General features: G+C 43.5%; 2 protein-coding genes across 7 annotated transcripts; one reads left to right on the plus strand and one right to left on the minus strand.

Moving 5' to 3' along the window:
• Positions 1 to 1,291: 1,291 nt before the first annotated feature.
• Positions 1,292 to 31,059, minus strand: LOC106588224 (uncharacterized). Of its 5 annotated transcripts, none has more exons than XM_045706283.1 (4): positions 30,967 to 31,059; positions 3,655 to 3,744; positions 2,912 to 3,247; positions 1,292 to 2,503 (listed from the first exon to the last, which is right to left on the minus strand). In XM_045706283.1, exons 2-4 carry the CDS (start codon positions 3,719 to 3,721, stop codon positions 2,124 to 2,126), a joined length of 783 nt encoding a protein of 260 aa, XP_045562239.1. In that variant the 5' UTR covers positions 3,722 to 3,744; positions 30,967 to 31,059; the 3' UTR covers positions 1,292 to 2,123. The 5 variants fall into 5 exon arrangements, with proteins under 5 accessions (XP_045562239.1, XP_045562233.1, XP_045562240.1 ...); XM_045706277.1 differs by lacking the exon at positions 30,967 to 31,059 and adding an exon at positions 30,769 to 30,799; XM_045706284.1 differs by lacking the exon at positions 30,967 to 31,059 and adding an exon at positions 23,020 to 23,266.
• Positions 31,060 to 53,467: 22,408 nt separating this feature from the next.
• Positions 53,468 to 216,380, plus strand: LOC106588199 (alpha-1,6-mannosylglycoprotein 6-beta-N-acetylglucosaminyltransferase B). Of its 2 annotated transcripts, none has more exons than XM_014176958.2 (18): positions 53,468 to 54,133; positions 60,922 to 61,034; positions 108,793 to 108,943; positions 114,513 to 114,622; positions 117,521 to 117,597; positions 118,996 to 119,181; positions 121,180 to 121,344; positions 137,429 to 137,598; positions 179,104 to 179,235; positions 189,787 to 189,920; positions 192,479 to 192,609; positions 198,756 to 198,761; positions 203,355 to 203,513; positions 204,088 to 204,234; positions 204,415 to 204,531; positions 212,178 to 212,252; positions 213,751 to 214,034; positions 215,263 to 216,380. In XM_014176958.2, exons 1-18 carry the CDS (start codon positions 54,066 to 54,068, stop codon positions 215,459 to 215,461), a joined length of 2,424 nt encoding a protein of 807 aa, XP_014032433.1. In that variant the 5' UTR covers positions 53,468 to 54,065; the 3' UTR covers positions 215,462 to 216,380. The 2 variants fall into 2 exon arrangements, with proteins under 2 accessions (XP_014032433.1, XP_014032443.1); XM_014176968.2 differs by lacking the exon at positions 198,756 to 198,761 and adding an exon at positions 200,281 to 200,283.
• The last annotated feature ends 68,718 nt before the right edge of the window (positions 216,381 to 285,098 follow it).

The raw sequence follows: 285,098 nt of genomic DNA on the forward strand, positions 1-285,098 counted from the left end.
AAAGAGCAGGTGTTCCTAATGTTTAATACACCCAGTGTATATTGAACACATGCTGACTAGGGATACCTAAAATGGCACAACTACCAGACTAAAGTTCCTGTTAATGAGGGGGAACACCTCAACCAGTATAGGATGCATTGTTCAATAGGTGGCCTGTCACAAATGTAATGGACCAGGCAACATGATCAAAACTAAATATATATTCTTCCGTTTCAAGATACCAGTATAAATAGCAATAAATACCCAGATGGTGACTTGTGCACTACAAGGCAATTATAATACCTAGGACTACAATCATATTACTGTCTCTTTAAGAGCAATAAGTTATGTGTTACATCATTTCATCCTCATAAGGAATCTATCTGGAGGGAGAGTGGCCCTACTAGCAAAAACTACAAACAAAGAAAGATAGCCGACAACAATGAACGCAGGGCAAACAATGTTTAGGATGCACTCCACTGTGAGCTAGCTTCAGACATTGTACTACAGCTTGAATCTTGTACTCTCCACACTGCCGGAGGGGCTTGCCACTGAACATAGGTGCACCACAGGTTATAAAGGAGGCAGAGGGCGTGAACTGCATTGAAAGAGCTGGGATGCTCCAATCACAGGAAGGGTGGTTAAAAAGTTGATACAATTAAGTACAGCAAATTTCCAAGTCACAGCACACACACTCAATCAATAAAGGGCAATTAGCAATCCATTAAGGCAAGGCATTTGTTAGGGCATGCAAAGATCAGTGAGAAATCAATTCATAGAAGAGCTAAAGTCCACCATGACATCATAGGAGCTCCCATGACTAACGTTTTAAAAGCAGTAATACCCAAAACACACAAACATTCTAAAAATGTCTACTTAACTTGCGTTGGTCCTGGTGCACCTTGCCCCCCGTTGGAGGCAGCAACGCGGTCCCACTCCGGAACCATCTTGGGCTCTTTGCACTCCAGCAACCGCTGAGAACTTGGGACCTCCTTGCCAACAGAACACAGGGGATACACAAAAGAGAAACAGCCCCATACACACCCCTCTTGCACATTGTATTAGCGCAACCGCTAAACAGGTAGAGTCATGTCCATCGCTGCAGACTATCCGCCGAGATGTAACAACTCCCAACTAGGGTTACCAGACTACGCCAACTGTAGTGCGGGAGAGTTTACACAAAATGTTCAATTCCTGTAGCAGTCCTACGTCACCTTTTTTTTTTTTTTTTTTTTTATTGGCGAGAGGAGGTCCTCAGGACTAAATCTAAAACACACAGGTTCTTTGTATCAAGGAGTGGAGCATGGGATAATCAGGATGCAGCCATTTATTTACATCCATCCTAAGCAGGAATATCACCTCACAAACAAACATTACTAACAATACATTTCTCACAATTCTCATTCAGTTAAACGTTGGTGTTACAACACTCACGGAGGATGTGTCTAGGTGGACTATGGGCGCCAGCAAACACTACATTTACCATTGTACTTAAAAAATCAACAACAAAAAAAATCAACCCAGTTAAACCACCGCTCCTGTCCAAGGGGATCTCTCTGATTAACGCAAACAGGAAGGCTTTTCTACAAAAGGTCACGCCCTTAAAGGGGCAATCAGTAGTTGTCACATCATTTTTTTAATATGTACACATTAATTCTTGAAGAATGTAACTTATAAATGCCTCATGAGCTTAGTGCAACTCTCTTACCCCATCAGAAGCTTGTTCAACTCCAATTTAATAAAACACTATATAGCCTCAAAACATTGTTAAAACTATTATTTTGATATCATGGATGGTCAGTCCATGCATCCAAAGCGCGTCTATGAATTTGAGAGTGGTTACATTTCTCCAGCCCCATCCCTCAATTTTTTACCAAAACTGGCAGGAAGTAAGCTTTGTTACTGTTTCTACTGCCGTTTGCAGTTTTTAATTAACAATCATTTATATCTGGCACTGGCAGACCAACAAGGGTGCGTTCACAATAGGTTGATCAGCCTCTCTCATCTGTTCATCATTTCCTTGTTCTACGCAGCCAAGGAAACCTTTGGACCATGAAAGGAACCTCACACAATGGCTCTTCCATATTCTTATTAAATGATCCTGGCACTTGCTTGTCAATTTGTTCATGTTTGTTTTCAAGACGTCACACCAGGAAGAGAGTACTCAGGAGGACTAGAAAAGGTTTCCACAAAGGACCAATGGACCCTGACCCACTGGCATTGGGCTGCGCAACCCTGGCTTTATCATGCTCTGGTACCACTAAGCTGCTGGTCAGGTAGGATCCGGTACTGGGGATCCACAGGGAGCAGTTGTAGGCCTCTTCCCCAGAGACTGTCTTTCTTTTCAGGGAACTAGTTATAGTCAATGACGCTCCATCTTCCACTTGTTTAGTGTTGATTGTAGAGTCCCCAGTCACGTTGTTGGGTCCCTGGAACCAGTGCACCTCGCCATCAGGATAGACCCCAGTGAAGGTGCAGGTTGGGCCCTCATCACTGATACTGGGCTGGGCCTCCTTGTAGGACTCTGAATGGAAACAGAGAACGTTTTTTAAAAACACAGAATATGGCTGAGGTTGGAGAGTTCTTGAGAAATTGTGCAATGCGGTTCTGTAAGCCCCGACACCATTAGTCATACATTTTGCTCAGTAGAGGCACGGTAAAGTCCCTTGTACTTCCTGGTGGTTAGGCAATGTCCATTTGCTATGTCCATTATAGGAGGACTGGCTCATTGTAATGTAATGGCTGGAATGGAATTAATGGAACAGAATCAAACATGACTACCATTCCATTTATCCCATTCCAGCCATTACAATGAGCCAGTCCTCCTGTAGCTCCTCCCACCATCCTCTGGCCAATGGCGTTGGACTACATGCATGACAGATGTCTAGGTTATGACAGTATTACATGAGTGAGAATGGGCTAGGACACTCGCCTTGCAGCTTCACCATTGTAGTGGCCTCCTTTACTCCATGACTGGAGCGCAGCTTGCACAAGTACTTTCCCTGATCCAGTGGTCGTACCTGCAGCAGAGTCAGGGACAGCTGTGTCTGTGGGGTATAACTACACTCCATAGCACTAGTTGTGCTCCCTGGGTGGGTCCCGGTCACTTCAGTTCCGTTAACATCACACAGGTGCTTCCCGTCCTGGCGGACCCAGGCCAGATGTTTGATCAACAGTCCCTCCTGGGAGGTGGAGATGTTACATTGGAGGCGGACACTCTGGTGACACCACACAATGACAGAGTCAACAGTGCTTAGCTTCACCAGCTCTGTGGATTAAGGAGATATTAAAGTTAGTTTCTTCACTTAGCTCTCTTGGAACGACTGTGCTCAACTGATTTTCGTTCCCGACTCGAACCATTCCATTTTGTGTTATGAGCCTACTAGTGTGGAGGCCCAAGCTACATTGTTGTATTGGCAAGTACCAAAGACTCATCCACATGAAATACAAATAATCTACAGTATGTCATTTCAGAAACGGTGTAGTTATGGTCAGCTGTGTATTAGTACTGCAAGTCACAAACTTCAGCTTGTAAAGAAAACGTGTTGGTTGTGCTGGTCCAGGGCTACAATGAGAATGTATACTGTTGGCGGTACTCGAGGACCAGGGTTGGGAAACACTGTCACACAAATTAAGAGTGCCTTTAAAAGTCAACTTTCAACTTGATTTGCTTACCTGCCGTCGTGAGTGTACGAGCAACACAGAGCCAAAGCATCACAGTTTGCTGGGTGAACAGGTTCATCTTGTGTCTCTTGACTTGATCTCCTATAGACGCACACAAGTTACACATTGGTCATGTTACACTAGTATGTTACTCTCACCCAGTCTACCTGATATTCACCGTCACCTGTTACAAACACAGTGCACTTATTCATTTAACTGATTGATCCTTACAAGAGACGTACAGATGAATGATCCTGTTGCACGAGAACTTTTCTACATTGCAAGAAATGTAAAACTTAGTGTATTTGATTATTTTCCTGCTGTAGCAAACTGGTTCGAATTAAGATCAATATCTGTACATGGTATCAGAATGTTTCTGTCCTTCGGAGTCTTAAATCGTTTTTATAAGCAGAGTGCACTGTAATATTTTGCTTCACAGACCAATAGTTTTTCCTTAAAAGGTCCAATGCAGCTATGTTTATCTCAGTATCGTTCAGGTCTGTGGGACCCATTTTCAAAGTTTACTAAGCTGTCATCAAAGCTGTCATCAAGGCAAAGGGTGGCTACTTTGAAGAATCTCAAATATAAAGTCGGTTTTGATTTGTTTAACACTTTTTTGGCTACTACATGATTCCATATGTGTTATTTCATAGTTTTGATGTCTTCACTATTATTACAATATAGAAAATAGCAAAAAAAGAAACCCTGGAATGAGTAGCTGTGTCCAAACTTTTGACTGGTACTGTCACAATTGTCGTAGTGGAGAGAAGACCAAAATGCAGCGGGAATGTGGATACTCATTCTTTTAATGAAATACGTAAAGCATCCACAGAAAGAAAAAAAAAACAATAAACGATACTCACGACCAACCAGTGTGGCAGGCTAAACAAGCGGTGCTCACAAACAATTACCCACAAACACACAGACAAACACACCCTACTAATATAGGACTCCCAATCAAAGGCAACTCAACACACCTGCCTTCAATTGGGAGTCCAATCCCAATTAACTCTACATAGAAAACAAACCTAGAACCTATACCCACAACTAACTAACTAAACCTAGAAATACATAAACACAGAGCAGTGCCCAAAACCCCTGGAATACATAAATAAAACAACCTACTACCTACACCACCACCCCGAACCATATAAAACAAATACCCTCTGCCACATCCTGACCAAACTACAACAACACATAACCCTTAACTGGTCAGGACGTGACAGGTACTGTATATTACCTATATGTGGTGTTTGGGACCACTGGACCTGAGGGTAATAAAAGTGTGTGTGTGTGTAGGTGAAAACAAGTAAAAATGCTGTGTGCCTTCACTCGGTCTTCCTCCTCCCTGGGCCTGCTGTTTCAACATAGCACCAATAACCGTTCTGCCTGTCTCCCACTTTTCTCCCACTTTACCCTTTGTAGCGTGTGCAACTACAATGTCTTGTGGGAACCTGCACAGTGCTATTACAATACATTTCATTACATTGTAAAAATGCAGTATTTTCACACAATCTACCCCAGCCAGGTGCAAATTGGGGAAGGGACACAACAAATAAATAGCTTTGCATGTGGGGCTCCTTACCACAATCAATCAGTATGGCAGAGGGCCTTAGAAATACATTTTGCAGAGAGAGAAGCTAGTGAGGAAGGACCGTCTTCCACTTTGGAAGATGAAGAATTCAATTTGGAATCTGACAGTGAGTTGGAAGAAGAGGATGAGATTAACCCTCAACCAGCCTGTCAACAGCCAGCCCCAGGACCAGCCCGTCAACAACCAGATAATCAGCAGCCTGCAGGAGGAGAAATATGGATGAAATATGAAATTGGATGCTCTTCTTGCCCAAGGAATGAGCCACCCCGCATGGCTGCAAATGGATGCAACCAGGGCCGACGCGGATGGCGGTTACTCATGTGCAGGACATAAAGTCTTCATTTGAACTGTTCATCCCAGACACCATCCTAAAAATCATACTGGACTGCACTAATTTGGAGGGAAGGTGTGTTTTTGGAGAGATGGAAGTTGATGGACCAAACTAATTTACATGCACACTTTGGGTTTCTTAACCTTGCTGGTGTTTTCAGATCCAATGGGGAATCCACATAATCCCTGTGGGATGCAGAAACTGGCAGAGAACTTTTCCGTGCAACAATGTCTCCGGAAAACTTCCACATTAATTCCAGGATTATCCGCTTCGATAACCGAGACACCAGACCAGCTCGGCGGCAGAGAGACAAGCTAGCTGCAATCAGGTCAGTTTGGGACAAGTGGGTGGACCGCCTTCCCCTGTTTTACAACCCTGGGCCCAACATTACCGCCCATCAGGCAGTACACACCGTCTAAACCCCCAAAATATGGAATCAAGATCTGGGCTGCCTGTGATGCTGCTTCATCATATGCGTGGAACTTGCAAGTGTACACGGGGAAGCCAGATGGAGGAGCACCTGAGAAGAACCAAGGGATGCGGGCCACAACATCACATGCAATAACTTTTTTACTTCGCACAAGCTGGGACAGGAGCTTCTCAAGAGGTAGCGTGTGACGGTAGGAACAATACGAAAAAACAAGCCAGAGCTCCCACCTCAGCTGTTTAATACACGGAGCAGGCCTATCAATTCCTCTGAGTTTGTGTTCACGGCCGACACGTCCCTAGTGTCCTATGTGACAAAGAAAGGCAAAAATGTGGTACTCATGAGTACGCTGCATAGGGATGGGAGAATCTGTGGCCACAGCTGCAAAAGAAGAACCCTACGCTGGACACTTCTTGGACATCTCGGCATACATGCCTTTGTCATTTGGATCGCGTTAAACCCAGATTGGAACAGAGGGAAGCTGCAGAGACGGCTCTTTCTCGCAGGAGCTGGGCAAGGCATTTGTAAGACCTCAAATCCAGAGGATGCAACATATCCCAAGGACCCCAGCTTCTGCAGCCATCGTGAGGAGGATGCTGATGCCCCATCCACCCGACCCACAGAACCAACAACTCCAATACTGGAAGTTAGTGTGAGTGATGTTGTTGCATGTGTGTGTGTCTGACTCTACTAACTTGGCCTGCTGTAACTATATGTGAGTGAGTGAGATGTTAGTAAAATTCCTGAACGAAGTGTTTATCGTTCTAGATTTCAGCCGGTAGCAACAAGAAGAAGTGCTGCAATGTGTATGGACCCAAGAAGGACAGGAAGACACAGTACATATGCATCAAGTGGAAGAAATACATTTGCAACACACACACAGTAAAACTCTGTCCCTCATGTGGTGTGTAGGCCAGCCTTAAATTGTGTTCAATGTGGCTCATTTATCATTTCCATTAAATACTGTATGTAAAATGTGTCCTTCCAATTTGTTCAGTTCAAAACAATAAACATAAATAGTGATAAACTTTGTTTAATATATATTTGTTCAAGATAAACATGATTCATTCCCCCCATGTCTTGATTATAATTTTATTTTTAAAAACAAATAGTGATTTTAATGATAAATGTGATCTAGCAAAGGTAAATAGCAAATATTAACCATGTCTGCTGTCTATATTGCTTGTAATTGATATAAGTAAACATCAAAATATTTTTATGTAAATTGTTATGGCTGTATTGTTTTAAAAACCCAATAATGTTGTGGGTTCATCAGACCCGCGAACATTGGGTGAATAACAAAAACATGAACACCACACAAGGGTTAAGGACTTTACTGTGATTGTTTTCAATTAAAATTGTCAAAAATAAACAAAAATAGCTTCTTAGCAAAGAGCAATTTCTCAAGCAAGAATTTTGCTAGGACTGTCTGGGAGTGGTTTGAGTGGGGAGGGGAAAACTGAATACTAGCGGTTATTGGCTGAGAGGTTTGGAACTGTCTTTCTTATTGGTCTATTAACTCATTTACCACATGGTGATGTCACCATGGAAAGGCCAAAACTCCATCCCAGTCCATAGTTTTGACAAGTTGGCTGGATGTCCTTTGGGTGGTAGACCGGGAAACTGTTGAGCGTGAAAAACCCAGCAGCGTTGCAGTTCTTGACACAAACCGGTGTGCCTGCCACCTACTACCATACACTGTTCAAAGGCACTTAAATCTTTTGTCATGGCCATTTACTCTCTGAATGGCACACATATACAATCCATGTCTCAATTATCTCAAGGCTTAAAAATCCTTATTTAACCGGTCTCCTCTCCTTTGTCCACACTGATTGAAGTGGATTTAACAAGTGACATCAGGAAGGGATCATAGCTTTCACCTGGATTCACCTGGTCAGTTTGTCATGGAAAGAGCAGGTGTTTTGTACACTCAGTCTATATAAAACACAGGACAATCAGGTTTTTGACTGCACTGGGCCATTAAAAGTACAGATAGATAAGTTATATTGCTGGTGACATAGGTCTGACAGATACAGTAGCAAACTTGACTCACCCCAATATGAAGACGTGCTTGTCCCTTGCTTCTTTGTGTAACTGTGTCTGATACCTTCTGAGCTCCTGCTAAAATTAGTCCTCCCATTTCCTTGTAGGTTCCTTTACTTACCAAAGTGTCGATCGTTAATGATTAAGTAAGGAGGCTTTGTGTGGCTGCTGTACTTATCTCTGAGAAAGGTGTGTCTCATAACTACCTCTTGCTGCTGTTCTGAAAGAGAGTGAGAGAACGTGTGTGTAACAGAGAGCGTGATAAGTTAATGCTAAGACAAGGGAAACTGTTATATGAAGTTGTAATGGGAGATGGTGCTCTCATTGGGTGCCAACATCAAGGGGAGAGAGTGTTGTTGCAGATATCACTCCCACTCACGTGATTGGCTCATTCATAAGAAGGAAGTGCTTTCACTTGATAGGTTTCAGTATTAACTTTTTTAATGTCATCGCTTAGACATGGTCAAATGGATAGAATGTTTCTGTATACTTGGTAATAAAACTTTATGAAGGTGTTTTGACTGAATCTTTACAGCCAGCATATTCAAGTAACTCATACATTTATTAATGTTGTAGAACAAGGGTGAAAACACAGATGTTCTGCAAATGATCCTGCAGTAACAGGATCTTTGAGAGTGTATGTTATAAAAGTTATTTGAGAGTTTGCAAAGTTCAAAAACACATTTGAACCCTTTTAGCTTGAATCATCTTTTATCACAGATACGATTTCATTAGTGAGTGTTCATGATCACCCTCTCCGTTAGCGTGACACACACCTACGCTCATCACTCCAAAGTGCCCTTCAGACTGTCCATGTGCGTTTTGCACTCTGTAAACTGAGTAAATCACTAACCACTGTATCCGACAAGCCTTTCTCCTGCTCCGAGCTTGTATTTAAGCTGTAACCGTTCTACTCTGAGGAAACAGGTCAGGTCCCCCAAAACTGTGCCTTGAGTGTTGTGGGAGTGAGGCAACTCAATATGCATGTAGAATTCTGACTTCTGACTATACCTTGACCCCTCAGTGGTGGATGACCTCTAGTGGACCCCCCCCCCCAGCGTGGGAGACAACGGCAAAGAGAGAGGAGCCTGGCAGGGTCTCACTGATGTCTGACCCACAGGGTTGACCTCTCTGTTGGTCCTATGTGTGTGTGTGTGTGTGTGTGTGTGTGTGTGTGTGTGTGTGTGTGTGTGTGTGTGTGTGTGTGTGTGTGTGGTGTGTGTGTGTCGCAGTTCTTCTGTCTGTGTATGTACTGCGTATGTGTGTGTGTGTGTGTGTGTGTGTGGATGTATGTCTACTCTGTGTGTGTGTGTGTGGGTGTTCAGGCTTACTGTCTCCGCTCTAGGGGCATCAGTTCTCCTCCCACATCAGCACTGCAGTAGCTGCCAACAACGACGATATAGAACACGCTGCAGGCGTTAATAACATGAAGGCTACATCTCCACTAAAACAATACAATACACCGCTACAGAACAGAGAGCCTCTGTCTGCTTCATCACCAGCCCACTACCACGCTTACATTTGAGATTGAACATGGTGGTAGCGTGAGACGAAGAGATTTTCTGCCGTGCTCTGACCTTTTGTGCTGTACCCCACACTAGGCCGTGTTGATCTAGCAATGTGCTGCTTGGATGTCTCTGCACTGATAAGTGTGTATATTCCTCAGTGCATCTTCATTTTAATGCTCCATTGTTTGGTCTGACACCAGCATGGCAACCTTATGTGATGGGAAACAAGCAATGTGCTAGGAGCAACTTTGAATAAAACAGGAAGTCTAATAATAAGTGTTGCTGCCACCGACAACGGGAAACCTTTGCCAACGACGCTACACTGCATTTCACACTTTCAGCCAACCGTTTCCCTGCAAATGACAGAATGTGGTGACTCTTTCTATCTCTGTCTCTCGCCCTGGCACGACACACTGCGCAACAGTTTATTTTCACAGCTTGTCGACTCTCATCCGATACTTAATTGCTGTTGGGGCAGATTACCCCCAAAACACAGGGTTTTTGTCCCCGTAAAGGATCCAGCTCTAGTGTGGGTGACTCATGCGACTTTGCCGAGGTAGTTCATAAAGTCGTTAAGTTAACATTTTTGAAAGTTGACACTAATTCCACACTGGGAGAGAGGCTGTGGATTGAGTTCCTGCACTCTGGGTTGTCGTCATGGTGATTAGTCAGGTGGATTTACGATCACATTTCCGTGGTAATCCTAGACCAGAGGCGACAGCGGCCTATCGGTACCAAGCGCATACTTTATGCCCTTCCGCCTCATCCTTCTCCCCTTTTGGCATTTTGGACATATCCCTGTCTGGCTGTTTTAAGCTTGTACTAGGTCAGCTTACTGTATGAATCACACTTCTCCCATATATCATGATCCAGAGTGCTGAGGGACAAAGTCAAAAGTACACTCCAAAGTACCAATCGTTATTCAACTCCTTAGGCCCTGACTATTACGACTAAAGCCAAAGCTATACAAATCTTATGCCAATTTCAGCTAACTTGGTTTGAGATGTACAATTCTGATGGGCACCAAGTTGGCACCAGTAGTTTGGAGGACAGTTTTCCAAACTCTGTGTAACTACAGTTTTGTTCTTAAACCAGACCAACTCAGCTCTTTCCCCTATTTCTCATGAATAAGTCGTTGATTCAATGGCTTGCAATGGCTTGACAGAACATTTCTGTTGCATGTGTCAAGGTTTCTCACAGCCTTCTAAACTTTCCCCCAGGAATTAATTCAAATGTTATAATTTCATGCATGGTTGCAACTTCGACATACCAGACACAGTAAGGTTGAACTCTCCTGTGCATCTAAAATGTAGCTACACCAAAACATCTAACATCGAAATATAATATTGTCATCGTGTGAGTCATTATGAATGAGGACTATTGGGGACTTTCCTCCTGCCTGTATCCACCACAAGGCCAATGAAAAGCCATTTGAAACCCCATCAGACCTTGTGGCTTTCTCTTTCACTTCAACTGCAATATGCAATCACAATAACCCAACGACAGACTATATGGGAGTCATTGACACGTGGTGGGCCGACTGTTACACAAAGTAACATCTTGGAACAGACATTCATAGATGGCCACCTGGCTTTGATTTTCTCTCATAGAAGATGCATCTCAATACTCTAAAGCAGCTGCTTTCCTTGTTTCCTTTCCCTCATCCACTCCACTGGTGAAACTGTCCACCTAAAAAATACCCACCATGTTGCTTTTGCCTATGCTGTATTTTCATCTTAGTGCAGATAAATGGGAGAGGAAGCCACTTTAGACTATTGAGATGTACCCAAAGTTCTGTACAGGCTCCTTCACTCACAGTAAGCAACAGCAGCACTCAGTGTCACTAAAAAGAGCTGCATGGTCAATCCGATGCCTGTACATTTATTTCACCTTTATTTAACCAGGTAGGCAAGTTGAGAACAAGTTCTCATTTACAATTGCGACCTGGCCAAGATAAAGCAAAGCAGTTCGACAACATACAACAACACAGAGTTACACATGGAGTAAAACAAATATACAGTCAATAATACAGTAGAAAAATAAGTCTATGTACGATGTGAGCAAATGAGGTGAGATAAGGGAGGTAAAGGCAAGAAAGTCCATGGTGGCAAAGTAAATACAATATAGCAAGTAAAACACTGGAATGGTAGATTTGTAGTAGAAGAAAGTGCAAAGTAGAAATAGAGATAATGGGGTGCAAAGGAGCAAAATAAAATAAATAAATAAATAAATACAGTAGGGGAAGAGGTAGTTGTTTGGGCTAAATTATAGATGGGCTATGTACAGGTGCAGTGATCTGTGAGCTGCTCTGACAGCTAGTGCTTAAAGCTAGTGAGGGAGATAAGTGTTTCCAGTTTCAGAGATTTTTGTAGTTCGTTCCAGTCATTGGCAGCAGAGAACTGGAAAGAGAGACGGCCAAAGGAGGAATTGGCTTTGGGGGTGACCAGAGAGATATACCTGCTGGAGCGCGTGCTACAGGTGGGTGCTGCTATGGTGACCAGTGAGCAGAGATAAGGGGGGACTTTACCTAGCAGGGTCTTGTAGATGACCTGGAGCCAGTGGGTTTGGCGACGATTATGAAGCGAAAGCCAGCCAACGAGAGCGTACAGGTCGCAGTGGTGGGTAGTATATGGGGCTTTGGTGACAAAATGGATGGCACTGTGATAGACTGCATCCAATTTGTTGAGTAGGGTATTGGAGGCTATTTTGTAAATGACATTGCTGAAGTCGAGGATCGGTAAGATGGTCAGTTTTACGAGGGTATATTTGGCAGCATGAGTGAAGGATGCTTTGTTGCGAAATAGGAAGCCAATTCTTGATTTAACTTTGGATTGGAGATGTTTGATGTGAGTCTGGAAGGAGAGTTTACAGTCTAACCAGACACCTAGGTATTTGTAGTTGTCCACATATTCTAAGTCAGAACCGTCCAGAGCAGCGATCGGTTGAAGGGCATACATTTAGTTTTACTTGTATTTAGGAGCAGTTGGAGGCCACGGAAGGAGAGTTGTATGGCATTGAAGCTCGTCTGGAGGGTTGTTAATTAACACAGTGTCCAAAGAAGGGCCAGAAGTATACAGAATGGTGTCGTCTGCGTAGAGGTGGATCAGAGACTCACCAGCAGCAAGAGCGACATCATTGATGTATACAGAGAAAAGAGTTGGCCCAAGAATTGAACCCTTGGCAGTGCAGCATTTATGTTGATAAGTCCTCTAAAGAAGGCAGGGCATTCATACTTCTTGCGCTTCGCGGAGCAGCGCAGAGCTGTTGTGAAGGAAGTTGTCAAGGAAGTGAGCTTGTGTTTATACAGGACCTCCCGCCCCCACCTACCGTCAACCAATCATATCAATGCGGAGCTATACAGAGCCCTCTGCATTGTTACAAAAGTTGAGAGGCTCACGGCGATGTGGTATGGAGCTTGATTTGCCCTCTGCCCCTTCTCATTGACGCCACGGAAATTCAAGGGCGACCGTAGTACTGCAGGCATTGTTTGCAGAAAACAGGATCCCTCATTACAGTGAATGGAAAAATGCCGATCTTCGTGATAAATCTTTGTGTAAATAAAATACAAAATCAAAGGCAATCATGGCACCAAAAACTGCTTGTAATATACCAGACGTATGTTATTGAATCGATTATTTTAAAATCACACACAAAAGAAGTTATAAGACAAATTTTGTAACTAATGGCAGCCTGCAGTGCCCCTGTCGGCCTTCAACTTCAGTTACGCAATGAGGGGGCAGCACTGAGCTAGCCTGAAACGTCACTTCCTGGAGTAGCTCAAATTGCGCATGTTATGTCTCCACGAGACGCCATCTTAATAAAGGGGAACTGTCTCCTATAACAAACTTCACTGGTTATAAATGGCCTATGCAGCATCGATATGAGTGAGAAACATTAATTATAGTGTCAAAATTTACTACAAAATGTAAATAAGATCATTTTTGTCATAAAGTCAGTCTCGTCCACAATGAGATTTGGAATTGAGTGCATCATGAGGAGTATGGGTTGGGTATGGATTATTTACATATATATTTACATATTTTCGTATTATTTACATATTTCGCATGCCCACTTTTGCTATTGATGTCCAATTTGCAAAGAGACAACAGGGTGTGGTCCGCCCCCAGCTGCCATGTGTTGTGGACAATGTTGTCAAGTCTGCAACGCATGGACACTTGCTCAGCATAGTGAAAATTGGCTTCCATAAAGTTGGTGCAAACTTCTAATACGTTCAACAATGTTTCGCAAGATGGCAAGGAATGTATTACATACAACAAACGTACGACGGCTGTGTGTGGTGAGTAGCTAGCTAGATAGCTATGATACTGTGATCTTGCTAAATACATAGCCTCTCCGTAATGTGATGTAATGTCATAGAGAGGAAGATTTGCATAGCCAACATTGCACCTGACGATAAGGTTTGATAGGATGTAACGTTAGCCAGCTTGCAATCGATAATGTTTCAACTCAAACGGGCTAGCTAAGAAGATCCCTGCTAGCTATTTAGCAAGGTAAAGTGGATACACAGTCTGCGAAGGCTTGAGCCTACATGCTGTATATAACTGAATTAGCACATCATCTTGAGATGGTGAGTCAGTCAGGGGGAACACGTCCTCAACTTCAAAACTTCTCTCCATAGCAAAGCTAGCTTAGCTTACTTTGCTGTCACGACGTTACTCACTACTGCCCTTGTTTGTTTGTTGTGATTGAATGGCAAAGACACACCCACATTAAACTACACCCTAAAAGACAACTCTCATTTGGGCTTCAGTAATGGCCACTGCATTTCTTAATGAGGAAGAAACACATTCATAATAGGTGAGTGCAGTTCACCTTTAACCGACTTAATTTGTCTTCAATGCGCTATTGAATCTTCACATATGAATGAATGGTATCACGTGATCGATGGCTTTGTTCATTCATATACAGTGCCTTCAAAGGATTCATACCCCTTATTCCACATTTTGTCGTGTTACAGCCTGAAGTTAAAATGGATTTAAAAAAAATCATACCCATCAACACACAATGCCCCATAATGACACACTGAAATCATGTTTTCATAAATTCTTACAAATTTATTGGAAATTAATATATCATTTACATAAGTATTCACACCCCTGAGTCAACAAATGTGAGAATCAACTTTGACAGTGACTACAGCTGGGAGTCTTTCTGGGTGAGTCTGTAAGAGCTTTGCACACCTGGATTGTACGTTTGCACATTATTGTAAAAAATAAAATCTTCAAGCTCTGTCAGGTTGGTTGTTGATCATTGCTAGATAGCCATTTTCAAGTCTTGCCATAGATTCTCAACCCGATTTAAGTCAAAACAGTAACTAGGCCACTCAGGTGATTGGTCTTGGTAAGCAACTCCAGTGTATATTTGGCCTTGTGTTTTAGGTTATTGTCCTGCTGAAAGTGAATTTGTCTCAGTGTCTGTTGGAAAACAGACTGAGCCAGGGATTCCTCTAAGATTCCTTTATTTTCCCCCTAAAACACTCCCTAGCAGTTTCCTTCCTCTCCGGCAACTAAGTTAGGAAGGACGCCTGTGTCTTTGTAGTGACCAGGTGTAGTGACCAGACACCATCCAAAGTGTAATTAGTAACTTCACCATGCTACCATCTACCAATAGGCGCTCTTCTTTGCAAGGCATTGGAAAACTTCCCTGGTCTTTCTGGTTGAATCTGTTTGAAATTCACAGCTCGACTGAGGGACACTACAGATAATTGCATGTGTGGGGTTCAAAGATTAGGTAGTCATTCAAAAATCATGTTAAACACTATTATTGCACACAGAGTGAGTCAATGCAGTTCATAATGTGACTTGTTAAGCACATTTTTACTACATAACTTATTTATGCTTGCCATAACAAAGGGGTTGAATACACATACTGTACGTAGAAGCACATACTGTACATTTGTGCATGCACGCACGCACACACCCTTCACTGAGAAATGACAGATTTGGCATTTGTTAACTCCAGCTAGGGACACAAATACATTAGCGACACAGGTCTAATGGACTAGGCCTCTGGGGCTTGTATGGATCACTAATGCGCTTGCCGACCACATAAGACCCCAAGGGACAATTGGCCCTAACTTTAGGCCCCTCCGTCTCTAAGCCCCTAAACTTTGAGGACACCTTAACCTCTGATTGCGACGGTCATGAATCCGCTTTACGAGCCATCCTGCCGCTTCACCGCTCCTTATCGTAATGGCAGCCCAGCGCCTGTACCACAGTGCATAAAGACAGAGATCACACGGAGACTGCGGACATGCGCCTGCAATCAGAACAGACATAGAGGGGGGTTGAGTAGAAGAGGGAATAGTGTGTTTTAGCCTGAGCTCCCTCTCATTTGTTTGTCACTTGATGGCCATGCCTGAATGTATGGGTCGATGTACTTCTGAATTATGCAATCTTTGTCAGAAGTTGTAAAGGCTTTGTGAGGTTGTTTGGACCATAAACCCTCTCTTGATGTTGTTTCTCTTTTGATGTCACTGCCAAACGTCCATAGGTTAATATTGGGCTCTTTGTTTTGATAAGTTCTTATTTCATCTAAAATGCCGTCTACTCAACATTCCATCAGGGGGGGGCTGAATCTTCGAATGGGTGTAAAAGAGATATTTATGATATCGGTCTCTCCTGACAGAGGAGAAGGGGACACGTCCCACTAAGAGTTGGTGTTAACCTGAACAGTGAAAGCCCAGTGAAGACAATTAGACAGGAGAGGCCAACTGGCAAACGGGGGCAGCCTTAACTTTTTATCCATGTCACTTGCTATTGAACTTACACTTACATCCATCTTTCGATTATATGAATTAGTATCATAATCATGTCTATCCCTGTCACTTACAGTTGGCCTGAGACTTCATTAAATATTATACTGAACAAAAATATAAAGCAACATGTGAAGTGTTGGTCTCATGTTTCATAAGCTGAAATAAAAGATCCCAGAAATGTTCCATACACACACAAAGCATATTTCTCTAAAAATGTGTGCACAAATTTGTTTTTTAGTCCCTGTAAGTGAACATTTCTCCATTGCCAAGATAATCCTTCCACCTGACAAGTGTGGCATATCAAATAAATGTTTATTAGTCACATACATATGGTTAGCAGATGTTAATGCGAGTGTAGCGAAATGTGTGTGCTTCTAGTTCCAACAGTGCAGTAATATCTAACAAGTAATCTAACAATTTCCCGACAACTACCTAATATACACATCTAAAGGGGGACCAGTACGGGGAAAAAAAGGTATAAAATGTATGCATTCACTACTGTAAGTCGCTCTGGATAAGAGCGTCTGCTAAATGACTAAAATGTAAATGTAAAGGGTTGAATGAGAATATGTACATATAAGTATATGGATAAGTGATGGCTGAGCGGCATAGGCAAGGTGCAGTACATGGTATAAAATACAGTATATACATGTGATAGGAGTAATGTAAGAGATGTATAGATTATTAAAGTGGCATTATTTAGAGTGGCATTGTTTTAAAGTGACTAGTGATCCATTTATTAAAGTGTCCAGTGATTGGGTCTCAATGTAGGCAGCAAACGTTTGTCAGGGTTTTAGGTGACAAGCCAAATTTCTTCAGCCTTCTGAGGTAGAAGAGGCGCTGTTGCGCCTTCTTCACCACACTGTCTGTGTGGGTGGACCATTTCAGTTTGTCTGTGATGTGTACGCCCAGGAACTTAACTTTCCACCTTCTCCACTGCTGTCCCTTCGATGTGGATAGGCGGGTGCTGCCTCTGCTGTTTCCTGAAGTCCATGGTCATCTCCTTAGTTTTTTTTATGTTGAGTGAGAGGTTGTTTTCCTGACACCACACTCCGGGTGCCCTCACCTCCTCCCTGTAGGCTGTCTCGTCGTTGTTGGTGATCAAGCCCACTACTGTTGTGTCGTCTGCAAACTTGATGATTGAGTTGGAGGCGTGCATGACCACACAGTCAATGAACAGCATTCTTACATAGGTATTCTTTTTGTCCAGTGTGCAGTGTGCAGTGTGATGGCGATTGCGTCATTTGTGGACGTGTTGGGGCGGTATGCAAACTGAAGTGGGTCTATATGATCCTTTACTAGCATCTCAAAGCACTTCATGATGACAGAAGTGAGTGCTACAGGGCGGTAGTCATTTAGTTCAGTTATCTATGCCTTCTTGTGTACAGGAACAATGGTAGCCATCTTGAAGAATATGGGGACAACAGACTGGGATAGGAATCGATTTAAATATGTCCGTAAACACACCAGCCAGCTGGTCTCCTCATGCTCTGAGGACGCGGCTAGGGATGCCGTCTGGGCCAGCAGCCTTGCGAGGGTTAACATGTTTAAATGTTTTACTCACGTCAGCCACTGAGGGAGGGGGAGTGCGCAGTCTTTGTTATCGAGCCGCGATGGTGGCACTGTATTATCCTCAAAGCGGGCAAAGAAAGTGTTTAGTTTGTCTGGAAGCGTGATGTCGGTATCTGTGACGTGGTTTCCTGTAGACCTGCCACATACGTCTCGTGTCTATGCCATTGAATTACGACTCCACCTTGTCCCTGTACCGGCATTTCGCTTGTTTGATTGCCTTGCGGAGGAAATAACTACACTGTTTATATTCAGCCATATCACCAGATCTCTTTCCATGGTTATATGTGGTGGATCGCTCTTTCAGTTTTTCACGAATGCCGCCATCCATCCACAGTTTCTGGTTAGGGTAGGTTTTAATAGTCACAGTGGGTACGACATGTCCAACGCACTTATTTATAAACGCACTCACCGAGTCACCGTATAGATCAATGTCGTTCTCTGAGGCTGACCGGAACATATTCCAGTCCATGTGATCAAAACGATCTTGGAGCGTGGCTTCCAATTGGTCAGACCAGCGTTGAATGGGTCTTGTCACTGGTACAACCTGTTTTGAGTTTCTGCCTGGATGAGCAAGATGGCGTCGTGATCGGATTTGCCGAAGGGAGGGCGGGGGAGGGCTTTGTATGCATCGCGGAAGTTAGTAGCAGTGGTCGAGAGTATTAGCCCTACGTGTTGTGCAATCAATATGCTGATCAAATTTAGGTGATATTGATCTCAAATTTGCTTTGTTAAAATCCCCAGCTACAATAAATGCAGCCTCCGGGTATTTAGTTTCCAGTTTACATAGAGTCCAGTGAAGTTCCTTGAGGGCCGTCTTGGTGTTCACTTGAGGGGGGGGGGGGATGTACACAGCTGTGACTATAACTGACGAGAATTCTCTTGGTAGGTAGAATGGCCGGCATTTGATTGTAAGGAATTCTAGGTCGGGTGAGCAAACTTGAGATTTGAGTTCCTGTGTGTTGTTATGATCACACCATGAGTTGTTAATCATAAAGCATACACCCCCACCCTTCCTCTTCCCAGAGAGGTGTTTATCTATGTCAGCGCGATGCATGGAGAAGCCCGGTGGCTAGACCGATTCCGACAACATATCCCGAGAGAGCAATGTTTCCGTGAAACAGAGAATGTTACAATCTCTGATGTCTCTCTGGAAGGCAACCCCCTGCTCGAATTTTGTCTACCTTGTTGTCAAGAGACTGGACATTAGCGAGTAGTATTCTCGGGAGAGGTGAGCAATGTGCCCGTTTACGAAGCTTGACCAGAAGACCTCTCCATCTGCCCCTTCTGCGTCGCCGTTGTTTTCGGTCAGCTGCTGGGATTAGATCCATTGTCCTGGGTGGTGGTCCGAAGAGAGAATCTGCTTTGGGAAAGTCGTATTCCTGGTCGTAATGTTGGTAAGTTGACGTTGCTCTTATATCCAATAGTTCTTCCCGGCTGTATGTAATCAGACTTAAGATTTCCTGGGGTAACAATGTAAGAAATAATACATAAAAAAACGAAATACTGCATAGTTTCCTAAGAACGCGAAGCAAGGCGACCATCTCTGTCGGCGGCAGAAGCTGATTAAACAGCATGATCATTACACAGGTGCACCTTGTGCTGGGGTCAATAAAAGGCCACTCTAAAACGTGCTGTTTTGTACCACAACACAATGCCATAGATGTCTCAGGTTTTGAGGGAGCGTGCAATTGGCATGCTGACTGCAGGAATGTCCACCAGAGCTGTTGCCAGAGAATTTAATGTTAATTTCTCTACCATAAGCTGCCTCCAACATTGTTTTAAAGAATTTGGCAGTACGTCCAACCGGCCTCACAACTGCAGACCACGTGTAACCACACCAGCCCAGGACCTCCATATCCTGCTTCTTCACCTGCGGGATCATCTTAAACCAGCCACCTGGACAGAGGATGAAATTTAGGAGTATTTCTGTCTGTAATAAAGCCCTTTTGGGGAGAAAAACTCATTTTGATTGGCTGGGCCTGGCTCCCAAGGCCCACCAATGGCTGTGTCCCTGCCCAGTCCATAGATCAGGGCCTAAGGAATTTATTTCAATTGATGGATTTCATTATATGAACTGTAACTCAGTAAAATCATTGCATTTCTATTTTTGTTCAGTATACATTTGATTCTTCTGTGGATATACAATGCATAGAGATTCATAATATTGTAAAATTCCCATTGTTATCGGTCCATAGGACCATTGATCCATTCTCAATCTCTGGCTGTCATTAAAGGTCATATCGCTCCACCTTATACATTTTTGATTGGAATAAACACCGTTGTCATAAACTGGATGGCGATATATTGATTGACATAAAAGCAGCATTGTAACAGCAGTTAGCCTAGGGCCGTTAGCGACGCTACAGAAAGCTGTACGACCATAAAGAGACTGAATGGCGCTCGATTAAGTTAACCCCACCATCTGTGGCCTCATCATTATGGTTTCATCAATGGTTTCATCAAACCATTTACAGCTGACCATCACTGGAATAACAAAGCCCTCAGTCGCACACAATGATGATTAGCTGGACCTTAGCCAACACCGCAGCCAAGAGACTTATCTGCCTATACGGATTGCCTATATAGCTTTGAAATGATTGTTGACAAGAAAAATTGTCTAATAAATGTTTCTAGGACCAAGTGACAGGCTCAAATTGCTGTCTCTCTTTCATCAGCTGACTAATTGCTAAGGGTATCAGGCCTCATATTTTAAATGCCACTGTATTGATTTTCTAATCATGACAGTTCATGGAAATCTTGATGGCTCTCACCTAGAGGTGGCTGGCATTTTGTGCCTTTGATGCACTGATCTGTCGTTCCGCACAATTTTGTCCGCATGGAGAGGGTGACAACATGATAAAGTGGATAGTTCACTCCGAAATCAAAGTTTGCAAGATTATTTCAGACCTCAGAAGCAGTCAAATGTTGATATTGGTGCACATCCCCTGACATCTGGTGTGTAGAACCAGCTACATGCCTCAACCTTCATGTGATTTAAGGCGAATCCAATCTTTCCCACTCATTTGGAATTGAAAAACATAGCTGGATCAACACAACAGACGGTCCGGGACATGGACTCAACTCGACATTTGACCATGTTTTGAGGGCGTACATTGGAGTGAACTATCACTTCAAAGTTTTGCCACTAGACTTGAGAAATCCAAGAGTGATATTATTAGCGTCATCGTGACCACTTCACTTCGGCTCTCCAGCCTTGAAGTGATATGAGGAGGACTCATCGATACTCATCCCACTGAAGTCATCCCGCTTTCTCTCTAATCAGAAATAGCTCCGTCGTTGTAATCCCCTCTAATCTATGGAGGAGAGGCCATCTCAGAGACGCATGTTGTCCTTTGTCTCCTCTCTGGATTGTAAACGGTTTGCGTGTTTGCCCACAGATTATCCCAGACGCATGCATCCATACACGCATGTAAACACACACACACACCATAATCCACATAGGGAAGCTTTGATGTAGGAGGCCAGTGTTAAACTCGTGTTTGAAGGAGAGTTATCCCTCGGAAAATGAGCTAGCCGGAGATCAGGGACACGTTCCGTTGGAATCAGGGATGCTAAGCTGTCTCAAAAACAACATTAGCTACCTGCTACGATGCACAGCCATGCCCAAACCCAGGGCCATTGTTTGCTGAGGTAGAGGATTATAGCCCATAGTGTTTGCCTGTACTTTGTTTAATCTACCTGCTGGCTTGATATGTTGGTCCCTTTGGTCTGCGTCAAACATAGGTGTGTTGGAAATAGCACCCAATTCTCTATTTGACAATAAGGCTCTCAAAAGTACTGCACTATTTTACATTTTAGTCATTTAGCAGACGCTCTCTTCCAGAGCGACTTAAAGTAGTGAGTTCATAAATGTTCATAATTTTTTCATACTGTTCCCATGTGGGAATCAAACCCACAACCCTAATGTTGCAAGCTCCATGTTCTACCAACTGAGCCACACAGGACAAACCTATACAGGAAACCTATACAGGAAACCTATACAGGTGCCATATCGGTCACAGCCGTAGCCCTAGTTCCGGCTTCGTTCCTGGATATAAATGCTGTTCAGATGATGGCTGGAGGTGGTATTATGATATTATGATTTATTGCAGAGCAAATTCCCACGGCTAAAATACTGACCCGGGGGCGATGAGCAACACTCAATGTCCACTTCACATAATCAGAGCTAATAGAAGAAAGTGCTATTTTTATTGCCCAAGCTCTAAAGTGGATATTTCTCCTCAATTATAAGATTATGATCATTATAACAATTCGGCAAGAGAATCCTTGGTCGTGAAATGTCTTTTCTTCTTAAATGCTTTAGTTCACACCCCCTCATCAGCTGTTTGCGCTACACAAAACTTTAGTCACAGCTAGGAGGCATCGCCATAGTCAAAACAACAGCCAATTTCAAACTAATGTTTTCTAATTGATCATTTTATTACTTTACATACAGTATGTTGCGAAGGACCATGGACTCCAATTGCTTCCAATTACCCCAGGCCACGCACCTTCCCTCCAGACCTGTTCCCACTCCCTTAATCACCTCTCCTCTACCTTTTTCACTCCTCTGTTCCCCCATATTAGCAGCATGCCTCTACCTGAGCACTAGTAATGGGTCATGCCTGGTGATGCCATGGTGCGGCCATTTTAAGTGCCTAGTTATTGTTGTTGGAGATACTATGCGCATATGCTGCCTTAACTTTGCCCTATGTTATCTCTTTTATATATCCATGTGCTCAGTTTGATAATGCTAATGCCCTTTTTATGTTTAGTCCTGGCAGCCTCCTTTATCTCATTTCCTGTAATAGTCACCTGGCACTACTTTGTCATGCCTGCACCTTTTTATGTTGTGTTCCTAATGTTTCCCTTTTGTATCCTTCTTCCAGACCACCACATCCTTGTTATCCACCTCCAATCTCCAAGGCCTTACAAGCCACAACTCCTAACCCTTCCATCCAACCTGCCTACCTACAAGTCCCCTCCCCCCCGTGTGTGTGACCCCTAAACCTGGATTCCTTCTCCACTTCATTTGCATTCTGACCGATGTGCCATGGTAGCAGCAACAGTCCTGAACCTATCTTACAGTCCGTCCAAGTCCATTTCTTCAATAAACATACTCACATGATGCATCCTCTCGGGTTCATAAGCCATCTTCTTATGGTATAGTAAACATTTGGCAGGAAGGCGAGCTTTTGACATAAACGTTACTCCCAATTACAAATATAATTTGGCAAGTCATTTGAATCAGTGCCCGCACTCTGTTTCGACGCTTGTTTGCTGGCATCACACACAATCTACAAATTACTAACCTGGGAAGATGACTGCCATTTCACCCATAAATCTCACCCATAAAATATGGCCTAATGGTGCAGTAAAGAGAACACTCCTCCATGATACTCCTCGAGGCGTTCTGTTCGCAACACTCTGATTTCACCCCTGCAGATGTTGTTAGGGAGGAGAAAGGGTGACTCAGAGGGAACGGGAACGTGTGCAGAGCTGGAGGAGTGAGTGCAGAAGAAGTTCACTTTTACTTTAAAATAAGAAAGAAGAAAGTCTAGACTTAACCGTTCATTCAGCTTTAGTATTCTGATAGATCATTGCATTCCGAATGCGTCATGCGTCTACATCTAAATGTGTCTACCGTGTCTGGATTCCCTTGTCCCGCACTATATTCAAATGCTAGTATGCATTCTACAAACTGGAATAGGCTAAATATGATAACACAACTAATGGCAGTAGCTAACTACTGTAGCTAACTGGCCAGCTAACTACTGTAGCTAACTAGCCAGCTAACCTCTGTATCAAGCTAGCAAGCAACTCTAAAGGGATTGCAAACGGGTTAGCATAACTCTAGTTTTTCTAAATATTAGCTTACCGGCTAGCATTTCAGGCCAGCAAACATGTTCCTCACAGGCTAAGAATGTATTTCCTCCAACGTTATGATGAAAAGGTGCCTCTCGGCCCCAAAACACATTTTCTGTGATTTGTGGGAGGAGTGCTGATGACGTTGCCCACTTTATGCGCTTTTGGTAGCCTGATTGCATCCAGACTGAGGAGAAATCCGTACGCAATGCATCCCAGATCTGATCACAATCAGACAACAAAGTGACTTTTGTGCATCTAGACCAGTCTTTTCAATGCGATCTTCGTATTCTGATAGCAGAAGTCACATGTAAGGGTCAAGTGTGTAGACATGACCAAGGACTAGTGAGACAGACAGTTCCTCTTTTGATTACAGCAGACAGGAGCAGATATGCCTCTCTTCTTCCCTGTATTACCACAGGCAACACAGCTTTTTTGTAACACAGCTTTTTTTTCTTTGCCAAGAAAAGCAAACAGTCCAATTAGGTGTTGGTGTTTGGTCAATGTGTGTGTCTGGAGTGGGTCTACACTTTCTTATTTCTTTAATATACAGTTGAGTCTAATTTTGTTAAAGAACAATGGTTTCAACTTTTTCTGGAAATCTGGATACCAAATTTGATTGAATGGTGATCACGTGTCGCCTCTCTCAAAGACTCCCCAAGCCAGCCACCCGCAAATGACATTCAACACTACTCACTCCACCAACACGCCGCTCTGATCATCTCCACCAGTCACCACTGCAAAGTAGCTCGTCACGGCGGTGAGACAAGGTGACAATGTCACCTCGCACACAAGATTCCTTTTAACAAAGCGTCGGTCAGATCATTAGCCCCTTTCATAGCATCTAATACCATTATTACCCTTCAGGATGATGAACTTGTCCATTAGAGAGAACAACATATTATGATGAGCTGTTTCCTCCCAGGGATGCTGCTGATGAGAAAATGGCCGCCCTGCTCCATCAATGTTCCCACACCATTTGTGACCCTGAGACTGAAGCCATCTCCCAGGAGAGCGGCTGGCTGCTCGCATCAGCAGTGTCGTTTATTATCTACGAATATCTCCCTGACGTAGGTAACCAAAACAAATACGCCAGGACAAACATCAAGTACGCCCTAATCGATGACAACGGCACTCCACTGGGGTTTAAAAGTCTGTTTTTGAGCTCAGATTGGTTCCTGAAGGAGGCAAGTAAAAAGCGTGACACGTTGATGAGTGGTGAAACTTGTTGGCTGCGGTCTGATTCGCTACCCTTCTCAACAAAATGTGTACTCGTTCACTCTAATGGATTGGACTGTTCAGTCAAACTGTTGATAAGCCATCACTTGCCCGGTACTCAGCCCTGCACCTTTCGACTAATGTCCCAAGTATATATTCATTGAATGCTGGTCACCTCACGTTCTGTTTATATACTGTTGTTTACTCACTGTGTATGCACATGTACTATATCCTTGACATAGCTCACCCTAATGTACCTAGTACTGTACATAGGGGAGAGTGGGGTCATTTTTTTTTTTTACATACACCATTTTTACATTCAGCATCATTCCATCAAGGAAAACAAAGATTTCTACATATTTCAAGGTGTTGTGTATCCATGGAAATAATCAGAATTCATATAAACATTAGTTTTGAAAACAGCTTGTCCAAATAAAAGTGGTCACTTGGCACAACTTATCCCGGGTATGGGGATAAGTAAAAAAAAAAAAAAAATGTATGTACTGAATTAAATATTACCACTTCCTTTTTAAAACCATGTCTATCTTCATTTCCCAAACACAATTACAATATTTTTTTTGTCTTTTAAGCATCTTTTAACAGAGGCTTAACACCTACAATAACACAAATGTAGGCCAGGCCCTGTTGTTACCTCATATCCCAGTGATAATGTCTTGCATTACACCTGGGAAGAAAACACTTTCTACTCAACTTGCCGTTGGCTCGAACATTGGCTCAACTTACCCCAAGGAAAACATTTTGCTACATTAGCCACATAGTTACAAGGACTTTCATGCTAGGTTAGAACCTCATATTGAAGCTTATCTATAAAATGATCTACTTTGGTTTAGATACAGGCATCATGAAACGTCTTACACAAATTCATGTTTTTTTTAACCTAATTTGCTTACCGCTTTTTCCATGTGATTTCTTCCTTCACACCCACTGGGGTGCCATGCCCAGCCAATCAGAATTAGTTTTTTTTTTCCACAAAAGGCTTTATTACAGACAGAAATACTCCTCATCCCTGAGGCCGGGTTGGACGTACTGCCAAATTCTCAAAAATTATGTTGGTTTCGGCTTATGGTAAAGAAATTAGTATTAAATTCTCTGGCACAGCTCTGGTGGACATTCCTGCAGTCAGCATGCCAATTGCACGCTCCCTCAAAACTTGAGACATCTGTGGCATTGTGTTATGAAAAAACTGCACATTTTAGAGTGGCCTTTTATTGCCCCAGCACAAGGTGCACCTGTGTAATTATCATGCTGTTTAATCAGCTCCTTGATATGCCACACCTGTCAGATAGACGGATTATCTTGGCAAAGGAGAAATGCTCACTAAAAGGGATGTAAACAAATTTGTGCACAACTTTTTAGAGAAGCTTTTTGTGCATATGAAACATTTCTGGGATCTTTTATTTCAGCTCATGAAACATGGGACCAACACTTCACACATTGTTTATATTTTTGTTCAGTGTACTCTGGAATATCTCTCTATTGCTTGTTTAGATTTGTTTGATTATTTGTGTATTTATATTGTATTTGCAAGAAATTCTACTGCATTATTGGAGCTAGTAACATAAGCATTTCACTGCACCTGCTAAAACACCTGCAAATCTGAGTATGTGATCAATAAGGACCATAAGCACCGTGTCAGTTGACCTGGCAATGACCCTTAGTCAAAGTCCATTACGTTGGTGTAAGTAAACAGCCTAGAGGAAGTTTTCACTCCATTCCTAAACACAACCCAAAGCAAACACTCCTTATCTGGCAACTGTTCCACTATTGTCTTAGCTGTAGTTCTTAGGAAGTAGGTGGAGTTCACTGAACATCCTTTAACAGGCATCGAGAGTCATGCTAGTAGAATTAAACCTGAAACATTCTGTCACTGTCGTTCCATGCGGCACACGCATCAGCTCAACTTATCTTTCTGGACGGTGCTGCTTTGAACAACTTCAAAGTGTATCTGGAAAGTAAACTGACACGCTGTTATTGACTTTCACAACCTGTCAGAAACTGGTTTCAACAAGCTCAACAGCAGCCAGCAGGGCTTGACTCCCTGTCAGAACGAGGTTTGTTGCTGAACAGAGCTCTAGGTGACAGTCTGAGATACACTCATCAACAGAGAGAGCTTTGCGTTGGGCGGCACACCTGTTAATTCCAGGTACCTCATGAAGCTGGTTGAGAGAATGCCAAGAATGTGCAAAGCTGTCAAAGACGAAGGTTGACTACTTTGAAAAATCTTAAACATATTTTGATTTGTTTAACACTTTTTTGGGGTTACTACATGATTCCATATGTGTTATTTCACAGTTTTGAGGTCTTCACTATTATTCTACAATGTAGAAAATAGTAAAAAATAAAGACAAACCCTGGAATGAGTAGGTGTGTCCAAACTTTTGACTGGTACTGTATGTGGAACTGCATAATTATTTTTATTTTTTTTTGAAACCATTTTAAAATATTGATCTCAATGTCACATACTGGCCCCATTATTTATAAAGACCCGTATGAAAAACTGAAGTTTCTCTTGTAAAAATATATGTATGATAGCAACAACTTAATTGTGTTTCTGATGCAGACATTTAAATTGTAATAAATAATTAAAATAAATTCCTATTAAATAGAAAAAGCGCATTGGCCCAATGTTGGCAGCCTACATGTGGCCAATATTTTAGCCCGCATTAGGCCCACATCGTGTCAATGTGGACATGCTTTCTGGGGTGCTGAGGCGGCCGTTTTGTAATGGCATTACTTACATGGCCTGAGGGCTCAATCACTGTTGGGCAACCAGGGAAAGTTATTATAGGGAAAGTTTACCGCAAAAGATGAAGGCAACAAAGTAACACCTCCATCTTTGACAGTTTTGCTCAGTATGATGGCCTGAAGCTACACAACATGTAAACATACACCACCAACACAGCAAAGGCAAAGGTGCAGCAAAGACATAACTTGAACGTTGCAGGAGATGGAGTGGGGATTTTCATATGGTGGTTAGCAGTGGCAATTTTAGCATGTAAATCTTGGTGGGGCAAAAATAAAAATGTGGGATGCATGTCAGCAAAGCCACAACACTAAACAATACATTAATTGCACTATAACGGTAACACATGATGCCCACAAACTGTTAGGGCCGACATAATAGCTGTCCCAACAGCAGAGTCCCAACAGCAGTCCCAGCACCTTACCACTGCTACACCTGGCTTTCAGCGGAGCCTGTCTGGCAGCGAAACAGTTCATTCAGCCTAATTTACTGCCTTTTAAAAAAACATAGCTGATATGGCAGACTTGCTTAAACAAATGTACTGTACAAACTATGGCATAAGAGGCAATCCGTAATTTCGATTAAGACATTAATGAACGAGTGACGATGGACGTAGTCAATATAACTATTTGTTCAGCACTTTTGAAATGTACAGCGACAGAATTCAGAAGATGGGCCATTCTTACGGTGTACTCTGTACAACAAGTCAGAACCGTAGGATTGTAATGCCTGTCGTTAGAATTAGACCAAGGTGCAGCGGAGGATGTGTGTTCATTATTAAAGATTTGAATGAACATAAACACTCTATACAAAACACGAAACGTCAGCAAACAGTCCTGTCTGGTCCCAAATGAACACAACAGAAAACAATCACCCACAAAACCCAAAGGAAAAATAGGCTACTTATGTGTGACTCCCAATCAGCAACAACGAACTTCAGCTGTGCCTGATTGGGAGCCACACACGGCCCAAAACAAAGAAATACAAAAACATAGAAAAATGAACATAGAACGCCCACCCAATGTAACACCCTGGCCTAACCAAAATAAAGAACAAAACCCCTCTCTATGGCCAGGGCGTTACAAGGATAAATAAATGGGGCATATAAATCAATCAATCAATCAAATGTATTTATAAAGCCCTTCTTACATCAGCTGATGTCACAAGGTACTGTACAGAAACCCAGCCTAAAACCCCAAACAGCAAGCAATGCAGGTGTAGAAGCACGGTGGCTAGGAAAAACTCCCTAGAAAGGCCAGAACCTAGGGAAAAAACCTAGAGAGGAACCAGGCTATGAGGGGTGGCCAGTCCTCTTCTGGCTGTGCCGGGTGGAGATTATAACAGAACATGGCCAAGATGTTCAAATGTTCATAGATGACCAGCAGGGTCAAATAATAATAATCACAGTGGTTGTCGAGGGTGCAACAGGTCAGCACCTCAGGAGTAAATGTCAGTTGGCTTTTCATAGCCGATCATTCAGAGTATCTCTACTGCTCACAATGAAAGCTCTTACAATATTCGATGATTACATCGGTGAAATTAGGAGGTGAAAATAGACCAAATTATTAGGGTGAGGCACATTGAACGCCGTTTGGGTCTTTGCGTGTCAAAAAAGATATACACGTCATATATCGCTATTTGACGTGTTAAATAAGCTTTTAACTTGACACTTCACATAACACAATTCTATTATAGAATTATAGAGTGCTGAATTTGCACGGGCAAGCCAAGCGCCACAACTACTATCAGTTGCACTGTCAAAGCTGTACAAAACAAGCACACACCAGCCACGAACGATGTGTGTACAATACCGCGTTGGTGAAAATAGACCAAATTATTAGGGTGAGGCGCATGGGCTACTAACAGCTTACTCCACAACATACACTTAGTATTACTTTCTTAGCTACAGTATACATATCTCCCTGGTATATTACATAATTTATGCAGAAGCATACAATACATTTTTGGACTCACCTTGTGAAGGTGATGCGGCAAATTTTGTCATCAAAGTCTGGCATGTGATGGGAACTCGGAAAAAACCCACACAACCACTACATTAAATAGCAGGCTAACATTAGTGGTTGCTTTGCAATGCTTGCAGTTAGCCAGTGATTCCTTCCAAACCACTCATTGTTGAATTTGGGATTTCCAACTTGTTGTGTAATCTTTATGTCCAATGGCCGACATGTTTTATCTAGAATTTCTCTTCGTAATTTATCTTCATATGACAAGGAATAAAAAGGATTTGCCAGTAGATTGTCATGATGATTCATGATGATGACTGCTAGCTAAGATTTTGAAAGTAAGATGTTGAGTCCAATCAAAGCTACTGCAGATATAATGTGATTTAATGTCATTTTATCTGTGGCCGATGACCACAGACAGCCTTCTTGGAAGGGCACTTGTAATGTAACTCTATGGCAGGACACAAAGGGCTGAAATTCTGGATGTCTACCCTTACTAAGGACATTGCGATGACGTACTGTCCCCATGAGTGACAGAACACTGAGCCAATCACGGCGCAACGCTCCTATTTTCTGCTGGCTCGCCCCACCACCACAGAAAGCACTGAGCTAGGCTGAAACACCTGCATTTTGGAGCTGCCTTACTCAAGAAAACAAAAAAGAGACCATGTGTGAATGCAGCTTTATGATATATATTTTGATATATATATTTTTTTTACATTGTTTGTAAACTGATATGTGACACTTATTAATGCCAAAATAACATGCAAAACAGGCAAGTCCCCCAAGAAATAACAAATAACACATATATATTGTTGCTAAAAATGTGGGCTAAAAACACCTTCCCTGAATAACAGGTAGCCACTGGTGGTTAGGGTTGCTTAGGGTTTGCCAGATTTTTGTAGAATTCCCAAAAGGATTTCTGTAAAACCTCGGAATTTTGGGAAGTGGAGTTTTGCAACCATACTCTTGCTCTCGCTTTGCAGACATACAAGTAACTATAACTGTAGTAAAACAGTATCATAACAATGCTTATTCTCCTAATCGCAACAGACCACTCACCCAAGCACTGAAACATGAATCCACAGATGATTATCGGTTCTTGCTAGCAATCAGATGTCCAGCTATTAAGACCATACAGCACACTACACCAAGTACAGCAACTATAAACGGAATCTTACTGTTGATCTGCTGTACAGTTAGAACCGTTCAGAAATCATCATCACCATTAATATTGAAAGTAGCCATCCACGTACATACCTTGTCTTGCCTGGCTGCTTGTGAAATATGAACTGATTGTTTCGCTTTCATTATTTAACAGACTGCTCTTTCATTTCAATGTATTTCCTGTAACCCTTTCTGACAATGTCTTAACAGGAAGTCACTTCTCTATTGGAAAGTGGACTTTCCCTGTCGTTACGTCACACTCTTATATATATATATATATATATATATATATATATATATATATATATATATATATATATATATATATATATATATATACAGTTGAAGTCGGAAGTTTACATAGATTTAGGTTGGAGTTATTAAAACTCGTTTTTCAACCACTCCACAAATTTCTTGTTAGCAAACTATGGTTTTGGCAAGTCGGTTAGGACATCTACTTTGTGCGTGACAAAAATAATTTTTCCAGCAATTGTTTACAGACAGATTATTTCACTTACAATTCACTGTATCACAATTCCAGTGGGTCAAACACATACACTAAGTTACATACACTAAGTTGACTGTGTGTCACGTCCTGACCATAGAAAGCTGTTATTTTCTATGGTAGAGTAGGTCCACAGTAAAACGAGTCCTATATCGACATAACCTGAAAGGTCGCTCAGTAAGGAAGAAGCCACCGCTCCAAAACCTCCATAAAAAAGCCAGACTACAGTTTGCAACTGCACATGGGGACAAAGATCGTACTTTTTGGTGAAATGTCCTCTAGTCTGATGATTTTTTTTTTTACTGTTTGGCCATAATGACCATCGTTATGTTTGGAGGAAAAAGGCGGAGGCTTGCAAGTCGAAGAACACCACCCCAACCGTGAAGCACGGGGGTGGTAGCATCATGTTGTGCGGGTGCTTTGCTACAGGAGGGACTGGTGCACTTCACAAAATAGATGGCATCATGAGGTAGGAAAAGTATGTGGATATATTGAAGCAAAATCTCACGACATCAGTCAGGAAGTTAAAGCTTGGTCGCAAATGGGTCTTCCAAATGGACAATGACCCCAAGCATACTTCCAAAGTTGTGGCAAAATGGCTTAAGGACAACAAAGTCAATGTATTGGAGTGGCCATCACAAAGCCCTGACCTCAATCCTATAGAACATTTGTGGGCAGAACTGAAAACGCGTGTGCGAACAAGGAGGCCTACAAACCTGACTCAGTTACACCAGCTCTGTCAGGAGGAATGGGCCAAAATTCACCCAACTTATTGTGGGAAGCTTGTGGAAGGTTACCCGAAACGTTTGACCCAAGTTAAACATTTTAAAGGCAATGCTATCAAATACTAATTGAGTGTATGTTAACATCTGACCCACTGGGAATGTGATGAAAGAAATAAAAGCTGAAATAAATCATTCTCTCTACTATTATTCTGACATTTCACATTCTTAAAATAAAGTGGTGATCCTAACTGACCTAAGACAGGGATTAAATGTCAGGAATTGTGAAAAACTGAGTTTAAATGTATTGGGCTCAGGTGGATGTAAACTTCAACTGTAAATATATACACATATTTGTGCTGTATAATGTTGTTTGGCATTGACAACAACCATCGGAGATCTGGCACCAGGCTATAATGCCTAAAGAGGAGAATTCTACTTCTCACATTAGGAACTCATTCCCTCTCATAGCAACTCAGCGAGCTGAAGTAAGCTTCTGTTATTGCCAAGAGCATTATGGGTCTCTGATAAGTGCCCCCTAAATATTTAATAGAAACTCTCTCGATCTACTTCACTGAGGGCCACATAGAAGCTTTTCTTTCGGTGGTCTAGTAAAAACATGGACTCCGTCTCAAATGGTCCTCAATCCCTTTATAAACTCAGCAAAAAAAGAAACGTCCTCTCACTGTCAACTGCGTTTATTTTCAGCAAACTTAACATGTGTAAATATTTGTATGAACACAACAAGATTCAACAACTGAGACATAAACTGAACAAGTTCCACAGTGTGACTAACAGAAATTAAATAATGTGTCCCTGAACAGTCAGTATCTGGTGTGGCCACCAGCTGCATTAAGTACTGCAGTGCATCTCCTCCTCATGGACTGCACCAGATTTGCCAGTTCTTGCTGTGAGATGTTACCCCACTCTACCTGCAAGTTCACTGACATTCCTGTCTTGCAGGAAATCACGCACAGAACGAACAGTATGGCTGGTGGCATTGTCGTGCTGGAGGGTCAGGATGAGCCTGCAGGAAGGGTACCACATGAGGGAGGAGGATGTCTTCCCTGTAACGCACAGCGATGAGATTTCCTGCAACAACAACAAGCTCAGTCCGATGATGCTGTGACACACCGCCCCAGACTATGACGGACCCTCCACCTCCAAATGGATCCTGCTCCAGAGTACAGGCCTCGGTGTAACGCTCATTCGTTCGACGATAAACGCGAATCCGACCATCACCCCTGGTGAGACAAAACCGTGACTCGTCAGTGAAGAGCACTTTTTGCCAATCCTGTCTGGTCCAGCGACGGTGGGTTTGTGCCCATAGGCGACGTTGTTGCCGGTGATGTCTGGTGAGGACCTGCCTCTCTCAGCCTATTGTGGACAGTCTGAGCACTGATGGAGGGATTATGTGTTCCTAGTGTAACTCAGGCAGTTGTTGTTGCCATCCTGTACCCGTCCCGCAGGTGTGATGTTCGGATGTACCGATCCTGTGCAGGTGTTGTTACACGTGGTCTGCCACTGCGAGGACGATCAGCTGTCCGTTCCGTCTCCCTGTAGCGCTGTCTAAGGCGTCTCACAGTACGGACATTGCAATTTATTGCCCTGGCCACATCTGCAGTCCTCATGCCTCCTTGCAGCATGCCTAAGGCACGTTCACGCAGATGAGTAGGGACCCTGAGCATCTTTCTTTTGGTGTTTTTCAGAGTGAGTAGAAAGGCCTCTTTAGTGTCCTACGTTTTCATAACTGTGACCTTAATTGCCTCCCGTCTGTAAGCTGTTAGTGTCTTAACGACCGTTCCACAGGTGCATGTTCATTAATTGTTTATGGTTCATTGAACAAGCATGGGAAACAGTGTTTAAACCCTTTACAATGAAGATCTGTGAAGTTATTTGGATTTTTACGAATTATCTTTGAAAGACAGGGTCCTGAAAAAGGGATGTTTCTTTTTTTGTTTAGTAGGGTTCTGGATCCATAGGGTTCTGGTTAAAAGTAGTGCACTATATAGTGAATAGTGTGCCATTTGGGGCACAGCCATGCTTTAGTGGCGTAGTTGTTATAGAGTGCTGTGCAGCTGCTTGAAATATGAGAAACCTTGTAACCCCGGTGTAAGGAATGCCGTAGTATGTCATGCTTCAATGAGAACAATTTGTTGATGCCACAACCCGGCTCAAATCAATCAGTCAGTCATACAGCATTTCTATAGAGCTGAATTTCTATACTGCTTTACAAAGCTATTAGTCACAGATGAACGCTTAGCATTCAACGCTGATGAATGGATATTATTAATTTTGCACGTAGATCTATAGCGCGTTAGATAGGAACCCTAGAATGAGCATATAGTGACAAACCAGCATTTCATCAGTGCTCTATGTGTGGAGGTGGAAGTGACAGAACCTCAGGGACACTGGTACCAGAGACGGTGCTCTCTGAAAACCTCTTCTCTAATCTGTATTCCTCTCTCCTCCTCTCTCCTCCTCCTACTCTCCACACCTCTGCTGTTGTTCCGCTTTTCCCTCCGGCACCCACAGGACTGCCCAACTGAAATAAGGGGATTTCTCGGTGACCGCGTTTTGTTATCAATCCTTTTAGCCATGCTCCTCCGTCCCTGTCTCACTCCCTCTCCACTTCTCTCTCTCTCTCTCTCTCTCTCTCTCTCTCCCCCCTCCCTCTATCCCTCTCTCTCTCTCTCCCTTCCTTACTCCTGCTCTCCTTCCCCATCTTGGTCCATTGATCGGCGGGCCTCAGACATTGTGAAAGACTCCAGCCACCCAAGTCATAGACTGTTCCCTCTGCTACCGCACGGCAAGCGGTACCGATGCACCAAGTCTGGAACCAACAGGACCCTGAACAGCTTCTACCCCCATGTATTAAGACTGCTAAATAGTTAGTTAAATAGTTAACCAAATAGCTACCCGGAATATCTACATCTACCTCAATTACCTCGTACTCCTGCATATTGACTCTGTACTGGTACCTCGTGTATATAGCCGTATATGTATCGTTACTCATTTTGTATTTATTATTACTTTTATTATTATGTGTTTTACTTTTCTAGTTTTTCTCTATTTTCTTTCTTTCTGCGTTGCTGGGAAGGGCCCGTAAGTAAGCATGTCACTGTTAGTCTACTCCTGTTTTTACCAAGCATGTGACAAATAACACTTGATTTGTCTGAGCCAAGCTCCCTTAGGCACCTAGCCACGTGGATATACAACACTGGTCTACTACAGGGCCTTCTGTTTTAATGAGAGAGACACACACACACACACACACACACACACACACACACACACACACACACACACACACACACACACACACACACACACACACAGAGAGAGAGAGCGGATAGATCCAGATAAATAATTACCTGTGCTGTGGAGGAATCCCTTTGGCATTTAACATGAGGCCCATGTCTCACGGCTGAATGGGAGATTTATGTGTGAAAGTCAGGGGCCGTGGCTCAAACCCATGCTGGTGGCAGGTGTGTGTGTGTGTGTGCGTGCAGGGGCTAGTTCTGTAGTGAAAGATAGCTAATAAAACTGACAGGCAGGAGAAATGGGAAAAACAGTAGGAATCCTAATGTCTTACAAGCTGGCGGGTGAGACTGAATCGATGTAGGAAGGGAGGAAGTGAATGAGGGGGGCTAAGACAACGAAAGAGGTGGGGGGGGTCTCTAGGTAGAGTAGAGAGAGTCGGCTGTGGAACAGTGGTGATGGATCAGTGGAGACACTGCAGTGAAAACCTCCTCTCCTGCCTGTACAGACAGAGACCAGGTGTATTGATCTATCATACCTACCGCTTGTAAAGTAAATAGAACCCCAAATCAATAGATTCGCTGTTCCTTTCATATGGTAGTTGGTGAAAACGAAAATCACATAAATCGATGAACGCTTCATGCTTTCTGCACTCTGGATCATTTATTGTGAATAGAGACGTTTTAAGAGTGTGGCAGTTCATCCGTTTGTTGAACAACAAGGGGCTGAGCCTGCAAATTACTCCCTTCAGCCCCCAACTTTCCACCCCATGAAACCTAATGTCTACACTGACCCTCATATGTGTTCAGAGTTTGAGTGTCCTGAGAATTCCTGCCTGGGTCAGTACACAGCGCCATCTCTGCAGCCAAGCATATTAGGGCATAATGGACTTAGCCCCTAGTAGTCTCATAGCCCCTAGTAGTCAGCTGGAGTGTGTGTGTGTGTGTGTGCTTGAGTGTGTATTAAGGAATGACTATGTGTGCGTATGTTTGTGCGAGTATCTAAGTGTGTATACGTGTGTGTGTGTTATACTGTGTGTGTGTGTGTGTGTGTGTGATACTGTGTGTGTGTCTGCGTGTGTCTCTGTGCGTGCCTTGGCCTTGATAGAAGCAGTGCAGGCTGATGAGCTGTGCACTATAGAATCTTTTCTCTTTGTTTTGCATCCCATTGCCTCCTGGCCCGTCAGCCGATCAATAATGTCACTCTTAACCAGTCAGTGCTGCGCCGGTTTGAGACTGCAGTAATTACCTCAGGAAGTCATCATGCGCGCGCACACACCAACTCAATCTTATACTTGCAAATACATTCACATTCACATTCACATGTACACACACACACACACACACACACACACACACACACACACATGGGTACACTCAATTTGGCAGCCAGTGTACCCATCACAGAACACTGACTTGGTAATGTCCAATGTAGTAGTTATATTTCTATATGGCTGACCACCCAGTGGTCAGAGTCTATTAGCCTGGAGTCAGAGACAAAGAGCTAACATCTCTCTCTATATATAGTAAGTCAATCTTTATTCAAAGACCTTTGAGCCAAGCATGATTCATCTCTTTGACCAATGCTATCTTCTGACCATAGGTCTATTCTTGCTATTTGACCAATCAAATTGATTGCCAAATATGGTTTTGACACTGCAGTTATCTGGGTATATTTCAAGGAGACAATAATGTTTTCTCTATAGGCTTGTGAAATTTGTGAAAAGAGCACAACCACAATCCAAAGACCCATTTCATTATATTCTCCCTGAGTGTCTAATAAATGAGTCCTTTTCTTTGTGCTTAGGGATGCGTGGCCTGACCCGTGAAAAGGAAGTGCATTAAAAAAGAAAACGTTATCCATCTGCATTCTCTCTGGCACCACATGTTCCGCTATCTCCCTGAATCAATGGCAGTGTGCTAATGGTGTCAGGAGACTTCAATTAGCTCTCTGCCATGCTCCGTCGCTCGCTCTGTCCTTTCTCCGGGAGAGGGCCTTAAATCGTCTGAAATACCACAGCCATTAAGTGTTATTGCCCTAATGTCTGTTTAAACAGCATACAGAAACAGGCAGGCAAGGCAAAGACCCTCGGTGCACTCTTCGTCATGATGCAGATCCCTTTGGAGTCAATAAGTTCAACCCACAGGAGGTTTGTGGCACCTTAATTGGGAAGACCAGGCTCAAGGTAATGACTGGATCAGAATTAGTGGAATGGTATCGAACTCATCAAATACATGGTTTCCGGGTGTTTGATGCACTCATTAACTCTGTTCCGGCCATTATTATGAGCCATTCTCCCCTCAGCACAGTATGTTTTTCTTATGATCTGCCTATAGCTTTGCAAATGCCTTTGAAAGACCAAGGAATATTATACAGACTAGACTGTCACTAGCTAGTGTCTGTAACTGTTGTCACCACATCAGGTCAAGGTCAAGTATTGATTTATTCTGTTGTATTCAGACTGTCTAGCCTGCCTGACAATAGAATGTCATCCTCTCCTGTCTCTGGCAAACCCCTTTGTCTTCAATATGCTGATATATGGAACTGCGGCAGAAGCTAAATGAAATCACTAAACTGTATTTAACACAGATACCACAGACACTGTAAGAAAGAACGAACACTGACTCTCCTCCCCAAGAACATTCCCAAGGTCCATAGATGCTAAGTAAGAAACTTCCAAATGGTTGACATACACATGATGATACAAAGTAAGTGAAAGATTTTTGACCTCCTCTTCCCTGACAACTGATGGATGGGTGTTTAATGGAGGTGACCCGTGGTTGTTGGCAGTGGGGTGTGAAAGGCACATTGGCACAGCGTGAGAGCCCGCCAGCCATAACTGGCACAGCTACCACTAACGCCAGCCATCATGCCCGTGCGGTGCAACTCACAGGTTCACCACACGTCAGAACCCACCGCTCTCACCAAGCTGAATTCATTAAAGGTAAACTGCCCCTTAAAACCATATTCTCTGGATTTACACTGCCCATGTGGCATCGATATGAGTAAGAAACGCTAATTCTAGTGTCAAAATTGGCTACAAATGTAAACAGGATAATTTCGGCCATAAAGTCACTCTCTTCCATAATAGAGTTTAGTCAGACTTACTTGAGAGTTTGGTTTGGATTACAATTATGACAACAATTCATGCCCATTTTTGACCTGTTAACACGTTACGGCAACATGTTTTGTGTGAAAAGCCTGGGCGAGTTCGCTTTGCATGGTTCGGTGCCCTGGGTGGGCAGAGACCTCTCCTTAGGAGGACCAATGGAATGGTCGAACATGAGCAAACCCTGCCCACCTGGGGAACCGGGTCACACAAAACAAATTTGCCCACTGGAACCTCTTCCCCAGACAACATGTGGTTAGTACTTGCCCTTGTATCAGGAAATAGCTACTCTAATGATAATGGGCTTCCATAAAGTTGTTCAACAAACGTCGGGAGATGGCCTGGATGTGGATTACATCCGACTAGTTTCTATTTGGCTTGTCAACCGTCAAACCTGAGACTAGTGTGTTGGTAAGTGGCTAAGTTTTGTTTATAGCTAGCTACCTACGTTAGCTAGCTAGCTGCATGTCATTATTTGATAGGCTATGCTGCTATGATACTAGGCTAAGATACCGTGATGTAACTAGCTAAGCACAGCTTCAACGTGAGAAGATCGTTTGAAGAAGAGCGTTATGAATATAAGCATAAGTATTACTTATACTCTGCCATTAATCTATACCGTTATTTTCATGCTTTGCTTAAGTTTAATAACATGCCCATTCATCCATTTTGTGAATTTTACTACATTTCTGCAAGTGTGTGTTTACTATATATTCATTTGAAGTCATTTGGTTGAGTCATGTTTGAGTTTGACTGAGCTCCATGCTTGCCAAGGTGACACCCAAATTGAAATGGACAAATTGAAATGGACTTGGCTTCGATCCAGGAGATGTTCCTCTGCTTGGATATCCCCTCCTACTAGGCTGATCATTACGACCAATCAAAATGCCTCCAAGCGTTTGGCGACAGAAATATAAGAACACCCTTCCAATGGTGTCACCCTGACAACCTGTTTAAGGCTATTTCCTGACATGTCGATTAAAAGTCACTTATCTTATTTCTGATATTTCTGCCACCCTCCTTTTAAAGACCCACTCCTCAATGGGTAGGCCTATATACCATTCATTTAAATCAGGGGTGTCAAACGCATTCCATGGTGGGCCGAGTGTTTGCTGGTTTTGGGTTTTTCCTTTCAGTTTAGACCTAGACAACCAGGTGAGGGGAGTTCCTTACTAATTAGTGACCTTAATTCATCAATCATGTACAAGGGCGGCGCAAAAACCCACAGACACTTTGCCCTCCATGGAATGAGTTTAACGTCATATAAATGATCAAAACCAGCTGGAAATAACAGAGAGTGGGTCTTTTAATACAGGCTTTGATTCAGCCAGACTCACAGATACCCCGCTGCTTTAAAGGCTGTTAAAGGGGACTCTTGTTGGTCTTCTTCTAGGGTCCTGTGTCGTCATCTCCTCACTTGTCCGTCTTTCCGATTCACCTACCGCTGGCATGAGATCCCACGTTCCCAGCGTGAGCGACCTCGGGATCAGGGAACACCGCTGATTCAATCCCGCTAACTTTCTCAGATGAGGGGATCTCCCATGGCATTCTGTTATTTCGAGTTTTCCCCTGGTTTTCCGCCCATCTGTGTTGTTACAGGCAATTAAGGGGTGACATAAGTATTCAGCTGGCCTGGCGGCAACGGTGGCGTGGCAGCCTCTGCATGTCATAGCCAATCACATTCAAAGTGACAAACTGGTGGTGACACCTCACCGTGACTAAATAAATGATGGAGTGTGGAGCTGAGGGATAAGAGGGATGGATGTTTCTATCATCTTTATGGGTGCTATACAGGCTACACTCTCCCCCCTCTCTCTCTGACTCTCCCCCCTCTCTCTCTGACCCCCCCTCTCTCTGACTCTCCCCCCTCCTCTCTCTCTGACTCCCCCCCTCCTCTCTCTCTGACTCTCCCCCGCTTTCTCTCTGACTCTCCCCGCTTTCTCTCTGACTCTCCCCCGCTTCTCTCTGACTCTCCCCCGCTTTCTCTCTGACTCTCCCCTGCTCGCTCTCTCTGACTCTCCCCCGCTCTCTCTCTCTCTCTGACTCTCCCCCGCTCTCTCTCGCTCTCTCTCTCTGACTCTCCCCCGCTCTCTCTCTCTCTCTCTCCCCGCTCTCTCTCTCTCTCTGACTCTCCCCGCTCTCTCTCTCTCTCTGACTCTCCCCCGCTCTCTCTCTCTCTGACTCTCCCCGCTCTCTCTCTCTCTGACTCTCCCCCGCTCTCTCTCTCTCTCTGACTCTCCTCCGCTCTCTCTCTCTGACTCTCCCCCGCTCTCTCTCTGACTCTCCCCGGTCTCTTTCTCTCTCTGACTCTCCCCCCTCTCGCTTTCTGACTCTCCCCCCTCTCTCTGACTCTCCCCCCACTCGCTCTCTCTCTCTCTGACTCTCCCCCCCTCTCTCTGACTCTCCCGCCTCTCTCTGTCTCTAAAACACCCGCCCATTACTCTGTCATGGAGCATATCTATATATTTCGTGAATGTGAATCCTAACCGGAGAGAGCTGTTTGTGGCTATGGAGATTCATGAGTGTCCTTCTGACTAAGTGGCTAAGGAGCCAGGATGAAATTGTCCCATTTATAGACTGTAGTATAAACAAACAGAGGTGAGACAGACAGACAGACAGACAGACAGACAGACAGACAGACAGACAGACAGACAGACAGACAGACAGACAGACAGACAGACAGACAGACAGACAGACAGACAGACAGACAGACAGACAGACAGACAGACAGACAGACAGACAGACAGACAGACAGACAGACAGAGAGACAGACAGACAGACAGAGAGAGTGTCCAGGATGAGCCACAATCACACTCACATTTAGTGCACCGGTTGTGATGGGCCCTGGTGAAACGTAATGCCCTATATAGGGAACAGGGTCCATTTGGGATGCAGACTAGAACTCCCCAATGATGATTCATGGGTTTAATCCAGTCTGCCCCACACCCTCCCACCAACAATGCCTGAGCTTAACACATCACTGCCTCTGCGGGACCCACCACCATTTGTCCTATTTAGGACACCGTCATCCCTCTGATATTCCTAGACAATTCAGGCGCAGTGTCTCGCTCTGCCGGCAGGCAACCCCCTCACGTTGGGCGGCAAGCCACCATCGAAGACATAGAGCATAACATGGGATGATTCCAACTCCAGTTACTTTTAAAAACAGGTTGAATAGTGTAGTTTAAGTATATTGTTATTCAACAACTTATATCATCACAAATTAAAGATAAGTAGAAAATGAAAGAAAAGTTGTTTTTCTGCCTATCTGACCTGGAAGTAAACAGCATCTGTCTACAGGACATTGCTGTGTAAAGAGTAGGATTCCATCGTCCCTCTTTGACCTTAAGTACATCACCGGCCTCAATAAACCTCAATTGATTTTGCTATGGCTTTTTATTGCGACATTGAAAACCAGATAGCATCAGTCCTCCTATTCCCATTTCCACCTCCAGGCTAGCTAAGGGTTGTCCAATCCCAGATCCTTTGTGCTGTATTGCCCATAGAAATATAATCTATAGAACGGGGGTGCCTATTAAAGTCAATTATGCTGTAAGCCATTGTGAGTGTACCAGTCAAATTGCCAGGGTTATGGGTTCCAAGCCCCTTCTATAGATTCTATTTCTATGGCATTGCCAACTCCTATGGTAGCACAAACGGATCTGGAACCAGGCTAGAGCTATGCTAAATAAGCTATTTAACATGTCTTAAATATTACTTTAATGTCCCAGCAGGGAACGAAGAAAAACTTAGAGGGCATGAGGATACAGTTTTGCAGGAAGAAGAGCAGAGGAAGGCCCCAGAGTTTTCCAAGCTGGAGTTTTGAAGCTGAAAGATAAGGATGTTTGTGCCCAGCATGAAAAAGCAGGAATCCTCTCAATGAGGTAAAATGCTCATTTTCAGCTCAGATTGCTCTGGCTCCAAACGCTGTTACTCCCCATGTCTCATCTCTCCATCCATATTTCTCTCTCCCCCTCTCTTTCTCCGTCTCTTTCTCTACCTCCCCTCCTTATCCCTCTCCTCTTCTGCCCTTTGATAATAGCACTGAGCCCCCCCATGCAACAACACGCAAGGCTTTTATTAGGTGTGTACGGTGTCCGGGAATGGCCACAGCATCAGAACAGGGATGGACAGAGTACAGGCACTCAGAGGAATACTCACCAAAAACCAACATGCACTGCAGACACCAAACAAAAACTTCTTTGCTTTCCATAAGTAATAAAACTCTTTGATTGACACGGGAAATCCCCCTGCTTCCACCCCGTGGGCCTCGCTGCAGCGTAGCCCGAGCTCTGAATAAACAGTGGGACGTGAGAGGCTGTCCACCTGGTGATGCTGCTTCTCCTTCTAGACTGGAGTCTCAGGCTGTCTGGCTGGCCCACTGTTGGACTGCAATGAATGAGCAATTACTATTACAGAGGAAGATTGGATGTGAGAGAGTGTGTGTGACCACTGTTGGAAAAGGGCTGTCTGTGTATGTTTCTGTGTGAAGGTCAGTTAGTTACCTTTTTCTGTGTATGTCTTTAGATCACATTGTGTATTAGATAGATTTGGTCTTTCCAAGGGGACTTGCCCTCTGTGTTTCCCTTCTGACCCGCTGTTACACTGTGGGCCTGTGGACCCATCAGTCACAGTCTCATCCTGGGGCCTGTGTGGCACCTCTGGTCCTTTCTCCCCTCAGCCCTCCAGTCAACACACTAACTGCACCATCGCTGTATCCTGTCGAATGCAGCGCCGCAGCAGTTAGTGTGTATGGAAATGTAGAAAAACTGACCATTTTGAAGATCGATGGTTTTCTGAAAGATTCCTTGAAGCCAGATTTAACAGATGGAGATAGTGATATATTATTCTGTATATAATTACAGACTGAGGTGGTGTCAACTTTAACTGTGCTGTGCCACTGTTACAGAGGCCTTCACTGGTAGGCTCTTTAGCTTGCTGTATGTATGAAATACTGGAACGAGCGGCTCAGTGAAAACGAGAGGCATTGTAAGTATATGTGTGTTATTATCAGGGTCATAGAATGTCAGCTCTCTGTTCCTGTACTCTGATCCTCCGGGGCTCCTGACTCACTATATGATGAGACTCATTGTCACACTCATCTGGGGATATTACTACGTATATATCAAAAGTATGCAAAACACCCCATATATCCCCATATCCCCACCCCATCCCACATATCATGATTACTGACAAAGTCAGGGGCCACACCTGCAAGTGACTGTCCCTAACCTCAACATCCCAGCTGTTTGTCGCCGAGTTAACGCCCTCAAAACCCCTCACACCTGCATTGCCAAACCTCTCTGGGTTGTCAGGAAGCTGCAGTGTTACCAGCTCTCACACTGGTTAGATCCTCAGACAGGATAAGATAGGGGTTGGCAGTGTTGGGGTCCAGAATCACAGGAGCTGAACAGAGACAACAAGGTTTTAATGTCATTTAGCAGACACTTTTATCCAAAGCAACTTAGTCACGTCTGTATGGGTGGTACTGGGAATCAAACCCCCAATCCTAGCGTTGCAAGCACTGTGCTCTACCAACTGAGCCATACAGGACAATTTGAAATATTTAACATAAAATCAGACCCACAATCTTATTGGAGATCATAAATGTATTTTTCTGTAAGCAATTACTCACTGTATTGAACAATCCCCTGCATCTTCCCCCAGACTTTGTAGGACAGATTGCCCAGGTGTTTGGCCACGTCTATCAGCGCTCCTGGGACTAGCTGTGGATCCGGCAGTGTGCACTGGGCTCTGGAAGAACATCCAGGAGTTAGTGCTGCTGTGGGGTCGGGTTCAGAGCCACAGAGCTGAGAGAGACAGTCACAGGAGGGAGATCACTTATAGTACCTTTTCACTGTGGCCTGGTAGGTCTGCAGAGGAATGAGAAAACAGGCTACGTTTTTAACCTCTATGGGCTAGATGGGATGCTTGCGTCCCACCTACTCAACAGCCAGTGTAATCCCGTGGCGCGATATTCAAATACCTCAAAAATGCAAAAACTTCAATTTTTCAAAGATATGACTATTTTACACCATTTAAGACAAGACTCTTGTTAAACTAACCACACTGTCCGATTTCAAAAAGGCTTTACAACGAAAGCAAAACATTAGATTATGTCAGCAGAGTACCCAGCCAGAAATAATCAGACACCCATTTTTCAAGCTAGCATATAATGTCACATAAACCCAAACCACAGCTAAATGCAGCACTAACCTTTGATGATCTTCATCAGATGACAACCCTAGGACATTATGTTATACAATACATGGATGTTTTGTTCAATCAAGTTGATATTTATATCAAAAAACAGCTTTTTACATTAGCATGTGACTAGCATGTGACTAGCATTCCCACCGAACACTGCCGGTGAATTAACTAAATTACTCACGATAAACGTTCACAAAAAACATAATTATTTTAAGAATTATAGATACAGAACTCCTCTATGCACTCGATATGTACGATTTTAAAATAGCTTTTCGGTGAAAGCACATTTTGCAATATTCTCAGTAGATAGCCCGGCATCACAGGGCTAGCTATTTAGACACCCAGCAAGTTTAGCACTCACCAAAGTCAGATTTACTATAAGAAAAATGTTATTACCTTTGCTGTTCTTCGTCAGAATGCACTCCCAGGACTTCTACTTCAATAACAAATGTTGGTTTGGTCCCAAATAATCCATTGTTATATCCAAATAGCCGCGTTTTGTTCGTGCGTTCAAGACACTATCCGAAAGGGTAAATAAGGGTGACGAGTATGGCGCATTTCGTGACAAAAAAAATCGAAATATTCCATTACCGTACTTCGAAACATGTCAACCGCTGTTTAAAATAAATTTTTATGCCATTTTTCTCGTAAAAAAAGCGATAATATTCCGACCGGGAAATTTTTTATTACAAAGAGAGTGAAAGTAAAAGCATGCTATCCCCTCATGCACGAGCCTCAGTCTAATGGCCCTCTGATAGAGCACTTGCCAAACGCGCTGTGTTTCAGCCTGGGGATGGAATTACATCGTTCAGCTTTTTCCCGCCTTCTGAGAGCCCATGGGAGCCGTAGGAAGTGTCACGTCATGCCAGAGATCCCCTGTATTTGTTAGAGATGATCAAGGAGGGCAAGAAATTGTCAGACAGGCCACTTCCTGTAAGGAATCTTCTCAGGTTTTGGCCTGCCAAATGAGTTCTGTTATACTCACAGACACCATTCAAACAGTTTTAGAAACTTTAGGGTGTTTTCTATCCAAAGCCAATAATTATATGCATATTCTAGTTACTGGGCAGGAGTAGTAACCAGATTAAATTGGGTACGTTTTTTATCCGGCCGTGCAAATACTGCCCTCTAGCCCCAACAGGTTAACAAAATGAATGTAAGATGATGCATGTTCATATACGACGATATAATGATATAATGCAATTTCGCAATGCACCCGTAACACAAAATTACAGTGTTTATATAGTTTATAGCTCTGTTTGTTCTCTATGGCTGTGATAGTGTCTGAAAGAGAAGACATTGCTTTGACCATCTTCTCAATCGACGTCGTCATCTTCCAACTCTTTCCCACCTCTTCCTTTTCCAGGCCAGCTATCCTGGCCGCCTCTTCATCTCATAGGAACTGGTGAAGCTTCTCAAACTCTTTCGTAATCTGCTTCTCTGTGTGCTGGGCCTGGGTCTGGAGACACAATATAATTACATCTCAGAAAATATTACCTCTGTCATTTTTATCTTTCAAGATCCGTTGGCGCGCGCGAGCAGTGTGGGTGCAATAATTGAATAATATAGATTGTAAGCCTGTAAGTGGGCAGCCTGTAAGGTTGAATTTGGTGTGTGTGATAAATACCATTTGATTTCAGAAGCCATCTCTCTCAGCCCACAGAACAAACAAAAAATCTTCTAGCGTTAGCCCTGGCTCGAGGGTAAGTCATGTACTTGTTAAAGAGTGAGTGGGATCATTTAGAATGAAAATTCCATATTTCCCGCCTCCTGGTGGGTCTGTTGCGGCACTCATCATTCTCACCTTGATATGCTGTGCTGTTTTATCACAGGCGAGCTTGACTTCTTTAAAGTTCTTCAGTTTCTCCTGCAATGGCTTCAGTGCACTCTGGGACTTCCTTCTATAATTTAAGTAAAACCTATCAGTGTACCCAAGCGTACAGATTAGACAAAAGGTTCTATTCAATCCGTATCGAGGAAGTTCAGCGTTACAGCGTGATTGGAATTTAAAGGCGTTAGCAAACGGAAATAACCTTTACATTTCTATTGCGCAATCTGTAACACTTCAGCAATACAGATTGAATAGAGCCCTACATCCATAGTTTAATAAGTAATTCCCTCTTCCAAATATCTTAATGTTTGGCAGACTTTTAAAATGACCGCATGTTGCCTACCTTACAATCTTTTGCAGCTTCATCAATGGCGATGCAGTCATGACCTTTGTGTTTCCTTGAATCATGACACACCGAACAGATAGCCTGTTCATCTTTCCGACAGAAGAGCATGAGTTTCTCACAGTGCAGACGGCAGAACACCTCAGACCCTGCTGAAGCTCTCTGATTCCTTTCCTGTCAGACGGCTTCACACAGGTTCTTTAGACAGGAAGTCTTTAGAGACAGGTTATTAGGAGGCTCATACTTTGAGGATCTTCTCCTGCAGACTGGACACTCTTGAGATCCGCTCTCTTTCCAGAACTCCTGCAGACGGGTTTGACAGAAGCTGTGGCAAAACGACATGGCGACAGGATCTCTGAAGATGTCCCAGCACACAGGACAGGAGAAATCCTCAATGGGGAGAGACACTTTGCAAGCCATTTTCACACTTGCCTCGCTCTTCTGGAACGTCAAGCAGAGTTTACATTCACTTTTAAAGACTCACCCTGTTTGTTATCAGAGCTACAGTTTAGTGGAATGTCATTATCTATTCCAGTATCTGCGCTAAGATGTTGAGATTAATTAAAATTCCTGTGTTGTGTACCTTGTTCTGGTTTTGAACTACAGGCAAATAAACAGCAGTTACAGAGTGCCCAATGTTACCGCGCTGCACTAAGCTTAACCTGTTAAAAGACTTCCTGTTAAAAGACTTCCTGCTAAAAGACTTCCTGCATCACATGTAATAAAAATCTTTGAGATTCTGGTTGTAATGAAAAGCGCTATATAAAATACATCTGTTATTAGGTGTGTGAGGGGAGAGCAGAGCAGATGCCAGTACCTGAGAAAGATTTGATGTGTGTGTGTGTGTGTGTGACATAAAGAGTTTCCAGGGTGTGTGTGCATCACACTATTTCGACACAATCACAGCAGGTGGTGTTGAAACAGCCTACCTCAGTGTCATATCCCAGCCTTTGTGTATTATTCCAACCCTCAACCTGCGTAGGGAAATCTGAATTACGGAAGAGATTGGTTGGTTCATTTCAGAGGAGAGGTAGAGGTGTCATCCCCTGTCTTCCAACTGTCATCTTTGTCACACACAGGCGTCCTGTCGTCTCCATGCTGTGTGTGACAAAGATGACAGTTATAAAACATACTACTATTCAGCCACTGAGAGAGCTGAACTCTGCCATGCTGGGACCAACGTGTGTGTGGTGTGTATGCGTGCTATTGTAGCAGTAGGCTACTCCTCTGTGTAAAAGTGTAAGATGAGAGGGAAGTATTTGCATGTTTATTACACCTGAGATTGAGAACGCCTCTTGAATGTTCATGTACACACACAGACACGCAATAAAATCAAACCTCCTCCCACTGATTTCCCTCATTACAGATTGGTCAATGTCCGTCATTGTTACGTCTGATCGCTCTTCTCCATCGATTCCCTTCATCCCTCCATTTGTCTGCATCGCTCCCACCTCTTTTTACAGCCGTTAGTCCAAAGAAAGGGATTGCTAATTGGAATAAAAAGCTGTTGCAATGAGAAACGATAGAACGGTCAGTTAGAAGGGAACAGAGTGTGTGTCCCAAATAGCACCCTATTCACTCTTTTAGTGCACTACTTCTGACCAGAGCTCAGGTCAAAATAGTGCACCGTATACGGAATAGGATGCCATTTGGGACACAGACAGAATGATTAACGATTATTCATTAGCTTCTTTTTTCAGTTACAGTTCAGCCTTAATTAATTGTTTTTGTTTGTTTATCTCGACTCTCAGACACCCAATTAGCCAAGGAGAAGAGGAGGGCGAGGAAAGTGAAACTGATCGTTTAAATAGGCTTCATTTTGCTCTTCCTGTGTAACCTTTACTCCATCACAAAGGACTGGACAGGTAACAGTACTCACCTGATAGGATCCACATTGCTTTCATCCTCTATTCAGATTAGCACAGGTAAATGTGAAGGACACAGGTAGAAGACTATTGAGATGCAGCCTGAATCGTATTGGTGTCCTGTTTTGGCTGAGGAGTCCTAAACTTGGGTGAGCTGGGCTGAGTTGGGCTAGGTTTGGCTTTGCATTGAGCCCAGAATCAAAGCTACTTGAAGTGCTCCGTTTGTCAACTAGCTAGCTCCCAAGCCAAACATGGACATATGGATCATGTGTGTACTCTGTCTACAAATGTTATACTAGATTATAATCTGTTTCTCATAATTCCCCTCTCCTGAATGGTTTCTATTTACAGGATTAACATACCATGGCAAAAGCCTTTCAGTAGTGACAGTACATTCCTACCTGTAGTGTTCTTTAAGGTGCCATTGTGAATTCAATTAGATCGGTAACATTGGCAGTGTCACACCCTGATCTGTTCCACCTGTCTTTGTGATTGTCTCCACCCCCTCCAGGTGTCGCCCATCTTCCCCATTATCTCCTGTGTTTTTATACCGGTGTTCTCTGTTTGTCTTTTGCCAGTTCTTCTTGTTTGTCAAGTCAACCGGTGTTTTTTGTGTTCAGCGCCTGCTTTTCCCCATTCTCTCTTTTCTCGTCCTCCTGGTTCTGACCCTTGCCTGTCTTGACCCTGAGCCCGCCCGCCTGACCACTCTGCCTGTGCCTGCCTGCCGTCCTGTACCTTTGCCCCGTCTCTGGATTACCGAACTCTGCCTGACCTGAGCCTGACTGCTGTCCTGTACCTTTCCCCCAGTTGCTGTAATAAATATTGTTACTTTGACACGGTCTGCATCTGGGTCTTACCATATCCTGATAGGCAGTAGAGTATGTGATCATAGTGTATTATTCAAAACAGAGGAAGTATCCCCAGCCAACAGCATTGACCTTACTTCAACTGTCCTCATTGGCTGGCAAAACAACTGATTTAAAATTACGTTCTACATGGCCTGTGTTCTTGCTCTTTGTTCAAATCAAACCTAACGAGAAGCGAGGAAGCCTTTGACACAAATCAATTCACTCTCCTTTTTCACCATGCAAACAGCTTCTCCTTTTCAACACAGGGTTATGTTATCAGCCCTGTCCAGAAGCCTACAATCTAGCCAACTGCAAGTTAGTGATTTACCATCGTCCACCAGACTAACATTACTTCATAGGCTTTGTTCCCCTTGGTAATAGAACACAGACGACTTGTGTCATCAGAAATCAGATCACATTTTTTTTTTAAGCTAGAGAATTGAAATGGCTTCTTTCTACAATCTAGCCAACTGCAAGTTAGTGATTTACCATCGTCCACCAGACTAACATTACTTCATAGGCTTTGTTCCCCTTGGTAATAGAACACAGACGACTTGTGTCATCAGAAATCAGATCACATTTTTTTTTTAAGCTAGAGAATTGAAATGGCTTCTTTCTCTCTGTTACTGATGCTGGCACCATACCCCCTCCTGTCTCTGTCTACCTACTGTTACAGTCCGTTGGTATGGTATATGGATGACACCAGTCACGCTGATTTCACAATGTCATACATCCCTCATGTATAACACTCGGACAAGGACCAGGGCTTTATACACTCGTGCACAGTCTGCGGCTATAATGATGGTTTCCATTGTGCGTTGAGTACCAGAATGAGTGGGACATTGACTGTAGTTTGATTACTGCAACATCCATAAACTACAAGTGATGCTGACAGCAGGTACTGAACATTGGGTTAGATCCACTATGGTGCAGAACTGTACATGGAGCAAGTTTAGCCATAACACTACGTGCCTCAGTAAACCGCCAACGGTGTTAAGGGTTATTTGTGCCCACTGTGAGGAGTGGAGCCCCGTGCCACTGCAGAGCAAATGAGTGTATGTCTGTGACAGAATGATCTTTAGACTGCATTGATCTCTTTTCTCGTTGATGGAGTGTGTGTGTGTGTGTGTGTGTGTGTGTGTGTGTGTGTGTGTGTGTGTGTGTGTGTGTGTGTGTGTGTGTGTGTGTGTGTGTGTGTGTGTGTGTGTGTGTGTGTGTGTGAAAAGAATTTGCAGGGGACATGGAAAGAATAGAATAGAATTATATTGTGTTATCCATTTGTGACAGGCTGGAAGCAACACATGCTCAGCCACAGGAGGCTGTTGCCCAATATGGAAAGTGAATTCCCTTCCTGTGCATTTCGGTAGAGAGTGTAAAATCTTGTGAATTAGGGAAACCTGTTATTATGATTTTACACTCTCTACCGAAACGCAAAGGAATTCACAATAGTGTTTTCTTCACAACAGACTGAGAACCGACCAAGACAGAGAGTCCCTGAACCAGTGATACTGTACCTTCATTTGGAGGGCCAATACGCTGCCTGTCAGTCAAAATGACACATCAGTGTCTCTCTCTCATGCACGACTGGGCTGGAGATTTCTATTTTCTGTCATCTCCATTTGGGCCCCTACAGATCTGCTCTCACACTGACTCGCTCTGTGCTGATTTTTGCTCCACCGCACCAGTGATTCAGAGAGCTGGGAAGTGTGATGGGACTTGTGATGTGTCTGAATATGATTTTCTCTCCTTTTAGGTGTTTTTTTTTTATACCTCGGCCCATTCTGGGCCCACGGGTAATGTGCAGAGTAGTCTTATAGCTTATTGTGTGTCGGATTCAATTCTGATAATAGTTTCACATTCAGCGATTTGAGCAGCTTAATGATTTACTTTATCTTCCGTAGATGAAATGCCACAAATTCAGTTTCAGTTTGCAGGTTTATAGTTAATCAAATCACTAACTTCTTACCTTAATAGAGGACAACTCAGTGTGTTCTGGATGCATGTATAAACACCTTTACTAATGAAGCAACATTGCAGTATAGTATAAGGGAATGTCGTTATTACGAAGCGAATCCATGTTCACCGTTCAACAAGTGACCGCTGGGTGTCACTGTTGCATCCAAATCGATGTAGAGTTGGTTGCTGTCCTTGGTCCTGAAATAGACACCGACAGCTAAACTCAGCAAAAAAAGAAACGCCCCTTTTCAGGACCCTGTCTTTCAAACTTTCAAAGATAATTCGTAAAAATCCAAATAACTTCACAAATCTTCATTGTAAAGGGTTTAAACACTGTTTCCCATGCTTGTTCAATGAACCATAAACAAATAATGAACATGCACATGTGGAACGGTCGTTAAGACACTAACAGCTTACAGACGGTAGGCAATTAAGGTCACAGTTATGAAAACTTAGTACACTAAAGAGGCTTTTCTACTGACTCTGAAAAACACCAAAAGAAAGATGCCCAGGGCCCCTGCTCATCTGTGTGAATGCGCCTTAGGCATGCTGCAAGGAGACATGAGGACTGCAGATGTGGCCAGGGCAGTAAATTGCAATGTCCGTACTGTGAGAAGCCTAAGACAGCGCTACAGGGAGACAGGACGGACAGCTGATCATCCTCGCAGTGGCAGACCACGTGTAACAACACCTGCACAGGATCGTTACATCCAAATATTTACACCTGCGGGACAGGTACAGGATGGCAACAACAACTGCCTGAGTTACACCAGGAATGCACAATCCCTCCATCAGTGCTCAGACTGTCCGCAATAGGCTGAGAGAGGCTGGACTGAGGGCTTGTAGGCCTGGTGTAAGGCAGGTCCTCACCAGACATCACCGGCAACAACGTCGCCTATGGGCAGAAACCCACCGTCGCTGGACCAGACAGGACTGGCAAAAAGCGCTCTTCACTGACGAGCCGCGGTTTTGTCTCACCAGGGAGGATAGTTGGATTCGCGTTTATCGTCGAAGGAATGAGCGTTACACCGAGGCCTGTACTCTGGAGCGGGATTGATTTGGAGGTGGAGGGTCCGTCATGGTCTGGGGCGATCATCATCGGACTGAGCTTGTTGTCATTGCAGGCAATCTCAATGCTGTGCGTTACAGGGAAGACATCCTCCTCCCTCATGTGGTACCCTTCCTGCAGGCTCATCCTGACATGACCCTCCAGCATGACAATGTCACCAGTCATACTGCTCGTTCTGTGTGTGATTTCCTGCAAGACAGGAACGTCAGTTTTCTGCCATGTGTGGAAACATCTCACAGCAAGAACTGGCAAATCTGGTGCAGTCCATGAGGAGGAGATGCACTGCAGTACTTAATGCAGCTGGTGGCCACACCAGATACTGAGTGTTACTTTTGATTTTGACCCCCCTTTTGTTCAGGGACACATTATTCAATTTCTGTTAGTCACATGTCTGTGGAACTTGTTCAGTTTATGTCTCAGTTGTTGAATTTTGTTATGTTCATACAAATATATCCACATGTTAGGTTTGCTGAAAAGTGAGAGGACGTTTCTTTTTTTGTTGAGTTTATAATGGAGAGGGTGAATATCTCCGCCGCTGGATGGGCTATCAGCGTGGCATTCCTTTGAAGAGACATTGGAATATGAGTAGCTTACAAAAATATTTGTTTTAAATAGCTACCGGACAAATAGTTTTTACAATATGCAATATTATAAAATGACCAATGATAATGCATGGCACAGTAACTAAATGATCTATTTTGCACAAGGGTTATCTATGTCAGCAAAACTTTAATTAATATAAATGTCACTGGTGGCTAAATGTGGCTTGAAAACACCGTAGATGGCGCTATAACGAAATGCGTGCGCAAGGTAGCAGCCTAACTAACAAACGCACTGCAATTTCTCAACCCTCCCGCGCCAGACACCCAAAAACACTCATGGCAAAAGGAGATTGAGTAGAGCCCCCAAAGCATACGAGAGGACAAGCGCTCTAACGCGCATTAGTTCGTTGCTTTCTTCAGAGAAGAAAGGCACCCAATAGACTTCGTTCTCCGAGAGTCCATAGTACATATTGGGGACAGGGATTTTTGAGACCAAGTTGCATGGAAATCAACTGATTCGGTCTATATTTTCTTCCACATCTGCTGTGAGGAATGCTACTCTAATACGCGACAAACGGGACCATACTATATCGTTCCAGTTATCTGGACAACCTGCAACGATCAAATAGAGATTATTTATCTAATTTGCAAAGTGACATAATGAAATCCAAATCGTAGGATAAAAACAGATTTCCCTCAAATTTCAAAAAGTCACAACTCTGGTTCAAGCTACTGTTCGTGGATTCAATTAAACGAAAACTCATGGATACAATCTTACATTTGACTATTTTCTCGGAGTATTAACAGTGGTCTGTCGCACGTTGAAGCCCTAAAACGCAAGCGGCATGCAGCAGTTTCAGCACCCAGTCGAGTCCCAGGTTGCGAGGTTAACGATGTCGGGGGTCGCTTGTTTGGTTGAGTGTTTTGGGAAATGATTACAGGCAACATCGACGGTAAAATAATGGTTAGAAGATGGCTTGTGACGTTCAAACCGTTCAGGTAAGAGACAAAGAATGTGTGGCTTAATATTTCCACTCTAGGCTTTTGGTATTCTTTTATAAACACCCGGCACATGTGTTACAAATGAATAGAATGTAATGGAATAGCACATTTATTTTTAAAAGCACAGCCTATAATTGCTATTTAATTTACAGGTTATTTTTCATTTGACCTAATCAATGACGATAAGGAATGTATTGAATGACCAGCATGTCTATAGACTACACCTAATCCCGGACCATCATTTATATTGCAATAAACGGATAAACTGGCAGCAGTACGTGTGCCTGCATGGGTGTTTTCATCCACCATCCTGCATGAGCGTCAGTGTGTTTGGTAATCTGTGACGGACCAGCTGTTTTTTTTCTCTCCTCTAACAGAGAAACGAGATTAAGTTAGAGATTACATTCTCGTGTTCACAGCTGGATCCGTATGTCAACAGTAAATAAGTAAAGCGCATTATCAACCAAGCGAGCTAACGAGCGGTGATGAGATGTTTATAACCCCAAGCTTCATTAGCATGTCACCATATTCCCTATATAGTGGACTAGTTTTGACCAGGGCCTACACACAATACCCCATCATGTCAAAGTTGAATAATGTTTTTCGATACGCCTAGTCACTACAAAGATACAAGCGTCTTTCATAACTCTGTTGCCGTAGAAAGGAAATAAACCGTTCAGGGATTTCACCATGAAGCCAATGGTGACTTTAAAAGAGATACAGAGTTCATGGCTGTGATATGACTGAGGATGGATCAATAACATTGTAGTTACTCCACAATACTAACCTAATTAACAGAGTGGAAAGAATGCATGCTGTTTACAACAAGGCACTGAAGTAACACTGCAAACATTTGGCAAAGCAATTCACTTTATTTCCTGAAAACTAAGTGTTATGTTTGGGGCAAATCCAATACAACACATTAATGAGTACCACTCTCCATGTTTTCAAGCATAGTGGTGGCTGCATAATATTATGGGTATGCTTGTAGTGGTTAAGAACTGGGGAGTTTCTCAGGATAAAAATGGAACGGAGCTAAGCACAGGTAAAATCCTAGAGGAAAACCCAGTTCAGTCTGCTTTCCACCGGGCACTGGGAGATGAATTTATTTTTCAGCAGGACAATAACCTAGAACGCAAGGCTAAATCTATACTGAACTGGTTAAAAAGAAGACAGTGAATGTTCCTGAGTGGCCGAGTTACAGATTAGACTTACATCTACTTGAAAATATATGGCAAAACCTGAAAACTGTTATCTAGAAATGATCAACAACCAATTTGACAGAGCTTGAAGAATTCTGAAAAGGATAATGGGCAAATGTTGCACAATCCAGGTGTGGAAAGCTCTTAGAGATTTACCCAGAAAGACACAGCTGTAATCACTGACAAAGATGCTTCTACAAAGCATTGACCGAGAGGTGTGAATACTTATGTAAATGAGCCATTTCTGAATCTAATTTGCATAAATGTAAAAAAATATGTTTTCACTTTGTCATTATGGAGTATTGTGTGTAGATAAAGTATATTTAATCAATTTTGAATTCAAGCTGTAACACAACAAAATGTGGAATAAGTCAAGGGGTATGAATACTTTCTGAAAGCACTGTAGCTATGAAGGGCGATTTTATACACGTTAACCATTGGAAGAACAAGTCAATCTGTCACGGTCTGCTGGACCCCTGTAGTGCATCTGGATTTTCTCCATTGTCTCAGCCTGTCCCCCAAGGGGTTAACATTGATATAAATTCTCCATTCTGTAAAAAAAATATAAATTTTTATAAGCCCCTATAATTTTCTCTGGTTCAAAGGCATTGACCTCAAATCATAGTGTGCAGATTTGAGGTCCAATCAGGCTGCGTTTAGATAAGGCAGCCCAATTCTGTTCTTTTTTTTTCTCACTAAATTGGTCTTTTGACCAATCAGATCAGCTCTGAAAAAGATCTGATGTGAAAAGATTCAAAGTTAGGGACAGATCGAGATTTACTGGGGGGGGGGGGCTGTTCCAACTCAAGGTGTCACAAAAAAAATGCACCCCCCCTCCCCAAAGTTCCAAATGATCCTCACATGACCCTCCCCTTGTACTGTAAGTCAAATGAACAAACTCCCCCCTCATAGAATGAACTCAAAATGAATGTTTATGACCACAAATAACAATAACTATAGCGACCCTGTGTTTATAAACGTGGATATCGACTTTGCCAATTCAGCATGCTTTTGTGGCACTGTCGATGCCACGCAGGGCTACTGGCCAGAAGGTTGAGGGTTCGCTGACCACCACAGACAAGCTCACTCTCCCTGCCTGTCTCAGACTACGGTCAGAGCCGGCTGCAGACAATGATCAGCTCGAGGGCAATCAGATGTTCAACATTTATAATTATATAAAATATATGCAACTCATTTTCCACCAACAGGTTTTTTGTGCCAATGCACCACACAACCAATAAACAAAGCGTATCCCGACTTCGGCGCTTCAATATCACTTCAACACCACACTAAATAAACTATGTCAATATCAACAAACAGGAAATACATCCCTCCCTACCTTGTAGGCTTACCCAGAATAGAAGGCTTGGCTTGACAATCTCCAAATGTCATTCAAATTTGTATTGTTTTGAAAACAGATTTCTCTTTCCATTCAACAATTTGCCACTCCACAGTTTGGATTGATTTATTTTATTTGTCATTTAAAAAAATACATATATACAGAAAGATTTTGAGATTGCAAAGTAAAGTCGGGGACTTATTTCCATTGTGGTCCCTATTTTTTTACATAAATACATAGACAATTACAGAGATACATATACAATTACACAGATACAGACACATTACATAGATACAGACACATTACAGAGATAGAGACAACATAATGCTCAACCTCCAGATGACTATGAGGGGGGAGTTTAAGTACAATTCTTGCAAGCTTGTTTGGCTGGTAGCTTATTCTTTAGATGTTTGGGGCTGTTGGTGAATCAGGCATAATCAAAGTGACACTGGACTAGCGCACTTGACAGAGTCTTTAGGGTCTCTATAGCTAGGTTTCCATCCAATTGGCAACGGATTTCCATGTGAATATTCTCAAATCTTGGTGCCGGAAAACATGACGGAAGATTTTAATTGACCAGACATTTGAGACATTTTATGGACATCCATATGCATTCAGACTCAACCTGGCGCAGCCAGCACTGTCAATAAATGAGGGATGTTGGCCAAATGAGCCACATTTGGGGGCCTTAAGGAGTGGCCCCTTTTTTCAATTTTTCGCCTAAAACGACATACCCAAATCTAACTGCCTGTAGCTCAGGACCTGAAGCAAGGATATGCATGTTATTGATACCATTTGAAAGGAAACACTTTGAAGTTTGTGGAAATGTTAAATTGATGTAGGAGAATATAACACATTAGATCTGGTAAAAGATAATACAAAGAAAAAAACATGGGTTTTTTTTGTACCATCATCTTTGAAATGCAAGAGAAAGGCCATAATGAATTATTCTAGCTCAGGCACAATTTAGACTTTGGGCACTAGATGGCAGAGGTGCATGTGCAAAGTTTTAGACTGATCCAATGTACTATTGCATATCTATTCAAAATGTTGTATCAAGACTGCCCAAATGTGCCTAATTAGTTTATTCATACATTTTCAAGTTCATAATTGTGCACTCTTCTCAAACAATAGCATGGTATTATTTCACTGTAATAGCTACTGTAAATTGGACTATGCAGTTAGATTAACAAGAATTTAAGCTTTCTGTCCATATCAGATATGTTTATGTCCTGGGATTTTTTTTGTTTCTTACAACCTCATGCTAATCACATTAGCCTACGTTAGCTCAACCGTCCCGAGGACGGGACACCGATCCTGTAGAGGATAACAAATTACAAAACCACTTTTCCTTGTGTTTTGATATGTGGGATATGAAAACTTTAGGGTCATTTTTCAATTTTCGATCCGAATATTTTGTATAGAGATAAGCATTATATTGTTTGACTATAGGATTAACTCTGGTAGGCCCGTCATAGTCTTCCTCACCTCAAGTTCCACTGTCGGAGTCAGTTGGAGCGCCGGGGCGCAATGCCTTCATATCACAGGCCTGTAGTAGCTAAAGCTTAATAATAGCCACACCATACCTTCACGAGGTTTGGTCTCTAAACTTTATTAGTGTAAGTAAAGCTATTGTTTATAGGGAAAATCCGAGCAGAAGAGCGAATAAACCAGGGAAAAAAGTCAACTACCCTCAAAAGACCAATTAGTGGTAAAAATATCAGAATTGGTCTGCCTGTGTGAACTAGCCTACATTCAAAACAAATCATTAAAAAATCATTATACAGAGGGCAATCCTAATTGTCCCATTAACTTCAGTATCAATGAGCGTACGCGGAAGACTGCAGAAAAAAACAGCCTACCGAATTATTAGAAAAAACATTCCGCTGAGCACCGAACAACCCAGCCGCGGGTTCCGCGGGTTCACGTTAATCAACATGGGTGGCGAGATCTGATAAGCGCCGGTACGTGGGACAAGCCAATTAGGAGATAGCGGATCTGTGGGTCTGATCCAATTACCCGACCCAAGCATTTACTCTAAGTGTTTTAATTAGAGAGGAGTCAGGCAGGCCCTGTGTCTAATCCTCCTTTATTATCACCCCTCTATCACCCTCAGGTCCTCTATCACCCTCATGGTGGGGATTTTGAAATAGGGATAGACGATAAGGGAGGAAAGGTGGAAACGATCGCTCTGAGACGGGACCGGGGCGCAGCGCTTTGACACGCATGCACTCCGAAGCACACATAATTGAAAAGAACACCGCATCTCTATGCAGAAGCATTAGGGACACGTACGCACGCCCATGCAAAGCATATGCATACACACACACACACACACATGCACACACATACACGTAGACACACGTTACACACACAAACACACACACACACACACTCCATATGGCCTTGTTCAGGATTATAGAGCCCGAAGAAGCCCAAAGGTCACAGGGAGAAGTTTGGGAAATGAGGGATTAGAAAGAGAACGTTGACTTTAGCCTTTTGCCTTTTCCGTTTAATCAGCTCCTGTTCCCTCTGAGTTTGACTGCGTCCACATAGTCTTACGTGGCTGTCCTTATCCCCTTATTTCCCTTAGTTTACTCACTGAGCCGAACAAAATGAATTGGTAGAAGTAGTATGGTCGGAATGATTTGGTATCAAATACATCAAACACATGGTTTCCAGGTGTTTGATGCCATTCCATTTGCTCCGCTCCTACCATTATTATGAGCCTCTCTCCCCTCAGCAGCCTCCACTGTTAACTGCTGTACCTATCTATGGTCAGTGGCCCAAAGGAAAAGTCTATGACTTTATGAAATAGCTTTGTGAGCAGATGGTCATAGCCAGGTAAATAATCCCAATCCCAGTTAGGAGTACTGGACGATAATCCAAGATACACTCTGCTGTAATCAAACCTTCCTCCATCCCCCCTCGCCAGATAAAAAATCTGTTACAGGATTCGGCTCTGTGCTCCCCCAGACAGAGATTGAATCATCCAGACGTACTGCACAGTATGCTGGAGCAGATGGATGTAATATTTCACAATGTTCCAGTTTCCTGGCGGAAAAAAAAGATAGCTACGTCTGTAATGAATGTCTCCATGCTGTTACTTCTAGATAGGCTAATATTTGTATGGTTTCCCTACCTCAGGTTCTTATCCTGTCATTATGCTCTCTGTCTAAATCAGGGGTTCCTAAACCTTTTCGCTCAGGCCCCCCCCTTCCAGCATTGGGGAACATCCCAAGCCCCCCCGTCTATTTCTATATGCACCTGCACTTTTCATGACACAAACTGTTCATAACCCTCTTGTTGGCGGAGAGAACATTTTGCAGGTTTTAAAGCTAATTTCCTGTACACATTTTTTCATGGGGTGAAGAGAAAATATAACTCATTTTTCTACAATTCTGTATATCTTGCCATGTCTAATGTGCAGTCATGTGATATTTGAGTGACTCGAACATTACAAAAAAATCTATGGGCTAAAAAAAACAGCAAAAAAACATTAACTGACATGGGCTAGTTGATCTGGACAATTCTGACAAGTTATAAATAGCTCTCTAATGTATGCGATGACTGACATGGCAAGAGAGAAAACAGATGATGCAATACCCAATTTGAAAATTGTACCTTTTGCAAAATTCTACAAATACAACTTTCAAGAGTAAGTTGAAAGCCGGACTGAGTCGTCGTCGAAGCGTGGGTAATGTATACTCCTCCCCTCCCCTCTCCTCACTGTCAGAGACCGTTCTAGAATTATCCAGCAGCAGTCGTTTAGCCCCGTGGGGAATGAAGGAGGAAGCCTCCTCTTTATCTCTGGTGTGCATGACACAATACATCAATTATAGGCATTTTGGAAGGAGCTGTTTGTCCCTAATTGGGAAACCTGAGGATGCCTGGATGGGGTGCGAGTTAGCAGGGGGATGGAGATGGGAACTAAAATGGCCCCTGAAATGTTGACTTTAATTTCCTCAGCTGGGCCGGTCTAATTGCCTGCGTTTCCTAATTTATGTTCTTTACTGTGCTGCTGTACTTTATCTGTTTTCTGACTGTTCCTTTCTTCTCTTCCTCCCTTCGTCCTATCTCTTCATACTTCTCTCCTCTCTTCTCGTCAACAATCTTTCACTTTCCTCCCTCCCGCACTCTTTCATCACTTCTCTCCTGCTGTCGCTTCTTCTCCTACCTCTTCTCGTCCATGCCTTCTCTCTCCTCTCCCTCTCTCTTCTCTTCCCTCCCGTCCCTCCATCCAGGATATTCGTGGTGGGGATCGGCTTCTTCAGCCTGTGTTTTCTAATGACCTCCCTGGGGGGCCAGTTCTCAGCCAAGAGGCTTGGGGACTCCCCCTTCACCATCCGGACAGAAGGTAGAGAAAATACACTATTTGTGTGTGTGAGTGCCTGTGGGTCGCTGGCCCTATCTAAGTAGAGCTGTGGGAGTTTGTCTACTGGGGGTTGTCTAGTCAGAGGGAGCTGTGGGTGGGGTGTTACAGTAGGTCACACAGAAACACCATTACTCCTACCCTGTGACACTGCACAGAAAAGAGACATATCCTTGTATGAGTGCAGTATACTGCATCGCTTCTAAGGGAGCATTGGTCTGCATACACACTGCAGCAGCATCGAAGGCAGACTCACTCTGTCTGGTTTGAGTCCATCAACACTTACTGTATGTACAGTAACCCTGGAGAATCATCAGGAGTCTGGTAAGAGTCTTCTGAAGGCTGTTGTGAGAGGCTGAGTCTCTGAAGGCTGTGTACTGCCGCTTAATATCTCACCACAGAAATGTCATTATTACATTGGCCGACTGCAGACGTCACATGACCTCGACTGAGGCCTCAGGCCAATGACGGGACGGGAAAGTGCTGTGTCTAATCCCCCCACGTCTCCTACTCTACGAGGTGTGAACTGTGAAGTCAGGGATGGGTCCTCTCTGGCGAGCAGCTGTCCCTGCCTCTGCCTGAGTAAAAAATAAGAGGCGATTTAGGTCCTTTAGCCGAGGATGAACAACTCATAAGGGAGGATAATCTGATCTAAAGCCCTTCTAACTCTGTTAGAGGATGTTGTAGGGTTGAGGTGTGTGTGTGTGTGTGTGTGTGTGTGTGTGTGTGTGTGTGTGTGTGTGTGTGTGTGTGTGTGTGTGTGTGTGTGTGTGTGTGTGTGTGAAGCACACTTGATTAATTAACCACTCATGCGCTGTTGCCTGGGGTGACATCTGGACTGAGCTCATTAAGAGCTGCCGAGGGTCCAACCTAGAAGTTTACCACAGGAGTTTGTGTGTGTGTTTGTGTGCGTGCGTGTGAAAACCCTGTCGGTGTGTGTGTGTGTGTCAGATGAATTGGCAGAAAATGAATGGGGCGACAGCAGCAATGTGGGACCAGATTTAGAAGAGAGAGATGGAGAGCTGGTTCCATCTGCTCTCTCTAAGTCAGCCCTGGAAACAAGTGGCCCTTTAATTCTGCCGGCGAGCACCACCTGCAGAACCACTGGTCTAGCTAAGACACACACACACACACACACACACACACACACACACACACACACACACACACACACACACACACACACACACACACACACACGCGCGCACTCACTTTGTGTCAGTGGTCTCTATAATGTTATTTTTGTTGAAGGACCTCAAAGTTTATTTTGGACTGAGTACACTTCCATCCTCAGCTTTGGTGTCGAGAGAATAGTGCCTTGTTACTGCTCATCCTGAGGGGATTCAAGGTGACAGAAAAACGCTAGTCCAAAACATCGGAGCTTCCAAATCTTCCTACAAAAACACCATTACAGAGTGTGACTAGCATTAGTCTGTCACCTTGAATCCCCTCAGGAAGAGCGGTAACAAGGCGCTATTCTCTCGACACCAGAGCTGAGGATGGAAGTGTACTCAGTCCAAAATAAGCTACATAATAAGTACATAGAGAAACCTAGAGTATATCCTCATTGATGTTGATAGTCCATTGTTGTACACAGACATTTACCCACTCAAACGACAGGTGGAGAATTTGTGTTTCGGGGAGCTTTGTTACCAGAGCTAGCAGTACTGATGCCAGATGTTCTCAATGGGAGGGTATTAGTAGAATTCTTATTCCCTTGTTACAGCGACAGGGTCTCCTCTTCTCCTCTCGCTTCCATGGATTATCAGCCTTCACTGTGGGCCTTGCCTCACTGGGCTGTGCTGAAATCCGCTCTCTCCGCTCTCTCTCCAGCCCTGCGTGTTAGACACACTGAGTCAACCAGCCCTGCGTGTTACAGACACACTGAGTCAACCAGCCCTGCGTGTTACAGACACACTGAGTCAGCCAGCCCTGCGTGTTACAGACACACTGAGTCAACCAGCCCTGCGTGTTACAGACACACTGAGTCAACCAGCCCTGCGTGTTACAGACACACTGAGCCAATCAGCCCTGCGTGTTACAGACACACTGAGTCAACCAGCCCTGCGTGTTACAGACACACTGAGTCAACCAGCCCTGCGTGTTACAGACACACTGAGTCAGCCAGCCCTGCGTGTTACATACACACTGAGTCAACCAGCCCTGCGTGTTACAGACACACTGAGTCAACCAGCCCTGCGTGTTACAGACACACTGAGTCAGCCAGCCCTGCGTGTTACAGACACACTGAGTCAACCAGCCCTGCGTGTTACAGACACACTGAGTCAACCAGCCCTGCGTGTTACAGACACACTGAGTCAGCCAGCCCTGCGTGTTACATACAGAGAAAAGAATGAGGAAACGAGTGAATGGAGGAGGGATAGAGAATGGAGGAGGGATAGAGAATGGAGGAGGGATAGAGAATGGAGGAGGGATAGAGAATGGAGGAATTACTGTAGACTGTTAGAGGGATGAATTGAGAGGAAGTTTGGTGTAATTAAGAGATCTGCATTTAAAATAAGTTTCTACAAGAACCAGAAAAGAGAGGATGGACTGCATAAAGAAAAGGGAGTAATTAGATGCAAATGACAGAGAGAAAGGAGGAAGAAGAAAGGAATTTAACATGAATTTAAGTAAGATACTGTTTGGAGACGACTGGATCAAAGGCAGTTTCCATTTCTGCCCTGCAGTTTACAGTGATAACAAGGCGACAGTCTCTTATGCCCCGAACCGCAATGTTTCACTTTCAGTGCTATATTTGTCTTAGAGCTAGCTTACTCAGTGTGTATTGTCTCCCTAGTGGGACAAAGAGCTACAACCCTCCTCCCTGAGTTCCTGTTTGCATCCCAAATTGCACCCTATTCCCTAATTAGTGCACTACTTTTGTCCAGGGCATATGTGACTCTGGTCAAAAGTAGTGGACTATATAGGGAATAGGGTGCCGTCTGGGAGGCAGACTCTGTCTCGACAGATTAATGTAATAGCTCCCTATGTGGCTAAGGAGATGGAGCGGGTCCCAGTACCAGCCATAACAAGAGCCGTTTAACTAAAGAGTCTGCTGAGAACAGCACACTGTGGAATATCATTGCTCAGTATCATTGTAATGATAGCACGCTGTATCATTGTTATGATAGGGCTTAGAGCAATTGACTTGTCATGTGGGACAAGGGGATGAGACATATTGTGTAGCTGACCAATAGATGGGGAGATCATTGTCAATGGAGATGTGAAAAGGTGCTGCTTTAACATGTGAAGACTGTGAGGAAGGATGCTGTAGTCCATTATCAGTAACCATTATCATCGGTCGGCCACATTGCACAAAGACAGTTGGAAGGCCACGAAAGCGGTGCTCTGCCATTTCAGAATACAGTTGTGATAAAGACATGTATAGAAGCTCTAGCCTATTATCAGGAACTATAGTCCTCGTTAGTACACTAGAAAAGTGAGGCCATACATGTTGTTTATCAGTGCGATCGCCTTACCCCCCCCCCCCCCCAGTGCCTTTCCTCATCAGCGTGTGTTGAGCAAATCTTGCATGACAATCTCGTGCTATTGCCTCCACAGGAAGTACAATGATGAGGGGAGAGCAGCATCAGGAGCACTTCCTGCTTTGCTTCAGGCCAGTTTAGCTTGCATGGAGTGTACGGTACATGCCTGTATATATTTGCAGGTGAATTGTAAGAAGGTAGATTGGATAGAGACTCTGGGGGCATTTGTAATGTTATGTTTGTAATGTGCAGATCCACAGGCTACATAGTATGTGTCTGATTGCACCATGTAATATAGATAATGAAGATAAGACTAGATTTCTTCCATACTCTGCAGATGTCTGCATCCTGTGAGCTGTTACTAACCGGTTCGGTGGACAATTGTGATGTGCCAAGAGCAAAATATTCTGCACTTCAGTTGAGCACTTCTGTCTCGACATGTACACCAATTCCTCGCTGTATAACTACAGTAAACCTATTGCCTCTCTTTGCAATCACCAGCTTGCCAACATTTGCCCCCAATCTGTTTCCCTGAAACCGCAGCCCAGCCATAGTGCCAGAAGGTGCATATTAATGGAAAAAATATATCCTCTCTCAACAGGCCTATACTCCTGTGGCATAAGCACTGTTCCCGTCTCGTTCTTAATGAGGAATTTCCATGCAAAACCTTATCTCATATTCGTTCCGTACTAGCAAGGTGACTGCAACACTATAGCCGCCTCAATTACCTTGTCAACTGCACGACGCGCATCCGGCTTTGTCCATAGGTTTCTAGCTCATTGCTTCTCCCCCGACTGACTCCCTCTCCTCTTCTTCCCTCTCTTCTCTCCCTCCCCCTCTTTCCCTCGGAGATGAATACATTAATCAATTGCCTGGAGTGAGACTGAATGCTAATTGTGAGGCAAACAGCTACATCTGCTAGCACTGCTGAGGTATTCATTATGACTTTTTTCCCTTTCTTATCTTTCTTTCTTTCTTTCACTATGCTGTCGGTGTCGAAGATTGTTCACCGCGGGCCCTCGCAGCTGGAAGAATGCTCCCTGCCTTTGTTTGAAAGTGACAGTAATGATCGCTCTGAGGCGAGAGGAATTCATTTATTTGACACGGAAAAAAGGAGAAAAAAAAGAATGAAAACTAGCCTTTGAACCAGGCCCCGCTATCTTAAAAGCAGCGTAGCCGGCTCCCAAAACAAAGGAAGCTCTAAGTTTCAGGGGTTAGAATGTGCCCACTCAGTGAGAGGCCGTGTCAAACACAACCCTCTCATTTAGGCTCTGCAACCGCTCGCTGTTTTGCCGAACTCTCCCAATTAAAGTAGATACAGGGAATGCTGCTGCTAACGCTAGGTTATGCTAAACTGACCAAGACGCACATCCAACAACACATAACACTTCACATAAATCTGCCCATAAACAATGACAATTTCTCTCAACCAGTGGCATATGGGCTATTTAGGTGAGCTCTGATGCCGCCCCGTGATAAGCAGTGCTCATTTTGTCAAATGCAGGGGTGCAAAATATTTATCTTGTCCATTCCCAGCGCGCATCTCCAGAGTGCTGTTGGAGAGACGCACCGCTGCAGCGCTCCACCAAAATGATCTAGCATAAATCATGTAGCCTATAGCCTGCAGTAGAAAGATCACTTCAAATAGCCTAACCCCATGGGCCCAAAAAATAAACCATTTTCTTCGATGTGAGTATGACATGTGGCTACTGGTGTTGTGGAGTTTCACCCCGTCTGGGCTAAATTGTCATGATAATCAGTGATTTCAAGTTTCTATTCTATTTTTAACAAGCTGCATCATAGCTAAGATAATACTTCTGCATTTCCCACTGTGCCTAACACATGGATGGGCATTCATAAAATTCCATTGCGGGCCGACAGTGTAAACTACACTATTTTAGTTTTGCGGGGGAGGAGGGCGGCAATTTTTGGGGTCTCGTCTAGGGCGGTAGAACAGCCAGGACTGGGCCTGGGCCTAGTCACTGGGAAACATCCAAGCAGCTCTCATATACAGTAGTAGATAGTAAAATGCTAACTCTAAGATGTTAGTGCCTGATATCCAGCATGCACAGTGCGTAGGCAGGAAACTATCCAAGCAGCGCTCATATACAGTAGTAGATAGGAGGATGCTAATGCTGCAATGCTAGGGACTGGCAGACATACAGCATGCTAATTGTTAGCGCCTGCTACACAGTATGCTAAGATGTTAGCGCCTGATAAGCAGTATGCTAAGATGTTAGCACCTGATACACAATATGCTAAGATGTTAGCGCAAGACATACAGTATGCTAAGTTGTTAGCGCATGACATACAGTATGCTAAGATGTTAGCACATGACATACAGTATGCTAAGATGTTAACGCATGATACACAATATGCTAAGATGTTAGCACCTGATATATTCACTGCATGTAGGCTTAGTTTCCAGGAGACTAGCAAGCAGTGCTCATTCATATGGTAGTACACTGCTGGGAGGCTTCGCCCAGTACTCTCCAGTGCTATTTCAGGAAGCTGAAGGAGGACAGGATATGACATGGGTGCCCCCCAGGGCAGCACGGGGAGAGAGAGGACATGATCCAGACAACTACTACTGGAGCTGTGACTTCTCTCTCTCCTCTCTCCCTGCCCTCATTTCCCATTTCATTTTTAATGCACTACATTCAAGTTGGAGGAAGGTTTGCACCTCTCTCCTCTCTCTCTTGCCTTCAGTGTCCTTCCACCTCTATATCTCGCACTCAATCATCTCTTAGCTGACTCTTCACTTTCCATCCTTCATACCTCTCTGTTCATTTCTTTCACATCTCTCTCTCTGTATCTCTCTCCACCTCTCATTTCATAGAAACTCGTCCCTCATTATACACACTGTCAGAGTCATGTCACAGGATGGACAGTCAACGATGTTGAATTTAGTGGAGCGAATGAAAAAAACTAGAGGAGAGGGTAAGCCCCAATGCAATAGGGAGAGGTTGATGACTCATCCTCTGTCTGTCTGTCTGTCTGTCTGTCTGTCTGTCTGTCTGTCTGTCTGTCTGTCTGTCTGTCTGTCTGTCTGTCTGTCTGTCTGTCTGTCTGTCTGTCAATTCCCATTGAATCTTTTACCACCCTGGAGGGTGTACAGACAACCAAAGCCAGCCCTGACAGCTGATTCCAACGTGAAAAGAAATTCAAAAGAACAACAGAAAAACAGACCTGTGAATAGAAGGAAAGATGAGTCTCTCTGAGCCTCGCGGAGCAGTTAGACAGGTTGACTTGAGTGTGAGATGTGTTTCAAGGCCCCAGTTGGAGCGTTTGCCAGCAGAGACTGTCACTGAGCTCCTGTGAAGCTTTTCTCTCAGATGGAGAGAGGACAATTGTTGGGAATTGAGCGAGCACAAACACACACCCTCCATTTCTCTCTGTCTCTCTCACACACAAACATGCACGCACACACACACACACACAATCTCTCTTCTCACTCACTCACTCACTCGCTCGCTCGCTCGCTCGCTCGCACGCACGCACGCACGCACGCACGCACGCACGCACGCACGCACGCACACACACACACACACACACACACACACACACACACACACACACACACACACACACACACACACCTCAGCTGCCAACAATCGCAGGCACCGCCAATATTAGCTGTCATGTTTTGCATTTCTCACAGCGGCGTGATAACGCCTTTACACATCCCGCTGTTGCCTCCAGTGTTTACAACATCTCACTGTGATGGAGCTGTCACTCACAACCCTAACAGCCCCTAATGCCGAGCTCTTATCTCCTAGCCTCCACAACACACCACATCTCCCCTCTGGAACATTATTAACATCAGCAAGACAACAGAGCTGATCGTGGACTACAGGAAATGGAGGGGCGAGTACACCCCCATCCACATCGACGGGCTGTAGTGGAGCAGGTCGAGAGCTTCAAGTTCCTTGGTGTCCACATCACTAAGGAATTAACATGGTCCATACACACCCACACAGTTGTGAACTGTGGCACGACAGCACCTCTTCCCCCTAGGAGGCTGAAAATATTTGGCATGGGCCCACTTATCCTCAAAAGATCCACAGCTGCACCACTGAGAGCATCTTGACTGGCTGCATCACCGCTTGGTACGGCAACTGCAAGGCACCCGATCACAAGGCACTACAGAGGGTGGTGAGTATGGCCCAGTACAGTACATCCTGCCATCCAGGACCTGTATACCAGGCGGTGTCAGAGGAAGGCCCTAAAAATCTTCAGACTCCAGCCACACAAGCCATAGACTGTTCTCTCTGTTACCGCACGGCAAGCCGTACCAGTGCACAAAGTCTGGAACTAACAGGACCCTGAACAACGTCTACCCCCAAGCTATAAGACTGCTAAACAAGACTGCTAAATAGCTAATCAAATGGCTACCCGGACAACCTGCATTGACCCTTTTTTGCACCAACTCTCTTGCACCGATTCTGTGCACACATACACACATACTTACACTGACACCCCAACACACACTACATAAGCCCACACACATAACACGCGCACACATGCATATTGACGCCACACACTTCCACACACACTTCCACACTCATCACATAACTGCTGCTACAGTCAATTATCTATCCTGCTGCCTAGTCACTTTACCCCTACCTATATGTACATATCTACCTCAATTACCTCGTACCCCTGCACATCGACTCGGTACTCCCTGTATATAGTCATGTTATTACCTGGTACTCTCTATGTAGTCATGTTGTTACCTGGTATTCCCTGTATTTAACCATGTTATTACCTGGTACTCCCTGTGTATAGCCATGTTATTTCCTGGTACTCCCTGTGTATAGCCATGTTATTACCTGGTACTCCCTGTATATAGCCATGTTATTACCTGGTACTCCCTGTGTATAGCCATGTTATTACCTGGTACTTCCTGTGTATAGCCATGTTATTTTTACTCTTTGCTGTGTATTTACTTATTCCTTATTTATTATGTCACTAATGACCCATAAGCAAGCGTTCCCCTTTTAGTCTACACCTGTTGTTTACGAAGCATGTGACGCATACCATTTGACTTGATTTAATGATCAGTAATTACCAGGTGCATCTTCCATTGATGCTTCAAGAGGCGTCCTCTCTTTTTATGGACAGTGTGAGTTTTGGAATTAGAACTGGGAATGCCTTAAGTGGGTGCCATATGGTCATGTCTTTGTTTTGCCCGTGTGTAATTAATGAGAGAGATCAACATTAAGAATTGATCCCCCTTTCATTTTGAGTTCTTGGGGAAGCAGAGCCAGAAAAGAGGGCGTGGTAGGCTAGGACTTTAAGTTTAAGAGTATTTTGACACAGACCCATTTTGACCTCCCACTACCAACTTGCTATGCTGTAGAAACTATTTTCTGTTACGGAACAGCATGAACGAATGTAACCATGAACATAACAATAGCACTGTTGCTGTAGAATATATACACACACACACACACACACACACACACACACACACACACACACACACACACACACACACACACACACACACACACACACACACAAAGAGTAGAGTAAAAAATCCTTGTTGTGCCATGGTCACATCGCATATCAATCAAAATGGTCTGCAAGGTAAGAATCTGTGATAATGCAAAGTTATTGGAAAAAATATTCTTTTTTGTTTCATCCAAGGCTGTTTCTCTATTTTGACTACTTTGTGGGCCTTGGAGCACAATCCCTGGGTTTGAACATGGGAGCCTTCACATACTTTAAAGTGGGCCTCTTACTCTAAAAGGGCCCATTATGACAAAACATGCTTTTCAAAACATTTCGCTGTATAACATCCATCCATAGGATACGGTGTCCATATTAGGACAAACTGAGACTGAGGCTGTCCTAACATGGACACTGTACATAACAATCATTTACACTGAGCATACCAAACATTAAGACCACCTTTCTAATATTGAGTTGCAGCCTCAATTTTTCGGGGCATGGGCTCTACAAAGTGTCAAAAGGATGCTGGCCCATGTTGACTCCAATGCTGCCCACAGTTGTGTAAAGTTGGCTGGATTGTCACGGTTGTCGTAGGGTAGAGCGGACCAAGACGCAGCGGGGAAATGTGCACTCATCTTCTTTTATTTAAATGGACAAGAAGGTGAACCAAAACGTACACAAAAAAAACACAACGACTAATAACAGGCCGGTAAGGCACAAAGCTATACACAGCACAATCTCCCACAAATACTAAAACAAACACATACCTAATTTATAGAACCCTCAATCAGAGGCAACGAGAAAACACCTGCCTCCAATTGAGGGTTCAACCCCCAATTAACTAAACATAGAAATACAAATAACTAGACTGAACATAGAAATACTTAAACATAGAACAGTGCCCAAAACCCGGAATACTAAATCAAACACCCTACTAAACACACAACCACCCCGAACCACATAAAACAAATACCCTCTGCCACGTCCTGACCAAACTACAATAACAAATAACCCCTTCTACTGGTCAGGACGTGACATGGATGTCCTTTGGGTGGTGGACCATTCTTGATACACACAGGAAACTGTTGAATGTGAAAAACACAGCAGCTTGACAGATCTTGACATAAACTGGTGCCCCTGGCACCTACTACTATGCATACTTGTTCATACATTTGCATACTTGTTTCATACTCAGGGCAATGTTGAAGCTACACCAACACAGTACTTATTGCAGTGTCATGTACATGTTATTTACTGTGGTGATCTCCAGGCTGTATCCCAAGTGGCACCCAATTCCCTATATAGAGCCCTATGGGCCCTGGTCAAAAGTAGTGCACTATGTAGGGAATAGGATGCCATTTGAGACGCAGAGGTGGCCTGGTTCAGTAGAACTCGCTCGTCATCTGATGCATCGTGTTGGGTTGGCTTCTTTATTCTTCCCTCTGATTGATTTGTTTAATATTCCTAATGGGAGTCAATGGAGTCGTTCACATCAGCAGCAGTCTCAGTGGCTCGGAGGAGTCTATGGAGTCGTTCACATCAGCAGCAGTCTCAGCGGTTCGGAGGAGTCTATGGAGTCGTTCACATCAGCAGCAGTCTCAGTGGCTCGGAGGAGTCAATGGAGTCGTTCGCATCAGCAGCAGTCTCATTGGCTCGGAGGAGTCTATGGAGTCGTTCACATCAGCAGCAGTCTCAGTGGCTCGGAGGAGTCAATGGAGTCGTTCGCATCAGCAGCAGTCTCAGCGGCTCGGAGGAGTCAATGGAGTCGTTCGCATCAGCAGCAGTCTCAGCGGCTCAGAGGAGTAGGAGTAGGAGGAGACTGAGGTGGTTGGTTGGACTTACTCTCATAGGGAATCTGTTCAACACCTACTCATGGGACCTTACTCCAGGATGCAGTTTATGATCATTGCCTCCAGCTCCCCACTCTATTACATTACATTAAATGATGAATTCATTCAAACTCAGTCAGCTGTCACTAAACTACATAACTGTGTATCATGAGTAGGCCTACTTACAGTATGTTCTATGTAGATAATTGCATTTCTGAGTACTAATGTGTGTTTTTTATCCATATTGAAATGCATCCTGCTGCGAAGCATTTTTCCCTTGTTGAGATGAGCAGTTCTGCCCAGGCGATGTATGCATTATAAATCCTTTGCATTATTCAAAATATAAATATTTGTCATATTTATAAATATTTGTCAGGCCTTGGCTTTGAACAACTAGATTTTTCCAATATTCATTTTCAAAGGTTATTTCAGTTGGAATATGCATGATGACTCCAAACGGAAGGAAGCCTGGTAGCGCTCCAAAGATCTGCTACAAGTGGAACAGATTGATAACGTTAGTGTACAGTACAATCAATGTCTTACTGATTGGTGCTGCCAATAACTAGGCCTAAGTCAGTGGAGGCTGGTGGCTTGAAAAATATGTGGAAGATGGGAGACCCACGGTATAGGCGCGGAACACACCGAGACCACAAAGTGTGTTTTAAAAATCGTCAAAGACGAATTATTGTAACCGAAAGCAATATTATGGGGAATGAGAGGGCTACTTACACTGTGTTTGAAAGGGATCACAGCAGTGATTGAATGAGGGTATGAGGCATGAGTTGAGGTGTTCAGAGGCTTGACCAGTGCAGGAAAGGATTTTACTGGGAAGACAAAAAACAATAACACGAGACACTATACAGTTAGACAAAAGAGCTAAGAATGAGTTAGTCCAAGCAAGGAGTAAAATCATTGATGTGTAATAATGCGATTGTGTTTGTGATTGACTCTACATACAGTAATGAGAGAAAATTGATAGGGGTACTCAGGGTGCTTGGAGGGGAAACATTCAATGTGCCAGTGGATGAGCGGGGACATGTGTCAGGAGAGAGTTGACAATGGTAGTGGTGTGGAGTAGTCATTACCTCTTAGTCAGGGAACAGGAGGGGACTTAGCAGTAAATACAAATAGCAGATACATTCCATTACAGCTGTGCCATCGTAGGTTTGGACAGCGAGTTTCTCTATGAAGTTAAACTCAGACATCTCAAAATTCATAAAGTCAAAACACAGACTGCGCATCTCGCCCACTTGACACATCAAAGTAGCACAGGAAACGTTCCCATAAAGCCCTGATCATCCACATACCTGACCATAACTGACAACTGCAAGCAGACTGGTGGCACCATAGGTCCCAGAGCGGTGGGGCAATTTTTACCCTCTGGGGCCTGGAGTTTTTCCTTTTATGTTAACCTAACTAGGAAAACTCTGGACCCTATAAGGTATGATAGTGATTAATCAGTTGTAAAAAGGTTTTATATGGGCTATGATGGGACCAGTTTTTCCTAATCAAGTCACATGGTTTTAAAAAACTCCTGGCATTGGGGGGGGATGAACCCATTCAAACGGCAGCTACCTTATATTTGTTCATATAAATTATATTTAGACTAGATTAGGAGGGGGACTTCCTCTACCCAGACACATAGACAACAACTGACAGACAAATAGAACTCACAGGGCTGAGCTGGCTTTATGCATGTTTGCATCATGCAAGTCCTATGCAGCTGTAGACCTTATAAAGAAATGATCACACATCCGCCATCACTATTATGTTGATCGATGAATTCCAGGTAATCATTTTGGATTAAAAACGTATAGGCAGCCTAGCCAGCCCAATTTGTAATCTAAATCTGATCACGTTCACATTTTCTCCTGACCACACAAATGGACTATAAATACGTAACGTTACCAATGAGTTACCCTGACCAGATGGACAGGATGCATAGTCTGTATGCATATTAGTAGCCTACAGTTGATCAGACAGAAAAATAGTCTCGTTTTCATCCCATACAGCATGTCAGATTTCTAATGTTTTGGTGTAGCCTCGGCTGCTGCAACATTTATGTCATGAGTTTTTGCTTGTGTCTGTCCGGAGTGGTTATGTGTTATCATCTTCGCTAAATAAATACCGGAGGAAAGTGGAAAGCCTAACGTTACTTGAGCAAACACCAAAAAATGTGCTGCGTCAACCTCTCAATCTAATGTTTAATGGATGATGCGATGGAAGCTATCAAATCATCCGGTATTGTTTTCGACATCCCAGAAAAGGTGTTCAGCATGTAAAGCATCATAATGTGTAATTACAGGAAGGCTTGATGATAGGCTTCCTGTTAACCAGCTATACATTTGATATCAGTTGGTATTGAACTACCTCACCTTTTCATTCTCTTTCATGAAACTGAACTCAGGCAGAGGTTGACCCTCGCTATTAATTCGTACCTTTTCCGTGTACCCCAGAGAATGAAAGGGGTTCTAACACAGAACCCCCATAATGCTCTATGGCACAAGCCCAATACAACACACTAGGTTCGTTCTCTGATCCTACATCTATGATTGGATAGACAACATGTCAGTTCATACTGCAAAAGCTTTGATTGGTTGGAGGACGCCCTCCAGAAGTGGTCATAATTACCATATATGTCTATGGAAGGGGTGAGGCCTACCAGCCTCCTAGGTTTTGTATTGAAGTCAATGTAGCCAGAGGAGGATGGAAGTCATCCAGCTTCACCATGGTGCAAGCCCAGACAGTGCTGTTGAAGTTACTGTAGACCTTCATTGCAAAACAGTGTATTTTAACAATTATTTGGTGACATATGAATATATTTAGTATAGTTTTATCAAAAACTTTTTTAATATGTCAATATTTTTATTTGTATGAAATTTCACTGAGGAGGATGGTCCTCCTATTCTTCCTCTGAGGAGCCTCCACTGGCCTAATTCACACACATTGACAGGGAGAATGTTGACTATTGTATGTTGACTATTGACTATCAACTGACTATCGACTAGTTGACAACATACTAGTAAGTGGTTGACTGGTTTGTTATTGCAGTGTAAGGTAAACTAACCAACGTTGATAGCTAGATGCCTTGGTTGATCTATTGATCTACAAAGGTCATACAGTAAACACATATCTTTTTCTTACAGTAAACACGTAGCCTTTTCTTACAGTAAACACAGTCTTTTCATACAGTAAACACATCTTTTTCTTACAGTAAACATGTAGCCTTTTCATACAGTAAACACATATCTTTTTCTTACAGTAAACACATAGCCTTTTCATACAGTAAACACATAGCCTTTTCATACAGTAAACATATAGTCTTTTCATACAGTAAACACAGTCTTTACATATAGTAAACACAGTCTTTACATATAGTAAACACAGTCTTTACATACAGTAAACACATAGCCTTTTCTTACAGTAAACATATAGTCTTTTCATACAGTAAACACAGTTTTTAAATGGATTCTATCCTTGAATCCTGAAGAACCTCTCCTGTTAGTAGTGATTGAAAAAACAACTTCATGCAAATGCACTCCAGTATAAATAAGGTAATGTCCAACATTTAATCAAAGTAGAAACATAGACAGGTTATTCCAGACTTGGCCTCCAGAGTGGCGCAGCGGTCTAAGGCAATGCATCACAGTGCTTGAGGCGTCACTACAAACCCGGCTTCGATCCCAGGCTGTGTCGCAGCCGTCCGTGACCGGGAGACCCATGAGGTGGTGCACAATTGGCCCAGCATCGTCCGGGTTAGGGGAGGGTTTGGCCGGCTGGGATGTCTTTGTCCCATCGCGCGCTAGCGACTCCTGTGGCGGGCCAGGTGCATGCACGCTGACACGGTCGCCAGTTGTAGTGTTTCCTCCAACACATTGGTGCAGCTAGCTTCCGGGTTAAGCGTGCAGTGTGTCAAGAAACAGTGCAGCTTGGCAGGGTCGTGTTTCTGAGGACGCATGGCTCTCTCCTGAGTCCATAGGGGAGTTGCAGCGATGGGACAAGACTGTAACTACCAATTGGATAATTGTAAAAAAATATATATATATATTCCTGACTTACTTGAGTTGGCCAGAGGCAGAGGAGTAAGACACAGACATATAGAGGACAGGCTAGACAAGTCTGATCTCTCCTATCTGCTCTCTCCTGTCTGGTCTCCTGTCTAGTCGCTGTTATTAATCATTAATCACTCGGCAGGGGAAAGAAATTCATCAATAGTTGATTTTCTAGATAGGTCCACTGACAGTGTGTGCGCTTACTGTGTGACCGTGTGTGCACGAGAGGGTATGAATGCATATACGCGTAAGCATGTGTGTGCATTTGCATGTGTACAAGTGTGATGGAATAAAATACAAAATCGACTCCTTTATCTGTGATGAAATCTTCTGGGGATGAAATCTTCTGACTCACTTATGCTGTCATCACGGGTAAACTATTTGATCAAAGGGACCTATAGAGTAAACGTACAACCCATCACTACATCATTAAAACAAACACAACACGCATCATCAGCCAGTCCCATCTCAGGTAATGTGATTAAGCAAGGGCTCGTTGGAGCCGTCGGCTCGGGAGCTCCTTGGAGCCGACATGGGTGAGAGAGAGACTGGGTGAGAGCCAGCCCTGAGGGATCTCATACAGATTACCCTCAGTGTGTTAGAAAGACGAGGAGAGGGGAGTAGATATCAGCTGTGTCTTACTGCAGCTAAACACACTATCTAGTACTGCCATGGTAAGGCCTGTCTTGTAATGACAATCATATACACTGTGTATCTCAGGAGATTGGTGGCACCTTATTTGGGGAGGACGGGCCCATGGTAATTGCTGGAGAGGAATACAGTATGTGGAATGGTGGAATGGTATGTGTTTGATGCCCATCCTATTAGCTCCATCCCAGACATTATTATGAGCCTTCCTCCCCTCAGCAGCCTCCATTGCTGTGTATAGCTAGCTGTATTACTGGCCATTGCAAGGTTACTCAAAAGTCCGCATGGCTTGCTTTTTCGCACGTAGTTGATGCTGCTTCATTTGTTGTAGGCTACAGCCAACCAGGCTAACATTTTGTTTTTGAGCACGATCAGAAATGTTTTTCTCAAGTTGAACTGAGTTTTATGGTTGTACAGTACAGTGACTCCCGGCCATTTGCAGTTGCAGCTTGCCATTCTTACACAATGATCAGCACATTCAGTTCACATTGTTACTGCGTATGGAGGAGAATGCTGTGCTGTTGAAGGCAAAGTACTACATGTACTGTGGAAGGATTCTGTTTAGTAGCAACTGCTGTGCTTATTGACATTTTTCACAATGCCTCCTGCTTCCCGCTGTGACTTCCTGCTAGGAACAAAACATCAGCTACTTTAATATTCCGGAGGTTATAGCAAAGGCGGAGAAGTTTGGTGGCTCGGGAATTGTACTTCTCTGTCTAGCTCAGCAAAGATCTCCACTTTACCCGGTAGCAATCTGGTTGGTAGTCAGCTAGCACACAGTAAGGTTGTATATGAATAAGTATGAATGTCTAACTCCCTGCATTTCGGCTTATCATGTTTATTTATCCCCCGTGATACCCTTGCGCTTTCACCAATTTCGGTGAACATTTTAACTCAAACTCATTCATCTCATTTCACCACACCAGGTGTCCATTTTGGCTCAGTGTAGGTCTGTTGCTCCATGTGTCCCTGTTGCTGTTTCACCAGTCGCTCGCTTCATTACCTGTACGTCAGGAGTAAATAACAGGATATATGAATGGTGCCAGGCTAATGAAGTGGGCCATCAAGCATCATGCACCTGGCTCTGCCTTTTAGTGCAGACTGGGGGCGGGTAGCTGGTAATATATCTGCTGAGGGGTGAATTATAGAGACGGACGCAGACAAACCGAGAGAGGAGAAAGACAGAGAGAGAGAGAGATGCATGAGTCTTACAGCATAAACCTATTCGTTTTTTATATATAATGTACACTTCCTAACTATCTAGTGTCTAGCTGTTTAAAAAAGGATGCTTTTTCCCCTTATCTCTCCATTCAATAGACTTTTAATATGACTTCGGGCTACGCTTTGATCGTTTTATGCATGCATGACTTTCCCCGATCAAACAATGAATAAGCTCCATTGTTCCATCTCAAAAACGTTGAATATCCTAAAAATGTAATGTAGCCACGGGACTAATAATACCAATAATATCAATAACCTATAGAAAAAATGAATGACAAGTTTAATCAAGTTTAAGCTTATGAAGAAGAAATGATCTGAGCGGGATGGAAAAAACCCTGACCCTCCATGCAACGTTAAAAAACAAATGGCCACTGCCAAGGCTTTCAACAAATGTATATTTTGTCATAATTCGTCCAGTATGTGATTTGTACTATAGCCCAACGGTGGTTTTATCTGGTCTTAGCTGAGGCGGGGATGGGGGGGGGGGCCAATAGGGGGCGTTACCATCATATGTCACAGTGTTTTATGAGTACTACTTCCCCATCTCTATTTTTTCTCTCTTATTTTCTCCCTTTCTCTCTCTATCTCTCCATCTCTCCAACTGTTCTCCCAAGGTAGGGTAAACCCCCGGTCAGAGTCTCTCTCCATCCCCTCTCTCTCACTCTCCATCCCCTCTCTCTCACGCTCCATCCCCTCTCTCTACTTTCCTTTCCTCCAATGTCTCCCTGTCTCTCTCCCAGGGCAACGTAGTGCCCTGTCACATTAACACACAGTGACGTCCAGGGTCCTGCCTCGTAGTGGAAAGTGCCCCCTGAAGCCCTATTTCTCAGTTGTCCACAAAGCCACTAAGCCCATTGCATTAATGGCAGTCGGCAAAGCTAATGCAGGCTGAGGAACAGATATGTTTACATAAGGGAGTCATTAAGACAAGAGGAGGTGCCGTACTTGACTATAGGCATTAGGGACTTATTATAAGGGTGTACATGTGTGTGCTATTGGTCCTGTATGGCTCAGTTGGTAGAGCGTGGCATTTGCAACGCCAGGGTTGTGAGTTCAATTCCCATGGGGGACCAGTACAAACAAATAAGAACATGTATGCACGTACTACTGTAAGTTGTTCTGGATGAGAGTGTCTGCTAAATTACTCAAATGTTAACTCTTTACATCCCATGGCAAGGTTAACATTTTAAGGCTGTAAGCCTTTTCCCAGTACATGCACAGGGATATGTTTCAGGGGACAGTACACTGTCAGCCCACAGGGGACACTGAGAGTGTGTGTGTGTCTGAATGTAAAGACATTGACAGAGGTAGTTTTGCCTCGTGCCAGGCTCCCATAGCTGCAGCCCTCGCTTGACTTACAGCAGCCTTAGTCGTTCTGCTCACACAGTGTGTGGCTGGGATTGGCGCTTTAGCTTTAGGTCGTCCTTGTCATTGACAGCATAGAAAGTCATGTTGACATGCATCTACTGCTACATTACCCTTCCCAGGGACTGCAAATAACAGGTCGCTTTGTGTATAACGTACAAGTTTTACATGGTCCTTTAAATAGATGAAAAGATCAAATATATACTCTTCCTGATCTTGCTGAACCTATTATTTCCCCTTTTCCATTAACATCAATTCAGTGCACGCCAAACCCGTTACCCTTTCATATATTATTTTGCAATTTGGTCCCTATTCATATATTGTTTTTATTTGTGCCTATTTCTGGCCATAATTCGGCTGTTTTGCCAAGCGCTGACTGGCTGTTTTGTGAGTAGGAGTGGTCTTCAAGGCTCCACTCAGTTTCAGAGTCTGACACCATGCACAACCACACACAAGACACGGTGCACAAATGACCCGACTGCTGGTGAAAGACATAGGGTGAAAAACAGAGGGAGAGGAAAGGAGTGTGAGTGTGAGTGTGTGTGTGTGTGTGTGTGTGTGTGTGTGTGTGTGTGTGTGTGTGTGTGTGTGTGTGTGTGTGTGTGTGTGTGTGTGTGTGTGTGTGTGTGTGTGTGTGTGTGTGTGTGTGAGTGAGAGAGAAAAACAGAGAGAGAAAGGGAGAGAGAGGAGGAGAGTGCTGATCCGAACTGAGCAGCGCATCATCAGAGAAGCAGAAATGAAAGAATGGGTTTTGAGAGGATTTGCTAAAGGAGTGGGGAAAAGGGGGGATGAAGAGAGGAGGACGGAGGGAGGAAGAGGAAGGGTGGGGAAGCTTTAATTAAAGCCGTGCAGTGGAGCCAGATAGATAGAGCTAGTACTCTACACTAGCTCTCTGTCGTTTTCTTCTCTCTCATCCCTTCTTCTTCGCCGTGCGCCTCGAAAGAGAGACATACACAAAGGAGAAGTGACAGAAGTTGTCTGCTCTAATAGACTGAGAGCTCGCTTATCTCCCTCCATCTTTCTCTCCCTCTCTCTTTCTCTTTCCCCCTTCGCAGCTTTGAGTTTGGAACACTTTCTTGTCTCGTGAATAGTGAATATCCCCAAACGAAAACCGTCAGGGCGTTATTGGCGTTTCGGCGAGACGGAACTAATGAAGGTCAAAGGGGATTCTGAAAGAGGAAAACAGAAAGGAATCGCCATTTTTTTTTTACTTGTCTTACACTAACAGTTGTGTGTCTTCAGCCTTTGTGTATCTCACAGCTATAAGCCTGGCAAATGAAGCTAGGTTTGTTCTTTGAAAACATTTGCATGCATTACTGCTTGTTTTCATGTCATTGGCATTACACTCTTAGAAAAAAAAGGGTTCCAAAGGGGTTGCCCATAGGAGACTTTTTTACCACACCATGAAATTGTTTACGGGGCCTCTGTGCTGTATTGTTTTATGTACAGTACCTCTACAATTACTGCTACTTCCTGAATCAGTGATTATTTAGCTTATTCTGATTGGCTCAAAGCACACATCCCCACTGTCCTGATCCACTGTAGCAAGAAAACCTGCAACCCTAGAGAAAGCTGGCTTCCTGTCCACATTTTTCAATCAATCCTTTTTTTCACTCCGTCAACTAACGAGTAGAAATCCCCCATGATAGCTATGATAATTAAACTGCATCTAATTACATCTAATCGAATTCCAGTTTGGAAATGGAGATGAGATGGAGAGGAGATTGCAGGCTTTACCCACTCATCAAAAACTGGTTCAATATACATTGTTTCCACATAACTTTAACTTTAAAATCTATCTGATGATGTTGAATCAACGTGGGAAACTATTGAATTTGCAAAAAGTCATCAACGTAAGGGCATTCAGCCTTTTTTCCCACCCAACTTGAAAAACAAAATGTTTTGTTGATTTTACATTGAAATCACGTTAGTTGAAAACTCAACCAAATGTAAATCAATACTAGATGTTGAACTGACGTCTGTGCCCAGCGGGTAAGCAAACTTCTAAGATTAGAGCAATCTCAGCAAATCCTGACCTTAACCTGTTAGTGCTGGAACATCCAAAATTGACCTTAGATCAGTGCTTTTCTGTAAACAGCACGGAAGTTATAATATATAACATATAATATTGTGTTCACTCTGCTGCGCAGACTCTGGCAAACAGACTACCAGGGCTCAACTCTATAGAGAGAAACAGGGAGGGGAGAGGAGAGAGGAGAGGTGGCGAGGAGGGGAGGGAGAGAGGTGGATCCCATACGTGCAAAATATATGTACCAGGCTGTACGGATTTGTTGGAAACACACACACACAGGCAGACCTACCTACTGGGAGTACCTTAGTGTATGATGAGTGTGAATGCATTTGTCCATATGCCTGTCTGTGTCTGTGTCAGAACGTATACATGTGGTACATTCAGGGATGTGTGTTGGTCTGCTCCAGTTCGTCTCCCTGTAAGTGTCAACTATGTCATCTCTAGTCAAGCCTGACATGTATTTCACCGCATGAATATGCAAACAGCCTGTGGCCAATCTCACTAACACCACATCCTGTTGCCTGCTCCCTAACTGCACACCTCACACCTCGATCTGAGTCACTGAGTCGCATTGGGAGCCTGGCTACGATTGCACACACACAGCAAACTGGTACAGTTGGAACTACAGTAAAGTATATTCCACTATATTCTATTTACTGTGTATCTTTTTTCATGCCAGCGGGGGAGACAGAGGGACTTCACAATGGACAACTCCTGGTGTGCATTATGTGTTATAGGATGATGTGGACACAGAGTCAGGGTTTCTGTTGTGCTTGCTTGTGTATAATAAAGGCCTATGGGTGTTTATAGTCTGTCCAAGAAAAACAACCTGACCCGCTAGCAACCAATTCTGCACAACACAACTGAAATGACCAGCCTTTTCAGCCCATGGTTTACAATCCACCACCACCGGGCTGTGCCTCCATTGTCCTCCACATAGAGGCTTTTCACAGCATTGCACAATGGGCCACGTTCTCAACACTGCACAAAGATGATGCTGCATTTAACAGCCCACAGAGTGCTCAAGGGTCCTTTGGCTCTGACACAACATGAAAAGAGTGGGAAACAGAGGGGGAGTGCTTCTTAGCATCCCACTGAAGTGGAGGAGAGGAAAGGGGTGGAGATGAGAGGGGTGGAGAGGAGAGGCATGCTAGTGTGAAGTAAACAGTGGGTCTGTCCATTAAGAGAGGAACACACACAGAGAAGTGAGGACTGTTAGCGCCAAGGACCATGTCCTTCCATTAAGGGTGTGTTGTTGAACAGTGGCACTGGGTTGTTGTGCCCTGAGGTGTGTGGGCGTGTGTGTGTGTGTGTGTGTGTGTGTGTGTGTGTGTGTGTGTGTGTGTGTGTGTGTGTGTGTGTGTGTGTGTGTGTGTGTGTGTGTGTGTGTGTGTGTGTGAGAGAGAGAAAAACAGAGAGAGAAAGGGAGAGAGAGGAGGAGAGTGGGGGGGGGGCGTCCATAACAGTAGGACTGTGACGTTGTGACTTGAGGGGTGTGTAGTTGGACTGTTCACACGTTAGAGGGTTAAAAGGGACAGATTTCAGTGGGAGGCCAAACCATGACAGTTAAACACACACACACACTGGGCATGTCAACACAGTCCTGCCTCTGTATCTTAGCAGGTATTGTAGAGGTGAACTACTCTAGCTGAGAGAAACAGAGTTGGCATTCTGTCTAAAACACAGTTTGTGACCGAAATAAAAGCAGACAAAAGTTTTCTACTGCTTCGAGTTAGCCTCTCCCATACTCAGGTGTCACGTCCTGACCAGTAATAGGGGTTATTTGTTATTATAGTTTGGTCAGGACGTGGCAGGGGGTGTTTGTTTTATGTGGTTTGGGCTATGTATTTAGGTAGAGGGGTGTTTGGTTTATGTGGTCCGGGGTTTGTTAGTCTATGTTCTATCTAGTCTATTGTATTTCTATGTTTAGTTAATTGGGGTTGGACCTTCAATTGGAGGCAGCTGGTTATTGTTGCCTCTGATTGAGGGTCCTATAATTAGGAGTCTGTTTTTCATGGGTTTTTGTGGGAGATTGTGCTTGTTTAGCTGTGTGCCTGACAAGACTGTCCAGTTCGTTTGTGTTTTTCTGTATACGTATTTGTGTTTTCCTTCTTCACCAAATAAAAAGAAAATGAGTATATATTTTCCCGCTGCGTCTTGGTCTTTACCCTACAACACTCGTGACATGAGGGGAAATATTGGCTAGTCAAAACTCTCTCACACACACACACACACCTGCAAACCCCCCCCCAAGCCCTGTTAGAGACACTAACAGGAATATTCCTTTCACGCCACGTGCCTCACATACGATGTGGCTTGACACAGTATGGCAGTATGGTGGTTGAAGATGGGGAGAGTAGTGGTGTTACAGTGATGTATGCCATGCCATCCCACGCTAGCTGGAGCACCCCGACACACTGTGACGTAGTAGCAGCCAAGAGAAGGAACAGATGGTCCTGTTGGCTCACCCACTACTGAATCTTCAAATCAGATGATATAACTGAATCTGACATTTATTTTCACCTCAGATTAAAGTTTAAGGAGAATGAAGGGTTATTCATAAGACGAGGACAACAATCAATGAAGATATCGTTTTGAAGAATGTATTCGAGAATGTATTGATTCACACAGTGCACGGTCAATTAGACTCCTAATATGAATAGAATTTAGATAGTTGCTATTCATACTTTTTCACTTGGTTTTTATCCATCTTCTCCTGGAGAGAAAGAACATATATTTACTGTGGTAACAGTACTGTTTGCTTTATGGATAAACAACTGTTTCTATCCTATGTTAATTCATACAGTTGAAGTCGGAAGTTTACACCTTAGCCAAATACATTTAAACTCAGTTTTTCACAATTCCTGACATTTAGAATAATAGTAGAGAGAATGATTTATTTCAGCTTTTACATTCCCAGTGGGTCAGAAGTTTACATACACTTAATTAGTATTTGGTAGCATTGCCTTAAAATTGTTTAACTTGGGTCAAATCTTTCGGGTAGCCTTCCACATGCTTCCCACAATAAGTTGGGTGAATTCTGGCCCATTCCTCCTGACAGAGCTGGTGTAACTGAGTCAGATTTGTAGGCCTCCTTGCTCGCACACACTTTTTAAGTTCTGCCCACAAATTTTCTATGGGATTGAGGTCAGGGCTTTGTGATGGCCACTCCAATACCTTGACTTTGTTGTCCTTAAGCCATTTTGCCACAACTTTGCTTGCAAATATGCTTGGGGTCATTGTCCATTTGGAAGACCCATTTGCGTTCAAGCTTTAACTTCCTGACTGATGTCTTGAGATGTTTCTTCAGTATATATATGCTTCAGGCCCGCTAATCATTAGCTGTCTTGAGCATATCGTCTACTATCTGAACAGGTCTATCGAACAATCTTCTTGGGCCACTATAACTATAACTATTTTGACAATTGGATTGGTCCCCTCTACCACACGGAACCCACTAATCTACCGACGGAAACGCACAGGGTGGCTAAAAACAGACCTCAATCTTCTGCTAGCTTGCTACCTTTGGCTCGGCTAGCTGTCTTAATCGCCGTGACCCCAACGAACCTCACTACTCACTGGACCCTTATGATCACTCGGCTAAGCATGCCTCTCCTTAATGTCAATATGGCTTGTCCATTGCTGTTCTGGTTAGTATTTATTGGCTTATTTCACTGAAGAGCCTCTAGCCCTGCTCATTATACCTTATCCAACCCTTCAGTTCCACCACCCACACATGCGATGACGTCATCTGGTTTCAATTATGTTTCTAGAGACAATATCTCTTTCATCATCACTCAATGCCTAGGATTACCTCCACTGTATTCACATCCTACCATACCTTTGTCTGTACACTATACCTTGAATCTATTTTATCGCCCCCAGAAACCTGCTCCTTTTACTCTCTGTTCCGGACGTCCTAGATGTCGAATTCTCATGGCTTTTAGCCATCCCCTTATCCTACTCCTCCTCTGTTCCTCTGGCGATGTAGAGGTGAATCCAGGCCCTGCAGTGCCTAGCTCCACTCCTATTCCCCAGGCGCTCTCTTTTGATGACTTCTGTAATCGTAAAAGCCTTGGTTTCATGCATGTTAACATTAGAAGCCTCCTCCCTAAGTTTGTTTTATTCACTGCTTTAGCACGCTCTGCCAACCCGGATGTCTTAGCCGTGTCTGAATCCTGGCTTAGGAAGACCACCAATAACTCTGAAATCTCCATCCCTAACTACAACATTTTCAGACAAGATAGAACGGCCAAAGGGGGCGGTGTTGCAATCTACTGCAGAGATAGCCTGCAGAATTCTGTCCTACTATCCATGTCTGCACCCAAACAATTTGAACTTCTACTTTTAAAAATCCACCTCTCTAAAAACAAGTCTCTTACTGTTGCCGCCTGCTATACACCACCTTCTGCCCCCAGCTGTGCTCTGGATACCATATGTGAACTGATTGCCCCCCATCTATCTTCAGAGCTCGTGCTGCTAGGTGACCTAAACTGTGACATACTTAACACCCCGGCCATCCTACAATCTAAGCTTGATGCCCTCAATGTCACACAAATTATCAATAAACCTACCAGGTACAACCCCAACGCCGTAAACACGGGCACCCTCATAGATATCATCCTAACCAACTTGCCCTCTAAATACACCTCTGCTGTTTTCAACCAAGATCTCAGTGATCACTGCCTCATTGCCTGCATCCGTAATGGGTCAGCGGTCAAACGACCTCCACTCATCACTATCAAACGCTCCCTGAAACACTTCAGCTAGCAGGCCTTTCTAATCGACCTGGCCCGGGTATCCTGGAAGGATATCGACCTCATTAGGTCAGTAGAGGATGCCTGGTTATTTTTTTTAAATGCCTTCCTCACCATCTTAAATAAGCATGCCCCATTCAAGAAATTTAGAACCAGGAACGATATAACCCTTGGTTCTCTCCAGACCTGACTGCCCTTAACCAACACAAAAACATCCTGTGGCGTTCTGCATTAGCATGGAACAGCCCCCGTGAAATGCAACTTTTTAGGGAAGTTAGAAACCAATATACACAGGCAGTTAAAAAAGCCAAGGCTAGCTTTTTCAAGCAGAAATTTGCTTCCTGCAACACAAACTCAAAAAAGTTCCTGGGACATTGTAAAGTCCATGGAGAATAAGAGCACCTCCTCCCAGCTGCCCACTGCACTGAGGATAGGAAACTCTGTCACCACCGATAAATCGTCTATAATTGAGAATTTCAATAAGCATTTTACTATGGCTGGCCATGCTTTCCACCTGGCCACCCCTACCCCGGTCAACAGCACTGCACCCCCCACAGCAACTCGCCCAAGCCTTCCCCATTTCTCCTTCTCCCAAATCCAGTCAGCTGATGTTCTGAAAGAGCTGCAAAATCTGGACTGCCACAAATCAGCCGGGCTAGACAATCTGGACCCTTTCTTTCTAAAATGATCTGCCAAAATTGTTGCAACCCCTATTACTAGCCTGTTCAACCTCTCTTTCGTGTCGTCTGAGATTCCCAAAGATTGGAAAGCAGCTGCGGTCATCCCCCTCTTCAAAGGGGGGGACACTCTTGACCCGAACTGCTACAGACCTATATCTATCCTACCCTGCCTTTCTAAGGTATTCAAAAGCCAAGTTAACAAACAGATCACCGACCATTTCAAATCCCACCATACCTTCTCCACTATGCAATCTGGTTTCAGAGCTGGTCATGGGTGCACCTCAGCCACACTCAAGGTCCTAAACGATATCTTAACCGCCATCGATAAGAAACAGTATTGTGCAGCCGTATTCATTGACCTGGCCAAGGCTTTTGACTCTGTCAATCACCACATCCTCATCGGCAGACTCAACAGCCTTGGTTTCTCAAATGGTTGCCTTGACTGGTTCACCAACTACTTCTCCGACAGAGTTCAGTGTGTCAAATCTGAGGGCCTGTTGTCCAGGCCATCGGCAGTCTCTATGGGGGTGCCACAGGGTTCAATTCTTGGGCTGACCCTCTTCTCTGTATATATCAATGATGTCGCTCTTGCTGGTGGTGAGTCTCTGATCCACCTCTACGCAGACGACACCATTCTGTATACTTCTGGCCCTTCTTTGGACACTGTGTTAACCTCTCTAGGGTCGGCGGGACGAAATCGTCCCACCTACGTAACAGCCAGTGGAATCCTGTGGCGCATTATTCAAATACCTTAGAAATGCTATTACTTCAATTTCTCAAACATATGACTATTTTACACCATTTTAAAGACAAGACTCTCGTTAATCTAACCACACTGTCCGATTTCAAAAAGGCTTTACAACGAAAGCAAAACATTAGATTATGTCAGCAGAGTACCCAGCCAGAAATAATCAGACACCCATTTTTCAAGCTAGCATATAATGTCACATAAACCCAAACCACAGCTAAATGCAGCACTAACCTTTGATGATCTTCATCAGATGACACACCTAGGACATTATGTTATACAATACATGCATGTTTTGTTCAATCAAGTTCATATTTATATCAAAAACCAGCTTTTTACATTAGCATGTGACGTTCAGAACTAGCATACCCCCCACAAACTTCCGGTGAATTTACTAAACATTTACTAAATTACTCACGATAAACGTTCACAAGAAGCATAACAATTATTTTAAGAATTATAGATACAGAACTCCTCTATGCACTCGATATGTCCGGTGAAAGCACATTTTGCAATATTCTGAGTAGATAGCCCGGCATCACAGGGCTAGCTATTTAGACACCCAGCAAGTTTAGCACTAACCAAAGTCAGATTTACTATAAGTAAAATGTTATTACCTTTGGTGTTCTTCGTCAGAATGCACTCCCAGGACTTCTACTTCAATAACAAATGTTGGTTTGGTCCCAAATAATCCATAGTTATATCCAAATAGCGGTGTTTTGTTCGTGCGTTCAAGACACTATCCGAAAGGGTAAATAAGGGTTACACGCACGACGCATTTCGTGACAAAAAAATTCTAAATATTCCATTACCGTACTTCGAAGCATGTCAACCGCTGTTTAAAATCAATTTTTATGCCATTTTTCTCGTAAAAAAGCGATAATATTCCGACCGCGAATCTGTGTTTAGGTTCAGAGACGAACGAAAATAAAAACATGGGGTCGACTCGTGCACGCGCCTAAGCCCATTGTCCTCTGATAGAGCACTTGCCAAAAGCGCTAATGTGTTTCAGCCTGGGGCTGGAATTACATCATTCAGCTTTTTCCCGCCTTCTGAGAGCCTATGGGAGCCGTAGGAAGTGTCACGTTACAGCAAAGATCCTCAGTCTTCAATAAACAGAGTCAAGAAGCTCAAGGAATGGTCAGACAGGCCACTTCCTGTAAGGAATCTTCTCAGGTTTTTGCCTGCCATATGAGTTCTGTTATACTCACAGACACCATTCAAATAGTTTTAGAAACTTTAGGGTGTTTTCTATCCAAAGCCAATAATTATATGCATATTCTAGTTACTGGGCAGGAGTAGTAACCAGATTAAATCGGGTACGTTTTTTATCCGGCCGTGCAAATACTGCCCCCTATACCCAACAGGTTAACAACCCTCTAGACGAGCTTCAATGCCATACAACTCTCCTTCCGTGGCCTACAACTGCTCTTAAATACAAGTTAAACTAAATGCATGCTCTTCAACCAATTGCTGCCTGCACCTGCCCGCCCGTCCAACATCACTACTCTGGACTGTTCTGACTTAAAATATGTGGACAACTACAAATACCTAGGTGTCTGGTTAGACTGTAAACTCTCCTTCCAGACTCACATAAAACATCTCCAATCCAAAGTTAAATCTAGAATTGGCTTCCTATTTCGCAACAAAGCATCCTTCACTCATGCTGCCAAACATACGCTCGTAAAACTGACCATCTTACCGATCCTCGACTTTGGCGATGTCATTTACAAAATAGCCTCCAACACCCTACTCAACAAATTGGATGCAGTCTATCACAGTGCCATCCGTTTTGTCACCAAAGCCCCATATACTACCCACCACTGCGACCTGTGCACTCTCATTGGCTGGCCCTCGCTTCATACTCGTCGCTAAACCCACTGGCTCAAGGTCATCTACAAGACCCTGCTAGGTAAAGTCCTGCCTTATCTCAGCTCGCTGGTCACCATAGCTGCACCCACCCGTAGCACACGTTCCAGCAGGTAAATCTCACTTGTCCCTCCCAAAGCCAATTCCTCCTTTGGACGCCTCTCCTTCCAGTTCTCTGCTGCCAATGACTGGAACGAACTACAAAAATCTCTGAAACTGGAAACACTCATTTCCCTCACTAGCTTTAAGCACCAGCTGTCAGAGCAGCTCACAGATCACTGCACCTGTACATAGCCCATCTATAAATAGCCCAAACAACTACCACTTCCCCTACTGTATTTATTTATTTATTTTGGTCCTTTGCACCCCAGTATTTCTACTTTGCACACTCATCTACTGTCAAATCTATCATTCCAGTGTTTTAATTGCTATATTGTATTTACTTCACCACCATGGCCTATTTATTGCCTTTACCTCCCTTATCTCACCTCATTTGCTCACATTGTATATAGACTTATTTTTCTACTATATTATTGACTGTATGTTTGTTTTACTCCATGTGTAACTCTGTGTTGTTATATGTGTCGAACTGCTTTGCTTTATCTTGGCCAGGTCGCAGTTGTAAATGAGAACTTGTTCTCAACTTGCCTACCTGGTTAAATAAAGGTGAAATAAAAAAAGATATCCACATAATTTTCCTTCCTCATGTCGCCATCTATTTTGTGAAGTGCACCAGTCCCTCCTGCAGCAAAGCACCCCCACAACATGATGCTACCACCCCCGTGCTTCACGGTTGGGGTGGTGTTCTTCGGCTTGCAAGGCTCCCCCTTTTTCCTCCAAACATAAAGATGGTCATTATGGCCAAACAGTTCTATTTTTGTTTCATCAGACCAGAGGACGATCTTTGTCCCCATGTGCAGTTGGCTTTTTTATGGCGGTTTTGGAGCAGTGGCTTCTTCCTTGCTGAGCGGCCTTTCAGATTATGTTGATATAGGACTCGTTTTACTGTGGATATAGATCATTTGTACCTGTTTCCTCCAGCATCTGCACAAAGTCCTTTGCTGTTGTTCTGGGATTGATTTGCACTTTTCGCACCGAAGTACGTTAATCTCTAGGAGACAGAATGCGTCACCTTCCTGAGCAGTATGGCAGCTGCGTGGTCCCATGGTGTTTATACTTGCGTTCTATTGTTTGTACAGATGAACGTGGTACCTTCAGGCGTTTGGAAATTGCTCTAAAGGATGAACCAGACTTGTGGAGGTCTCCATTTTTTTTTCTGAGGTCTTGGCTGATTTCTTTTGATTTTCCCATGATGTCAAGCAAAGAGGCGCTGAGTTTCAAGGTAGGCCTTGAAATACATCCACAGCTACACCTCCAATTGACTCAAATTATGTAAATTAGCCTATCGGAAGCTTCGAAAGCCATGACATATTTTTCTGGAATTTTCCAAGCTGTTTAAAGGCACAGTCAACTTTGTGTATGTAAACATCTGACCCACTGAAATTGTGATACAGTGAATTATAAGTGAAATAATCTGTCTGAATAACAATTGTAGGAAAAATTACTTGTCATGCACAAAGTAGATGTCCTAACCCACTTGCCAAAACTATAGTTTCTTAACAAGAAATTTGTGGAGTGGTTGAAAAACGGGTTTTAATGACTCCAACCTAAATGTATGTAAACTTCCGACTTCAACTGTATATATAATAATTAGGTGGGTGCTTATATGTGTCATATTTCACACGTGAATTGGAAAAAACATTTTTGCATATCCCACTACCCCTGAGACACCCTCAGAGAGTGGGGTCACAGCCAGGGATCAGCCATTATTAACGGGAGACCATGGAGCAATTAGGGTTAAGTGCCTTGCTCAAGGTCACATCGGCAGATTTTTCACCTATTCGGCTCGGGGATTTGAACCAGTGACTTTTCGCTTACTGGCCCAACACTCTTCTGTTATTTGATCTTCAAGGAGGGCAGACGGGTGTCTTTAAGCTCTCAGAGCCTTGTTCGTGCCCTTTCTTGTTGTAGCACTAAGACTAAAACACTGCTTTTCTAGAGGTGTGCTGTGTTGGTATTGAGCATATTGAGCATGGCAATATCCCTCGCAAACAATGATGCTCCGTATGAAACACAAGGGTCCCCCTGGGAGAGCTCATGCTAATACTGATGTAATCTGTGATCACTGAGGATCAGCACAGAGACAATGCTATGGCTGACTGGCTCAATAGAGCTATAGGAAGTAGACTGACCTCTCTATAGTGCATGTCTCTAGATAGAGCTATAACAAGTAGATTGGCCTGTAGCTGGCTCAATAGAGCTACAGCAAGTATCAAATCAAATCAAATGTAGTCATAAAGCCCTTTTTACTTCAGCATATGTCACAAAGTGCTTATACAGAAACCCAGCCTAAAACCCCAAACAGCAAGCAAGTAGAAGCACAGTGGCTAGGAAAAACTCCCTAGAAAAGCAGGAATCTAGGAAGAAACCTAGAGAGGAACCAGGCTCTGAGGGGTGGCCAGTCCTCTTTTGGCTGTGCCGGGTGGAGATTATAAGAGCACATGGCCATTAAGGCCAGATCGGTCTTTAAGATTTTCAAATGTTCATAGATGACCAGCAGGGTCAAATAATAATCACAGTGGTTGTAGAGGGTGCAACAGGTCAGCACCTCAGGAGTAAATGTAAGTTGGCTATTCATAGCTGAGCATTCCGAGGTCTAGACAGCAGCTGCGGTAGAGAGAGAGAGAGAGAGAGAGAGGAGGGAGAGAGAGAGGGAGGGAGAGGGAGAGAGAGGGTCGAAAACAGCAGGTCCGGGACAAATTACCACTTCCGGTGAACAGATCAGGGTTCCATAGCCACTGGCAAAACAGCAGAAATTGGATCAGCAGCAAGACCAGGTGGACTGTGGACAGGGACAGCCAGGAGTCACCAGGCCAGGTAGTCCTGAGGCATGGTCCTAGGGCTCAGTAGACTGGCTTGTAGCTAAATCTGGATACACTCTTAGAAAAAAGGGTTCCAAAAGGGGTTTTCGGCTGTCCCCAAAGGATAACCTTTTTTGACTCCAGGTAGAATCCTTTTGGGTTCCATGTAGAACCCTCTGTGTAAAGGGTTGTACATGGAACCAAACAGCTTTCTACCTGGAACCAAAAAGGTTTCTACCAGGAACTGAATAGGTTTCTTCAAAGGGTTCTCCTATGGGCACAGCCAAAGAACCCTTTAAGGTTCTAGATAGCACCTTTTTTTCCTACGAGTGTAGAGCTATAACAACTGCACTGACATGCAGCTTGCTCTAAGAGCTATAGTAAGTGGAGTGGACTGACCTGTAGCTGACTCTGATGGAATTGACTGATTGTTGATGTCTCTGTGAGGATGCAAGCAAGCACAGTGGATTGACTTGTAACTGACCCTACAGTATGTCGATGGCATATTGTTGACTGTTGCGCTAATGTATTCAGACTGCGTAGTGGCATGTTCATGTTAATGATTTGACCTCTAATATGTGAGGTAATTACCAGCAGCATGTGTGGTCACATTGTGCCTTTGGGCGATTCCACGCGAGCGGAAAATATTTTTTATATCTCAGATTGTTCTGGCAATTCTCACATAGGTTCTTTACATTTGTTTCACAAACCATTTTTGAGAAAATCGTGATGAAAGTGGCTTTTTTTAGGCCCTTTTTCGACCCGCCTCCTGTAAGACACTATGATCTGTGAACCGTACATGATACAGACAACATCATGGTGTAGTTCTGCTCTTTTATAGTGTGCTCTATCATAAGGAGGATGTCTAGATTCTGAAATAAAAACAACGTCATATTCATTTATTCAATATTAGATATATTGTTTAGAACACTACCCTCTACATGAACATACAATTTCCATAGTGGGCTCTCTACTAATTCTAAAGGTATGATCAATTTTATGAGCACCACCGACACAGTGAATGGGAAAATGGATTCAAAAGGAAACTTGACTTGTTATCTGACCAATCCTAAAGGAGGGCTGTGATTGGTTAATTACCTATTATTTCAATTTCTATGTATACAATTGGTCATATCATTAAAAGTACCAGAGAGCCATTCTGGAAATTTGAAATGAGTATATTGTTACAAACAATATGTCTAAAACTAAGCTAAATCAAAAAGGGTCGGTTTGAGATATTCATATTTTTTATGTTGAATAAATAAATGTATTTCAGAATCTAGACATACTCCTTATGATAGAGCACACTATAAGGAGTATAATGACACCAAAATATTGTCTGTATCATGTACGGTTCACAGATCATAGGGTCTTAGTGTATAGATTTCCATCCTTCCTCCCAATGAAGTTTCTATGTGAGAATTGCGAGAACAAAAATATTTTCCGCTAACGCTGGCCTGTAATCGCCACTTTACTAACTGATCCAGGGTCAGTGTGTGGTTTTCTCTTAATACTACTGTTAACTGGTAGCCTACCCATTGACAGTCATCTTCTATTTAACCACCAGACCGTTAAACTAAGCTTCTGGCTGGATCACAAATGCCTTTTGAATTGGCATTTTGTTAATAAAAATAACCTTAATGACCTAAATGACATTTTTATAACAACCCTTTTAACACAGCAGCCAATGAGATCAAATGGAGTGTTTCCATGTGCCAATAAGATCGCAGCAAGATGTTTCCGTGTCCAAATGGCCATCACGATCACTAAGGCGCATCAGGAGTCAATGACAGCTAGGACAGTCGTCAAGGTAACCCGTTACACGGTGATGGGTTGACATGGCGATGCGTTAGGACCCCAAGGACACTATGTCACTCACTGTCACAAAGGGGCCTCATCTGTCACTGTGGAGGGAGATATCTAACAGATTGCGTGGGGGGAGAAAGCGAGAAAGGGAGAGAGAAGAGAGTAGAGAAAGAGAGAAGCAATGAGGCAGATCCTAGAGGAGAGTAGTGAGAGTCCAAAGAGAGGTGTGGAGAGAGGGAGTGAGAGAGGGAGAGATAATAAGGAGAACGAGAGAAAGGAGAGTAGGGAGAGGAGAGAAAGAGTATTTTTAATTTATTTTTATTTTACCTTTATTTAACTAGGCAAGTCAGTTAAGAACAAATTCTTATTTTCAATGACGGCCTAGGAACAGTGGGTTAACTGCCTTGTTCAGGGGAGAAAGAGAGTATGGAAAGAGAGCGAAAGAGAGAGAGACGGTGAAGAGAAAAGTGAGAGAGAGAGATAATAGGTTGCCATGGAAAGAAAAAATTGTGACCTTCTCCCACAGTTCTCCTGTAGAGGACTTAATCTGCTGTAATTACCTGTCAAGTCAATAGGACTGGAGTGTGATGGAGGAGAGGACTCACACTAGGTGATTACCATGACAATCACACCTCATACCCACTGACATGATGATAGTGCAGACAAGAATATACAGCGACCTCTCTGTCTTAAAGGGAATGGTCTCAGATACGGTTAGTCATAGGGCTGTATGCCACAAGGCAGTGGTGTAAAGTACTTAAGTAAAACTACTTTAAAGTACTACTTAAGTAGTTTTTTTTCGGGTATCTGTACTTCACTTCACTGTTTATATTTTTGACAACTTTCACAGAGGTCAGACATTTCTTGTAGTTGGCCACCAGGTTTGCACACATCTCAGGAGGGATTTTGTCCCACTCCTCTTTGCAGATCTTCTCCAAGTCATTAAGGTTTCGAGGCTGATGTTTGGCAACTCGAACCTTCAGCTCCCTCCACAGATTTTCTATGGGATTAACCTCTCTGGGGTATGTGGGACACACTATTCCTACAGCCAGTGAAATAGCAGGGCGCCAAATTCAAAACAACAAAAATCTCATAATTCAAATTTCTCAAACATACAACTATTATATCCCATTTTAAAGATACACTTCTTGTTAATCCAACCACATTGTCCGATTTCAAAAAGGCTTTACGGCGAAAGCATAACATTAGATTAGGTTAGGACAGCGCCTAGACAAGAAAAACCACACAGCCATTTTCCAAGCAAGGAGAGGCGTCACAAAAACCAGAAATACAGCTAAAATGAACCACTAACCTTTGATGATCTTCATCAGATGTTACAAAATACATGTATGTTTTGCTCAAGAAAGTTCATATTTATATCCAAAAACCCCATTTTACATTGGCGTGTAATGTTCAGAAATGTTTTGCCTCCCAAAACTTCCGGTGAATGAGCACATCAATTTACAGAAATACTCATCATAAACGTTGATGAAATATTCAACAGTTATTCAAAGAATTATAGATAGACTTCTCCTTAATGCAACCGCTGTGTCAGATTTCAAAAAAGCTTTACAGCGAAAGCACACTCTGCAATTATCTGAGTACGGCGCTCAGTCACAAAACCAAATCCGCAATTTTGTGGAGTCAACAAAACTCAGAAATAGCATTATAAATATTCACTTACCTTTAATGATCTTCATCAGAATGCACTCCCAGGAATCCCAGTTCTACAATAAATGTTAATTTGTTTCGATAAAGGCCATCCTTTATGTCCAAATACCTCCCATTTTATTCGCGCGTTCAGTTGAGTAATCCAAATCCACTGTGCTCGTGCAGTGAGTTCAGATGAAAAGTCAAAAAAGTTATATTACAGTTCGTAGAAACATGTCAAACGATGTATAGAATCAATCTTTAGGATGTTTTTATCATAAATCTTCCATAATATTCCAACCCGACGATTCCTTTGTCTTCAAAAAAGAAAAGGAACACAGCTAACTCTCATGTGAGTGCACGCCACTGAGCTCATGTCATTTTCTCAGTCATCTGACTCCATATGCTCTTATTCTCTCCCCATTCACAGTAGAAGCATGAAACAACGTTCTAAAGACTGTTGGCATCTAGTGGAAGCATTGGGAAGTGCAAAATGATCCCACAGACACTGTATATTGGATAGGGAATCACTTGAAAAACTAGAAACCTCAGATTTCCACACTTCCTGGTTGGATTTTTTCTCAGGTTTTTGCCTGCCATATGAGTTCTGTTATACTCACAGACATCATTCAAACAGTTTTAGAAACTTCAGAGTGTGTTCTATCCAAAACGACTAATACTATGCATATCTTAGCTTCTGGGACTGAGTAGCACGTAGTTTACTCTGGGCACCTTCTTCATCCGGACGTCAAAATACTGCCCCCTACCCAAGAGAGGTTAAGGTCTGGAGACTGGCTAGGCCACTCCAGGACCTTAATGTGCTTCTTCTTGAGCTACTCCTTTGTTGCCTTGGCCGTGTGTTTTGGGTCATTGTCATGCTGGAATACCCATCCATGACCCATTTTCAATGCCCTAGCTGAGGGAAGGAGGTTCTCACCCAAGATTTGACGGTACATGGCCCTGTCCATCGTCCCTTTGATGTGGTGAAGTTGTCCTGTCCCTTTAGCAGAAAAACACCCCCAAAGCATAATGTTTCCACCTCCGTGTTTGACGGTGGGGATGGTGTTCTTGGGGTCATAGGCACCATTCCTCCTCCTCCTCCAAACACGGCAAGTTGAGTTGATGCCAAAGAGCTCCATTTTGGTCTCATCTGACCACATCACTTTCACCCAGTTGTCCTCTGAATCATTCAGATGTTTATTGGCAAACGGGTATGTATATGTGCTTTCTTGAGCAGGGGGACCTTGCGGGTGCTGCAGGATTTCAGTCCTTCACGGCGTAGTGTGTTACCAATTGTTTTCTTGGTGACTATGGTCCCAGCTGCCTTGAGATCATTGACAAGATCCTCCCGTGTAGTTCTGGGCTGATTCCTCACCGTTCTCATGATCATTGCAACTCCACGAGGTGAGATCTTGCATGGAGCCCCAGGCCGAGGGAGATTGACAGTTCTTTTGTGTTTCTTCCATTTGCGAATAATCACACCAACTGTTGTCACCTTCTCACCAAGCTGCTTGGCGATGGTCTTGTAGCCCATTCCAGCCTTGTGTAGGTCTACAATCTTGTCCCTGACATCCTTGGAGAGCTCTTTGGTCTTGGCCATGGTGGAGAGTTTGGAATCTGATTGATTGCTTCTGTGGACAGGTGTCTTTTATACAGATAACAAGCTGAGATTAGGAGCACTCCCTTTAACCTCTCTAGGGTAGGTGGCACCAAATCCTCCCACCTACGTAACAGCCAGTGTAATCCCGTGGCGCGTTATTCAAAAACCTAAAAAATGCAAAAACTTCAATTTTTCAAACATATGACTATTTTACACCATTTTAAAGACAAGACTCTCGTTAATCTAACCACACTGTCCGATTTCAAAAAGGCTTTACAACGAAAGCAAAACATTAGATTATGTCAGCAGAGTACCCAGCCAGAAATAATCAGACACCCATTTTTCAAGATAGCATATAATGTCACATAAACCCAAACCACAGCTAAATGCAGCACTATCCTTTGATGATCTTCATCAGATGACAACCCTAGGACATTATGTTATACAATACATGCATGTTTTGTTCAATCAAGTTCATATTTATATCAAAAACCAGCTTTTTACATTAGCATGTGACTAGCATGTGACTAGCATTCCCACCGAACACTGCCGGTGAATTTACTAAATTACTCACGATAAACGTTCACAAAAAGCATAACAATTATTTTAAGAATTATAGATACAGAACTCCTCTATGCACTCGATATGTCCGATTTTAAAATAGCTTTTCGGTGAAAGCACATTTTGCAATATTCTCAGTAGATAGCCCGGCATCACAGGGCTAGCTATTTAGACACCCAGCAAGTTTAGCACTCACCAAAGTCAGATTTACTATAAGAAAAATGTTATTACCTTTGCTGTCTTCGTCAGAATGCACTCCCAGGACTTCTACTTCAATAACAAATGTTGGTTTGGTTCAAAATAATCCATAGTTATATCCAAACAGCGGCGTTTTGTTCGTGCGTTCAAGACACTATCTGAAAGGGTAAATAAGGGTGACGAGCATGGCGCAATTCGTGACAAAAAAATTCGAAATATTCCATTACCGTACTTCGAAGCATGTCAACCGCTGTTTAAAATCAATTTTTATGCCATTTTTCTCATAAAAAAGCGATAATCTGCGTTTAGGTAAACAGACGACAGAAAATAAAGCATTCGGTCGACTCGGGCACGTGCCTAAGCCCATAGTACTCTGATCGGCCACTTGCCAAAAGCGATAATGTGTTTCAGCTTGCCTCGATATCGTTCAGCTTTTTCCCGGGCTCTGAGAGCCTATGGGAGCCGTAGGAAGTGTCACGTTAGAGCAAAGATCCTCAGTCTTCAATAAAAAGAGCCAAGATGAAACACAACTTATCAGACAGGCCACTTCCTGCATGGAATCTTCTCAGGTTTTGGCCTGCCATAGGAGTTCTGTTATACTCACAGACACCATTCAAACAGTTTTAGAAACTTTAGGGTGTTTTCTATCCAAAGCCAATAATTATATGCATATTCTAGTTACTGGGCAGGAGTAGTAACCAGACTAAATCGGGTACGTTTTTTATCCGGCCGTGTCAATACTGCCCCCTAGCCCTAACAGGTTAAGAGTGTGCTCCTAATCTCAGCTCGTTGCTGTATAAAAGACACCTGGGAGCCAGAAATCTTTCTGATTGAGAGGGGGTCAAATACTTATTTCCCTCATTAAAATGCAAATCAATTTATAACATTTTTGACATGCGTTTTTCTGGATTTGTTTGTTGTTATTCTGTCTCTCACTGTTCAAATAAACCTACCATTAAAATTATAGACCGATCATTTCTTTGTCAGTGGGCAAATGTACAAAATCAGCAGGGGATCAAATACTTTTTTCCCTCACTGTATATATATATAAAACATTAGGAACACCAGCTCTTTCCATGACAAAAACAGACCATGTGACTCCAGGTAAAAGCTATGAACCCTTAGTGATGTCACTTGTTGAATCCACGTCAATCAGTTGTCGTAACGTTGTATTGATTAATGTGACAACTGCTGATCATCGAATGATTAACGGTTTATGATTACGTGATTAAATTAATCAGGTAATTATTAACTCATTAACCTGGGGCACCATGGGAAAGTTTTGGCTATATTGAGGTTCTTTTCCCCAAATTAACTCAAATAATATCATAATATCAATTTTACAGCAGTCGCTAATTAGTCAATTTCCTCTACAGTCTCATTCTGAACGTCGCATAATCTGCACAAACCCGAGTCTCACTAAATAAGTCCTTACCACACCAATTGAGTTGATTATTTATTTACTAACAAGCTAAAATGATAATATAAGATACACAAACACACAGTCTAGGCTATTGATTAGAACTTTTTACAATGAAACACGTGATACCCAAAATGGGGATTTCAAAAGAGAGAGAAAGAGAGAGTGCACGAGAGAAAAGCACACATGGGTGCATTTGTCAACTATGGTTATTTTAACCCTAACCTTGCCCGAACTGCCGCTCGATGGGTCAGAATATAATGATGTAATTACGTGTTGAAAGTCTCTGATGGGGTGTCTCTTCGTGGACCAGGTTCCAACTTCTCTGATGACGGCACATCTTCGGTTATCGGGTGTAACTCTCTGTTTGTCCTCACGATGTCAGTGTTCTTTCTCTTAGAGGTCTGTTTCCTCACCCTTGCTCTGGAAAGGGTTCTTCGGAGGACGGCTAATCAGCCGTGTAGATGGTTCCAGCGTGGGAATGAAATCAGTGTAAACACACGATTCCTTGGAGAGTGGTAACCGGGTGGTCCTGCTTGAATTCACCCTCTTAGTGTCAAGTGTCTAGGTGATGCAGGTAATGAGGAGTCAGGCGCAGGACACAGAGATGAGTAATTACTGTAATATTCCACGAAGGAGACAAATAATCCAGTTCACATAAACGAGACAATTTAACATGAACAAACATGCACAAAACCAAGGGGGAAACCAGAGGGTTAAATAGGGAACAATAATTATGGAATGGAAACCAGGTGTGTACAATGAAGACAAAACAAATGGAAAATGAAACGTGGATCGGTGGCGACTAGAAAACCGGTGACGTCGACCGCCGAACGCCGCCCGAACAAGGAGAGGGACCAACTTCGGTGGAAGTCGTGACAGTACCCCCCCCCTTGACGCGCGGCTCCAGCAGCGCGCCGACACCGGCCTCGGGGATGACCCGGAGGACGAGGCGCAGGACGATCCGGGTGGAGACGGTGAAACTCCCGCAGTAACGAAGGGTCCAGAATGTCCTCCACCGGCATGCAGCATCTCTCCTCTGGACCGTACCCCTCCCACTCTACAAGGTACTGAAGGGCCCTCGCCCGACGCCTTGAGTCCATGATGGCTGGAACAGCATACGCCGGGGCCCCCTCGATGTCCAGAGGGGGCGGAGGAACCTCCCGCACCTCAGATTCCTGGAGCGGAACAGCCACCACCGGCCTGAGGAGAGACACATGGAACGAGGGGTTAATACGGTAATCAGTGGGGAGCTGTAATCTATAACAAACCTCGTTCAGTCTCCTCAGGACTTTAAATGACCCCACAAACCGCGGACCCAGCTTCCGGCAGGGCAGGCGGAGGGGCAGGTTTCGGGTTGAGAGCCAGACCCGGTCCCCCGGCGCGAACACCGGGGCCTCACTGCGGTGGCGGTCAGCGCTCGCCTTCTGCCGCCCGATGGCCCATTGCAGGTGCACATGGGCAGCATCCCATGTCTCCTCCGAGCGCCGAAACCATTCATCCACCGCAGGTGCCTCGATCTGGCTCTGATGCCATGGTGCCAGAACCGGCTGATAATCTAGTACGCACTGGAAAGGAGATAGGTTAGTGGAGGAGTGGCCGTGTGAGTTCTGGGCCATCTCTGCCCAGGGGATGAAAGCCGCCCACTCCCCCGGCCGGTCCTGGCAATAGGACTGCAGAAACCTACCCACATCCTGGTTAACTCTCTCCACCTGCCTGTTAATCTCGGGGTGAAAACCCGAGGTGAGGCTGACGGAGACCCCCAGATGTTCCATAAACACCTACCAAACCCTGGACGTGAACTGGGGACCCCGATCAGAAACTATATCCTCAGGCACCCCGTAGTGCCGGAAGACGTGGGTGAACAGGGCCTCCGCAGTCGGTAGGGCCGTATGGAGACCGGGCAAAGGAAGGAGATGGCAGGACTTAGAAAACCGATCCACAACGACCCGGATCATGGTGTTTCCTTGTGACGGAGGAAGATCCGTCAAGAAATCCACCGATAGGTGTGACCACGGCCGTTGTGGAACGAGTAGGGGTTATAATTTCCCTCGGGCAGGTGTCTAGGTGCCTTGCACTGGGCGCACACCGAGCAGGAGGAAACATAAACCCTCACATCCTTAGCCAGGGTAGACCACCAGTACTTCCCACTAAGACAGCGCACTGTCCGACCAATGCCAGGATGACCAGAGGAGGGTGACGTGAGGGCCCAACAGATCAAACGGTCACGGACAGCAGATGGACCGTACAGACACCAAACTGGACACTGGGTGGGAGTGGGCTCTGTACGTAACGCCCGCTTGATGCCTGCGTCCACCTCCCACACCATCGGTGCCACCAGACAAGAAGCCGGAAGTATGGGAGTGGGATCCGTGGACCGCTCCTCTGTGTCATACATCTGGGAAAGTGCGTCTGCCTTAGCGTTCTGGGAACCTGGTCTGTAGAATAGGGTAAAAACAAAACGGGTGAAAAACATGTCCCACCTTGCCTGGCGAGGGTTCATTCTCCTCGCCGCCCGGATGTACTCCAGATTCGGTGGTCAGTCCAAATGAGAAAAGGGTGTTTAGCCCCCTCAAGCCAATGCCTCCACGCCTTCAGAGCCTTGATGACAGCCAACAGCTCCCGGTCCCCCACATCATAGTTACGCTCTGCCGAGCTGAGCTTCTTCGAAAAGAAAGCACAGGGGCGGAGTTGGTGGCGTACCCGAGCGCTGAGACAGCACAGCTCCTATCCCAGCCTCGGAAGCGACCACCTCCACTATAAATGCCAAGGAGGGATCAGGATGAGCCAGCACGGGAGCCGAGGTAAACAGAGCCTTCAGGTGACCAAAAGCCCTGTCCGCCCCAGCTGACCACTGCAGTCGCACCGGTCCCCCCTTCAGCAATGAGGTAATGGGAGCCGCTACCTGACCAAAGCCCCGGATAAACCTCCGGTAGTATTTGGCAAACCCTAAGAACCGCTGCACCTCCTTTACCGTGGTTGGAGTCGGCCAATTACGCAAGACTGAAATGCGGTCACTTTACATCTCCACCCCTGACGCGGAAAGGCGGTACCCTAGGAAAGAGACGGACTGTTGGAAGAACAGACATTTCTCAGCCTTGACGTACAGGTCATGCTCCAACAGTCGACCAAGCACCCTGCGCACCAGGGACACATGCTCGGCGCGTGTAGCGGAGTATATCAGAATGTCATTGATATACACCACTACACCCTGCCCGTACAGGTCCCTGAAAATATTGTCTACAAAGGATTGGAAGACTGATGGAGCATTCATCAACCCGTACGGCATGACAAGGTACTCATAGTGCCCAGAGGTGGGTGGTACTAAATGCCGTCTTCCACTCATCCCCCTCCCGGATACGCACCAGATTGTAAGCGCTCCTGAGATCCAATTTTGTGAAGAAGCGCACCCCGTGCATTGACTCTATCGCACTGGCTATGAGAGGCAGCGGGTAACTGTACCTCACAGTGATCTGATTGATACCTCGATAGTCAATACACGGGTGTAAACCTCCGTCCTTCTTCTTCACAAAAAATAAACTCAAGGAGGCAGGTGAAGTGGAAGGCCGAATGTAGTCCTGCCCCAGAGATTCGGAGACATATGTTTCCATAGCCGCCGTCTCCTCCTGTGACAGAGGATACACGTGACTCCTGGGAAGTGCTGCGTCTTCCAGGAGACAAAACAAATGGAAAATGAAACGTGGATCGGTGGTGACTAGAAAACCGGTGACGTCGACCGCCGAACGCCGCCCGAACAAGGAGAGGGACCAACTTCGGCAGAAGTCGTGACAGACACAGCTACTCATCCATAGCATAGATTGTAAAAATGGTCACTTTGTCTTCTTCAACCTCGTGTTGAATTTTGGGTTTACAACTAATTCGGACCTTGGCTGTAGCTCGTGGTCACTTAGTCTGATATGTTAATTCTTAACTCACATGTTTTATACCCTTGGGTCAGAAATGGGCATTTCCACCCAAGGTCTGGATTTTACTCAGATCCAATTTAGACAACTAACTTCACATTTCATCTTTACAAAACATTCTCTTTGATCTGGACATTTTCCACACAATGTACAGCATGCAAACCTCAAGTACATAGTGTGAAAACTCCTCAAGTTAAAATGTTTTCATTATAAAGTCGTCCTTTAACGTTTAATAACATAACAAAAACGACATTCATTTTCATATTCCATCTATCGTCACTACTACCATTTTGGCTAACAAAACATTTATTGCATGTTACTGTTCAGAGGTAGATTCTCCATAGGTCCATCATACATTCCATCCCTCCATACTGAGAGGACAAAGGGATTTTGTCTGCTGCCTTAAGATTTACCATAGGCGGGAGGTGTCATAAACCCCCCACCTCCATATCTCTCGATCTCTCCCCTGCTGGTGGGTGTGAGAGATATCTCTGTAGGATTATGGTCCACGGTAACTGGATCCGAACAGGCCAGTCATGGCACAGTGTAGATGAAGGGGAGGATTTTTAAGCCTTGAGATAATTGAGACGTGGATTGTGTACGTGTGGGGTATGGTAGTAGATGCCAGGAGCACCGGTTTGAGTGTAACTGCAACACTGCTGGGTTTTTCACGCTCAACATGGGCCAGCATCCTTCTGTAATGCTTTTGACACCCAGTAGAGTCCATGCCCCGACAAATTGAGGCTGTTCTGAGGGCAAAAGTGGGTGAAACTAAATATTAGGACGGTGTTATATATAGTGCATTCGGAAAGTATTCAGACCCCTTCACTTTTTTCACATTTTGTTACGTTTCAACCTTTATTATGAAATGTATTCTGTAGTTTTTTTCAATCTACACACAATACCCCATAATGACAAATCAAAAACGGAAAATATCAAATTAACATAAGTAATCAGAACCTTTACTCAGTACTTTGTTGAAGCACCTTTGGCAGCGATCAAAGCCTCAAGTCTTCTTGGGTATGACGCTACAAGCTTGGCACACCTGTATTTGGGGAGTTTATCCCATTCTTCTCTCCAGACCTCTCAAGCTCTGTCAGGTTTGCTCTGTTCATCTTTCCCTCGATCCTGACTAGTCTCCCAGTCCCTGCCGCTGAAAAACCTCCTCACAGCATGATGCTGCCACCACCATGCTTCACCTTAGGGATGGTGCCAGGTTTCCTCCAAACGTGACGATTGGCATTCAGGACAAAGAGTTCAATCTTGGTTTCATCAGACCAGAGAATCTTGTTTCTCATGGTCTGAGAGTCTTTTGGTGCCTTTTAGCAAACTCCAAGTGGGCTGTCATGTGCCTTTTACTGAGGATTGGCTTGCGTCTAGCCACTCTATCGTAAAGGCCAGATTGGTGGAGTACTGCAGAGATGGTTGTTCTTCTGGAAGGTTCTCCCATCTCCACAGAGGAACTCTGAAGCTCTGTCAGAGTGACCATCGGGTTCTTGGTCACCTCCCTGACCAAGACCCTTCTCACCCGATTGCTCAGTTTGGCAGGGCGGCCAACTCTAGGAAGAGTCTTGATGGCTCCAAACTTCTTCCATTTAAGAATGATGGAGGCCACTGTCTTCTTGGGGACCTTCAATGCTGCAGAAATGTTTTGGTACCCTTCCCCAGATCTGTGCCTCACCACAATCCTGTCTTGGAGCTCTACGGAGAATTCCTTTGACCTCGTGGCTTGGTTTTTGCTCTGACATGCACTGTCAACTGTGGGACCTTATATAGACAGGTGTGTGCCTTTCCAAATCATGTCCAATCAATTGAACTTAGCACAGGTGTACTCAATCAAGTTGTAGAAACATCTCAAGGATGATCATTGAGCTAAATTTCAAGGCTCATAGCAAAGGGTCTGAATACTTATGTAAATAAGGTATTTCTGTTTTTTTTATACATTTGCTGAAATGACTAAAAAACGGTTTTCGCTTTGTCATTATGGGATATTGTGTGTAGATTGATGAGTAGAAAACTGCATTTAATCCATTTTACAATAAGGCTGTAATGTAACAAAATGTGGAAAGAATTAAGGGGTCTGAATGCACTGTATGCACTGAAGAAATATATGAATGCAACATGTAATAATTTCAAAGATTTTCCTGAGTTGAAATTCATATAAGGAAATCAGTCAATTGAAATAAATAAATTTAGGCCTAATCCATGGATTTCACATGACTGGGCAGGGGTGCAGCCATGGGTGGGCCTTGGAGGGCATAGTCCCACTCACTTGGCAGCCAGGCCCACCCACTGGGAGCCAGGCCCGGCCAATCAGATTGAGTCGTCCCCCCCGAAACGATTCCCCAGGTGAAGAAGCCGGATGTGGAGGTCCTGGGCTGGTGTGGTTACATGTGGTCTGCGGTTGTGAGGCCGGTTGGACGTATTGCCAAATTCTATAAATCGACATTGGAAACAACTTATGGTAGAGAAAATAACATTCAGTTCTCTGGCAACAGCTCTGGTGGACATTCCTGCAGTCAGCATGACAATTGCACGCCATCTCAAAACATGAGACATCTGTGGCATTATGTTGTGTGACAAAACTGCACATTTATAGTGGCTTTTTTATTGTGTCCAGCACAAGGTGCACCTGTGTAATGACCCTGCTGTTTAATCAGCTTCTTGCTATGCCACACCTGTCAGTTAGATGGATTATCACTAACAGGGATGTAAACAAATGTGTGCACAACACTTGAGAGAAATTAGATTTTTGTGCGCATGGAATTTTTCTGGGATTTTTTTATATCAGCTCATGAAACATGGGACCAACACTTTACATCTTGCGTTTATATTTTAGTTCAGTGTATATAGTTCCAATGGTCCAGTTAGTTAAAGCATGGTGGATGTGTAGTACATGGGGATGTGTGAAACTTACTCCTCAACCTGAAGTTTCCCAACTTTCGCCAGTGAAGAGCTAGCTTTTTGTGTTGCACCGACTGGTAAGGCGGTCACGTGTGCTAGCATCCACCATAGTGTGCTAGCAAGACAGAGGTCCTTGGTGTGAGCTGAATCAGGAGGTGGTACTCGCACACTTGCAACACCAGGGTTGTGGGTTTGACTCCCTGCAAGGACCACATACTGTGAATACCAAAAATATATTTTCTGTATTTCACTTTAGATAAACCCACCTGATAAATCATTATTATTATACTATTATATTTTCCATTTCTAAAGCCCTTTTAAATCCTTCAAGATACTTTTTTCACATTGTGTCAGTGAAGGTTTGCAGAAAAGGTATCTTATTCATCTTCAGAATATTTGAGTTGCATTCTAATCGTGTAAATGGTATATCAGTCAGTCTGGCCCAATGTGTTGTCTGGCTGTGTTTTATATATACAGTTGAAGTCGGAAGTTTACATACACCTTAGCCAAATACATTTAAACTCAGTTTTTCACAATTCCTGACATTTAATCCCAGTAAAAGTTCCCTGTTTTAGGTCAGTTAGGATAACCACTTAATTTTAAGAATGTGAAATGTCAGAATAATAGTAGAGAGAATTATTTATTTCAGCTTTTATTTCTTTCATCACATTCCCAGTGGGTCAGAAGTTTACATACACTCAATTAGTATTTGGTAGCATTGCCTTTAAATTGTTTAACTTGGGTCAAACGTTTCGGTTAGCCTTCCACAAGCTTCCCACAATAAGTTGGGTGAATTTTGGCCCATTCCTCCTGACAGAGCTGGTGTAACTGAGTCAGGTTTATAGGCCTCCTTGCTCGCACACGATTTTTAAGTTCTGCCCAAAACCTTTCTATGGGATTGAGGTCAGGGCTTTGTGATGGCCACCCCAATACCTTGACTTTGTTGACCTTAAGCCATTTTGCCACAACTTTGGAAGTATGCTTGGGGTCATTGGGGTCAGCTTTAACTTCCGACTGATGTCTTGAGATGTTGCTTCAATATATCCACATCATTTTCCTCCCTCATGATGCCATCTATTTTGTGAAGTGCACCAGTCCCTTCAGCAGGAAAGCACCCCCACAACATGATGCTGCCACCGCCGTGCTTCACGGTTGGGATGGTGTTCTTCGGCTTGCAAGCTTTCCCCTTTTTCCTCCAAACATAACAATGGTCATTATGGCCAAACAGTTCTATTTTTGTTTAATCCGACCAAAGGACATTTCTCCAAAAAGTACGATCTTTGTCCCCATGTGCAGTTGCAAACTGTAGTCTGGCTTTTTTATGGCGGTTTTGGAGTAGTGGCTTCTTCCTTGCTGAGCGGCCTTTCAGGTTATGTCACTATAGGACTCTATATTTACTTTGGATATAGATACATTTGTACCTGTTTGCTGCAAAATCTGCACAAGGTCCTTTGCTGTTGTTCTGGGATTGATTTGCACTTTTCACACCAAAGTAGGAGACCGGTATGACAGCTGCGTGGTCCCATGGTGTTTATACTTGCGTACTATTGTTTGTACAGATGAACATGATACCTTCAGGCATTTGGAAATTGCTCCCAAGGATGAACCAGACTTGTGGAGGTCTACAATTTTTTTTCTGAGGTCTTGGCTGATTTCTTTTGATTTTCCCATGATGTCAAGCAAAGAGGCACTGAGTTTGAAGGTAGGCCTTGAAATACATCTACATGTACACCTGCAATTGACTCAAATAATGTCAATTAGCCTATCAGAAGCTTCTAAAGCCATGACATAATTTTCTGGAATTTTCCAAGCTGTTTAAAGGCACAGTCAACTTAGTGTATGTAAACTTCTGACCCACTGGAATTGTGATACAGTGAATTATAACTGAAATAATCTGTCTGTAAACAATTGTTGGAAACATTACTTGTGTCATGCACAAAGTAGATGTCCTAACCGACTTGCCAAAACTAAGATTTGTTAAAAAGAAATTTGTGGAGTGGTTGAAAAACGAGTTTTAATGACTCCAACGTAAGTGTATGTAAACTTCCGACTTCAACTGTAGCTGTTGTCTAAGTAGATTGACTGTGTATATGACCTTGGGTTGTCTAGCCAGCAACCACCAAATAATCCTGTAAAGAGAAGTGGAACAATCAGAGCATAAAGTGGATAAAGTGCCTGACCTTACACACACACGCACGCACGCACACACACACAGTGTCTGCACCCACGACCTCTCTGATTCACCAGGGTGAAATAAATACAGCCGTGGTTACACGTAATTGCGGGGAATGTCAACATTAGTTCCACTTCATAGTTTCATAACTCAGGCCTTTGCGGCAGTGTGTACCATTATAAATTATACTCTAGTTGTAGGAAGTCTGGGAGTCAGTGTTTGAAAAAGGACATTAATTAATGTATTAGCCTAAGCTAGGCAGGCAAAGTATGCTGCTAGCACAGGAAGCTAAAGGGCAGTGAGAGAAGGATGCTTACTTAATGATGTGAATTGGAGACTGGGCTCAGCTAAATAGTGAACGTTCCACGCTCTCTTGTTATTGGGCTTTTATCGATTGTTTACTACCTCACTCTTTCTCTCTCTCTTTCTCTCTCTCTGTAGTGATGGGGGGAGTGGAGTCTCGTGGGGTGCTTAGGAAGATCAGTGACATGCTGGAGGTGATCCTGAAGAGGATGGACAGCCTCTCCAAACTGGACAACAGCACCACCAGCGACACCCGCCGCCTGGATGAACTCAGCTCGGCCATCAACAGGTACGGTCTGGATGGAGTGGTGGGCATAGGACAGGCATCTACCTTCCTTGTCTTCCCTTTTTCTCACTCACTCCTTCCTCCTCTCTTGTTGCCCGTCCTCCTCCATGCTCTTGTTTGTTTTCTTCTCGTCAGTTCTTCCTCCATTTCTTCCTCTTCTTTTTCCTCCTTTCTTGTTATTCTCTTCATACCCTTTTCTTTCTCTCCTCTTTTGACTGCCAGGTAGTCTTGTCTGCTCTCAGCAGCTTTACAAGGTCAGGGTTGTCTGACCTTGTCGCTACCTTCTTCTAAGCACAGATCCACTTTCAGTCCCTCTGTTCTGCCAATATCCAGTTTGACTGTCTGTGCTCTCTATTCAATCCCTTTTACTGCATTTCACATCCAACTTCTAAGGGTCAAATCAAATCAAATCAAATGTATTTATATAGCCCTTCGTACATCAGCTGATATCTCAAAGTGCTGTACAGAAACCCAGCCTAAAACCCCAAACAGCAAGCAATGCATGTGAAAGAAGCACGGTGGCTAGGAAAAACTCCCTAGGAAAAACTCCCTAGAAAGGCCAAAAACCTAGGAAGAAACCTAGAGAGGAACCAGGCTATGAGGGGTGGCCAGTCCTCTTCCTGCTGTGCAGGGTGGATATTATAACAGAACATGGTCAAGATGTTAAAATGTTCATAAATGACCAGCATGGTCAAATAATAATAATCATAGTAGTTGTCGAGGGTGCAACAAGCACGTCCGGTGAACAGGTCAGGGTTCCATAGCCGCAGGCAGAACAGTTGAAACTGGAGCAGCAGCACGGCCAGGTGGACTGGGGACAGCAAGGAGTCATCATACCAGGTAGTCCTGAGGCATGGTCCTAGGGCTCAGGTCCTCCGAGAGAAAGACAGAAAGAGAGAAAGAGAGAATTAGAGAGAGCATATTTAAATTCACACAGGACACCGGATAAGACAAGAGAAATACTCCAGATGTAACAGACTGACCCTAGCCCCCCGACACATAAACTACTGCAGCATAAATACTGGAGGCTGAGACAGGAGGGTAACGTAAACTCTGTGGAAGATACAGAAAGATACACAGACGAGAGATACATGCATAGTATCTATAATTTTCTTTAAGGACATTCGAACATGCTTTCATACTTGTATTCGTTTTTCAATAGGACAGTGACAGGACAGACAATGAAAGAGGAATGACAGCTACTGTAGGAAGGCCAAGGGTAGGAATGGAACATACAATGGGCTGAACCAAAGCTCGAACCCTGTTGCCGTGGGGCATACATGCACGTGGTCCAGGAGCTGAGAACGTTACCGCTCGATCAGACTCCGGCACTAGAATCTCTCATTTCTATAGCCAACAGAATCAGGCCTCGTTAAATAATGCCAGACGAACACTTCAGTTCTGCCCTGCATGTGAAAATGGGAGCAGAAGGTGTGATATATATTGTCTGGCGCAGATGTGAACTTGAATCAATATCTGGTAATGTTCCACTCTTGCGTGAAGACTGTTTCACTCTACCTACTAATTTAAGCCAGTTTGCTACAACAGGAAAATATTCCTGCAGCAACAACAAATGTAATTTGTTATGTGGACTATAATTAACCCCCTAGAGTTGATTGACACACCAGTGCATCAATCTAAGTTACATAACAAAAAAAATCCCCATCAAAATCTGTCAGTTTAAGCTAAAGATATCTGTTTTTGTCACGGGCGTCGTATAGGGGACCAAAGCGCAGCGTGTTCGTAGTTCCACATCTTTATTTAACCGTGAAACTAAATGCAATACACCAAACACTTGAAATAACAAAACAACAAACCGTGACGCAGAGAGGAAAACACACTACTCAAAAATTAACAACCCACAAAACCAAAAGGAAAAACCCCCTACATAAATATGATCTCCAATTAGAGACAACGAGAACCTGCTGCCTCTAATTAGAGATCATCCCAATAACCCCAACATAGAAATAGAAATCTAGAAAACCCACATAGAAACAGAAAACAAGAAAACCACCCAAAATACCCCCTGTCACGCCCTGACCACTCTACTATAGAAAATGACCTCTTACAAGGGTCAGGACATGACAGTTGTTTGCATTGGATGTGTCTCAATCCCCCGCATCCGCCCATGTCGCACTTCCTCAACTGCGGTGAAAGGAGGCAGAGCTATAGTGGTGTTAGTCAGACCATGAGACATCCCGAAAATCTTCTCATGTAAACGTCTGTAGTGTCCGAACGGTTTCATCTACAGTTTAACAAACGGTTTAACCTTTGAACCCCACAAGTGTCAAGAGACCCGTCTAAAGTTGGTACCATCGATGTGCCAACTTCTGTTTGGTAGCTTCCGAACCGTTTGGGCTACAAACTAATGGGACAGGGGAGATTCTCACAAACACGATGGTGTTCTCCATTTTGCTCTACGAACCCTAAAGTGTCACAGGACTCTTCTGAAGGTAACTGTTTTAAAAAACGAATGAAAATATGAAGGTAGTTTTGTGCCTACCCCCAAAAAGAAGTTAAATATGTGTACAAATAAATAAATATCTATATACAGTACCAGTCAAAAGTTTATACACACCTCATGATAGGGTTTTTCTTTAGTTTTACTATTTTCTACATTGTAGAATAATAGTGAAGACATCAACACTATGAAATAACACATTGAAGAATCTAAAATATATTTGGATTTGTTTAACACGTTTTTGGTTACTTCATCTACTGTACAGTCAATGCATCTTTAATTACTAGAGGTAGTGTGAGTACAGTTACTCTGCTTTGTAATATGTCATTGGACCAGAACCCCTGAGTGGACCCCAGGGAGAGTTTGTCCCCAGGCAAGGTGTCCCTATGGCCCATAAGGCTTAGACCTCTGTGACTTGGTGATGTGCCCTCTAAAACACATGACCTACACCACCCTATGTATCTGTCACTATGGGACTGTACTAACAGACATGAGTAAGAAAGGGAGAGAAAGAAAGCGAGAGGGGAAGGGAGAAAAAGAGACTGAAAGAGAAGGAAAAGATTGATATGGAGACTGAGAGGAGGATAGTGGAGTGGGCACAGAGCAGAGATATGAAAGGGGGAACGAGAGAGAGAGAGATTAAGGTAAAATAAGAAAGACAAGCAATGCTGTGGTGGGGCAAAAGACGGAGGGAGAGAGAAAGAACCAGAGAGAGTTCTCCTGTGTTACGTGACGTCACGCAATCAAGCAATATCCCATCGTCCTCGGCCCATGCCTTATGAGGAGAGAAACCAAAATTGTTACAGAGACACATTAAAGGATAATTATGATGAAAGATTACAGGCGTATACATATTTTATGCACTGGGATGGCACGCTCTTCAGAATAACAGAGGCAGAGGCCACCTTTACTATGAAACAGACAAGCTAGAGAAGAGAGGGAGAAAAAGAGAGAGCAACATGAGGGAGTAGGGTGAGGAAATAGGTTCTGGTGATTCAATCATTCAATTCCGTTTCCTGTTTGGGTTTGTTTGGTTTGTTTCTTGTGTGTTCCCGGAAAAGGACTAACTTGACGGAGCGAACTCAGAGGGAGGGAGAGAGAAAAAGAGAGAGAAATAGAGGGAGAGAGAGAGAGAGAAATAGAGAGGGGAATCCAACAGCTAATGATTAAGTAATAGAAAGCGAGTGAAGTGGAGAAAAGAGAAAAGAGAGGGAGATTAAAAGTAGAGATGAGTGATGTAATAGGAATCACAGGCCACTGGAGCAGAGAGAGAGAGAGACGGGGCTTGTCCCCTCCACGGCAGTCGCCGACTCTAAATGTGTGAGTGAGCGTGCATGTGTTCCTCTCTGTGTCCTTTGTGCACCGCCATTAATCCTAGTGTGCACCGTCAGAGGGCTGTGCTCTGTGCTTTGGTCCCGTGCCCAGCCTAGCTGGCTTTAACCACCTCAGGTGAACCATCTAACCCCCTCAATGAGACTGTCCAACAACTCCCCTCCCTCCACAACCACTCTCCAAGACAAAGTGATTCCAAATCATCTGTTCTGCTGTTGGACACCAATCTAACTGGGCTTCTGGATGTAATTATTAGAGACACCTCAGGAAATCCATTTATTCTAGTCCAAGACAAAGACAGCTGTTCAGCCACTAAGGTGGGCCACTAAACTCCAGCAATTGTCTTTTGCCCATAGATAACGAATCGTGGCTGTTCTATGCCCTCTATTTCTTTCTGAATATAGATTACTGATTCGGTCTACTAAGCCTCTGCTTAAAGCTCCTGGCTGTACTTGTGTTGAACAGAGTCAGTATGCAGATGTAGGATCTTAATCTGATCACTCTTTTGTCGCTGGAAATGCAAACGTGTGGTGTATTTGAGTTTTAAAAGGCTTCTAAAGTTCACGCTTTGAAATTTCAGACTTGAGTTGGTGGGGGGGGGTCGGTGCTTAGCTGACATATGGAATTGTTTTTAGATGGTCATACTTTAGATCATTTAGCTATTTGATTTTGAATTTTAGGACCCCTTTAGGAAGAACATTTGGATTTGTTTAACACTTTTTTGTAAATAAGAATTTGTTCTTAACTGACTTGCCTAGTTAGATAAAGGTTAAATAAAATAAATACATTTTGTTCATATATGAAGTCACCACGTTGAAACGTCAATACGTACGTATAAAAACTATCAAGGATAAACACAATAAAGTCAAAAACATATTAGTACTATTATTCGCTAAATTAGGTCACTGCTTTTTGTATCCTTTACAGCTGTCTACAGCTTGTACTTTAAACCAGCCACAGTCTGAGAACACTAGTCTAGAATGAGTTTAATTTCCTCCTCTGAGACTGTTTCTCTTCTGTAGCTAACTCCCCATCACTGTGGACAGACAGTTAGTCAATTAGGCAGCTCAGCAATCTATCCTCTACCTCATTTATAGAAAGCACACACACTCAGTCTCCCTGATCCTCTCTCTGATCATTATCTGTTAGTGGGGGTTAATGCTGCCTGCTGACTGGGCAAAATAGTTAGAGGGTATTGCACACCTCTGTAAACTAAAACTCCTTCCCAAACGGCCCCTCCCTTCTCATCTGAACTGGGGACTGGTGTTAAATATGCAAGGGAGCTGTCTTATCCTGCAGAGGAAATTGTATTGGCTGTTACAGCAGGCGGTATGGGGCTTTTTCTATTTCACGCTCCAACCAAGTGCCTCACAATTAGCCTCTTCGCAGCCTGTTAACACTGTCTTACATCTGTAGGAGAGAGAGAAAGAGGGAGGAAGAGAGAGAGAGCACGTGCGAGAGAGAGAGCGAGAGAGAGAGAGTGACAGAGAGAACGAGAGAGAGCAACAGAGAGAAAGAGAGAGAGAGCGACAGAGAGAGCGACAGCGAGAGAAAGAGAGAGAGAGATGTATAAGTACACGCTCTTTACTCTGCTCAACTTTTATTAGCATTGTTAAGTCATCCAGTCAGATGGTACGGTGCGGAGTTTTACCCTCAGGTTGTTTGAGGTGACACTGATGTTGTTCTCTGTCTGTAACTACACAGTATGGGATCAAAGAGCAGCCCAAAGTATGTTTCTCACTTTGTATGATTGTGTCTTTCTGGTTTGTGTGTGTGCAGGTTCCAGCCAGCAGGCCTGGTAGAGAGGATCCAGGCAATAGCTCAGAACGTGTCCAACATGGCGGTCAGAGTGGAACAGATCCTCCAGAACAGCATGGCCGCCGGCAGAGGTACAACATTATAACACTAACATTACACACTGGGTTATTGCTGTTCAATACATATGGAACTGCCCATGCCTTATTCACATCATTGGGGTGGCCCAAACATTACTTTCTATGAACATTGCGCGGTTACAGCAACTATGGTGATAACTATGGTGGACGGCTAACTGAGCCAGCTCAGTGCGTCTTGGCTTGGCTCTGGTCAGTTTGGCTCAAGCAGTGTGAAAAGGTTCTTACCGCTCAATGAAAACACTAACCGCTGTAATCCTCGACGGGTAGTCAGAACATCAATTCCAAACTTTTAGAACGGCAATACACGTAAGACTTTTACACCTCAGATCTAAAACACAGCAGCCATTCAAAGTGCCACATGACAAGTGATTCGCGTATGAAATGAATTGGTGTGGGAAATAAAAGTAAGATCTTGTCTAATATAACAGATCAACAGTTCAGCCAGCCGTAGAGCCTTTCTTTATTCCCGTCTCCATTTTATTGCTTTCCCTCCACTGCTGTTGACTTCTTCTGTCCATCTCCTCCTTTTTTAATCAAATCAGAAATAATTTCGCTACAGGCACAGATGATGCCGATTGTGTTGAAACCACACACACAGGAAAACACACACACACACACACAAACACACACACACACGTGGGTGTTTATCAAGGGAACTCAATCGACAGTCCTTAATCAACTCCCTCCAATCCCCTCCTTCTCCCTCTCCTCAACCAACAGCAAAGTCGTTACCAGAGGTAATTAGTCTTATCTCCCTTTGTTTTAACGGTGAAGACGTGAGGGCAGAACCACAACCGCTTTTATTAATCACAGATGAAGACAAACCACACTCGGTGGACTTTATTGTGCGCTTCGACTCGAGCGCAACGGTGATTCATCTCGTGGCAGAGAGAGAGAGAGAGAGAGAGAGAGAGAGAGAGAGAGAGAGACGTGCTCGGAAGTTGGAATTCGCACCTCCCTCCCAGCCACCGTTTTTTTTAGTTTTCGCGGGGGCCTCGAGTTTTTATGTAATTAGTCCGCTGCACATTTAATATGGCGACGGTTATTATTATTGGAATCAAAAGGAACGCGTTGAAATCTTTTGTGTCGCTGGGAAATATGTGTGGCGTGTTTGAGAGGAGAGAGGCTTGAGGGATGGAGTGACTGAGATAGACAGAGACAAAGCTTTCATTAAACACATGGAAGCTGTCGGAGAATGTTTTGTTCCAGAGAGAGGACTATTTAGAGAGAGCGAGAGAGATCTAGAAAAATAGGTATGGGGAGATAGAGAGAGTGGGAGTGAGGGAGGGAGAGGAAGCAGGAGATAGGAAGGAGAGAGAGCGACGGCGAGAGAGAGAGACTGAGTCCAAGACCGAAACCTCATCAATTTAACTTCCTGTCTTCTCCCATCCATACTGCTGGAACTTTGAGTTTCAACTCCAGTCTCTCTTCCTGGCTGTAGGCCCCCAGCTGCAGGGAGGCAGTTAGCCAACTCAATGGACCAATTAATGCAGTGAGCGCAGCGTGAGTGAGCGGATACACATTGTACAGTTATCCCGGGAGGGGTGACAGCCGTGACGAGGGGTTGTATTTCTGGACCCCGCGGTGAACAGTGTGCACCAAAGCAGGCCGAATGTTGCATGGGAACTGATGGTACATATGGTTTGCTGAAAATGTTGTTAAATGTCTGTTTTAAGGATGTCTATTATCTTCACAGAATAAGTATTCTGTTGCTATTCAAGGTGATGTAGGCGTGGATCTTCCTTTAAAAGTGTTGAGCTTATGCCGCGACCGTTTGAGGTAGATGGTGGCAGATTGCGGTAAATTGCGTCGTTTTGGCAACAACGGCTGACACTTAAATCACGTGCCATATAATTCTGCGGCACCTTGCATGTTTGAGAGACATTTAGATACAATTTTATATTCTACACACAGCAATGCAACAGGTCGGCAATTTTTTTGAAGAGCCAAATCCCCCTTTTTTTGGCAACAATGAAAGCACAGCGTTGACAGGCTGTGCTGCAGTACGCCGCAACTTTTAAAGGAAGAACCACTGTAAGGCTTAACGAGTCTGTATGACTATGATCTGTTTTCTGTGTCTCCACAGTGTGTAACTATGATGTGTGTGTTCTATATCTCCATAGTGTTCTACTATGATGTGTGTGTTCTATATCTCCATAGTGTTCTACTATGATGTGTGTGTTCTATATCTCCACAGTGTTCTACTATGATGTGTGTGTTCTATATCTCCACAGTGTTCTACTATGATGTGTGTTCTATATCTCCACAGTGTTCTACTATGATGTGTGTGTTCTATATCTCCACAGTGTTCTACTATGATGTGTGTGTTCTATATCTCCACAGTGTTCTACTATGATGTGTGTGTTCTATATCTCCATAGTGTGTAACTATGATGTGTGTGTTCTATATCTCCACAGATTTCTACTATGATGTGTGTGTTCTATATTTCCACAGTGTTCTACTATGATGTGTGTGTTCTATATCTCCACAGTGTTCTACTATGATGTGTGTGTTCTATATCTCCATAGTGTTCTACTATGATGTGTGTGTTCTATATCTCCACAGTGTTCTACTATGATGTGTGTGTTCTATATCTCCACAGTGTGTAACTATGATGTGTGTGTTCTATATCTCCACAGTGTGTAACTATTATGTGTGTTCTATATCTCCACAGTGTGTAACTATGATGTGTGTGTTCTATATCTCCACAGTGTTCTACTATGATGTGTGTTCTATATCTCCACAGTGTTCTACTATGATGTGTGTGTTCTATATCTCCACAGTGTTCTACTATGATGTGTGTGTTCTATATCCCCATAGTGTGTAACTATGATGTGTGTGTTCTATATCTCCACAGTGTGTAACTATAATGTGTGTGTCTCTTCTCTTCAGCAGTGAGAGATGGCTCATCAGGCCAGTGTGAGGTACCCAGAGATCCCCGCTACCCAGACTGCCCTGGAAAAGTGGATGTGAGTTTCTCTCTGTCTGTCTAGCTAGGCTATAAGAGATTTTCCTGATATCTTATAACCAATGTTCCCTCCAAGCTCCCCAGGACTGCCGTGCAGAATAAATATCAGCCCGCGCACAGAAGCACAAGATTGAACTTCACTCAACTTTATAAAGTTTCCCCCCTTAGTTAACACTACACATTTCCCTTTATTGTGGGAATTGTGGTCGAATCAAAGCAATATTAGCCACTTTCAATGCAACATTCCGAAACAAAACAAAGAGATTTTGTTGTAGGTAGAACGCATCGGAGTAGGATTCTATTGCATTGACACGCTTGACTCAGCCCGTACTCTACACAGACTTGTGAGGCATAACCAATCAGAGCTGGAGTAGGCCTATATGCAAATAGACCATTGCCATATATGGATCTGTGCCGATCACTTTAAACTGGACTATGTTTACAGCATGAGTGGACTATGTTTACAGCATGAGCATGTTTTGAGATTAGAGAGAGCTGCATGTAGCCGTGTGTGCACATTTGTTCATATCCTTTGCTAGTTACTGAGTTATTAGCCCAGTTATAGATAATTTGTAGTCAGCAATGGGGGAGTGATTGCTTCCTATAAGAGCACAAAACATGTGCATTTCTAGACATCTTTGAAAATTGAGTCAAGTAAACTGTATTTTTTTGGCCTTAAAGGGACTTGAATAAACTAAGTAGCCAATAGGCAGAGGGTAGCATAATTTGTCTGATTCTCTGTAATAATGGTATTGGAATAATAATGCATTTTATTTTGTAAAGAGGTTTCTTGTATCCAACAACATTTTCAGTCACCTCCTTGTCTGAAGGACAAGTGGATAAACAGGTTAAATGTGAAGTCCTGCATGTTTTTTTTCAAATGTGTCATGGAATGCAAACATACCTTGAACACCGCACATTGGCTGCTACTGTAGGCTGAATGATAGAACAACTATTTCCATGTTAAAATGCTATGGGATGCATTTTCTCCATTGTTTTTGATGGTAGGCCACTCTGGTAGGCCTTCATTACGATCAAATAGCTACAGTAGCCTACTTAGCCACTGTTATAACTGTAACTTAAAGCGGGTACAGCCTCAGTGTTCACAGTAAACGAGCGCTGGAAGTTGCACAGAACTTTCACAACATTCAAGTTTGTGCTCAAGTTTGCGCTCAGCAAACCTGAAATTAGCTCAGTGAAAAAATTAGAGGGAACATTACTTATAACCTGTAATTCCATCCAACTGTACATAGGAACTTAGGTACATCTAATATATGATAAAGCAGTAGAAAACTCCCTATCGTTTTAATAGGACCTGTGGCAATTCTTTTATTTGTTGATTTGTGTTTAACAAAGCCAAAGTCACCTGACCATTAAACGTTGACCCATGTATCACCAGTGGATGCGTGCCCGCTGGACCTCAGACCCGTGCTATGCCTTCTACGGGGTGGACGGCTCCGACTGCTCCTTCCTCATCTACCTGAACGAGGTGGAGTGGTTCTGCCCCCCTCTGGCCTGGAGGAACCACAGCAGCCCCCCCACCGTCCACACACACACACGCCAGACCGCCACCACCAAGAGACAGGTGAGACACACACACAGAACCCTTCCTACCATCCATACACACACAGACACCGAACAACCACCATCAAGAGACTGGGAAGAGGGACACACACACTCACACGCAAAGGAAGACGCATACACTCACAAAAGCAGATGCCCGTATACGCACAAGCCCTGCTAAGAGACGCGTGGCTAAAGCTTACATGTTTAAGCACTTACACGCACTAATTCACACTCAAAAGAGCACAGCCACTAGACAAATGAATCTTCAGACTTAGACTGTATAAGCTTGAATGGTAGATATGAAAACACATTCATATGAACGCACGCCCGCCTTCTCTGCTAATTGTTTTACTGTGTTCATCTCTCTCCTCCATCTCCTCCCTCTGCTCTCTCTGCTCCCTCTCCTCCCTCTCATCCCTCTGCTCCCTCCCTTCTCCCTCCTCCCTCTCATCCCTCTGCTCCCTCTCTTCTCTCTCCTCCCTCTCCTCCCTCTCCTCCCTCTGCTCCCTCTGCTCCCTCTCTTCCCTCTCCTCCCTCTCCTCCCTCTCCTCCCTCTCATCCCTCTGCTCCCTCTCTTCTCTCTCCTCCCTCTCCTCCCTCTGCTCCCTCTCTTCTCTCTCCTCCCTCTCCTCCCTCTGCTCCCTCTCTTCTCTCTCCTCCATCTCCTCCCTCTGCTCCCTCTCCTCCCTCTCATCCCTCTGCTCTCTCTCTTCTCTCTCCTCCCTCTCCTCCCTCTCCTCTCTCTGCTCCCTCTCTTCCCTCTACTCCCTCTGCTCCCTCTCTTCCCTCTACTCCCTCTACTCCCTCTGCTCCCTCTCTTCCCTCTCTTCCCTCTCCTCCCTCTCCTCCCTCTGCTCCCTCTCCTCCCTCTCATCCCTCTGCTCTCTCTCGTCTCTCTCCTCCCTCTCCTCCCTCTCCTCTCTCTGCTCCCTCTCTTCCCTCTACTCCCTCTGCTCCCTCTCTTCCCTCTCCTCCCTCTCCTCCCTCTCCTCCCTCTGCTCCCTCTCCTCCCTCTCCTCCCTCTCCTCCCTCTCTCATTGTACTGCTGTATAGCAATCTCCACACGCAGCACAAATGAACTCTTTACACTCAAACATGCAGCTCAGTGCCTGATACTATTTGCAGAACAGTGTTCAAGGCTGAGTCAATATGTGCTGCACATTCCCTTGCACAGCTATTAACCAGGTTCAGAGATACCTACACACAGAGAGATCCCTGAACACAAGGTGTGTGTGTGTGTGTGATCTGTGTGTGTGAATGCTGGATGTATTTGTGTGAATTGTCTGCTGTACTTTAGTATTGAATCGCTTATTAGTGTTAGGCAACATTCCTAATTACATCGGTGATTCTGTTAGCCAGATAATCTAGACCATTTATAACAGGGTCTTTGAGTGAGCATATAGGTGTGTGTGTGTGTGTGTGTGTGTGTGTGTGTGTGTGTGTCTGTCTGTCTGTCTGTCTGTCTGTCTGTCTGTCTGTCTGTCTGTCTGTCTGTCTGTCTGTCTGTCTGTCTGTCTGTCTGTCTGTCTGTCTGTCTGCGTGTGCATGCATGCGTCGTGTGTGTGTTTACATGTGCGTGTGTGATGGACAGAGAGAGAGAGTCTTTTAGACTACACAGTCATAGCCGTTTAACTAGCACAGGTTCCTCCAGAGACTTAGCTTGCAGTACTATCTCCCCAGAGAACACAGGCTGCACACACTCCTCTGAATTACTGTGTTCCTATTGCAGGGGGAATGTGGGAGAGGAGCCTGTGTGGGTAGCTACCATGTAATGCCATATTCAGTATATCTGTAGGCTCGCTCCAGTTGACCTCCTCTCTTCTCATCCTTCCTCCCACACTCTCTCCGTCTCTCACCCTCTTCTTGTGTCTTTCTTCACTACTTACACTCTCTCTGCATCTCTGTAAAGTTATAGGCTTTTATTGTTTTGGATTTTAGATCATATAATTTTTTTGATGATAAAACTGGGGGGAAAAAATTGACCTCTGTCTCTCTCTCTCCCTCCCACTCCCTATAGGCTGCGTTCCGTACAGACCTGTCATCTCTGCTGGACCTGGTTGGCACGGGGAAAGAGTCACTGAGCTTCATGAAGCGTCGCATGAGGAGGCTGGCATCACAGTGGGGCACGGCCGCCCAGCGCCTCCACGCCAAGCTGCGCCAACGCTGGAGGGAACAGAAGAAGGTAGAGATGAGAGAGAGAGAGAGAGAGAGAGAGAGAGAGAGAGAGAGAGAGAGAGAGGTCCTCTTTGGAGGTCGGCTGTCCTCTTTTCAATAGGCAGTTTGTATAAAGACCGCCAACTGCCTTTTGGGGAGGCACCTGGACCAAACACACCCACCCATCTCGGCGATTTTACCCCTTCCAGGGAAGAAGAATGGGACACTTTTACACAGATTTTACTGGCAAGGAATCGCAGACCTCAGCTACGACCTTCCTCAGTAGGCGAGATGATTGGATCCCCGCTCTTTCTCCCAGCTCCTCCAGCGATCTGCTCCTGCTCCGCATCAGATGACCCAGCTTGGTACACCCCACACCTAACAGGCATGAACGTAGGCTGGCTGAACCCAGAACACGGGACTGGATGGCAGTGGTGTAAAAAAGAGTCTCTTCAAAAAGCCACATCCCTTGTGCCAAGCCTGCATAACAGACTCATAAGCCAGTCAAGCTATAGCTATAAGAGGAAAATATGCTTGTCTAAGACCAAACAGCCCGCTCTCCTCATCAATGTGTCGGCTGTGTCGACCCAGCTCGAACCAGTCTCTGGTCTGCTTCAAGCTGGAAATCCCTCTGAAACTCTTGTATCAGACCCCCCCCCCCCCATGGGTGTAAAATCATTTGTCTGTGCCACAGGGTGGAGGCAGCTAGATTATTGGCTAGCTAGATTATTGGCTTCCCCTATAAGACAGCTGAGGCAGCACCCATTTCCACCTTGACAGTCTGGCACACACTTTCTCCACTACACCCTCCCAGTTCTTTTTCTGATAGACATCAGAGCCTAGAAAAACCCCCAGTCTTCATCCCATCTCTGCCCCACTGAATCCCCCCTGGTAACCGTGGAGTGGACCCTATCTGAAGCTGACCTGCCCACAGCGCTTCACTCTTTCCCCAATTGACTCTAGCTGAGGAGGCCCCCTCATACACCTTTAAAGCGTTTGAGAGAACCTTAACATCCTCAGCCCCTGTAATAAAAACTGTCACGTCATCTGCATACACAGACAGTGCTATCGTGGGACCCTTCATTACCCCTGGCACAGAGAAACCAGTAAGCCTCGGTCTTAAAAAACAAAGCATTGGTTTAATTGCCAGACAGTATAACTGTCCTGAAATTGGGCATCCCTGCCTGATACCAATTTGGACGGGGATGGGGCAACTCAACCCCCCCCCCCCCCCCCCTCCCCCACCTTCACCATACATGAGGCACCAGCATTCAGTAAACTCATCCAAGACAAAATAATCCCCAAACCCAAAAGCTTTCATTGTTTTGAACAGGTACTGGTGGTCCACACGGTCAAAAGCCTTCCCCTGATCCAAAGAAAGCAAACCCACATTCACATCAGACAGTTTACAAATGTCTAAGACATCTCTTATTCGAAACAAGTTATCAATAATGGAGCGGTCAGGAACACAGTAAGACTGGTCCTTGTGGACCAACAGCCCCAGATATTCTTTCAACCTGTTTGAGAGACATTTAGATACAATTTTAGATTCTGCACACAGCAATGCAACAGGTCGCCAATTTTTTTGAAGAGCCAAATCCCCCTTTTTTGGCAACAATGAAAGCACAGCGTTGACAGGATACAGGAAGAGAACCCTCATGAAAAGATTCACACACCACTTCATACCCCCCCCCAATAAACCCCGAAATGTGCTTATAGAACTCAGATTGTAAACCATCGGTGCCAGGGGCTCGGCCTGATGAGAGCTGTGTAACTGCAGTGGACTGCTCCTTCAGAGTAATGTCAGAGTCCAAAGCAGCTCTCTGCTCAGGGCCCAATTGAGGAGGTCCATGTAACAACTGTTCAGCACACAGAGAATCACAATCCTCCACCTCATAGAGGGCAGAGTACAAATCCACGGCATGTTGGCGCATTTCACTGTCATCCGTGGTCACCTTCCCATCAGGGCGACGAAGGCAGACCATCTGTTTGCGTTGCTATGTCAACTGTTCTACTGTAGGTAGCATCCATATCCTTGAGGGTAGCAAAGCGAGACCTAATCAAGACACCCTTCACTCTTTCATGGAGAAACGACCTCAGTTCATGTCTCTTGTCCTGTAAGTCCATTAGTCCGGGGTCATTCTGCGTGAGCAACTTCAATTCAATAGATTTGATGTCCTGTTCAAGGGCCCTGATAGTCTCCTTAACTTCAATACCAGAGAGAGAGCGGTATACTGTTGACAAAACACTCGTATTTGGGCCTTCCCAACCTCCCACCATTGTCTCAAGGCCTCAAAATTCTATTTAGTAACACTCCATTTTTCCCAAAACAACAACTTTTCACCAAAGCATCACATCATGTAACCATTTAACATTAAAATACCAGTAAGGTGATGACCTTCGTGGACAGGACAAGTGAATATCAACAGACACATAATGATGATCAGAAAAACCCACGGGAGTAATATCACACCTTCCAACCCTACTACAGTAGAGATCAGATACATACAACCTGTCTAACCTTCCAACCCTACTACAGTAGAGATCAGATACATACAACATGTCTAACCTTCCATCCCTACTACAGTAGTGATCAGATACATACAACCTGTCTAACCTTCCAACCCTACTACAGTAGAGATCAGATACATACAACCTGTCTAACCTTCCAACCCTACTACAGTAGAGATCAGATACATACAACCTGTCTAACCTTCCAACCCTACTACAGTAGTGATCAGATACATACAACCTGTCACACCTTCCAACCCTACTACAGTAGAGATCAGATACATACAACCTGTCACACCTTCCAACCCTACTACAGTAGTGATCAGATACATACAACCTGTCTAACCTTCCAACCCTACTACAGTAGAGATCAGATACATACAACCTGTCTAACCTTCCAACCCTACTACAGTAGAGATCCAAAACATACAACCTGTCTAACCTTCCAACCCTACTACAGTAGAGATCAGATACATACAACCTGTCTAACCTTCCAACCCTACTACAGTAGAGATCCAAAACATACAACCTGTCTAACCTTCCAACCCTACTACAGTAGAGATCAGATACATACAACCTGTCTAACCTTCCAACCCTACTACAGTAGAGATCCAAAACATACAACCTGTCTAACCTTCCAACCCTACTACAGTAGAGATCAGATACATACAACCTGTCTAACCTTCCATCCCTACTACAGTAGTGATCAGATACATACAACCTGTCTAACCTTCCAACCCTACTACAGTAGAGATCAGATACATACAACCTGTCTAACCTTCCAACCCTACTACAGTAGTGATCAGATACATACAACCTGTCACACCTTCCAACCCTACTACAGTAGTAATCAGATACATACAACCTGTCTAACCTTCCAACCCTACTACAGTAGAGATCAGATACATACAACCTGTCTAACCTTCCAACCCTACTACAGTAGTGATCAGATACATACAACCTGTCTAACCTTCCAACCCTACTACAGTAGTGATCAGATACATACAACCTGTCTAACCTTCCAACCCTACTACAGTAGTGATCAGATACATACAACCTGTCTAACCTTCCAACTCTACTACAGTAGTGATCAGATACATACAACCTGTCCAACCTTCCAACCCTACTACAGTAGTGATCAAGAGGTAGAGAGAGGTACAGTAGAGAGAGAAAGAGGTAGAGAGAGAAAGAGGTAGAGAGATCGAGGTACAGTAGAGAGAGAAAGAGGTAGAGAGAGAGGTACAATAGAGAGAGAAAGTGGTTGAGAGAGAGGTTCAGTAGAGAGAGAAAGAGGTAGAGAGAGAGAGAGGTACAGTAGAGAGAGAAAGAGGTAGAGAGAGAGGTACAGTAGAGAGAGAGAGATAGAGAGATAGGTACAGTAGAGAGAGAGAGCGAGATAGATAGAGAGAGAGAGGTACAGTAGAGAGAGAAAGAGGTAGAGAAAGAGAGGTACAATAGAGAGAGAAAGAGGTAGAGAGAGAGGTACAGTAGAGAGAGAAAGAGGTAGAGAAAGAGATACAGTAGAGGGAGAAAGAGGTAGAGAGAGAGGTACAGTAGAGAGAGAAAGAGGTAGAGAGATAGGTACAGTAGAGAGAGAGAGATAGAGAGAGAGGTACAGTAGAGAGAGAGCGAGATAGATAGAGAGAGAGAGGTACAGTAGAGAGAGAAAGAGGTAGAGAGAGAGAGAGGTACAGTAGAGAGAGAAAGCGGTAGAGAGAGAGAGGTACAGTAGAGAAAGAGGTAGAGAGAAAGAGAGGTTCAGTAGAGAGAAAGCGGTAGAGAGAGAGAGGTACAGTAGAGACAGAGAGAGAGAGAGAGAGAGAGAGAGAGAGAGGTACAGTAGAGAGAGATATATAGAGAGAGGTACTCAGAGGAGATCTTCCCCACCCTTGAGGAAGAGACGTGCCATTTCCAGGCCCAGGGAAATGTGCTCATCTGTGGGGACACAAATGCGCGCACAGGAACACTACCTGATCTAACGAGCACACGAGGGGACAGCTTCATTACAGGCCATACTGTTTCTAACTGTCTTAATCTCCCCCATAGAAACAACAGTGACAGCACCATCAACAAAAATGGAAGGGATCTGTTGCAGCTCTGTAGAAGCCTGGGTCTGTACTTTGTCAATGGTAGGTTACGGGGGACTTTTTGGGGAGATTTACCTACTGCTCACCTCTTGGCCACAGTACAGTAGACTATATGATTACAGACATTGACCCCTTCTCTCTCAGCTTATTCACTGTCAAACCACTAACACCTCTGTATGATCACAGCCAAATTACGTTGTTCCTCAAAAGAACATATGACATAATTAAATCAATGTATACTGGCAATACGTGCAGCATGAAAATTGGCAAGAAAAGAACAGAATTCTTTAACCAGGGGTGGGGCCTTCGTCAGGGTTGCAATGTGAGCCCTTCACTCTTCAATGTTTACATCAACGAATTGGCCACTATTCTAGAAAAATCCTCAGCCCCTGGTGTTAGTCTCCACAGTTCAGAAGTTAAATGCCTACTCTTTGCAGATGACCTATGCCTGCTGTCACCCACATCACATGGCCTACAGCAGAGCCTGGACCTGCTAGAGCAGTACTGCCAGACCTGGGTCCTGGCAGTAAACCTCAAAAAGACTCAAATAATGATTTTCCAGAGACGATCCAGATCTCAGGGAATTAGACCAAAGTTCTCAATTGGTACAAACAATATAGAGTACTCTACACACTACAATTACTTAGGTTTAAATATATAGAGTACTGTACACACTACAATTACTTAGGTTTACAAATAAGCTCATCTGGACATCTTAATGAGGCAGTGAATGAACTGAGAGAGAAAACATGCAGGGCATTCTACGCCATTAAAAAGCCAAATCAAATTGAAATACCTATTAAAATTTGGCTTAAACTAATTCAATATGTCATTGAACCAATTGCACTTTATGGCAGCGAGGTGTGGGGTCCACTTGCAAAACAAGATTTCATCAAATGGGACAAACACCCCATTGAAACCCTGCTTGCAGAGTTCTGTAAGATTCTCCTACATGTCCGGAGAAAAACTACAAACAATGCATGCAGGTCAGAATTAGGCCAATATCCACTAATAATAAAAACTCAAAAAAGAGCAATTCAGTTTTGGAAACATCTAAAATACAGTGACCCACTCTCATATCATTACCAAGCCCTGCAATGCCAAGAGCTGAGCAAAGAAAAGAGTCCCCTCATCCAGCTGGTCCTGGGGCTGAGTTCACAAACCTGTTCTACTAACACACTGAAGCCTCAGGACCAGAACATACAATCAATCAGAATAAACCAAATTACAACACAGTAAAAACAAAACTACATTGCTTATTGGGAAACACAAGCACAAACACAAAGCAAAATGCAGTGCTATCTGGCCCTAAATCGACAGTACACGTGGCTAAATATTTGACCATGGTTACTGATCAAAACCTTAGAAAAACCTTGACAAAGTACAGGCTCAGTGAGCACAGCCTTGCCATTGAGAAGGGTAGACACAGGAAAACCTGGCTCCCTGCAGAGGAAAGGCTGTGCAACCACTGCACAACAGCAGAACCTGAGACGGAGCTGCATTTCCTGACAAAATGTCAAAAATATAAAACAATTAGAGAATGTCATTTTCCCACATTTGAAACCCTTATTCAAGGTTTCAAAGACCTCTCTGATGAGGATAGGCTACCCGTCCTGTTGGGGGAGGACACAGAGAGCTGTGGGTTGGCAGCACACTACATTGCTGCCTGACATAAGATGAGGGACAGTGTCTGACAGACCAATCAACCTGCACATGTCCTCTACTGTATGCTTATTGTTATTGTTGAATGTATGGATATTTTGACCCTTGGTTATTGTTGTTACTGTTGTCCCATTGACAATTTTGATTCACATTTTTATTAATTTTTATATTGTAAATATCCAAAATAAGCTTTGGCAATATGTACATTGTTACGTCATGCCAATAAAGCTAATTGAATTGAAAGGTAGAGAGAGAGGGAGGTACAGTAGAGAGAGAAAGAGGTAGAGAGAGAGAGGTACAGTAGAGAGAGAGAGAGAGGTAGAGAGCGAGAAAGAGGTAGAGAGATAGAGGTAGAGAAGGGGGTGGTTGTCTTGTTTTGTTATTGCATTTGCTTGTTGCCACATTCAGTCAGGGAATTCAGTGGTATTCAGTTTTTGCAGATGAAAGAAGGTACATGAAAGAAAGAGTGAAAGTGAGTTCTCCCTTCCCTGTGTTACCACCTTCAATGAATTCAGTTTGCTCTACTATTGTGTCATGCACACTCAGCAACATGATTAAGTAAAGAGTGAAGGTAAACGAAAGTGAAGGGCAGAGAGAGGGAGGACCGGAGAAATCGAAATAAGGAGCGAACGAGAGGTCATAAAAGAACAGACCCTCATCCTTCACTCCTCACATCTGTCTCTGCCCGTTTCTCTCGCTAAAATAAGCCAACAGGCCTCAAATAGGCATCCATCCACATAGAGCCTCCACAGTATTGATTAATGGAGCCGTCTTGTGCCTCAAACGCATGAAATGGATTTGTTATTTTAGATCGGTCCTCTTCTCCTCTCTCTGGCTGTGTGATACTGTGCTATCTCTACACCAGATGGTTCAGTGCTTTAACTGCAGTTTTAGTGCACTGGTCCAAAGCTGTTTATCATGACGTAATTGGTAGACAGAGGCTGTTGTGTGTGCTGATTAATACTGATAGGGGATCAGTGTACAGCCCCGTGAGGGAGTGCTTAATATGTGGATAATATCGGATCTCAGTGTTGACTGTCATTATCTGGTATGCTTGTGTGTCTACCCCACCAGTAGACGACATGTCAGGAACTAAAGAACTAAATAATAAAACACGTGGGAGTCCTCTACAGCGGATTGCAGAAAAGCAGCCTGCCACCGTTTAACTCTGACCCCTGTGCTTCCTATCTTTTCCTCAATCCTGCTCTTCCTCCCTCTCTGCCTCCGTCTCTGACTCTCTCCACTGATGCAATCCCAATTTAGTATTCCTCTCCGGTTCACTTTTTAACCTTCCAATATGTTCTGGGGATTAAATTTTGTTTCCCTTGATTGCATTTGTTTGGTTTGTTTCTTGTGTAAGGAATAACTTCATGGAGCGGAAAGAGAGAGAGAATGGGAGTACGGGAGAGAGCTAGGGAGAGGGAAGGAGAGAGAGACAAAGGGAAAGGGAAGGAGAGAGAGACGAAGGGAGAGGGAAGGAGAGCGAGCTAGGGAGAAGGAAGGAGAGAGAGACAAAGGGAGAGGGAAGGAGAGAGAGACAAAGGGAGAGGGAAGGAGAGAGAGCTAGGGAGAGCGAAGGAGAGAGAGACAAAGGGAGAAGGAAGGAGAGAGAGACAAAGGGAGAGGGAAGGAGAGAGAGACAAAGGGAGAGGGAAGGAGAGAGAGAGAAAGGGAGAGGGAAGTGGAGAGAGACAAAGGGAGAGGGAAGGAGAGAGAGACAAAGGGAGAGGGAAGGAGAGAGAGCTAGGGAGAAGGAAGGAGAGAGAGACAAAGGGAGAGGGAAGGAGAGAGACATAGAGAGAGGGAAGGAGAGAGAGACAAAGGGAGAGGGAAGGCGAGAGAGACAAAGGGAGAGGCAAGGAGAGAGAGACAAAGGGAGAGGGAAGGAGAGAGAGCTAGGGAGAGGGAAGGAGAGAGAGACAGGGAGAAGGAAGGAGAGAGAGACAAAGGGAGAGGGAAGGAGAGAGAGACAAAGGGAGAGGGAAGGAGAGAGACATAGAGAGAGAGAATAACCATTATTTTGCCTGTCAGTGGCAGAAACAGGGACAGGGAAGGGATCCCAGGAGAGCATGGAATAGAGGAGTCTTTGTCTGTGTGTGTCTGTGTGTACCGTTTTACATTTTCTATAGTATATGCCACTCAACGGAGGCTGTTATCCAGAGAGACTTACAGTGCAGTGAGTGCATATATTTCTAGATCATGTATGTGATCCCTGAGGGAATTGAACCCACTACCTTTGGAAAGAGTGGGCTTTCAAAAAGTTCCATTCCTGCTCTGTCGAACCTCTAGACCGAGTGTGTGTGTGTGGACATGTTGAACTATTTTTTGTGGGGACCAGAAGTCCCCACAAGAATAGTTAAACACGATATATGCCACTCAACAGAGGCTGTTATCCAAAGAGACTTACAGTGCAGTGAGTGCATATTCAGTGCATATATTTCTAGTTCATGTATGTGAATAGTAAACAAACAAAAATTTGACCAACTGGGGACATTTTGTTGGTCCCCATGAGGTCAAATGCTATTTATAGGGCGTTTAGGGTTAAGGTTAGAATTAGTCTTATGGTTAGAATTTGTGTTAGGGTTAGAATTACGTTAAGGGTTATGGCTAGGGTTAGGGTTAAGGTTAGGTTATTGGGTTAAGGTTAGGGTTAGGTTAAGTTTAAGAGTACAGGTTGGGGTTAGGTTTAGGGCTAGGGGTTAGGGAAAATAGGATTTTGAATGGGACTGAATTGTATGTCCCCACAAGGTTAGCTGTACAATACTGTGTGTGTGTGTGTGTGTGTGTGTGTGTGTGTGTGTGTGTGAGAGAGAGAGAGAGAGAGAGAGAGAGAGAGAGAGAGAGAGAGAGCGAGAGAGAGAGAGAGTGCGTGTGTGTGTGTGTGTGTGTGTGTGTGTGTGTGTGTGTGTGTGTGTGTGTGTGTGTGTGTGTGTGTGTGTGTGTGTGTGTGTGTGTGTGTGTGTGTGTGTGTGTGTGTGTGTGTGTGTGTGTGTGTGTGTGTGTGTGAGAGAGAGAGAGCGTGTGTGTGTGTGTGTGTTAGAGAAATCCTGACTGACTGACTTACTGTGGGACGCCCCAAAGGCCTCCTAGTGAATTTCAATAATTTCCCTGTCCAGTCAGTTTGAACTAGAACATCACTGAGGCAAACTGTAACAACCCTTATCATTGACGATAATGACTTACTTTTATGCAAAGTTTTAGTCTGAAAGTGATCTGAATTGAAAGAAGGAACTCACCACATCCAACAGCATTTAATACAACACACCTTGTTCAGTTGCACTGAAATACTCAAACACAGAAGCATAGTCCAACACTGAGCGTGGAAATCAAGTATTTCTGGACAAAGAAAGAGAGCTTTGAAGCTCGAAAGCAGTGATAAACAAACTGAATAGAAAGGTGTTTTTAACGATGGAGGAATGGGAATCTCTGCTACGCAGTCGCAGCCTGAGCAACGCTCTTAGAACACGGCGCTATCTAGAACCTAAAGGGTTCTTCGGCTGTCCCCATAGGAGAACCCTTTGAAGAACTCTTGTTGGTTCCAGGTAGAACCATTTTGGCTCCAAGTAGAACCGTTTTGGGTTCCATATAGAACCCCTTCCAACGAGGGTTCTACCTGCAACCAAAAAGTGTTCTACCTGGAACCAAAAAGGGTTCTCCTATAGGGACAGCCGAAGAACCCTTTTGGAACCCTTTTTCTAAGAGCGTATAGGAGAGCTATGGGAGACCAGCATGAACTGCATTTCTCCCTTCAATTCCAGGCTGTTTGATGAGCAGTGTTCACAGTGTCTATGTATGCTGTACTTTACAAAACAATCCTAGCACTTAAACACCCATTATGTGGTGTGTGTGTGTGTGTGTGTGTGTGTGTGTGTGTGTGTGTGTGTGTGTGTGTGTGTGTGTGTGTGTGTGTGTGTGTGTGTGTGTGTGTGTGAGATGACCCCATCACTCTTGGTGTTCCTTAGAGAGTAGACTGACCTCCAACCTACAGTAGCGGGTAAGATACAGTATGCAGCCGTGATGGGACGGGGGTAAAGGGGAGGGTAGAGGCTGTAGTTGGCAGTGCCAGCTTGTGTGCCACCCTCACCCCCCAACCCCCTCACTCAGACATCTGTGCCCTTCGGACTGGCTGGTGGACGGGCAGTGTGTGGGCACGCAGGTTTGTTAGAGCGCAACAGATGCCCGAAGACACACACATACGCACTCGCTCAGGCACGCAAGCGCACAAACCTCCCTACACACCACCAGGTTAAACATTAGTATTCTGCTGGGGTTAGCGCGTTAGCGATGAGTGGAGCTGAGCACTGGAGACACAAAGTATTATAGAGACCTCTTCACTGTAGTGTCATTTCCAGATCTACCACACTCACTCACTCACACACACGTAAAACACAAAGTTTAGACTCACTCACTCACACACTCACTCACACACGTAAAACACAAGGTTTAGACTCACTCACTCATACACTCACTCACACACGTAAAACACAAAGTTTAGACTCACTCACACACTCACTCACACACGTAAAACACAAGGTTTAGACTCACTCACTCATACACTCACTCACACACGTAAAACACAAAGTTTAGACTCACTCACACACTCGTAAAACACAAAGTTTAGACTCACACACTCACACACACACACACACACACACACACACACACACACACACACACACACACACACACACACACACACACACACACACACACACACACACACACACACACACACACACACACACACACACATATATAAAACACAAAGTTTAGACTCACACACTGACACATTGACACACACACTTTCAACACCTCCATTAGTTTAGGCCCTCACACACTGCGACACACACTTCATTTGACACACACGTACCCATACACACACACACATCAAGGTCACCGACTTGTCAGCGATATACATCGGCCACAGAGCAGGTGCTGTTCCCCTATTTCCTCCCTCTGCAGCTTCACAGATCTTCCTCATACTGCGCTCCACTCCACCACTCCACTCCACCAAGGTTAGGGTTAGGGCAAGGGTAAGAGTACAGGTTGGGGTTAGGTTTAGGGTTAGGGGTTAAGGAAAATAGGATTTTGAATGGGACTGAATTCTATGTCCCCACAAGGTTAGCTGTACAATACTGTGTGTGTGTGTGTGTGTGTGTGTGTGTGTGTGTGTGTGTGTGTGTGTGTGTGTGTGTGTGTGTGTGTGTGTGTGTGTGTGTGTGTGTGTGTGTGTGCGTGCGTGCACGTGCGCGTGCGTGCATGTTCAATCTCACTCCAAAGTCCCTATCAGCAATAGACATTCTCTTTGCCATTCCTACAGTCACTTTATCCCTATTAGAGACTATGCCAATTATATTGTAGCAGTGGCACTGAGAGTGCAAGATGGGGGGGAGTTGATTTAACACCATAGAAGGTGTAGCAGTGTGTGTAGGTGGTAAGATGGTGTGTAAGGGCACAGGGAAGCAGGTAGATGAGTTGAAGACGAGGTATTCTCTGTTCTTTCACCGTCTTGTCTCGTAGATGTCTTTGCCTCTGGATCCATTGTGGTTTCCGGGTGTCGAGAGTGTTCTTCCTGCTTCGTTCCTTGGGTTCTTTTTGCTGTTAGTGTGAGACACAGACGCAAAGGGACGCACAAATGTTCACACATACGTGTGCCCACAAACACAGACCCTCTGTGACTGGCAGAAGTCCACTGTATAAACAGATACCTCCATATGCATGTTCAGACTCCCTCCTTAGGAGGGTAACAGGGGTGAGATAACTGTGTCTCTGTGTGTGTATGCGTATTCAGACTCCTTAGAGGGTAACAGGGGTGAGATAACTGTGTCTCTGTGTGTGTATGCGTGTTCAGACTCCTTAGGAGGGAACAGGGGTGAGATAACTGTGTCTCTGTGTGTGTATGCGTGCAGCTGTCTATAGGTGTCAATGGTGTAATTTCGGATCAACGCTGCAAGGCAAACGCAGCGTTCCATTGGAAATGAATGTACTTCTGGTGTACCAAAACACAACGACGCTGTCGGTGGGATCGAGGCGTTACTACATGAACATACAACCGTCGAGAATCACTGCAGACTCCCTTTTCAACAGAAAACCGAATTCAAGGTTAAATATCAAGGTTACGTTTCCAACGTCATTCCAGTATGTTTCATGAAGCTGCCTCCCATTTTTACTTCAGTGGAGGGGAACTAACTTTGGCAAATTGAGATGAACGCTACCCATTAGCCAAAAGTCAAATCCCTTTTTCTACAGTACCACACCAGTACTACCAGAGCCAACCCATTAGGTTCCTCACTCAGCAATAGAGTGCCGTTGCCAGCGTGTGAACTGTGAAATTCGTCCCTCCACACTAGTGTTTCTGCATTAGTGCGTGGTTGCCAGATCTGCGTGATATCCCCCATTTTGGCCAAAGGCATTCTCGGGGCCGAAGCCTTCTGCCATCTGCCACCCAAACTGTAATTTAATTGCACTTAACTTTTTTATGAAGCACACGTTTAATATAGGAAGCTTATTAAATCAGGGTGATATTTAATTTCATACCAGTCGCGTTTTTGCTGGCGCTCGATTCGCTATGCATCCCATAGACACTCTTTTGACACGCACGCGCGCACACACACACACACACACACACACACACACACACACACACACACACACACACACACACACACACACACACACACACACACACACACATATAGGGGCTTAGAAGCCAGCAGAGATGAGACATGGAGAACTGGTATAAGCTGGTTTTGAAGTTTGTCTATGGCAGGGATGTTTCTCTGGGTCTGTGTTTTACTGTGTGTCTGTTTCAGAATCTATTTCCATCTCCTGTCTTTGATGGCCGTTGTGTATTCTTGTTTTCATCCTAATTACTTTTTAATAACAGACTACTTTTTAATTCGACCTGGGCGACCAGGAGTGTGAAATCGTTTTCTTATTAATGAGACATATCAATCTCATCAGGATCATTAATTCCACTCTTTTGAATTTCGTTCCCTCTGTTCTGGCGCTCATACAATCTGACGGGAGATGGCTAGAGGAGGAGGAGAAGGAGGAGGAGGAGGTGGTGGTGTGTGCCAGTGTTGTTGTTTAGCATCCTGCCAGCCGCTGACTGACTATGTGACTTTTAGCACATGATTAGACAGTGACTCAGGCAACACACACACAGGACAGAGAGAGAGGAAAAGGGAGGATGAGAGGAGGGAAAGAGGGGTAGCAGAAAGAGAGAGAGAGAGAGAGAGAGAGAGAGAGAGAGAGAGAGAGAGAGAGAGAGAGAGAGAGAGACGAGGATAAAACAGCCTCCAGGAACTTAATGAGGTGTGCCCCGCTGCGTGGAGAAAGGGCTGTTAATCACACACGCACTCTCTTTCTCACACACACACACACATTCTCGCTCTCACACATACACACATACAAGCACATACACACTCACACACCCACTCTGTTTCACATATACACACACACTCTCTCACACCACATACACACGCACTCTTTCACACACACACTATCTTTCTCACACACACACACTCTCTTTCTCACACACACACACACACTCTCACACACACACACACACACACACACACACACACACACACACACACACACACACACACACACACACACACACACACACACACACACACACACACACACTCTCTCTCGCTCTCACACATACACATACACACATACATGCACATACACACACACAACCACTCTGTTTCACATATACACACACACTCTCTCACACCACATACACACACATACAAACTCACATACACACAAACTCACCACTCTCATAAGCTCATTATGTAAAAGCCAGTGAAAGTTTGTCTCAGTATGTCTATCTGGGGCAGAAGGGCTTTTCATGCTGTGTTAGCTCGTCAGAATTACTCTGCACAGCACCTCTCTGACATGACTGACTCTGGGATGCATCCCAAATGGTGCGCTATTCCCTTCATAGTGCACTACTTTTAGTAGTGCACTATGCAGGGAATAGGGAGCCATTTGGAGTGCAAGCCTCTGTCAAATACACAGTAGGGATGTGTTCTGTCTCTGATACCATAGTGTATTATTACAGTGAGAGTCGGATGTATGATTAACAGTAATGTAGGCAGATGTCCATTGTCTATTGAACACTATAGAAATTCTAGGGAAAATATTTGATAGGTTGAGGATGAACATGTGCTCTTGTGTGTCTGATGCTAATTACTCTATTTTATTACAGCTACAGTTGGATTCTGAACTGATATAAATGATTTCTTGATTTCTAATACACTAGGAGGCAGGGTTGGGGTTCATTTCATTCAATTCAACCTGTGAATTGAAATTGAAATTTGTATTTAAATTGGACACACCACACCAAAAACAAAATTGATATTCTATTTGAATGAAAGGAAGTTGAATTTCATTCAAAGCTATTCAAAGAAATTCAACAGAAAAAATGAAACATGAAAAGGAATTCCTTTGACACATGTTTACCCAAAGAATATGTCAATTAATACTTAATAAGTACTGATACTATTTAAAATATCAAATAGATTATCACTCATAGATGTATTTTATTATGACAATTTTTGTCATGAGATGTTAGGTTGTTCCCTTCCATTCTGGAGTGTTTGGTTTTATCTAATGCATTCTGGGAAATTTTTCTGACTCATTTTTTTTATAACATGTTAGTGAGGTATGAATTATTATAGACAACCTACAACATTATCTTAGAATATTTCAATCATATGTTTAACATAGTGTTGGGTACCATACATGATGTCAAAATTAACATTGTATAGTGTTGTGTTCACATATATAATATCCATTTGAATAGCCAAAACCCATTTGAATTTCATTGAATAAAACTTATATTCCAATTCCATTCAAATTCTGCTTCCTGTGGGGTGTAGTCAATTCAAATTCAATTCAAATTCTGCTTCTTGTGAAGTGTGGTCAATTCAAATTCAATTCAAATTAGCAAACAAGGCATTTGTGGTAAGTACCTGGGGGCTGCCATCTTTATTCCCCTCCCATATTCAAAATTGCTAGGAGGATGAACATGGGTTCATGTCTGGTACTTAGAGAACCATGTCAAATGTATTATTAAGGCTAGTTGGATGGCTGATCACTAAAGCTCTCTCTCAAGTAACCAAAAGTACACGTTTGTTGTAACCCCAGACAAACTCACCTGATTCAACTCATTGCGGGCTTGATGACTAGTTGAAAAGTTGAATCAGGTGTGCTTGTCTGGGCTACAACAACAATGTGTGCTGTTGGGGGTACTCGAGAAGTTGGGGAACACTGATCTAATGTATGCAGATGTTCAGTGTCTGTTCTGTGTATGCTAGCATTCAGTGTCTGTTCTGTGTATGCTAGCGTTCAGTGTCTGTTCTGTGTATGCTAGCGTTCAGTGTCTGTTCTGTATATGCTAGCGTTCAGTGTCTGTTCTGTGTATGCTAGCGTTCAGTGTCTGTTCTGTGTATGCCAGCAATGACTGACTGGCTACGTCTAGTACACTGTGAAGATTGAACACGTGTTCATGTCTGATACTTATAAAACCATGCATTATCGCTGAAGTTGGATGTTTGACTTCTGATGAGAACTTAAGCTCCGTTAATGATGGGCAACGTGATGATATGTAATGTATGCAGATGTTCAGATGTGTACATTGTGTACCATTATAGAACTTCTCCAACTGATCCATCACAATCATACGTCTGTAACATGTAGACTTCACCGCTGATCTCTCCGACACACATTTTTTATTCATTATCTTTATGTATTATCTCAGATTTTATTCTTCTGTTTTATTTAAAGTAGTGATGTAAAAATAGTATATAAATAAACATTTATATTTTCCCGCAGATCCTGGTGCACGTGGGCTTCCTGACAGAGGAGTCAGGGGACGTGTTCAGCCCCAAGGTCCTGAAGGGAGGTCCCCTGGGGGAGATGGTCCAGTGGGCAGACATCCTCACAGCTCTCCACGTCCTGGGACACAACCTCAAGATCTCCATGTCTGTTAAGGAACTGCAGGGGTGAGTCAGCATGTTGTAATGTTACAATGATGTTAATGGGAAACTGTGTTTTGGCTATATCTTGATTTGATCATCTTTTGATTGATTGAATTTGTTTGGGTGTTTTAGTGTTTGGTGGATTGGAAGCGTTTTCATTGATCTGACCACAGCCATTTTGTTTAGTCAGCTATTGGCCAATACACACAGTATGGCAATTAGCATGTGCTTTTATCCAAAGCGACTTACAGATCCTCCAAGGTGATGGTGTTAAAAGGCGCTTTGTGATCAATGGACAGACGGTGCTCGTTTGTATTTGATTGCTGTCCATTTCATCACTTTGACTTATCCCTCATGTTGATCCATAGAATTACAATGGGAACACTTACAGTGGCTATAGAAGGTCTGCACGCCCTTGAACTTTCACATTTTGCTGCCTTAAAATTTGATCTAAAAATGGATTCAAATAGATTTTCAAAGTGAAAGAAAGTTCTAGGAAATTGTCCAAGTAAAACAAAAACTGAAATATCATAATTGGATAAGTCTCTACCCCATTGAGTTAATACTTGGTGGAAGCACCTTTGGCAGCCATTAAAGTTGTGAATCATTTTCATTAAGGATCAACCATCTTTGCACAACTCGTAGGGCAAAATATATGCATTGTTTTTGGCAAAATTGCTCAGGCTCAGCAAATTTGTTTGGGGATCATTGATGGACAGTGATATTTAACCTCTATGGGCTAGGTGGGACGCAAGCGTCCCACCCGTGGTGCACTCCATCAACAGCAGGTGCATTTCAAGAGCGGCAAATTTGAATCCAAATAAATGTCAAAATTCAAATTTTTCAAACATACAACTATTTTACACCCTTTGAAAGATAAACATCTCCTTAATCTATCTACGTTTTACGATTTCAAAAAGGTTTTACGGCGAAAGCATACATTTAGAGTATGTTAGGACAGTACATTTACAAGAGTTGTGTGTAATGTTGTACCAATTCAAAGACAGGCGTCACCAAAACCATAAATCAGCTAAAATGATGCACTAACCTTTTACAATCTCCAACAGATGACACTCCTAGGACATTGTGTTAGACAATGCATGCATTTTTAGTTCTATCAAGTTCATATTTATATCCAAAAACAGCGTTTTACTGTGGCGTTGATGTTCAGGAAATCGTTTCCCTTCAATAACCGGCAGTCAAGTCAGCACCACAAATTAAATAATTAAAATTAGAAAACATTGGTAAAATATTATATTGTCATTTAAAGAATTATAGATTTACATCTCTTGAACGCAATCAACTTGCCAGATTTAAAAATAACCTTACTGGGAAATCACACTTTGCAATAATCTGAGCACTGCGCCCAGAAAAATACGCGTTGCGATACAGACTAGCCGCCATGTTGGGGAGATCTAAAATCGAAAATACTATGTAAATAATCCATTACCTTTGATTCTCTTCATCAGATGTCACTTCCAGGTATCACAGGTCCATAACGAATGTAGTTTTGTTCAAAAAAGCTCATCATTTATGTCCAAAAATCTCCGTCTTGTTAGCACATGATCTAAGCCCGCCGGACTTCACTTCATGAACGAGGGGAAAAAATATATTTACGTTCGTTCAAACATGTCAAACGTTGTATAGCATAAATCATTAGGGCCTTTTTAACCAGAACATGAATAATATTCAAGGTGGACGAATGCATTCTCTTTTATAACGTATTGGAACGAGGGTACCCAACATGAACTCGCGCGCCAGGTGTCTAATGGGCCATCATCGTTCCATGGCTCTTGTTCGGTCAGATCTCCCTCCAGAAGACTCAAAACACTTTGTAAAGGCTGGTGACATCTAGTGGAAGCAATAGGAAGTGCCAAAATATTCCTCAGCCCCTGTGTTTTTCAATGGCATAGGTTTAAAGGTAATACAACACATCAGGTATCCACTTCCTGTCAGAAAATGTCTCAGGGTTTTGCCTGCCAAATGAGTTCTGTTATACTCACAGACACCATTCAAACAGTTTTAGAAACTTTAGGGTGTTTTCTATCCATATATAATAAGTATATGCATATTCTAGTTACTGGGTAGGATTAGTAACCAGATTAAATCGGGTACATTTTTTTATCCAGCCGTGCAAATACTGCCCCCTAGCCCCAACAGGTTAAACCTTGTCTCAGATTTTTTTAAGCAGATTTAAGTCAGGACTGAGACTAGGCCACTCAGGAACACTCAACAGCTCTTGGAATGCCAATTGGGTGTGTCTTTTGCATAAACATTTGTGTAATTGTCTCACAGAAAAATACAACCCTATCCCAGGGTTAGGTTATCAGAAGACTGAGGTGGGTTTTCCTCAAACTTTTTTACCTGGGCTTTGCTCCTTTCATATTTCTCTTGATCCTAACAAACTCCCCAATCCCTGTCAGAAAAGTTTTCTATAACTTTCTTTCCCTTTGAAAATGTGGAGTAGGTCGTGTAGATCTGTAGGACCAAAAATATAATTGAATCACTTTTTAGATTACATTTTAACACAGCAAAATGTGAAAACAGTTAAAAGGGTTGTAGACTTTCTATAGGCAATGTACTTTAGATAAAGGACCAATTTTCAGGTAGAGGGCAAGTGATATTATCACTGGGCCACTATTCCCCCTTAAACAGTTAATATCTTTTTAACCGCATCAATATACAGTTGAAGTCAGAAGTTTACATACATTTAGGTTGGAGTCATTAAAACCACAACCACTCCACAAATTTCTTGTTAACAAACTATAGTTTTGGCAAGTCGGTTAGGATATCTACTTTGTGCATGACACAAGTCATTTTTCCAACAATTGTTTACAGACAGATTATTTCACTTATAACTCACTGTATCACAATTCCAGTTAGTCAGAAGTTTACATACACTAAGTTGACTGTGCCTTTAAACAGCTTGGAAAATTCCAGAAAATTATGCCATTGTTTTAGAAGCGTCTGATAGGCTAATTGACATCATTTGAGTCAATCGGAGTGGATGTATTTCAAGTCATACCTTCAAACTCAGTGCCTCTTTGCTTGACATCATGGGAAAATCAAAAGAAATCAGCCAAGACCTCAAAAAAATGATTGTAGACCTCCACAAGTCTGGTTCATCCTTGGGATCAATTTCCAAACGCCTGAAGGTAACACGTTCATCTGTACAAACAGTAGTACACAAGTATAAACACCGTGGGACCACGCAGCCATCATACCGCTCAGGAAGGAGATGCGTTTTGTCTACTTGAGATGAACGTATTTTTGTGCGAAAAGTGCAAATCAATCCCAGAACAACAGCAAAGGACCTCGTGAAGATGCTGAAGGAAACAGGTACAAAAGTATCTATATCCACAGTAAAACGAGTCCTATATCGACATAACCTGAAAGGCCGCTCATCAAGGAAGAGGCCACTGCTCTGAAACCGCCATAAAAAAGCCAGACTACGGTTTGCAACTGCACATGGGGACAAAGATCGTACTATTTGGAGAAATGTCCTCTGGTCTGATTAAACAAAAATAGAACTGTTTGGCCATGATGACCATCGTTATGTTTGGAGGAAAAAGGGGGATGCTTTCAAGCCAAAGAACACCATCCCAACCGTGAAGCACGGGGGTGGCAGCATCATGTTGTGGGGGTGCTTTGCTGCAGGAGGGACTGGTGCACTTCACAAAATAGATGGCCTCATGAGGTAGGAAAATTATGTGGATATATTGAAACAACATCACAAGAGATCAGTCAGGAAGTTAAAAGCTTGGTCGCAAATGGGCCTTCCAAATGGACATTGACCCCAAGCATACTTGCAAGCAAAGTTGTGGCAAAATGGCTTAAGGACAACAAAGTCAAGGTATTGGAGTGGCCATCACAAAGCCCTGACCTCAATTATATAGATAATTTGTGGGCAGAACTGAAAAAGCGTGTGTGAGCAAGGAGGCCTACAAACCTGCCTCAGTTACACCAGCTCTGTCAGAAGGAATGGACCAAAATTCACCCAACTTATTGTGGAAAGCTTGTGGAAGGCTTGACCCAAGTTAAACAATTTAAAGGCAATGCTACCAAATACTTTTTGAGTGTATGTAAACTTCCGACCCACTGGGAATGTGATGAAAGAAATAAAAGCTGAAATAAATCATTCTCTCTACTATTATTCTGACATTTCACATTCTTAAAATAAAGTGGTGATCCTAATTGACCTAAGACAGGGAATTTTTACTAGGATTAAATGTCAGGAATTGTGAAAACTGAGTTTAAATGTATTTGGCTAAGACGTATGTAAACTTCCGACTTCAACTGTACCTGCTCTACCACCCCAGTTAACCCAATACTTCAGCCCATCAGAACCTCAGACCTGGGCTGTGTCCCAATCGACAAGGATGCTGCCTTTTGAGGCAGCTTTCTAGGCAGGATGTCAAAATTGGTATGTCCCAATCCAAAGGTACCTTCAAAATGCTGCTTTCTAAGGTGCTTTCATTGGGCGATTTTGAAGGCAGCATCCCATGTGTCCATCGCTGGGGAGGTTATCCCATAACCCCTTTCAGCGCACTGAAATTTAAATTAAATTAATGGTGGACACAAGTCCCCGCTTGGGAGAAGACGTTCCAGAAGAACAAGGAATAACTTGGCGAAATGTAAGTATAACGTTTATTTATTCACAAAATGATGTTCAACAAATTACTTTCATATGAATTTTCCTTTCAAATGTTGAGTAACTGTTGTTTATCAGCCCGTTGCCAAGCTAGCTAGCTAGCTAACACGCCATACGTGATAGCTAGCTAACATTAGTAGGCGTTCTCGTCCTGATTATCGGCTGTTTAGAGATGCAAACTAAACTAACTAGGCCTAATTGTAGATTCAACCATGTGTCAATTGTGAAGCCCCAGACAGTTTTTAAATCAATGAATTGGTGAACTTGCAAGCCAGCTAAAAGCTTGTACTCTAGCAAATGTGTTTTCGGAGACTAAAGTGGGCACCTGATCGCGTATTACTCCATTGCATTGGCTTGGCAGGAGAAAACAGTTCTGCCCAACCCGTTTGGAGGTCAGACATGTTACGTTTTTGTACAACATCTGATGAAAAATGTAGGAAATGCAACCAGCTGTGTTCTGTTCGTTCTATACCTGCTAGCCAGCCAAGTTATTTGTGCATTCTGTTGATGAGTCTGTTTAGCAAGCTTGCTTGCTAGCTAGCTGCATGTAGTGTCTGTTTACGTAACATTAACGTTAGCTAACATTCCCCTGTCACTTTCCCTTCCCCTATTGTGTTGCACAATTGGGTTTGTTGTTACTAGTTAAAATTAGAGGCTAAGTTATTGTACTCTTACTGTAAACAACTGATCAATATAAAAAATGATATGCAAAACTGTTAACAAAATGATTACACATTAATAAAGGTAGTTGTGGCTTCGGTGACTTTGAGCACTGACATTTGAGCAGTGAGGTTAATTTCTCCCCCCTTGTCTCTGCTTGTTCCAGCTCTCCCCCTGACACCCTGCAGATGTAAAGAATTTGTTGGGAACCTCCCAGCCACCAGAATAATCACCATATCCCAGGATTTTATTAAGGAGTGTGCAACGTCACAATGTTAGATAGAAATAGATTCACCCATGTTATTGTTTATCATGCAGACTTCTCAGGACATTGTAACCTATGAATCTCATTCTAAAATATCAAATTTTCTGTCCCACGGGATTGCACTGTGGGTAAATCTTAAATTTAGACCACAATTAGTTGAAATTAAGTATTAGTAAAGGGCTGGAACAAACACGTGTAAAGTCCTGTCCTGTGTATAAAATGACTATACAGACCGCAATACAAAAAACAATTACTCACAAACAAACATGGGGGAACAGAGGGTTAAATAATGAACAAGTAATTGGGGGATTGAAACCAGGTGTGTAAGACAAAGACAAAACAAATGGAAAATGAAAAGTGGATTGGCGATAGCTAGAAGGCCGGTGACGTCGACCGCCGAACGTCGCCCGAACAAGGAGAGGGACCGACTTCGGCGGAAGTCGTGACAATGACTAAATTTGCCCTCATGTAAAGAACAGTTTATGAATTTATGAATTTATGAGTTTATGAATGTTGGAGGCTAATCTCCTTGAGATTTCCCTCACTTGGGAATGACCTATTTTGTAGAATGGACTGTGCTTTAAGGACTAATGCACAGATACAGAAAAACCGATACAAATGTTAAACATTTATTCAAAATGACAAGTTGATGTCTCCACATGTTTCTGGTTTTGAGGCTTGGGCATCAGGTGCTTGTTGTTCATCTGTCTAATCCCTTGCAAGGAGAGAGAAAGACATCAAGAATATAGCAATGCTGTATTCATTTCATTGAATATATATTCCAGTTTGATATGCATTTATATAATTACATTGGACATGTTATCTTTTATCATGGCAGTATTCGTATCCAATGCATTTAGCTTACATTAGGATGAAGTAGCCAAGGCCCTCTTATCTAGTTAGATTGCATCATCACACCTTTCAATAATAGTTATCAACTAATATAAAACCATGTTATCCTGAACATCAGTGTCTTTTAATAAATGCGCAGGTCTGCTAGTTGTATGAATTAATCACAACGTAAGCCTACTCATAGAAAAAACTTTAGCTGCTGTAATGCAATATTAGTTTCACAGCAAAACACCACTATTCTTGCTATTTAATCATTCTTAAACAGTCAGTAAAATATCTTATTTAGCTATCTCAAAAAACCGTATCCTGTATCATGCATTCAAGCTTGCTTGCTGTCCACAAAGATGGAGCTACAGACCGAGCAATACATAAGAAGAGAACCCTATACCGCAGGATAGTTATTCTGGTCGATGTCAACTTAACTCATGGACAGGTACTTAGGAGATTGATTCTGTTACTTGTTTACTTGTTATTCGTGTCAGATATTTCCATTTTGGGATGGTTGTTCACTGAATTGCTAGCAAACGTCTCGCGCTCGGTGGAATGCAAATGCGTTGTCACATGATGCTGCCTTCCAAATCCCGTCCAGATTGGCAGGTACAGTACCTACTGGGAAAGTTCTACCTACTAAGTTAGTTGTCTTTGGAGGCAGGTAGGCAGCAGGCAGCTAGCTGCCTTTGGATTGGGACACAGCCCTGCAGTCTTCTTATTGAGTTATTTAGTGACCCCATCGATCGTCATTGACCTCCTCTCCAGTCAATGGTGCAATGTTGTGTCTATTTCCACTCCCTTCATCCAGTCAGCACCTCTTCATATATCCCCTTTTTGTGCTGACGGATACAGTAGTTGCCGTCACCGTGCGGTCTCCGGGCGGACCAGACATAAATCTGTCTCATTGGTTAAGACACTCCGGGGCCGGTGTCCAGTGTTTGGCTACTAAAAGCAGGGCTAGAGACTGTAAATCACAAGAGATAGTCAAACACCGCCAGCCAGGGTTAGTCATATGGAGATGGATTGGGTAGTGTGGTTGGCCGCCAAACCTATGTTGGGGATTATGAATTGAGTTGTCTTGGAGTAATTTTTTTTCAGCTTCTTTGATATAAGGAGATGTTTGGAGCTGAGTCATGGTTTGTTGGCTTAGCCAATTCCACTGTTTTGTGAGCTTCTGACTAAGTGAAGTGTCCCACTAAATCCCACTCTCTGTCTGTCTCTTTCTCTACTTCTCCTTTCCAAACCTTCCCTTTGTTTCTCTCTCTACCTCTTTGTATATCCTCCTCTTCTCTTCTCCTCTCCTCTTCGTCTGTCTCTTTTGTTCTCTCTTTCATATATTGTCTTCTCTCTGTCTCTGTTTACACCTCTATCTCTCTCTCTCTGTCTTTCTCTCTCTGTCTCTATCTTTCGTTACATTCTCCACCTCTCTCGCCTCAAGTGCGATCGAACAAGGTTGTTTGCTGTAACCCAGCTCACCATTGTTGTCTTGAAACTCTGCAGCTACCCCCTATTTCCCATGACCCCCTGCTTTCAACAGGACAAAGAACATTGGCCTTTTGGAATCGACAGATGTGATATTACAAGCAATTTAGCTGTCACTGGAGGAAACGCAATTATTTTTGTTATTCCCCCTCTATCGGTCTGTCTTTAGATTGGCTTTGATAAACAGAAATTGTTCTATCGATCATTTTTTGGTTAACACATCACTGGACAAAATAATAGGGACATACAAGAGGTTGATATTACGAAGAAGAAGAAGATAACGCTCTCACGATGTCAGCACAAGAGAGCGTGAAGGGTCGTCATTTATTAATATGGGTTAATTTAAATGTGTTGTTTCCCCCTTTACACGTTTGCTGTAGCTCTCTCTGCCTAAGTGAGGACACAGACAAGCGTGCCACTTAAAGATGGCAGACTTTCTGTTTGAAGAGTAAGTATAGATTTTTGTTGGCAGCCAAGTGTGACACGACGTCATGAAAAATGTTTCGTTTCGCCGCCAAGTCACAAACATCCCAAGGCATTGTTTTCAACAGCTTTTCTTGTTTATTTATTTTTCTTTTATCTCAGAAGAAAACCGAAGCCACTTATCATAGAAGCTCGTCTGAAATGTTTGTTTCGCTCGTATCTCTCTGTTTTCTGCTGACAAATTGCAATCAGCGCTTTTGTCAGTAATCAAACGTGGCAGAGAAAACAACGAGGCAGACGGAATACTCGCTAAATAATTCGCCTTTCAGATACAGATTTAACAGATTTGATTCTATTACATTGAGCACATCATCTGGTTTTGAAATCAGCTCAGTTCAACAATGTACACTATATAGGATAACAGCCCACACAAAGAAGGCTTGAAGGTTTGCCAGATCCCCACGGCTCCTGTCTGTCAATGAGGTAGATGGATGGATAGATGATTCTATTAGGATTGATAGATAAATGAGTGGAAGGGAGAGCCTATAGGGAGGAGAGGGAGAGGTACTATAGCAATGATTCAGCAACAGTGGGTGTGTGTGGGTTTTGATTGTATTTACTGTGAACAAAGAAACCTCATATAATCCTATCTGTTGTCCATTGTATTGTTACAGATATGAATGTGGAATCACAGCAGGGTCCAGTCTTCTACTAATATCCATTATTCTGGTTGTGGTAGCTACTGTACACACACACACACCCACATATACACACACACACATGCATTGAATATAGCCCATGCCTGTGTATTCTGCTGAGTCTGCATTCTCCTCTATTGGCCTATAACAGAATTGCATAATGGAGATGATGGCTAATTTACAGACAATTAGATAGACCACATCCCAGGTGTATTACAACAACAACTGTCAAAGACTCCAGCCACCTAAGTCATAGACTGTCCTCTCTGCTACCGCACGGCAAGTTTGGAACCATTAGACTGCTAAATAGCTACCCGGTCTATCTGCATTTGACCCCTTTTTCCACCAACTCTTTTGACTCATCACATACACTGCTGCTACTGTTTATTATCTATCCTGTTGCCTAGTCACTGTACCTCTACCTATATGTACATATCTAGCTCAATTACCTCATACCCCTGCACATCAACTCCGTACTGGTACCCCGTGTATATAGCCAAGTTATCATCACTCATTGTGTATTTATTCCTCGAGTTATTATTTTTCTATTTTTCTCTCTGCATCGTTAGGAAGTAAGTAAGCGTTTCACTGTTAGCTTGTTAACCTGTTATTTTATTACCAGCACTACTGGAGAGGACTGCTATCCATCTTATACACCTTATTTACATATATACAATCCACTTCAAATTTGTGGATTCGGCTATTTCAGACATACCTTTTGCTGACAGGTGTATAAAATCGAGCACACAGCACACAGACAAACATTGGCAGTAGAACTGCCTTACTGAAGAGCTCAGTGACTTTCAACGAAGCACCGTCATATGATGCCACCTTTCCATCAAGTCAGTTCGGCAAATTTCTGCCCTGCTGAGATTCAATCTTCGGCAAAATCATTCGCAAGGAGATTCCTGCAAAAATATTATTTCAAGTTTTACTGTGAATGTTTCTTTTTATGTTTCTTTTTATTCTGGCCTGGTCAACTATAAGTGGTGTTATTGTGATGTGGAAACGTCTAGGAGCAATAACCACTCAGCCGTGAAGTGGTAGGCCACACAATCTCACAGAACGGGACCGTCGAGTGCTGTCCGTCGAGTGCTGACCATCGAGTGCTGAAAAATTGTCTGTCTTCGGTTGCAACACTCACTACTGAGTTCCAAACTGCCTCTGGAAGCAACGTCAGCACAACAACTGTTCGTCGGGAGCTTTGTGAAATGGTTTCCAGGGCCGATCAGCTGCACATAAGCCTAAAATCACCATGTGCATTGCCAAGCGTCGGGTAGAGTGGTGTAAACTCCCGCCATTGGACTCTGGAGCAGTGGAAATGCGTTCTCTGGAGTGATGAATCATGCTTCACCATCTGGCAGTCCGACAGACTAATCTAGGTTTGGCAGATGCCAGGAGAACGCTACCTGCCCCAATGCCATGTGCCAATTGTAAAGTTTGGTGGAGGAGGAATAATGGTCTGGGGCTGTTTTTCATGGTTCGGGCTAGACCCGGGGAAATCTTAACGCTACAGCATACAATGACATTCTAGACAATTCTGTACTTCCAACTTTGTGGCAACTGTTCGGGGAAGGCCCTTTCCTGTTTCAGCATGACAATGCCCCCATGCACATAGCGAGGTCCATACAGAAATGGTTTGCTGAGATTGGTGTGGAAGACAATGACTGGCCTGCACAGAGCCTTGACCTCAACCCCATCTAATACCTTTGGGATGAATTGGAACGCCGACTGCGAGCCAGGCATAATCGTCCAACATCGGTGCCCGACCTCACTAATGCTATTGTGGCTGAATAGAAGCAAGTCTCCGCAGCAATGTTCCAACATCTAGTGGAAAGCCTTCCCAGAAGTGTGAAGGCTGTTATAGCAACTCCATATTAATGCCCATGATTTTGGAATGAGATGTTCGACAAGCAGGTGTCCACATACTTTTGGTCATGTAGTGTATAAGTGTCTGGGTATGGAGGAAAAAGGGTGAGGTCTTTATATTAGATGACAACACTGCATCATAACCCCTCTCTAAATGAAATCTCATATTAGACAGTTGAGACATAGTTGTGTCTCCATGGTAGCCCACATAAATACTATATACATATTACATGGTTGTTGATGCCTACATATTTTGTTTTGTAACTCAGTGTTTTGTAACGCATACTGCATGTGGTTCAATCTGTGAAAAGAAGGCTTTTGTCATGACGTTGCCCTCTTTGAGTACAGGGAGGACAGTTGACCCCCTCCCCCTTTCACCATCCCCCAACCTACCTCCCCCCACCCAGGCCCTGTGTGAAGGGGTGGTAAAATTCTAAGAGGAGAATCTCCTGCCACATGGCCCATAGAGAGACACAGGAAATTCTTCCAACTCACAGAATTGGGGAACCGAACGACATTTATGTTCTGGAGAAGGTATAAAAGATTGGTGAAGAATCCAGCTACGAACTGGTCCGCTTGGTACAATTTTGTGATACTCAGAAGAGACAATATAGTCATATTGCCATAAAACTGTTTATATAATAGCCTCAGCTATGGGACTTGCATCCAAATGGTGGTATAAAATGTATTAATAAGGATAAAGCTATTTGTAATACATTGAGATGCTATGTACTGATGTTAATGTGATAGAATTGTATTTCTGTACCAAGCTTAACTCAGTCATCGGCACGCCCCCAGGGACACAGACAGGACCAGGCGTCATGTGACAAGCCTGTTCTATGTTCACTATAAAACCCCACCCTGATTTACTTTCTTCAGACCAGCTTACCTCAGAAGAGAGAGCCAAGGTTTGACCCCCAATTCCTCTACTGAAAGTTAACTATACCACATGGTTAAACTTTTAGACTATCGAGACCGACAGAATAAGAACAAGTCTTTGATATTATTAGTCTGCAGCTAAGTAAATTATATCATTGAACGCGAAGACCAACGAAACATCCATTCTATAACGACATTAATGAATGTCTCTTTGAAAGATCCATTCTAACCGAGAGAGAGAGAACTCTCCAACAGAACGACTCTCCAACAAGGATCCTGACGACACACTGAGCGTGAATATATATTGATTGCAATTGTTCCCGAATGAGTGAGCGTTCATGTACAAAGGATTAGCATATCAATTGTTAATATTTATCAACTCTGTGTGCCTCCTCAGTTGCCCTTTATGACCCTTTGTTTAACAGGCCGCCATGCCTGTTTAGCCCACTAGGGCACATTACTCTACCAATTCTTTGTGACGATAATTACTGTTTGTAAGCTTTCTGTGAATTACTTAGTTTAGTAAATAAATGATTTTAAGACTATTGATGTATGGATGACTTTAGTAAAGGCTGGATTCGTGCAGATACAACAATTTACGACGTTTGGAATGAGACTGGACGTGAGGTAAAATACACCATTTAAACCAGAAGATAATCGGCCTATACTATAATATAATATAATATATAGTGTTATAATATAGGAAAGTTATATTAGGAAAATTATAACTTTGTAATCTGAATATTTTCCTTGGTGCCCCGATCTCCTAGTTAATTACAATTAAACGATTAATCAGTTTAATCGCGTGATAATAATTACAGGGAGTTATTTGATAAACATGTCTTCCGTTTAATGGTACCCCAAAGACACGACACTTTATACAGTTGAAGTCGGAAGTTTACATACACCTTAGCCAAATACATTTAAACTCAGTTTTTCACAAATCCTGACATTTAATCCTAGTAAAAATTCCCTGTCTTAGGTCAGTTAGGATCACCACTTTATTTTAAGAATATGAAATGTCGGAATAATAGTAGAGAGAAGGATTTATTTCAGCTTTTATTTCTTTCATCACATTCCCAGTGGGTCGGAGGTTTACATACACTCAATTAGTAATTGGTAGCATTGCCTTTAAATTGTTTAACTTGGGTCAAACGTTTCGGGTAGCCTTCCACAAGCTTCCCACAATAAGTTGGGTGAATTTTGGCCCATTCCTCCTGACAGAGCTGGTGTAACTGAGTCAGGTTTGTAGGCCTCCTTGCTCGCACACGCTTTTTCAGTTCTGCCCACAAATTTTCTATGGGATTGAGGTCCGGGCTTTGTGATGGCCACTCCAATTCCTTGACTTTGTTGTCCTTAAGCCATTTTTGCCAGAAATTTGGAAGTATGCTCGGGGTCATTGTTCATTTGGAAGACCCGTTTAAAAAAAAAATCAAAATCAAATTTATTTATATAGCCCTTCGTACATCAGCTGATATCTCAAAGTGCTGTACAGAAACCCAGCCTAAAACCCCAAACAGCAAGCAATGCATGTGAAAGAAGCACGGTGGCTAAGCTTTAACTTCCTGACTGATGTCTTGAGATGTTGCTTCAATATATCCACATAATTTTCCTACCTCATGATGCCATCTATTTTGTGAAGTGCACCAGTCCTTCCTGCAGCAAAGCACCCCCACAACATGATGCTGCCACCCCTGTGCTTTCTGTTGGGATGGTGTTCTTTGGCTTGCAAGCTTCCCCTTTTTCCTCCAAACATAACAATGGTCATTATGGCCAAACAGTCACATTTTTGTTTAATCAGGCCAGAGGTTTTGGAGCAGTGGCTTCTTCCTTGCTGAGCGGCCTTTCAGGTTATGTCGATATAGGACTCGTTTTTCTGTAGATATAGATACTTTTGTACCTGTTTCCTCTAGCATATTCACAAGGTCCTTTCCTGTTGTTCTGGGATTGATATGCACTTTTCGCACAAAAGTACGTTCAAAGTACGTTCATCTCTAGGAGACAGAACGCGTCTCCTTCATGAGCGGTATGACGGCTACGTGGTCCCATGGTGTTTATACTTGCGTATTATTGTTTGTACAGATGAACGTGGTACCTTCAGGCATTTGGAAATTGCTCCCAAGGATGAACCAGACTTGTTGTGGTCTTGGCTGATTTTCTTTTGATTTTCCCATGATGTCAAGCAAAGAGGCACTGAGTTTGAAAGTAGGCCTTGAAATACATCCACAGGTACACCTTCAATTGACTCAAATGATGTCAATTAGCCCATCAGAAGCTTCTAAAGCCATGACATAATTTTCTGGAATTTTCCGAGCTGTTTAAATGCACAGTCAACTTAGTGTATGTAAACTTCTGACCCACTGGAATTGTGATACAGTGAATTATAAGTGAAATAATCTGTCTGTAAACAATTGTTGGAAAAATGACTTGTGTCATGCACAAAGTAGATGTCCTAACCGACTTGCCAAAACTAAGATTTGTTAACAAGAAATTTGTGGAGTGGTTGAAAAACGAGTTTTAATGACTCCAACCTAAGTGGATGTAAACTTCCAACTTCAACTGTAGGTCCCTTTGGGCAGCTGTTGGTCATGAAAAGAGAGAAAGTACAATCAGATTGGAGGAAGGACTATTCTCCTCTCATCCACTGGGTCTGTTCCTTCACTTTCCAGTCCTATATTAAGTAGTACATTATTCAGAGAAGTCTTTTCCCCTATTATTCATGTTGTCTGTCTCCCCTTTCTATTTCTACTTTAAATCTCCTGTATAAGGCAGCAGTAGTTTAAGACACTTTGCAGATGCTAGATATTCTCCTTAGATATTCACTCAGACCATTTGGTAGATGTTTGATTTCCCTGGTAAACCTTGTGAACTTACATCACTTATACAATCAACTCCTGATATTGAAGACCGATGTGAGTTTGCACTTATCTGGGTTGACAGTATTGGCTGAAGGCTTACTGTGACAAAGGCATTAGCTCAGTGGCTCCGTAGAGAGTTGTTAGACAGAGACTGTCCAATGAAGGAAGGCAGTCAGGTAAAAGAGAGAGAAAGCCTAGTGAGCCGTAAGGGAGGACGCTAGAGAAGCTGGGAGAGTGGAGCGAGAAAGAGAGAAAGGAAAATTTAGAGAGATTCAGTAGGGGAGGGAGATAGACAAATCCGCTGTCACTCAATCTAAGGCATTTCATGCCCTGTTAGGTTTCTCTCTCTCTCTCTCTCTCTCTCTCTCTCTCTCTCTCTCTCTCTCTCTTGGTCAGTGTGGTTTGGGGGTCAGCCCAATTATATGCACTTCTATCACCACCACCTGGTGGTCTACCATCTCCATGGAGAAAGATACAGGTCACCAGATAGGTCACAGGGGACTCACATTCTGCAATGGGGAGTGATGGCATCAGGTGCATTCGGGGTTAGATAATGCTGGTGCTCTGATGTTCTGATCCTCGTTTTGTCACATTAGTCTGACCAGACGTTGACAATTCCCACAACCCCATTCCTCTAATGTGACCAAGATGGCTGTGAAGCCCTGTGTACAAATGCATGTGTATGTTTACGATCATTGGTGCCTTTTAGCTCCGCCTCTGCCTATAGGGTCTAGGCTCTGGGCTGTGTGTGTCTGAGGTAGTGTTGGCGATAGCTAACCCCGGGGCTGGATGATTCCCTGTTAATCTGATACATACACTTCCATTACTCACACCCCTTTGTTGTCTAGATGTCCTCTCCTCTGTCCCGCCATTCCCCCCTCCTCTCCTCCCCGGGCCCGTCTCAGTGTAATCCATTTAGCTGTGTTGTCTTTCACGGCGCGGGGTCCCGACGCAACCGGGCAGCCCGCAGTCCATTAATCTCTCCCACACACACACACACACACACACACACACACACACACACACACACACACACACACACACACACACACACACACACACACACACACACACACTTGCACTATGTACGCACAGACACACACGCCATGATTGGAATTAGGCTCCCCACTCTCTCTCTCTAGTTTATCTTTCTCGGTCTTGTTTTTCCTCTCCAGCGAGGGTGTCCTCCCATCGTCATACCCATGTCCCAGGCACACACTCATGCATGCGCCACACACTCCAGAAACACGTGTGCCCAAACACAAAGGGCACAAATGGGTTAAATGCGTGCAGCGACGGACCCACACACTGCAACATATGTTCCCTATTCCTTCCAGACGCCCAGCCTCATCTCCCATCTCTAAACAGGACTTAGAACATGTCTGGGGTGAAAACATCTCCATTTCTCCCTAAGAAAACCTCAGTATTAGAAAACATTGCTTTCGGTCCTCCATATTAATATTTAAAGGCAGAGGACACGTTTAGAGGAAGGCATAAGGAACACTCAACAGCCATAGGCTGTTTACCCAGGCTCTTTCTACTGTAAATAACTTCCTTTCGAACCATTTTAAGGACCATGGTCTTACTATTATATAAGTATTTGGGGATTTAATGTAAATAAAGCTAGCCATTTTGTTAACTCAATGTGTCTTCGTTAATCTGGTGTCATCGCTCTTTCTTTTGCTCACTCGCTCCCTCCCTTTCTCTCAGTCTCTGATTTTCTTTAGCTGTTTCACTCTTCCACACTTTCTTTTGATTGCTTTCTCCATCCTCCATTCATTAACGGGTTCCCTACAGTGAGTTGAGACTCCTCAGACCCTGGTTCACCTCCTCCCTGATTCGACGCCTCACTGTGAACATTGCTATTACATACAGTGCTTTCGGAAAGTATTCAGACCCCTTGACTTTTTTTAAATTTTGTGACGTTACAGCTTTATTCTAAAATGGATTTAAAACAAATGTTCCGCATCAATATACACACAATACCCCATAATGACAAAGTAAAAACATGTTTTTCAAAATGTTTGCAAATTTACAAACAAAAAAAACAGATATCAAATTTACATAAGTATTCAGGCGCTTTAACTCAGTACTTTGTTGAAGCACCTTTGGCAGTGATTACAGCCGTGAGTCGTCTTGGGTGTGATGCTACAAGCTTGGCACACCTGTATGTGGGGTGTTTCTCCCATTCTTCTCTGCAGATCCTGTTAAGCTCTGTCAGGTCGGATGGGGAGCGTTGCTGCCACCACCATGCTTCACCGTAAGGATGGTGCCAGGTTTCCTCCAGATGCGATGCTTGGCATTCAGGCCAAAGAGTTCAATCTTGGTTTCATCAGTACAAAGAATCTTGTTTCTCTTGGTCTGAGTCCTTTAGGTGCCTTTTGGAAAACTCCAAGCGGGCTGCCATGTGTCTTTTCCTGAGGAGTGGTTTCCGTCTGGACACTCTACCATAAAGGCCTGATTGGTGGAGTGCTGCAGAGATGGTTGTCCTTCTGGAAGGATCTCCCATCTCCACAGAGGAATTCTGGAGCTTTGTCAGAGTCACCATCGGGTTCTTGATCACCGCCCTTCTCCCCCGATTGCTCAGTTTGGCCGGGCGGCCAGCTCTAGGAAGAGTCTTGGTGGTTCCAAACAACTTCCATTTAAGAATGATGGAGGCCACTGTGTTCTTGGGGAACTTCAATGCTGCAGACATTTTTTGGTACCCTTCCCCAGATCTGTGCCTCAACACAATCCTGTCTCGGAGCTCTACGGACAATTCCCTTGACCTCATGGCTTGGTTTTTGCTCTGACATGCACTGTCAACTGTGGGACCTTATATAGACAGGTGTGTCCCTTTCCAAATCATGTCCAATCAATTCTATTCACCACAGGTGGACTCCAATCAAGTTGTAGAAACATCTCAAGGATGATCAATGGAAACAGGATGCACCTGAGCACAATTTCGAGGCTCATAGCAAAGGGTCTGTATACTTATGTAAATAAGGTATTTCTGTTTAATTTTTTATAAATAACATTTTCAAAAATGTATAAAACCAGTTTTTGCTTTGTCATTATGGGGTATTGTGTGTAGATTAATGGGGGGGATATTTGATCAATTTTAGAATGATGCTGAAACGTAACAAAATGTGGAAAAGTGAAGGGTTCTGAATACATTCCAAATGCGCTGTATATACACCTCCCCTACACACTGAGTCAGAATACAAAATAGAAGAGTTAGCTAACTTCAATAAATGCACACATGAAAAATCAGCTGTTATTGCCTCACTTGCAATGCTATTTCTAGTTTCTACAACAGCTGTATTCTTTTGTGATGACAGGGAACTCATTTGCAGACTTTTGGGAAAGCAGCTTACTGTAAAATTGATGATTACTTGTTTGTGACTGTGGTAGAAAATATCGTATTAAAAATACCCATTTGTGAGATTTGTGTGTTTTTTTTTCTTGCCATATTAAAGGTTGGCAAAACTGCAGCAACTTTGTTGCAGACTCTGAAATAACATCACTGTCACATTAATCAGTGTGTGTGTGTGCGTGTGTGTGTGTGTGTGTGTGCGTGCGTGCGTGCGTGCATGCGTGCGTGTGTGTGGTGCGTCTTCTGAACCTAGCTCGCAAATGAGGGAGAACGCTCAAGCGCAAAGCAACATTCTGTCTGGTTAAAGTGTGTGAGTTTGCAGAACAAATGCCTGGATTATTTTCTTTCCCTCCTCTCTCCCTCCATCTCTCTCTCTGGTTCTCTCTCTGTATCTCTCTCTCTCTGTGTACCTCTCTCTCTTTCTTTCTCCCTCTGTGTATCTCTCTCTCTATCTCTCTGTATATCTCTCTCTCTCTGTGTACCTCTCTCTCTTTCTTTCTCCCTCTCTGTGTATCTCTCTCTGTGTACCTCTCTCTCTTTCTTTCTCCCTCTCTGTGTATCTCTCTCTGTGTATCTCTCTCTGTATCTCTCTCTCTCCCCCTCCTTCGGAACCTTGACGCTCAAATTAACAACTTCCCAACTTTTTACAGATTTTTATCAGCCATCCACCTTTCACCAACGCTACAGCTGTCTTGACTTCTGACACACACACACACACACACACACACACACACACACATACACATACACATACACATACACATACACACACACACACAAACACCTTCACTCACCCGATAATGACTTCCCTCCTCCTAGCCCCAGATTTCGATAAAGGTATGAAACCAGAGCCTCTGGATGCCATTGTTCAGAATTTCAGAGTGCCCCGCGGAGTTCACACACATGGGGCTTAAATAGAAATAGCAGGCAGGTATTGCACGCTATGACAGAGTGGAACTACTGCTGAGGAGGGCAGAGCTGGGGCAGCTTAATGGCGGGCTTCAGGCTCGTGAAGTTATAGTGGTTGCCTGGCCGGCTGGCTGGCTGCAGTCACGCTAGGGGAAGGTAAGCAGGCTTTATTGTGGTGTTTAATTTCTTTACTATCAAATGAGGAGAGACAAACTTATCACACAAGTCAGAATTATACTTAAACTGAATCTTTATTCACTTATTAATACGGGAGCAGGTCAATACAACACACACATATAAAGTGAATCGATTGAGTGCTCTATGTTAATGATGGCTGGTCGACGAATCACCCTCAGATTATTCGTTGAGAGCCCCGAGACAAAAGTAAAAAGGTATTTTATACAACCCCTTCATGTTGATTTAAGTTGGTCCTATCACTCAAAGTCAAAACCCCTCAATTTAACACACATCAACATTCGCAGAACGTACATTTATATTAACATAACGGAGTTCATGCAACAATGGAGTTTCAATTAAAATAAGCTTTAGTTATCCATCACCCTCCAATGGATCAGCATGGTGGAAATAACTATTTCCACCCCTGAAACTAAAATGAGCATATCTTGTTGGACGAATCCAGGTCGACTCCTGGTTTAAGTAAAATGTATTCCGTTCGTGCGTAATGAACATGACCCAAGACAAGCATCATGGTTCCACTACTTATAAGGCAACTCCAATAGTCTCTATTTGCCTAAAGTCTCTATGTGCCATTAACACCATACCTGCTATAGTTCCTGAGTATTATCACTATCATCAAAAACGTAATTTGGTAATGGAAATATATCAAATAGATTAGGATCAGTTTCACTCTCCCCATTCACCAATCAATCCATCAGTTTTAAAAATCATTCTGTTTACAAATCATAATCAAAACCCAATTAATTATCCAACCCAAATTTACAATGCTCAGTGACTTAAATTGGTCCTATCACTCAATATCAAAAACCCTAAATTTAACACACGTCAACATTGGCAGAACGTACATTTATATTAACATACAGTATAATTATCCTATAATTCTACTATTAACTTTCTTATCATGAGTATAATACAGATCAGTATCTTAATGCATTCTTAATCTAAATTACCATAATTGTATGTAGTGTGTAGACTTCTACAATCAACCTGATTCCCCAAAATAAACAATTTTAGATAAGTCTAAATCAATTTTGGGCACAGTTGACCAAAAGAAATGATCAGTCTATAATTTTAATGGTAGGTTTATTTGAACAGTGAGAGACAGAATAACAACAAAAAAATCCAGAAAAACACATGTCAAAAATGTTATAAATTGATTTGCATTTTAATGAGGAAAATAAGTATTTGACCCCCTCTCAATCAGAAAGATTTCTGGCTCCCAGGTGTCTTTTATACAGGTAACGAGCTGAGATTAGGAGCACACTCTTAAAGGGAGTGCTCCTAATCTCAGTTTGTAACCTGTATAAAAGACACCTGTCCACAGAAGCAATCAATCAATCAGATTCCAAACTCTCCACCATGGCCAAGACCAAAGAGCTCTCCAAGGATGTCAGGGACAAGATTGTAGACCTACACAAGGCTGGAATGGGCTACAAGACCATCGCCAAGCAGCTTGGTGAGAAGGTGACAACAGTTGGTGCGATTATTCGCAAATGGAAGAAACACAAAAGAACTGTTAATCTCCCTCGGCCTGGGGCTCCATACAAGATTTCACCTTGTGGAGTTGCAATGATCATGAGAACGGTGAGGAATCAGCCCAGAACTACACGGGAGGATCTTGTCAATGATCTCAAGGCAGCTGGGACCATAGTCACCAAGAAAACAATTGGTAACACACTACGCCGTGAAGGACTGAAATCCTGCAGCGCCCGCAAGGTCCCCCTGCTCAAGAAAGCACATATACATGCCCGTCTGAAGTTTGCCAATGAACATTGTGATATTTGATCCCAGGCATTTCATAAAAAGTAGTTTGAGACGTGATCTCCTACGTCTCCCTTAACATACATATGGTAGGGGACTTCCATCAGTCCCGGAAGGAATAATCCTACTCAAAACACATCAGATAATACAGTTTCATTAAGTGAAATCAACACTTAAAATAAACAATAAACATCTTTAGTCAATCTGGTTTCTCTGTGAGAGCTTCCCATGTCTGGAATACCCTGCCATCAGACACACACAACTGTACCACCTATCACACCTTCAAAAATAACACGAAGACATAGCTAGAGGCCAATCACACTTGTGAAAATAATCCCTAGCTGTGTATTGCCACTTTCCATGTTGTCTGTAGCTGGTGAGGCATCGAAACACTTTGTTGATTTTATGTATTTTGTTTTGTTGCTTTTTGCGTGCTAAGGTACCTTGCAAAAGTATTCACCACCCTTTGCGTTTTTCCTATTTTGTTGCATTACAACCTGTAATTTAAAATTTAAATTGATTTTTATTTGGATTTCATGTAATGGACATACACAAAATAGTCCAAATTGGTGAAGTGAAATGAAAAAAATTACTTATAATTATTTTTTTTTTATAAATAAAAGGAGAAGTGGTGCGTGCATATGTATTCACCACCGTTGCTATGAAGCCCCTAAATAAGATCTGGTGAAACCAATTACCTTCAGAAGTCACATAATTAGTTAAATAAAGTCCACCTGTGTGCAATCTAAGTGTCACATGATCTCAGTATATATACACCTGTTCTGAAATGCCCCAGAGTCTGCAGCACCACTAATCAAGGGGCACCACCAAACAAGCGGCACCATGAAGACCAAGGAGCTCTCCAAACAGGTCAGGGAAAAAGTTGTGGAGAAGTACCGATCAGGGTTGGGTTATAAAAAAATATCAAAAACTTTGAACATCCCACAGAGCACCATTAAATCCATTATTAAAGAATGGAACGGATATGGCACCACAACAAACCTGCCAAGAGAGGGCCGCCCACCAAAACTCACAGACCAGGCAAGGAGGGCATTAATCAGAGAGGCAACAAAGAAACCAAAGATAACTTAGAAGGAGCTGCAAAGCTCCACAGCGGAGATTGGACTATCTGTCCATAGGACCACTTTAAGCCGTACACTCCACAGAGCTGGGCTTTACAGAAGAGTGGCCAGAAAAAAGCCATTGCTTAAAGAAAAAAAATAAGCAAACACTATTTGGTGTTTGCCAAAAGGCATGTGGGAGACTCCCCAAACATATGAAAGAAGGTACTCTGGTCAGATGAAACAAAAATGTAGCATTTTGGCCATCAAGGAAATCGTTATGTCTGGGGAAAACCCAACACCTCTCATCACCCCTAGACTAACATCCCCATAGTGAAGAATGGTAGTGGCAGCATCATGCTGTGGGGGTGTTTTTCATCAGCAGGGACTGGGAAACTGGTCAGAATTGAAGGAATGATGGATGACGCTAAATACAGGGAAATTATTGAGGGAAACCTGTTTCAGTCTTCCAGAGATTTGAGACTGGGACGGAGGTTCACCTTCCAGCAGGACAATGACCCTAAGCATACTGCTAAAGCAACACTCGAGTGGATTAAAGGGAAACATTTAAATGTCTTGGAATGGCCTAGTCAAAGCCCAGACCTTGATCCAATTGAGAATCTGTGGTATGACTTAAAGATTGCTGTACAACAGCAGAACCCTCCAACTTGAAGGAGTTGGAGCAGTTTTGTCTTGAAGAATGGGAAAAAATCCCAGTGGCTAGATGTGCCAAGCTTATAGAAACATACCCCAAGAGACGTGCAGCTGTAATTGCTGCAAAAGGTGCCTCTACAAAGTATTGACTTTGGGGGGTGAATAGTTAGGCATGCTTAAGTTTTCATTTTTTTTGTCTTATTTCTTGTTTGTTTCACAATGAAAAATATTTTGCATCTTCAAAGTGCCAGGCATGTTGTGTAAATCAGATGATACAACCCCCCCCAAATCTATTTTAATTCCAAGTTGTAAGGCAACAAAATAGGAAAAATACCAAGGGGGGTGAATACTTTCGCAAGCCACTGTACGTGTTGCTTGTTTTATGTTGCTCTGCATGTGCTCACTGCTCCTTGATTGTCTGTATTGTTATTGTAATTGTTTAACCTGCCCAGGGACTGTGGTTGAAAATTAGCCGGCTGGCTAAAACTGGCACTTTTACTGAAACGTTGATTAATGTGCACTGTCCTATAAACTCAAACTGATATGCACTGACCGGACATTGTTCCACGTAATGGAAACAGATTATAATGTTAGAATACATTAACTTCCTGCTCAAATTCATTGGTGTTACCAATCTATAAAACCCATTTCTCAGAAAATATCACAGAATGTTTCCTATTCAACTATTCAGACCTCTACTGCAAATGTCCCACAGAATCCCTTACAGCCTGATATAGCCTAGCGAGCACAACTCACTTTCACCAGCTCTTGTATTTTTACCAGTAGGAAAAAAACATGTATAACCCATTCTCAACAACATTCAGCATTTACCTCTATCGTAAGGTTAAAAACAAACTTCACAACGGTCTCTTCTCTTTCGGCTTCACACTTCTGAAATGTCCAAGACTTTAAAAGTAACATGTAATGCGCCAAATTTATAAAACACATCAGTCAATCCATAAGAAGATTTTTTTTTTTTGTGGCGGCACAATACTACAGCCATTTACTACCCACAACTTCGGTTATAGCCTAGTTTTATCATGCAATACTTAATACCCATGTTTAGTTATCAATCGCTATTACCTATCCGCTATTATTAGAATTCATTAGATTTAGGTAACTGTCTCTTCTTTGATTCAGTTATTTAAATACGACTCCATTCTCAATATGTTATTCCAGCAGACCATTTAGGCAACAGACAACGTATTACATCGAAATCGCCTCGCTATTTATGTTGAATAAATTAGCCTTTCAATTTGAACTAAGCAATCTGTTAAAACGTTCAAACAAACACTAGCAGCCGTATCCGTCCAGGCATAACATACCAATAGTTGAATTACAATCAGAAACCCAGATTTGAGTCAATACCATGGACCCAATGCTATTGAAATGACGCAGAAACCCCACAAATAACCCAATTACAATTGTCTGTAGTCATAACATCTGGCACATAATAACGACACAATTCCCAGAAAATAGCCTCAATTAAAGGTCCAAGTGTTTCTCCGCAGAGATTCTCACATGCGCAAAAGGAATAGATTAGCAATCAAGGAGTTAAATCGACATTCATTGACTAGGAAACAGATCCTGCGCTTTTAAATAAAAGCAGATTATGTTTTCTCATGCAACATATTTCAATTACTTTACAGCATCACATTAATCCCAAAACGATCATTAGTTTGATGGATACCCTAGGCTTTGTATGACGTTACAAATGACGTAGAGATTCCACCTTAATTCGCTCTAACTTTATGGAAAAAGGTTTATTCAACAAATATAGCAACTCCTGTCATACTGGGTGGAAAAAAACAAATTTTCAGGCCTTAAGGGCAGTTTTATTTCAAACGTAGTACCCGGACGGAGAAAATCCAATAAGCGTTTTATAGTTACATCGTTAGGGTAAGTTAAAAACTTCTTAGGGCTAGGCGTCCCGTGTCGACAACTTCCGGTGAAATTGGAGGGAGCGCAATTCAAAAATTATGGATATTAAACATCTATGTACATACAAGTGTCTTATATCGGTTAAAAGCTTAAATTCTTGTTAATATAACTGCATTGTCCGATTTACAATGGGCTTTACAGTGAAAGCATGCCATGCGATTGTTTGAGGACGGCGCCCCACACCAAAATAGTTTTCAACCAGCACAGGCTTCGTAAAATCACAAATAGCGATTAAATATTCACTTACTTTTTGAAAATCTTCCTCTGATTTACAATCCCAAGGGTCCCAGCTTGTTAGATAAAATACTTGAATTTGAGTAATCCACTCGTTCAACTTGCAGAGAAAAGAATCTGAAAACCTACCCCTAAACTTTAAAACAAGTCAAAATATGTTTCTATTTAATCCTCAGGTACCCTAAAATGTAATTAAACTATAATATTTTATACAGAAAGAAGTATGTTCAATAGAAAAGCTAAAGTAGCAAGTGCGCGTCCTCTTCATCGCGCGCGCACAGACTGATTTCCAACTCTGACTCCCTGTACCAAAACTCAAAATTCTTCCTCGTTTAGGAAGAAACAAGGCAGAAACCGTGAACAAAGACTGTTGACATCAAGTGGAAGCCATAGGAATTGCAATCTGGGAGCTGGAATTGCATAGGACCCATAGCTTTCCATTGAAAGAGCTGATAAGGATTTTCTCCTACCATATCAATTGTGTTATAGTCTCATACATTATTTTAACATTTCTACAAACTTCAAAGTGTTTCTATCCAATGGTACCAATTATATGCATATCCTGGCTTCTGGGCCTGAGTAACAGGCAGTTACTTTGGGCACGTCAGTCAGACAGGAAGTGGAGAAAAATAGACCCTAGCCTGAAGAAGTTCCTAAAGTGGACACACTCCAATCAGTTTCTGAGACAATTGCCCAGACTTCAAAACTTCAAAACATACTCCCAGCGGAACCAAAAAATAAACGTTTGTTTCCCTGACAATGACTGGCCCGTCATGGGATCCTCAACGGTTCGCTAGCCTCCCAGACACCACGGCAAAAATCAAGCCTCCCAGGAACTATAGACCTTCCTCTGCTTTCTTAAATATCATCCCGCTCTCAAGACCACCCCATGATATTCTATGATGGGCAGTGAAGGAACGGAACCCCAAGATAACGTTATATCAACACTTATTAACCACATTTCAATCATCTTATTATGCAAATGTTATTTACACACACACAACTCTCATCACATTCACACAATGCTATTCCCAAACATAGATAATCAATTAGTTGTTTTTCAACAATATATATTTGTTTTAACCAGCAGGAATATTTTCTAATGTATATCTCATGGTTAGTTCCTAGGATAATGCAACTCATACATGTACATCTTTCAATACTTCTAAATTGAGGTACAGGTTTAAAACAATTACAGGTGCAACTTACTATCTTATACTATATCATAAATGGTCTTAACTAGTTCACACATATTCTACTTTTCATCTAGTTCACACAGATTCTAGTTTTCATCTAGTTCACACAGATCCTAGTTTTCATCTAGTTCACACAGATTCTAGATGTTTAACGCTAAAGGACCAAACCCAGGGCATACCTGGCTAGCACATTTAAAATAATTGGAATTCACCACTTCTGAGGGTCACTTAGTCACACTGACACTTTTCAGAATGAGGTCCTTCTTCCAATAGGGTTTCACCAGGTACCGTGTTTCACACAGAACCCACAGTCACCCTGGCCCCTGGCCCCTCACCCCCCCCAGACCGCACCAATCCCCACTGTGATCAATTCAGTGTCAGGACGGCTCTAGGTCGCCCGCAACCGACCAATGATAGGTGTCTTCGAGTCGACTAACTCTCAGATCATCCTCCACTGACTAGGCCCTGTTTACGCCTCCAAGGTGCCCCCCTCACACAGGAATACACACTCAGAGACTACGTAACAGAGGCCTTTCTTAAAAACTCGACTTTGCGTGTTTCGCTCACCTCTTTCTTTAAAAAAAATGAAGTTTGAGATGTGGTATCCGCTAGGCTCGCTGCCTCTCAGATCATGGGTTGGTCCATCTGCTCCATTCCCGAAGTGTGGTCTCCCTGAGATCCCAAGTATGAGGGATCCCTCGTGCACGATTTACCCAGGTCGTCAGGAGCGGTCACCAAGTGAAGATTCACATCCCCGTCGCCAAATGTTGTGGTTAATTTCTTTACTATCAAATGAGGAGAGACAAACTTATCACACAAGTCAGAGTTATACTTAAACTAAATCTTTATTCACTTATTAATAAGGGAGCAGGTCAATACAACACACACATATAAAGTGAATCGATTGAGTGCTCTACGTTAATGATGGCTGGTCGACGAATCACCCTCAGGTACAACGGTATTTTATAGCCAAGATACACCCCCTTCAGGCTACATGACAAACAAGAGATGTATGGAATGGGTCACAAGGTTAAGATTAGTATGAAAGATACTTATAATTCACAGCAGACAGTATCTCATTGTGTATGGACCGGGGTCTGGCCCTGGAGTCATCTCTCCCTGGTACCTTAAAGAACAGAAACATTAACTCATGCTCTGGAATGCGGTATCACCCAAAGACATCGTAAATCAGTAGAACACACACAGATGAGCATTCTAACAACCCTTTATTCTGTTGAATAAAACAACCATTTGATGCAATAACAGCATTAGAGCATAATCTTGTAATTTTCAGGGGCTAGTTGTTGGCTCTGGGATCGATTGATATATATTGTTATTTCTTTGTCTTTCTTTCTTCCTTTCACTCTCTCTCTCTCATAATCCTTCCTCTCTTTGGGTTCAGAATCTATACTGAACAAAAATATAAAAGCAAAATGCAACAATTTCAATGATTTTACTGAGTTACTGTTCATATTAGGAAATCAGTCAATTGAAATAAATAAATTAGACCCTAATCTATGGATTCCACATGACTGGGCAGGAGCGCAGCCATGGGTGGGCCTGGGAGGACATAAGCCCACCCACTGGGGAGCCAGGGCCAGCCAATCAGAATTCGCTTTTCCCCGCAAAAGGACTTTATTACAGACTTTATTACTCCTCAGTTTCATCAGCTGTCCGTGTGGCTCATTGCAGACCATCCCGCAGGTGAAGAAGCCATATATGGAGGTCCTGGGCTGGCATTGGTACACATGGTCTGCGGTTGTGAGGCCGGTTGGACGTACTGCCAAATTCTCTAAAACGACGTTCAGTAAGTGAGGCGACTCATGGTAGAGAATTAAATCAAATGAAATCAAATTGTATTTGTCACATGCGCCAAATACAACAGGTGTAGACCGTGAACACAATAAAATAACAATAACGAGGCTATATACCGGGGGTACCGGTACTGAGTCAATGTGCAGGGGTACAGGTTAGTCGAGGTAAAAACAAAGGGGGTGGGGTGGAGGGGGTCAATGCAAACAGTCCGGGTGGACATTTGATTAATTGTTCAGAAGTCTTATGGCTTGGGACTAGAAGCTGTTAAGGAGCCTTTTAGACCTAGACTTTGCAATCCGGTACCACTTGCCGTCAACAGCTCTGGTGGACATTCCTGTAGTCAGCATGCCAATTCCACACTCCCTCAAAACTTGACACATCTGTGGGATTGTGTTGTGTGACAAAACTACACATTTTAGAGGGGGCTTTTATTGTCCCCAGCACAAGGTGCACCTGTGTAAGGATTATGCGGTTTAATCAGCTTCTTGATATGCCACACCTGTTAGGTGAATGGATTATCATGGTAAAGGAGAAATGCTCACTAACAGGGATGTTATTGGCCATAGCAAGATTTTGGCCATAGCAAGTATTTTCTCTTTCTCTCTCCCTCTCTCTCTGTCTTTCGCTCTCTCTCTGTCTGTGTCTCTCTCTCCCTCTGTCTCTCTGTCTATCGCTCTGTCTTTGTATCTCTGTCTTTCTCTCGCTCATCTCTCTCTCCCAGACCGGGCAGCGAGGGCCTGGTGGTGAACGGGTTCCAGGCGCCTGCAGACATGGCGAGCACTGCAGAAACCAGGGAGATCAGTAGTAGTGCCATTCATCAAACGCCTGCTTCTCACAGGGCTGTATTTCTCAACTGACGGAAAAGAGAGGGGGCCGGAGGGAGGAGAGAGAGAGAGTGCACATGAGAGAGAGAAGGAGAGCGAAAAAGCCATGCAGTCTCTGAACCTAGACGAGAGGGGGGGGGGGGTTTGAAAGAGAAAGGGAGGGAAACGAAGGATGGAAAAATAGAAAGAGAGGTATATAGCGAGAAGGATATAAGGGGTGAGCTGGTGAGAGAGAAATTCGATAAGATAGAGAAAGAAAGGATGAGATTTCAGTCCTGCCAAATCAATGATGAGTTATGTGTAAAGTGCTTCTGTGGAGCCCTGTGGTGCTGTGCTAGAACTACAGCCATAGCTAAAGGGAACAGAGATCCCTTCTAAAGGCCAGTTACATCAAACCCCACTCATTTAAAAGCTCAGACAGTGCAACTGCTGCTACAGCTGGCTCTAGACACTAATTGGGTACAGAGAAGTAAAGGCTGCCCTGCTGTCAAAATCACATAAGTTTCCCCATAGATACTGATCTGAGATCAGTTAAGAGTTTCTTCCAAATGGTCAAAGTTAGGATTAGGAAGTGTAGCTGATTGTAAATGTGAACTTCTTAAGGATCGGGGTCCCGCTAGCGAGACAACTTCCGGTGAAACTGGAGGGCGCGCAATTCAAATAAATTCTAATAAATATTAGTGATTAGGGCTAGGGGCAGTATTTGCACGGCTGGATAAAAAAATGTACCCGATTTAATCTGGTTACTAATCCTACCCAGTAACTAGAATATGCATATACTTATTATATATGGATAGAAAACACCCTAAAGTTTCTAAAACTGTTTGAATGGTGTCTGTGAGTATAACAGAACTCATTTGGCAGGCAAAACCCTGAGACAGATTCTGACAGGAAGTGGATACCTGATGTGTTGTATTACCTTTAAACCTATGCCATTGAAAAACACAGGGGCTGAGGAATATTTTGGCACTTCCTATTGCTTCCACTAGATGTCACCAGCCTTTACAAAGTGTTTTGAGTCTTCTGGAGGGAGATCTGACCGAACAAGAGCCATGGAACGATGATGGCCCATTAGACACCTGGCGCACGAGTTCATGTTGGGTACCCTCGTTCCAATACGTTATAAAAGAGAATGCATTCGTCCACCTTGAATATTATTCATGTTCTGGTTAAAAAGGCCCTAATGATTTATGCTATACAACGTTTGACATGTTTGAACAAACGTAAATATATTTTTTCCCCTCGTTCATGAAGTGAAGTCCGGCGGGCTTAGATCATGTGCTAACAAGACGGAGATTTTTGGACATAAATGATGAGCTTTTTTGAACAAAACTACATTCGTTATGGACCTGTGATACCTGGAAGTGACATCTGATGAAGAGAATCAAAGGTAATGGATTATTTACATAGTATTTTCGATTTTAGATCTCCCCAACATGGCGGCTAGTCTGTATCCCAACGCGTATTTTTCTGGGCGCAGTGCTCAGATTATTGCAAAGTGTGATTTCCCAGTAAGGTTATTTTTAAATCTGGCAAGTTGATTGCGTTCAAGAGATGTAAATCTATAATTCTTTAAATGACAATATAATATTTTACCAATGTTTTCTAATTTTAATTATTTAATTTGTGGTGCTGACTTGAATGCCGGTTATTGGAGGGAAACGATTTCCTGAACATCAACGCCACAGTAAAACGCTGTTTTTGGATATAAATATGAACTTGATAGAACTAAAAATGCATGCATTGTCTAACACAATGTCCTAGGAGTGTCATCTGTTGGAGATTGTAAAAGGTTAGTGCATAATTTTAGCTGATTTTATGGTTTTGGTGACGCCTGTCTTTGAATTGGCACAACATTACACACAACTCTTGTAAATGTACTGTCCTAACATACTCTAAATTTATGCTTTCGCCGTAAAACCTTTTTGAAATCGTAAAACGTGGTTAGATTAAGGAGATGTTTATCTTTCAAAGGGTGTAAAATAGTTGTATGTTTGAAAATTTTGAATTTTGACATTTATTTGGATTCAAATTTGCCGCTCTTGAAATGCACCTGCTGTTGATGGAGTGCACCACGGGGGGGACGCTTGCGTCCCACCTAGCCCATGGAGGTTAACCTATGATGCACTAACCTTTTACAATCTCCATCAGATGACACTCCTAGGACATTATGTTAGACAATGCATGCATTTTTAGTTCTATCAAGTTCATATTTATATCCAAAAACAGCGTTTTACTATGGCATTGATGTTGAGGAAATCGTTTCCCTCCAATAACCGGCAGTCAAGTCAGCACCACAAATTAAATAATTAAAATTAGAAAACATTGGTAAAATATTATATTGTCATTTAAAGAATTATAGATTTACATCTCTTGAACGCAATCAACTTGCCAGATTTAAAAATAACCTTACTGGGAAATCACACTTTGCAATAATCTGAGCACTGCGCCCAGAAAAATACGCGTTGCGATACAGACTAGCCGCCATGTTGGGGAGATCTAAAATCGAAAATACTATGTAAATAATCCATTACCTTTGATTCTCTTCATCAGATGTCACTTCCAGGTATCACAGGTCCATAACGAATGTAGTTTTGTTCAAAAAAGCTCATCATTTATGTCCAAAAATCTCCGTCTTGTTAGCACATGATCTAAGCCCGCCGGACTTCACTTCATGAACGAGGGGAAAAAATATATTTACGTTCGTTCAAACATGTCAAACGTTGTATAGCATAAATCATTAGGGCCTTTTTTAACCAGAACATGAATAATATTCAAGGTGGACGAATGCATTCTCTTTTATAACGTATTGGAACGAGGGTACCCAACATGAACTCGCGCGCCAGAGTCTAATCGGCCATCACCGTTCCATGGCTCTTGTTCGGTCAGATCTCACAGTAAAAGACTCAAAACACTTTGTAAAGGCTGGTGACATCTAGTGGAAGCAATAGGAAGTGCCAAAACATTAATCAACCCCTGTGTGTTTCAATGGCATAGGCTTAAAGGTAATTCAACTCATCAGGTATCCACTTCCTGTCAGAAAATGTCTCAGGGTTTTGCCTGCCAAATGAGTTCTGTTATACTCACAGACACCATTCAAACAGTTTTAGAAACTTTAGGGTGTTTTCTATCCATATATAATAAGTATATGCATATTCTAGTTACTGGGTAGGATTAGTAACCAGATTAAATCGGGTACGTTTTTTTATCCAGCCGTGAAAATACTGCCCCTAGCCCCAACAGGTTAAACATTTAGGTACATATAAGTGTCTTATATTGGCTGAAAGCTTAAATTCTTGTTAATCTAACTGCACTGTCCGATTTACAGCAACTATTACAGCAAAAACATGCCATGTGATTGTTTGAGGACAGCGTCCCACATTAAAATATTTTTCCACCGGCACAGGTTTCATACATTCACATATAAAGATGAAATATTCACTTACTTTTTAAAAATCTTCCTCTGATTTGTCATCCAAAGGGTCCCAGCAACATGTTGTGTCGTTTTGTTAGATAAAATCCTTCTTTATATCCCAAAAAGTCAGTTTAGTTGGCACCATCAATATGAGTAATCCACTCGTTCAACTTGCAGAGAAAGGAATCCGAAAATCCACCCCTAAACTTTGTTTCAACAACTCAAAATGCATATCTATTTACTCCTCAGATAACCTAAAATGTAATCAAACTATAATATTTATTTCGGAAATAAGTACGTTCAAAAGGAAACCGATTTTAGCAGGTCAGTAATTTCTTCACGGCACTCGCAAACACGGATTTCCAAGACTGTGTCCTTCTACTATTCGTTTTTGAAGTTACAAGCCTGAAACCTTGAACATAGACTTCTGACATCACGTGGAAGCCATAAGAATTGCAGGGAGATAATTTACAATATGACCTTTCTCTTGCATTTCTAAGAGGATGGTCTCTCAAAAAAAAAGAATTCTGGTTGGTTTTTCTTTGGATTTTCTCCTACCATATCTATTGTGTTATATTCTCCTACATTATTTTAACATTTCTACAAACTTCAAAGTGTATTATTTCCAATGGTACCAATTATATGCATATCCTGGCTTCAGGGACTGAGCTACAGGCAGTTTACTTTGGGCACGTCATTCAGGCGGAAATTGAGAAAAAAGGGGCCTAGCCCTAAGAAGTTTAAATGGTCACATACCTCAATGTGAGCTAGCATGATAGCCCCATAACCATCCATTCAGACGACTGCCCTATGGCAGATAATAACTGAATAATTGGCACTTAATTTGACATACCATTATCTTCGGAATACCGAATCCGGAATGTTTCCTTCCTTCCCGTCGCTCCTGGAGGGTCGTTCCATCTTTTCTGCTCACCGCCACTAAAATTGAAATATTGTCATTTCAATTTCATTTTACTTCTGAAAACTAATGATGGATAATGACGATGTTCCATATTTTCCATTGGCTTGGAGAGAAAAGGTCCTTCAAAATCAGGTCAAACTAGGGCTAGAGTTTTCTTTATCCTCACTAGGGGCAAAATGGCCCATTTTGGTGCAGCCAGGCTTGAAATGAAATTGAGTGGGATGAGGGGTTGATTTTACTAAGAGGAAATACATCGCCCTCTCTTTCTTTCCCATTATTTCTCTCTCTTTTTTTTGAACTTTTTTGTACAGTACGTGTCTCTGTCTTTCTTTCACTCCCTATTTATTTATCTCTCTCAATCTTTTTCTCTCTCTTGTTTGTGCAGCTAACTGAGGAGGCTGTAATTGAATCATGTGAGATAAAGATGCAGAACATAATGGCAGTTTGTGCTTTTGTATTAGATTGGTGCAGTAATGACTCTCCTCTTTCCACTCTTCAGATAACCTAAAAGGGGAAATTGGCATGTTTACCATGTTGAATGTATCTGTCAGTGTACAGAATGTGCTGTATGAAATATCTAATGACCCAGTTTTTCCTGCTCATGCTTGTGTTCAGGAATAACTCCCATCCCCCTAGTAATAGAATACAGCGTGTTTTGTATGTTGTGCCTGTTCTTCACCACCACCCCTATACTTGCTTGCTAAAGTGCATAGCCTTTCCACAAATATTTGATCCTCACCCTCGGCCTATTCACCAGTTGTGTGTCGACATGGGATTCTCGAGGGCTTATCTCAGTCCCCCAGGCCAGTATAATTCCACTCTCCAACCAGTCTACTGGTTTATATAATCACTCTCTCTCTCCATCACCAATCAATATATAGTAATTATTACTCTTGTTTGTACAGTGCCCTGTCAGCAGCCGAGCTGTGTGTGTGTGTGTGTGTGTGTGTGTGTGTGTGTGTGTGTGTGTGTGTGTGTGTGTGTGTGTGTGTGTGTGTGTGTGTGTGTGTGTGTGTGTGTGTGTGTATACACCAGTGTGTGTGTGTGTGTGTTCTCTCCCCTTTCACAACCAATGGAGAGGCTTATTCGTCATAATTTAATGTGAATTTTAGTGAAACAACTGGATTTGCTGACGTGTAAAACAGTGCTTAGCCAAAGTGGAGATAAAGCAGAAGCAGGATCATTATAGATGGATGCATGCATATGCAGGAGGAACGCTGAGCTCAGTCAGAACAGTCTCCCTCTCTATCGGTCTCAGTGTGTCAGGTCTCTCATTAGTAAGCTGTCAGAGGAGAGAGAGAAAAGGTCTGTTTGTGGAGGAAGGAGTGTTGGAGGGGTGAGAGAGAGCGTGGAAGAGAGAGGGACAATCACATGCCCAGAGGACCGACCGGAACCCCAGCAGGCGAGAAAGGTGTCTCTCTAACTTGTTTTTCCTTTCCGTCTCACCCTCGCTCTACCTCCACCTCACTTGCCATTATCATTAATCCAAGTGAGCTCATTTTCATCCCTCTTTCTCTCTTTCCCAATGACGTGGACGTCGATGAAGGTGGCCCTCCGCACCTCTCTGATTCAGAGGGGTTAAATGCAGAAGACACATTTCAGTTGAACGCATTCAGTTGTCCAACTGACTACGTATCCCCCTTTCCCTTTCCCCTTCCCTGTCTCTCTGTATTGCTGTCTCCACCATTCTCTTTCTCTCCTCCCTCCCCCCCTTTCTCTCGCCTTTTCTGTTACTCTAGGAACCAGGCAGACAGTTTACCCCTTCACTCCCTCTGACAGAGGAGGCGGAGAAGGTTTCCCCTCTTTCCTCTCCTCTCTTTGATTCATCTATCGCTCCTCTCTTTCTCCTCTGGCTGGAGTTAATGGCTTTAGCATCTCCCTTATCTCAGACACACTGTCATGGCTCAGAGCTGGGATTAACTGGATGTTTGGAGCTGTGTGAGAAACACGCACACACGCGCGCACACACACACACACACACACACACACACACACACACACACACACACACACACACACACACACACACACACACACACACACATACTTGAGAGCAGTGAGATACACACATGCATCCGGCGCACACACACAAAAACATACAAGCATGCACGAGTGCACACACACACACAAACATACAAGCATGCACGAGTGCACACACACACACACACACACAAACATACAAGCATGCACGAGTGCACACACACACACACACAAGGCATAAACTAGCACTAATTAGCAGCGTGTCATTTCACTGATTTGTTCCACAACATCCAGTTTCATCACACCCTCCATCAGGGGAGGGAAGACACAGCAGAGCAGCAATCAGACACTCAAACCATCCATGTAATCATCTAATCATCTGCTCCAGCATCCGCCTGCTTGTCCCTACAGGGCCTGCATGTGTGTGTGTGTGAGAGAGAGAGAGAGAGAGAGAGAGAGAGAGAGAGAGAGAGAGAGAGAGAACATGCGACACACATACGCAGGCGCGCACACCTACATACACGTCTGGCTGTCTATACATTAAAGCCCAATATACCACAGTGCTGTCACAGTCAGACTTTCATGGCCACTCCCCCCCCTGCGTGACCCTGTCCTCTAGTCAGCCAAGGGGACGATATGACAGCTTGCTGACAGGCCTGATGGGAGCGCCCCTGGCCCCTGCTGCTGCTCACACATGCACAGACACAGACACGGTCGCTCGCACAAACAGTCACACACACATACACACACTCTCTCTCTCATACACACACACACACACACACACACACACACACACACACACACACACACACACACACACACACACACACACACACACACACACACACACACACACACACACACACACACACACACACACACACACACACACCCATGGCTCATCTCATCACCCTGAGCTGCTGCCACTGTGGTAGGAGACCCTTCACCCTGCACAGACGCTTAGCCAGCTGACAACCTCACACACAAAGCTGGGGACACTCACACACACACACACACACCCATATCCCTTTCTTCTTTGAGTACAGAGGAAGAGGAGAATAGGGCGCTTAGAGAGAGACAGAAAGAGAGAGAGAGCAACCCCCATCTTAATTCACATAATGTAGATGTTTTCCAAGATTTTATATGTACTGAGAGATGTTTGACCACTGTAGACATGGGGGGACCTTGACTTCTCACAGAATAGTGATCATGAGCATCAGATCCATATTACCCCTATCTGTATCCACCAAAGCCGAACTCACTCCCGTCTTCACATAGGCCTGCTATGTGGTCACAGTGTGCGTTCATAGGGGCTTGCTGATTGGACTTCAGCCCAGAGAAAAGGAGGACACTGGATGATTGGGCGCCACTGTGCCCCTGAGTGTCATTGGACATGTTTGTCCTGGCCCTCTACCATTTCATTTTAAACGAGTGTGTTTGTGTCCCTCGCTTTTCGTAGCTCAAACCACATGCCCACCGACATGTCCGCTCTACACAAACAACCCTGGCAATGCCAGTCGCTCAATGTGTCATCCTGGAATCATAATGGGTATGGGTAAGGGGGTCACCCAATTTCTAGGGGGGTTTGGGGTGGAGAAATGAATCAAATGACTCCCTCGTTTTCCTCTCGTTTCCTCTCTTGCACAATTCTGACAACGTTAGTCACACAGCAGTGGCGTTGACGGGCTAAACGGCTGCCAAGAAACGAGGGAATAAAACAAGAAAAAAAGCTAGGCTTTCTAAATGAAAAACAAGTATTAAAGTCTTTGCTCTGTTTTGTGTTAACTGGCTCTAAGTGATGGCTAAAAACGTTGACTGGATTGATTTGGTTTGCATTGGTTCTGAGGGCAGTTCGTGTTAGCGTGATTAGCGCCATGGCGGCCATTTTGTCTACGTCACACGTCTCCAGTTTCCTCCTGGGTAGGTGATTATGGATGGGATATATTGGAGACAGATAGCCATCTTAGGGCTAACAAATGCTTGATTGAAGTCCTGCGGAGCGTAATGAGAAAGGATCACAGCTCTGTAGCCGACAGGAGCCGTTTCTCAATGCGTTGTGGATGTGTCATATTATGATATATGATATTCATCATTAACAGTTTGTTCAGGTTTGACTGATAATGCAGACGACAGGAAATGGAATCAGAGTGTAATGCAGGATTGATTTGATTCCTAAATCATCTAGTTTGATTGAGGCCTGCCGCCCTCACACGCTGTCTGCTCTGCTTCCTGTAAATCTCCCAGTATGTCTCCCAAATGGCACCCTATTCCCTTTTTAGTGCACTACTTTTGACCCGGGCCCATAGGGCTCTGGTCAAAAGTAGTGCACCGTATAGGGAATAGGGTACAATTTGGGATGCAGGCCCTCTATTTCCTATGCCACTTACTTAGCGTCTGATTTGCTGCGATGTTTTCACCTATTATTTGAATATCGAGGCAATACAACTCAAAGGGAGGGGCAGTCTTTTACTGCCTCAAAAGAACAGGTGCAGATGCTTAGTAACCATAGCCATCACATCTTTTATACATCTTTCCTATTTTCTCAATAAAACTGTTATGAAGTACATCTGTTCTCAAACCAGTCTGGAGGATAGAGTTCACCTTTACCCCCACACAACAAAACAAACAGAACTTCCACTCTACTGCATAGACGTGTAGACACACACACACACACACACACACACACACACACACACACACACACACACACACACACACACACACACACACACACACACACACACACACACACACACACACACACACACACACACACACACACACACACACACACACACTGTACACACACACACTGTCAACACACATACAAACACACAGCCTCCCCCCACACACCACACATTCTGCTCAACAAAGTGTACCCCACTACATAGAGACGCTCCTATGTGGCTCAGTACCACCAGCCTTATATAATGTATTATTAAAGCTTAACGCTTATGCTCTTTCATGTCTTAATACTTTATACAGTAAAAGCCTCCCCTAGAGATTGCCACTGTCTTCCATTAGGCTCATACTCTGACAAAATGTTGGTTTATTTTTATACATACAGTACATGCAGTACTGCAGGAACGTTGTGTTTAACTGCCAGTACAGTAAAGAACAGTACTTTAGTTTTTCTTTGGTTGTTATGTGAAATAGGCTACATGGGAGTGTGAGCGATGTGAAGGACAGAGAGAGTTGGGGGATATGTTGGTTGGATGGGAGCGAGATTCTTGATGGGGGAAGGGCTCAATCCTGCCATTCAGGGCCGGGTGGACGAGTGTGGGTGAAGAGGTGGAGGAGGGAGACAGTCGCAGCTCATCTTGTCTGCGGTGAAACTTCCTTCAGGAATGCCATCAAATTCCAGAGGCATACACACACACTCACACACAGACACACACACACACACACAGACACACACACACACACACACACACACACACACACACACACACACACACACACACACACACACACACACACACACACACACACACACACACACACACACACACACACACACACACACACACACACACACACACACACACACACACCAGCCACCCTTATCTCCTCTCTCACTCAGACAGAGACTTACAGTATTAGACGCACATCCTCTCCTCTTTCTAACAAGCGCTCTCAGAACTATATCTACTGCATAACAGGGCCTGGAGAGAGTAGGATATAGACAGCAGGTCAGCCTCCTGTCTCACTCTATACAAATGACCCTCTCATCCCAGCACATGACATGCTGTTAGGACTGTGCATTGCGCGAGAGGCTTGTTAAAGCCTTCAGTGTTTATAGTATATTCAACAGTGGTGTCTTTGAGTCTGTAGGGAAATAGATGAGCTAGCCAGAGGAACATGTTGTGTCTGTATCGTGTGTGTGTGTTTCGGTAATACGTGTGTGTGTGTGTGTCTCTCTAGGGTGTGTGTGTGTAGTGTTCGCTGTCTGAGCTCCAAAACACACATGCATGGAGACACACTCTCTCTCTCCCTTTCTCTCTTCCATGCTAGCATTGTGATTGTTACTTAAAATTTGTTTGTGTTTTATTTGCTCGTATTACAGTATGCGGTCATTCATACCAACTTCCTTTTCCAAATGCACTTATTGTAAGTCCCCCGGGATAAGAGGGTCTCAATCAAATCTAAAACATAAGCGTGTTCTGTAGAGAGAGGAAATTGACTGTAGCACACCTCCATCACCATGTCCATTAGCCTTGTGTCTCTATCTGTCACGCTGGGCCAACACACACACACACACACACACACACACACACACACACACACACACACACACACACACACACACACACACACACACACACACACACACACACACACACACCCTCAGACCACTCACCCAGACCACTCACAGGTCAGCTATCCAATAGGGACTCGGTCGGCACGGTAAGTCCGAGGTTTTAGCCAATCGATGCGAATGAAAATGGATTCAAGTGACGGGAGTGATAGCAGACACAGCCCTGTTGTCTCAGGAGTGGTCTCTACTTCTTCCCCTTCTAGTAGGAGGAAATGGATACAGTGGAAATTGATGAGGGAAAATACATGAGAAACATGGGAGATTCTTTCCGCCCAGTGGGGTATAGCAGAAATCAGTGAAGGCAAGAGTTTAGGGTTGCGGTAGATTCCCTTTATTTTTAGCTGGTAAGGAGTTTGGAATGTTGTGGGGGAATCAATGGGAGGATCACTGTACTGTGGAGAGAGCATGTGTGTGAGAGACACACACACTGACACAGAAGTAGACCGCACACACACGCACATACACACTGACAGAAGTAGACTGCACACACACACACACACACACACACACACTGACACACAGACACACACATTCTCTCTCTCACAGGCTCCAGCTAACACTACCTCTTCCTTAATAATGCAAGAACAAAACCATCAACTGGCAGGGAGTCTCTCTGCGTCTCTCTCTCTCTCTCTCTCTCTGACACACACTCCTCTTTCGTCCTCTCCCTCGCTCCTCTCATCTCTGAAACGGACATATTTCTCCCAGTCGGTGCCCCTTTGACTGTTTGATGTGTAGATCTCCCTCTTTTTCTGATGCTGTTGCCCGCTCACTGTTTTGGCCATCTGCTACTCATACAGTTTGGATCACACTACTGAACGGTGCTTCGCCCCCACCATCAACGCAGCGCTGTCTTTTGACCGAGTTGATTGATTGATGTTTCATTGTGTTTCTCTAATGCTCGGCGGCTTGGAAGCGGCTTCGACGTTTCTCTCGTCATAGTACGATAATGAGATGGTGGTTTATTTAAAGTGACTTATAGTGAATGCAGTACAGGACCGAAGGTGTTTTGACCTGACCAGGATCGACTTTTGACCCTACAGTCCAGGGCACAGTGTTTCCTGGTCAGGGTTGTGGTGACCTGGTCACGGTCATGTGGTCAGTGAAAACTCCTGATCCTAAGTAAACAACAGGTCCCCATGCAGACATCAAACAGGGCAGCAGGTAGCCTTGCCGTTAAAGCTGGTTCCAATACCCGAGCTGACAAGGTGGAAAATTGGTCGATGTGCCCTTGAGCAAGGCACTTCACCCTCATTTTCTCCAGGGGCGCCGTACTACTATGGCTGACCCTGTAAACAACGCTTTTCACTGCACCTATCCGGTGTATGTGACAGTAACACATTTAAATCTCATAACCTTCTCCAGCCAACTGGTCCATGGAAACCATAGTTAATGTAACCTCTGCTCTGTCTGTGTGCTGTGTGTTTGAACCATATAGTAGTTCATGTAACCTCTGCTCTGTGTGTTTGAACCATACAGTAGTTCATGTAACCTCTGCTCTGTGTTTGAACCACACAGTAGTTCATGTAACCTCTGCTCTGTGTTTGAACCACACAGTAGTTAAGGTAACCTCTGCTCTGTGTTTGAACCACACAGTAGTTAATGTAACCTCTGCTCTGTGTTTGAACCACACAGTAGTTAAGGTAACCTCTGCTCTGTGTTTGAACCATACAGTAGTTAAGGTAACCTCTGCTCTGTGTTTGAACCATAAAGTAGTTAAGGTAACCTCTGCTCTGTGTGTTTGAACCACACAGTAGTTAAGGTAACCTCTGCTCTGTGTGTTTGAACCACACAGTAGTTAAGGTATACTCTGCTCTGTGTTTGAACCACACAGTAGTTCATGTAACCTCTGCTCTGTGTTTGAACCACACAGTAGTTAAGGTAACCTCTGCTCTGTGTTTGAACCATACAGTAGTTAAGGTAACCTCTTCTCTGTGTTTGAACCACACAGTAGTTCATGTAACCTCTGCTCTGTGTGTTTGAACCATACAGTACTTAAGGTAAACTCTGTTCTGTGTGTTTGAACCATACAGTAGTTAAGGTAACCTCTGCTCTGTGTTTGAACTATACAGTAGTTAAGGTAACCTCTGCTCTGTGTGTTTGAACCACACAGTAGTTCATGTAACCTCTGCTCTGTGTGTTTGAACCACACAGTAGTTCATGTAACCTCTGCTCTGTGTGTTTGAACCACACAGTAGTTAAGGTGACCTCTGCTCTGTGTGTTTGAACCACACAGTAGTTCATGTAACCTCTGGTCTGTGTGTTTGAACCATACAGTAGTTCATGTAACCTCTGGTCTGTGTGTTTCTGTCTCATAGATTTCTCGGGGTGCCCCCAGGCAGAGGGAGCTGCCCCCTGACAGGACCTCTGCCCTTTGACCTCATCTACACAGACTACCACGGCATGCAGCAGATGAAGCAGCACATGGGGCTCTCGCTCAAGCGACACAAGTATGTGTGTGTGTGTGTGTGTGTGTGTGTGTGTGTGTGTGTGTGTGTGTGTGTGTGTGTGTGTGTGTGTGTGTGTGTGTGTGTGTGTGTGTGTGTGTGTGTGTGTGTGTGTGTGTGTGTGTGTGTGTGTGTGTGTGTGTGTGTGTTTGCGTGTGCGCCTACGTGCCAGGGGGTGTATAATATACATGTGTCAGTGTGATGTCATAGCTAAGGTTTACGGCCTGTATTTTATGAGTCCATTAGGGCTGCTTGTTAGGTGCACTGCTACTGACGTGTCTCTCTGCTCGTAACTCACACAGTTAATTAATCCCTTATAGGTCAGTAAAACATCCCTCAGTCTCCGGCCAGACTGTCAGTTCTGTCTAATCTTATGATGGAAGGGGAGGGGGAGGCATCAATACAAAAGGACAGCACCACAGCAGTATCAATACACACTCTCTCCATCCACTGAGAATTACATGACAGGTCTTCCTTTTGAAGTCCACACAGGCATAAATGAATTCAGAGAAACACAAACGCACACATAGACAACAGCAAAAGACACATACATTTTCTTACATTTTAACTGCATTGTTGAGAAAGGGCTCATAAGTAACTGTTTCACGGTAAAGTCTACACTTGTATTCGACGCATGTGACAAATAAATTGATTTGATTTGACACATGTTTAGAGGCAGACCCACACACACACACACACATGTTCAGTCTATCTGACACACACCATTGGCAGACTTTTCTGCTCGGCAACACACAGCACCAACTAGAACGCATACAGCACAAGGCTCATACCAGCTCATCTTCTATATACAGTATGCACCAGCCCAGCTGCCAACAGCTTCTTATTACTGTTGTACCGGTTGGGTTCTGCGTTGAGGTTAACTATCAATCGTAGGGAGGCGCTGAGAGAATGAGGGAGCGAGATGGAGGGGAAGAAAGATAGAGGGAGAGGGAGAGAGCGCAAATGGAAGAGTGGCAGGCCTCTTGACTCAAACTGACACCAGATAACAGCCGATGCCTACGCCATGTATTTTTAAAATCCAGTTATGAATGAGGGATGAGAGAGTTTTGGTATGCGTGCGTGTGTGTATGCATTTTGGCATGAGGTAAGAGCATGAGAAGTGGGCCCGATGCTCTGGTTAAATTATCCCTATCCCAGCAGCTCTCGCTATCTCTCTGTGTATACGTTCGTGTGTGTGTTTGAGCACAAGAGCATAGTAAGTAAACCCTGAAATCCACCCAGCAGACTCTCTCTATGTGTGTGTGTGTGTGTGTGTGTGTGTGTGTGTGTGTGTGTGTGTGTGTGTGTGTGTGTGTTTTATACTTGTGGGGTCCCCACAGGAATAGTAAACAAACAACAAGTTGGTCAAACGCTATCTCTAGAGGGTTTAGGGTTAAGGTTAGAATTAGTGTTAGAATGAGGTTTAGGAGATAGCGTTAAGTTTCAGGTTAGGTTTTGGGGTTAAGGTTAGGGTCAGGGTTAAGATTAGGGTTAAGGTAAAAGTGTGTGTATCATGTTTCAGGGAAGACCCAGATGCAGATGGTGTCGAAGTAACAAAGGTTTATTACTAGAACAGGGGGCAGGCAAAACGACAGGTCAAGGGCAGGCAGAGGTCAGTAATCCAGATCAGAGTCCAAAAGGTACGGAATGGCAGGCAGTCTCAGGGCAGGCAGAGGTCAGTAATCCAGATCAGAGTCCAAAAGGTACAGAATGGCAGGCAGTCTCAGGGCAGGCAGAGGTCAGTAATCCAGTGAGATGTGACAAGGTACAGAACAGCAGGCAGGCTCAGGGCAGGCAGAATGGTCAAAACCGGGAAAACTAGAAAACAGGAACTAGAAACAGACAGGAGCAAAGGGGAAACCGCTGGGTCGGCTTGACGAACAAAACAAACTGGCAACAGACATACAGAGAACACAGGTATAAATACACAGGGAAATAATGAGGGGAGATGGGAGACACCTGCTGGGGGGTGGAGACAAGCACACAGACAGGTGAAACAGATCAGGGTGTGATGGTGTGTGTGTGTGTTTGTGACCAAACAACTTTGTCCGACTGGTCGTAATAGTTTGCTGAGGTCAGCAGCTCTCCCAGACAGTGAGTCGTGTTGATTTCTGCCTGGCCTAGGCAAAGCAGCACATGTCAATCTCTCCCGATCAATCAAGGGTTTGCGGTGTATAAATCAACTACTTTTTTGAGTACAGTGTGATTTGAGGTTTCGAAACGTAATTAATATCAGAACTTTTTGAAAAGTAAGCCCTAAACATATTCAGATGTAGCTATGGTAAACAACCTTCGATATTATTATTTAATGAGCGAGCTCACATAATAAATCTCTCTGCAACACACAGGGAATTGGCGTCACTATGAAATGTACGACCCACTCATTATACGATACATTACATGTATAAAGCTCAGTATTTATTTGCAAGAAGAACAAACTCCAGCGCTTTCTTCCGCACGGTACATCATATTACAAAGCTTTTATACTACAAACATGAATGACTTATTAGTCTAGTCCACACCTTATTGGAGCCTCATACGCTTTAAAGGATGAAGTAGCCTTTAGACACTGGATTCTCCCCTCTACTTTAACCCCAGATGTAGTGCTTTACCCACAATCCTTAGAGGATTTGTGGACAAGAATGAGATACGAGCCTTTTATCGGCCCTATCAACTGAAAGGCATATCATTAATCAAGTGCAGAGCTCCTGGGCCCTTCAGTCTCTGTTTAATTACTTTGGTTTGATGTTTCTCCCAACGTCCAGATGCATTAATAATGCCTGGCCAGCCAATACGCTAGTTTCCTGGGAGGGGGAGGTGTGTGTGTGTGTGTGTGTGTGTGTGTGTGTGTGTGTGTGTGTGTGTGTGTGCGCGTTCAGGGGAGGAAGAAGAGGATGGGGGGTCAATGATAAGAAGAGGGCAGAGGTCTGGTAAAGATGCTGAAAGCTGATATTGTGCGGCTTTAAATCACACCTCCCAACTGATAATGGGGTAGCACAAGGGGATGTGTGAAACTTACTCCTCAGCCTGAAGTCTCCCCACTTGGGCCAGCTAGCTTTTCGCGTGGCGCCATCTGGTAAGACCCTTCAGGAGGGTGGCCACGTGTGCTAGCAAGGCAGAGGTCCTGAGTTCGCGGCGGTTATGGATCGAATCGGGAGGAAGTGGTACTCGCTAAGCAAGCTGCTAAAGGGGGGTGACGTTCTTTACATACGCACAGTGAATTTACTGCTCTGATAGAGCAGAGCTGGAAGAGGACTGCGAGGGCATACATACAGCACACATGTGCGCGCACACACACAGAGAAAATGTTACGTAAGCAGATACACTCACTCATTAACCCAGGCCATTCCTCACCTCACAAACGTACTCACCTCATGAATGGCTACTGGGAGCACTGATCACACTATTTACAAGCCACAGTTACCGTTTTCCCATTTTTGAACAAGATAGCGTAATGTACACTGAGTGGACAAAACATTAGGAACACCTTTCATAATATTGAGTTGCACCCCCTTTTGCCCTCAGAACAGCCTCAATTCATCGGGGCATAGACTCTACAAGGCGTTTAAAGTATTCCGCAGGGATGCTGGCCCATGTTGTCTCCAATGCTTCTCACATTTGTGTCAAGTTGGCTGGATGTCCTTTGGGTGGTGGACCATTCTTGATACAAGCGTTGCAGTTCTTGACACACTGAAACGGGTGCACCTGGCACCTACTACTACTGTATACCCCGTTCAAAGGCATTTCAATCGTGTGTCTTGCCTGTTCACTTTCTGAATGGAAAACATAAACAATCCATGCCTCAATTGTCTCAAGGCTTAAAAATGCTTCTTTAACCCGTCTCCTCCCCTTTATCTATTCTGATTGAAGTGGATTTAACAAGTGAGAACAGTAAGCGATCATAGCTTTCACCTGGATGTACCTGGCCAGTCAGTATGTCATGGTAAGAACAGGTGTTCCTAATGTTTTGTATACTCAGTGTATAAGAGACTTAGTATTTATCTATATCAGTGGTTTGTGATGTAGGACACATATTTATCTATATCAGTGGTTTGTGATGTAGGACACATATTTATCTATATCAGTGGTTTGTGATGTAGGACACATATTTATCTATATCAGTGGTTTGTGATGTAGGACACATATTTATCTATATCAGTGGTTTGTGATGTAGAACACATATTTATCTACAGTATTTCAGTGGTTTAAACCTAAACAGAAACAGTGGGGGGTGACAGCCTCCCACCCTGTCGTCCCCTAAGGACCGTTCCCGCTACAAGCAACAATTTAACCAAGATTAGTCCCCATTCTGATCCTCTGCTAGATATGCTACCAGATATTCCACTCAGTAACTCCAAAGCCATTTCCCTCCTTCTTTTCATTCCTTCATCCCTCCTTCCCACCATCCCTTCACACCTCCAGGGTAATCTTGTCTGTTGGCAGAAAATTCTTTTTTGAGACGATGAGGGAGGGAGGGAGGGAGGGAGGGAGGGAGGGAGGGAGGGAGGGAGGGAGGGAGGGATGAGAGAGAGAGAGATAGGGATGAGAGAGAGAGAGATAGGGAGGGATAGAGGAAGGGAGGGAGGGAGCGAGGGAGGGAGGGATGAGGGAGAGAGAGATAGGGAGGGATATAGAAAGGGAGGGAGGGATGAGAGAGAGAGAGAGAGAGAGAGAGAGAGAGAGAGATAGGGAGGGATAGAGGAAGGGAGGGAGGGAGCAAGGGAGGGAGGGATGAGAGAGAGAGAGAGAGAGAGAGATAGGGAGGGATAGAGAAAGGGAGGGAGGGATGAGAGAGAGAGAGAGAGAGAGAGAGTAGGGAGGGATAGAGAAAGGGAGGGAGGGATGAGAGAGAGAGAGAGAGAGAGAGAGAGAGAGAGAAGAGATAGGGAGGGATAGAGAAAGGGAGGGAGGGAGCGAGGCAGAACTGAAAGTTAAATCTCTCATCAATGTTTCATGCCACCGCTCTGAAAGCGGCCCCCTTGACTTACAGCTCCCTATCCCTCCCTATCTCTCTACTCAAAGAAGCATGGCACTTTTTTAGACGCTCCCGTGCAGATGAGATGTCGTCTTCAGACGCTCCCTTCGAGATATATCGCTGTCGATCTAATGCCCTGTGCTCCTTCGCGGAGTCTTTCGGTGAAAAATGTACCGCAGTGTCACAGAAATACCTGCATCACCTTGTGCAGTATGGTAAAGATATTATGCCTACGGTGAAATGTGTATCTATCATGTTCACATGCTTGAAAATAGCCAATTAGCATGACAACAATGCCTTGAATACACACACAGTAAACCCACACTGGACACCGCATCTCCGAATATAGGCCTAGCAATCTTTGCTGTCGTGTTGACACAATAACAATACATTAATAACGTCAGAACAACGTTGCAAAACAACACCCAGTGATTACATTGTGTGAGTCACCGCGGTGTTAAACGGTGCCCATGGTGCAGGCTGTTGTATTTAATGCAGTGAATATTATTTACTTTGAAATTGAGCCAGTGAATCTGGAACACAGTGTTAAAAGGGGAAGTTACACACATCTACGCACGCACGCACACACACAAACACACACACGCGCCGCTGCTAATTCGTGGCCACCAATGAAAGAAAAAAATCCAAGGGAAACACTGCACACACTCTGTCAATGGGGGCCTGGTGACCACCGGTCAGCAATACAGACGTGTTATGAGGTATACATGGAAATATACAATTGTAACTTGTATTTTTTCTGGAAAATATGTTTTCGATAGACTACAGCTCTGCTTCAAGTGCTTACATGTTTACTTGAAAAACTGAAACTGATTCTAGCAGAAAATTTCAGCCCTGTCTCAAACTAGGAGAAACCATGGGTCTATCTATCCACACGCACACTCTGCTTGGTATTCCACTGTAACAGAACTACGCTTTGACTTTAAAATGTATGCCAAACAAAAACCATTGATTTCAAAGTTCAACAAACTATAAAACTATGCAGAAGGATTACTTTGAACAATTTCCACAGAAAATTAAACAAAAACGAATTGAGTGGAAGAACTGTGCAGATCAAACCGTAATGTAATTGCGGTAAAATCTCTCTCAGGTTTTTATGTGCCCACATATTCCAAAAATGATATATCTGCTCTGAATTAAGATTCAAAGATGTCAGCAGAAAAAATGGGGTGTCAGCTATGTCATGGTACCATGAGTTTGAAAAAAATCTATTTTTGTTATTGTTGTAAGTAAGTAAAGTGGATTTACACCCGGTAACAGAATTACGGTAAAGGAATTACATCATGGGTCCCTGATCTGTACTACACAGAAATGCATAATTATGGATATGAATGTCATTCTCTGTTTGGACATCACAGCACAGCAGAACATAGTAGAGTACAGTAGATTACAGTACAGTACAATACAGTACGTTAGAGTATAATACAGTACAGTAGAGCACAATACAGTACAGTAGAGTACATTACAGTAGAGTTCAGTACAGCAAAGCAGAGTAAGGTAGAGTTCAGTACAGTGCAGTAGAATACAGTACAGTAGAGTATAGTTCAGTAGAGTATATTGTATACTGTACTATACTCAACTTTTCTTTAGTGTTCTATATTGTACTGTACTATTGTATTGAACAGTACTCTGCTGTGCTCTACTCACTGTACTGTAGTTTACTGTCCTGCACTGTACTGTACTGTGCTAGCCAAACTTGTGAAACATACTCCTATGATAGGTTCAGATTTGGTCCAGTCCGGTCCGTCCTTTGACATTAACATCTAAAGCCAAGGCGGACTGACCAAACTTCATCTACTTTTCAACATCCATGAACGTCCGGTGTAGGTTGGTGCTCAGCAGTGAGGATGCTGGTTAAGTTAAATGGAGAGAGAGGGGGCTCATGGGTAGGTGTCACTAACAACTGGGAGAGGTGACAATAACTGGAGAGTGAGAGATAGAGGTAGATAGCGGGAGAGAGAGAGGCAGGGGTTGTCCAGACTCAGACTGTTTAAACACTGTTGGTTTGACCACTAGACAACAGGAAGACAAAGAAAGTTAACAGCTGAACATTACAAACAGTATGCCAGTGGAAGGGAGAACAGTAGCAGGTGACCCAACTGTGGTTTGTGACTGTTATGATTTCCCATTGTAGCCAATTAGGTTGCAGAATTTCCATTATAGATTTTTTTGGTCATTTTGGTAAACAAATTGAGTTGAATCACTTAATAATTTATAAACAACATTTCTATCATTAAAATTACTATAACTAATTGGTATGTCTACCATTACGTGTTACTTCTCAGAACTCGCATTATCCTCGCTCCACATGAAGGAGAGAAATTAGAAAATGATCATACAGATATGTGGGTTGTTGGTAACGGTATTACAAGGCAATGTTTCTTAAACGTGCAAAAGGTAAACAACATCTCCAAAACAAAATATACGTTTTGATATCAGTTGCCAGGGGTATTTACGTCAACATGATTGTATTTTGATGTATAGTACCAGTGAAAAGTTTGGACACACCCAGTCATTCAAGGGTTTTTCTTTATTTCCTACAGTCTTGAAGGAGTTCCCATATATGCTGAGCACTTGTTGGCTGCTTTTTCTTCACTCTCTGCGGTCCAATTCATCTCAAACCATATACATTTGTTTGAGGTTGGGTGATTGTCAGGTCATCTGATGCAACACTCCATCACTCTCCTTGGTCAAATAGCCCTTAAACAGCCAGGAGGTGTGTTGGGTCATTGTCCTGTTGAAAAACAAATGATAGTCCCACTAAGGGCAAAGGAGATGGGATGGTGTATCTCTGCAGAATGTTGTGGTAGCCTTGCTGGATAAGTGTGCCTTGAATTCTAAATAGCTCACCGACAGTGTCACCAGAAAGCACCACCACACCATCACACCTCCTCCTCCATGCTTCACGGTGGGAACCACACATGCAGAGATCATCCGTTCACCTACTCTGTTTCTCACAAAGACACGATGGTTGGAACCAAAAATCTCAAATTTGAACTCATCAGACCAAAGGACAGATTTCCACCAGGTCTAATGTCCATTGCTCGTGTTTCTTGGCCCAAGCAAGTCTCCTCTTATTATTGGTGACCATAAGCAGTGATTACTTTGCAGCAATTTGACCATGAAGGACTGATTCACACCGTCTCCTCTGAACAGTTGATGTTGAGATGTGTCTATTACTTGAACTCTGTGAAGCATTTATTTGGGCTGCAATTTCTGAGGCTGGTAACTCTAATGAACTTATCCTCTGCAGCAGAGGTAACTCTGGGTCTTCCTTTCCTGTGGCGGTCCTCATGAGAGCCAGTTTCATCATAGTGCTTGATGGTTTTTGCGACTGCAATTGAAGAAACTTTAAAAGTTGTTGAAATTTTCTACATTGACTGACTGACCTCCATTTCTTAAAGAAATGATGAACTGTCGTTTCTCTTGGCTTATTTGAGCTGTTCTTGTCTTGCCATAATATGGACTTGGTCTTTTACTAAATAGGGCTATCTTCTGTATACCACCCCTACATTGTCACAGCACAACTGATTGGCTCAAACGCATTAAGAAGGAAAGAAATTCCACACATTAACTTTTAACAAGGCACACCTGTTAATTGAAATGCATTCCAGGTGACTACCTCATGAAGCTGGTTGAGAGAATGCCAAGAGTGTGCAAAGCTGTCATCAAGGCAAAGGGTGGCTACTTTGAAGAATCTCAAATATAGAATATATTTCCATTTGTTTAACACTTTTTTGGTCACTACATGATTCCATGTGTGTTATTTCATAGTTTTGATGTCTTCACTATTATTCTACAATGAAGAAAATAGTAAAAATAAAGAAAACCCCTTGAATGAGTAGGTGTGTGTCATGTCCTGACCATAGAAAGCTGTTATTTTCTATGGTAGAGTAGGTCAGGGCGTGACAGTTTTTTTCTAGGTTAGATTTTCTATGTTGGGTTGTTCTAATTTTGTATTTCTATGTTGGGCTTTGTTTGGGATGATCTCCAATTAGAGGCAGCTGGTCATCGTTGTCTCTAATTGGAGGTCGGTCATATTTAAGTTGGTGTTTGTCCCACCTGGGTTTGTGGGAGATTATAATTTTGAGTAGTGTATGTATGTTTCACCTCTGCATCACGGTTTGTTGTTTTTTTGTCATTTAGTTTATTTATGTATTGCATAGTTTCACAGTATAAATAAAATGTGGAACGACACACACGCTGCACTTTGGTCCGCTCCTTCCTACGACAACCGTGACAGTGTGTGCAAACTTTTGACTGGTACTGTATTTCTGATACCTTTTAAGACTTTTTCTGGTATATTTTCTAAGACCCCTTTTACATCTTTTTCTCCATGAATAAAAGCCTTTACTTATGCCAAGTTTTTAAGATGAAAAATGTATCTATGCCTTCATTTCCCAAAAACATAGACTCTTAGCTTTCATTTGACACCCAATTTGATATGTTCGTACGTACTTCACATGTTGGTGCTCGTGGGTCCTTTTACATGGAAATGCCCTGGGCTCTCACTGGCCTTCAGCTCTTCTACTAATGGTCCCTGAGCTCAGACAGTGGCAGGATTTAACACTCACTAGACTGGCAAAGCCCAAGGCAGAACTGTTAGTGCTTTAGAGCGGGTGTAGGGAATCAGTGAGTTACCATGTCACCATTTTTCCTTGATTCCAAGAAATAGTTATTACCCAATTTCTCAGTATTCCCCATAGCCATTACTTTACCATGCTGCTTCTAGTTCAATTACGTGCCCTTACATTTCTGAGAGGGTAAACTGGCCTTTAATTCTGCTTATATTTCTTGGTTTTCCATCTCAGCTCCCAAACAACACTTGGTGGCTTTTGGAACAACAGAAATGATTGATGCCTCTCACCCATCAACAGAGGCACAGCTATATCTATTAACTTCTACTTAACAACAATTCCATAGTGAGCTTTTGTCTCCATAGTGTTGATAGTGTGTTCAGCAATGTGTGTCTTGAAGACTGGTATTGAGGGTATTTAACCTTCGTTGCTGTTCTGTGTTCTCTCTTGACAGACACATACACAAGGCTTGTCAAACAGACACACACCCTGCATATCGGGCAGACAAACACACACACACACACACACACACACACACACACACACACACACACACACACACACACACACACACATACACACACATTGTTTTGAAAGACCGATTAACCAACACAGTCCGTCTTCTATACCTGTCTCTCCACTTGTGATTACGGCCTTTGAGAAAACACAAAGGCTTTCGGGGGGAAAAGAGCGGTGGTGATGCATTGTGGCCATTATTGAAATGATTAATGCTGTCTAAAACTCTATTGTGACATGTCATTTATTTAGTTATTTACATTCATACAAAACATTCATGTCAAAAACAAGCATTCAGAATTCGGGCTTTGTCTGTTCTGACAAGTTCTATCAGTTTTCAGCATGTTCAGAAATACACATGATGTTTACATTAATCTCACATTTTATACCAGTACCCACTTTCGACAGATAATGTCAGATGTGTAAATTGCTCTGTGGTGTCGTGTTAAAATGTGCTCCTTATTTCAGATGCCACATCCGTGTGATTGACACCTTCGGGACAGAGCCGGCCTACAACCATGAGGACTACGCCACCCTGCACGGCTACAGGACCAACTGGGGCTACTGGAACCTCAACTCCAGACAATACATGACCATGTTCCGTAAGTAATACATCAATATGGATTATCACTCATTAGTATTACAACACAATGGATGGTTGCAGAGACTATGATTAAAGGCCCAATCTGTACGATTTCCTGGTCTCAGATTGTTGATTCAGTCGACCGCGTTATTGGACACAAACGTCGTCATTATACTATAGCGATTCAGGGGGAGGAGTGTGAGGGTCCAAGGCAAGCACGACCCATGAAACTTTCAGCAGATATTAGGTGTTTTGGGAAGAGGGCTACAATTAGGACCTGAATATAGCCATGTGCTTGTTGGGGGCTCAATTATTATTTGCTTTTGGAAAATGGCATATTAAAAAGGTTAGTTCACTATTGTTGGATGTCAAGTCCAATACTACTTATGGGAGAGTTAGGAGGGAGAGTTAGGAGGCCATAGTGATGGGAGAGTTAGGAGGCCATAGTGATGGGAGAGTTAGGAGGCCATAGTGATGGGAGAGTTAGGAGGCCACAGTGATGGGAGAGTTAGGAGGCTACAGTGATGGGGGAGTTAGGAGGCCACAGTGATGGGGGAGTTGGGAGGCCACAGTGATGGGGGAGTTAGGAGGCCACAGTGATGGGGGAGTTAGGAGGCCACAGTGATGGGAGAGTTAGGAGGCCACAGTGATGGGAGAGTTGGGAGGCCACAGTGATGGGAGAGTTGGGAGGCCACAGTGATGGGAGAGTTGGGAGGCCACAGTGATGGGAGAGTTGGGAGGCCACAGTGATGGGAGAGTTGGGAGGCCACAGTGATGGGAGAGTTGGGAGGGAGAATTAGGAGGCCACAGTGATGGGAGAGTTAGGAGGCCACAGTGATGGGAGAGTTAGGAGGCCACAGTGATGGGAGAGTTAGGAGGGAGCGTTAGGAGGCCACAGTGATGGGAGAGTTAGGAGGGAGAGTTAGGAGGCCACAGTGATGGGAAAGTTAGGAGGCCACAGTGATGGGAGAGTTAGGAGGCCACAGTGATGGGAGAGTTAGGGGGGAGCATTAGGAGGCCACAGTGATGGGAGAGTTAGGAGGCCACAGTGATGGGAGAGTTAGGAGGCCACAGTGATGGGAGAGTTAGGAGGCCACAGTGATGGGAGAGTTAGGAGGGAGCGTTAGGAGGCCACAGTGACGGGAGCATTAGGAGGCCACAGTGATGGGAGAGTTAGGAGGGAGCGTTAGGAGGCCACAGTGATGTGAAAGTTGGGAGGCCACAGTGATGTGAGAGTTGGGAGGCCACAGTGATGTGAGAGTTGGGAGGCCACCGTGATGTGAGAGTTGGGAGGCCACCGTGATGTGAGAGTTGGGAGGCCACAGTGATGTGAGAGTTGGGAGGCCACCGTGATGTGAGAGTTGGGAGGCCACCGTGATGTGAGAGTTGGGAGGCCACCGTGATGTGAGAGTTGGGAGGCCACCGCGATGTGAGAGTTGGGAGGCCACCGTGATGTGAGAGTTGGGAGGCCACCGTGATGTGAGAGTTGGGAGGCCACCGCGATGTGAGAGTTGGGAGGCCACCGCGATGTGAGAGTTGGGAGGCCACCGCGATGTGAGAGTTGGGAGGCCACCGCGATGTGAGAGTTGGGAGGCCACCGCGATGTGAGAGTTGGGAGGCCACCGCGATGTGAGAGTTGGGAGGCCACCGCGATGTGAGAGTTGGGAGGCCACCGCGATGTGAGAGTTGGGAGGCCACCGCGATGTGAGAGTTGGGAGGCCACCGCGATGTGAGAGTTGGGAGGCCACAGTGGGACACAATAGGATTCCACCATCATAGAGCCCTGGCCTTCACTATCTGACTGGCTCTGCTTTTCATAGCATGTCATTGAGCTAACTGAGCACTTGACTTTATCCACCCTCACCCACTCCATCCTCCACAGCACCACTTAGCATCACTATATATTCTGCACCACCAGTACAGATGATCACTGATTTGTTGCTGAGAATTTTCCAGCAGAGATGGAAACGCAAACATCTGGTGTATTCAAGATTTTAAAAGGCTTCTAAAGTTTGTAATTTCCATTTAAAATGTCAGACTTGATTTGCCCTAACGAAAAATGTATCAACCCCTACAAAAAATGTCTATTAATTATAATCCACATAATAATTAACTTTTCCTGTTGCAGGATTATTTTCCTGCTGTAACAAACTGGCTCAAATTAAGGTCCTACATCTGTACCTATCCACCTGGCTATAATGCACCCACAATACAAACCAAACCGCTCAGCATTGTAATGCTATGGATACCTGCAGAATCCACCTAGGTTTAACACACCACTTAACACAACAATGCCAGTACTTTAGCATACAGACAGCTTTTAGAATAGCCACACTTACAATACCTTTTTGAATTAGCATATTAGAATCAGACTGAGGCACAGGCCATATCAATATCAGTAGCACCTCTTCGCATTTCACTGAGGATATTGTTAAGCTCAAGTTCAAATTAGATGAAGGTATACACCTGTGTGTTTACTATCTCTTCTGTATCTGTCTCAATCTTTTCCCCTGTCACTCTCCTTTCCCCTCACTCTGCCCTTTCCCACCTCTCTCTCTTTCACCCTCCTCTCCTCAGCCCACACTCCAGACAACTCGTTCATGGGCTTTGTGTCTGAGGAGCTGAACGACACAGAGAAGAGTAGCATCATGCGGAACAAGGTCAACAACATGGCCGTGGTTTACGGCAAGGAGGCCAGCATGTGGAAGGTAGGCAAAACACACACACACACGCACAATCCACACACAGAGAGACATGGGTTCAAATAATATGTATAATTTCAAATACTTTAGCTGTACTTGATTTAGCTTGCCCGATGAAATGAGATAGTCCCAAAAGTGCCCACCTAGCGCTCCAGGCCGGCTCAAGCAAACACTTAATGTACTTGAAAGATTTCCAACACTATTTCAATCCAGGTCTGCGTGCAGAGAGATAATTATCCCACTGACATAGAAAGTTATACTTAGTCAGGTAAAGTGCCGGGGGGGGGGGGTCAAATCTTTTTAGATTCTTGTAGAGCCATTCAAATTCCCTTCATGAATAAAGCATATCTGATCTTTAATCTAGAGCTGCTTTATGTCATCCAGCTCATACTCTAAATTGCACCCGTATATCCCTGTGCTCTTAGAATGAATACTTAGGCATTTGGATTGATATGGATGTGACGTTTAAAAACATATGGATGAGCTGGTTAAGAAGCTAAGATTTAAAGTTGGCTTTTTCTATAGAAACAGATTGTGCCTTTCTCTAAGCAGTAGGAAGCAGATTATTCAGTCAACCTTTTATCCGTTCTTGATTATGGTGATGTTATTTATCAACTACTACTCTTAAACCTTTGGATGCCATCTACCATGGTGCCCTTCGTTTTGTTACAGGCGACAGTTTTGATACTTGTCACTGTATCCTGGATCAAAAGGTTGGCTGGACTTTGCTAAAGACCCTTAGATCTCTACATTACTCCCTTTTTCTTTCCAAGGCTATACTTTATAAACTTTCGTCTTATCTAACTTTGCTGTTGAAGTACAGACACCTGAGTTGCCTAATCCGTTCACAGGATTGGTTAACTCTTGAGGTTCCTAGTGTCTCCACCGAGCTCGCTAAATCTGCTTTCAGTTTTAATGCACTGTATTGCTGGAACAAAATTCTGAAAACGGTTAATCTTGATATTCTGGTGCCGTTCGGGCAATTTAAGGTATTGATTGGGGATTTATTTGTGGAGGAATATAAATGTTTTTCTGTGATCTGTGATATTTTATTTGTGCTTTGCATGACTGAGTTTTTGCATTTTAATGTGTGATACAGTATACAGCATATATACTGAACAAAATGTGAAAGCAACATGTAAAGTTTTGGTCCCATGTTTTATGAGCTGAAATAAAAGTTCCCAGAAATGTTCCATATGCACAAAAAGCTTATTTCTCTCACATGCTGTGCACAAATTTGTTTACATCCCTGTAAGTGAGCATTTATCCTTTGCCAAGATAATCCACCCACCTGACAGATGTGGCATTTCAAGAAGCTTTTTAAACAGCATGATCATTACACAGCTGCATCTTGTGCTGGGGACAGTTAAAAGGCCACTCTAAAATGTGTAGTGTTGTCACACAACACAATGCCACAGATGTCTCAAGTTTTGAGGGAGTGTGCAATTGGCATGCTGACTGCAGGAATCTCCACCAGAGCTGTTTCCAGAGAATTGAATGTTGATTTCTCTACCATAAGCCGCATCCAACGTCATTTTAGAGAATTTGGCAGTATGTCCAACCGGCCTCACAACCGCAGACCATGTGTAACCACGCCAGCCCAGGTCCTCCACATCCAGCTTCTTTACCTGATGGATCGTCTGAGACAGCTGATGAAACAGGAAATATTTCTGTTTGTAACAAACCCTTTAATGGGGAAAAATTCACTCTGATTGGCTGGGCCTGGCTCCCCAGTGGGTGGGCCTTGTGCCCACGCCCACCCATGGCTGCGCCACCCCTTCCCAGTCATGTGAAGTCCATAGATTAGGTACTAATGAATTTATTTCAATTGACTGATTTCCTTATATGAACTGTAACTCAGTAAAGTCTACGCAATTGTTGCATGTTGCGTTTATATTTTTGTTCAATATACACTGCTCAAAAAAATAAAGGGAACATTTAAACAACACAATGTAACTCCAAGTCAATCACACTTCTGTGAAATCAAACTGTCCACTTAGGAAGCAACACTGATTGACAATACATTTCACATGCTGTTGTGCAAATGGAATAGACAACAGGTGGAAATTATAGGCAATTAGCAAGACACCCCCAATAAAGGAGTGGTTGTGCAGGTGGGGACCACAGACCACTTCTCAGTTCCTATGCTTCCTGGCTGATGTTTTGGTCACTTTTGAATGCTGGCAGTGCTTTCACTCTAGTGGTAGCATGAGACGGAGTCTACAACCCACACAAGTGGCTCAGGTAGTGCAGCTCATCTATGGATGGCACATCAATGCGAGCTGTGGCAAGAAGGTTTGCTGTGTCTGTCAGCGTAGTGTCCAGGGCATGGAGGCGCTACCAGGAGACAGGCCAGTACATCAGGAGACGTGGAGGAGGCCGTAGGAGGGCAACAACCCAGCAGCAGGACCGCTACCTCTGCCTTTGTGCAAGGAGGAGCAGGAGAAGCACTGCCAGAGCCCTGCAAAATGACCTCCAGCAGGCCACGAATGTGCATGTGTCTGCTCAAACGGTCAGAAACAGACTCCATGAGGGTGGTATGAGGGCCCGACGTCCACAGGTGGGGGTTGTGCTTACAGCCCAACACCGAGCAGGACGTTTGGCATTTGCCAGAGAACACCAAGATTGGAAAATTCACCACTGGCGCCCTGTGCTCTTCACAGATGAAAGCAGGTTCACACTGAGCACGTGACAGACGTAACAGAGTCTGGAGACGCCGTGGAGAACGTTCTGCTGCCTGCAACATCCTCCAGCATGACCGGTTTGGCGGTGGGTCAGTCATGGTGTGGGGTGGCATTTCTTTGGGGGGCCGCACAGCCCTCCATGTGCTCGCCAGAGGTAGCCTGACTGCCATTAGGTACCGAGATGAGATCCTCAGACCCCTTGTGAGACCATATGCTGGTGCGGTTGGCCCTGGGTTCCTCCTAATGCAAGACAATGCTAGACCTCATGTGGCTGGAGTGTGTCAGCAGTTCCTGCAAGAGGAAGGCATTGATGCTATGGACTGGCCCGCCCGTTCCCCAGACCTGAATCCAATTGAGCACATCTGGGACATCATGTCTCGCTCCATCCACCAATGCCACGTTGCACCACAGACTGTCCAGGAGTTGGTGGATGCTTTAGTCCAGGTCTGGGAGGAGATCCCTCAGGAGACCATCTGCCACCTCATCAGGAGCATGCCCAGGCGTTGTAGGGAGGTCATACAGGCACGTGGAGGCCACACACACTACTGAGCCTCATTTTGACTTGTTTTAAGGACATTACATCAATGTTGGATCAGCCTGTAGTGTGGTTTTCCACTTTAATTTTGAGTGTGACTCCAAATCCAGACCTCCATGGGTTGATAAATTGGATTTCCATTGATTATTTTTGTGTGATTTTGTTGTCAGCACATTCAACTATGTAAAGAAAAAAGTATTTAATAAGATTATTTCTTTCATACAGATCTAGGATGTGTTGTTTAAGTGTTCCCTTTATTTTTTTGAGCAGTATAATATATATATATATATATATATACAGTACCAGTCATACGTTTTTTATTTTTACTATTTTCTACATTGTAGAATAATAGTGAAGACATCAAAACGATGAAATTCCCCACATGGAATCATGTAGTAACCAAAAAAGTGTTAAACAAATGAAAATAGATTTTAGATTTTAGATTCTTCAGAGTAGCCACCCTTTGTCTTGATGACAGCTTTGCACACTCTTGGCATTCTCTCAACCAGCTTCACCTGGAATGCTTTTCCAACAGTCTTGAAGGAGTTCCCACATATGCTGAGTACTTTTCGGCTGCTTTTCCTTCACTCTGCGTTCCAACTCATCCCAAACCATCTCAATTGGGTCGGGTGATTGTGGAGGCCAGGTCATCTGATGCAGCACTCCATCACTCTCCGTCTTGGTCAAAAGTCCTTACACAGCCTGGAGGTGTGTTGGGTCATTGTCCAGTTGAAAAACAAATAATAGTCCCACTAAGCACAAACCAGATGGGATGGCGTATCACTGCAGAATGCTGTGGTAGCCATGCTGGTTAAGTGTGCCTTGAACTCTGTTTCTCACAAAGACACGATGGTTGGAACCAAAAATCTCAAATTTGGACTCAGACCAATCCGCCAGTCTAATGTCCATTGCTTGGGTTTCTTGGCCCAAGCAAGTCTCTTCTTCTTATTGGTGTCCTTTAGTAGTGTTTTCTTTGCAGCAATACAACCATGACGGCCTGATTCACGCAGTCTCCTCTGAACAGTTGATGTTGAGATGTGTCTGTTACTTGAACTCTGTGAAGCATTTATTTGGGCTGCAATTTCTGAGGCTGGTAACTCTATTGAACTTATCCTCTGCAGCAGAGGTCTTCTTTTCCTGTGGCGGTCCTCATGAGAGCCAGTTTCATCATAGCGCTTGATGGTTTTTGCAACTGCACTTGAAGAAACGTTCACATTTTCAGCATTGACTGACCTTCATGTCTTAAAGTAATGATGGACTGTCATTTCTCTTTGCTTATTTGACATGTTCTTGCCATAATATGGACTTGGTCTTTTACCAAATAGGGCCATCTTCTGTATATCACCCCTACCTTGTCACAGCATAACTGATTGGCTCAAACGCATTAAGAAAAAAATTAATTACACACTGTGAGTTCCCATTAACTTTTAACAAGGCACACCTGTTAATTGAAATGCATTCCAGGTGACTATTTCATTCTTGCCAAGAATGCCAAGAGTGTGCAAAGCTGTCCACAAGGCAAATGGTGTCTACTTTGAAGAATCTCAAATATAAAATATATTTTCATTTGTTTAACACTTGTTTGGTTACAACATTATTCAATATGTGTTATTTCAAAGTTTTGATGTTTTCACTATTATTCTACAAAATAGAAAAAAAGAAAGAAAAACCCTTGAATGTGTAGGTGTTCTTAAACTTTTGACCGGTAGTGTTTAAGAACACCTACTCATTCAAGGGTTTTTCTTTATTTTTCTATATAGATTTGTGTATATATACTTATATATATATATATATATATATATATATATATATATATATATATATATAGTATATATATATATATATATGTGTTGTGTGTGTGTTATATTGAACAAAAATATAAACGCAACATGCAACAATTTCAACGGTTTTACTGAGTTACAGTTCATATAATGAAATCAGTCAATTGAAATAAATATATATATATATATATACAGTGCATTCGGAAAGTATTCAGACGCATTTACTTTTTCCACATTTTGTTACGTTACAGCCTTATTCTAAAATAGATTTTTCTCATCAATCTACACACAATGACAAAGCAAAAACAGATTTTTAGACAAACCGTCCAATAGACACATGGAGACTCACAGACAGACTCAATATGGATGAGAAGCATACCGTGTTAAATCAGCTCATTTCCATTTGCTACGGTCAAGAACAAGAGGTTTAATCAATGTAAACTACTAGAGAGGTTACAATCTTATCCACATTCACATCCTCATCCACACTATGTTACCACACCCCTCCTAAACACTCACACACTTCTCACTCCCCCCGGCATACACCACAGAGATGTAACCAATAGCGCAGAGCTGTTAACTGCATAACAGATAAAACGATTGACATGCCATGTATCTACCATCTGTAGAAGATATTACATCTGGCACACATAGCCGCACGTGGATACATTTAACGGAGTCGTACAGCTTTCATTTGCAGCCCAATTTCCTTTCAAAAGCAGCCTGGTTGCTCACAGTGCATATTCGATGAGGGAGAGACTCGACCTGGATGTTGTTTAAAGACACGGCTTAGCTGTAGCTTTGTTCCCTCTCTGCCTCAGTTGGCGAGCGGCAATTCCCGTGGCTTTTTATTCAGTGGTTTAGTCTTGTATCTCAAGGCGAGACAGAAGATGTTTTAGAAACAGTGTGTGAATATTGGGCAATTGCCGCTTTATTGGAACATAAGGAGGAAAATGTAATACATGACAGAGTTGAATATTTGTTTGTTCTTTCTCTTGTCTTTCCTCTTCTCGATTCCCTATTCCCTTCCGTATGCTTCTCCCCTCTCTTCTTTGACACTCCTTTCGACACTTCTCTTCTCTCCTATCCCCTCCTCTCTTCCTCCCATGCGTCTCTCCGTTGCATCTTGGTGGATGATATATTCTACTACAGCTCCAGGTAAGACTCTTCTCAGTCGAATACACCAGCCCTGTTCCCTCTCTTTTAAACCTCGGTTCATACATTCAGTTCATCGTTTCCTCCATGATCACACGTCTATGAATACACAATACAGACTCTTGTGAATGTCAGTTTGACCTAGCATAAAGCTGCTATCACAATGCCTTCCTTTGCCTTTTCTTTTATACATGTTTTATTTAGAGATAATGGTGAATTGACAAGACATAAGTGGTTTGAATAGTCCACTGCTAATCTTAGCATGCAGCTGTCTGTGATGAGAAAGAGAGATGAATTATTGGACTGGGAGCTGTTTGGTGCCACAGATGTCTTTCTGAATATTGAATACCGGGCGAGCGACTAGGACATCTGGTCCAATCAAATATACTGGAGCAGACCCAGACTTCACGTGCCCATTTTATGAAGTAGTGGTTCTATCTATCTCAATGCTCTCGAAACAGTTGTTTTTTTGGTGGGTTAACTTCTGCTGTCTCTCTTTCTGCCGCTTGAGACAATTTGTTCGAACAAATCGATAGTTCTTGCTTGCGCTATGTGGTGTTGGGCTTAGTCGTATCATGGAGACATGAGTAGAGGAGAGGTGTGTGCTGGGTTTTAAGGGATAGTACTAGTATTGATTTGTGAAATGTTAACCTTGTGAGTCGGGCCTGTGAGGCAGGCTAAAGCCGTAAACAGTATTGTGATGACTCCATCTCGTATTCCAATGGGCATAGGGGGTTTCTTGTGATTTTTGCCTGGGATATCGCTCCTTGTCTTGGCAACCAGCCTCCTCAAAATCAGGAGTGTTGGAGAGGGAGAGATGAGGAGTGAGTTGAGAGGTAGAAAGAGAGATGGTAACGGTTAGAGGGAAATTGTGAGTATGGAGAGAGGAAGATAGAGTTATGTAGAGGCCTGCAGGTGCTGTGTGTTTTTGGAGCCAGTATATTCATGCCACCCCCCCCCCCGAATTGGTGGAATGGTATCAAGCACATGTTTTCCATGTGTTTGATGCCATTCCATTCACCCACTTTACAGCCATTATTATGAGCCGTCCTCCCCTGTATGTTCACCCTGAAGAAGGCACAGTGATGCCGAAACGTTGGTTTACCAAATAAATTATTGGGAACTTGTATATAGAGTGCACAATTATCTTTATTTATTTTTATAGCCTACTCGCCGTTAGTCAGCACCTTTTCCTACTTTTTGGGGTGTTTTTGGGCAGCCTTTAGTTATTATGCTCCCAGCTTCTGGAATTGCCTGCCAGAGAACCTGAGGTAGGCCGAAACTGTGGACAAAATTTAAAACGCCTCTTTTTAGCTTTGCTTTTCCTTGGGGGGCTTTTTAGTCATTTAGTTCTTGTCATTCTTTTGTTCTGCATCTTATGTTTGTTGTGTAGTAAATATTTCAGCTTTTATTTCCATCTGGGTTTTTTTCGTTGCTGTGAAATACATTGCGTTGCATTCCATGTGTGAAATGTGCTGTATAAATGAAGCTTGATTTGATCACTTTTTTGGGTGTGCGCCAGCTCGTTATTACACTACCTCCAGCACAGACACACACTCCTCCTCACACACATCCAAGAGCCATGTCTCTTCCTCTTCTCTTGTTCTCTCTCGTTCTCTCTTTACAGTGCCTCAACAGCAAGACATCCAGTTCACTTGACTTGAAACCCAGTCAAACAAGCTCAAGCCCACCACACAAAGTTCAGGTTGACTGCTATTGTATAAATAACCTTTCATCTTCCCTGAGTCCCGGTCGTTTTTCACTCTCTTGTAACCCAACCTTGATCTATATGGATTGATTCCTAAGAATAGAGTCCAGGTTAGATAATTAGCATTACGAATGTGGCCCAGGTCTGGCTCAGTCAAGCCAGGTTAAGGATTAGCTAGCCTGGGCTAAGCCTGGGTTACATCCGTGTGTTTGCGTCTGTGTGTATGTGGTTCTCTCTCTGTTTCGTTGGCTCTAATTCATAGTGTCTGGTGCACTCAGAGCGTTGGCTAATCTCCTAATTGGCTGGGAAAATCCTCAGAGGAAACCATCTATCGCAGCAGCCAACCAATTACAGCACAGCCTACAGGGCGAGCACACAATAGAACAGGGATACAGTAAGCTTCTTAACATCCAGGAAGCAGGACGTCAATAAGTAGACTTGGGCTGTGGTTGATTCACATTGAGGGGGTGGGGGGGGGGTTGTTTTGTTTTTCAGACGTGGAGGCTAGCTATGAAAGGGTGCCCATGTTTAAACACACACAGGTGAAGAGCATGGACGCACACACACAAACATACATACATGAATGCCCTCACACACACTCTCACACATCTATCACCTCAAAATGCATCCCCTTATTTTGTCAACATCTTTGCACTTCTCTCACCCACATGAAAAACCCAAAGCCTCCATATCCACTTAAGATGCACTATTGGGTTTAAAGGTTGTGCCTCTCAGAAGAAAGACATACTGTTGCTTCGGCACATGAATGCACTGTATAGAATCTGCCAGAAAGCACATCTGTTATTGTGCGTAGATGTGGTTTGCTTGTATGCCACAATAGATATGTGTACTCCCTATTTATAATCTATTCATTTCAATGTATGGGCATAATCTATTCATTTCAATGTATGGGCACAATCTATTAATTTCAATGTATGGGCATAATCTATTCATTTCAATGTACGGGCACAATCTATTCATTTCAATGTATGGGCACAATCTATTCATTTCAATGTATGGGCATAATCTATTCATTTCAATGTATGGGCATAATCTATTCATTTCAATGTATGGGCACAATCTACTCATTTCAATGTATGGGCACAATCTATTCATTTCAATGTATGGGCAAAATCTATTCATTTCAATATACAGGCACAATCTATTCATTTCCATGTGTGGGCATAATCTATTCATTTCAATGTATGGGCATAATCTATTCATTTCAATGTATGGTCATAATCTATTCATTTCAATGTATGGGCATAACCTATTCATTTCAATGTATGGGCATAATCTATTCATTTCAATGTATGGGCACAATCTATTCATTTCAATGTATGGGCATAATCTATTCATTTCAATGTATGGGCACAATCTATTCATTTCAATGTACAGGCATAATCTATTAATTTCAATGTATATGCATAATCTATTCATTTCCATGTATGGGCTCAATCTATTCATTTCCATGTATGGGCATAATCTATTCATTTCAATGTATGGGCAGGCTTGCTGTTTTACAGTCTTTAATCCTAAAGCCCCATTACTGCATGATGGAACGGCGGGACTATGAAGACACACCCACAGACACACTCTAACACACACATTCATACTATTATTATTATTTGTTTTGTATTATTGTTTGTTTATTGTTGTATATGAAATGCGTGTGACTGTCTTTGTCCATCAGTGTATCAGTGTTTTGTTACTTGTCATGTTTTGTGTTTTTGTGGAACCCAGGAAGAGTAGCTGATGCTTCAGCAAAAGCCAATGGGCATCCGAATAAACCACTGAATAAACCAATCAGATAGGTAGAGACGTGTGAGAGCTCCACAGATAGGTCAGGGAGAGGGATGTCATAGCAGCCAGTAAGGAGATGAGTGGAACCGGCTGTCACAGGCTGGCTAATGCTATGCTCTGCTGCTGCTGCCCTCTGGGTGCCTGGGGTGGCACTGGCAGTCTGCCAGTATTTTTTCCCTGCGTCCTTACATGGACGCCTCGCTCCTCGCTCTCTGGCGCCGGGAAGAGACGCTAGGGGCCAAATGTGTGTGATGAGATAGAGAGGGATTTAGAGAAAGGGTGTGTGTGTGCACGCACGTGTGCGGGAAGCCATGCCAGATCCCTAGCACTTCACCTCATTCATATTGACGGCCCGCGACAGTGCGGCACTGTGTGTCTCTTTGGGTTTTCTAAAGGGGTCCGTCACATTAAATTCCCTGCGCTCACTAACAGGCAATGGCTTTGCCTCTCTCTGTGTGAAGATGATAACGTTGACACAGCACACACACACTCACTCACTCACTCAGTCAGTGAATTCACAACCACTCATACACACACATAAACACTCATAGTGCATTATCACGCGTACACACAAACTAACACACACACACTAACACACACACTCATTGCCACTTATATGTACACTCATAAACAACCACACACACAGCCATTAACACATCACCTCTAATCACGTCATTCTCTCTGTCTCTCCTTCCCTCTCCAGCTCTCCCCTCGCACTTGCTCCTCCACTTTCTCCCTCAAACTCAACCCACTCCCTCTCTCACTCTCTCCACATTTACATTTACATTTTAGTCATTTAGCAGACGCTCTTATCCAGAGCGACTTACAGTTATGCATTCATACAATTTCATACATTTTTTTCTGTGCTGGCCCCCCTTGGGAATCGAACCCACAACCCTGGTGTTGCAAACACCATGCTCTACCAACTGAGCTACAGGGAGTAGCTCAGTCCCTTTCCTTTCCTTTCTCACTCACTCATGACATTTTCCATCGTCCCACTTCCTCTCCTCGCTCATCAACTCCCCATTCACTTTCTTACATTCTTTCTCTCTCTCTCTCTCTCTCTCCTCCTCCTTGTCTATCAGCAGGGTAAGGAAGGTTTCCTCCAGATCCTCCACAGGTACATGGAGGTCCACGGGACGGTGTACTACGAAACCCAGCGGCCCCCCGAGGTGCCTGCCTACGTCAAGAACCACGGCCTGCTGCCCCAGCACGAGCTGCAGACGCTGCTCCGCAAGGCCAAGGTACTGGAACACACACACACTAGACGATAAACCAACATACACAAGAGGTAACACACAACAGATGTGGGATCTTAATTGGATCACCCTGTTGCAGGATAACTTTCCTGCAATGCAGGAAATGTAAGTGTATTTGAGGTTTAAAAAGGCTTCTTAAGTTTGTAATTTCCACTTTGAAATTCAGGCTTGATTTTCAGTTACGGATGTATCAATGTATCAACCCCTACAAACAATGTCCAATCATTAGAATCCTCATAATTCATATTTCCTGTTGCTGCAGGGTTATTTTCCTGCTGTAACAAACTGGCTCAAATTAAGTTCCTAGATCTGTACATGCGCAAACACATTCAGGCACCATGCACGCACACATAATGCACACACACAACACACACACACACTAGTTCCACACACACTAGTGTTGCACCAGCACTAACTACAACAGCATCTACGCAAGGCCAACACAGAGTTACCTTCCAGTCCCTGGTATATCTGTAAATGGCAGCATTTTCAATTGACAAGCATTAATAAAATAACTGATGGTTATCCTAACTAGTATCATCTTCGTCTCCTCCACCAGCTCTTCATCGGGTTTGGTTTCCCCTACGAAGGGCCCGCCCCTCTGGAGGCCATAGCCAATGGGTGCATCTACCTGCAGCCCAAGTTCCACCCACCCCACAGCTCGCTCAATCACGAGTTCTTCAGAGGGAAGCCAACGTCTAGAGAGGTGAGCTCCCATTGGTCAACACCGTATCTAGTACTGTACCACTCTTCAATTGAAAATTAACCAATGAAATTCAACAAACTACCAACATTCCCGATTGTACACCAAATGTGCCACTTATACATCACAGAATATTGCTTTAAACTGGAAGGTTCTACTAATTCTATACTCCACCCCTCTCAGGTGTCGTCCCAGCACCCGTATGCAGAGCAGTACATCGGGCGGCCCCACGTCATGACAGTAGACTACAACAACTCCCAGGAGTTTGACTCTGCCATCAGAGAGATCATGAGTACCAAGGTACAGTTATTTCATTATGTATTTCTTGACTCATTGGTTTCTTTGGCAGTGACCAAACACACTATGTTGCACCAGGGAAGGATTGTACAACCATATAACGAGTCTGACGAGCCAGACGCAAACAAAATACTGCTTTCTCGGGAACAGGCCCAGATCCCCGTGATTTGCGTGAAGAGGAGGCGGAGAAAAAGTGGCCAAAGGGCGGGCTGCCTTCTGAGAATTCGTAGGCGATCGAATTAACCCCACTTCCTTCCATTCTGCTAGCAAACGTGCAATCTTTGGACAATAAAATCGATGACCTACGCGCAAGATTAAACTACCAACGAGACATTCAAACCTCTAATATCTTATGCTTCACGAAGTCGTGGCTGAATGACGACACTATCAACATACAGCTGGCTGGTTATACGCTGTACTGGCAGGATAGAACAGTGGCGTCTGGTAAGACAAGGAGCAGCGGACTATGTATTTTTGTAAATAACAGCTGGTGCACGACCTATTGCTCGCCTGAGGGAGAGTATCTCATGATAAGCTGTAGACCACACAATCTACCGAAAGAGTTTTCATCTGTATTTTTCATAGCTGTTTACATACCACCACAGACAGAAGCTGGCACTAAGACAGCATTGAATGAGCTGTGTTCCGCCATAAGCAAACAAGAAAACGCTCACCCAGAGGCGGCGCTCCTAGTAGCCGGGGACTTTTATGCTGGGAAACTTAAATCCACTTTACCAAATTTCTATCAGCATGTTAAATGTGCAACCAGAGGAAAAAAACTCTGGACCACCTTTACTCCACACACAGAGACGCATACAAAGCTCTCCCTCGCCCTCCATTTGGCAAATCTGACCATAATTCTATACTCCTGCTTACGAGCAAAAATTAAAGCAGTGACTAGATCAATAAAAAAGTGGTCAGATGAAGCAGATGCTAAGCTACAGGACTGTTTTGCTAGCACGGACTGGAATATGTTCTGGGATTCCTCCGATAGCATTGAAGAGTACACCACATCAGTCACTGGCTTCATCAATAAGTGCATCGATGACGTCGTCCCCACAGTGACCATACGTACTGTACATACCCCAACCAGAAGCCATGGATTACAGGCAATATCCGCACTGAGCTAAAGGCTAGAGCTGCCGCTTCAAGGAGTGGGACTCTAATCCGGAAGCTTATAACAAATCCCGCTATGCCAGCCAACGAACCATCAAACAGACAACGCATCAATACAGGACTAAGATCGAATCGTACTACACCAGCTCTGATGCTCGTCGGATGTGGCAGGGCTTGCAAACCATTACAGACTACAAATTGAAGCAAAGCCGAGAGCTGCCCATTGACATGAGCCTACCAAACGAGCTAAACTACTTCTATGCTCGCTTCGAGGCAAATAACACTGAGACATGCATGAGAGCACCAGCTGTTCCGGATAACTGTGTGATCACGCTCTCCGCAGTCAATGTGACTAAGACCTTTAAACAGGTCAGCATTCACAAGGCCACAGGGCCATACGGATTACCAGAACGTGTGCTGCGAGCATGTGCTGACCAACTGGCAAGTATCTTCACTGACATTTTTAACCTCTCCCTGTCTGAATCTGTAATACCAACACGTGTTAAGCAGACCACCATAGTGCCTGTGCCCAAGAACACTAAGGTAACCTGCCTAAATGACTACCAACCCGTAGAGCTCACGTCTGTAGTCATGAAATGCTTTGAAATGCTGATCATGTCTCACATCAACACCATTATCCCAGAAACCCTAGACCCACTCCAATTTGCATACCACCCCAACAGATCCACAGATGATGCAATCCCTATTGCACTCCACACTGCCCTTTCCCACCTGGACAAAAGAAACACCTATGTGAGAATGCTATTCATTGACTACAGCTCAGCGTTCAACACCATAGTGCCCTCAAAACTCATCAATAAGCTAAGGACCCTGGGACTAAACACCTCCCTCTGCAACTGGATCGTGGACTTCCTGACGGGCTGCCCCCAGGTGGTAAGGGTAGATAATAACACATCCGCCACGCTGATCTTCAACACAGGAGCCCCTCAGGGGTGCGTGCTCAGCCCCATCCTGTACTCCCTGTTCACTCATGACTGCACGGCCAGGCACGACTCCAACACCATCATTAAGTTTGCCGATGACACAACAGTGGTAGGCCTGATCACTGACAACGACGAGACAGCCTATAGGGAGGAGGTCAGAGACCTGGCAGTATGGTGTAAGGACAACAACCTCTCCCTGAACGGGATCAAGACAAAGGAGATAATTGTGGACTACAGGAAAAAGAGGACCGAAGACGCCCCCATTCTCAATGACAGGGCTGTAGTGGAGCAGGTTGAGAGTTTCAAGTCCCTTGGTGTCCACATCACCAACAAACTAACATGGTCCAAGCACACCAAGATAGTTGTGAAGAGGGCATGACAAAACCTATTCCCCCTCAGGACACTGAAAATATTTGGCATGTGTCCTCAGATCCTCAAAAGGTTCTACAGCTGCACCATTGAGAGCATCCTGACGGGTTGCATCACTGCCTGGTATGGCAACTGGGCCGTTCACACTTCAGAGGGTAGAGTGAACGGTTCCAGGACATCACTGGGGCCAAGCGTCCTGCCATCCAGGACCTCTATACTAGAGGAAGGCCCTATAAATTGTCAAAGACTCCAGCCACCCTAGTCAAAGAATGTTCTCTCCGCTACCGCACGGCAAGCGATACCAGAGTGCCAAGTCTAGGTCCAAGAGGCTTCTAAGCAGCTTCTACCTCCAAGCCATAAGACTCCTGAACATCTAATCAAATGACTACCCAGACGTCTTGCATTGTCCCCCCTCCCCTCTTTTACACCACTACTACTCTATGTTGTTATCATCTATCTATAGTCACTATAATAACTGTACCTACATGTACATATTACCTCAATTACCTCGACTAACTGGTGCCCCTGCACATTGACTCTGTACCGGTACCCCCCTATATATAGTCTCGCTATTGTTATTTTACTTCTGCTCTTTAGTTACTTGTTACTTTTATTTCTTATTCTTATCTGTATTTTTTTTTAACTGCGTTATTGGTTAGGGGCTCGTAAGTAAGCATTTCATGTGCATGTGACTAATAAAATTGGATTTGATTTTGATTTGATTTGATACTGATCGGGTGACGCTGCTTTTTTAAATTACGTTTCAGCTCGCTCCATCCAGGAAATACTGTGCACTTGAAATGCACCTCCGAAAGCTCCATATGGAGAAGCACTAGCTGCAATGGTTTAACCTAGGACAGTGGTGTATGCTACGCTAGCATTGGGAAACAGTGTGTCCACAGCCAGGGGTAATTAGCAGTAAATGTGGCTTAATGGGAACCTGCAGTCAGCTTGAGGCTACAGGGAGTGTGAGAGGTTGAGAGAAGTTGAAAAAGAGGTCAAACAGGCTGATTAAAATGCCTCTATAAGGCTGTGTTGTTTGTGTGTGTGTGTGATTTTGTGTGTGTTTGTGTGTGTGTCTGTGTGTCTCTAAATGTGTGTGTGTTCTTCCCTCTCCACTCTCCTGCTGTCTGCTGTGTCTTGTCAGACATGCCGTAGCTCAGTGCCCCGGCGCTGTCTGTCTGTCTGTCTGTCTGTCTGTCTGTCTGTCTGTCTGTCTGTCTGTCTGTCTGTCTGTCTGTCTGTCTGTCTGTCTGTCTGTCTGTCTGTCTGTCTGTCTGTCTGTCTGTCTGTCTGTCTGTCTGTCTGTCTGTCTGTCTGTCACTCCACTGAAAGATGGCTGCCCTGTCTGTCTGTCTGTCTGTCTGTCTGTCTGTCTGTCTGTCTGTCTGTCTGTCTGTCTGTCTGTCTGTCTGTCTGTCTGTCTGTCTGTCTGTCTGTCTGTCTGTCTGTCTGTCTGTCTGTCCACTGAAAGATGGCTGCCCTGTCTGTCTGTCTGTCCACTGAAAGATGGCTGCCCTGTCTGTCTGTCTGTCTGTCTGTCTGTCTGTCTGTCTGTCTGTCTGTCTGTCTGTCTGTCTGTCTGTCTGTCTGTCTGTCTGTCTGTCTGTCTGTCTGTCTGTCTGTCTGTCTGTCTGTCTGTCTGTCTGTCTGTCTGTCTGTCTGTCTGTCCGTCTGTCCGTCCGTCCACTGAGAGAAGTCTGCCCTCTCTGTCTGTCACTCCAGTGATAGATGGCTGATGGGCCACTTCACCCCTCACTGGAGACTGCACACTCCCCCTGTTTGTCTGTGGGCTGGCTCTCTGTCCAGGGCGGCTCCACATGCTCAGCCATGCAGACCAAGCAATCTCTTCTGGCTGACACTTCTTCATGTTCACATAAATCCATATCCATTTCTCTTTCTATGTCTCTCTCTTGCTCTGTCTCTCTCTTTCACTCTCTCTCTCTCGCTCTCTCTATGTTCCCCCTTTCTCATTCTGTCCATCCCACTGACCTGTTGTTTTCATATTTATCCCTCTTTAATAAATGGGAGGAAGGGAGGGAGGGAGGGAGGAGGTCAAGACTGTGCCTCTCTCTGCTTAGACCAAAGCAAATGTTGTGAGGCATATTTCTGTGCTAGTTTATATACATGATTCATAAAGTGTTATGTTTTGATAGGATTTGTGATGTGTAACTTTTTTCATACATCCTTTCTACACATTTGCTATTCTTTATTTGAAATTGGAAAAGTCAGATTTCACATCCAGTTAAACATTTTGTATTAAAACATGATTTACTGAGTGATGTAACGTTTACAAGTGAGATTTGGAACATTAGATACGTGATCTACTGTTAAAACTGGAGGGAATACATTATTAATATGTAGTCTGTACTTTCAGGCTCCACGTATTCCTAATGGAAAAGTTTAACATAACTATCTGTGCTTAATCAAAAATGTATTTCCTTGAAATATTACAACATATTATCAAAAACACTTGCTTCCAAAGGGACATCCAGTTAAGTAATACTGTATTCAGTCACTCGGGCTAAAAAGAAAACACACAATCCTGGTATTATAATAATAATAATATTTTATTTAACCTTTATTTAACTAGGCAAACCAGTTAAGAACAAATTATTATTTACAATGATGGCCTACCAAAAGGCAAAAGGCCTCCTGCGTGGACGGGGGCTGGGATTATAAATTCAAAATAAAGAAAAGGACAAAACAATCATTATGACAAGAGAGACAACACAACACTTGTCAAGGGCTGGCTCAAGGAAGCAGGAGAGGCAGAGTCAAGCGCAGGAGACAGAAAAATCCGTGAACACACCTTTTAATGAGTATCCAGAAATGTCCAAACACGGTAGGGCAGGGCGCATAACAAATAGATGCTACAAACCCCAGCTTAAACTAAGCAGGGACGCAGCCCGCAAAACCTCTGCGGCAAACACAGGCAGAGGGAAAACAATCGTTCCTCAAACTAACACAGACCTGACATAGAACAATCACCCCCCCCCCCCCCCACTAACAACTAAAACAAAACAGGTGCGTGCCTAACCTAGACCTAACCAACAGAAAAGTGAAACAGAGGATCGATGGCAGCTAGAAGGCCGGCGACAACGACCGCCGAGCGCCGCCCGGGCGAGGTGGGGCGCCACCATCCGTCGGTGTCATGACAACACTACATAAAGAGAGACCGAAGACAACAACATAGCAAGGCAGCAACACATGACAACACAGCATGGTAGCAACACAACATAACAACAACATGGTAGCAACACAACATGGTAATAGCACAAAACATGGTACAAACATTATTGGGCAGAGACAACAGCACAAAGGGCAAGAAGGTAGAGACAACAATATATCACACAAAGCAGCCACAACTGTCAGTAAGAGTGTCCAAGCGATTGAGATAAAAGTGTCCAGTTTGAGTGTTTGTTGCAGCTCGTTCCAGTCGCTAGCTACAGCGAACTGAAAAGAGGAGCGACCCAGGGATGTGTGTGCTTTGGGGACCTTTAACATAATGTGACTGGCAGAACAGGTGTTGTATGTGGAGGAGCAGGGCTGCAGTAGATATCTCAGATTGGGGGGAGTGAGGCCTAAGAGGGTTTTATAAATAAGCATCAACCAGTGGGTCTTGTGACGGGTATACAGAGATGATCAGTTTACAGAGGAGTATAGAGTGCAGCGATGTGTCCCATTGGTGGCAAATCTGAAGGCCGAATGGTAAAGAACATCTAGTCACTCGAGAGCACCCTTACCTGCTGATCTAGAAATTATGTCTCCGTAATCTAGCATGGGAAGGATGGTCATCTGAATCAGGGTTAGTTTGGCAGCTGGGGTGAAAGAGGAGAGATTAAGATAGAGGAAAGCATGGTCTAGATTTAACTTTAGCCTGCAGCTTTGATATGTGCTGAGAGAAGGACAGTGTACCGTCTAGCCATACTCCCAAGTACTTGTAGAGGTGACTACCTCAAGCTCTAAACCCTCAGAGGTAGTAATCACACCTGTGGGGAGAGGGGCATTCTTCTTACCAAACCACGTGACCTTTGTTTTGGAGGTGTTCATAATAAAGTTAAGGGTAGAGAAAGCTTGTTGGACACTAAGAAAGCGTTTTTTGTTGAGCATTTAACACAAAATACAGGGAGCGGCCAGCTGAGTATAAGACTGTATCATCTGCAAATAAATGGATGAGAGAGCTTCCTACTGCCTGAGCTATGTTGTTGATGTAAATTGAGAAGAGCGTGGGGCCTAGGATCGAGCCTTGGGGTACTCCCTTGGTGACAGGCAGTGGCTGAGACAGCAGATTTTCTGACTTTATACACTGCACTCTTTGAGAGAGGTAGTTGCAAACCAGGCCAAAGATCCCTCAGAAACACTAATATTCCTTAGCCGGCCCACAAGAATGGAATGGTCTACCGTATCCAAAGCTTTGGCCAAGTCAATAAAAATAGCTAAATACTTCAACCAACTGAGCAGTCGGATCCACATTGTTACATGGTCCTAATAACTTACAATGGGGATCAATAATATAAGACAATCTGTTTCCGTTTTCAGATCATTTTTGTAATTTCCATGTCCATTTAGATCAGGAAGTACATTTCCAGTTAGTTTATTGAGTTTAGTTTCATTTACAGTTTCAAGTCGGTATGTGGGTGTGTTTTGCCTCAGCTAGAGAGAGAAATAATTAGTATTTTGATGAATTACAGCAATATTGGTATTCTTTATCTGACAAATCAAAGGTGAGCCTTTTGTTGAATTGCTATGAATATCTATGCAAACGAATAGCTATGCAAATGAGTGCGTCCCAAATTGCATCCTATTCCCTACATGCCTCCAGAAGGACCCATAGGGCTTTGATCAAAAGCAGTGCACTATGTAGGGAATAGGCTGCCATTTGGGACACACAAGTCACCCACTGCAATTAAGCCAAACCCACTTCAAAATGGCCACGGTTACATCCCAAATGGCACCCTATGGGTCCTGGTCAAAAGTAGTGCACTATGTAAGGAATTAGGTGCCATTTGTGACGCAGGACATGTTTATTTGTTGTGATTAATGGGTAGAATTGGCTATTTATTGCAATTAGGATGAACGATGGGGAAACAGGCAAAACAATATTGAAATTTGGAAAATATGGTCATTTAGTGGTGTTATGCTGGTTGCCTAGCAACACATTATGTGGAAATGTTCTGATCTGTGGTAATCTGGGTGTGTGGGTGTGTGTCTTTGCAGGTCGAGCCATACCTACCCTATGAGTACACCTGCGAGGGAATGCTGGAGAGGGTACACGCCTACATAGAGCATCAGGTAGGTTCACCGTGCACACACACATTAACACACACACATGCATACATACATGCAGGCACTCAACCATGTCTGTTTGTCCCAAAACATATTATCATAAATGCCTTCCTACCACACACACTATCTCACCTCTGTCTGTAATCAACCTGGAGAGGTCACTAATCAACACTGATTCTCATTGTGGACTAGACCCGGGTTTCCCAAACCCGGTCCCATACCCCCGGTTTCACGTTTTGGTTTCGCCATAGCACTACACCGCTGATTCAAATCATCAAAGCTTGATGATGCGTTGGTTATTTGAATCAGCTGTGAAGTGCTAGGGCGAAACCAAAACGTGTACCCGGGGGGGTGCTCTTGTGTGTTTCTGTGCAATAGCCTACTATTTGTGTAAATACACAGTCCTTGACATTATTTTTACTTACGTCATTTCGCAGACACTGTTATTCAGAGCGATTTACGGTAGTGCGTGCATACCTTTTTGTACTGGTCCCCCGTGGGAATCGAACCCACATCCCTGGCATTGCAAGCACCATGCTCTACCAACTGAGCCATACAGGACCACTGTGCTATTGCCATGCCAGTCATGAATCTAATGTTACTATGTAATGCATGTTTATTGGGTCATTGTTAGATACAGTCCCATATCCCATTCTTTCGTACTCTGAAAATATCTCTTCAGCCCCGTGTATTTATCTACTGTATAGGATATTCATAACCTCTCTGTTTCCATTACAGAACCATCCCCGTGTTTATCTTCCTCGGTGTGTTTAAATAAAGTTCCTGTGTGTGTTTACTCTTCGGCTGCGTATTCCCCTCTAACCGGGGACGGTGTCAGTGGGTCACAAACCAGTAAAATACATAGAGCCGGGTCACTCTTATTCGCTGACTCATCTCCACACGTCTCAGACCTTAGTAGGGCCGACACAGACAGAGACTGAACTGTCACTATCAGATTCTGATATATCTGCTCTAATCTGTTTGTGTCTGAAAAATTGCCAGTCAAAACTCCTATTAAAACGGTCTGGCTAATATGTCAAATCGGTTCTCTTTCAAGTTTTAAAACGAGTTATCTCTCTGGTGCTGTTGGACCCAGATGAGTTTTGTCAGGGAATAGGTGAAGGATTGATGGGAGATTATTTGGAGTGATGTGCAGTATAGAGGAGGTTAGAGAAACGGCTGTTTATTTTGTATTTCTGTCCCTCGATGCCCTGAAGTGTTTGGAAATGTAGATTTATTCACAGCTAAAGGCAAAAGTGTCAGCGAGCTTTGATTTGTGTTGGCTTTCGTGTTTGTTTTGCGTGGGAGTGACAATTCGTGCATGTGGATGTGCGTAGCTAACTTGGCATCTGTGCATGCATTTGCACTGTCAACAAAAATACCACATTCTGTATAATGTAATCTCGGCACCCAGAAACAAATCTCCTGTGTGTGGTATCACGAGAGACTACCTATGTGTTGTGTTGTTCAACATCCCCTTCCCCTCTCTCTCCTCTCCCTCCAGGACTTCTGTACCCCCGAGGCCCCCTTCCCTCCGGCCAACTCCTCCTCCAAGCTGGGGCTTAGTAGTTCGGCTAGCCCTGGGCCTCTATTTGTCCTGCTGCCCAATTCCAGTGCCCTAACCTGGGCCCCCAACGCCAACGCCCCCCCTGCCTGGCCCCCCCTCAGCTCCCTGAGGCTGCTGGCGTCCCAGGAGGGCCAGTCGTGTGTGGAGGCGTGCCAGCGTGCCAACCTGGTGTGTGAGCCCGCGCTGTTCCGCTTCGTCAATAATAGGGAGGCCCTCCGTGGGTGAGTGGCACCTTGGCACACCTGTTTTCACATTAAGCCATATTCGTACACACACACATTGGACATACGTTTCTAACAGCCACACACACACATATGCAGACATTCGAAACACACAATCACTACACGTCACTAACAATCATACAAACATGCACAATGCTCTCTGACCTCTGTAACCACCCTACCACTCAAATGGTACCATACAGTGGATAGTTCCCTAAGGGCTGTCTGTGGGCGTAATACTCAACCAGCTACAGCAAGGATGTCAGGTTCAAAGTCTTCTCAGTGATGTCAGGTGTCTTGTCGGCACCATCTAGAGATCTGTAGTGACAGCAGAATACGATAAGAGTGTCACAGCAACGCTAACTTTTCCTCCTCTTTTATCTTTCCCTTTCTCCTTGTCTTTCTCTTCATCACCCATCCTGCTCAATGTATTTTTCCTTTCTTTATCTTCGGTTCCTTTTTTACTTCATGCCTGTCTCTCTCTGCGTCTCTCTCTGCGTCTCTCTCTGCGCCTCTGTCTGCGCCTCTCTGTGCGTCTCTGTCTGCGTCTCTCTCTGCGCCTCTCTCTGCGCCTCTCTCTGCGCCTCTGTCTGCGCCTCTCTCTGCGCCTCTCTCTGCGTCTCTCTCTGCGTCTCTGTCTGCGTCTCTGTCTGCGTCTCTCTCTGCGCCTCTCTCTGCGCCTCTGTCTGCGCCTCTCTCTGCGTCTCTCTCTGCGTCTCTCTCTGCGTCTCTCTCTGCGTCTCTCTCTCTGTCTGCGTCTCTCTCTGCGTCTGTGTCTGCGTCTGTGTCTGCGTCTCTCTCTGTGTCTCTCTCTGCGTCTCTCTCTGCGTCTCTCTCTGCGTCTGTGTCTGCGTCTCTCTCTGCGTCTCTCTCTGCGTCTGCGTCTCTCTCTGCGTCTCTCTCTGCGTCTGTGTCTGCGTCTGTCCGTCTGTGTCTGTGTCTCTCTCTGCGTCTCTCTCTGCGTCTCTCTCTGCGTCTGTGTCTGCGTCTCTGTCTGCGTCTCTGTCTGCGTCTCTGTCTGCGTCTCTCTCTGTCTCTCTCTGTTTCTCCGACTATTTCTCTCTCTCTCTCTCTCCCCTCGGTTTCCCCTTCCATCTCTTCCCCCTTTTCATCCTCCCCCTCCCCTCATGGACTCTCTCTTTCTCTTTGTATCGCTCAATCAAACACCCTCTATGCATCACCCCCTCCCTTCATCAAACATTCCACCCCCCACCCCTCCCCCCACCAGGTTAGAGGTGCAGTGTGAGGTGGTGGAGGCAGAGGTCAACCACGTGTTCCCGGCCTTCTCCGTCCTACGCAGGGAGTGCGGTCTCCAGAAGGACCCCCTCCTCTACAGCTGTGCCGGCCTCAGCCCCAAGTACCGCCGCCTCTGCCCCTGCCGGGACTACCGCCGCGGCCAGGTTGCCCTCTGCCGAGACTGCTTATGAGGAGGGGCCAGGAGTTTTTCCAATGAACGCCTAACCCAGCTAAGTGGCTAGGAACAACTCCAGGCGCTCTAGTTATAGCCTATGAATTGTAGACTATAAACTATGGACTATAAAATGAACCGGCCCTGGTTATGATGCTAGGAGAGGGGGTGGCTAAAGCCGAAGGACCCCCCGACTGGAAGACTTGGTTTGAGCTATCCTCTGAGCTTGAGTGGGTTGTTGTCCCATAGTCACCCCCCCACCCACCCACCCATCCTTCCGTGGTTTCTAAATGGACAAAGATGTTTCTGATATGAGCCTATGGATGGTTTGCCTCAAAGCTCCTCACTGGCCTAAGAGAGATGTGCTGGACTATACTGCAACGAGTATAACCATTCACCATGTGGCCAGAGCAATACACAGTAGTAGAGAAACGGCTATATTGCCATCTAGCTAGCTACCTAAATAATACCTAGAGGAGACCCACTGACCGGAAGATCATTGATTTGCTGCTACAATATCAATAATTTGACTTTAACCCTCCAAGATCAGGGAGTTAAGAGAGTAATTGACCCGGGCGAGAAAATGGGTCCTAGAAAACGTGACCTTTGAGTGGAACGCCAACTTCGGGTCAATAACCAATCTCCTTCTCTCTTTGGCGCTGCGCTTTGACAATGGATGATGGACACAGACTCTCTCCCTAGACTCTCTCCTCCTTTTAAAGATTAAATGTTTCTTTTGTGCGACTAAGATAACCCTGACTGCCAACGGAGTCAATGCAATCAGCTCTGTTGCGTTAAAATGGACTAAAACAGATTAAAGCTTATTTTTGAATAAAGCGAACGTTTTGAGCTCTGCTACTGCGAGAACAGGATTTTTGAGGACCTTTCGGCGGTTTTGTGACGGAAATAAAAAATAAAAACGGAAAGTTAAAACGAGATCAAAGCGTCACTGTCGTTTTGTTGTCGGTCTTGTCATGGTTCGTAAATATTTTGGTTTCTTTCATCTCCGGCTGCTCATTTACCATTTCCCTCCTGTCCTCCCCTGCCCATCCATCCATGAGAGAGAGAGATATAAGAGATGTTTGATCTTCCACTCCTCCACAGCCAGAAGCAGGGGATCAGACTGTCGATAAGTTGCGTTGGAGAGGGGAGGATATCAGATATCTGTTCTGCTTTCTAGTTTTCCAGACCAGACATGCACTTCTGAGGCCAGCGTTCAAAACACTTCTGCTTACCTTGGGAAGTGAGTGGGTGATCCAACATAACCCTTAATGTACCAGTCCAATGCTCATAGTAGGATAGTAGCTGGACTCTACTAAGAAGCAGATTATGAAACATACTGTACACACTGTATATACAATTATACCGTACAAGTCTATGGAGTCTTGGAGCTAACTGTTTTTACGCCAAGTAGGAATCCTTTGGGAGAGTGCAATGGTTTTCCTCTAATAGGTCTATGGAGGTTGACATCTATGGTAGTGACGATAGTGGTCCATAACATTAGATGTCTATGGTCTTGGATGTACTGTCGGATGTACTGTGTGTTGTAGAGGGTATAATCTTCATAGTGAATATCGATTGCTGTGTACTATATATCTATTGAAGCATTGGCTTGAAGCGTTAGTTGACAGCTCTGTTTCTGCTCCGGGTCAGTATTCCAGTGAATGAAGTAGAATATAATGAATAATATATAATCAGAGTGAAGGCCATGCAGAATTCCCCATTGGCCTGAAAGGGAATAAGATAGCATTATTTAAAGCTCTCTGTGTTTTCAATTTCATATAGCCCATAGGCCAATGAATAATTTTTATCCAGGAGTTCATCTCTTGGAGCTCGATATATACAAGAATAATAAAAAGCCACTTAGCTGTATTTTGCTGAAAGATAGGAGTTTGAATGAAAACCTAATCCTACTGTTCCAAGGGGTCATAACGCCATTTCTCAACAGACAGAACTGTTATGTAATTTTATTAGCATTACTTGTGATTAAGTCATTATATAATTAGCACAGTGATTTATTCCCCAGACAGTGAAAGGTTAATTAACTCTTTTGTCTCAGTGTCTGCCTATTGCAGTGTATGTTTGTGTGTGTGTGTGTGTGTGTGTGCGCATAAATGAATGTGTGTGTGCGTAAGGACTGTGTGTGAGTATGGATAGGTTTGGGAGGTACACACATACACTTCTGAGCATCACGTGAGTTCCTGAAACAGGATGGGCCAGAGAGATTTATCACGATCGTTATTTATTAATCTGAGAAAATAAACACACGTTCACTCTTTCTTCTTCTCTCTATCCCCGTCTCTTTCTCTCCCTCCATCTCATAGGGTGACGTTCAAAGTTTATACACTGAGGTCATCTCTTCTAATTGGCCTGAGTTGCTGATATTTGCATAAATGTTGCCTAAGAGAGACACTGGACTGTTATGAAACAAGGATGCCCGTTCACCATGTGGTCCTGGTACTCCAGCAGGAAGTCAGATCAGACATGGTGAAGATGATATCACACTTGAATGTTATCTTTGCTACCTAACTCTTAGCTGCTGGAAATAACCCACCAGAGATCATTCATTTGCTGCTACAATATCAACAACAACAAAAATACTTTAACCCACCAATACCAGGGAGTTGAGAGAGAAATCGACCTGGGGGAGATAACAGGTGACACATCGTGTGTCAAACTCCTAGAAAACATGACCTTTGAGTGGAATGCCACCTTTGGGTCAACAACCCTCTCATCTCACCTCACCTCCTCTCTTTGGCGTTGTGCTTTGACTATGGATGATGGACACTCAGACATTCTCCCTAGACTCTTTCCTAATTTCAATGTTTATACAGTGGGTCTGCATCCCAAATGGCACCCTATTCTCTATATTGTGCTCTACTTTTGACCAGAGTCCTATGGGCCCTAGTCAAAAGTAGTACACTAAATAGGGAATAGTGTGCCATTTAGGACTTAGACAGGGGGATTTTCAGCAGCCGCATTTCATATTTTTTATAGGCCCTATCAAAAAGCTATGCAGGCAAACAGTACTTATCAAAGACACATTGTGCGTGTACGTGCGTGCGTGCGTGCGTGCGTGCGTGTGTGTGCGCGCGTGTGCCCTTGAGCAAGGAAGATATGCCACAGTGTGTGAACATTAAAAGTTATCTTACTAAGATGCCCGGTGGCAACTTTAAATACTCCATTTGTAGCTCATCAGAGATTTCAGATTGTAGTCCATTTTCAACAAAGGCAATACCATCCACATAATGCCGAGAGCCAGCATCAATGTCATGCCTGTAAGCTAGTAAAGGAAAAAGATTGAATGGCACACACCATAGAATACTCCAGGCCTCAAATATGAGAGTTGGTTAGCTTGAATGTGATGGAGAGAAACTTTCTAGGGTCCTCAATGGGGTGTGATACATCTCTAGCAGTGGCAGTCAGTGCCGTTTAAGATGAGGGAGGACGATTGTTTTTAATGAACATGGCCTTATTTATTTTACAGCATACTGGATGACTGTCATTCATATTCCATTCACCCAGTTCAATGTAACATTGATAGGTTTAGGCTACATGATAGTAACATTTTCACTATACCCATCATGAGGTTGCTACAACCTAGCCTATGAATGAAAGTTAACAACGTAGGGCCACAAAGGTCGAGAGACAAATTTGAGGTGACAGATAGTGACACATGGACAAATAGTGACATTCAGTACCGCCTTGCACACTCTTGCCTGCATCTAGCTGTTATAAGGTATAATCATTAGTCCAAAAGTTTCAAACAAGAGTTTCTATTGGACAAATTCAGGTATGTTTATCCCCGTTTTGTTACGTTTGCTTCCATTTAAGAAATGTTTTTCAATAGAATTTACCGGAATGAATAGATAGACCCCTGATCATGTGTAAACACAGTTCACTTTAATAGCAGCCATGTTGTATTCCTTCTCGGATCTATGCAATCTCCTCCTCTCACCTCTTCCCTTCGCTTGTGGACTTCAATGCATAACACATCAGCTGTATGTGACCAGGGGAAAAAACCTTTCCAGGCCAAACCGCTACACACAGCCTACATTGTTGTCACCATATTAGCTAAAGTAACGTCATAGTCAGCATAGCTAATAGAACTAACGCGTTAATAAACCCGCTACAATCATGCAGTAACGTTACAGTGTACAGTCAGTAAGCACTTACAGTGGCAGGCCCTGGTGGCAATAAATTTGAAAAACAAAAACTTACCTTGACTTGGAAGACTTCCAGTGTTGTGTTGGATAGTGATAGCCAGCTAGCTAACATAGTGTCTCTCTGTTTGAGCAGGGTGTTTGAGTAGGCTAAACTAGCCAGCTGCATTTGCTAGCTAAGTAAGTGAAACTTAAAGTTAAAAAAAACACACTCTCTCTCTTTCCCTCTTGATTCTCCTTCATTTTGGAATAAATTAATTGTTCAAAACTGTTCAACTAATTGTCATTCACTCTCTTTGAGTCAACTACTCACCACATTTTATGCACTGCAGTGCTAGCTAGCTGTAGTTTATGCTTTCAGTTCTAGATTAATTCTTTGATCCTTTGATTGGGTGGACAACATGTCAGTTCATGCTGCAATAGCTCTGATAGGTTGCAGGACATCCTCCGGAAGTTGTCATAATTACTGTGTAAGTCTATGGAAGTGGGTGAGAACCATGAGCCTCCTAGGTTTTTTATTGAAGTCAATGTACCCAGAGGAGGACAGAAGCTGGCTGTCCTTGGGCTACACCATTGTGCTACCCTACAGAGTGCTGTTGAGGCTACTGTAGACCTTCTTTGAAAAATAGTGTGTTTTAATCAATTATTTGATGACGTGATTATATTTAGTATAGTTTTATCTATAAAGGATAACTTTTTATGAAATGCATTGAGGATGGTCCTCCCCTTCCTCCTCCAAGGAGCCTCCACTGATCTCTAGATGCAAATATTCATCACATCAAAGCTTTAGACGGTGAGATAATTCTTATCTATGTAAGCAGGGATATGGTGAGTAACAGCAGCGCCTTAGCATTCACAATGGATTATATGCTGTTCATCATATCTTCTGGCGACTTCACCAAGGAACGTTACAGTAGCTTTATCCACAATGGATGGCATGTCTTCATTTTGGAAGTGACTAGAATATAAAATGAGGAGAAAGAACTAAACCAGACTGAAATACTCAAACATACAGGCTCAGCTTAACTTGGTCACCAATAATCTAGTGAGATAGCGAACCTGGATAACCTTAATTCGGGCCAACGTTTCTGTTTCGCTTCCGCAATATCGTGTTATTAACCATGGAGTCCCCAAACTAAAGACTATTGACAGACATCACCAGCTGTAGAGTAGAGTAGAGTATATCTATAGACAACAGCAGTAGAGTGTATCTATAGACACCAGCGGTAGAGTGTATCTATAGACAACAGCAGTAGAGTGTATATATAAGGACACCAGCGGTAGAGTATATCTATAGACACCAGTAGTAGAGGACATCTATAGACACCAGCAGTAGAGTATATCTATAGACAACAGCAGTAGAGTGTATATATAAAGACACCAGCGGTAGAGTATATCTATAGACACCAGTAGTAGAGGACATCTATAGACACCAGCAGTAGAGTGTATATATAGACAACAGCAGTAGAGTGTATATATAAAGACACCAGCGGTAGAGTATATCTATAGACAACAGCAGTAGAGTGTATATATAGACAACAGCAGTAGAGTGTATCTATAGTCACCAGTAGTAGAGTATATCTATAGACACCAGCAGTAGAGTATATCTATAGACAACAGCAGTAGAGTGTATATATAGACAACAGCAGTAGAGTGTATCTATAGTCACCAGTAGTAGAGTATATCTATAGACACCAGCAGTAGAGTATATCTATAGACACCAGCAGTAGAGTATATCTATAGACACCAGCAGTAGAGTATATCTATAGACACCAGCAGTAGAGTATATCTATAGACACCAGCAGTAGAGTATATCTATAGACACCAGCAGTAGAGTATATCTATAGACACCAGCAGTAGAGTATATCTATAGACACCAGCAGTAGACTATATCTATAGACACCAGTAGTAGAGTATATCTATAGACACCAGTAGGAGAGTATATCTATAGACACCAGCAGTAGAGTATATCTATAGACACCAGTTGTAGAGTATATCTATAGACACCAGTAGGATAGTATATCTATAGACACCAGTAGGAGAGTATATCTATAGACATCAGCAGTAGAGTATATCTATAGACACCAGCAGTAGAGTATATCTATAGACACCAGTAGGAGAGTATATCTATAGACACCAGTAGGAGAGTATATCTATAGACATCAGCAGTAGAGTATATCTATAGACACGAGTAGTAGAGTATATCTATAAACACCAGTAGTAGAGTATATCTATAGACACCAGTAGTAGAGTATATCTATAGACACCAGTAGTAGAGTATATCTATAGACACCAGTAGGAGAGTATATATATAGACACCAGTAGGAGAGTATATCTATAGACACCAGCAGTAGAGTATATCTATAGACACCAGCAGTAGAGTATATCTATAGACACCAGTTGTAGAGTATATCTATAGACACCAGTAGGATAGTATATCTATAGACATCAGCAGTAGAGTATATCTATAGACACCAGCAGTAGAGTATATCTATAGACACCAGCAGTAGAGTATATCTATAGACACCAGCAGTAGAGTATATCTATAGACACCAGCAGTAGAGTATATCTATAGACACCAGTAGGAGAGTATATCTATAGACAACAGCAGTAGAGTATATCTATAGACACCAGTAGGAGAGTATATCTATAGACACCAGCAGTAGAGTATATCTATAGACACCAGTTATAGAGTATATCTATAGACACCAGTAGGATAGTATATCTATAGGCACCAGTAGGAGAGTATATCTATAGACATCAGCAGTAGAGTATATCTATAGACACCAGCAGTAGAGTATATCTATAGACACCAGTAGGAGAGTATATCTATAGACACCAGTAGGAGAGTATATCTATAGACATCAGCAGTAGAGTATATCTATAGACACCAGTAGTAGAGTATATCTATAAACACCAGTAGTAGAGTATATCTATAGACACCAGTAGTAGAGTATATCTATAGACACCAGTAGTAGAGTATATCTATAGACACCAGTAGGAGAGTATATCTATAGACACCAGTAGGAGAGTATATCTATAGACACCAGTAGGAGAGTATATCTATAGACACCAGTAGGAAAGTATATCTATGGACACCAGCAGTAGAGTATATCTATAGACACCAGCAGTAGAGTATATCTATAGACACCAGCAGTAGAGTATATCTATAGACACCAGCAGTAGAGTATATCTATAGACACCAGTAGTAGAGTATATCTATAGACACCAGTAGGAGAGTATATCTATAGACATCAACAGTAGAGTATATCTATAGACACCAGTAGTAGAGTATATCTATAAACACCAGTAGTAGAGTATATCTATAGACACCAGTAGGAGAGTATATCTATAAACACCAGTAGGAGAGTATATCTATAGACACCAGTAGGAGAGTATATCAATAGACACCAATAGGAGAGTATATCTATAAACACCAGTAGGAGAGTATATCTATAGACACCAGTAGGAGAGTATATCTATAGACACCAGTAGGAGAGTATATCTATAGACACCAGTAGGAGAGTATATCTATAGACACCAGTAGGAGAGTACAGTGCATTTGGAAAGTATTCAGACCCCTTGACTTTTTCGAAAAAAATAACGTTAAAGCCTTATTCTAAAATGTTTATTCTCCCTCATCAATCTACACACAATATCACATGACAAAGCAAAAAAAAACGTTTTTAGAAATGTTTGTAAATGTATATTAAAAAAATTGAAATATCACATTTACATACAGTTGAAGTTGGAAGTTTACATACACTTAGGTTGGAGTCATTAAAACTCGTTTTTCAACCAACTCCACAAATGTCTTGATAACAAACTATAGTTTTGGCAAGTTGGTTAGAACATCTACTTTGTGCATGACACAAGTCATTTTTCCAACAATTGTTTACAGACAGATTATTTCACTTATAATTAACTGTATCACAATTCCAGTGGGTCAGAAGTTTACATACACTAAGCTGACTGTGCCTTTAAACAGCTTGAAAAATTCCAGAAAATGATGTCATGGCTTTAGAAGCATCTGATATGCTAATTGACATCATTTGAGTCAATTGGAGGTATACCTATGGATGTATTTCAAGGCCTACCTTCAAACTGCCTCTTTGCTTGACATCATGGGAAAATCAAAAGAAATCAGTCAAGACCTCAGAAAATAAATTGTAGACTTCCACAAGTCTGGTTCATCCTTGGGAGCAATTTCCAAATGCCTGAAGGTACCACGTTCATCTGTACAAACAATAGTACGCAAGTATAAACACCATGGGACCACGCAGCCGTCATACTGCTCAGGAAAGAGACGCATTCTGTCTCCTAGAGATGAACGTACTTTGGTGCGAAAAGTGCAAATCAATCCCAGAACAACAGCAAAGGACCTTGTGAAGATGCTGGAGGAAACAGGTAAAACAAGTCCCACAGTAAAACAAGTCCTATATTGACATAACCTGAAAGGCCGCTCAGCAAGGAAGAAGCCACTGCTCCAAAACCGCCACAAAAAAAGCTAGACTATGGTTTGCAACTGCACATGGGACAAAGATTGTACGTTTTGGAGAAATATCTTCTGGTCTGGTGAAAATATAACTGAAAATAGAAAATAGAACTGTTTGGCCATAATGACCATCATTATGTTTGGAGGAAAAAGGGGGAGGCTTGCAAACCAAAGAACACCATCCCAACCGTAAAGCACGGGGGTTGCAGCATTATGTTGTGGGGGTGCTTTTCTGCAGGAGGGACAGGTGCACTTCACAAAATAGATGGCATCATGAGGCAGGAAAATTATGTGGATATATTGAAGCAACATCTCAAGACATCAGTCAGGAAGTTAAAGCTTGGTCGCAAATGGGTCTTCCAAATGGACAATGACCCCAAGCATACTTCCAAAGTTGTGGCAAAATGGCTTAAGGACAACCAAGTCAAGGTATTCAAGTGGCCTTCACAAAGCCCGGACCTCAATCCCATAGAAAATTTGTGGGCAGAACTGAAAAAGCGTGTGCGAACAAGGAGGCCTACAAACCTGACTCAGTTACACCAGCTCTGTCAGGTTGAATGGGCCAAAATTCACCCAACTTATTCTGGGAAGCTTGTGGAAGGCTACCCAAAACGTTTGACCCAAGTTAAACAATTTAAAGGCAATGCTACCAAATACTAACTGAGTGTATGTAAACTTCTGACCCACTGGGAATGTGATGAAATATATAAAAGCTGAAATAAATCATTCTCTCTACTATTATTCTGACATTTCACATTCTTAAAATAAAGTGGTGATCCTAACTGACCAAAGACAGGGATTTTGTACTAGGATTAAATGTCAGGAATTGTGGAAACTGAGTTTAAATGTATTTGGCTAAGGTTTATGTAAACTTCTGACTTCAACTGTAAGTATTCAGACCCTTTACTCAGTACTTTGTTGAAGCACCTTTCGCAGTGATTACAGCCTCAATTTTTATTGGGGAAGACACTACAAGCTTGGCACACCTGTATTTCTCCCATTCTTCTCTGCAGATCCTCTCAAGCTCTGTCACGTTGGATGGGGAGCGTCGCTGCACAGCTATTTCCAGGTCTCTACAGAGATGTTTGATCGGGTTCAAGTCCGGGCTTTGGCTGGGCCACACAAGGACATTCAGAGACTTGTCCCGAAGCCACTCCTGTGTTGTCTTGGCTGTGTGTTTAGGGTTGTTGTCCTGTTGGAAGGTGAACCTTCGCCCCAGTCTGAGGTCCTGACCGCTCTGGAGGAGGTTTTCATCAAGAATCTCTCTGTACTTTGCTCCGTTCATCTTTCCCTAGATCCTGACTAGTCTCTCAGTCCCTGCTACTGAAAAACATCCCCAAAGCATGATGCTGCCACCACCATGCTTCACCGTAGGGATGGTGCCAGGTTTCCTCCGGATGTGACGCTTGACATTCAGGCCAAAGCGTTCAATCTTGGTTTCATCAGACTAGAGAATCTTGTTTCTCATGGTCTGATAGTCCTTTAGGTGCCTTTTGTCAAACTCCAAGCAGGTTGTCATGTGCCTTTTACTGAGGAGTGGCTTGTGTCTGGCCACTCTACCATGAAGGCCTGATTGGTGGAGTGCTGCAGAGATGGTTTTCCTTCTGGAAGATTCTCCCATCTCCACAGAGGAACTCTAGAGCTCTGTCAGAGTGACCATCGGGTTCTTGATCACCTCCCTGACCAAGGCCCTTCTCCCCTGATTGCTCAGACTGGCCCGGCGGCCAGCTCTAGGAAGAGTTTTAGTGGTTCCAAACTTCTTCCATTTAAGAATGATGGAGGCCACTGTGTTCTTGGGGACCTTCAATGCTGCATAAAATGTTTTGGTACCCTTCCCCAGATCTGTACCCTGACACAATCCTGTCTCGGAGCTCTACGGACAATTCCTTCGACCTCATGGCTTGGTGTTTGGTCTGACATGCACTGTCAACTGTGTACCTTTCCAAATCCTGTCCAATCTATTTAATTTACCACAGGTGGACTCCAATCAAGTTGTAGAAACCTCTCAGGGATGAACAATGGAAACAGGATGCACCTAAGCTCAGTTTCGAATCTCATAGCAAAGGGTTTGAATGCGTATGTGAAGGTATTTCTGTATTTTTTTTTAAATAAATTTGCAAACATTTTTAAAAACATTTTTTAGCTTTGTCATGATGGGGTATTGTGTGTAGATTGATGAGGTAAAAAAATCATTTAATACATTTTAGAATAAGGCTGTAACGTAACAAAATGTGAAAAAAGTCAAGTTTGAGTGAGACACGGTGTTGCACTCCCGTCCTTAAAATTAAATCAATATTGTGAGTAAATGTTGCAGGCTTGCTTTGCTACAAATAGCTCTCTGTAGCCTTAGATACAGGTATGAAATTAAAATAACAGCCACCAGGTTCATTGTACTGTATGACTCGGCCCTTATTAAACATTCATTGAATTTTTAGACTGTTTTTCTTACCCCCAGACAGTGCTGCGCTTCAATGCCACATTTCTCATCTGTAATATCCGCTGCGCTTGTTTGTTTACTTTTGCCGGTGCAGTTGTAGGGGTTTTAATTAGGCTTAAACATGGTGCACAGTGGACATCGTGTGTGTGTGTGTGTGTGTGTGTGTGTGTGTGTGTGTGTGTGTGTGTGTGTGTGTGTGTGTGTGTGTGTGCGTGTGTGTGTGTGCCTCGCAGCGTGTCAGTCTGCCAGCGTTTGGAGGGACTAGGGGCCTGTGGATTTCTGGAATGAGATTTTCACACTATTGATTTATATCAGTCAGCTTCTCAGCCTGTCCATTGGCACAGGGAGAGCAGGGAGAGTGTGTGTGTGTGTGTGTGTGTGTGTGTGTGTGTGTGTGTGTGTGTGTGTGTGTGTGTGTGTGTGTGTGTGTGTGTGTGTGTGTGTGTGTGTGTGTGTGTGTGTGTGTGTGTGTGTGTGTGTGTGTATGTGTGTGTGTGTGTGTGGACCAGAAGTCCCCACAAGAATCGCAAACAAACAAATATTTGACCAACTGGGGACATTTTGTTTGTCCCCACAAGGACAATTGCTATTTCTAGGGGGTTTAGGGTTAAGGTTAGAATTAGTCTTATGGTTAGAATTAGTGTTAGGAGCTAGGGTTAGTTTTAGGGTTAGGAGCTAGGGTTAGGTTTAGGGTTAAGGTTAGGTTTTTGGGTTAGGGTTAGGGTTTGGGTTAGGGAAAATATGATTTTGAATGGGAATGAATTATGTGTCCCCACAAGGTTAGTTGTACAAGACTGTGTGTGTGTGTTCATGCATTTGTGTGTGCGTGTGTTAAAGAGATGGTATCCACTAATGAGGTTGTTATTGCTGTAATTCACTCTGCTGTATGAAATGTGAATAAACCCACAGCCAAACATATATCTGATGCTGTTTTCACAATAATGAGAGGACTCGGCCGTGGGATAGATTGATGTATATGGGTGATTATAAACTGGGTGGGTCGAGCCCTGAATGCTGATTGGCTGACAGCCATGGTATATCAGACCGTATACCAATACAAAACATGTATTTTTACTGCTCTAATTGTGTTGGTAACCAGTTTATAATAGTGCACCTCGGGGGTTTGTGGTATGGCCCGAGGAGGTGTGGTATATGGCCAATATACCACGGCTAAGGGCTGTGTCCAGGCACTACGCGTACGTAGTGCATAAGAACAGCCCTTAGCCATGGTATATTGGCCATATACCACACCTCCTCGGGCCATATTGCTTAATTAACTAACTTTGCAAATGAAGGAAAAGTCAGAGGACATTTTCTGGAGTAAGCTACCATGCATTCTGTCTGCCAGTCATTTTATCGGCACTCACATTCTCTGATGGCTGCCACGTACACTTCTGGGTAGTGTAACCTGGTGAGAAAAAATGACGTTAAAACAAGAGTTCAGTACACATAACAGGGTTGACCTTAAAATGAGGGGCAGGTTTTTGCAGATTTTTTTGCAAGTCTTTATTCATATTAAAAATCTGATTTATTGGATTTTCCATGCGGTCCATGTTAAAAGGAACTTCATTTAATTTGACAGACTTTTAAAATCCAATATTGGTGCACAATTTCTACCTGAAATATCAAAGGGATGCAGAAGGGATTCATTTTGTGGAATGACCCTATTGCTGTAATATGCGTTTGTTTTCTGCATTCCCACCACGCCCACCCCAGATGCGCCTGTTAGGGCTCTGCTTTTGTTTCAGTCAGGGGGATTGGTATAGCATACCTTGCTCACTGCTTGCAATTATTATTACCTTACACGACGTATGCTCTGGCAGTGAGCTACCCCGAAGGAGCAGAGCCTAACGCCAAGACGAATGTACTGCATGTATTGCAATATTCGAATAAATGGTTAAACGTGGCGTTTCCTGTCTGAACCTCTGTTAGGATGTGGAGAATATCATGCAACTGAGCAACGAGGAAGAGAAGAGGAGGAAGGTGTGATGAAGAGGGAGAGAATAGGTGGGGGTAAATAGACGGAGAGGAGAAGGTGGCTTTTAATAAAGAGAGGAGGACGAAAAGAAAGAAAGAAAGAGAAGAAAGAAAGAAAGAAAGAAAGAAAGAAAGAAAGAAAGAAAGAAAGAAAGAAAGAAAGAAAGAAAGAAAGAAAGAAAGAGAGGTGGAGATGAGGACAGCAGCTTTTAATAACACTGAGAGATTAGAGGAGGGCGAGAAAGAGGACGATGAAATAGGAGGACAGTGGTGTTAATAATGCTATGAAGGGTTGAAGGAAGGTAGTTGTGGCCGCATGGCGCAGCATCATCCAGAGTGTCACTGTTATGGGAGAGGCTTTATTGCCCTTTCAAATATTAAAAGAGGAGCTTTATTGCCCTTTCAAATATTTACAGAGGAGGAAATCAATGACCGATGCATAGGTATGCTAGCTAGGATGCCTTTGCCACTCTCTTTTCTTCCTCTTTCCTTTCCTCAGCTCTCTCTCTCCCTCTCTCTCTCTCTCCTTTACCCTTTCTCTTTTCTCTCTCTGTCAATCTTTCCCTCCCTCTCTTCTCAGAATTAAGTAAGGAGGCAGGTGGTGGGGCTCCACTCAGCAGGTAACAAAGAGCTCTGTCAAGGTTTGAATCTCAAGGTTTGAATCTCAAGGTCTGAGAGAGAGAGAGAGAGAGAGAGAGAGAGAGAGAGAGAGAGAGAGAGAGAGAGAGAGAGTTTGTGTGTCGTGTCCCTCCCTCCCTCTCTCTAGCCTTCCTCTCTCCCTTCTCTGTCCCACTCACTTCAAAGCTGGAGACAGGATTAAAAAAGATATGGGCCCCCTCTGAGCATTGGCGTGTTAATCAGAGACAGAGAGGGAGAGAGCGAGAGGGAACGAGAGAGAGAAAGAGGCTGCTTTGTCATAATAGCCTGCAGAGCTCTGCGGTAGTACGGCCCAATGAGACAGCAGGCAGTGTGTGATCGGCACTCACACACACACACACACACACACACACACACACACACACACACACACACAGGTAAGCCACTGCATGACAACGCTATTAAAAATCACTTCAGAGCGACGCCTGCTGAAAAGTAACTGTGTGATTGATGAAATTTTGCTATAATACTCACAGTAGGGCAGTTGTGCAGATGCTCCATGCATGTTAATAGGAGCCTTCTGAGGATGGGTAAACTTCAAAACAAAGAGATTGAGCGATGAAGAAGATGGGTCAAAACGGTCACTTCCAGGTGGGGGGTTTCATACGGTAGCTCCTAATTGCCTCTTGCTTTTATGTTTAGAAAGGGATTTCAAGGTGGGAGAGTTTACTTTGAGAGAGGAGGGAGAGTGGGAGAAAGAGCAGAGTAAGAGAAAGAGAGAGGGAGAGAGTGAAGGAGAGAAAGAGAGAGAAGTTAGAAGAACTTGCTTTGAGAGAGAAAGTGGAGAGAGAGAGAGGAGGAAGGGGATCAACAGGGTAGAGGATATGGAGAATGAGAGGGAGATAAATGGTAAGATGGTGGTTGTGAGAACCAGGCAGGCCTATGTCTCCGCTCACTCTGCCCAGCAAGGGTTTTCCTCAGATGGGGCTCGGGAGATGAAGACGCCCCTTTGATGGTGACGGATGTGGAACCGTCTCCTCTATACATCCCGCTCTATGCCTGATTTCTGTCTCAACTTTGAACTCGTCTTCTCCGTCGCTTCAAACAGAAAGGACTTAAAGCGCTGAAAATGGAGAAAAGAGATGATAGGTACAGACGGAAGGAGGGAAAAAGAGATGATAGGTACATACGGAAGGAGGGAAAAAGAGAGAACATGAGCTATTATCGGAAGCAGGATGCAGAACTAATGAACGTCCCTGTGACTTTGGGCCAGACACCTGCGAGTTGAGGTGCTGGGAACTGACAGGGGTAATGGCCCACTGCAGCATAGCACCATTAAAACCTTAGAGTGCTGCAGGGTGTTTGTGTGTGTTATTCCTTACCTACAACCTTAAGAATAATATTTTACTACACCGTGTGTAGTAGAGATACAGATACATGCATTACGAGAAAAGCACAGACCTCAGGCGCAATTGAGCCTTCGGCACTCGTAGCCTCAACTACACAGTTCAATCACATACCCTTGCATTATCTCTCACACACCCATACCTGAATTCCCAGAACAACAGACACACACACACCTTTTGAAGGATCTTCCTCCCTCTCCCCAACATACTTACTGTAGATACATAGAAAGATGACATTACAGCTGATACTTTATGTGTGGGGAGTAGGCCTATATATAGCATACCTACCACTGTAAATATGCTCACATGGGAGAATATGAGTGGATATTGTTTATATTCCAAATGCTAATACCTACTACTCTCTGCAAGTCGACATTTTTTGTCATGAGCCTTGTCCTCAAGGCTAAACTGAGCGGTTTCCCCTTAGATAGGCTAGCTGTAAAGTAAAAATGTTGTTTCTAAATGAATGAAAACTAAAATGATCTTTTTGGTCTTCATTTAAGGTTAGGGTTAGGCATTGGGGTTAGCAGTGTGGTTAAGGTTAGGGTTTGGTTTAAAATCATATTCTATGACTGTGGCTGTGCAGAGCTGCCTCCAGAACAAGATTCATGACAAAAAACACTGACCTGCCAACTCTCTGCTCACTCACTTCCACATATTGAATACACCAGTGGGCTGTATCTTACAGAAACTGCATACAGTTGAGTGAACTAACACTTCAAAGAATTGTCTGGAACTTAATCTTGAAGGGATAGTTCACTTAAAGTATGATCATTTATATCCGCATTTTGAGGGAACTGTCCCTTTTAAGGAAGTGTTTAAAGCTCAGAAATAAACAGGGCTGAAAACATTACTAGTAGTCGAATATCCGCCACCTGCGTCCTTCTTTCTTCAATAAGAGCTGTTTGAAAAGACTGCCTGAAATTTCAGCCTGTTTTGGTGGGATGGAATTTTGGCCTGCCTGGTGAGATCATCCGGCAGTAAATTAGTTAAAAGACCAATAAGAAAGAGAGTTCCAAACCTCTCTGCCAATAAAAGCTAGTTTTCAGTTCTCCCCTCCCCACTCAGACCACTCCCAGACAGTCATAGCAAAATTCTTGCTTGAGAAATTTCTCTTTGCTAAGAAGCATTTTTTGTTTATTTTTCACCATTTTAATTGAAAACAATCGCAGTAAGGTGCTTAATTGTTACCCAGAAATTATTTTATATTGAGATAAAAATGACTGCATTGGACCTTTAAGGGTCTCATGAGACCCTCACGTTACATGTTATAAGTGCCTTTGATCTGCTCATAGATAAGAGATGGAGAGAAATACTGGGATCAGCTGAAGAGGCTCCACACACACCGGAACACACATGAGCAAGGCCTTTTCATGAGCAAGGCCTTATTTCTATTACAGCATATTGGATGACTATCATTCATATTCCATTCACCCAGATCAACATAACATCGATAGGTTTAGGCTACTACATGATACTCGATTTTCCCCTATACCCATCATGAGGTTGCAACAACCTAGCCTGTGAATGAACGTTTATAACGTAGATGCACAAGTCAAGAGAACAATTTTAGTACTTCAGGTGACAGACTGACACATTCAATACCACCTTGCACAATCCTGCCTGCATTTAGCTGATCCAGGGTGTAATCATTAGTCCAACAGTTACAAACAAGAGTTTCTATTGGACAAATTCAAGTATGTTTATCCCCGTTTTGTTCAGTTTGCATCCGTTTAAAAAATTGTTTTTCAACAGAATCGGCATAATGAATATACCCCTGATAACACGCAAACACAGCTCACTTTCATAGCAGCCACATAAAAACAGCATGATCTGCTCATTGTATAATTCCTCATCGCATCTACGCACTCTCCTCCTCTTACCTTTTCCCTTCACTTGTGGCCTTCAGTGCACAACACATCAGCTGTCCTTGACCAGGCTAAAGAAACTTTCCAAGCCAAACCTTCATATCATAACTGCTAACCACTACACACATTGTTATCACCATATTAGCTAACGTCATGGACAACATAGCTACTAAAACTAATGTGTTATGAAAACCCGCTACCATCATGCAGTACAGTGTACAGTCAGCAAGCATTTTAGCAGTTACACCGGCGGGCCTCACTGGCAATAAATTGATAAAACCAAAAGCTTACCTTGACTTGGAAGAGTTCCAGTGTTGGATAGCCATAGCCAAGTAGCTAACATAGCATCCCTCTCTGTTTGGGTGTTTGAGTAGGCTAAACTAGCTAGCTGCATTCGCTAACTAAGTAAGTGAAAGTGAAAGTAAAAATACAACGGAATATAGCTAGCTTTCTCTCGCTCTCTCCCTCGTGCTTCTCCTTCGTTTTGAAAGAAAAACATTTTTTCAACACTGTTTAACTATTGTCTTTCTCTCTACTCACCACATTTTATGCACTGATGTAGTTTATGCTTTCAGTACTAGATTAATTCTCTGATCATTTGATTGAGTGGACAACATGTCAGTTCATGCTACAAGAGCTCTGATAGGTTGGAGGACATCCTCCGGAAGTTGTCATAATTACTGTGTAAGTCTATGGAAGGGGGTGAGAACCATGAGCCTCCTAGGTTTTGTATTGAAGTCAATGGTTGCAGTCCAAACCCTTAAAATACACACCCTCCTCCACTTACCCTTGCCTTATGCCCTTGGGGGAATTCCCGTCTCCATCTTGGAGGGTGGTCCAAATGATTAGCCAAGCAAGGGAAGTTTGCAACGTAAGCCCCTCAGCCCTCGTTTTTAGTCGGCTTTGCGCATGTACAATTATATTCACTCCGGGGCGTGAAACTCCCCATAATTCAATTCGCGACGAGTGTACATCCACCAACAAAAGTCTGCTAAAACTTAAAAACAACATCAATGGAGAAGTCAACATACGTAACATAAGTAAAAAACGAATGCAATTAAGTTAGAAATGTTTCTACTATGTAAAAAGTAAATATTTTTTTGTTTGGTTCTCTTTTGGAAATTGTAGAAATAAAACATTTATCCTTCTTCAGAAGTTCCAGCTAGGCAGGCTAACGTTAGTTAGCTAATTAATTTGCTAGCTATCATACATTAGGCATTTATTAATAATTATATACAGTATTTATTATAAGTAGATGCACTCATAATTGACTGCAGAGCATATAAAGCACCCACAAGCTACCGGTAGCTGAAAACACAATCATCGCGGGACGAATGAGTGACGAATATCCGGCCAAGGGTGGTCTATTTAAAAATCATTCCTTCCTCCCTCGCCCCTTGCCCTGTAAGTGTAAACTCGTCATGATACGTCATCAGAAGTGTGCACTTAATTTGAGGGTTGAGGGGATGGGGTGTGTCTTTTAAGTGTTCGGACCACAGGCAAAGTACCCAGAGGAGGACGTAAACTAGCTGTCGTCCAGCTACACCATGGTGCTACCCTACAGAGTGCTGTTGAGGCTACTGTAGACCTTCATCGCAAAACAGTGAGTTTTAATAAATGATTTGGTGACAGATATTTAGTATCGTTTTTTCTAAAAACGATAACTTTAAATGTTTCACTATTTACATTTTTCAAAAATGAACTGAGGAAGGTCCTACCCTTCCTCCACTGAGGAGCCTCCACTTGTAGACCATGTCAATGGGGATTTGGGCCTATGTGACTGACAGTGCACCATGTTTTTGTTCACTTGTTTAAAAAAAACATATTTAACCTTTATTTATCTAGGCAAGTCAGTTAGGAACAAATTCTTATTTACTATGACGGCCTACCCCAGCCAAACTCTCCCATAACCCAGCACGACGCTGGGCCAATTTGTGCGCCGGCCTATGGGACTCCCAATCACAACCGGTTGTGCTACAGCCTGGAATCGAATCAGGGTCTGTAGTGATGCCTCTAGCAATGAGATGCATTGCCTTAGACCGCTGCGCACTCGCGAGCCCCATGTGTCACTGGTGAGTTGTCTATTCCATAAGGTATTTAGAAATTGCTTAGCATTAGCTAGCCTGTGATGGCCGAGCTATCTACTCAGAATATTGCAAAAAGCTATTTTAAAATCTGACACCGCGATTGCATAAATGACTTCTGTATCTATAATTCTTAAAATAATTGTTATGTTTTTTGTCAACGTTTATCGTGAGTAATTTAGTAAATTCACCGGAAGTTTGCGGTGGGTATGCTAGTTCTGAACATCACATGCTAATGTAAAAAGCTGTTTTTGTAATACAAATATAAAGTTGATTGAACAAAACATGCATGTATTGTATAACATAATGTCCTAGGAGTGTCATCTGATGAAGATCATCAAAGGTTAGTGCTGCATTTAGCTGTGGTTTTGGTTGTTGTGACATATATGCTTGCTTTGAAAATGGCTGTGTGATTATTTTTGGCAGGGTACTCTCCTGACATAATCTAATGTTTTGCTTTCGCTGTAAAGCCTTTTTGAAATCGGACAATGTGGTTAGATTAACGAGAGTCTTGTCTTTAAAATGGTGTAAAATAGTCATATGTTTGAGAAATTGAAGTTATAGCATTTTTGAGCTCTACCATTGGATATTGGTGAGGCGTTCCGCTAGCGGAACGTCTGTCCCTAACAGGTTTTAATAATTGTTTCTCGCTGTTCAGGTGTCTCTAATTGGGTTTGTTTAGAATGTGTGTGTTGGTGGCCTGCTGGTGAAGCACGTGCAGGAGCACATATTCTTGAGTGAGCATGGAGTTTCCTGAAGTCCCACACAGAGATGGAAGTCATCATGTCAGAGGACCAAGCGAGGAAGATGGCGGATGGCGAGAAGTGAAGCAGAAAGAAGGGCACGAGGTGCAAACCCAAACTGCAAGCCGAGTACTTTCTCCTTTTTGTCAAGTACAGGAGAGAAAAATGCATGTTACGCACCTGAAGATCCTGAGCAATCGACAAATATTGAACTTCAAATAGATCCTGACAAAAGTGAGGAGAAAGAACATGCATCATTAGGTGAGGTGAAGGCTTCCGAGCTTCACCCCAATGATCAGGAAAATGCCTGAGATGACTGTGGCCCAGTGGGAGTACGATTCGTGGAGAAAGTGGATCCATGCCTTTTGGCCAATCTGTTTGTGGTATCAGGCTGGGTGAAGAAGGAGTTGGATTCTGTCAATTCGTTCAAAGTATCCAGAGATAAATTTATGTTGGGCACTGCGCGTTTCAAGACTCGGGACGAAAACGGTGTCCTGCTTTGCTCTCCTGAGAAGAGTCCCGCTGAAAGAAGTGATAACTGGGCTGGGGTTGAGTGTTACGGTGGATCAACTGAAGTGGGGGATCCCCGTAGTCTGTTATGTACGCTGTTTGGTATGACGCAGACCCGGTGCCGTGCACGAGACTGAGGAGACCCTGTCTGTCCTTCTTAGTTTTGATGCAGAGTGTTTGACGGATAAAGTCATGTTAGGGTAAGTTATCCTGTGAGAGCTTTTGTTCCTAACCCACTGCGGTGTTTCAGGTGGCAAGTATATGGTCATGTTTCAGCAGTATGTAGTAGGGAGATTACGAGCTGTGAGAAGTGTGCAGGAGGGCATGGGACAAAAGCGTGTGTCGTTTCAATGGAAAAAGTGTTTAAATTGTGGGAGTGGCCATGTTGCTGGGGATCAGACATGTCCTGTGCGAGTGAGACAGACTGAAGTTTCCAGGGTGAGAGCAGTGCAGAAAGTGTCACATGCTGAGGCAGTGAGGAAAGTAAAGGATGGTGGGCAAAGGGTGAGGGAGCCTGAGGGGATCCCTGTGAGTAGTAGGCCAGTACAGAGTGACCCCAACAGTTTGTACTTAAGTAAGGTTGGCTTCTTGCCGTTTATTGCTATGGTCATTAATTGTAATGCACAGATGGAAAGGAAAACCCAGAAGATTGAATTGGTAGTAGCAGCAGCATATACGTTTTTTGGGTATGAGAGATTTTAGTGCAGAAGAACTACAGGGGTTTTTGAGAGAAGGGGTTCCAGCCTCCCAGGCCACTGACACTGAGTGTATAAAACATTAAGAACACCTGCTCTTTCCATGCCATAGACATACCAGGTGAATCCAGTTGAAAGCTATGATCCCTTATTGATGTCACTTGTTAAATCCACTTCAATCAGTGTAGATAAAGTGGAGGAGACAGGTTAAAGAAGGATTTCTAAGCCTTGAGACAATTGTGACATAGATTGTGAATTCGTGCCATTCAGAGGGTGAATGAGCAAGACAAAATATTTAAGTGCCTTTGAACGGGGTATAGTCGCAGGTGTCAGGCGCACCGGTTTGTTTCAACAACTGCAAGGCTGTATCACGACTCCCACTGAAGGTGGCGCCCCCTCCTGCTCGGGTGGCGGTCGTCGTCACCGGCCTACTAGCTGCCACTGATTCCTTTTGTTTCCCCCCCCTTTCTGTTATTGTTTGCACCTGTCCTTAGTTGGGTTGATTAGCGGGGCTATATTAGCTAGTTGGCCCGCCTGCTCTTTGTGCGGGATTGTTTCTCATTTGTATTGCTTGTGTATACGCTGTTGGTGTTTTGCGCTAGTGCGTGTTTTTGCGCCGACTGTGTTTGTCCCCTGTGTTTGGGGCACTTTGTTTTGTGTGCGCTCATATTGCTATTTGGGGTGGCTTGTGTTTTCGCCGTTGGGCTCATTAAAAGCCATTACCCGATATCGCTGCTTCATGCGTCTGATTCCTCTCCCACAATGCTAAAGCCTTACAGGCTGCTGTTTTTTTCATGCTCAACAGTTTCCCGTGTGTATCAAGAATGGTCCACCACCCAAAGGACCTCCAGCCAACTTGACACAACTGTCAACATGGGCCATCATCCCTGTGGAACGCTTTCGATACCTTGTAGTCCATGCACCGGACGAATTGAGGCTGTTCTGAGGGCAAACAGGGGGTGCAACTCAATATTAAGAAGGTGTTCTTAATGTTTTGTACATTTGGTGTTTATAGGGGTAGATGGCGGTGCATTTAAAAAAAAATCCCATTTGCCTTTACAATTTTTTAAAGAACAAATATGCAATGCACTTTCCAAACTGTGAAAGGCAGCAATACGCAACATAGCGTCTAGTCTGCCGGAAAGCCACATGAAGATATCTCTAATTAGCCTTAATGAGACTCCTGGGTGGACAAACATTACTCAACTGCAAGGACTGTGCAAGGTTTGGCTCTCTTTAGTCAAACTAAGGGCCAAACCACTGAATTCTTAAGAAAATAGTCAATGTAAAAGCTACTTTTCTCTTTCTGTATGCCTTGGATATAGCACCAATAACACTTTGTTTTGAACAAATGAACAGGTGTATAACCACTGATGGTTATTGGGAGAATTCAAGGCCTGGGTGACAAGACTGAAGGAAGGTACCGGTTCAGTGATACTGATGGTTTCCCGGGAACTTCTATGGTTGTGGATGAAGTGACTTTACATAGCATGTTAGGAGAATTAGGTTAAAGTTAGGCTTAGCTGAAATGCTACAGTTGTCCCCCAAGTAGATGGAGCTGTACTCCATCTTGCCACAACCATTACATTTTTTTATTTTTTTATTTAACTAGGCAAGTCAGTTAAGAACAACTATTTATTTACAATGGCGGCCTACCACTGCCTTGTTCAGGGGCAGAACAACAGATTTTTACCTTGTCAGCTAGGGGATTCGATCCCGAAAACTTTCCAACGCTCTGGCCCAACACTCTAACCACCTGCCGCCCCTAAAACCATAGAAGCAATCAGGTCAGAGAAACCATCAGTATCATAATACCTGTAAGCTGTTCTAAAACAGTACTCACTGCCTACCTCCTGTTGGAAGGCTTTCCATTAGCAAACACATCCAGTTAGGTTTGAAATGCAAGGTGAATGTCAAGCCCTTTTCCCTGCACCTTGTTTGGAATCTTATATCAAGACCAGCATACAAATGAAGCAATGTATTGGGCATGCATTCTACTGTGTTTGCTCTATATTATTTCCCAACATAGCATTTTGAGTTGACCCTACTAGACATTCATAGTCTACCGTTTTGGCACATATCCATGAAAAAATATATTTCTCAAAGGTTAGCAACACTGGAGGTTGGTGGCACCTTAATTGGGGAGGACAGGCTCGTGGTAATGGAGCGGAATAGGCAGAATAGTATCAAAACCATGTGAATCAAATACATTCCATTCGCTCCGTTCCATCCATTATGAGCCGTCCTCCCCTGAGCCTCCACTGGTTACCAACATGCCTAATGCTAATTGGTGTATGTAGTTGTATGTGTTTAGCTGAGCCTGGGAATGTGTGTTTGTGTTTTCTGTGTTTTTGTCTCGTTATCAGAAAGAGACAGCTGGTTCCGCAGGCTCTCTGTTTTTGCTTTCTGTAATGTAAACATTAAACGTTTACGATGTGGCCATGGCACCCAGCACACAGATGGTGGAAAAATATGGTGCTGCGCAAAAATCAAACCAAATCCTACTTTTTCATGTATGGCTTTGCTTTGTTAACTCTAGTACGCTTTCACTTTTCAGCCTCAAGCATGTTTAATTGTTTGTATTCTATTTGTCATTCAAAGTGTGTGTGTGTGTGTGTGTGTGTGTGTGTGTGTGTGTGTGTGTGTGTGTGTGTGTGTGTGTGTGTGTGTGTGTGTGTGTGTGTGTGTGTGTGTGTGTGTGTGTTCATTTGAGCAGTCGTGGGTGCATATCTGAACAATTCATGCATTGCTTTTGGCATCAGCTATATTCCAGGTGAATGCCTGAAGGTAGCTGAGAGGTGTCATTTGAAAAACAAATAACATTTGGAGCCTTGCGCTCCAGTGCTCCTTCGCTGGCAGAACAATTGAAACTCAGGCAGGCGGAATTAGATTTCTGTCAAGTTATCCTCACATTCAGTACAGATCACTCAAACATTTTGTGGCCATGGATGTGGAATCACAGACGCTGTGGAGTTTTCCTCTTGAGCAGGTTCCTTCTTTCCTTGAAGCAGCTTCTTATGAAGGGCGCCTTATAAAACACATTCGTAGCACCTTTACAGATGAAGACGTCGTGCATTATGAAACTGTATGATTATGCAATAAGGCTTAGTTATGACATGATACATCCCACCTTGCTGTCATTGTGATGTGGAAATGCCTAGGAGCAACAACGGCTCAGCCGCAAAGTGGTAGGCCACACAAGCTCACAGAACGGGTCCGCCAAGCGCTGAAGCGCGTAGTGTGTAAAAATCATCTGTCCTTGGTTGCAACACTCAGTACCGAGTTCCGAACCGCCTCTGGAAGCAACGTCAGCACAATAGCTGTTCGTCGGGAGCTCCATGAAATGGGTTTCCATGGCCGAGCAGCCACAAACAAGCCTAAGATCACTGTGTCGGCTGGAGTGGTATAAATAAACCTCACCACTATTGGACTCTGGAGCATTGGAAACGCGTTCTCTGGAGTGATGAATCACGCTTCACCATCTGGCAGTCCGACGGACTAATCTGGGTTTGGCGGATGCCAGGAGAACGCTACCTGCCCGAATGCATAATGCCAACTGTAAAGTTTGGTGGAGGAGGAATAATGGTCTGGGGCTGTTTTTCATGGTTTGGGCTAGGCCACTTAGATCCAGCGAAAGAAAATCTTAATGCTACAGCATACAATGACATTCTAGACGATTCGGTGCTTCCAACTATGTGGCAATAGTTTGGGGAAGGCCCTTTCCTGTTTCACCATGAAAATGCCCCCGTGCACAAAGCAAGGTCCGTACAAAAATGGTTTGTTGAGATCGGTGTGGAAGAGCACAGAGCTTTGACCTCAACCCCATCGAACACCTTTGGGATGAATTGGAACGCCGACTGCAAGCCAAGCCTAATCACCCAACATCAGTGCATGACCTTACTAAAGCTCTTGGCTGAATGGAAGTCCCCGCAGCAATGTTCCAACATCTAATGGGAAGCCTTCCAAAAGAGTGGAGGCTGTTATAGCAGCAAAGGGGGGACTAACTCCATGTTAATGCCCATGATTTCAAATCAAATCAAATTGTATTGGTCACATACACATGTTTAGCAGATATTATTGCCCAACATCAGTGCCCGACTTTACTAATGCTCTTGTGGCTGAATGGAAGCACGTTCCAAATCCAATTCCAAATCGTTGGATTTGGAATGAGATGTTCGACGAGCAGGTGTCCACATACTAGTGTATCTGGGAATTACTCTGTAGTGTATATGTGTACATACACAAACACAAATGGGCTTACGCACACACACACACTATTTTTCTTTCATCCGCCAACCCATACACACTCACACACTTGCTCTGACACACACACTAATTGACACACACACATACACTCTCTCTTTCTCTCTCACACACAAGCCCACTAACAATCTGAAGGCTGACAGTAACTTTTAAACTGAAGTGATCCCCGGTGAGCCGTCGTAGATGGACAAGAAGCATCGATGCGTGGGAAACATTGAGCCAGAAACGGCCCTCTCAAAACCCACTCGCCTCCTCAATTTTAAGTAATCGGGGCTTTTAACTTAATCGCCTCGAATCTCCAATGCTTTCCCCCAAAGAGCATCGTGAACTCTTGAATCGAGTCACTTAAATTGGGTCAGCTTCTAATCTTCGACACGAGAGACTCTAGTCTCTCGCAGCTCTCATAACTCATGCTGATATCATAAGACCCATATATACCAGCCCCAGCTCTGTGCCGTAACACCGGTGTAGAGCAGATTTCCGTTCCGCGGTGTGATTTGTATAATTCCTTGTTGGGCTGTCAGGGAGCTGGGTTTTACACTTGACAGTGTTGATGTTGATCTCATTGTCACACACTTGCGTATGCTCTCCATCTCTCCTTCTCAGATTTGATCCCCTGTTCTTATTTATTTATTCTAGAGCCCGCTGGGTTTTCATTAATGAAGGAATGCTAGTGTAAATGTAGGTTTGCTGGGTGGATGTTGGCTCTGTGTGTACTCTGGCTTACATTGTACTAATGAATTTTTGCTCTCCAATACTGTAGTGGACTGTTTCACTGTAGGGGTGGTGAGGTTGAAACTTGAGTACATGTAGTCCAGTGTCATGCAGGTGCAGTATCAGGGATTCTTTGCTCTTTAGTACCTTAATTCCTATCTGTCTACACCATAGGACAGTTTTCTCCAACCAAGGTCCTGCAGAGCTGTAAGGTTTAGTTCTAGATGATGATTCAAGTTGAATCTGGTCTGTTGATGTGGAGCTGGAATGATCTGGAGCCAGCGGGGACTTCACACTGTATACAAGAGTGTCCCTTTAACCCTTTGCCCCATTTCAAATGCACTGTGACTGGCTTACATGAATCACTGCAGGATGGCGACTGGTAGGGCACTCCTTTGGGGCCAATGTCTCTCCTCTGATCTCTCCTCCCTCTCTACTCCTCTCCTCTCTATGCCTCTCTCATCTCTGCACTGTCCCGCTGCAAAATGGCCCAGTTTGGATGATGACACACATACAGACTTTTATAAATGACCCCCCTCCAATTCCACTGTGTCTGAAATCGCTTCCTCTCTGGCATTTGACAGGCTTCAGAAGACTTCCTTTTTAGAACTTCGCTCTAAGTCTCTGTATTAAAGTTCTAATAGGCTCCGTTGGGCTTGTGGGGAAGAGACTGTTGTTCAGTGGTACAGTGCAGGTGTTTTAGAGCTACTGTGTTGCCCTTTGTGGGATAATGAGGAAAAAGCCTCGACAATAGATCTATTGTCTAGTTACTCTGGCCATCGCCATGAAACTGGGGATAAACGTTATTTAAAAATGTTTTACCCAAGATGCCTTTCCTTAGATATATTTTTTACACAAAATATTGACGGGGGAAGGAAGTTGTGTATATTCTATGCATGACTGCTGAAGTTGGTTATTGTCAACGGAATACATTTACATTTAAGTCATTTAGCAGACGCTCTTATCCAGAGCGACTTACAAATTGGTGCATTCACCTTATAATATCCAGTGGAACAACCACTTTACAATAGTGCATCTAAATCTTTTAAGGGGGGGGTTAGAAGGATTACTTTATCATACAGCTTGATATCAAAACACACCTAGGAGGAAATATGTATGGTGTGAGAGGTGTGACAATTGTGGCACCTGCCCACACACCCACACACACACACACAAACACACACACACACCCAAACACACACACAAGCAAGCATGCATTTCCCTTACATGAATTTGTATTAATGATAAGGCAAGGTGTTTGTGTTCCTCCAGGGTTAGCTACAGTAGGTAGCTGCGTAGCACCAGTCTGCATACTGATTGTGTTGTAACACCGCTGTGTGAGCGTCACCACAGCTGTTTTAAGGCTACTTCCTCTCTTCCCATGGAAACAAGTTTAATTAGAACACCCTGGCCAGGGAGATGGCGAGAGAGAGAGACAGGGAGACAATGAGGGAGAGGAGAAAGAGGGAGGGCTGGGAATGAGCCAGGATAATACAACTCAACCAGACTAGAGGGAGAGAAAGAGAGATGGAGAGAGTTGTCATTACCTACAGGGCTGTGATCAACAAAAGACACAATCACAACGAAAAGGGAGGAGAAACATAAATGAAAACAGTGGTATCTTGTCCAATTCCAAAGGCCAGAGAAATAACATTACTGGGAGCCTACACTAGAGCACTGCTTCTTAGTGCAGCTTCAGCATTTGACCATATTAGAGACCAGATAGTGTTGTAAATCCTCACTGGGCAGGAAAACGGCTCAAGCGAGGAGGGGAACCAGCAGGATTAGCGCCCTGGTTTGGAAAGGAGAGGGGTGTGTGCGGCGTGCAAGCGTCTATGGGAGCCAGTGGGCCTAAGTGGGTTTGCATGTGTGTACCTGTGTGTGTGTGGGCTCGCTGGGAGAATACTAAAGCCAAACGTTATCTACGTCTCTCTCTCTCTGAATACAGTCAGGAGATGAGAGATGACCCTGCGGGAAGATGAAAGGAGAGGAAGCGCTGGATGACTCGCCCAGGCCTCTTCTCCTCCTCACCGCCCCGGGTTCATCATCATTCATTAACTAAGCCAAAGAAGTGTATGTTTGTGCGAGCGTCGTGTGTTGCACATGTAACAAACAGGGACATGTGTATTCTTGCATGAACATGATATGTGTGTGAGTGCATAGTAGACGGAGAAGCTTATTCCCCAGACTGTACCAGATTAGACTCACTCCATCTCACACACACACCTATTAACCATCCCTTACTCACACACGCACACACACACACAAGATGGCTGTTCTGGAGAGAGCCAGGAACTTGAGAGGAACCAACATCTTCCTCAACGAGGACTACTCTGAAGCTGAACGCCAGAAGCGGGAAAAACTTAACCCAGCTATGAAAGCTGCCAGAGAGCGTGGGGTCATTGCTTACATCTACCTTGTCCACCCTCACTCCCAAAATCCTGGGAGGAGTGAGAGAGCAAAGCTTCAAGGTCAGTAACTTCAGCCCACCATCACACACATACATCAACTGACACTCACAAGTGCCGGATTGACAGACTATGAGCTAAACAATGTTATTTAACTTTGTTATATATACAGTATATATATTATGTCGATCTCCAATATGCTACCCAGGAAAGGGCAAAAAATGGCCAATATTAATACATGTAGCTTTAGAAATACGTTTTCTGAAATCAATAACTAACATCGGATAACATTCATATACTGGCCATCTCGGAAACTCACTTAGATAATTCCTTTGATGATACAGCGGTAGCAATACAAGGATATACTGTAACATCTACAGAAAATACAGGAATGCCTATGGGGAAGGTTGCTGTATATGTTCAGAGACATATTTCTGTAAAGCTTCGAGAGGATCTCATGCCAAATGCTGTTGAAGTGTTGTGGTTGCAAGTTCACCTGCCTCATCTAAAGCCTCTTCTTTTGGGGTGCTGCTATAGGCCAAGTGCTAACAGTCAGCATTTGAATAATATGTTTGCAATGCTTGATAGTGTGTGCAATGTTAACAGAGATGTCTACTTTCTGGGTGGCCTGAACATTGACTGGTTAGAAACTAGCTGTCCTCTCAAGACGAAACTTCTACGACTGATGCCTGTAATATGACCCAAGTTGTCACTCAACCAACTAGTGTATACCAATAGTGTTGGATCTGTGACATCCGCTTGTATTGATCATACATTCACTAATGCTGCAGTGCTTTGGCTGTAATGACCATAACATTGTGGCAATAACAAGGAAAGCCAAAGTGCCAAAGGTTGAGCCTAAAGTAATTTATAAGAGATCATACAAAATATTTTTTCAGGACTTTGGTTGAAGATGTAAAAAATGTATGTCAGTCTGATGTGTATGAGGAAGTGAATCCAGATGCTGTCACGCCCTGATCTGTTATACCTGTCTTTGTGATTGTCTCCACCCACCTCCAGGTGTCATCTGTTTTCCTCATTAGTTCCTGGGTACTTATTCCTGTGTTCCCTGCTTGTCTGTTGCCAGCTTGTCAAGTCAACCAGTCAAGTCAACCAATTGTTGACAAGCATACATACACCTGTAAGAAATTAACTGTGAGAACTGTTAGAGCCCCCTGGATTGATGATGAATTGAAAAATTCTATGGTTCAAAGAAATTATGCAAAGGAGTTGGAGAACAAGTCAGGCTGCTCAGCTGATTGATTGGTTGACATACTGTACATTTACAAAACTTAAAGCTGCAATATGTGACTTTCTGGGCAACCTGACCAAATTCACATAGACATGTGTCATACATCTGTAATTCTGATCGAAATCAAGTCTAAGAACCGGTAGATATGTTCTATGTGCGCTATTTCTATGCTTCCCATTCTGAAGTTTCGTTTTTGCGTCTTACTTTTGGTTTTGTACACCAGCTTCAAATAGCTGAAAATATAATATTTTTGTTATGGCAAATATATTTCATAGCTGTTTAAATGATACAATGATTCTCTACACTATATTTGCTTGTTTTGTCACATGAACAGAAATTAGGCAAACTATTAGAATTTTAGCAACCAGGAAATGGCAGTGCGATTTCTGCATAGTGCATCTTTAACAAAAATAAGAAAAAATGATATTACCAACCAAGATAAATGACATAAAAGACAATGGAGTACCTTGAAAAACCCAAAACCCAATTCATCTCCAACACTCATTTAAGTTGATGGGTAATTTATAACGAAACCTTTTGATATTGCCATCATTTTCAATGATATATAAAAGTGGGAAAACTCAGAAGAGAAATGACGACATTAAACAGCGAACCATCATTTTATAAAACATCCAATAATGAAAGAGAAGGATGGCTGTTTTGAATTTGGTCAGATTAGTGTGGGAGATGTGGAAAAACTATTGTCATCTATAATAATGATAAACCACCAGGTATAGACAACCTTGATGGTAAACTATTGAGAATAGTAGCAGACTGTATTGACACCCCTATTTGCTTTATCTTTAACCAAAGCCTAAAGGAGTGTGTGTGTCCACAGGCCTGGAAGGAAGCTAAAGTCATTCCACTATCTAAAAATAGTAAAGCACCCTTGCTGGCTTTACCAGCTGCCCAATCAGTTTTCTGCCTGTTCTTAGTAAGCTGATGGAGAGGACTGTGTTTGACCAAACAATGCTATTTTAAAGAGAACAAGTTAACTACTGACTTTCAGCATGCTTATAGAAAAGGGCACTCAACTTGTACTGCACTGACTCAGATGACAAACATTTTGCTACACCCGCAATAACATATGCTAAATATGTGTATGTGACCAATAACATTTTATTTGATTTGATTGGTTAAAAGAAATTGACAATAAGATTTTAGTCGGTTTTGTATTGTCAGATTTCAGTGTATCCTTCGATGTTATTGATCATTCATCTTTATTGAAGAAATTCACTTGCTATGGCTTTACATCACCTGCCATTCACATGGTTGGAGAGTTATTTATCCAATAGAACCCAGAGAGTGTTCTTCAATGGAAGCTTCTCCAACATCAGTTACACTACATGTCAGCATCCAAAGCCTGTGAGCGCACTGAAATTCTAAATAAGAAGTTACAGTCAGCATCAGAATCTTAAATACATCTATAACTAAAAGAATGATATTTGATTCCTAACATTCTCTAAGAACTTAACCTCAACTGGAGTTGTGCATAAAGTGTGCGACCACTGAGCAAGTTGAGGAAGCTAAATTCCTAGGTATAACATTTGTCGTGACTCTCCTGTGAGGATGCGAAGGATCAGGTTACAGTGGGTCTGATCTACAATGCCCTCTCTCTCCCGCAGAGGGGAAGAGGGGTGAAGTTGGCCGTTTTATGACAGTCGTAAAAACCTGCAGGAACTCTCTCTCCCACTCTGCAGAAATGGAAGTTAAAAATCCCTTTGTTACAACAGAGAGAGATTTTGTAGTACTGTGCCATCCTAGATTGGATAATGAAACAATATTTCTGTAATCCAAACATTTGGAATGGTCCTTGGGTATTTAAAGAACAATTCTGTCGAATTCATTACGATTTGGTGATGTCATTAAAGATGGTAGAACAACATAACTGTATCTCTGAAAGTGTACATTTCCCAGTTGTCAGGTTTACATCTAAATGTTGTGGAACTTATATGATTAAATATGAAACTATTTGTGAGAAGATGAAATGTGATGTTAGCCTTTTAAATGACAATTGTTTTTCATATAAAAGTTCTACCCAGTCAGTGACCACACCCACGTACGCACAGACATTATGTCGACGTCATGGAATGCCCTTTTTTCCAGAGTGCATAAAACCCCTCGTGAAGAATTAACGTATCAGACCAAGCAGGCGGACGGTGTTGAACCGGACGTTACGAATGGTTAGACTCTACCAGACCAGAAAAACGTGGAGCGTGGCTGCACGTTGAAATGGTAGGAATTTAAATCTCTAGAGACCAGTACATTGCCAGGTTGCTACGGGCGTGTAAAATGGTTCTAGCTGTACCCTGAATAATCAACCATTGGGACCTGTAAAATGGTTAGACTCTACGTTAGACCAGCGTGACCGACAGCATGTGCTGAAAGGTACGAAACAGTTAGAAACTCTGAAACTCTCTCTCTCTAAGAAGACTACACAGGAACATTCGGTCTGTAGCTGTTTAAGTACTTTAGTCTAGTAAACTCGACCGAGAACCACCGGGTGGTACTTTGAAAGATCCATTATAATGAAAACTTCCTCTGGAAGATTCCGGTCTAACAGACAATCTGAGACAGAGAAGCTACAGCTACAAAGGACATGGTGACCTCTGGTGGACAACCAGAGACTTACACAACCAGAAACTTTGTCGAATTTCTCCCCGTAGATGGATTGACTGTTTTCAACAGAGAGACAGCTAAGACATACACACGTAAATATGTACATTGCAATTCTTTCGATATGAGCGACCGTTCATGTGCAAAGTATTCGCATTTCCATGAGCATGGTTATCGGCTGTACGTACGATAGTGGAATTCCTTTGTCTCTCCCTTTCCCTCTCTATTGAATCCGCCATTTTGTGTAACAAGCCGTCATGTCGGTTTAGCCCACTAGGGCCCTTACATTGCATTGTGTTAGTACCAATAGCTATACCATGTGTGTGTTTATGTATTTCTGTATTATTTAGTTAGTTAGTAAATAAACAATTAAGCCAATTTGTATATCGCTATTTCATCATTTATGCTAGGGTTCGTGCAGATATCCAAGAATTCTGCCACATTCAGAATGAGACTGATAAGGTAAATAAGAATGAATGAATTGACTGTGACTGATGTAAGATATATTTATATCTTTAGAGTTTAGTCGGGAGATAGTCACGACACGACACATTGGATGGCCAATTATCATGGTCAAGTCATATTGACAAAGTTGATGTAAAGATGGGGAGAGGTATGTTTGTTATAAAGATATTTTCTGCACTTTTGACACACAAAATCAACTGTACTAGTTGTTCAGACTCTGGTCTTGTCCCATCTTGATTACTGTCTGGTAATATGATCAAGGGCAGCATAGAAAGACTCAAAAACAGGCTCAAAACAGAGCAGCACGCCTTGTCCTTAACTGCCCATACAGACTAACATCAACAACACGCATGCCAGTCTTTCCTGGTTCAGAGTTGACGAGAGATGAACTGCTTCTCTTCTAGTTTTCACGAGAAATATTACTGTGATGAAATAATATGCATAATCAAATAACATTCTGCTCAGACATTCATACATACCCCACAAGACATGCCACCAGGTGTCTCGTCACAGTGCCGAAGTCCAAAACGAATTCACGGCAACGCACAGTATTATACAGAGCTATGATTGCATGGAACTCCCTTCCATCTCCTATTACTCAAGCAAGCAGCAAAATGACCTTTAAAAAACGGATGAAACAACATCTCATGGAACGACGGGGATTGTGAGGGGACACACAAACACACGCACACACAGACACTCTAACGCACATTTTTGTTGTTGTTGCATTGTTTTTATATCGTTGTATTTAAAATGTCTGTGACTTTCCTTGTTTATCAATAACCAGGTTTCCATCAAACCTTTTTATGCGAGTAAAGTACATGTCATGACAGGCACGATGTAAACTTTCCAAATGTCGACTAAACAAAATACAAGGTGAACTTTTTCTGTCGGTAAAATTAGTTATGCGAGAAAAGTCGGTGGAAACGCTTATGTACGCAAATGTTGATATAATAACCATCATATTGAAGTAAACTTGGAGTCATGCGATGACATGTTGTGTGGTCCTCGGATTACAACTTGTCAAGCATGCAGTTTATTAAGCTACAGATGAAATAAGTTAGAAGGAACTTCAAAGGGTGGTGAAAGTGATGAGCTTGATGCTACTTTCCAATAAATATCTAGGGTCTTATTCTGGTGATATGATGATCAATGCTTTGCTGCCATTTTGAAATATGTCAAGTAATCTCATCATATAGGCTATACGTGCGCTCCAGCCAACCGTGTGCAGATAGCGCTGTTGGCTAGAGGGCACTTGCCGACACCAGAGTGGGCACACTCACTGAATAATGCAAAAAATGTGTGAGAAAATCTTATGTAACTGGCATGCTCATCTGTTTAAAATAACCATCAAACACACTTGCACAGGTTGTTTTTGCATCCATGTTTGGCAATTTTCTATTATTATCTTGTGCGTATGAACATTAGGTGTTAATGTAAAGCATTGCCGACTGAGATAAGAAGTTCATCAGATGTGTTGTCAGAGCGTTGAATTGGTGTAATTACAAGATCGTAGAAACGCAGACCTTCTTTAATTACCTCTTTTAACATTACATCATGTCTACGCACAACTGAGGTGGCTTGTGTAGAAACCCAACTATACAAGCTCCCAGCCTTCAAAATCCCACCAAACCCCTTTGATGGATCTCATTGGTTAAAACATCTGACACAACTCTCAGTAGTAGCCAGTGAAATGGATGGCTGGACAAAGTTAGAACAGAAATATGCCAGTCAGTCCCTACTCCCTATAGCGGCCATTGGGACTTGTCCCCATAGGCAATAGTGACGGCACTGATGCGATTGGTGGCCATTAGTCTTCATCAGACTGTTTTGTGTGTGCGGAGAGGTGTGAGGTAGTGTAGTCAGCCACTCTGTCTCAATGAGCCATGGGGGCCGGCGGGCCATAGTGGTGCCTGGCACTGCCCATCTGGACTGGCATTGGCAGTTCCAATCCAATGGAGTCGGGATCCCGAGTGTGGTTAGGAGTTGGGAGGGTCAGCGCTTCAGTTGGTGTGTATGTGCAGTATGCATGGAGGAGAAATGTGTACTGTTAGACTGTTTTAGGGTCATGCTAAAATGTGTCCCAAGTGGTGCAGCGGTCTAAGGCACTGCATCTCAGTGCTAGAGGTGTCACTACAGACCCTGGTTCGATTCCGGGTTGTATCACAACCGGCCATAATTGAGAGTCCCATCGGGCGGCGCACAATTGGCCCAGCGTCGTTAGGGTTTGCCCGGGGTAGGTTTGCCTAGTTAAATAAAGGTTAAATAGAAATTAGACAGCTTGTACCTATACTCTTACAGCACATGGGAATTCAGAAAGTAATCACAAGTTTGCTAACAAGATAATTTGCGATATCAGTGGCTTAATCAAAGTCGTTGGGAGGCTAATTATGGTGATTATTGATCCGTCTAAGTCGGCGCTGTGGTCTCTAGATGGCTGATTAGAGCTAAGGTCTATAATAATGGCCTTGATTGGGAGAGCCTTTAAAAGAAACCTTGAGCGGGCTAGTTCCTCATATAAGGATAAGGGGTCCAAAAATACAAACACTATTCACATAAAAGGGGAAAGAACTGGCCTGCCTTTAGAGAGGGAGAGAGGGAGAAGGAGGTGGGAGAGAGGGAGAAGGAGGTGGGAGAGAGGGAGAAAGAGAGAGAGAGCAAGGAACGGTGTGAGAGAAAGGAAGAACGACAGAGGGGGGAGGCAGTGTACTGTTTGCTGAAAGTAAGAGAGGAGAGGAGGGGTACTTATTTGGGGTCTTTTATTTCTAGACTTCTCATCCTTAGGCCTATTGCTCCCCTCTGTGGTGTCATGATGCTATCCGGAAGACCCAGAGGACCTCATTTAGTCAGGCAGGAGAAAAGGCCAGCTCAGCAGAAAACGGTGTCCTGATTTCCCTCAGGCACTGGAGAGACCACCCTGGGAGACAGCAGTCTCGCTCTCAGTCTTGGGCTCTTTCTGTCTGTCTCTCTCGTCTCTCTCTCTCTCTCTCTCTCTCTCTCTCTCTTTAACAGGCGCTGCTCTCAGTGCTGGTTGGGCCTCTGTGGTCCTGTCCTTTATATATCTCTTTCATTCCCTCTCTACCTCCCTGCCTCCCTCCTCTCTCTCTCTTTCTCTCTTTCTCTCCTTCTAAACAAACCCACCTCTCTTCCTACAATTGATCTCTCCCCATCAAAACCATGCAGTATTTTGTTACCATGGTTTTGAATGCAACGTAAAGCTTGGCTCTGAGTAAAAATCCTTCAAAATGAATACACTAAACTAAATTAAAGCAGAGATGTAGTTTTGAAGAGCTTCATGGCCATGAGCTGAGATCAAAGGAAGTTCTTGATATAACAATGTTGTTGAAGAAGGAGCATGGCTACATCCCAAATGGCACCCTATTCCTTACATAGGGCACTACTTTTAACCTGAGCCCTGAGGGGCCCTGGGCAAACGTGGTGCACTATACATGGAATAGGGTGCCATTTGGGATGCAGCCATGCTCCTTCTTCAACAACGTTGTCAACAACTGTAGATGAATAAACTGTGCATCATGGAAAGACATTGGCCTCCAAAGAACTGAACGAATGGCTGTTGTTATGATCAAACCAAGGCTGACCTTGCACTCCTCTGTCTGCAATGCAAATATTTTCTGTTAGATATAAGAAGTGACCTTTTTAAATGGCAATAACAACGATGAATATGCAAATGTACTCTATAATAATCAGTGACTTTGGCTAATGTGCATAATCAACCCATAGAGAGGAAGTGGCTTTGAATGCTTATTATGCTCCCTATTAATGCTTTAAGGATATTACTCCTGCTGGGATCGGTTAACCCACAGCGTGTGTGCGTGTGTGGGGACGGTAGAGTGTGCGTGTGTGGGGGTGGTAGCATGTGTGGGGGTGGTAGCATGTGTGGGGGTGGTAGCGTGTGCATGTGTGGGGACGGTAGAGTGTGCGTGTGTGGGGGTGGTAGCGTGTGTGGGGGTGGTAGCATGTGTGGGGGTGAGGGTGGTAGCATGTGTGGGGGTGGTAGCGTGTGTGGGGGCGGTAGAGTGTGCGTGTGTGGGGGTGGTAGTTTGTTGGGGGTGGTAGCATGTGCGTGTGTGGGGGTGGTAGCGTGTGCGTGTGAGGGGCTGGTAGCGTGTGTGGGGGTGGTAGCGTGTGTGGTGGTGGTAGCGTATGCGTGTGTGGGGGTGGTAGCGTGTGTGGGGGTGGTAGTGTGTGCGTGTGTGGAGGTGGTAGCATGTGTGGGGGTGGTAGCGTGTGTGGGGGTGGTAGCGTGTGTGGTGGTGGTAGCGTATGCGTGTGTGTGGGGGTGGTAGCGTGTGTGGGGGTGGTAGCGTGTGTGGGGGTAGTAGCGTGTGTGGTGGTGGTAGCGTATGCGTGTGTGGGGGTGGTAGTGTGTGCGTGTGTGGAGGTGGTAGCATGTGTGGGGGTGGTAGTGTGTGCGTGTGTGGGGGTGGGGCTGGTAGCGTGTGCGGGGCTGGTAGCGTGTTTGTGTGTGGGGGTGGTAGCATGTGAGGGGGTGGTAATGTGTGCGTGTGTGGTGGTGGTAGTGTGTGGGGGTGGGGGTGGTAGTGTGTGTGTGTGTGTGTAATGTATGCTGATCAATGCTTAATGGCAACATGGGGAACATGAGAGGATGCTTACTATTCAAGTGTTTGTTGTGTTTCGTGTGTGTGTGTGTGTGTGTGTGTGTGTGTGTGTGTGTGTTCACTCTTCTCTAACTGTGAGGAGCATGAATGAAAACGTGTGAGTCTGTGTGTCTCCTCGCTGGCCTCCCGTCGTCTCCCTCATGTCTCTCGTCCCTTCATCCCGTCATCCCTTTACAGTCAAAGCTGACAAAGTGAACCAGAGTGGCTTTAAACAATTGTTGGAAAAATGACTTGTGTCATGCACAAAGTAGATGTCCTAACCGACTTGCCAAAACTATAGTTTGTTAACAAGAAATTTGTGGAGTGGTTGAATAACGAGTTTTAATGACTCCAACCTAGGTGTATGTAAACTTACGACTTCAACTGTGTGTGTGGGGTACAGCGTCATTAAAAAATCATGTTATACACTATTATTGCACACAGAGTGAGTCCCTGCAACTTATTATGTTACTTAAGCAAAGTTGTACTCCTGAACTTATTTAGGCTTGCCATAACAAAGGGGTTGAATACCAGTGGTGTAAAGTACTTAAGTAAAAATACTTTAAAGTACTATGTACCCACATGTTGTATAATGATAGGAGACAGGCGCAGGAATACGAAAATAGAGTACGTCATGAACATGACGGGGACGAATCCCAAAACAATCACGTAATATATAACACAGGGCCGTCACCCAAACAAGACCAATGGACATGGAACAATAATCAACAAGGACAATGGGGAACAGAGGGCACATATTGTTACAGTCTAGTTGATAGGTAATCGACTAGCCGGACTGTTCCTCGGACTCCGTGTGTAGGGATTTGTACAATGCATGAACAAGGCTATTGAACTTGACATTGGTGTCTGTCTTTATTCCTTTATCCAACATATCATACCGAAACATGGCATCAGTAGTGGCTTGAAAAACACACGTTTGTTATTTTTGTAGTTAAGTACAGCATAGGTGCAGTTACGTTCCATATTCGAACGCACTCCGTTTCCTACTGCTAGTCACAACACTGATCAACTCGTTGTTAGCCAGCTAGCTAGCATCACTACCTACCTCGATAACTGAAGGCAAAGAGACCTCCTATTCCATCGCTATGGCAGTGAACATTCTGCCACCAAATCCCATGGTTCTCACAGAGGACTGGAATACTAATTGGGACAACTTCAGGGATGAATTCGAGGACTATGCGCTGGCGACCGGTCTACAACCCAACGAGGTCCAAGAGGCAACTCTGAGGAGTTTAATGGGCAGTGAATGCAGGCATATCTACCTGCACAATCTCACCCTCAAAGCAATATAACAGTGTGATGCAAAGGCTATATTGGATGCATTGGAGAATTACTTCAAACCCGCCAGGAACGTCATTTACGAGCGGATCATTTTCGGGAGCTGCAAACAGGGAGAGGATGAGTCAGTGCACAACTTTGTAACCCGTTTTGAGAGAAAGACCCGCCACTTGTGAATACGGGGGATTGAAAGAGGAATTGATTCGTACTCGGAAATAGTACTTGGAATTGCAAATGAGGATACGTGCCTGCGTCTACTAAGAGAGAGAGGTTAAACATTAGTAACTGCCATTGAAATGTGCCGCACTGCCGAAGTCACTGACATGAGAATGAGAGCAATGGAAATCGAAACTCCACGCACTGACGTTGATACTGTTCATGCTGTTGCCAGGCAGACATTCAGACAAAACCAATCAAGGCAGAGTAATTCACCACGAATGGTGAACACAGAGAGCCCCATAGCATGGAAATACTGTGGAAATAAACACGCATAAGGCAAAGAGCACTGCCCTGCCTATGGAAAACCATGCAGAGCTTGTGGAACTAATAATCACTTTGCAAAAGTGTGTCTCAAAAGAAAAAGAAGGGTGAGTGAGGGCAAGATTCAATGTGTTGATGATGTCACTCAGTGCTCAGAGCAGAACAGTGAAAATGACATTTACATGCATGAATCCATTGGGGCTGTACACTCAAGAGGGAAGAAATGGTTTGTGACACTACGATTAAACAACAAACAACAACGTCAACTGGATTCCGGTGCTACATGCAATATAATGAGCTACAAAGACAAAATAAATCTGGCACCTGAAACATATCTCTTGCCCAGCGATACTAGACTAAAGCTGTCCTCAGGAGAGCTTATGAGCTCTATGGGCATCTTTGAGAAAGAATGTGTTATTCGGGGACGCAAACACAAGCTGGAGTTTGAGATTGTGAAAACCAGTCAACATCCTCTCCTCTCAGGCTCTACATGTGAACGCCTGGGACTGATGCAGTTCACCATACCAAATGACCTGCACATCGTGGAGCATGTCCAGCATGGACCCCTGTCCAAAGAACAACTACTCAGCAGATATGACGATGTATTCAACAGGCCCGTTGAATAGGTACACTTTGAATTGGAAGAGAGCATCACTCCAGTCCAGTGTGCTCCTCACAATGTGCCCATTGCAATGAAAGTGGCTGTGAAGGCCCAGCTGGACAAGTATGAGGCCAATGGCCACATGACATTTGTGACTGAACCAACTGACTGGATCAGCAAATATGGTCATAGTGAAAACAACTGAGAAGCTGAGGGTCTGCGTCGACCCAAAGCATCTGAACCAAGCACTGAAACGATCTCACTACATCATGCCGACACTGGAGGATGTCCTCTCCAAGCTTCCCAAGGCCAGGATTTTCACCTTGGTGGATGCCCGAGATGCATTCCTTCAATGCAAGCTGGACAAAGAAAGCAGCTTCATGACTACCTTCTGGACCCCTTGGGGCACAAGTTACTGGCTGGGCTCAAGAGCATTGAACCCATCGCCGATGATGTCCTGATCGTAGGCTGTGGTGATACAGATGAAGATGAAGAAGCAGAACATGACCACGATGTGAAGCTCCTGGCACTCATGGAGTGCTGCCGATCAGTTAAGCTTCATCTTGGCCTGAAGAAGCTGCAGTTCAAGGTGAAAGACGTCCACTTCCATGGCCACATTTTCTCGGCCGAAGGCCTGAAGCCGGAACCATACAAAGTCAGAGTGATCCTTAACATGCCAAACCTGTCTAATGCAAAAGGAGTACAGCATCTCATCAGCTTTGCAAACTATCTTGCAAAGTTCATGCCACACCTATCAGCAGCCTGTGAGCCATTATACTGGCCAAACATGCAAGCAGAAATGAAAGACTTTGTCAGCAGCTGTACCACATGCAACGAGTACGCTCATGAACAGCAAAAGGAAACCATGATGTCGCACAAACTGCCCACAAGGGCCTGGCAAATTGTCAGCATGGACTACTTCAGCCACAGACAAAAGGACTCTCTCTCATTGTTGATCACTACTCTGACTTTTGGGAATTTGAACTGCTCCTTGACTTGTCTGCAGAGACAGCACTGCAGGCACAGTTTGCAGGGCAAGGCCAGCCTGACAAGGTCATCATGGACAATGGCCCACAATTCACTGCACAGTCAAATTGTATCTGTCACATGCGCCGAATACAACAGGTGTCACGGATCCCTCTGGAACTATGTCATTACGCACACCTGGTCCCCATTTCCTCAATGATTAGTAATTGAATAAGTGTGCCCTTTGGTTCACCATTGGGCTGTCGATTATTGTTCCAATGTACGTTGGTCGTGTGAGTACCTGTGCTTCGTTGATTTGGCTTTTGTGCCGCTTGTATTGCGCAGATGATTACGGGTCTCATCCTGTGTTGTATCATTGTGCGCTTGTGTATTTATTCGAGGTACTCCTCGCTCTTTTGTTTGGGTCTCAACCCTGTGTTTTGTATACATGTTTGTTTGGTCTTCGTCCCATGCCTTTACATGGCACGCTGTAATTTGGGTAAATAAAAAACCCTATTACGCATTCCTGCGCCTGTCTCCCGATCCCTTTATACCAACGTGGCAACAGGTGTAGACCGTACAGTGAAATACTTACTTACTAGCCCTAACCAACAATGCAGTTTAAAAAATAGAAATAATAAAAAATATAGAAATACAATAAAAAAAATAACAATAACAAATAAAAGTAACAAATAATTAAAGAGCAGCATTAAAATAACAATAGCAAGGCTATATACAGGGGGTACCGGTGCAGAGTCAATGTCCGCCGGTAGCGGTTAGTTGAGGTAATTGAGGTAATATGTACATGTAGGTAGAGTTATTAAGTGACTATGCATAGATAATAACAGAGAGTAACAGCAGTGTAAAAGGGGGGGGGGCAATGCAAATAGTTTCAGGAGTCTTATGGCTTGGGGGTAGAAGCTGTTTAGAAGCCTCTTGGGCCTAGACTTGGCGCTCCGGTACTGCTTGCCATGCGGTAGCAGAGAGAACAGTCTATGACTAGGGTGGCTGGAGTCTTTGACAATTTTTAGGGCCTTCCTCTGACACCGCCTGGTATAGAGGTCCTGGACCGCAGGGAGCTTGGCCCCAGTGATGTACTGGGCCGTAAGCACTACTCTGTAGTGCCTTGCAGTCATAGGCCGAGCAGTTGCATACCAGGCAGTGATACAACCAGTCAGTATGCTCTCGATGGTGCAGCTGTAGAACCATTTGAGGATCTGATGACACATGCCAAATCTTTTCAGTTTCCTGAGGGGGAATAGGTTTTGTCGTGCCCTCTTCACGACTGTCTTGGTGTGCTAGTTTGTTGGTGATGTGGATAAGGAATTTGAAATAATTTATACTTTTGATACTTAAGTATATTTTAAACCAAATACTTTTATACTTTTACTCAAGAAGAATTTATTGGGTGAATTTTACTTGAGTCATTTTCTATTAGGGTATCTTTACTTTCACTCAAGTATAATAGTTTGGTACTTTTTCCACCACTGTTTAATACTTACTGACTCAAGCCATTTCAGCTTTTAATTTTTAATACATTTCTAAACTTTTCTAAAAACATAATGCCACTTGACCTTATGGGGTGTTGTGTGTAGGTCAGTGACATTTTAAATTCAGGCTGTAACACAACAAAATGTGGAACATTTGTTTGTTCGTTTTGGTGTTCGGCAGGATTTCCGGCTGTTCGATCACACATTATTTTTACTTAAGGCAAGCCAAAGTTCAGTAGCCAAAGTCTACGCCCCGTTGTAGGTGATTGGTCAACAGTAAGGATAATTCAATTAAGTATTTGTTGTCATTCAACGACAGACTGGTTTTCATGCAAATAAAAAATATTTTGAGAAATACTGCACCAAACAGCTTAGTTAGACGTAAAATTGTGCAACTAAGACCACCTCGGCAAAAACATCAAAATTAATAACAGAATTCTTGATTCTTGATTCTGACTATTTTGAGGAAGTGTTGCTGCTACGGCATCTCAAGAGGGACAAGCAGTAATACTGACACTTTTTAAGGGCATAGACATTTGCTTCTCCATACCGAGTTCTGCTAGGAGCAAACCAAACCTAGTATACAGACGCCTTTAGCCAAGTATTGGTGTGTGTGTGTGTTTGTCCAACAGGTAAATGAGGATGAATGATGACTCCAGCATTCCACCACATCTGTTCTGAATACACAAACCCCGCACTCCACTACCTCAGCAACCAACACTGGTAAAACCTTGTGTGTTTGTGTGTGTGTGTGTGTATATGCCATCTTTTGGGCCAATTGGTACCTCAGTAGATATATAGCTTAGCAATTTAACTTTTAGTTATTTTGTGTCCCTGCCTGCCTCTGTGAAGCCGTATTAGGCTGTTAAAGGAGCGAGTTTAATTTTCTGTAAGTAATAGTGCTGTTATGGGCAGTGGCTAGCACTGGCTATGTGTGTGTGTCTGTGTGTGTGCGCACGTCTGAGTCAGTATGCGTCTGCATCAGTGTGTTTGTGTGCGCATCAGCGTGTGTGTCTGCATCAGTGTGTGTGTGTGTGTCTGAGTGGTCCAGCTCTTGTACAGATTGGCTGTAGTATAGTGGTTATTAAAGTTAAAGTGAATTGCGGTGGAAAGGCAGAGCGGTGTGCAGGGAGTATTTACGGTGGTGGAGGGGTCACACGGAACGTTCATTTGAAACATAGGGACATGTTTCATGTGGTATAAAGACTCTGAGAGATGTTCTCTGAGAGGTGACCTCAAGATGATGTGTTTGTCTTCCTCGCCACAGCTGCCTAGACACAGTGCAAACACAGAAATTGAGGAAATAACTAATGAATGATAGTAGTAGGTTACCATATACACACACAGTTCAGCATAGGTAGGCCAGGAGGACATCACAACCCAATCTCTCTTTTTCTGTTCAGTTATCCTCATTACTGTTGTCCTAGATGTATCATGTCAAATACCCATTCACATGACGTATGATCATTAGTCTTGGTGAGATTAAGGAGAAAATCATAGAGATCATACTAGTTCTATTAACTACATTCCGTGGATAAAAGTATCAAACAAGTTATTGATGACAGGGAAAAAATCTACATTTGTCAAAAGGTCAAATAAGATGTCTGCATGAAATGAATCGACTCATATCTAATATAAAGTACAGTAGGCCTATAAGCACTTCAAACGAATCAACGTTAGGAGGAAATTAAATTAAGTGCAATATTATATAAGTAGTCATCATGCATCACATATGAAGAGAAAATGACAATGAAAAGTGGATTTCGTTACATACAGTGGATTTCATTATATATTCTCTTCTTAAAGTTCATTCAGGAGCAAGAACGGTGATTCTGTATTGGTCACACAAGTTAATCAGGACCAAGAGCCCTGCGGATTTGATTCAGAAAGAATAGGCCAGGTAGTGTTCAGTAGACACAGAACTGGAAAAAAAACACTTTGAAACGGAGCAAAACAGGGATGTCTGAACTTGTCCAATAAAAAATAGCTTGTTTTTGTTGTTAAAATTGTTTTGCTATGTTGTGCCCTTATGAACACGAGCCATGTTTAAGCCATGGCAAAACCCCATTTTAACCTCAACTGACATATTTGACCCAAATAATGAGAGTATAGCACACTAAGAATGCTCCAGTGAATAACTAAATGTCCCTCACACAGATAAAGGCCCACTTTGCATTGTGAGACGCGGAGATGCTCTCTAGAGAAACTACACAGTCCGTTGGTTGGCAGACTATCCATAGAGAGGACAGTCTGGCAAGGACAGCTGGCTTTATTCCTTTTATCGATCTGCCCTTGGGCAAGGAGCTTAACCCATTATAGCTCCATGGGCTGAACTGCTTCAGCCTCTCATGAGTGTTTTTGTGTTGTCCAGGAGGATAGTAAAAATAAACAGCAAAAACAACATTTGTTTCTCAATTAAGAACAAAATACTATTAAGAAAGGCCAAAATACAATTACAGTTGAAGTCGGAAGTTTACATACACCTTTGCCAAATACATTTAAACTCAGTTTTTCACAATTCCTGACATTTAATCCTAGTAAACGTTCCCTGTCTTAGGTCAGTTAGGATCACCACTTTATTTTAAGAATGTGAAATGTCAGAATAATAGTTGAGAGAATTATTTATTTCAGCTTTTATTTCTTTCATCACATTTCCAGTGGGTCAGAAGTTTACATACACTCAATTAGTATTTGGTAGCATTGCCTTTAAATTGTTTAACTTGGGTCAAACGTTACGGGTAGTCTTCCACAAGCTTCCCACAATAAGTTGGGTGAATTTTGGCCCATTCCTCCTGACAGAGCTGGTATTACTGAGTCAGGTTTGTAGGCCTCCTTGCTCGCACACACTTTTTCAGTTCTGCCCACAAATGTTCTATAGGATTGAGTTCAGGGCTTTGTGATGGCCACTCCAATACATTGACTTTGTTGTAATTAAGCTATTTTGCCACAACTTTGGAAGTATGCTTGGGGTCATTGTCCATTTGGAAGACTAATTTGCGACCAAGCTTTAACTTCCTGACTGATGTCTTGAGATTTTGCTTCAATATATCCAAATAATTTTCCTTCCTCATGATGCCATCTATTTTGTGAAGTGCACTAGTCCCTCCTGCAGCAAAGCACCCCCACAACATGATGCTGCCACCCCCGTGCTTGACGGTTGGGATGGTGTTCTTCGGCTTGCAAGCCTCCCCCTTTTTCCTCCAAACGTAATGATGGTCATTATGGCCAAACAGTTCTATTTTGTTTCATCAGACCAGAGGACATTTCTCCAAAAAGTACAATCTTTTTCCCCATGTGCAGTTGGAAACCGTAGTCTGGCTTTTTTATGGCGGTTTTGGAGCAGTGGCTTCTTCCTTGCTGAGCGGCCTTTCAGGTTATGTCGATATAGGACTCATTTTCCTGTGGATATAGATACTTTTGTACCTGTTTCCTCCAGCATCTTCACAAGGTTGATTTGCACTTTTTGCACCAAAGTACGTTCATCTCTAGGAGACAGAACGCATCTCCTTCCTGAGCGGTATGACGGCTGCGTGGTCCCATGGTGTTTATACTTGCGTACTATTGTTTGTACAGATGAACGTGGTACCTTCAGGCATTTGGAAATTGCTCCCAAGGATGAACCAGACTTGTGGAGGTCTCCAATTTTTCTTCTGAGTTCTTGGCTGATTTCTTTTGATTTTCCCATGATGTTAAGCAAAGAGGCACTGAGTTTGAAGTTTGGCCTTGAAATACATCCACAGGTACACCTCCAATTGACTCAAATTATGTCAATTAGCCTATCAGAAGCTTCTAAAGCCATGACATCATATTCTGGAATTTTCCAAGCTGTTTAAAGGCACAGTCAATTTAGTGTATGTAAACTTCTGACCCACTGGAATTGTGATACAGTGAATTATACGTGAAATAATCTGTCGTTAAACAATTGTTGGCAAAATGACTTGTGTCATGCACAAAGTAGATGTCCTAACCGACTTGCCAAGACTATAGTTTGTTAACAAGAAATTTGTGGAGTTGTTGAAAAACGAGTTTTAATGACTTCAACCTAAGTGTATGTAAACTTCCGACTTCAACTGTATGTGTGCATTGATAAACAAGAAGAGACACGGAAAGTGATTAAAAGTGTCCCGTGGCGAGGGTAATTAAAACAACCAATCAGAGTCCCTCCCTAGGGGGCAAACTTTGCCTTCCGCTAAACCAGGCCCAACTGTCTTCATTTCCCTCCAATGAATAATTTACACAGGAAGCGGTGGCAGTGGTGGTACAGTGTGTTTGTGTGTGTAAGTCAATAATGACTTCTATGGTAATCAGATGAGGAAAATCTCTCAAATGTGCACATTTTTGTGGGGCGGCCATGGCTGTGATGACAATGATGTATGCTTTACAGTAGTGTCTTTGTAACTTCCTGAATCTACGTCTCTATGGGAGTCACCCAGAGGTTGCTGGGGTAGGCCTGGAGTAATGAAACTCACAATTGACCCAGACGACAAGTAAATTGCCCTCCAACTTAAAGCTACAATCTGGGATTTGTTTTTCAGCATAATGGCAGTCCCATCACTTGTATATATCAATCATTTAATTGGCCATTGAACAGATACCCAGATCGCACCTTTAATCAACTCACCAAGGTACTCAAAGCTAGAATGTAATCCCACTGCGACGGAGCCAATGGGGAAGCACAGTGGTATTATGTGTTGAAACACAGCACACAGGCACTATGGTTAGCAACGAGGACAAAAATGTTTAGAGATTATTCTGCTCTGGAGAAAAAGGGTCACGACTTATGCAAGGTCTGTGCTTTTGTGTGTTTTTTGGATTTACTTGTACTATGATGGATGTGTTTTACAAACTAGCATTTTAATAATACAAGGGTGCTGTCAAACTAAGTCTGAGGAAGTAAAGAGCCTCTGACTTTTGGTAATGTACATTACAACTATGTTACGCAAGAGTTATTCGAAAGGTCTGAAGTAACTAGATATGTTTTTTTCCCCCTGTGACAGTCACAAATAGTGTAATTTATCTATTAAATAATCTGAATTCTAGTGTAAATATTGGTTAAAGATTACCTTAATAAGTGCAAAACTACACACCAAATATCCAAAACCATAAGCTATTTCTCAGCCTTTGACTCAGTTGTCAATTGCATAAAACACTTTTTTCAAAACACTACACACAATTCTCTACCTAAAACACAAAAATCTAACAGGAAGTGACTTGCTTTCCTTTTCCAAACACAACCAATCAAAATGCTGCACTTATTCACCAGGTCACACACACACACTCCTCACATGTGCAAACACGAATTGCTTAACTGATCACTAACCAATCACTGCTTTACTGTAGTATATGCCTATAAATAGGTCAAAGGCCAGATTACCTGTTTTGAACAATGGATGCCAACAATGGACAGAGAGCAAGAGGAGTAGCAGGGAGAGGCAGGGGACAACAACGAGGACAAATTCAAAGACGAAAAGTTGGAAGAGGAGTAGGAGGAAGAGGAAGAGGAAGAAGAGGACGAGGGCAAAGAAGAGAAGGAAGGAGAGCAATCTCTGATGAGATTAGGGCAACACTTGTTGATCATGTGATCAACCACGGTTTGACCATGAGAGAGGCTGGACTGAGAGTCCAGCCCAACTTGAGTCGATTTACAGTGGCGTCCATAATTCGAACCTTCAGAAATGAGAACAGGTATGCAACTATCTAATGACTATTTTAGCATTACAGTAATGTACTGTAAAATACGTATGACTGCATAGTATTGCATAAACATTTGTAACTCTAAGCCATCCATTTTCTGCACTGCATTGAATGAATGAGGTTGGTTATCATGGTGTACTACCTTTTTTTTGTACATTGTTTACAGTTCCTATGCTGAACATATACTGTGTTTGAATTCTGTACAGAGTGGAAAGACAAAGACATCATGGAGGACGAGGACGCTTGTTTACAGATGTACAAGAGACTGCAATTAAAAATATGGTTTTGGCCAACAATGCAATTAGGATTCGAGAGATAAGAGAGCATATCTTGAATAATGACACCATATTTAACAACATCAATGCTGTTAGTCTGTCGACCATACAACGCATCCTCCAACGGCACCGAGTGACGATGAAACAACTCTACAAGGTGCCATTTGAGAGAAACTCTGACAGAGTCAAGAATATGCGACATGACTTTGTAGAGGTATGTATGCAACACTACTTCCAGTACTTCAGACATACCATATTTACTCATCTGTATATCCTTTTGTCTGTTACAGATAGTATTGGAGCTGGATGCCCATGTAATTCGCCATGAATTTATTTATGTGGATGAGGTTGGCTTCAACCTCACCAAAACCAGGCGCCGCGGAAGAAATGTAATAGGACAGAGGGCAATTACCAATGTCCCTGGACAGCGTGGGGGTAATATAACTATGTGTGCTGCCATCACTCAAAACGGGGTCCTCCATCACAATGCCACACTGGGTCCGTACAACACCGGCCATATGCTCACTTTTCTGGATGCAATTTACACAATGCTTGTCCCTGATCCAGATCAGGAGCCTGCTAGATTTGTGGTTTTATGGGACAATGTTATTTTTCACCGGGCTGTTCTGGTCCAAAACTGGTTTGCCACCCATCCACAATTTGTAGTTTTGTACCTACCCCCATATTCACCTTTTCTAAATCCCATAGAGGAATTCTTCTCAGCCTGGTGCTGGAAAGTGTATGATCGCCAACCCTATGCCCGCATGCCGCTTCTCCAGGCAATGGAGGACGCATGTGGGGACATAGAGGTTGCCTCTGTCCAATGTTGGATACGCCATGCTAGGAGATACTTCCCTCGATGTTTGGCAAGAGAAAACGTATCTTGTGATGTGGACGAAGTATTGTGGCCAGACCCAGCCCGGAGAAGAGATGAAGCGTAGCTTAGCACTGGTGACTGCCCCCCTCCTACCAATTCCTGGACTGCCCCCCCGGGACCCCACACACACAATTGTGTTCTTTACTGTATTCTAAAGAATATACTTTTGGTTTACATATGTTTACGGCTTTGTTACAACAGTAATGTTTGGCCTAATAAATATTTTCTGTTTCTACATTGCATTGGTGTTTACAGTGTACTTGTTACCCCTCTCAGCAGATTACTTTCACTGTAGAACATTGTATTGAAATGTAGATATAAGCCTATGAAAGTTGTTTACATGGTATATCCAAAAATGTACATTATGAAAGCAGTGTTTGCCATTTGATGCAAATGCTTCATTCTGACATGTGTTTATGGCATTTTGAATGCAGTGTTACATTTTGAAGGAGATGTGAGGCATTTTGCATTTTGTGTGTGCAGTTTTGGGAATTGTGTGTAGAGTTTTGAAAAAAGGAGAGACAGTTTTGAAAACGTGTGTAAGCAGTTGGAAAAAACTGTAAATGTGGCCAGGAAAAGGTATGTGCCCCTGTAATAGCCTATAACTCGGAACATGACAAGTGCCCTGAGTTTTTTTTTGTCATGTGGTCAGGAATAACTCTGGGCTCTGACTAATAAGACATATTACGCAACCACAGTCTGTCAAGAGTATTACCACTTTTTACCATTCCTCAGCAGTCTCCACCTGTATAGCACTAGGATCAGTCCTCTGGGGCTGCTCTCCTCTCGAACAACCCCAGAACTGAGCTATGGGCTGATCCCAGAACAGCTTTCATCAGCAACATCTCCAGCTCCCAGTGTAACCACAGTCTCCTGTGACCCATTAGGAGGGCAAGGGAAAGGAAAAGCATTTCCGCTACTTGCAACCTGGAGCCCTGTCTCTCCATGTGCTGCCTTCCAGGCCACATAAAACCAAAGTATAAGTCCCAAATGGCATCCTATTTCCTGTATAGTGCACTACTTTTGACCAGACCCTGGTCAAAAGTAGTGCAATGTGTTGGGAATAGGCTGTCATTTGGGACGCAGACCGAACCACCTCTCAACCAGATGTAATAAAGGAGGACCATCCTGCTCTCCCTCCCTGAAGGAACCTGAACCTCCACTTCTAGAGAGCCTAATTGGGGGTCTGTGAACCAGTATATAGAAGCTGTTACTGGTCCTGGGGGCCGCAGCATTACCACCCTGTAGCCTGGGCTCGTCTGTTCCAATTACCTACCCCCAACTCCTGAGTCCTGGTATGCATCCCAATTGGCACCCTATTCCTTATATAGTGCACTACTTTTGAGCAGGGCCAATATAGGGCTCTGGCCAAAAGTAGTGCACTATATGGAATAGGGTGCCATTTTGGATGCATCCCTAGACTCCTCTGCTGCCCATTCACCACCAAGAGGGGGGTTGTGAAGCGAAGTGTACCCTGAATACATTTCACCTAATCAGCAGCTTGCATAAGTGAGAGCCTGTTTTATGAGTACATGGCGATCAGTCACCACGGGCCTTGTTTTTCTAGCCCTGGCAGTCGCCACAGAGGTGGCAGGTAGTCTAGTGATTGGATTGTTGGGCCAGTAACCGAAAGGTCGATAGAATCCCCGAGCCGACAAGGTGAACAATCTGTCGATGTGCCCTTGAGCAAGGCACTTAACCCTAATTGCTCTAGGGTTGCTGTTGATAATGGCTGACCTTGGCCGTGACGCCACTCTCAGAGGGTGTCTCAGGGAGAGTGCGATATGCAAAAAACACATTTTCAATTCCCACACCTGTGGGAAATTGGACAAATATGTGACCCGTTTCAGAAAGCTGAACCTTTACCTAACTAGGCAAGTCAGTTAAGAACAGATTCTTATTTACAATGACGGCCTACTCCTGTCAAATCGGGTCGACGCTGGGCCAATTGTGTGCTGCCCTATGGGACTCCCAATCACGGCCGGATGTGATACAGCCTGGATTCGAACCAGGGTCTGTAGTGATGCCTCTTGCACTGAGATGCAGTGTCTTAGACTGCTGCGCCACTCGGGAGCCAAATATGACGGACTTCACAGGAGAGGTATGTGAACGTAAAAACGTTTTTTTCATCTAAATGCATTTCTTTGTTGCAAAAATGCTTTTTTGAACATATGAACTCATGTGCCATTATAACAAACTCAAATACTTATTAGCACCCACCATATGATGGTTATTTTTCCTGTGGTTTACACTCTGGAGTTCTCCTGTAATGAAGAGTTGCTAGCTGGATGTGGGTCAGTCCAAACCCCCCCGTCACTCTGCGTGAGATGGACTGCTCCATCACTGTCACACTAACAAAGAATAAGGAACACATTTCTCCGAGCTGATATATACGCCGTGTGAGAGTGTGTGTGAGAGTGTGTGGGTTCTGGAGTCTGGACCAGACTACCACAGCCCTCCTCAATGCAAAGGGAAACAGCAGTTGGACGCTCAAGAAACAGTAGTGAGTATATAGTAGATACAAACAAGAGTGGCTATCATTTTAACATAATCACCTCAAAGTTTGTCTTATGAGCAGTTTTCACAACCACCCACAATAACATCTGTGGTATGTGGTTTAAGATTATATAGACTACAGCCTAGTTACATAAATCAACCAATATTAGCCATCTAACAAGGCTTCCTTAACGAGAAAATGTCCGCCCACTCTCCTCATCTATCCATGCCAGCCAGCTCCTCCGACCTAATTGGTTGACCCTGTTACGGTGGGTTGCACAACGTTTATATAAGGTATTAACAATATTTGTTGTCCTGACATCTGTTCCTGACCTCTCCGCTACAGATTAATGACAGGTCAATAGGGTTTTGACGGGACAAAAAAAGTCTGCCCCTTTTCTTGATTATTTTCTACCTAACAGGGCAGTTTGCCAATTGGCTGTAGCAGTGCATTCCTCGCACGATCCACCAGATTGTAGAAAATGGTGGGTTTGGACAATGAAGTAAATTAGACCTGATAACCCATTTGAGAAAATGAATAGAAAAATAATTGAGTGCCGCTGTGAAACAACTTGCACAATATCGTGATTGGCTTTTCGGTGTGTTTTGATGTAATAAAACCAAAACATTTGTGAGATTCACAAAACATTATCAATCACACATCTGAGTCAATATGCGTCGGATCGACTTCTGACACCAAATTGAAGGAGACTGAGGGCACAGACGTAATCCCATCAACTCAAAGTGACACATCTCGCTTCAAACATCTGTTCAGTCTGAGTCAAGCCATTCTATACACTAGAAGTGGAATGATATTACTGCAAACAAGACCACAGTATCAGGGGGTATACTGCTGCCTCAGACATGAGGTGTATTTGTGTCCTACACTCCTCTGCAGGTTGCCAAGGCGACTACTGTGTCATTGTGTAATTAATAAAAGAAAGAGAGCACAACTTCTATCAGGTTAGAATTTTATCAGTAAGCTATAGGTTGCAGCCCTAGCATTCCTGCTATAATGTAATGTACAATGTCCATTTTCTATGTATATACAGCAGCATTGTGTGTCTAAGACAGTTCTCCCTTCAGGGACACTAAAGTTCATCCTATCCTATTCTTTCCTATGCCAGATAGTTAAGGTTACGGGACTGATGCTTCCAATTGGGGTGAATAAGAGGAGGGTAGATTGTGCCAACCTTGGCCCTATCACTAGCACACACCTTAATATCACGCACTGCTTCCCTACGCATAACTGCCTTGGAGAAATGTCTAAACTGGATTGGTGTCCACAGTTCGTAAGATCATGTTGCTAAGCTACATGCTAATATGCGGTCCTGCAGATTTGCATGGAGTTGAACCTGTCTGAGAGAAACCGACAGTCAGACACGCCATCTCCCTTCTACGTGTCTTCAATTCCTACTGTTGACCATGAAAGGGTTAACTGACATTACTAATCCATTTCAATCTGACGTTAGGGGTTAAATGGAGCAGTGATGAAATGGGGAACAGTAGGATTCAATCTAGTCTCCAGTAGAGGTAATGAACTTGATCAAGTAGTTATCACTTTTTAATACGACACCCAGTGTCATAGAGAGAGAGGGAGGGGTGGATACTGTGTGTGTGTGTGTGTGTGTGTGTGTGTGTGTGTGTGTGTGTGTGTGTGTGTGTGTGTGTGTGTGTGTGTGTGTGTGTGTGTGTGTGTGTGTGTGTGTGTGTGTGTGAGATAGATTGTGAAACAGTGAAATTAGGTGAAATAAAAAATGAGTGAAAATGAAAGGCGAACGAGTGATTGTCACCCATTTGTCTGTCTGCCAGCCAGGCTGTGTGTGGCATTATTGACTAGCTGGTGTCTCATCACCACTGAATGGACTATTGATCCACCCATTATAGAGCTTCACATGATTCTCAGTGTCTGCTCCCATCAGCAGGACGATGTGTGTGGGCGAGATTACCCTCCAGCCGTACACAATCTGACAATATATCCTCTACCCCTAATCACATTACCACTTTTTCCTGTCTACTCCACAGCTAAACATCCCATATAGACATTAGCCTTAACTGTGCTCTATCAACACAAATGCTCACACCAGCCAGAGCTATAATCACAGCTCTGTAGCCGTACGCCTTTAGTAAAGGATTCTCATCACTAACCACACATTTTCATTTTCATCCACTGAAATGACCCTCTAAGACCCAATGTAATCCCTGTGCTTCCCATGCACACACACACACACACACACACACACACACACACACACACACACACACACACACACACACACACACACACACACACACACACACACACACACACACACACACACACACACACACACACACACACACACACACACAATGCCCTGGCCTCCTCCTATCCACAGCAGCTCTCCCCACAATGCTATCTCCTCTCATTAAGTCTGCATTGTGTATCTCCCCCATAGCCGAGTGCACAGTCTGCCAGATAGCCTATTATACTCCGCTGTCAGTCAAAGAAAACAGCAGCCAGCTTAACAAAATGAACATTTCCATAATATTGAACTCGAATGCCCAAACGCCCTCTCGGCACAGTCGGCAAATAGCAAAATATCAGAGGTGAGCCCCGAGCAGGCGAGAACCATACAAAACCGGCACACCTCTCACGATAATAATGGTGTCCTGACATTTTGAACGGCACCGGTTTAAGGGGGTAATGGCTTTTTAGAAAGTGTCTTGTCGTAAAAAATAATAATTTCCATGAAAGGGAATGATGGGTGTGTTTAAAGGTGAGGCGCGGGAGCAGATTATACCTGCCTGGGGATTTCTATGTCAATACAGGAAGATACGGGTGAGGAAGACACTTAGTCACCGTACTGTAGCTGAGGTAGTGAGGAGGATGCTGCGCAACGCTGGTGTTATCGTAACAGTCAAGACAGTCAGAGGCAACAGATGCAAGAAAGGGAGGGAGGGAGGGTACAGAGCAACCACCAGCAATAGCGCCACTGAGCAGACCAAACTACGTTGTACTTTAGTTGAACATCTCTAAACACAGTGACAGGCACCAGATGAGAGAAAGGAGGAATGAGGGAGAAGGGATGGAGGGAGGAGAGGGAAGAGAGAAGATGGAGAGCAACCATCTCCGTTTTGGTATGTGATGAGAGATAAAAATGATGTTATGGTGTGTGTGTGTCCCTCTCTCTCTTTCTGAGGATGTGTAATTTGCGACATGGTGGTCCCTATACTGGCAAGCCCACCCAGGCTCCCATCTGTCTCAGTGTATAGCTTTGACTCTAATATGATTCAGTTTCATTAAGCCTCGGCAGTTATTAACGACAGATTATTTCACGTATAATTCACTGTATCACAATTCCAGTGGGTAAAAAAGTTTACATACACTAAGTTGACTGTGCCTTGAAACAGCTTGGAAAATTATGTCATGGCTTTAGAAGCTTTTGATAGGTTAAATGACATAATTTGAGTCAATTGGAGGTGTACCTGTGGATGTATTTCAAGGCCTACCTTCAAACTCAGTGCCTTTTTGCTTGACATCATGGGAAAATCAAAAGAAATCAGCCAAGACCTCAGAAAATAAATTCTAGACCTCCATAAGTCTGGTTCATCGTTCAGAGCAATTTCCAAACGCCTGAACGCCACGTTCATCTGTACAAACAATAGTACGCAAGTATAAACATCATGGGACCACGCAGCCGTCATACCGCTCAGGAAGGAGACACGTTCTGTCTCCTAGAGTTGAACATACTTTGGTGCAAAAAGTGCAAATCAATCCCAGAACAACAGCAAAGGACCTTGTGGAGATGCTGGAGGAAACAGGTACAAAAGTATCGATATACACAGGAAAACGAGTCCTATATCGACATAACCTGAAAGGCCGCTCAGCAAGGAAGAAGCCACTACTCCAGAACCACCATAAAAAAGCCAGACTACGGTTTGCAACTGCACATGGGGACAAAGATTGTACTTTTTGGAGAAATGTCCTCTGGTCTGATGTAACAAAAATAAAACTGTTTGGCCATGATGACCATCGTTATGTTTGGAGGAAAAAGGGGGAAGCTTGCAAGCTGAAGAACACCATCCCAACCGTGAAGCACGGGGTTTGCAGCATCATGATGTGGGGGTGCTTTGCTGCAGGAGGGACTAGTGCACTTCACAAAATAGATGGCATCATGAGGCAGGAAAATGATGTGGATATATTGAAGCAACATCTCAAGACATCAGTCAGGAAGTTAAAGCTGGGTCGCAAATGGGTCTTCCAAATGGGCAATGACCCCAAGCATACTTCCAAAGTTGTGGCAAAATGGCTTAAGGACAACAAAGTCAATGTATTGGAGTGGCCATCACAAAGCCCTGAACTCAATCCCATAGAACATTTGTGGGCAGAACTGAAAAGTGTGTGCGAGCAAGGAGGCCTACAAACCTGACTCAGTTACACCAGCTCTGTCAGGAGGAATGGGCCAAAATTCACCCAACTTATTGAGGGAAGCTTGTGGAAGGCAACCCGAAACGTTTGACCCAAGTTAAACAATTTAAAGGCAATGCTACCAAATACTAATTGAGTGTATGTAAACAGCTGACCCACTGGGAATGTGATGAAAGAAATAAAAGCTGAAATAAATAATTCTCTCAACTATTATTCTGACATTTCACATTCTTAAAATAAAGTGGTGATCCTAACTGACCTAAAACAGGGAACATTTACTAGGATTAAATGTCAGGAATGGAGAAAATCTGAGTTTAAATGTATTTGGCTAAGGTGTATGTAAACTTACGACTTCAACTGTACAATTATCTGTAATGTCCCGCAATGAATTTCAAACACAGATTCACCCACAAAAACCAGAGAGGTTTTCCAATGCTTCAGAAGCAAGGACACCTATGGTAGACTGGTAAAAATTTAAATCAGACATTGAATATCCCTTTGAGCAATGGTGAAGTTATTAATTACACTCTGGATGGTATATCAATACACCCAGTCACTACAAAGATATAGGCGTCTTTCTTAACTAGGTTGCTGGAGAGGAAGGAAACCTCTCAAGGATTTTACAATGAGGCCAATGGTGACTTTAAAACAGTTACAGAGTTTAATGGCTGTGATAGGAGAAAACTGAGGATGGATCAACAACATTGTAGTTACTCCACAATACTAACCTAAATGGCATAGTGAAAAGGAGGAAGCCTGTACAGAATACAAATATTCCAAAACATGCATCCTGTTTGCAATAAGACACTTAAGTAAAACAGCAAGAAATGTGGCAAAGAAATTAACTTTATATCTTGAATACAACACAACACATCATTGAGTACGACTCTTCATATTTTCAAGCATGGAGTTGGCTGCATCATGTTAGGGGTATGCTTGTCTTTGGAAAGGACTAGTGATTTTTTTTAGGATACAAATAAACAAATTGTAAGGGCTGTCGTGAGAGAGAGTAGACCAAGGTGCAGCGGAGTTAGTGTTCATCATTGAATATTTAATAGCAGAAAGAACACTATACAAAACAAAATGAGAAAACTGACAGCCAAACAGTTCTGTCAGGTGCAAACACTAACAGAAACAATTACCCACAAAACCCAAAGGAAAAACATGCTCCTTATGTGTGACTCCCAATCAGCAACAACGAGCTTCAGCTGTGCCTGATTGGGAGCCACACACGGCCCAAAACAAAGAAATACAAAAACATAGAAAAAGGAACATAGAACGCCCACCCAATGTAACACCCTGGCCTAACCAAAATAAAGAACAAAAACCCCTCTCTATGGCCAGGGCGTTACACAAATAGAGATAAGCACAGGCAAAATCCTAGTGGAAATCTTGGTTCAGTCTGCTTTCCAACAAATGCACCTTTCAGCAGGACAATAATCTAAAACACCAGATTATATTTAATGTTCCCGAGAGGCCTAGTTACAGTTTTGACCTAGATCAGTTTAAAAATCTATGGCAAGACTTGAAAATGGCTGTCTAGCAATGATCAACAACCAACTTGACAGAGCTTGAAGAATTGTTAAAGAAAATGTGCAAATATTGTACAATCCAGGGATGCAAAGCTCTTAGAGACTTACCCAGAAAGACTTGCAGCTGTAATGACTGCCAAATGTGATTCTAACATGTATTGACTCAGAGGTGTGAATACTTATATAAATTAGGTATTTATGCATTTCATTTTCAGTATAAATGTGCAAAATTCCTAAAAACATGTTTTCACTTTGTCATTATGGGGTATTCTGTATGGGTGAGCAACAATGTAATCCATTTTGAATTCAGGCAGCAACACATCAAAATGTGGAATAAATCAAGGGGTAGGAATACTTTCTGAAGGCACTGTATGCAAATTGTTTTGACTGGGAAGCATACGCTAAGCTTAAGGGGTATCTAAACCAGCGAAAAAGTGTTGAGAGAGAGATGGGTTCAGCAGATTGACTCTCAGTCTGGTGAGGCCGGTTGTGAGAGAACAAGCTAAAGAGAGTGACCACTGGCTGGCATAGGCTGCTTGTTTAATCCCAATGCCAAGGCTGGCAGGACCTGCCTCCTGCTGTAAAGGCTCCATGATTAGACAGACATCTCTCTTTCTGTCTCTTTCTCTCTCTCTCTCTCTCTCTCTCTCTCTCTCTCTCTTCGTGTAAGGCTCCATGATTAGACAGCTCTCTCTCTTTCTCTCTCGTTTTCTTAACCTCTCTCAATGTACCCTGTTTTTTTCTCTCTAACCTTTTTCATTAGCCTCTATCCCATCTCTCTCTCCATCTCTCTTCCCTCATCTCCCTCCCCCCTCTCCTCCACTCTCAGTACCCAGCGAGGTGACCTGTCCGATCTAACCAAAGTCAAGGAGGCGACATGACGGAGAGGGCGGCTGATTTTAGCCGGCTTCATTACTCTCCCCCCTGGCCCAATCCTGCCATCCCTCCCTCCATCCCCCTATCCCCCCTCCATCCCTCTGGAGTCCTGCAAGCCCTCTTCATCATGTGATTAACAGGACCTCTGTTCTCTGGCTTTCAGAGCTGGACAGCAAGGGGAATGGAGGCTGGGTGTGTGTGTATATGGAGGGGGAGCTGTGTGTGTGTGTGTGCGGGGGGGTGTACAGGCGTGCGTGAGAAACAAAATCTAAGAGACTGTGTGTCTGAAAGAGAGCGAGATGGTGTGTGTGTGTGTGTGTGTGTGTGTGTGTGTGTGTGTGTGTGTGTGTGTGTGTGTGTGTGTGTGTGTGTGTGTGTGTGTGTGTTCAGAAATTGGATACAAACTCTGCCAAGAAAATAATGACTTGGCCCCAAGGCTCCAGCCAGTCTCTTGGGCTGTGTAGCAGCGTCCAATTGGGGAATGTGATGTCTTGACTGCTCCCTATAGGAGAGGGGGAATTCTGACACACACACGTGGCGCACACACTCCATGGGGCTTCAATCAAAGCAGCTGGTAGAAGTCATTCCTCATGCTTCATGGGTAATGGGATTTAAAGTTAACCCAGGACATTGCCAAGGAAGGTATGCTTCCATTCTATTCTATTTTCATCACAGGAGGCGGTGGTTTCACAGTTTGGCTAATGGGAAGATCATGTAAGACTTCCCAAATGAGTCACTATGTGTTATGCGGTTAGGTCTTTGGAGATGGGTTGAGTCAATGTTATCTTTTATATGGTGGAAAATAGCATCGTCTTGTCTCTGTTTCTTCACCCCAGACTAGACAATGAGAGCAGCAGGAGAGGATGGATCATTATTTTGAGATAAAAGGGGCAAAGCCGCAGCGGTGTGTACTGTGCGTGTGCGACGGTAAAAAGGGTACACCACACTCCCACAGTATCCCAGAGAGAACGGTTCCTCTGAGAATTACTCCTACAGTTTAGTCGTTCTCTGAGACACACAAGACAACGGGAGACACTATCTCAGAAATGTTGTGTGTGTGTGTGTGTGTGTGTGTGTGTGTGTGTGTGTGTGTGTGTGTGTGTGTGTGTGTGTGTGTGTGTGTGTGTGTGTGTGTGTGTGTGTGTGTGTGTGTGTGTGTGTGTATGTGTGTGTGTGTGTGCACCTCAAAGTTCCTGGCTCACTGCAACTTGTAGTTGGAGCAGAATACTATGACATGTACAGTACTTGCTAGCATTCCCATTTCAATAAGATTAGCTGACTGAATCCCACCACAGCCATCACATCCTCCTCATTCTACAGTAGCGTAGTTAGCATATATTGCCTTTTAATGTTCTAAGTATATAACGAACACCATGTGAATGGAGACTTGCAAATTCATATTTTTAAAGGTAAATCACCCACAATCCCTCACGGTTGTAATTAATCACGAGCAGTAAGATAAGGCTTCATATATTAATGACACGTACTTATACACATACAGTATATTTCACTCTGCCGCCAACTAACATACTCATTAATAAAGAAGCCAATTTATCAAAGCTTCTCCGGGACTGAATATATTAGCATTGATTACGTTCCAAATGGCACTCTCTTCCCTACATAGTGCACTGCTTTTGACCAGAATCCCATGGGTCCTGGTCAAAAGTAGTGCACTTAAAAGGGAATAGGGTGTCATTAATATTACCTCAGGATGTGGAGAGCGGGGATGAGGGGTCTCTGGTCCAGTGCTTTCCAACATGCTCCGTCTCATTGGACTGTTACAATTGAATTTAGCTAAATCACCTACTGTGCTTCTTCACATGAACAGGGCGTAACAAAGTAATGGAGTCGTTTGCATGGTATGGTGGAATAGCTTTAGGTCGTCCTGAACGTGGTGGATGGCATGAGGAGTTAATTTTGTCTACTGGAGGATGGAGGAGGATAGAGGATTGTCAGGGATTCTATGGATACTAAGGAGGTATGTGACATCCATCACTATTATTATATGGTTCTCACTCTATGGGCCGTTGCCATTGTTCAATGTCAGTGCAGGAAAGGAGACAAGGAGAAGAGGCAACAACAGACTATTGAGATGGACCTTATCTCTTTATTTCTCTCTCTCAGGCTGTAATCTCCTGCTTTGATCAGGCTTGATGATTGTCATCAGCGCTGCTTAAGGAGGCCTGGCCCTGTGCCCAACGCTGCTGTGTGTGTGTGTGTGTGTGTGTGTGTGTGTGTGTGTGTGTGTGTGTGTGTGTGTGTGTGTGTGTGTGTGTGTGTGTGTGTGTGTGTGTGTGTGTGTGTGTGTGTGTGTGTGTGTGTGTGTGTGTGTGTGTGTGTGTCAGGCCCTCTTAATGAGGTGAAGCTAGAGCGTGACTCAGAGTAGCCTTAGGGGTAGTAGGGTGGCATAACCCCGACCACAAACATGCCTCCAGCCAGCCCCTGACATGCCCACAGTAAAGAGACACTGGGCACACACTGAAAGACTCCACTCTAAAGAGGCTGATGTCGTTCTATAAGCGTTTATGACACATCACTGGTTCAGTACACATCAAAAACTTCAGCCGTACGTTACTTCCTGGTTAACCTACAGACGTACGAGCTACCAGACCCAGTTTCGTGATTGGCTAACTCTAGAGATCCCTCCCATCTCCACTGACTTAGATAAATCTGCTTTTAGTTATTTTGCACCTGATGTATGAAACAATCTACAGGGCTCCCTGCAACTTGATGTTCTGATTTTTACTAAGTAAAATGTAAAAGTTATGGTATCAACCCACAAGTCATGCGGTCAAATTATTTGCTGCTGATAAATATGCATAATAAACTCATCCTTACACTTTCTAAATTAAATCAACCTCTTCACCCTCCTTATCACTCAGTTAGGCCTAATTGAAATTAAATTGTGAAGGTGCACATTTATCGCACATTCGTCATTCATTCAGTGAGGAGAGAGAGATGCATCAGCACCTGGCTGGGTACCAACATCCTACAGCACATTGTCTTGGTGGGTTAAGTAGGGAATAGGTACCAACGTCCTACAGCACATTGTCTTGGTGGGTTAAGTAGAGAATAGGTACCAACATCCTACAGCACATTGTCTTGGTGGGTTAAGTAGGGAATAGGTACCAACATCCTACAGCACATTGTCTTGGTGGGTTAAGTAGGGAATAGGTACCAACATCCTACAGCACATTGTCTTGGTGGGTTAAGTAGGGAATAGGTACCAACGTCCTACAGCACATTGTCTTGGTGGGTTAAGTAGGGAATAGGTACCAACGTCCTACAGCACATTGTCTTGGTGGGTTAAGTAGGGAATAGGTACCAACGTCCTACAGCACATTGTCTTGGTGGGTTAAGTAGGGAATAGGTACCAACGTCCTACAGCACATTGTCTTGGTGGGTTTAGTACGGAATAGGTACCAACGTCCTACAGCACATTGTCTTGGCGGGTTAAGTAGGGAATAGGTACCAACGTCCTACAGCACATTGTCTTGGTGGGTTAAGTAGGGAATAGGTACCAACGTCCTACAGCACATTGTCTTGGTGGGTTAAGTAGGGAATAGGTACCAACATCCTACAGCACATTGTCTTGGTGGGTTAAGTAGAGAATAGGTACCAACGTCCTACAGCACATTGTCTTGGTGGGTTAAGTAGGGAATAGGTACCAACGTCCTACAGCACATTGTCTTGGTGGGTTAAGTAGGGAATAGGTACCAACATCCTACAGCACATTGTCTTGGTGGGTTAAGTAGGGAATAGGTACCAACGTCCTACAGCACATTGTCTTGGTGGGTTAAGTAGGGAATAGGTACCAACATCCTACAGCACATTGTCTTGGTGGGTTAAGTAGAGAATAGGTACCAACGTCCTACAGCACATTGTCTTGGTGGGTTAAGTAGGGAATAGGTACCAACATCCTACAGCACATTGTCTTGGTGGGTTAAGTAGGGAATAGGTGTGAAATAAAATGGGTACAAAGGCTCTGGATACTTTTGTGATTTCAAAATTCTGACAAGTGTAAAATACAAACATTCAGGAAAAGTCAGGGAAGGAGCAGGACAGATTTTTTGGGGGCAGATTATTTTATTTACAAAATCAAACAAACAGGGAGGTGGAGGGACAGAGACAGACGGGCCGGCAAGGGGACAGACAGACGGGCCGGCAGGGGGACAGACAGACGGGCCGGCGGGGGACAGACAGGAAGCAGGTATACCCACTTAGAAATAAGGGTACAGTATAGTTCCCTGGAGTACAAAAAAAACAAAAACACAAAGTACCTTCAGAGATATGTAATGTCAAAGACTTTATGATGATAATATACACCTGGTTAATGCCACAGGACTGAAAATGAACGAATTCAACAACGTGTCTCTGTCACTAACAGATACAGTCATGGGTGGTAACGTTACAATTCACTAGAAAAGTCAAGACACACTGGGAAATGATTTAGGAGGCATGGCTTAGTGGGGGCAAGGCTTTCACATCACCCCGGAGTGTGAGATGTACCGTGCTAGACAAGACCCCTTTTTGAGAGTCACAAGTACACATCAGGCACTGAAGGAGGCAGTATCATGGTGCGTTTGTTACCAAGTACATAACACTGGGAAGAATCCTTTTGAATGACCCTCCAACTGGTAATTACTAGTGGTAATTTATTACATAACACTGGGAAGAATGCTCTTGAATGACCCTTCAACTGGTAATTACTAGTGGTAATGTATTACATAACACTGGGGAGAATCCTCTTGAATGGCCCTCCAACTGGTAATTACTAGTGGGAAACTCATCATTCTGAGCTACCACTTCTACCACATGGTGACTTCTACCACGTGGTGACCTCACCTACTAAGGAAATGGTTTCTATAACAGCATTTTTGGCAGTTAAATGCAACAAAACAGTATTTATAAAAAATATATCTGTTTTTGAACTCAATAATTTGTTTACAAGCATGATAGCTGTACTTTTAGTTTATGGTTGATGCAGTTGTTGGCCATTAGCCGTTTATCAACGAGTTCAAATTACATGAATACATCATTTTCTGGTAGTCCCTCTCACGTCCTGTAATTCTATTCTTGACATAATACTTCACTGCCCGCCAGTCCCGCTCTCTGAGAGCTTGTGGCGCTGCTTTGATGCGTGCAAGACAGTCTGCTTTCCCTGGAGTATCTCTGGAGTGAATGAATTGCATAAAAAAATGTCCCCGCTGCCCCTTTCTCCTCCTCACTCCACTTCTTCGAACCTTGGGACACAATGAAACATTATTCCTGAAGCATTTAATAACTGCTGCTTGACCATGCACTTCCTTTCTGCTGCTACTGCCTCATGCTGCGTTTCAATTCTATACAGGTGTTATACTGCTGCATGCTGTTTACAAACTGGATACTAAATGCTAATTATTATTTGTATATTTTAGTCATTTAGCAGACGCTGTTATCCAGTGCGACTTACGGGAGCACTTAGGGTTAAGTCAGGCAGACGGCACACAATCATTTTTCACCTTGTCGGCTCGGATTCGAACTAGCAACCTTTTAGTTACTGGCCCAACGCTATAATCGCTAGGCTACTTGCCGCCCTTTTTCTTCTGCATCCCCCACCTGCTTTGTGTCTGTTCTATCTCTACGGGGAATGGAGAATATTACATTCCCTACCCATTGTTTTGTTTCATTGTGTACTTTGTTATGATGCTTTTGCGTTAGGGAGTATTCCAAAAGGAGCAGAGACAATAATATTTCCATTTACATTTGATTAAATTAAATTGTTAAAATGGCCAAATCTTCTCAGTGAATTTTCCTTACAAAATGTTTTGTTTCAGACCCTTTAGAGAATTCAGAATAGCAGAGACCAAAGAGTGGAGATAGGAACAAACACATCAATAAGATTTACCTGGGCAGGTCCCTTATCTGATTGTCCTGTCATGGCCTCCCATATCACCGCTTGTATCCTATGATGTTTGCATATACAGGATCTATTAAACCGTCTACTCATATGTCTTACCTGCAAAACCGTCGTCTGTTGCAGATCTGGCTTAGTGGGGCATTTGTTCATCAATGCATTAAAGTCCTCTAAACTGCTCTCACTTTCTGCTCCTGGTACATATTCTTCTTCTGTTATTTCTATGCTGCTGATTGAGTCATCAGAATCATATCCAAGAATTTGTTTGTTGAGCTGAAATCATAAAAACAATCAGAACATAAGCGGCACAGAAATACTTAAATACTACTAGTTCCTTTAAAGTTAAGGTACAATACAACAGAAATACTTAAATACTACTAGTTCCTTTAAAGTTAAGGTACAATACAACAGAAATACTTAAATACTACTAGTTCCTTTAAAGTTAAGGTACAATACAACAGAAATGACCATAAAACATGATAAGTAACCAAGCACAGACACAGTAATTGCCAAAAACATTCACAGAAATATTAAATACAACAATATACAAACAGTACACCCTAAAGAATAATGTGTGTGTAGATTGTGTGTGTTCGAGTGTGAGAGTGGACATGATTAACTATACTTGTGGGGACCAGAAGTCCCCGCAAGAATAGCAAACTAACAAATATTCGACCAACTGGGGACGTTTTGCAAGTCCAGACTAGGAATAAAGCTATTTCTAGGGGGCTTGGGGTTAGAATCAGCATTAGGGTTAGAATACAATGACTTAAACAAACAATACAACTAAAGAATAATGTGGGTGTAGATTGTGTGTGTTAGACTGTGTCTGTGTGAGTGTGTTATTGTGTGTCATTTCACAGTCCCTAATGTGCCATGAGATGTTGTTTTATAAAAAAATGTAAGATCATTTTGCTTACTTTTTTTTTTAAATCCCAGCGGAAATAAATCTGATATTTAGTAACAAAATGAGCCCTTGCTCAATATTATCCAATTGGAGAATCTCTTTTCCTATAGTCCTGCCCATTAAGTGCTGTCAATCAATATCAGTAACATACCAGTTACTGCCAATCAGAGCTGCTAACACGCGGCGAGGGTCTGTCTGCCCGCCTATTGGCTCTTTCGCCGCGGATAGACCACACTGCCTGAACATGCATTGGCTAAACTCAGCTGTGACTTTAAAAACAACGGACTCAGCTATGACTATCAAACTTTATCCAATCAACATGTATCCTTCAACATGGCTTGTTTCGTAGTCTGCTGAGCATCATGATCTACTTTTACATAATGATGTTAGGTAGCTAAGTAAGGGTAGGCCTAAAGCTCTCAAGAGAGTATGAGAGTTTAGGGAGGAGATAATTGCATTTCTCTGCAATTGCCGCCACAACAAACCCAACACATACTAGTGTAAAGGCTTGATGAGGAGTTTGTAGCTGAGGTTTGTTTTTTGAGTGGCATCAATCACTTGGACTTAATTTGGGACTACAGGGGAGGGATAAAACAATTATTGACATGATTGATAGATTGACTGCTTTTCTTTTCTCCTCTGATATGAGCCCCCCAAAACCTTTTCCCTACAGTGGGTAACTATAGAAGGCTAGGCTGGACAATAGAAAAGGTCAAGGCAGAAAAATGGCACACAAACGTTGGCTAAGCTGTCAGTTAAACTGAAAGCGAACTTTGCAACAAGATTTGATGAGTTTAGTCTCCCCACAAAGGTGACTTGGTAACCTTTATTTAACTAGGCAAGTCAGTTAAGAACAAATTCTTATTTTCAATGACAGCCCCTGAACAGTGGGTTAACTGCCTTGTTCAAGGGCAGAACGACAGATGTTTACCTTGTCAGCTCGGGGATTCGATCTTGCAACCTTTCGGTTACTGGTCCAACGCTCTAACCACTAGGCTACCTGCCGCCCCAATGCATTTTGAGGCAGTTTGTTAGGGACCCTTTCTATACTGATGCGGGGGGAGATGTGTCTGCGAAATCGGACTTATTTTATTTAGTAAATATTTTCTTAACTCTATTTCTTGAACTACATTGTTGGTTAAGGGCTTGTAAGTAAGCACCTGTTGTATTCGGCGCATGTGATAAATAAAACTTGATGTCGATTCGCACGGGACTAGTACTTTCAGGAGACCAAAAAAACATTAGGCTATTCTGGTTGGAATTAAAAATGACTGACATGGCAGATTTAGACAGGACAAAAATTACAGATATGGTGTTTCGTGCTCGTGCACATAATTACATTACCCGACCTCCCCCAGTAAATCGAATCTCATCCGAATAGTGTATAATACTGCCTGACCTACAGCCAAGGCCGGTCTTTGCCGTTCTGCCGCCATAAGGATCGTCTCTATGACTATGAGGCTGAGCTGCAGCCTTCTATATTCGAGGAGACATAAAATGGAATTTGCTATTCACTTTCTGAAAAGACAAGATGTTTAAACCCTGACAGCTTTTAGGGAAGCACTTGTGACCTTCCGTTGTTGGGTTAAGCAACGGACGAGTAGCCAGCAGTTGACGCATACATTTCTCTGTGTCAGTCAGGCCTCTGAGTGGAAATGTAACTTTTGAAAGTACCATGCTTTGATTCATAAGCACGTCTAAGATCGAATAATTTGCTAACAGCTTTGTTGAAACAAGAAATATGATAAGAATGCACAGAGAATTAAAAAATACAAATTTAATAGACTGGTGATTTTATCAGTGTAATCAGATCGAAATGATGATGTTATTGACATCGAATTGATTAATTTACTAACCAGCAGGTGTTAAAAATGTTGTAAAATTTGTAGTGTTATATAGGTCTATGAATTGGGCTGTTATTATACTAATTATGTTCTGGCCTGCCAACTATTAGCTCAGAAACAAAATTGGCCCATAGCCAAACCTAGTTGCCGACCCCTGATCTAATGCATTGTTTACATCTGGGGGCCTACTGTATACAGGAATTCATTGGCAAAAACTTGTCGTCCTTAGCAGACACAAAAATACAAACATTAGGAGTTATTGCATTGTGCTAGTCAATTATTACAGAGAATAATCACTGTCTGGAGCCCCTGTCCTGCTAATCAGCCTGTGATGTGTGTGTTGTAAAGTGCCTTGCTGATGGGCACAACGGCAATAGGTAGTATACGGGGATATTGAAGCCCGATGGGTTACCGGCTTCAATGTCCCTGTGTACTACCTACTGCTGTTTTGCCTTTGAGCAACAGACATCTACGCACTAAGAGACTGTTTTTGTAGAAACTGACACCCCCCTGGATGCTGACACATAATCAACATTTTTAAAACACTGAAAAATCCCCTCAAATCAACTCAGGTTTTGGCCAAAAATGTGATCTAATGCATTGTATACATCTGGGGACCTACTGTATAAGAGAGCACACAGGAAATGCCATAGGTGTAACGTTTAGTTTTGAACATCCTATTCTGGTCAGATGCAGGACTGAACTTTTCAGGAGAAGCGCAATACCCTCGTTAGTTGGGCTACTAAATGAGCCCACAAGAGCCTAACTACTGAGTTCTTATTGCTAATGTTTTTATTTAATATATTTGAATGTATTGTATATTTAGTTAACTTTTGATGTATGCAACAAGTGCACTGCATTCCAGTGCAATTGATGTTAGACTATAAATGTGTATTTGTGAAAGTGAAATAGTAAATGTGAAAATAGAAAAAAGAAACTCATATTGATCTATGACTTTAGTAAAGTTCTTACCATAGGTTTTGGGCTGGATGACACATCAGCTTTGATGACCTGAAAGTGAGAAAGGTCCTCCTTGATACCCCTTCCTCAAGTCCCCCAAATATGCTAATGTTATGCAAATGCAGGCGGAGCCAAGGTCCTTGATACCCTTTCCACAAGTCCCCCAAATATGCAAGATTTATGCAAATGAAGGTGTCCCCTCATGAAATATGCACACTGCAGTCCCAAAACCCAGGTACGGGGGCGCTGTCCGGATACACACTTACACACACCGTGACCGAAAAACCACCTTCTGGGGACCAAACCCAAATAATGAGATATTCACACTAAGCATATTAGCTTACCATTTTCTATCAGTTCCAATGGTCCGCCTTGTGGGGACCAAGATTTTGTCCCCAGTTAGTCATGACGTCCCCATACGGAAGGTGTGCAAACAGTTCAATGTCCCCATTGGGTCAGCAAAACAAGACCACACACACACACACACACACACACACACACACCTGAGACGCAGGAGGAAACGGGGAATGTATCGTGTTCTGTTTATCTCCTTGATTATTTACCTCAACCTTTGGCAGTGCAGTTCCGTTTTTATTGTTTGAAGGTCTTTTCCTCCCAGAGAGATGACACATGTTACAACAGGCAGTCTCTTTTATTCTAATTAGCGTGTGATTAGCATAACCTGGATTAGCATAGTTAAATAGTTTGTTTTCTTTGTGTCTGGCTCTGTGCGTGTGCGTATGTGTTTGTGTTGTTTGACTGACTGACCGCCCCGGCAGGAGCGTCATTTGCATATGACGTTTTCCCATTAAATATCCCACAGTAACACCTCTTTTTTCGCCACAAGCCCACATCAGTCAAACAGACTCCTATTGGAGAATTCAATCTCACATTTAATTTGCCATTGGAATGCAATTTTCAACATACGTTTGTTTTCCCCTCTGAGGGGAAAAAAGAGGCCATTTGTCATCATCATTTCATCATCGAACAATGGCGTATCAATCTCCTGCCCCTGTCACCTATAGCGTATCAGTGAATCAACTTCAACAGTAATTCTTCCCAAGGCAACCACACACGTGGATAGTTAGAAAAACGGCCTCAGCACCAAAGGATGTTGATTTAGTTATCTTGTTTATGCCGTCAGAATGGATGTCGTTAAGTAAGTTGTTTTCGTTGCACCCAGAACCATGTTTCGATCTCTCATTGTGTTTCTATTGTAGTCTGTGTTAGAAAGAGGTAGTCTGTGTTCATTAGGGCACATGGTTCCAAAACGGAAACCAAAAATGAGCATTTTTTATTGGATAGATAGTTAATTCCTGTGCCTAATGAACATCACCCAGGTGAGTACCTCCACCTACCTTTAGCTAAAGTGAATCCATCATCTCGATCACACTGTGCTCTGAAATGTGATTTTACACTTTATTAATCTTGAGAGCTCCCCTACTGTGAATTTAAATGGCTGCCTTTGGAAAATGATCATTCCATTTTTATCTAGCCCAGCGGTTCACAACTCCTCAAGTACCCCAACAATAGATTTTTTTTGTAGACCCAGACACACCTGATTGAACTTGTCAGCTAATCATCAGGCCCTCAATGAGTTGAATCAGGTGAGTTTGTCCGGGGCTACAACTCAAATGTCTGCTGTTGGGTGTACTGGAGGACTGGAGTTGGGAAACACTGCTCTAGTCAGTGTATAATCAGAAGGGGAAATGACCTGAGCTTATTGTTTAACTTGTATCT

The sequence above is a fragment of the Salmo salar genome, chromosome ssa02 (assembly GCF_905237065.1).
Source record: "Salmo salar chromosome ssa02, Ssal_v3.1, whole genome shotgun sequence".
In the NCBI taxonomy this organism is placed as follows: Eukaryota; Metazoa; Chordata; class Actinopteri; order Salmoniformes; family Salmonidae; genus Salmo; species Salmo salar.

Excerpts from the sequence above, each read along its gene's own strand:
- LOC106588224 (XM_045706277.1), bottom strand. Across the intron at positions 3,248-3,654 it reads TCGTACACTCACGACGGCAG|AGCTGGTGAAGCTAAGCACT; the intron begins GTAAGCAAATCA and ends CTTAATCCACAG. Across the intron at positions 2,504-2,911 it reads TACAATGGTGAAGCTGCAAG|AGTCCTACAAGGAGGCCCAG; the intron begins GCGAGTGTCCTA and ends GTTTCCATTCAG.
- LOC106588199 (XM_014176958.2), top strand. The coding sequence starts at position 54,066 with ATGATTACAGGCAACATCGACGGTAAAATAATGGTTAGAAGATGGCTT. Across the intron at positions 137,599-179,103 it reads TCTGTTAAGGAACTGCAGGG|ATTTCTCGGGGTGCCCCCAG; the intron begins GTGAGTCAGCAT and ends TCTGTCTCATAG. Across the intron at positions 214,035-215,262 it reads AATAGGGAGGCCCTCCGTGG|GTTAGAGGTGCAGTGTGAGG; the intron begins GTGAGTGGCACC and ends TCCCCCCACCAG.